This window comes from Crinia signifera, chromosome 5, assembly GCF_055691185.1.
Source record: "Crinia signifera chromosome 5, ASM5569118v1, whole genome shotgun sequence".
Lineage (NCBI taxonomy): Eukaryota > Metazoa > Chordata > Amphibia > Anura > Myobatrachidae > Crinia > Crinia signifera.
The window spans coordinates 127,083,034-127,288,657 of NC_139221.1; the positions used below are offsets into that span (position 1 = coordinate 127,083,034).

The window sequence follows — 205,624 nt, forward strand, 5'->3', positions numbered from 1 at the left end:
GGCTGTGAAAATGAAAAATTAAATTTTTTTACACAAAAATGTACTTCTGGCTCAAAATTTTTCATTTTCACAAGGAATGAAGGAGACAAAGCACCCCAAAATCTGTGCCCCCATTTCTCCAGAGTACGGCAATGCCTCACATGTGACCAAAAAATACCAGTTGGGTGCATGGCAGGACTCAGAAGGGAAGGAGTGATTTTTGGATTTTGGAGCACAGATTTTGGTGGAATGAATGGTGGGTGCTATGTTTCATTACCAATACAGTGGAACCCCCCCACAAGTGACCCCATTTTGCAAACTACACCCCTCAGGGAATTCATCTAGGGGTATAGTGTACATTTCAAACCCCCAGGGGTTTCACCAATTTTGGTACAACTGGGCTGTGAAAATGAAAAATTACATTTTTTTACACAAAAATGTACTTCTGGCTCAAAATTTTTCATTTTCACAAGGAATGAAGGAGACAAAGCACCCCAAAATCTGTGCCCCCATTTCTCCAGAGTACGGCAATGCCTCACATGTGACCAAAAAATACCAGTTGGGTGCATGGCAGGACTCAGAAGGGAAGGAGTGATTTTTGGATTTTGCAGCTCAGATTCTGGTGGAATGAATGGTGGGTGCTATGTGGCATTAGCAAGACCCCCGAAGCACGTGAAATGATGAACCTAATAATCCATAGATGTGTGGTATATTTTGAAACACTCCTTTATACATAGGCCGGGTTTGTCGGGGCAAGTTTCACAGTGGAAAATAGTTTCCTTTCTTATTCCCTTTTTATAGCAAACTTTGCACCTTTTTTGTGTCCTGCCCTTTCTTGCAGTGGAGGGGATTTCGTTGGGAAAATGCTGCCCTGGTACAATACGGGGGCCAGTACTAGAAGTACTGGGGCCCTCTGCCTGCTGGTTCCCAAATATTAGGCCCTTTATGACTTCCTCTTGAAAGTGCATAAATGTCCCCCTCTGGCCGGTAGAACGGAATAGCACGTAAGCGTTATACAGTGCCATCTGGATGATATACACGGCCAGCTTCTTGTACCAGATATTTGTTTTCCGCAGGGCACTGTACGGCTTCAGTACCTGATCTGAAAGATCCACTCCGCCCATGTACTTATTGTAATCTAGGATACAATTTGGTTTTGAGGTGTGGGTACTGGTACCTCGTACAGGGATGGAGGTGGTACTGTCTCCATGAATTGTTGTCAGTATAAGGACATCCCTCTTGTCCTTATATTTGACCAACAACATATTTTCGGTGCATATTCCCCTGCTTTCACCCCTTCTTAGTACTTGGGCAATGTGCGTTTTGGGGAGGCCTCTTTGGTTCTTGCGTACAGTACCGCAAGCTGCTGTACCTCTTGAACCAAGGGCCTTAAACAGGGGGATGCTGGTGTAAAAGTTATCCACATAGAGGTGATAACCCTTATCCAGGAAGGGGTGCATTAAATCCCAGACAATTTTTCCACTAACACCTACGAGGGAGGGGGGGCATTCTGGCGGTTCAATTCTTGAATCCTTCCCTTCATATACCCTAAACTTGTGGGTGTACCCTGTGGTGCTTTCACACAGCTTATACATTTTTATGCCATACCTTGCCCTCTTACTGGGAAGGTACTGGCGGAATTTAACCCTTCCTTTAAAATGTATAAGGGACTCGTCGATACTAATACATTTATCAGGGATGTATAGCTCTGCAAATTTGGCACTGAAATGATCAATGACCGGCCTGACTTTGAATAGCCTGTCAAAGGTGGGATCATCTCTGGGTGGGCACTGTGCATTATCGGTGTAATGTATAAATTTATGGATTGCCTCAAAACGAGCCCGAGTCATGGCCATACGGTAAAATGGGGTGCTGTACAGAACATCTGTACTCCAATATTGCCTAATTTGTGGCTTTTTTACTATGCAAATATGAAACACCAGACCCCAAAACGTCATCATCTCTACTGCATCTACAGGGGTCCACCTAGCAAATGATGACGTGGGGTTTTGAGCAATAAACTGCTGGGCATATAAATTAGTTTGGTCCACCATTAAATTTATAAAATCATCAGAGAAAAATAATTTGAAAAAGTCAATTTCTCTGAGACCTGTGGAATCAAATTGGATTCCTGGCATGGCCAAAAACTCAGGAACCTGGGGCTCAAAATTGTCTGGTGGTGGGGTCCATACGAGATCAATTATTGGGGGGGGGTCTCAGCTGCTCTACGGGGGCGTCTTTGAGGGGGTCCCTCATCACCAGAGGAGGAAGAGGAGCTTAAGACGAATCCTTCAAATTCCCCGCTTGCCTCACTGGCTGTGTCAGAGTCAGAGGCAAGCATGGCATATGCCTCCTCCACTGAATACATTCTTCTGGATGACTGGGATGACATTTGGGATGACATTTGGGATGCCATTTTTATTTTTGTGTTACTGGTAGTGAAATGTTTCAACACGTGTATAGTGTAGGGGGCGGTACAAACTTTATTTCAACCCGGGGGGTATGTAGTGTGTAGTGTGTATGTAGTGCAGAAAAAAAAAAATACTTTATACAAAAAAAAAAAATTGAAGGGGTTAAAAAAAAAAAAATTGAAGGGGTTAAAAAAAAAAAATTGAAGGGGTTAAAAAAAAAAAAAAAAGGTCCTGCGCCAAAAATTGAGCACAGATGTTGGTCAGTAACGTCCGTCACTGAACAGCGCTCAAAGGCAACAGGAATTTGATCAAAAAAAAAAAAAAAAATAGATCAACCCTGTGCCGAAAAAGCTGATCAGTGATGTACGTCACTGATCAGCGCACAGTGGCCACAGGACACCCACAAAATCACAGTGTGTGTAAAAAAAAAATTAAAAAAAGACCCCACAGCACCCACAAAAAAAAAAAAGGTGATCAGTGATGCGACACTGATTACCAGTGAGGGGCAGCAGGTGCACAACCTTTGGTGCAACTGACAGTGCAACTGGCAGCAACTGACAGGTATATATAAAAAAAAAAACCTCTGCACCCCCAAAAAGTTGCTGATCACCTCAGATATAGTGATCAGCACAAAAGGCGGGGGCAGCAGACACAAAATTTAGCACTCTCTATCACTCTCTGTCACTATCTCTCTCTATCTCTCTATCTCTCACTATCTATCACTCTATGACACTGCAGCAGCAGCACTGACAGTTATATATATGAAAAATAACCCCTGCACCCCCAAAAAGTTGCTGGGGGTGCACAAAAGGGGGGCAGCAGACACAAAATATAGCAGTCTCTATCACTCTCTGTCACTATCTCTCTCTATCTCTCTATCTCTCTATCTCTCACTATCTATCACTCTATGACACTGCAGCAGCAGCACTGACAGGTATATATATATATAAAAAAAAACCTGCGCCCCCAAAAAGTTGCTGATCAGTTAATTTATACTGATCAGCACAAAAGGGGGGGCAGCAGTCAGTTATATAAAAAATATATAGCACAATCTGTCACTATCTCTCTATCTCTCTCTCTCTATCTCTCTCTATCTCTCTCTATCTCTCTATCTATTACTCTATTACACTGCAGCAGCACAAAATATAGCACTCTCTGTCACTAGGCCTCTCTATCTCTCTCTCTCTATCTCTCTCTCTCTCTAACTCGATGACACTGCAGCAGCACAACACAGCACAACACAGCACAGGATGTCACAAGATGAAGCAAGATCCCAAGCAGTGATCAGGTAAGTATTGAGCAAGGTTCTGGTCAGTATATGGCGGCAGCTGGGCACGGTGACCGCACTGCACGCTATTCCAGACCGGAATGGCGTCTGCAGTGCAGTCACCGTTAGTTTAAACCCCCCTCCATGGCTGTGATTGGTCCGTCGGTCCGACGAACCAATCACGGCCTTTGGGGGCGGGCGGGGTGAGGTGGGGTGACACCAGTGTCACCCTTACACCCCGCGGTGATTGGTGCTGTACTTTACAGCACCAATCACCTCCGATCCCGTGTCACCGGCGAACGTTATTCGCCGGTGACACAGAAAACGCTGTGAATGGCTGTTCACACTGAACAGCCAATCACAGCGATCGCCGACGGGGGGGCGGCATCGCAGCCCCCCCTGGGCATGCAGGGACATGTCTGCTGTCAGGGACAGCAGACATCGTCCCTCTGTCACTGCGTCTCTAGACGCAGTGACAGTTTGAAGTCATGACGTATATATACGTCATGTGTCGGGAAGTACTTCCCGGCCATGACGTATATATACGTCAAATGTCGTGAAGGGGATAAACCAGATGTGGGTGGAGATGGCTATTGCTGCTGCTTACACAGATGTAGCAGTGATAAGGTGCGTACACACGGGGGTGATTTTGTGTAATATTGCAGGAAATATGGTTGCTGAGCGACCATATTGCCCACGATGGGAGTGTGCACCGGCGATATATGGCCGGGTGCGCGCTCACGTTTTTACCCCTGTAGTGATCGCTGGTCGCAGGAACATGCTCCTGCGACCAGCTGATTTCCATTCCCGGGCTCCCCCCAGCAGTTTCTTTTTCATCAGCGACCATCTCTGGTCGCTGATGAACAGGAGACACAGAGCAATATATTGCTCAGCAATATATTGCTGAGCAATATATCTCCCCCGTGTGTACGGGGCTATTGCGCTAACATGTTAATTTATTGACAGTCTGATGCCATAGTGCTGGGGTAGCCAACTCCAATCCTCAAGGGGATTGATATGAAATCCCGGCGGTTGGAATCCCGACCACCGAAATCCCGACAAGGGGGAGACGTGTATCGCCCCCCTTGCGGGCTCGCTGCGCTCGCCACACGGTGGGCCCGGTGCCTCGCTACGCTCGCCACACTAATTTATTCTCCCTCTATGGGTGTCGTGGACACCCACGGAGGGAGAAAGTGACGAGATTCCGGCATCAGGATTTTGAACGCCGGGATTCCGACCACCGGGATTTGAACTGCATCCCTCCTCGAGAGCTACCAACAGTTAATGTTTTCCAGATCTCCTCACAGAATCACAAGTGAAGTAATTAGCTCCATCTGTGGATCTTTGAAAATGTGTCAGTGAGTAATGAGTGCACCAGTGCAGCAGCTAGGTTGTCTGGAAAATGTGAACTGTTGGTAGCTCTCGAGAACTGGAGTTGGCTACCACTGCCTGGTTCACCTCATACCTCTCCAATCACTCCTTCTCCGTCTCCACTCCGAGCTCCTCCTCTCCTACTACCCCGCAGCCAGTCGGTGTTCCCAAGGGTCAGTCCTTGGCCCTCTTCTCCCTCTACACCACCTCTCTGGGCACCCTCATCAGCTCCTACGGCTTACATTACCACCTTTATGCTGATGATACCCTAATCTATCTCTCCTCCCCCGATCTATACCCACCACTCCTGTCCAAGGTCTCCGAATGCCTCACGGCCATCTCAGCCTGGATGACCCAATGCTTCCTGAAACTAAACATGGCTAAAACTGAACTTCTACTCTTCCATCCCCCGAACATCCCTTCTTCTCCCACTAATACCCCTTTCATACCAGAAATGCAGGGACAAATCCGGGAATTCAGTTCCCGGGACAAGCAGGGACATTCCCGGGTTTGGACCCATTCACACCAGAAAAGTCCCTGCATTTTCTAGTGTGTGAAGGGGGTGGGAAGGAGGCCGGCAGGAGGTGGGGAGGAGGCAGGCAGTCAGCGGGATGGCAGCGGAGGTGGGCAGGAGGTGGTGAGAATACTCACCCCAGTAGCTTGGTCTCAATGCAGGCCGAGGATCCACACAGGCTTGCAGCGCAAATGACGGGACAGGCGGCGGATGAAGATGATGCAGCTCTCCAGCGGCAGTGAGCGCGCCGGAGAGCTGTGAAATCTTCATCCGCCACCTGTTCTGTCATTTGCGCCCGCCGCCTGCATCAATTCCCAGCCGGACAGGACACCGAGGACCAAACCGGTAAATATACCCTACCCCATTCACACCAGCCAGGTTCCCGGGTTGAACCCGAGAACAACCCTGCTACCTAGCAGGGTTGGATTGCCGGCAAATTAGCTCGGTAATTTGTCCCTCCTCCTCCTAACCTCTTTCGCTCCTCCTATCCTGCCTACCCTACCCCTCCATCCGTTCCCATCCGTTCCTACTTATCTTATTGTTTTTTTGTTCGTCCACCCACCTCCTTTTAGTCTGTTAACTCTTATGAGTAGGGTCCTCCTTCCTCATGTACTCACCCCACCTCTTTACCTCACCAGCGCTCCTGCCCTGTTCTTCCCTTCATCTTCAGTCTCCTCGACAATTTCGACACCTACTTCAGAACTGATGCTGATTTTAGCTCTACCAGCTATACCCCTATTTATGCTGTATTTTATCAACACACCCTGTACGTTACCTTGTCATTTGATTTTTGTTTGCTATACACGGCACTGCGGACACTTTGTGGTGCCTTATAAATAAACAAACTACTAATTAACACTGGTAGTGTATGCACAAAAATGTACCTCATTAATAACAGCAATACATTTTAGAAAATATGCCATAGTCCTGTGCAGAATAATGTAACATATGTATAATCACTGCTATAGGGAGATGCTAGTTGCTATACCAGGTTATTCAGCTGAGAAGATTCAGTTAGCCAAGATTGTAACTCAGTTAATTATTACATCAAAAGTACTATGCAATGAGGAGATATGCATATTGTAAAGATACAATGGGTGAAATTTAATAGTATGAGAAATTCAGAAAGTAAGAGCTTTGGTAAGAAATCTCCAGGTTTTTTTAAAGTGCAATCATTTACACTGCAAAATCATACTGGTTTTGCAGTGTAAATGATTGCCGCTTTAAAAAAAAAAAAAAACACAGGAGATTTCTTACCAAATCTCTCACTTTATGAATCTCTCATCCAATTAAATTTCACCCAATATGTGATATAAACAAACAAACAACTTTGAAAAGTGAAGTATTTGATCAAGGTGATGATTAGTAATACAGGACACGAATAATGCAGCAATGAACTGGGATTCAATCTAAAAACAAGATGCAAATAAATGTAATATCCAGTAATATGTGAGGCACGGCCTAGGGGTGTCTCAGCCCTCACCCTGCCCATCCGCCCGTGACTGCTGTGGAGGAGGAGCACTTTGTCCTGGCTGCCGGTGCCTGAAGAAGTGCAAGAGGTAACTCAGGGGAGCAGCCCTCTTGAACTCCCTCAACTCTGACCTATTTTAAAAATCCCAAAAGGGTCCTCCCTCCAGGTCCAGGGGGTGGCCAAAAATGTTGTGCCTAGGGGCGGCCTGACCCCTAAATCCGGCCCTGACCAGTAGTGCCCACAACAGTTGCCGACTGTTGTAGTACTGCTTATAAGTAATGCCTACAGTTACCGACAGTAGTAGCGCTGCTTATACAGAATGACCACACCACTTGCTGATACTAGTAGCTCTTCTTATACAAAACGCCCACACCAGTTTCCAACAGTAATAGCGCTGCTTATAAGTAACGCCCACATCAGTCGCTGACAGTATAGTGCTGCTTATAAATAACGCCTACATAATTTGCTAACAGTAATAGCGCTGCTTATAAGTAACGCCCACATCAGTCGCTGACAGTAGTAGCGCTGCTTATACATAACGCCTACATAATTTGCTAACAGTAATAGCGCTGCTTATAAGTAACGCCCACATCAGTCCCTGACAGTAGTAGCGCTGCTTATACATAACACCTACATAATTTGCTAACAGTAATAGCGCTGCTTATAAGTAACACCCACACCAGTTGCTGGCAGTAGTAGCACTGCTTATACATACTGTAACAGCCACATCAGTTGCTGACAGTAGTACGCTACTTATACATAACGCCCACACCAGTTGCTGACAGTAGTAGCACTACTTATACGTAATGCCCACATCAGTTGCCCACAGTAGTAGGCTACTTATACATAATGTCCACACCAGTCGCTGAAAGTAATAGCGCTGCTTATAAGTAACACCCCCACCAGTTGCTGACAGTAGTAGCGCTGCTTATATGTAACGCCTACATCATTTGCTAACAGTAATAGCGCTGCTTATAAGTAACACCCCCACCAGTTGCTGGCAGTAGTAGCACTGCTTATACATACTGTAAAGGCCCCCATACACTATGCGATATGGGAACGATTTCACCCGATTCGGATGAATCAGGCAGTGAAATCGGCCCAAATCGCACTTGTAGACATCCCCTCCGATCCGATGCGCGGTCCCGTGCGCATCGGATTGGGGTCGGGAGGTCGGACGGGCTGCACATAAGATTTGCCGGTACTTGTGTAGTTTGGCGGCGCCCATCGCATCGCATACCATAAGGCATGCAATGGTATGCGATGCGACGCAATATCTCGCGATATTGTACAATGCCATACAATTTTAAAATTGTATGACATTGTATATGGCATACAATGCGATGCGATTAAACATTGTATAAGCACCCTAATGGGTGCTTACAATGTTAAATGCACCCCCCCGCCACCCCCCACCCCCCACTATAAACGTGAACCCGAAGCATGGCGAGCCCGCGAGGGGCGGCGGTACGCGTCCTCTGACCTTTTCATACCCCCACTATCCACAAACCTTGTGCAAACCTTGGCACATCAAGTGCCTAATTGTGTGTCCCCCTCCCGGGGAGCTGCAGGGGATATCAGGTCCGACTTGTCCCTAGCACAAGTCGGACTAATGTATGGGGGCCTTAACACCCACATCAGTTGCTGACAGTAGTACCCTACTTATACATAATGCCCACACCAGTTGCCGACAGTAGTAGCACTACTTATACGTAACGCCCACATCAGTTGCCCAGTAGTACGCTACTTATACATAACGCCTATTCCAGTGCCAACAGTAGGACTCCCTCACACACACAAAATCTCTATTTCCCTTAATTTAAGTAATCTAATTCTCGCTGGCAGCTTATCCTCTACATCAGGCATGTCCAAACTGTGGCCCTCCAGCTGTTGTGAAACTACACATCCCAGCATGCCTTGCCATAGTTTTAGCATTCTTTAATAGCAAAACTGGTGCATGGCATGATGGGGGGCCATAGTTTGGACATGCCTGCTCTGCATCCTTTCATCAGCCCTACTCCCGTGTAGCTCCACCCCCTTCCACCCTAAGTAGCTCCACCCCCTTTTCAGTCCCTGCCACATAGGTTTAAGAGCTGGGATGGAGCTTCCTGCTGCTGGCGCCGCTGCCTACTATACAGTGTGACAGGTGCATTGGCAGCCACAGAGTACAGCAGCAGGGGATATAGAGCAAGGAGACTGCCTCTCCAGCCTGGCGCCCTCCTGTTAACTATATCGGCAGATGCAGAAATTGCCCAGTGCAAAGGTAGAACTACCATTGGTGCAGCAGGTGCAGTGCACCGCGGCACCTGTTGTCAAAGGGACCCATTGTTTTTCCCTGTCATCCACTGCTGTGTTGCATATTGTGAACTTGGGTTGAGGTGGCGGTTGGGGGGGACTAAATTACATTTTTGCTGCTGAGTTTACCACCCACAAGTTCCGCCACTGGCCCAGTGTTTACCCAGGGTTAATGATAATGGTACGAGTTGTACCAGACAAGCACTAGAGAGACTGCTACCTTGCAAACCGCAGTGTCCGTGTACATCCACTAGCCTAGGACCATACTCAGTGTGCCCCTGTGTTTTCTGTCCAAGAAAAGTAGTTCAAATTGTGAATATGCAAGTGTTTTATACTATACTTGTCTTGTTTCACTTTCGTGACCCTATATGCAGCATGCTGATCTTTTCACAGGAGTTACAATAGATTTTAACATAGTAATAGTCTGCTTTTCTTTTACCTCTATTGCATTGTAAATTCCTGGACCTGCTGCAGACTATATAAATGAATCATTTACTGGCTAGCACATGACTGCTGCAGGTCCCTGAGGTTATGTCCAGAATAATTACAGTAACATTGGATTTGAGTTCGGTTGGAAAAAACAAGACATGTGATGTGCCTATACAGTCCAACTCTGTATCACCAACATTTGTTATGTATTACCCTGTCATGTCTTACCCCTGATCATTGGACTTTATAAAAAAAAAATTGTTTACAAGAATAAAAAGAAATCACTAGTACGCAGAAGTAATGCATATGGAATATCAGTCATGCCACAGACAATGTTAGCGGCTTCGTGCCACATCGGAGACGGGACTGAGCTGAAATAGATACTGGAGGAATATTCAGGAAGACTTTGTGATTAGATCATCATTCTTCATACTGTAACCTTCCTACTAATGAACCATCTGTCTAATGATAGAAATGTTTGGCCACCTTCTACTATGTTATTATACATTATGTAATACATTATTATTATTATTATTATCATCATTATTATTGTAGTGGTACTGTGGTAGTATATATTTGCAGTACAGTATTTATATTAATTGTATATTCAGCCAACTTCAATCTGGAAAGAATAGAAAGGTTGTGGCATATATGGTCGATATGGGAACCATATCACTTACGGTCGAAACACACTACACTAGGTTGAAATTGACGGTTGACATATGCAAAATATTGACATAAATGTGGTCGACACAGGATAATGACGGCACATGCTTTTACATATATTTTTTGTGTCTCTGTCTACATGGGCAGTGTATAAGTGCACACTATTATATTCTCCCTCTATGACCACTGGAATGGTCAAGTATGAACAAGTTGGTTTTAAAAAAAAATCACGAAAAACTAGTCGACCATGTTAATGTCGACTTTTTCCTTGTGTCAACCTTCTGCCAATGTCGACCATTTTAGGAGTCGACCGAATCACTGCCAACCATTAGTGATCGACTGGATACCAAACAGAAATATAACATACCAAATCTGAATAGTTGAATCCTAGTTCCTCCATTTCCATTGACTGTATTGATTGATTGTGCCACAGCCACCCCATTGACATACATGTACATGTTCCTTGAGAGTGACACTACTTCTGGTAATTTCTGTTTCCCATTCGTGCACTGAGTGAGCCTAGTCTCAGCATCTCATTATTCCCTGCTCTGGCTGTGTGTGAGATGCCTGCTGTACGGCCCCTCCTATGCTGCAGCACTACAAAGGAAAGAAACTGTGTGCAACGCAGCAGAAAACTGCATGCTTGAAAAGTAGGATTCCTTCTGCTACACAAAGACCTGAACTTGGCTGGTGCTCCTTGGTGGGCAACTTCTGCCCAGATCTAGAGAATTGAGTAGATTTACACAAGTTAGCTGGTCTGATCCAACAACTTGTCTAATAACACCATGATGTCAAATGATAGGAATAACAGAATAACAGAACAGAATAACACCATGATGTCAAATGATAGGTGATGCTGGTAAAATGCAATATCTGTAATTGACTGGGCAACTCAGAGTCATGTGGCAGCAAGGGCATAGCTACCATACGTGCAGGGAGTGCAGCTGCTATGGGGCCCAGAGCTGAGAGGAGCCCACCTTCTCTCACAGATACGTGTGTTACAAACATTATTCATCACTGAGTGTAATATGCTGTGTGGTATAAAATGAACTGGAGGGCCTTATGTTACATAATATAAACTGAAGCACTGTAATGTGGCACAATATAAAGTCGAAGCATTATATTGAGACTTATACAGTAATATGAACTGGGGACAACACATGCTAAAATGTATCTTTCCATTTGCTGAAACAACACCTGAAGTCTGCACAGTGACATGTGTTTAGGATCGGGGCAGTTGCAATTCTGAAGTCAGAATACACACAGGATTCTAACCGTCAGTATTACATGAAGGCCCTGATTCTGGTTGCCTCAGTAAGCTGCGAAGCTTGCAGTTTATTGAATCCCAGAGGGCCCGTCCTGCCGCCTGCCGAATCACTATGCCCCGCATTGCCTCACAACCATGCGAGGGGATATGTCAGGCAGACACATCCCCTCGCATGTCCTGCTGGCGGAGAAATCATTGGATGGTCGCTGACCATCCAATGATTTCTTCAGGCCACGCAAATATAAAAGTCAGTGGAGACTGACATATATTTGCGGCCATTCCACCGAAGACAGGTTGGGAGGCTGACGTCATGTGAGGTCAGCCGCCCACCCCCGGCACACATCCTGGATGCCCATGAAATGCTGACCGTTCCCATGGGTGACTCCCGGGCTCACCTCCACCCGCCCGCATGTGAACGGCCTGGCGACACTGTAAATCGCTGCGGATGTTCGCACAGTGGACTTGCACATAAAAGACTGAGTATGCGCAGTCCATCAACCATCAGAATGGAGTCGAATTCAGCACCGCCGAATGAATAAGAATAACCCCCTTAGTACTTAGGGTTAAGGTTAGGCTGCCGGCGGGGATGGCTGGGCTTAAGCTGCAAGGAGGGGACGGGGTAGAGTTTAGGGTGTGGCTGCAGGGGAGAGGTTAGGGAAAGGCTGCAGAAGGGGTGGGTTAGGATTAGAGGTAAGATTCAAAGACTTACCATTTACCTGTCAGGACCATGACTGCTGGCATTTAGTATCCAACCTCCTAACAGTGTAACAATTCCATACCTTGACAGAACACATTAATCTTGTAAAATGTAGTTGGTAGAATTCTAATAATTTTCCAATTAAACCTGCTGCTGTACAAGACTTTCCATTCCGGTGGACGTGGAATATAGCAGTGTGCTGAGCACAGAGAGCCATGCGAGGGAACGGAATGGGATCATTCGTCAGACTGCATTTAGGTCTAAAAGCATTAGGTCGACATGGGTTAGGTCGACAGGGTCATTAGGTTGACAGGGTCATTAGGTCGACATGTGTTAGGTTGACAGGTGTTAGGTCGACAGGGCCATTAGGTCGACAGTGAAAAAGTCGACATGTTTTTTTCTAAAAAAAAAAAAAAAATTCAAAAAAATTCAAGCGTCGACACAGTCAACATAGCACCGCTGCGCTCGCCATGCTTCGGGCTCGGCACACTATTTTATTCTCCCACCACGCCCTAGTGGGATGGTAGGGCATGAAATACCGCCTGTCGGCACATGTCGACTCATAAAACAGTCAAATTACCCCATGTCGACCTTTTGCCTGTCGACCTTCCCATGTCGACCTAATGACCATGTCGACCTTATAAAAGTCGACCTAATGACCCTGTCGACCTAAGTCACGTCGACCTTCAGTCATGTCAACCTTAATACAGGTTGACCTAGTGGTGTAGACCTAATGCTTGTAGACCTAAATGCTGTAGACAATATGACCGTATACCGAGGGAACATAGACACCAAAAATGATATATAAAAAATTCATGTCGACCATTTTTATGTAAACCTTTTGATTTGTGTCGACCTAATGCATGTCAAACTTCTTCATGTGTTGAGCTTTTGAATGTCGACCCAACAACCCGCACCTGCCTGTATGACATCATAGCTTAGAGAAACATACATTATACAAAATTATGGATAATTCGGAACCGTCAATGCTTTTTACTTGATGTTAGTATTTTTACCATTCAATGGTGGTGTTCTGATGTTTACCACCATTGAATTGTAAGCATTTAATAGTATTCCGATGGTTACACTGGGTCCCGTCTGCGGCCATATATGCATATCAAATCAAATCATTTTTTTAATACAATTGCATCAAAACATTTGATGGCAAAAGCATAGCCATCAATTGATTGTGGGCTTCCAATGTCCACCTCTACACAAAATATGAGTAACCAACAGTTAAATGGGCAACAGGAGACCGCTCCCTGACACAGGTATAGTGGTAGAAAACAAATGCCAATTTCCTGAATTCGGCTGATAATGGTCTTGTACATATGTTCCATAGTACATATGCCTCCGGCAGCAAATCTGCGGGATGGGAGTAATGGGCTCAGCTGCAGGGGAACAGGCGCAGGGTCACTCCTCAGCAGTGCTGCCCAGGGGGATGGAGAGGATGGGGATGCTGGAGGAGAGGGTATACCGTGATGTGATGATGCAACCTTATAGTGTTGCTTGAATACACATTTCCCAATTCCCATTGCTGAGACCCTCCTGTAGACGCCGCCGCCCCTCCCCTGTTCTCTCATGTGCGATGGGCAGACAATGCACGGACTATAGATCCCCTCACCAGCAACACTCAGACCATCGCCCTGCTCTGACCACACCCGCTGTCCCGGCCCCCATTACATCATCCAGCCCAGGGAGGAACAAGTGAATGGAAGAGCGATGCTCCCGCTATCCTTGGGAGAGCGGCGGAGGGAGGGGGCAGCACGCTCCCCAACCCGCATATATAAGGGCGAGGAGGAGGAGGGACCTGGCAGCCCAGACAGACACAATCACCCGGCAGCAGAGCGCAGGATCCAGGGCACAAGAACGGGCTGAAGCACACAGACACAAGCAAACCGCAACCAATACCCCGACACAGAACCAGCAGCCATGCGTGAGATCGTACACCTCCAAGCCGGCCAATGCGGGAACCAGATCGGGGCAAAGGTAAGATCGCATGGTCCTGGCCGGTGATCGCCACCTGATATGAGGGAGCGCTGCAAGCGGTACAGTGGCAGCAGCGCCTGTGCGTTACCCCTGCCCGCAGTGCCGCACCTAGCATAGCGGTGCCCTCCCCGCTATCCGCACTGCGGAGAGAAGCGATCCTAATGCCGGCGGTGTATGCTGCCCCGAGCAATGCACAGAGCGCACACACAGCACGGCAAGAGTGGCTCCATGGTAGAGTACGTGCACATCATTCCAAGAGACAGCCAGAGTCCCCGTGACAGTGCTCCTGTGCGGTGCCCTTTGTAGTGCTGTACAGTAGGGATGTGGCTGGGTGGGGTCCCCTGACAGCCACCTTCATCGCAGGCTGTGGGGGAGGAGGAGTGCAGCTGACGGATGGCCCTTTGTGCATTGCATTGCAATGAGGCTGTGCTGCTGCTGCCTGTTGTCTTGCCAACAGAATTAATGTAATATCCGCCTGCAGTGATAAACATACATGTGTAGTGTAATGTCTGCAATGGGCAATGAAAGATTGTGAGCAATGGCGTATGTGGTCTTCCCTATAGATTTCCCAAATCATATGATTTTCTATTACAAAAGAACCTATATGGATTACACTACATGTCCCATTCCTCGCTTGTTCCTGCAACAAATCTCTGCAGACTATTAGTTTGGGTGTGGTCACCAGATACATCCTATATTAAAATGTTTACACACCTATATTTAAAGATTATTTCTTTAATGACATTATTTGCTAATTGCAATTTTATTTTTTTACAGAAGACCTGTTCATATTCAACCTAACAGGTGTACATTTAATGTCTGCAGCATGTTTTCATGAGTATATTAAAATTATAAATCCACTAGTCCTATTTCTACAATGGCTTTTTCTTCATGTAATCAAACATTGTAGTTCTTTGTAGGAATAGATCCGTTCTTGATATCTATAATTAGGCTTAATGCTATATGACAATGAGTATTTAAACAATTTCTATTTATTTTATTTTTGTCAGTTCTGGGAAGTTATCAGTGATGAACACGGCATTGATCCTACTGGTAGTTACCATGGCGACAGTGACCTGCAACTGGAAAGAATCAATGTATATTATAATGAAGCCAGCGGTAATTTAATTTTAAATTAATTTATGTTGATTATTGTATTTTAAGTGTCTAGTGTATTCATTCCCATCAATAAATCTAAATCTTTATTTATGGCTGGTGATAAGATTTGGCAGCCCCTTTATCATTGGATGGATGGCATATGCAATGTGATCTGGGCGACAATTACCTCCCAGGATCGCATTGCAATATGCAATCCTTTCGGTTGAATGTATCCTCCTGCAGGGGCAGGGGCTCAGAAAAGGAGCCTGTCCCTGCGCTCTGCTTCACTGGGTGTCTGCACATGTGCGGTTAGCACTGAGCCTGTGAATACACTGCCCTGCAGGCCGTGCAGTCTGTAGCCCATAGGCTACTGCCACCTCAGAATGCCGGTGGCCCAGGGACCTGATGCAATGCTGCTCGATGTTGATAAATTGGGCAGCATCGCATCCCCATAGCAACCTAGAGGGGAGCAGGAGAGATCGGAGGATCTCTGGGGGATACTTAATATGTGCAGCTAACCCGCAAATATTTGATAACTGGGCTCCTTGGTACTGTGGTTCATGAACATTTGTAGATCACTTTATGGTATGAATGTAAAATTATAATAATTGTGAATGGTTTGTCATCATCCACAGGTAATAAATTTGTACCACGCGCGATCCTTGTGGATTTGGAACCTGGCACAATGGATTCTGTGAGATCAGGACCATTTGGACAGATATTTAGACCCGACAACTTTGTATTTGGTAAATATTCGGATTTTCTCCATCTTAAAATATAACCTAATCCAGGTGTGCTAGTAAATATACCAGGCCTCATAGGCACTAGCATGCTACAAAATATGTATTAGTGTCAGGCTTTCAGGCTATCATCTATCCAGTGACTCCACTGAGAATAAAAAACGGAACTATGACTATGAAATACTTCTGCAAACACGGTCATAAAATAAAACCCAATTTAGCTGGGAAGGCTGACTGACTGGGAACAAGAATGCAAATAATATTACCTAGTTGTAAATACATTTGAATAAAGTACAATAAACCTGAATCCCTGCTTAGAACCAACCCCCACTTTAGCCAGGCTTGCCAACTGTTACTATTAATGCTACATTTTTCAGTACATGTGGCTTCACTTCTGCTCAACTAGATTTTTTATGCATTCTGTTTAATAAGGGACTTCTGAAACAAATAATGAGCAAAAGCCTTTCATTATGGGCTAGAGATAGGCAATTAAGTTATTTCATGTCTTATTTTTTTATGCAGGACAGAGTGGTGCAGGAAACAACTGGGCCAAAGGTCATTACACTGAAGGGGCGGAGCTGGTGGATTCTGTTCTAGATGTGGTGAGGAAGGAAGCTGAAAGCTGTGATTGCCTACAGGGTTTCCAGCTGACCCACTCCTTGGGTGGTGGCACTGGCTCCGGTATGGGTACACTACTCATCAGCAAGATAAGGGAAGAATACCCAGACCGAATCATGAATACATTTAGCGTGATGCCATCCCCCAAAGTCTCAGACACTGTGGTTGAACCATACAATGCCACCCTCTCTGTGCACCAGTTGGTGGAAAACACAGATGAAACCTACTGCATAGACAATGAAGCCCTCTACGATATCTGCTTCCGCACTTTAAAGCTAACTACACCAACATATGGTGACCTGAATCATCTTGTATCTGCTACAATGAGTGGGGTAACAACTTGCCTTCGCTTCCCAGGCCAGCTGAATGCAGACTTACGAAAACTGGCCGTCAACATGGTGCCTTTTCCACGACTGCACTTTTTTATGCCCGGTTTCGCCCCACTAACAAGCCGTGGCAGTCAGCAATACCGGGCACTGACCGTGCCAGAACTTACACAGCAAATGTTCGACTCCAAGAACATGATGGCAGCTTGTGACCCCCGCCATGGGCGCTACCTCACAGTGGCTGCTATTTTCCGAGGAAGAATGTCCATGAAGGAGGTTGATGAGCAAATGCTGAATGTCCAAAATAAAAACAGCAGTTACTTTGTTGAATGGATCCCCAACAATGTGAAAACCGCAGTGTGCGACATCCCACCACGAGGCCTCAAAATGTCTGCTACATTTATTGGCAACAGCACAGCCATTCAAGAGCTGTTTAAGAGAATCTCTGAGCAGTTTACAGCTATGTTCCGCAGAAAAGCCTTCTTGCACTGGTACACAGGTGAAGGAATGGACGAGATGGAATTCACTGAAGCCGAAAGCAACATGAATGACCTGGTTTCAGAATACCAACAGTACCAAGATGCCACCGCAGATGAGCAAGGAGAATTTGAAGAGGAAGAAGAAGATGAAGCTTGATGAAAAGAAAAGGCACAGTTTCTAAATAGCCAGTATGTCTGCAGCAAAATGTGTGTCCAAGCATGTGTTTTATTTCTATTGTCAAAGAAGTCAGGATCAGTTTTTCTTAACAATGTCCAAAGTAACAGTTGTTTTAGACTCTTCTAAATCATGAGAAGGCCAATGCTACAGATAGGCGGTTGTAGAAGTGATATGACTGCTCTTAGATGTTGTTTTACACTGGATGAGATCATAAAACCAAGTACTTGTGCGCTCTGTGTTTTCTTTATTCTTATTATCTAGTTCTAGGTATAATTCATTTATTTTTTTTCTTAAAAAAAACATTTTGTTAATTAATGATTTTAAATACTACCTACTAAAAACAAATAATTTAAATCTAAGTAAATTGAAGCGTTTACATAGCTGATATTATTGAAGTGCAATTCGTTCATTGTGTAGACAGAACCATTATTAACTAATGTCGCTACAGTGTCTCATGTCACTGGTTCATAGGGAACTAATAAGGCCAGATCTGTCCATACATTTTAAGCTTTTAAATATCAATTACCTAAGCTCAGTCTGTTTGGATAATGCATAGTACTTAGTTCTGTGTTCACGCAATGTTCCTTTTTCCTGGTAGACTTAACTCCTTACCTCTCAAACGTTGCACACCATGATTAAACTGTACGGGTGTGTTATAGAACTTATGCACAACATTAAAAACTGCACCAGATAACAAGATAAGTGGTTGTTATAAGGAATACACACTGGATCAGGGTTATATGATGTGTATGCCGTAATCGTAAAGCAGTTACTATTATTAATTAGGTTTCTAGCCTCTGTGGTTATGGTTTGTCTTTGCCAATCCTGTTATTTGCGATTTTGTAAACTCAAATCCTAATAAGAAATGCAAAAATAGGCAGAGACAAACTGGTTCAGCATTTTATATAATAAATTTATGGGGTATTCTATCTTGGTCAATATTTTCAAAAAAAGCGGAATTATCGGCCACCAGTATTCAATCAATTGTGAAGATTTGTTTATTTCAAGTTGAATCTACATTGACGAAACACGACTGCTGGATTGTCAAATCTGCAGACGTTTTTGACTATCATCAGCAGTTTTTGGCGAGTTACAAATCTATTCTGACAGTCGAAAAAAATAGACCAGACACTGAATAGGTGGAATGTAAATCGAACCTAATCTTATCAAAAACGGACGATATTTCCGTCTATCGGAAATATTGTCTAACTTCAGATGCTGACCACAACAATGTAAGAGATTCTTACAAAAAAAAAAAGAAAACTACCACTGTGTTAGTTGCACACAAAGCACATATTTAGGCAGTCATTTTTAATAATCACATTCTTTTTTTTTTCAAATGGCGGCTGTTTTGTTTTTTATTCATGAAATCTATGTTTAGTTACTTATTTCTCCTATACACGTCATGTGCACAGAAATAGTTTTGTTCATAATGACACCTCACGGTGTGTCCCTACGGAAAAACTTATGTTGAGCATAAAAAATCTTCGACTAACTTGTTAAACTCTTCAGCATATTTTAGATGTAGATTATGTTTGCCCTCTGGCATCAGATGCAACCTGAAAAATACAGAAATAGAAACATAAGAGGACGAGAACGTTATCATCAGCTATGATGTGGATGACCATACTGAAACTATTAAATACTATTATCACTACAATACAGCTGAGAAACTTGCGTTCAGCGCCATGAACCAATGTAACAGAACCAGACTCTACATTTCAGGACAACATCATACAAATACACAGCTATCGCCATTGTGGAGCCTTATAATACAGTATAATAATGATAGTTACCACATCCCCTGCTAATCTTGTACTCCTTTATCTGCCCCTCATTTATTAGGTAATTTTGCCACAGTCCTGGCTACACTGGCATGAGTCTAATCAGATAAAATACAAGCTGATCCCCTAGCATGCGTGCACTAGCAGGAAAAATCATTCGATGGTAGTCAACCATCGTATGATTTCTCCTGCCTTTGGAAATAAAAGTCAGTAGTATTTCCTCCGCAATTCGCTGAAGATGTGGCGGGCGCTGACGTCTTGCGACGTCCGCTGACCACCCCTGACAAGTATCAGCTGTCTGTGTTCCCATGGGAATGCCTATAAAACAAATTCATCCCTGTCCGATAATTAGAGAATTAAGCCATCTGTCTCTTTCAGTAACTTGTCCTCAAAGGCAACAACTCTGTACATGAGCTTTGTTTCTGTTTGAGATATAGCTGTTGGAATGAAGGTTTTATCATTTAGATTCAAGTGAAAAATTAAAGTTACCTACCCTACAATTCAGTATTAATCTCATGCCCTATATTTTATAATCTTTTACACTCACTATATCAGAGGTCAATGTTTGTGTCATTATTTGACACATACAAAATTAAATGTGTACAACCCAATCATAGGAAAAATATACACAGCTGTTCTACTGTCAACTTGGTTATTTATTACTAATCATTTTTATTTATATAGTGCTCTTTTTCCAACAAGAGCCATGTAACTTTAAATACTTCAAAACCAATACATGCTACGGAAGATTTAAGTAATACTGCAATAGACAAGCCACACCGAAAAAAAGAAAACCTAGTACACAGTAAACATAATTCATAATTGGTGCAGACATAATAGCTTCCATGGGTTGTGTATTCCACCCCATAAGGTACCAGGTGAGGCAGCCATCTTGGGTGGAATAGTCTACCCCTAGAAGAGATGACACAAAATGGGGTGATTGCAGCTAACGCTCAGAGTATGGTCCCAACAAAATCATGAAGTCCGTGTATTTTTCATCCCATACACAAGTGTGCCTGGAAAGGTGTTGGGTGCACTATGTAGGTTATACTGTGGGAGGTGAACCCAAGGCGTGTCTTGGAAAACTAGCACTTGTGTGATATACACGGTAAGAAAAGATCTATGTGAAGAACATCCTGCCCATGGAGGAACCATCTGAGGTTACACTGCATTGGTTGCCGCTGGCAGGGTGTAAAATCAATGGAAGTACATATAGCCAGAATAGCTACTGATGGGGCTGAAATGAGCTGTAAGAAAAAAAAAAAAAGTACATTTGCAAGTAAATACCAAAAGGAGAAAAAGTCCTGGTCTCATATGAGTAGGATGGGTGGGTATGAGAGTGTAAGGGGGCACATTAATGTCGGATGTAAAAGGCCCTGCTGAGTTTGGTTCTGGTGCTCTTTCCCCATAGCCCCTGCATACCTTGAAAGGTAAAACCAGGGCAGTCCTGGTGTTCACAGCTGGAGTACATCAGAGCCCATCTCATCTTTGGCGGAGGGTTAGTAGGCCTAGTACTGGTGTGCCCGACACTGGTCAGAAGATCCTGACATTGCCAGCTGGTCTCAGTGTCCTGCTTGGCCTGTGACCACATTGTTTAAATAGAAATTTGAGGGGCTCTGCACTCACTAATGCTGTTTTCGCACCGCAAAACCTGCTTAGACCTGGTATTGAAAACGTTTCTTAAAACGGGTCAAAGCAGGTTTTATGCCCCTTTCAGACCGCACATAACTCGATCTTATACCGGGTCTAAACAGGTTTTGTGGTCTGAAAGCAAGCATTTCCACCCCCCCCCCCCCCCCAAAAGCAGAAGGGCCTAGTTATTCCCCTAACCCCTCTCAGCCATAAGGCCGAAGAGGGGAAAAAAGGGATCTGTGGGTCCTCTTCGCCAAAGCTTAGAGAGACCCTCTTTCCTCAACCCCCGGAAGGGTTAGGACGGTGGGTCCTCCTCACCCGAAGGTTTGAAGAGACCCACAGTAGGCTTCCCCACGCCTTGTGGCTTGGGTTCGCCCTCAAGGGACCGAAGCTCTCCCCAAAAGGATAAGTGCTTCGGTACATTGGGGAGTGGATGGCCCATAAGGGTCAACCACACGGCCCAAAAAAACGTGACAACCTACAGAAAACAAAGAACGTGAAAAGTGAGAGGGAAAATAAATAAAGAGCCCCCAGCCAGATGGCCAGGGTGGGGGTGTGAAAAATTGTCCTACCCCGTCCAAAAGGCCGTGGTAAGGACGTGAAGCGCTAACCTAATGGGAAGTGTGCAGTGCAAGTGCCATCCCGGGAGCAGGGACCCAGCAACTGCCAGCACGTGTAAGGTGACCATTTGCAGTGGAAGCAGGGACCCAGCGGCTGATGAGATCCTTCACTGCGGCTGCAGGAGCGACTGGCACTGGTGAGAATTAGACTTGCATCCTCTCCTCCTCACCATTTACCCTGTCTCCTCACCCCTCTCTCTCCCCATCACCACCCCCATCTCCACACCCCCTCACCCCCTGTCACATTACCCCCTCTCTCTCTCTCGCTGTCACTTCAACCCCCATCACCTCAGCCTGTCACTGTACCCCCTCTCACCATGGCCCCTGTCACTTTACCCCCTCTCACCTCCCCCCCCCGTCACGTCATCCGGTCACCACACCTCCTCTCACTATGCCCCATCACCTCACCCACAGTAACCATGTACTGTCACCTCTCTCCCTGTCACCTCACCCCCTCTTTCTGTCACCTCTGCCCCCCATTATCTCCTCTCTCTCCATGTCATCTCACCCCTCCCACTCACCATGCCCTGTGTTACCTCACCACATCTCACCTCGTCCACTCTCTCCTTGTCACCTCACCCCTCTCTCGCTCCTCTTTCTCTCTCTTACACTCTCCCTTCCCCCTCTTTTGTCCCCGTCCCATCTTTCCTTTCTCTGTCCCTTTTTCTCTCTCCTCTCGGTTCTCTCTCCTCACACTCACTCACTCATCCCTACTGTCTTTCCTATTTTTCTTTCCCTGCTCTCCCTCTCCTCTCTTTCTCTCTTCCTATCAACCCTCTCTAACTCCCTCTGTCTCACCTCTCTTTATCTGCTGGTTTGTTTGCCTGCAGTGGGTGTCAGTAGTAGTGATCACTGAGCACAGAAGAGGACCTCAGGGGGACAGGAAACCTTTAGTTGCAGCAAATATCATAATGCAGTTTTTAGACTGTTAAGACTGTGTGGAACGCTCAAGTTCAATAGTCACTCTGATAAAACCTTGGATGTGAAAATGAATAGTTCAAAATTTTTGCATTTAAGCTAATGAAGCTGCAGATAACTTATGCAACACTTGTACTAATCAGTTAAGAGATGCTGCTAATTGTCTTGAAAGAAAACCTTGGACCTATTGTTGGTCAGTTCCAGGGATTCCTTGACACTACGGGGTTTATGTACTAAGATAGGAGTTCTATTGAAGATGGGATGGGCAACCAATCAGAGCCCATGTATTTATTTAGCACCTTCTAGAAGATAATAGATAGGATCTGATTGGTTGCCCATTGCAACATTACATCTTCAATAAAACTCCCATCTTAGTAAATAACCCCCTATGTATTTTCTAAAGCGGGTGTCAGCAGAGGAGGAGCAAGCAAGAGCTCCTAAAGGCATCAGAACCCTGTAATTGATTATCTAGCAAACTTTGGTCGGACCTTGCCAACCTGTGATTGCTTTGATCAAAGGCACTTCTTCCAAAAACTTCCGTGGATACGGGACTTACATTGCGCAAGTGGAGCACGGTGAATGCCGACAATTACCCGACAGGAGTGGAGGTAGCTATACCTACTACCATTGTGTGTCCATTTTCCCAGCAGCGTCTGCCCCCAGCTGGGTTGTGCGGTCGGCTCCCTGACGCAGTGAGCTGGTCTCGATACTGCGGTCAGGTTTTGGAAACAAGAGACTTCATACACACTAAAGTGTTGCTCTATAGCTCTGTTGGATTGCTCATATAGTTAGCATTTGGATGTGTCTGCCATATTAAGTAAGACCAAAAGATCACAGGCGCCTTTCCAATTTGTGCCCTCTAAGATTGCCCGCAATTATCTCCTCATGTGTAGCCCTAAGGTGGCAGCAAATACTGTCTCCCTCCATTAAAAAACAGCAGATTGGACAGTTCGCATTCTACTTAAAATTGGAAACATCATATATATGTGGACTGGAGACTTTTTGAATTTCCATCATAAAGCAGCTGTCTATTGGAGCTCATCATCTTAGAGTTTATTGCAATTTACCAACTGGCAGGAATTGGTTAAGTGTCACTGGCCTTCTGATATTCATTGCTATTAATTGGATGTTTTAGGATTATTACATGTTTGTATATACTTATTTTTGTGTATATTTTTTATGTGCTATTGCGTGCAATATATTATAATTAAATACAATACTTTTAAAGCTTTAGTGTTTCCTGTGCTCTCTAATTTTTACGTTTTGTGTACAGTTGTATCTAGCAAACAGTCTACAAGTTCATGAACAGCAAGCCGTATGTATTCCCATTCCACTTTAGGAACAATGGCCAAAGGTGACACTTAAGGAGTTCAAGTCTTCCTAGAAAACCTATTAGTACCAGAGGTTCTCAATGGGGTTAAGATGGGTGCCGGACGGGGTACCAACAGTCATTTACCCGACGTCGGGATCCCGACAGTCAAAACCCCGACACGGGGGCCCGATGGCCACCGCTATTCTCCCTCGTGGGGGTCCACGACCCCCATAGAGGGAGAATAGAAAAGGTGGCGACCGTAGCGAGTCACTGTGCCACAGCGTGGCAACCACAGCAAGCCCACAAGGGGCTTTGTTGCGCTCACAATGCTGTCTGGGTCCGGCAAGTCAGGATCCCGAGGGTCGAAACCCTATACCACACCCGGTTAAGATCTGGACTCTGAGCTGGCCAGTGCATCTGAATTATCTGTAAAACCAACAGAAACAGCCCACAGCATAACACTACCACTTCCATGCTTTACTGCAGTGGTTCTCAAACTTGGTCCTCAGGACCCCAAACAGTTCACGTTTTCCAGGTCACCAAACAGGTGCACTCATTACTGACTGTCACATTTTAAAAGATCCACAGGTGGAGCTAATTATTTCACTTGATTCTGTGAGGAGACCTGCAAAACATGCACTGTGTGGGGTCCTGAGGACCGACTTTGAGAACCTGTGCTTTACTGTATCTACAGTACACTATGGCATCAGACGTTCTCCTGGTATTGGCCAAACATGTCCAACTAATCTGAAAAGTTTAATATCTAAACACATCCACATGAAATACACATATAAAATACACACATAAATATTAGATAATCCTAAAATAATAACATAAAAATTGCATGCAAATAGATTTCTGAATCAATATATATGTAAATATCATTCTTATTCAAACAGTGTTTCATGGAGTATATATTAAGGGCTGAGTATAACTTATAAGCACCTGCCTGCTGCCCGAGCACACTATGCCACATGCTACATATTGTATGTTTGGGATTGTGGGAGGAAACTGGAACAAACAGAGAAAACCCATGCATTAAGGGTGTGGATATACAAACACAGACAGGGCATTGGTTGCTACGAAACCAGAGACCTACTGTATGTTCTGTGAGATATTAATGCTAACCACAATGCCAACCATGCTGTCCATACATCAGCAAAAAAAGGCCAACAAATGAAAAATGAACAGCCCTATTTTTATTTAAAACAATTATTGTTTAGCTAATCCAAATACATTCTTTAAATACCTTGAATTCTTTAACTGCTGGTGGATAAATTGTGGGTGAAATGTTGGGACCAGAGCATCCTTCATACCATGAACAATTAATGTTGGGCAATCAATGAGGGGCAGCAAATGGCGACAAATATTACCTGCAAAATAACCATTACAATTTTATTCACTGCTAATGTACCATAGAATAACTGCAGCAGGGTTTAGCTGTGTGGTACCCTGCAGTGATTACCAACCACACACTTGTCAATTGTACAGTTTTCCTTTGCTTGTCTCATCATTCCTGTATTAATACAGTATTTAGCAATATAAACTTATGTTGTTTTTATTTATACAATGAGCCAGCTGTACTTTACATAGTCACACCAAATCTGGGTACTTACAGGAATTTTCTATAGAACACGTACAGAAGTCTAGAGTCGCATGCCCAGCACTGATCTTGTAAGTCTAAGATGACTCTGTACTGTACACCGGGAGTGCATGTAAGTGTGTGATGGAGTGTGAAACCTCTGATGAAGTGCACTGTGCAAAAGAGAAAAAGTCAGAACTTCTACCACAGCAAAGCTGGCCATACACGTGAACGATCTCCGGCTTGAACACACAATTTCGAAGGGTCATGTGATTGTGTGCACATTGTGGGAAATATCTGTAAGATGTGTGGTCCTGGTATCCAGACTCATGATAGATTGACTCTAGGTCGACAGTCACAAGATTGACAGGGTCAAAAGGCCGACATGAAGTTTTTTTAAAATTTGAGCCGACATGTGCTGACAGGCAGTATTTCATGCCCTACCATCCACTAAGACGTGTGGGAGACTTATACCATACCCCTTCACAGGGCCGCCGAGAGGCAGGGGGGGCGGGTACATTTTACCTGGGCCCGGGCCTGCCAGGGGGGCCCGGGTCCCGACACACACTTAAAAAAAATATATATATTTATCTCCCTCTCCCTGCCACGCCCCCGAATTTGCCTAAGCCCGGTCAGCGATGGCTGTCCTGCTCCTGCTCCAAGTTCCTGGTTCAAAAGGTAATGCCGCCCGCAATGCATGGCTATGGACAGGGGGAACAGACAAAAAGCGTGTGTGTGTGTGTGTGTGTGTGTTGTAACAGGCTGTGTATGTATGTATATATGTGTGTGTAACAGGCTATGTGTGTGTGTGTAACAGGCTGTGTGTGTGTGTGTGTGTGTAACAGGGTGTGTGTGTGTGTGTGTGTGTGTGTGTGTGTGTGTAAAACAGGCTGTGTGTGTGTGTGTGTGTGTGTGTGTAACAGGCTTTGTATATATATGTGTGTGTGTGTGTGTGTGTGTGTGTGTGTGTGTGTAACAGGCTTTATATGTATGTGTGTGTGTGTGTGTTTGTGTGTGTGTGTGTGTGTGTGTGTGTGTGTGTGTAACAGGCTGTGTATGTATGTATATATGTGTGTAACAGGCTATGTGTTTGTGTGTGTAACAGGCTATGTATGTATGTCTATATGTGTGTGTGTGTGTGTGTGTGTGTGTGTGTGTGTAACAGGCTTTGTATGTATGTATATATGTGTGTGTGTGTGTGTGTGTAACAGGCTGTGTATGTATGTATGTATGTATGTATGTATGTATGTATATATGTGTGTGTAACAGGCTATGTGTTTGTGTGTGTAACAGGCTATGTATGTCTATATGTATGTGTGTGTGTGTGTGTGTGTGTGTGTGTGTGTAACAGGCTTTGTATGTATGTATATATGTGTGTGTGTGTGTGTGTGTGTGTGTGTGTGTAACAGGCTATGTGTGTGTGTGTGTGTGTGTTACAGGCTATGTACTGTATGTGTGAAGGAACAGGCTGTGTATGTATATATGTGTGTGTGTGCGTGTGTGTGTAACAGGCTATGTATTTATATGTGTGTGTGTGTAACAGGCTATGTATGTATATATGTGTGTATGTATGTGTAACAGGCTAAGTATGTGTGTGTGTGTGTGTGTAACAGGCTTTGTATGTATGTATATGTGTGTGTGTGTGTGTGTAACAGGCTATGTATGTATATGTGTGTGTGTAACAGGCTATGTATGTATGTATGTATGTATGTATGTATGTATGTATATGTGTGTGTGTAACAGGCTATGTATGTATATGTCTGTGTGTGTGTAACAGGCTATGTATGTATATGTGTGTGTGACAGGCTATGTACTGTATGTGTGAAGGAACAGGCTATGTGTGTGTGTAACAGGCTATGTATGTATATGTGTGTGTGATAGGCTATGTACTGTATGTGTGAAGGAACAGGCTATGGCCCTCATTCAGGTTGGTTCGCTCCCACGCACGTTCACACAGGGGAGCAATGTTGCAGCCACTTTGTGTGAGCGGGCGCGGCAAACCGATTTTTGCTGCCCTGATCGCATGCAGCAGTGTGGACGGAAGCGTGGGGTGGTGGATATGGGTTGCTTCCATGGGAACTCCCATGACGTAGGTGCCGGGGGAGGGCAGCTGATGTCACCGGATGTCAGCTGCCCACCCTCTTCTCGTACAGGAGCGCCACAGATCTAAGACAGCAGAGACTGACTTAGATCTGCGAGCGCTTGAGAAATCATTTGATGGTCGGCGACCGCACTGCCCTGCACACAAGCTGCAAATCGATGATTATGTAAAACATCCGTTCGCATGCGTGAAAGCTGAGGTATTTAGATGACCCGCAAAGCTGCAAATTTTGCAGCTTTGTGGTCAATCAGAATGACCTCCAATGTGTGTGAAGGGAACAGGCTACATGGGGCCCATTTATGATGGATCATACATGGAATGCGATCTTTGTGGGACCATACTGCCCAGGATCACATGAGATTAAAGAGGTTTAATGGACACAATCCCCCCTCTCCCTCCAGGTGCACATACCGCTGGCCATCACAATGCAGCTGCTCTTGGCGCCGGATCTGTAGCTTTGGGGGACACAGCAGATACTGGCAGCTCAGCTCAGCGATACTGCAAGTAGTGGCATCTGCAGCTTCTTGCCAGCAGGTTGAAAGAACTGTTGCCGCTTTCCCTGCTGCGTGTGTGAGCTTGGGATCCTTATACTCCAGAGGCGGCGCTTCAAATGGGGATGATGGTGCCAGCCACAGATCTTGGAGAGAGGAGCCGTGGGCTGGCCACCCCTGCTGTATGGCATAGGGGTCTGGGCAGCGCAGGGGGGCAGAGGGTCCCTGTGACGGATGGGCAGACAGCAGTGGGGTCCTTGCGGAGGATGGGAGCTATTACCTAGTTCCCATCCTCCGCAGGGACCCTGCCGCTATCTGCCCATCCGTGGCCACGACCCCTTACTCCCATGGGCGCAACCCATATCCACCACCCCACGCTTCTGTCCACACTGCTGCATGCGAACGGGGCGGCATATAATCGATTTGAATTTTGGCTCATTCTGTGTAGCATAATGTGTAAGGGGCAAGTATAAGGGGTCTACTATTGTGTTGCATAAAGGGTGTGGTACACACCCCTATATCCTTTAATGGCCACACCTCTTTTCTATAGCTCGCCACTCCAGGGGGGCCCCGTGACGCTGTTGTACCGGGGCCCAGGATTTCTCTTGGCAGCCCTGCCCCTTCAGCATGTCCTTTTGCCATAGTAATTCTAACAGAATAAAAGAAGACCGCCTGAAACGAATAGTTTTATCTAAAAATCTCTTTACCGTCAGCTCTCTTAGGGAAATGATTCATTGCGTCAACCCATGCTGAAAAGGTCTTGGCAAGATACTCCTTCCCATATAGCTTTTCCATAGGCTCTCGCATCTTTGGACTCCAATTGGCTACATCTTTTACAGCTGGGCAAATCACAAAACAAGCAAGTGTATGTATTACTGAATCTACATTTCAATTCAATATACAATCATTTCAATACATAAAAGTATAAAAAATTGTGTGTGTATTTGCTGCAAGACTTCCTCATTTATAGTATTTTGATCAAATACTCACATTATATAATAATGAATTTGAAATGTGTGCTATAAAGCAAATAATACTTTATGGATTGGCTATGAAGAAACTACCCCAGGCTCAAAGAGACAATGCCGGTTCCAGAAATACAGGGGACAAAATGAATAGGGGTCTCCTGTATTTCTGGAACTGGCATTGGCTCAAAGATCCCAGGGCTGGTTATACCACACAGTTTTCTTAAATTATTATTATTATTATTTTTTTTACACAGAGAAGCCTGCATGGATCTGACTGATCCGTGCTGGCTTCAGCAAAATACAGATGGGAAATTTTTCACATATTTCCTGCTCAATTCACAGTACGAATAATAGTAAATTTGACCATCAGATAAAAATCTATGGCAATATACGGCCAAGTTCTATTGATGGTGTCCTCATTCATACACCTAAATTCGGCTGAGCTTGCTGTACATAAATACAGCAAAATTGGCAGAATTCGGCGTATTGTACATTTGTTGGGTGCTGGGTCCCGGACGTAATTAGGTTCAAATGGGTACATTCAAACCCATTCCATTTTAGTGAAGTACCCCCTGGATGTGTTTTGTAATGGGAAGTGGTTTATCATATACTATAATATTGTATGGACTCTAAATAGTCAGATATTTTCTAGCGCAGTGCTTTTCTTGTTTTTCTATTCTTTATTTCAAGCCTAAAAAAATAGGATTTTGGGTACCTACCGGTAAATCCTTTTCTCGTAGTCCATATGGGATACTGGGTTATACTATGGGGATAGAGATCCTCCGCAGGAGAGACAGGCACATTAAAGCTTTCAGTGTGGGTGCACTGGTTCCTCCCCTCTATCTCCCTCCACTAGTCAGTTAATGAAAAACTGTGCCTAAAGAGAGCTATGTGAGGAGGTATGTGAACAATAACGTGGTGAGATTCTCACAGCACACCCTAACCAAAATAATAAACATAAAATAACAAAGAGGTGAATCATAACAACTTCTGAGTTCACCATAATCCTTGAAGAAGGTCAATATATGACAACAAGGCAACAAGCCCTAACCGTGTTAGAAACAGTGTCGTTACAGCAGAAAGCCGCACAGAGGCGGGCTCCCAGTATCCCATATGGACTACGAGAAAAGGATTTACCGGTAGGTACCCAAAATCCTATTTTCTCTACCGTCCAATGGGATACTGGGTTATACTAAGGGGAGGTCCCAAAGCTACCAGAACGGGCGGGAACGGGCGGAGTGTGCTGTAGAACCGCTTGTCCGAACTGGGAATCCTCCCTGGCCAGAGTGTCAAATCTGTAAAACTTGACAAACGTGTTACTCCCTGACCAAGTTGCGGCCCTGCACAGCTGCAGAGCCGAAACCCCTCGGGCAGCCGCCCAAGAAGTCCCAACAGATCTTGTTGAATGGGCCTTCAACGCTGGAGGAAGGGACAACCCAGCCGATGCATAGGACTGTTGTATCGTGCATCGAATCCACCGGGCTACGGTCCTTGTAGATGCAGGAGAGCCCTTCTTTTGCGCATCATACAATACAAACAAACTATCCGACTTCCGGATTCTAGCCGTACGTTTAACATACGCCTTGAGGGTATGTACCACATCCAAAGAGAGAGGGATATCAGGATGTACCGCGCTGGAAGGAACCACAATAGGTTGGTTCAGATGGAATGCGGACACAACGTTTGGCAGAAACTGCGGCCTGGTCCTGTGCTCTGCCCGATCCTCGTGGAATACCAGGTAAGGGCTTTTACAAGACAATGCCCCAAGCTCAGACACCCGCCTGGCTGAGGCTAAGGCCAGCAGGACAACAGTCTTCCAAGTAAGATGTTTCAAGTCTGATTGTTCCAAAGGAACGAACCAAGAGGACTTAAGGAAGGTGAGGACCACATCCAAGTCCCAAGGCGCGGTGGGTGGTACAAAGGGAGGCTGAATCCTCAGCACCCCTTGCAGGAAGGTGTTGACCTCTGGCAACAGCGCCAGTTTCTTCTGAAAAAATACTGACAGAGCCGAGATCTGTACCTTCAAGGACCCCAACCGGAGGCCCAAGTCCAAACCGGCTTGAAGGAATCTTAACAGATTGTTAAGACGAAATACTGCTGGTGGCAAAGCATTTTTCTCACACCAGGCTATGTACTTCTTCCATATCACATGGTAGTGAGAAGCCGTGACTGGTTTCCTGGCAGGCTTCATGGTTGTAATTACAGAGGGATGTAGTCCCTTGAGGCCTAATATCTGCAGCTCAACCTCCAGGCCATTAAACGCAGCCGCGGTAAGTCCTGAAAGACAAACGGTCCCTGGAGGAGAAGATCTTTTCTTAGAGGAAGACGCCACGGGTCTTCTACCTGCATGGCCTGAATGTCCCCGTACCAGGCCCTTCGAGGCCAGTCTGGAGCCACTAGAATGGCTTCTACTCTTTGGTGTCGAATCCTCTTTAGCACCCGTGCCAGCAACGGGAGCGGTGGGAACAGGTACACCAGCTGAAAATCCCACGTCCAAGTCAGGGCATCTACTGCTGTTGCCCCTGGATCCCTGGTCCAGGCACAGTACCTGTGCAGCTTGTGGTTCAACCATGAGGCCATAAGGTCGATCTGAGGGAGCCCCCAAAGATCTACCAGGTCCTGGAACACCTGAGGGTGAAGTCCCCACTCCCCGGGGTGGAGATCGTGACGACTGAGGAAATCCGCCTCCCAGTTGTCGACTCCTGGTATAAAGATGGCCGACAGGGCTTTTACATGGCGTTCCGCCCAGGAGAATATCCTGGTGGTTTCCCTCATACAGGGCATGCTCTTTGTCCCTCCTTGGCGGTTGATGTAGGCAACCGTAGTTGCATTGTCCGACTGGACTTGTACCGCCCTGCCCTGCAGCATAGGCTCCGCCTGTAATAGGGCATAGTGAACAGCCCTCAGTTCGAGGTTGTTTATATGCAGCATGGATTCCATCGGAGACCAACGTATCCCTGTATCACGGCTCCCCAGCCTCTGAGACTGGCATCTGTGGTAATCAGAAGCCAGTCCTGTATCTGGAAGCAGCGACCCGCCAATAGCTTTGGCGAATCTAGCCACCACTGCAGGGAGAGTTTGGTCTGCGCAGACAGGCAAATCCTCCTGTGCATTTGCCTGGGGGATCCTGACCATTTCGTGAGGATATCCAGCTGAAAAGTCCTGGAGTGGAACCTGGCATACTGGATCGCTTCGAATGGAGCAACCATCTTGCCCAAGAGCCTCAGGCAGAAGTGCACTGAGACCCAAGGGTTTGATAGGACCTCTCTTACCAATTCCTGTAAAGCTGACACCTTTTCGGCCGGCAGGAACACCTTCTGCTCCATCGTGTCCAGAGTCATACCCAGGAACACCATTCTCCGGCTCGGGAGCAACGAGGATTTTGGTATGTTTAAAATTCACCCGTGGTCTCTCAACACCTGCATAGTCAGATTTAACGCACTTCTCAGGGCCTCCTCCGATCCTGCCTTGATCAGCAGATCGTCCAGGTAGGGTATGACATTCACCCGCTGGAGCCTGAGAAGGACCATCATTTCTGCCATGAGCTTGGTAAAGACGCGCAGGGCAGTTGACAGCCCGAAGGGTAGCGCTTGAAACTGGTAATGGCTGTTTCCCACCGCAAATCTTAGAAAGACTTGATGGGGAGGCCAAATTGGGACGTGTAAATAGGCGTCCTTGACGTCTACGGAGGCCAGAAATTCCCCTTTTTCCAGGGAGGCAATCACCGACCTGAGCGACTCCATTTTGAATTTGAACACCTGCAGAAAGGGGTTCAGCGACTTTAGATTCAAAATGGGCCTTACTGAACCGTCCGGTTTGGGGACAAGGAACAGGTTTGAATAGTAACCCTGGCCTTGCTCCTGTCTTGGTACAGGTAGGATTACTTTGGACAGGAGGAGCTTGTGAATTTCTCCCTGAAGGAGCAACTGATCCTCCACTGAGGCTGGGAGGGCCGACTTGAAGTAGCGTAGAGGAGGGGGCCTGGCAAACTCCAGCATGTAACCTAGCGAAATAAGACTCCTGGCCCAGGAATCTAGGCACGAGGCGTCCCACACCTTGCTGAAGTGTAACAGCCGGGCCCCCACCTCGAGTCTCGTGGTGGGTGCACCCCGTCATGCTGCCGGCTTGGAAGCGGCAGGGGCGGTGGAATGGTCCTGATGACCTGAGGGGTTTGGCTTCCTGAATTTCCCTCTAGTGCCTCTGCTAGCATTAGGGCGGAACTTGGCCCCACGAAAGGACTGCTGGGAGGGACCAGTGAAAGGGCGTTTTGCAGGAGAGGGTGCTGATGGGAGGAACATGGATTTCCCTGCAGTAGCCTTAGAAATTCAGTCTTGACGCGTTTCTCCGTCCATAAATTCTGACGGTTTCCGTCAGAATTTATGGACGCAGAAACGCGTCAAGACTCTATCTATATTTAACATTCCGACTACCACCATCAGGAAAAGCTAAAACTACAAACCAACTGTTGCCCAGTATCCAACCGACTGAACTGAACTACGCTACCACTTACCTGATTGATCTTGGCGGCGCCCCAGCGCCACAATAGGTGCAACTTCCATCGCAGAAACCAGAGCGTCTACACCGGTGTCAACTCCCAGCGCCGGCCCCTTCCATCTCGGGGCTACGCTGGTAACGAGTGGACCGAGCGTCACCCGCCTTCAGCTGCATAGTCCGGGAGAGGTATACCATCTATAACTGTGTCAGCTCCCAGCGTCGGCTCCCACTACATCGGGGCCACGCTGGTTGTCAGCAGACCAGTCCTCACCTGCTTCAGGAGTGTCTGCTCTCGGTACCGGCTCCCAGTCCATCGGAGAAACACTGGTGGAAGCGGACACGCAACTGCTGGATCTCTGCTACCCTCACCATCAGCCGGTAATATACCTTCATACAAACACTGTTTCCTAAAGTAAATTGGATAACTACAATAACTTCATTTGGAAGGGACATCCATTATACCCATTTGGGAGCAATATACAAGGTTGGCAACTGAATATGAACTTGGGCCACTATTAGTGCTAGTCGGAATGTGTATTTTTTTATTTTAAATTGAATTTAATTTTATTGTGTACATGTATGTGTATATATAATTGTGTATTTTAAGGTGTACTTATTATATTAAAAAATAATAATCAAGTAAAAATTCAATAACAAAAGATCAACACAGTGCGCTCTCTTTATTTTGTGTAACATGGCTAATTCCCTTTGCACCCTCTGCATCTGCTGTGTATTTGCAGAGAGCTGGGAAGCAACAGAGTCCATCAGCGTTTTTATGCTGCTGGCCCAGGCAGGCTCTTGACTATCAGCCTGTGACCCATCCACAAGTTGTGGGGGCACCCCACTGACCTGAGTGGTTACACCACTGGGTTGTGGCATCATACACGGCTCACAGGTAACCTGTGACTGTGAAGCTGGAACAACAAGACACCCCCAGCAGTGCACACACGCACACACAATACCCACACCTGATGTACTGTAACTCTACACAGTATAAGTGTAATACACCTCTGTATTAGAGACTATGGTGTGTGTACAAGTGGTTAACTAGCCAGTGGGGTAGACTCAGAGCAATATGAGGAGACCAGGACACCCTAAACCTTAACTCACGGATTTGAGTGAGCTGGTAACGCACAAAACACACAGTGATAGGTCATACACAGTGTAAATAACACAGCTAAGCAACGCTGCTGCGCTGTTATAACTTGCTGTCTCTGCGGCTGCTGCAAAGGATCAAATCCACCACGCCGCTGAGGAGCTGTAATGGCGACCTCTGGATGCGTGAAGAAGCAGGAAGCAGAGACAGGGCGCGCCCAGCAGAGCCTGGTCCCGCTCTGAGCGAAGTCCCGCCCCTTTTACATGGAGCTGGCGCTTCCAGTATATTTAAACTGGCATAAGAAGTGCTTTTCACATAAAATTGCTTAAAAAAAAATGCCCTGGGCATCCCTGGTGGTCCAGCGGCATCATCCTATGCCAGTGTGATGAGGGGGGATTGCGCGGTCTCTGCGAGAGGGCCGCCGCTACTGCCCAGCCATCTTGCCACATGGAACGGTTTGGGGTGTCCCCTTGTGGGACCCCCAACCTGTACTCACCACAGACGTCTTCGGACCAGTCAGGGAGTGTGCGGCAGCTGGGGGGCCTGCTCGCTACAGCGCAATGCTGTGCGGTGACAGGCCCCACTCAGGACAGATTATCCTGCAGCAGGGTCAGCTCTGCACCTTAAGAGGTCGGGGACTGACCCTACCCCTGACACCCTCGAAGTAGGACAGCTGCCTGGTCAAAGCAGCGCCCCAAAATAATAAACTAAATAAAATTTGAAGAAAAAGTCTGGAGCATCCAGAAAGCACTGACTCTCCTGAGGCACATTTTTCTAAACTGACTAGTGGAGGGAGATAGAGGGGAGGAGCCAGTGCACCCACACTGAAAGCTTTAATGTGCCTGTCTCTCCTGCGGAGGATCTCTATCCCCATAGTATAACCCAGTATCCCATTGGACGGTAGAGAAAGCTCATTCACAAACAGTGGAGATAACAAACTTTTATATATTGATAATCTTTTTTATTTCACTAGATCTGAGCATTGGGAATTAGAATACAACTGTTCTGCACTGTTTTTCTATAGCTTTTTTAGTAATTGGGACACTACTGTGTGGTCAGGTATAAAGTGTAATGTGGGGTACTACTGTGCAGTATAATGTGAATAATGAGCCCTACTGTGCAGTGTTATGTGAGCAACAGAATATTAATATGAGGTGGAATGTGAATTGGCACTATTATGTGTACAATGACCTTCCCAGCAAAGTCACAGAACTTTATTTTTGGCCTTGCGCTATATCCATGTTTCAAATATGGGGAAGGGGCAACAATTTCTTTCTGGCACAGGGGACCAAAATGTCTACTTATGGCACAGAGAAACAGATCACAAGGCTCAGAGACAAGAGGCCTCTCAATACCAATAATACAGATATATAGAGTTGAAAGCAAAAACTTGGTGCATGACATATCCTTTGTCATAATGCGCATAAGCACCGAAAAATCAATCATTTGCATTATATTAAGAATTTTTGTGTAGATCTGACTTGTGTCTAGAGGTGCAGAACTGTGGATAGAAGAACTGTTGATAGAGGAGTGTAAGGTTAAATCTATGGGAACACTGTTGCCTCTTAAAGTTTTGTGTAAAAATGTGAAAAAGAAAAAGTAAAAAGACTGACCTGGAGGCTTGCCACAAACCAAACACAAAGCTTGTGGGAAAACGAATAGTTAAGTTATACAGTGTATCTGTATAACTTATACAGAGTTTATGTGTTTCTTTATGAAGCATGCATTCTCATGATGCTGCTGCCTCATGATGTGCTTAAAACATACCTGGTTGTAGTTCAAACTTACAGGTACCTTAATGCAGACCCATATACAGATGGGTCGCGCACTCCGTGGCAACGGAGCTTGACCCCCGCTGCTTCCCCCGCCATCGCCGCCGGTCCCCCTTGCCACCATGACCCCCCCGAACTGGGCAGCGTCTTCCTGAAGCGGAGACGGGCAGGGAGATGCTGCCCAGCCTCCGTGATACTGGGACGCGCGTGCGACACACGCATGTCCTAGTCTCTATCGCCGGCGCTCGCCAGTGAAAGGGATATGGCGAGTGCCGGCCAAGGATGGCAGCGGCTCCATCTGTACGTTTGTATTTCAAACAGTAGTTATCGCATTATATGCAACACAAAATAAACCTGTAAACGCACCTGTTTTCAGCACACATTTTACACTTGCACTTTGCATGCACATGAATACACCTCTCATATCTCTGAGCCTCAAGTATAGAAGCGCTAATAAATGAACATTAGATAACAATAGTTATGTTTTATGGGTAACAATCTTCTGCCTTTTGGCAAGTTGGTCACAATGCGAATTGTCCTCCAAAGAAAGGTCTTCCCTATATAGATCTCATCTAATACATCTGTGTATGATACTAAATGTACACATACAGCACTTTTTTAACATGTTAATACATGGCAACAACTGAACTTCAAAGTTGTTAAATATTATTACCATTATAAAGTTGTATATCCTCTTCAGTCACATAAGCATTGGCTCCCCATACAACAAGCTTATGAATAAGGGATGGGTAAGACCCAGCTGCTATGAGTGCAGTTATACCCCCATCACTCCATCCGAGCAAGGAGAATTTCTTGAAATTTAGAGCCTACAATAAATAAGATAAATATTCTAAACATATATTTTCCAGACGTTCATAATATTTAACCAGACTGATGACAGTGCTCAGTTCAAAAGATCACCTTCCCGATTGCATGCTCTCTATTTTCTTACATGGGACCTGCAGAGAAAACAATTATTTTTCCCGTCACATTCCTGCAGCACCATACCGGGGGCTGTGCAAGGATGGTATTTACAGGAGAGAGACGTTATGTCCAGCTGACCTGTACAAACGAATAGAAAAAAAAGAGAACAGGCATTCTCTTCCTGATTATTCCTGTTGCTCTTGATGGTTCTGTGTTCTCTGCTCATCCTCCAGCTAGTGTTCCCCCTGCTGGCTCATTCTGCGCTTAGCATTGGGCCAAGGTCACTGGCACTAATCAGTGAATGCAAAATACCAAAGGTGTTTGTCATCTCCCTGTACTGCAAGGGCTGTATACGCACAGAAAGCTCTCATTCAGCTTCTGAGGGAATCCTGGTGACATCAGCCACTGGGAAAAAGTCATAAATATTGGTATCTCAATTGGATGACTACTGATAGCTGAAGGAACCATAATCATTTTTAAGAGTTGTTGTTGAGCTGAACCGTAAAGGAGTCATGCCAGAACATACAGCGACTACACATCAAGAGAGCTGTAAGAGAGCAAAGTTTTGGAGTGGCCTAGTCAATGTTCAGACCCAACCAGAACAGAAATATGTAGTTCAGGATCGGACATGAACATTTAATTTCAAATACTAATGTCTTAGAATTAAGGAAGTTCTGCAAGAAAGTGTCTGCAGCCAATTACCCTACTGTAGCAAAAGGTTTTTGGATTGTAGGAGAAAGGCAGTTTACATCATACCTCCAAACATGACCCTCTCCAGGAGGGACATAATGCTCTGTTCCTGGACTTCTCTCTTATCATGTGATTGCCATCACCTGTTTTATACAGGTTCATGTGTAAGAAAGGTATTTCCACACAGGTGATAGCAACCATAAATTAAGAGGGAAGTCCAGAAACAGAGCATTGTGTCCCTCCTGGAGAGGGTCATGTTGGATACCCACACAAACAAAATGGCTGCAACTGAACCTCTGAACTCAATTCTGTGAGGAAGCAATGCTAACCACTGTGACTTTTTCAAGTCAATGTATAAACATTTTACACTGTTCATCTATTTACTTTGATGGATTCCTCAAAATAAATGTATTGAGTGAATTTAATGGAAAAAATCAATATTTCCTGCCACCTATCAGGGCTCTCAGTTGCAATATGGGAAATTACCATCTCACTATGGGCCTTATTTTGGTTCATTCTTTCTGACAAAATCCTTCTTAGATGGGCAAAACCATGTGCACTGCAGGTGGGGCAGGTGTTACTTGTGCAGAGAGAATTATATTTGGGTGGGGTTTTACTTCAAAGTGAGATCTATATTGCAGTGTAAAAATAAAGCAGTCAGTATTTTCCCTGCACAGAAACAAAATTACACACCCAAATCTAATTCTCTCTGCACATGTTACATCTGCCCCCCCCTGCAGTGCACATGGTTTTGTCCATCTAAGAAGGATTTTGTCAGAAAGAATGAACCAAAATAAGGCCCTTAGTCCCGTAGGACTTAGGAACAACCAGGGGCGAGATGTAATAGAGTGCAAATTTTGGACTTTTGCAAATTTTTGGAAAAAAACCTTCAAAATTCGTACGTTTTCCGAAAATTGCACATTTGATAGGATGCGAATTGCGGTAAAAATTTTGACCTGTCAGTTCTTACTCACACTTCAACATCCAGATGTATTTCCATTATAAAGTATATAACTCGCAAAATGTAAAATTTCCCAAAAATCGCAAAAAAAAAATAGACTAGGCGAATTTGACAGAACCATGCACAGATCATTGAGATTGATTGTCCTAAAAAATGTGTAAAGTTTAAAAAAAAAAAAATGGCGTGTGGTCCCCCCTCCTGAGTATAACCAGCTCTGGGCTCATTGAGTCAGATCTAGTTCCAAAAACATGGGGGACAAAAAGCGTAGGGGTCAACCGAATTTCTGAAACCAGCCCCAGACTCTTGGACAGGTCCTGTTTCAAATATATGTGTGACAAAAAAACTGGGGGTCTCTTGTATTTTGGAACCGGCACCGGGCTCCAACAGCCTGCGGTGTCATGCCACAGCCAGGGACACTTTTTATGTAAAGTTCCCCGGCCGTGGCGTGGCCTGGACGCCGATGGAGTAGGCAGCAGATATCCTGAGCTCCAACAATAGATCCTGTATAATATCCTTTTTCGCTGCCGCCGGGGACCCTGACCCTCACACAGGGAGCAAGATACAGTGCCTTGTGCCCAGCAGTACCGCCAGTGACCTTCAAGGCTTATCCGGCCGCTGGACGGGGGACGACGCTGCCCGCGGCCTGCACAACAGCAGAGATTCAGACGCCGTTGGTCCTTTTCCCTTCACCGCCGGGATACTGTGACGGCGCTGCCTGCCCGGGTACTACGGCGGGTGAGAGGTGCTGGCGCCGGCTGCTCCCTGTTATTGGAGCGGAGAGAGCAGGGAGTGCTCCCGTCTTGGGGGTGCTGCTGCGGGCCGCGCAGGGAGGGCGGGCGCCATCTTGCCCGCGTGGAGGTCGGGCTGGGGCGCCTTACTACATCTGTAGTGTCTCTCCTGTGCCTGGCTGTTACTAATCCTGGACACTGCTGGAGGTCAACGCTATGGACCATATGTGAGTGCATTAACTCCTGACATTATAGTGGGGGTCAGCCGTGGATACGGTCGGTATACACTCTATTGACTGCCTGCCTGGGGTGCCCGGGATCATTATACTGGTGCCTTTAAGACCCATATCTATATACTGTTTCCCTTGAAAAATCCTGCTATCGCTGAAGGAGGAGAGGGGCGGCTTTCTGCTGATATCTGCCTATAACTCTGGAACGTGCTTGCCTCCATATATTACTGCAGAGATAACTTGTGACTGTGGGACTGCTTTTACATCTCTATCCCCTCCTGGTACTAGGCTTGAGATGGAAGCCTCATTGAAGCATATCCTGCAGGTCATTACCTCCGTTACAGACAGGCTTCTCAATAAACTTACTGGCTCACAGTGGGATAATATTGGTCCCCCCTGTGACAATGATACACCTGCTGCACCTGCTGATGTATGTGTAAACGATGTGCACACATGTAATGTCCCTACAACCTATGAGGTCTATGCACCACTATATTGTCAGGACAACTACTTGCATAACCCTGTAAATATGTCTAGAATCCTGTCTTGCCATCTTATAAATCCTGCGGCATGTTCAAAATTGCTTTACGTATATGGAACACATGCCAACCATACTTGGAACGGATCGCACTTCTACCTTGAATCTTCCCCTGCTTTTCCCTTTGATGCTGGAGGAAACCCTGGTCCGTTATTCTTTCCCTGCATTGGGCCGGAGAAATGGCCGGACTAACGTACCGCACTATATGGCAATCTGGGATATTTTTTCTTGTCTATGCTCGGACTTTTGTCTATTGGAACAATGTTTTTTCTAAGCCTATTTCTCTATAGATGGTAGAGTACTCTTTTAAACGAGGCCACATGCTAGCTTCTATATATACACGTTATTAAGGGCATTATCCTATATGCATATGTTCAGGTTGGGGAACTGGGTAAAATGTTGTCTGCTTTAAGAGCCATGGGTTGGTAGCCCTCGGGTTATCTCTATTTCTATTCTGTACTTTTATATGGGGGGGGGGGGGGGTAGGGCATTTTCATTTCTATTTTTATAGATTTATTCTGGCAAATCTATATTGCTGATATTTAGGGGGAAAGCTCGATTGTGATTTGATCTTTTTGTGGTCTAAGATTAAGCCCTAAACACATACTTGGTATAATATCCTGTCATTATTTGGGGGGGGGGGGGGGGGATGGGAATAGTTAGGTAGCATAAGTTAGCATAGTTAGATGGGGGGGTATAGTTTCAGGGATCCAAGTACACCTTAGTTGGGGTTGGGTAGTACAGGGTGGGGGGTTATAAGGGAGATTTGTTTTGGTTTTTGGGGGGGGAGGTTTATTTTGATTTACTATATTAGTATTGGGCAGAATTATTTAGCTGTCATAGTCATTGTTGGCATATTAATATAATACTGCAAACCACGTAAGTGGATGGTGATTATGCTCCTTGTACGTGAACATTTCTTTATTTTCTCTGGGATGCTCTTACCAACTTTACCCGAGTAGGCGCCCTCGGGTATCCACATATCCTGTACTATGCTAGAGAAATGAGAATGTTTAGAATACACTGTCTTAGCTCTCCTTTGATAATTGCCATCACAATGTAAACGTTGACTATGCCTAACTTTGCCAATTCGTCTGTTATGTTACTACCTATGACATATATATATATGTGGGGGGGGGGGGGGGGGGGGGGGGAGGGGCGTATTGTTTGTTATGTAAAAAAGTGAATAAAAAATTATTGAATTTAAAAAAAAAAGTTCCCCGGCCGTACCATGCGCACCACAGCTGGAGTGGGGACGGGGCTGGTTTCAGAAATACGGGGGACCCCTACAATTTTGTTCCTAGTATTTTTGAAACCAGGTCAGGCACAATGAGCCCAGGACTGGTTATGCTCCATAGGGGGGACCTTCACTGCATTTTTTTTTTTTTACTAAATACCGCACACTATCAAGTCTAAAAAATTGCAAATGTCTAAAAATTGCATATTTTCCTTACTTAAAAAAATTGCACTAAATCGCATGGGAATTCGAACTGTGTTTAAAAAAATGGCACCATATTACATTTGCGTGTTTTTTTTTTAAAACATTTGTGATTTTTCACATGCGATTTAGCATGATTTTAAAACAGAACTAAAAATACCATTCACAGATGATTTGCGCTCTACCCAATGGTCATCTTCTTGACAAGCAAGAACATGCACAGCCCAGTAAGAACAGTCTGCGAATACAGTTTTCAACATCATCTGCAGTCCCCCAGCCCTTCATGTGGTTGACAGGTGGACAGTGTTTGAAACCAGGACCAGACAAAGAGCCCGGTGATGGGTTTTTTAAATACAGGGGGACCTCACACATTTCTCCCTTATTATTTTAACCAGGACTGAAACATTACCATAGACATGGATTTACTGTATAAGTGACGGCTACAGAGATCAAGATTTTGTGGATCACTGCATTGCTAACAGTTTAATTCCCCTAAAAAAAGTCTATAATCATTGATATAAATAGGAGATTTCCTCAAAAGTAGTGCAGCATTTTTTACATAATTATTAAGTGAGTAATTTGAAAAATATTTCTAAAAATATACTGAACATGATGCCAGAGAAATTAATTATCATAAGGACTTTAAAAAGGGTCACATGGAATTCTGTGGTAAACTAATATATAATATACAGTATGTGATGGCAATTGGTACATCAGGCTGTGATTATGCAGATCAAACTGCCCCACCCTGAACTTCCCCTCTGAGATCTCCCAGTGACGAGCAGGAATGAAAATGAGTATATACTGTATGAATGGATGGGAAATTAGGAAAAATATTCTGTAGCAGAGAATGAAATATAGCAACAACAAAAATAATTACAACAATAACCTGAAGAACATCAGAGTTGTGTATTTACAACATTTGAAGAACCATGGGTGCATACTGCCCTAACATAGCTATATCTGGAATGGTACAGAAAGTATAATAGTTATGTCTAATACTCTGGTAGATAGAACATATATGTGTGACTAAATGGGAATCGGTACATCTATTAGAATGAACTTAGGTCTACAGTCATTAGGTCGACCCCACTAGGTCGACTGGCAGGAAGGTCGACCTGACTTAAGGTCGACATGGGCCAAGGTCGACATAACTTAAGGTCGAATTTGCATAAAGGTCGACATGAGGAAGGTCGACTGGTCATAAGGTCGACATGGGTTTTTCACTGTTTTTTGAGCCAACATGTGCCGACAGGCGGTATTTCATGCCCTACCATCCACTAGGGCGTGGAGGAGGTTATTAAAGCTGTGGCGAGCGAAGCGAGCCACCGTGCCCGAAGCATTGCGAGCGAAGCCAGCGATGCAAGGGTCCGATTCTCATTGCCAACTGTGTCCATGTCGACTGTGTCGACATTCGGGTCAAAAAAACAGTGAAAAACCCATTTCAACCTTATGAACAGTCGACCTTCCTCATGTCGACCTTTATGCAAATTCGACCTTAAGTCATGTCGACCTTGGCCCATGTCGACATTAAGTCAGGTCAAACTTCCTGCCAGTCGACCTAGTGGGGTCGACCTAATGACTGTAGACCTAAGTGTGGTCTGACAGATGTAGCAATAGAATTGGTCAGGCATTATTAATGAATGGGACTAAAATTTTTATAGGTCATTCCAGCACCTGACTTACATTTGGTCCAATCACTATGGGTTTATCAGTCCCCAAGCACCTTACAAAGGTAAACATAAGAGAAGATATAAAAAAAAAAAAAAAAGTTTGCCAGGTTCCATATTTGATAAGTTAATTGCTAGTAGAGGAGGTGTTGTTCTATATGGTACCAGAGGCAGATGTATACAGACGGGTGTGGACTATTAGGTCAATAGTATGAAGGGACGACAGTCATTAGATCAACAACTATTGGTCGCAAATGAAATCGACACAGGAAAAAAGTTGACATGCAAGGGGTTGACATGGACAAAAGGTTGACACATGCAACATGTCGACATGGTAGGCACAGGATAAGGTTACTCTGAGTTTTTTTAAGTGTTTGGTGTTTCTGTTAACATCTGTCGACATGGACCCCCATATAGTGTAGGCGTACCCTTGCTTAGCTTGCTTCGCTTAACATGCTTCGGGCACGGTGCCTCGTTTAACGCAGCACAGTTTACCATTCCCAACTGTAGTCAACGTGGATTGTAATGTACGAACAAATTACCTAGATGTAAAAACAATTGTGAAAAACTCAAGTCGACTATTTCATGTGTCAACCATTGCCATGTCAACCTATTCTTGTGTTGTCCTAGTGCATGTCGACCTATTGACTATGTTGACCAATAGTGGTCAACCTAGACAGAGTTGACAACCTAACAACTGGACCCAATATAGACATAAGTAAATTAAGATGGTATGGTGGGCATATAAAGTATATGATAACAGTTACCTGCACTCCTATCAGATCCACCCATTTCAATTTCACTATAGTTAACAGTAGAAAATATAAAGTACATTATAATTCTACTTCCACCAGGATAGTGGAATTGATAATAATGTAGCGAATAGGAGTGCCAGTAAAACAAGTAATAACTAGCAACATTAATAAATTACCCATGTAAGAAATCTGTATTTACCTGCATTAAATCTACTGCATCTTTTGCATCTCTTGAAAAAAAGTCAGTGGGGAAGTCTCTGGCTGGTGGTATAGAGAGGCCATATCCCCGAGGATCCCAAGCAACGACAGTGAAAAGGTCTTTATTCATATACTTGAGTTGCGGTGCAAAGTCTGTCTGACTGCTTCCTATTACCAAAACATGAACATTTTAGGACAACCCTGCAAGAAATCCTTAAAATGTCCTAACAGAATATACAATGTCTAAATTTGTCAGCAATATTGTGCCTAAGAAAAAACATACAGTTGCATAATAATATATATATATATATATATATATATATATATATATATATATATATATATATATAAGCAGCAGGAAACAAGCGGCACTCACGAGACTTCAATGCGGTGAAAAAAACACTTTCTTTATTGGAAATCCAACATGTTTCGGGTGTTACCCGTCGTCAGGGACAAAGTGCACAGTGAAAGATACATACATTTATACCCGTTTAACAAACACACCCCCCTCATTAAAATTAAACTTACCACAGCCGTGATCAGCGTGCTACCAGAGACCGTCTCAGCGTGCATCAGACATACCAAATGCAGCAACTGATGACCTCAGTGGTGAGCGCCGGGCTGGGCAGCGTCTGCGTTGCCATAGTTACAAAGCAAAGCACAGACGGACAGAAATGTATTTAAAAACAAAATTACAATCGATACATTGTAGGCCGTAAATGCAACATGTCTTTACAAATATATATATAGCATATAAAGCATTGAACTATAATTAATGTACATAGCAAAGCAGCATTGAGACAGAAAAACAGATTATAGGAAACAATTTAAGCCGGCATATTCATTAAGCCCTTTAGGGGATAAACTGTCTAATTTATGTATCCACATACATTCTAACTGGAGAAGCTTACGATTTCTGTCACCCCCCCTGATGTTCTCCGGGATATGATCTATGATGCGTGACCTTATACTAGCAATAGAATGGCCTGCCTGTATGCAATGTCTGGCTACAGGGTGCTCACTGGTATTGTTCTTCAGTGCTGCACGGATTGTGCTGCGATGATTCGCCATTCTTTCTTTGAAGGTTGTAGTGGTCTTACCTACATAGATAAGACCACATGGACAAATTAATGTATAAACAATATATTTGGAAGTACAAGTTAAGACAGATTTAATAAAGAATTTTTTTCCCGTATAAGGGTGACAGAATGAGTTCCCCGCTAACATAGAGCTGCAAGTGGTGCAGCCCGTACACCGATAGCAGCCTGGTTTTTTAGAAAGAAAGTGATGGGTGACAGTAGGTTTATTTAGGTTGGTCACATCCAATTTAACCAGTCTGTCTCTAAGATTTTTACCCCTAGAGTATGCTGGCATTAAGCGGGTGCCGTGTAAATCTTTAAGCTGTTGGTCAGTATTAACGATTGGCCAAAGCTGTTTAATGGCTCTATTGGAAGTGGTACTAGAAGTCGTATACCTATTTACCCAAGGAATAATGGGGACTGACCCTTCTTTTATTTTGGGTACCATGGTGTCTGCTCTTGGGGTATCCATCACTTTCTGTTTAACAGCTCTCAAATCTTTGGTATTATAGCCTCTTTGTTGAAATTTGGCTACCATATTGTTAAGGGCTGGTTCTATTTTAGCGGGGTTACTAACAATCCTTTTAACCCTAAGCATTTGGGAATAAGGGAGGCCAAATTTCAATGCTGGAGGATGGAAACTATCCGATCGCAAGATCGTATTCCGATCCGTGGCCTTCACATATAAATCTGTATCCAATCTGCCCTCTACCACATTAATACTGACATCTAAAAAATTGACTTTTTCCCTGCTAATCAAATATGTAAATTTAACAACACTAGCAGATTCATTGTGCTCATCTAACATTTTCTGTAGAACATCTGGAGCACCTTTATAGATAAACAGTAGGTCATCAATAAATCTGACAAACAATGCTGTCTCTGCGAAGAAAGGTTGTTGGTAAATAAGGGTCTTCTCCAGGCGGATCATGAAGGCGTTGGCGTACGATGGGGCCACATTCGACCCCATCGCACAGCCCCGCCTCTGCAGATAGAACCGCCCATTGAAGAAAAAATAGTTACGGGTCAAAGTCATTTTTAATAATTCAATAAATAGTGCAATAGGTGGTCCCCTGTAACTGTCGTTATCAGTCACAAGGTCCACTACTGCATCTATACCGGCTGCATGCGGGATACATGTGTATAAACTGACCACGTCAGCGCTACACAAGGTGATGTCAGTGTCATTCAAATCCAACCCCTCTATTTTTTGTATGAGGTCGGTAGTATCCCTGATGTAGGACCGGGAGTGTTGTACACAAGGATTAAGGTAGATGTCTAAATATGTGGACACAGATTGGTACAATGACCCCCTGGCAGAGATGATAGGCCTACCAGGGGGATCAATTACACTTTTATGTATTTTAGGCAGCGTGTAGAACAATGGTACAATAGGGTGGTCAACCACTAATGTTTTATAAATATCGTTAGTAATGTACCCATTGTCTGCAGCTGCCTTCAACACATTGTCTAATTCACACTTGTACTGCATAGTAGGGTCACAGGACAAAACATCATATACCGAGGTATCATTTAATTGGCGATTACTTTCCTGTATATAAGCATTAGTGTTCTGCACTACAACACCACCTCCTTTATCAGCATTTCTAATAATAACATCTGAGCGCTCGCTGAGATGTTTTAAAGCTTGTCTTTCTGCAGGAGTTAAGTTAGGATAGACAGTCACCTTTTTGCTGGCATTCAGTCCGGTCATCTCCATCATGCGGCTAAATGATTTGATGCTGGAATTGGTAGAAACAGGATTGAACGTAGATTTTTTCTGAAATTTCTTTAAAGGGACAGGTATTGGATCCCTGGTAGTAGTCTGTGGATTATTGCCGAAATATTCCTTTAATTTCAGAGTCCGATTAAATTTGTAATTTTCCACCTTCCATTGAAAAGCGTTAAAAGTAGTTGTAGGTACGAAAGAGAGTCCTTTTGATAGAATATTATGTTCAGCATCAGTTAAAGGGACATCAGACAAGTTAAACACTGTAGAAGTTAACGAGCAGTTTTTTTGGTTTGCTTTCCCCCTTTGGTTTTGACCACCTCTTCTTGTGTGGGTACGGGGGGCTTTTTTCCACCTGCCCGCCTGGTGGTAACTCCTAAAGGGAGCGATTTTGAGGATGATGCCTGAGAGTCGACATCACTCATCGACGTACTTGTGTCGCCTCTATTTTTATTCATGCCCCTGTTGTATCTGGGCTTGCGGTGCGGGAATGGATGAGCATTTTTTTGTGGATTTAGCCAATGATAAACAGTGTTTGTGTCATAGTCTGACTGCACTTTGCGACGTTTTTCCAATTTAAAGTTAATCAGGTCTCTTTTGTACGTTTCCACTGAAGAGGTTAATTTTTCCAGCCAATTGGTGCTTGTGTCATTTTCTAATGAAGATTTTTTTGTAGCTTCAAATGCAGAGATTTGGAGTTGTGTCAGAGCTAGTTCACGTTTGGATTCCTCTATAACTAATAATAATAAGTCCATGGAACATTTGTTGAGTATCCCAATCCATTTTTTACAGAATGGGATATTATGGCGGCCAATGGTGGGGGTGTTTCTTACGCGGAAACCGCGTGGAATCTGTTTATCTTTGTAATAATCAGACAGGGATATGCCGTGATACAAAAAATCTGTTTCTCTTTTTTTCAATCGAAACCATTCTTTGTACAAGTCCTCCACTGCTGGAGTTGTTGTATCTTGGGCAAGTGTCCTTGTATACAATATGTTGTCAGCTTCTGCATCAGAGTAGCTGAAATTGCCACCTGGTTCAATGCTGGTCAGCTGTACACCTGGTATTGCGTCTTCCATGTTGCACAGTAAATGAGTAGAGTGGCGATGTACTCACGGAATGTAAAGATAGTAGGGAGATGTCCACCAAACGAATTTGGAATAAGCGGTAGCGGTGCCTTGGCAGAGGGTCCTCACTCAAGGTGTCGATCCTCCAAATACAGACAGCAGGGATGCCCGGCACTCCACTTCAGCATATGGATATAATTGCTCAGGTGCCTTCTTAGGTCGTGTGTCAGACCAACATAAGCAGCAGGAAACAAGCGGCACTCACGAGACTTCAATGCGGTGAAAAAAACACTTTCTTTATTGGAAATCCAACATGTTTCGGGTGTTACCCGTCGTCAGGGACAAAGTGCACAGTGAAAGATACATACATTTATACCCGTTTAACAAACACACCCCCCTCATTAAAATTAAACTTACCACAGCCGTGATCAGCGTGCTACCAGAGACCGTCTCAGCGTGCATCAGACATACCAAATGCAGCAACTGATGACCTCAGTGGTGAGCGCCGGGCTGGGCAGCGTCTGCGTTGCCATAGTTACAAAGCAAAGCACAGACGGACAGAAATGTATTTAAAAACAAAATTACAATCGATACATTGTAGGCCGTAAATGCAACATGTCTTTACAAATATATATATAGCATATAAAGCATTGAACTATAATTAATGTACATAGCAAAGCAGCATTGAGACAGAAAAACAGATTATAGGAAACAATTTAAGCCGGCATATTCATTAAGCCCTTTAGGGGATAAACTGTCTAATTTATGTATCCACATACATTCTAACTGGAGAAGCTTACGATTTCTGTCACCCCCCCTGATGTTCTCCGGGATATGATCTATGATGCGTGACCTTATACTAGCAATAGAATGGCCTGCCTGTATGCAATGTCTGGCTACAGGGTGCTCACTGGTATTGTTCTTCAGTGCTGCACGGATTGTGCTGCGATGATTCGCCATTCTTTCTTTGAAGGTTGTAGTGGTCTTACCTACATAGATAAGACCACATGGACAAATTAATGTATAAACAATATATTTGGAAGTACAAGTTAAGACAGATTTAATAAAGAATTTTTTTCCCGTATAAGGGTGACAGAATGAGTTCCCCGCTAACATAGAGCTGCAAGTGGTGCAGCCCGTACACCGATAGCAGCCTGGTTTTTTAGAAAGAAAGTGATGGGTGACAGTAGGTTTATTTAGGTTGGTCACATCCAATTTAACCAGTCTGTCTCTAAGATTTTTACCCCTAGAGTATGCTGGCATTAAGCGGGTGCCGTGTAAATCTTTAAGCTGTTGGTCAGTATTAACGATTGGCCAAAGCTGTTTAATGGCTCTATTGGAAGTGGTACTAGAAGTCGTATACCTATTTACCCAAGGAATAATGGGGACTGACCCTTCTTTTATTTTGGGTACCATGGTGTCTGCTCTTGGGGTATCCATCACTTTCTGTTTAACAGCTCTCAAATCTTTGGTATTATAGCCTCTTTGTTGAAATTTGGCTACCATATTGTTAAGGGCTGGTTCTATTTTAGCGGGGTTACTAACAATCCTTTTAACCCTAAGCATTTGGGAATAAGGGAGGCCAAATTTCAATGCTGGAGGATGGAAACTATCCGATCGCAAGATCGTATTCCGATCCGTGGCCTTCACATATAAATCTGTATCCAATCTGCCCTCTACCACATTAATACTGACATCTAAAAAATTGACTTTTTCCCTGCTAATCAAATATGTAAATTTAACAACACTAGCAGATTCATTGTGCTCATCTAACATTTTCTGTAGAACATCTGGAGCACCTTTATAGATAAACAGTAGGTCATCAATAAATCTGACAAACAATGCTGTCTCTGCGAAGAAAGGTTGTTGGTAAATAAGGGTCTTCTCCAGGCGGATCATGAAGGCGTTGGCGTACGATGGGGCCACATTCGACCCCATCGCACAGCCCCGCCTCTGCAGATAGAACCGCCCATTGAAGAAAAAATAGTTACGGGTCAAAGTCATTTTTAATAATTCAATAAATAGTGCAATAGGTGGTCCCCTGTAACTGTCGTTATCAGTCACAAGGTCCACTACTGCATCTATACCGGCTGCATGCGGGATACATGTGTATAAACTGACCACGTCAGCGCTACACAAGGTGATGTCAGTGTCATTCAAATCCAACCCCTCTATTTTTTGTATGAGGTCGGTAGTATCCCTGATGTAGGACCGGGAGTGTTGTACACAAGGATTAAGGTAGATGTCTAAATATGTGGACACAGATTGGTACAATGACCCCCTGGCAGAGATGATAGGCCTACCAGGGGGATCAATTACACTTTTATGTATTTTAGGCAGCGTGTAGAACAATGGTACAATAGGGTGGTCAACCACTAATGTTTTATAAATATCGTTAGTAATGTACCCATTGTCTGCAGCTGCCTTCAACACATTGTCTAATTCACACTTGTACTGCATAGTAGGGTCACAGGACAAAACATCATATACCGAGGTATCATTTAATTGGCGATTACTTTCCTGTATATAAGCATTAGTGTTCTGCACTACAACACCACCTCCTTTATCAGCATTTCTAATAATAACATCTGAGCGCTCGCTGAGATGTTTTAAAGCTTGTCTTTCTGCAGGAGTTAAGTTAGGATAGACAGTCACCTTTTTGCTGGCATTCAGTCCGGTCATCTCCATCATGCGGCTAAATGATTTGATGCTGGAATTGGTAGAAACAGGATCGAACGTAGATTTTTTCTGAAATTTCTTTAAAGGGACAGGTATTGGATCCCTGGTAGTAGTCTGTGGATTATTGCCGAAATATTCCTTTAATTTCAGAGTCCGATTAAATTTGTAATTTTCCACCTTCCATTGAAAAGCGTTAAAAGTAGTTGTAGGTACGAAAGAGAGTCCTTTTGATAGAATATTATGTTCAGCATCAGTTAAAGGGACATCAGACAAGTTAAACACTGTAGAAGTTAACGAGCAGTTTTTTTGGTTTGCTTTCCCCCTTTGGTTTTGACCACCTCTTCTTGTGTGGGTACGGGGGGCTTTTTTCCACCTGCCCGCCTGGTGGTAACTCCTAAAGGGAGCGATTTTGAGGATGATGCCTGAGAGTCGACATCACTCATCGACGTACTTGTGTCGCCTCTATTTTTATTCATGCCCCTGTTGTATCTGGGCTTGCGGTGCGGGAATGGATGAGCATTTTTTTGTGGATTTAGCCAATGATAAACAGTGTTTGTGTCATAGTCTGACTGCACTTTGCGACGTTTTTCCAATTTAAAGTTAATCAGGTCTCTTTTGTACGTTTCCACTGAAGAGGTTAATTTTTCCAGCCAATTGGTGCTTGTGTCATTTTCTAATGAAGATTTTTTTGTAGCTTCAAATGCAGAGATTTGGAGTTGTGTCAGAGCTAGTTCACGTTTGGATTCCTCTATAACTAATAATAATAAGTCCATGGAACATTTGTTGAGTATCCCAATCCATTTTTTACAGAATGGGATATTATGGCGGCCAATGGTGGGGGTGTTTCTTACGCGGAAACCGCGTGGAATCTGTTTATCTTTGTAATAATCAGACAGGGATATGCCGTGATACAAAAAATCTGTTTCTCTTTTTTTCAATCGAAACCATTCTTTGTACAAGTCCTCCACTGCTGGAGTTGTTGTATCTTGGGCAAGTGTCCTTGTATACAATATGTTGTCAGCTTCTGCATCAGAGTAGCTGAAATTGCCACCTGGTTCAATGCTGGTCAGCTGTACACCTGGTATTGCGTCTTCCATGTTGCACAGTAAATGAGTAGAGTGGCGATGTACTCACAGAATGTAAAGATAGTAGGGAGATGTCCACCAAACGAATTTGGAATAAGCGGTAGCGGTGCCATGGCAGAGGGTCCTCACTCAAGGTGTCGATCCTCCAAATACAGACAGCAGGGATGCCCGGCACTCCACTTCAGCATATGGATATAATTGCTCAGGTGCCTTCTTAGGTCGTGTGTCAGACCAACATAAGCAGCAGGAAACAAGCGGCACTCACGAGACTTCAATGCGGTGAAAAAAACACTTTCTTTATTGGAAATCCAACATGTTTCGGGTGTTACCCGTCGTCAGGGACAAAGTGCACAGTGAAAGATACATACATTTATACCCGTTTAACAAACACACCCCCCTCATTAAAATTAAACTTACCACAGCCGTGATCAGCGTGCTACCAGAGACCGTCTCAGCGTGCATCAGACATACCAAATGCAGCAACTGATGACCTCAGTGGTGAGCGCCGGGCTGGGCAGCGTCTGCGTTGCCATAGTTACAAAGCAAAGCACAGACGGACAGAAATGTATTTAAAAACAAAATTACAATCGATACATTGTAGGCCGTAAATGCAACATGTCTTTACAAATATATATATAGCATATAAAGCATTGAACTATAATTAATGTACATAGCAAAGCAGCATTGAGACAGAAAAACAGATTATAGGAAACAATTTAAGCCGGCATATTCATTAAGCCCTTTAGGGGATAAACTGTCTAATTTATGTATCCACATACATTCTAACTGGAGAAGCTTACGATTTCTGTCACCCCCCCTGATGTTCTCCGGGATATGATCTATGATGCGTGACCTTATACTAGCAATAGAATGGCCTGCCTGTATGCAATGTCTGGCTACAGGGTGCTCACTGGTATTGTTCTTCAGTGCTGCACGGATTGTGCTGCGATGATTCGCCATTCTTTCTTTGAAGGTTGTAGTGGTCTTACCTACATAGATAAGACCACATGGACAAATTAATGTATAAACAATATATTTGGAAGTACAAGTTAAGACAGATTTAATAAAGAATTTTTTTCCCGTATAAGGGTGACAGAATGAGTTCCCCGCTAACATAGAGCTGCAAGTGGTGCAGCCCGTACACCGATAGCAGCCTGGTTTTTTAAAAAACCAGGCTGCTATCGGTGTACGGGCTGCACCACTTGCAGCTCTATGTTAGCGGGGAACTCATTCTGTCACCCTTATACGGGAAAAAAATTCTTTATTAAATCTGTCTTAACTTGTACTTCCAAATATATTGTTTATACATTAATTTGTCCATGTGGTCTTATCTATGTAGGTAAGACCACTACAACCTTCAAAGAAAGAATGGCGAATCATCGCAGCACAATCCGTGCAGCACTGAAGAACAATACCAGTGAGCACCCTGTAGCCAGACATTGCATACAGGCAGGCCATTCTATTGCTAGTATAAGGTCACGCATCATAGATCATATCCCGGAGAACATCAGGGGGGGTGACAGAAATCGTAAGCTTCTCCAGTTAGAATGTATGTGGATACATAAATTAGACAGTTTATCCCCTAAAGGGCTTAATGAATATGCCGGCTTAAATTGTTTCCTATAATCTGTTTTTCTGTCTCAATGCTGCTTTGCTATGTACATTAATTATAGTTCAATGCTTTATATGCTATATATATATTTGTAAAGACATGTTGCATTTACGGCCTACAATGTATCGATTGTAATTTTGTTTTTAAATACATTTCTGTCCGTCTGTGCTTTGCTTTGTAACTATGGCAACGCAGACGCTGCCCAGCCCGGCGCTCACCACTGAGGTCATCAGTTGCTGCATTTGGTATGTCTGATGCACGCTGAGACGGTCTCTGGTAGCACGCTGATCACGGCTGTGGTAAGTTTAATTTTAATGAGGGGGGTGTGTTTGTTAAACGGGTATAAATGTATGTATCTTTCACTGTGCACTTTGTCCCTGACGACGGGTAACACCCGAAACATGTTGGATTTCCAATAAAGAAAGTGTTTTTTTCACCGCATTGAAGTCTCGTGAGTGCCGCTTGTTTCCTGCTGCTTATGTTGGTCTGACACACGACCTAAGAAGGCACCTGAGCAATTATATCCATATGCTGAAGTGGAGTGCCGGGCATCCCTGCTGTCTGTATTTGGAGGATCGACACCTTGAGTGAGGACCCTCTGCCAAGGCACCGCTACCGCTTATTCCAAATTCGTTTGGTGGACATCTCCCTACTATCTTTACATTCCGTGAGTACATCGCCACTCTACTCATTTACTGTGCAACATGGAAGACGCAATACCAGGTGTACAGCTGACCAGCATTGAACCAGGTGGCAATTTCAGCTACTCTGATGCAGAAGCTGACAACATATTGTATACAAGGACACTTGCCCAAGATACAACAACTCCAGCAGTGGAGGACTTGTACAAAGAATGGTTTCGATTGAAAAAAAGAGAAACAGATTTTTTGTATCACGGCATATCCCTGTCTGATTATTACAAAGATAAACAGATTCCACGCGGTTTCCGCGTAAGAAACACCCCCACCATTGGCCGCCATAATATCCCATTCTGTAAAAAATGGATTGGGATACTCAACAAATGTTCCATGGACTTATTATTATTAGTTATAGAGGAATCCAAACGTGAACTAGCTCTGACACAACTCCAAATCTCTGCATTTGAAGCTACAAAAAAATCTTCATTAGAAAATGACACAAGCACCAATTGGCTGGAAAAATTAACCTCTTCAGTGGAAACGTACAAAAGAGACCTGATTAACTTTAAATTGGAAAAACGTCGCAAAGTGCAGTCAGACTATGACACAAACACTGTTTATCATTGGCTAAATCCACAAAAAAATGCTCATCCATTCCCGCACCGCAAGCCCAGATACAACAGGGGCATGAATAAAAATAGAGGCGACACAAGTACGTCGATGAGTGATGTCGACTCTCAGGCATCATCCTCAAAATTGCTCCCTTTAGGAGTTACCACCAGGCGGGCAGGTGGAAAAAAGCCCCCCGTACCCACACAAGAAGAGGTGGTCAAAACCAAAGGGGGAAAGCAAACCAAAAAAACTGCTCGTTAACTTCTACAGTGTTTAACTTGTCTGATGTCCCTTTAACTGATGCTGAACATAATATTCTATCAAAAGGACTCTCTTTCGTACCTACAACTACTTTTAACGCTTTTCAATGGAAGGTGGAAAATTACAAATTTAATCGGACTCTGAAATTAAAGGAATATTTCGGCAATAATCCACAGACTACTACCAGGGATCCAATACCTGTCCCTTTAAAGAAATTTCAGAAAAAATCTACGTTCGATCCTGTTTCTACCAATTCCAGCATCAAATCATTTAGCCGCATGATGGAGATGACCGGACTGAATGCCAGCAAAAAGGTGACTGTCTATCCTAACTTAACTCCTGCAGAAAGACAAGCTTTAAAACATCTCAGCGAGCGCTCAGATGTTATTATTAGAAATGCTGATAAAGGAGGTGGTGTTGTAGTGCAGAACACTAATGCTTATATACAGGAAAGTAATCGCCAATTAAATGATACCTCGGTATATGATGTTTTGTCCTGTGACCCTACTATGCAGTACAAGTGTGAATTAGACAATGTGTTGAAGGCAGCTGCAGACAATGGGTACATTACTAACGATATTTATAAAACATTAGTGGTTGACCACCCTATTGTACCATTGTTCTACACGCTGCCTAAAATACATAAAAGTGTAATTGATCCCCCTGGTAGGCCTATCATCTCTGCCAGGGGGTCATTGTACCAATCTGTGTCCACATATTTAGACATCTACCTTAATCCTTGTGTACAACACTCCCGGTCCTACATCAGGGATACTACCGACCTCATACAAAAAATAGAGGGGTTGGATTTGAATGACACTGACATCACCTTGTGTAGCGCTGACGTGGTCAGTTTATACACATGTATCCCGCATGCAGCCGGTATAGATGCAGTAGTGGACCTTGTGACTGATAACGACAGTTACAGGGGACCACCTATTGCACTATTTATTGAATTATTAAAAATGACTTTGACCCGTAACTATTTTTTCTTCAATGGGCGGTTCTATCTGCAGAGGCGGGGCTGTGCGATGGGGTCGAATGTGGCCCCATCGTACGCCAACGCCTTCATGATCCGCCTGGAGAAGACCCTTATTTACCAACAACCTTTCTTCGCAGAGACAGCATTGTTTGTCAGATTTATTGATGACCTACTGTTTATCTATAAAGGTGCTCCAGATGTTCTACAGAAAATGTTAGATGAGCACAATGAATCTGCTAGTGTTGTTAAATTTACATATTTGATTAGCAGGGAAAAAGTCAATTTTTTAGATGTCAGTATTAATGTGGTAGAGGGCAGATTGGATACAGATTTATATGTGAAGGCCACGGATCGGAATACGATCTTGCGATCGGATAGTTTCCATCCTCCAGCATTGAAATTTGGCCTCCCTTATTCCCAAATGCTTAGGGTTAAAAGGATTGTTAGTAACCCCGCTAAAATAGAACCAGCCCTTAACAATATGGTAGCCAAATTTCAACAAAGAGGCTATAATACCAAAGATTTGAGAGCTGTTAAACAGAAAGTGATGGATACCCCAAGAGCAGACACCATGGTACCCAAAATAAAAGAAGGGTCAGTCCCCATTATTCCTTGGGTAAATAGGTATACGACTTCTAGTACCACTTCCAATAGAGCCATTAAACAGCTTTGGCCAATCGTTAATACTGACCAACAGCTTAAAGATTTACACGGCACCCGCTTAATGCCAGCATACTCTAGGGGTAAAAATCTTAGAGACAGACTGGTTAAATTGGATGTGACCAACCTAAATAAACCTACTGTCACCCATCACTTTCTTTCTAAAAAACCAGGCTGCTATCGGTGTACGGGCTGCACCACTTGCAGCTCTATGTTAGCGGGGAACTCATTCTGTCACCCTTATACGGGAAAAAAATTCTTTATTAAATCTGTCTTAACTTGTACTTCCAAATATATTGTTTATACATTAATTTGTCCATGTGGTCTTATCTATGTAGGTAAGACCACTACAACCTTCAAAGAAAGAATGGCGAATCATCGCAGCACAATCCGTGCAGCACTGAAGAACAATACCAGTGAGCACCCTGTAGCCAGACATTGCATACAGGCAGGCCATTCTATTGCTAGTATAAGGTCACGCATCATAGATCATATCCCGGAGAACATCAGGGGGGGTGACAGAAATCGTAAGCTTCTCCAGTTAGAATGTATGTGGATACATAAATTAGACAGTTTATCCCCTAAAGGGCTTAATGAATATGCCGGCTTAAATTGTTTCCTATAATCTGTTTTTCTGTCTCAATGCTGCTTTGCTATGTACATTAATTATAGTTCAATGCTTTATATGCTATATATATATTTGTAAAGACATGTTGCATTTACGGCCTACAATGTATCGATTGTAATTTTGTTTTTAAATACATTTCTGTCCGTCTGTGCTTTGCTTTGTAACTATGGCAACGCAGACGCTGCCCAGCCCGGCGCTCACCACTGAGGTCATCAGTTGCTGCATTTGGTATGTCTGATGCACGCTGAGACGGTCTCTGGTAGCACGCTGATCACGGCTGTGGTAAGTTTAATTTTAATGAGGGGGGTGTGTTTGTTAAACGGGTATAAATGTATGTATCTTTCACTGTGCACTTTGTCCCTGACGACGGGTAACACCCGAAACATGTTGGATTTCCAATAAAGAAAGTGTTTTTTTCACCGCATTGAAGTCTCGTGAGTGCCGCTTGTTTCCTGCTGCTTATGTTGGTCTGACACACGACCTAAGAAGGCACCTGAGCAATTATATCCATATGCTGAAGTGGAGTGCCGGGCATCCCTGCTGTCTATATATATATATATGTATGGCATACCGGCACTTCTCCACTGACCCAGGAGTGTTATTTTTTTAAATGCATAAAAGTGCGCAGAGGCGGCTGCACTTTCCTAGTGCTCCAGGACTAGGGAGCGGGAGCTGCTGTGGTCCCTGCTGCAGTTGGGTGCATTAAAAAAAATACTCAACGCCAGGAAGAAAGTGTGGTGCCATGGATCGGCTTAAGTCACCATGAGAAGACTCGGCACTGGGAAGAATGTCTGGCGCCGCTCTCCCTTCTCCTCCCTCTCCTTCACTTTTCCCTCTTCATTCCCCTCTCCTCCACTTCCCCCTCCTCCTGCTCTCCCTTCTCCGCTCCACCTCTTTCTCCCCCTTTCCACTCCACCTCTGCTCCCCTTCATTCCCTTCTCCTCATCCCCCGCTCCTGCTCTCCCTTCTCCTCTCCATTCTCTGCTTCTCCTCTCGCCCTCCCCTATACTCCCCCTCCTCCATGCCCTCTCTTTCAATTCCCCTCCTTCTCCTCTACTTCTGCTCTCCCTCTTCCTCCCCTCCTCAGCTCTTTATCCTCTGCTCCCCTCCTTCTCCGCTCCTTTTCCTCCTCTCCTCCGCTTCCCCTTCTCCTCCTCCCCTCTGCCCCCCCTCTCTCCCTTCTCTGCTCCCCCTCTCAACTGCCCCCTTCTCCTCCTCCTCTCCTTACCCCCTCTCCTGTTCCTTCTCCGCTCCCCCTCTCCTCCACTTCTCCTCTCCTTCACTTCCCTTCTGCCCCCCTACTCAATGATTGCACTCTCCTTGCAATGCTACTAACCTGTGAGGGAAAAGCACTTTGTATGCCTGTACAGCATGGCTGCCTGTCTTTGGAGTGCTCTGAGGAAAACCGAGCAAGATCCAGGACAGCACTGCCAACTGGCACACTCCAAAATGGTGAAGGCATACCCGGTCCGCTAGGCCAGGATACCTGCCTTTTCTTTGCAGCCGCTGCACTCAAGCTATGCCCTGGTATAAGCAGCACACACCACCAAACTATAAAGTAGAATAAAATGACAAATAAACTATCAGAGTCTGCAGCTTCAAACTCCATAAGGCACCTAAAGACAACTGACATAATAGGGTTGCAGAGGTGAGAAGGAGGACCTCAGAATTTTAAACTAAAACAGCATTGCGGCAGGCAATCGAGACAGAGAATGCCGGCTCTCACTAAACACCTGGTTTAAGTCGCAAGTTCTGTGATTCTCAGATATAGCAGCGAGCTGAATTAATAGCTCTGGGAACTGCCCTCTGAATTAAATATATCTCATAGTAATGATGACCCTACAGGTCTCAAAACAGCAATTCGGAGGGTCCGGTGCAATGTGCACGGGGGCGCGCATCGCATCAGCCCAGCTGTCATTCACCTGCAATTTGGGCTGTTTTTCTACGACTGATCACCACAATCGCAATAAAAGAGCCCAAATTACAGCTGAATCGCCCTGTCTCGTACAAAACGGTGGAAAGTGGTTCACTCCGCTGATAAAACAGCCCAACGGATAGCGGCGGACTGCGATGAGGAAGCACACATCAGCGCTCACCGTTCATCATCCGCCCATACACACTAGCAGATTTTGAGCCGAAAGTAGCTGAAAAACATCAAAAGTATGGCCACTGCAAAAACCATCTTTATTGGGCATCTTCCAGGGATTCCAAACCCTCCTACTCCAGGGACACATACGGCAGCATTTCAGAGACATAAGTATTACCTCCTTGTCCAATTTTATTGTCATTGTTACATTATATTGTTATTTTTATATCTATGTCATTCCAGCTGTTATTTTAACTTATATATTATTTTTCATTAAATTTGTACTATCCAATTGATCCAGTCCTAGCGCTCCACCACCTTTTTTTCTATATTCTATATCCCTAGAGGGTTAACACCCCTCAAGCAGGAGCAGCTTAGCAACACACCCCACAGGGCGCCTATTCCTACTCTGAGTACCCCATCTCGAGTACACCCACTTTTTCTTGAAAAACATCAAAAGTAAGCCTTTAATCCAACAGTCTACAGGTATGGGTCATGGGGTCTACTGTCAATAGGTCGACATGCAACAGGTCAAACATGAAAACAGTCGACATACATTATGTTGACATGTTCAAAAACATCAAAAGCATTAAGTCACAGGGGCAATTGCAGGATTTATAAGGGGGGTTTCCATGTGTGTGTGCATATAATATATATATACATGCTCCTGAGGACGGTGAGACGCCAGCGAAACGGCCGTCGGGCATGAGTAAACCATCTGAGGACTTCCATGATGTATCAGCTTCATATATAAGTATTCTATTTACATTGGATGTACTGCCTGTATTCCATGGATACCTCTTGTCATTTGTATGGACTTTTTTCCTGATATAAAGACTTTTTTCATTCTATAGGATTTGGATGTGCTGGCTTCAAAATTCTTCGATCTACTACTCATTTACGTGGTTACAGCACTTCACAGCTGAGATCTTCAAGTGTTGTGCAACATTGTTCTAATATATATATATATATATATATATATATATATATATATATATATATATATATATATATATATATATATATAAAAAAAACGCTGGGGGGGCGGCGGCACTCGGAAAAAAAGAACAGGAGTTAAGCGGTGTGGGTAACCGACGTTTCAAAAGCCTGCAGGCTTTTTTTTATCAAGGTGCTGAGGTGAGAACAATTTACAATAGGTGTTAGGCTTACCTAAATAGTGGCTGGCTCTGTCCGAGGATCCCGCACGCGCCGACCGGGGGGACGCTGAATGATGACGTTACGCCCACTCTTAGAACGTGCAGGGCGCACGGAGGGAGGCTTGACCACTGTGAACCAATAGAAAAACAGCAGTTGTAAACAAACACTCGTGAAATAATAATAGGAGTATCTCGTAAACAGTGGATACATTACAATGTGCCAAATACAACGATATTCTACACCCGCTAATAGATGACCTTTTGGTCATCTGGTCAGGAAATGAAGTCTCATTTACTAGTCATATCAGTCAGCACAACCTGTCCCATTCTCCCATCAACTTTACGTACAGTATACATCCCACCCAAGTTCACTATCTTGATGTAAACATTGGCATCAAAGAAATCATTACTTCACTGTACGTTAAGCCAACTGACAGGAACACAATGTTGCTGGCCTCCAGCCACCATCCAGTCCCCCTTATTAAGGCACTACTGCATTCACAGCTAATGTATGTCCACAGAGTTACAAGTGAAGCCGCAGACCTGCACCCAGCCCTTGATCTAATGGCCGAAAAAGTTGTACAGAAAGGGTATCCCAAACAAGAGGTTCTGAAAGTCAAAGAAAAAGTGGCATCTTTGACACGTCAAGAAGTCCTGACAGTTAAGCCTAAAAGTACAGCAGTCATTTGGGTAAACACTTACCATTCCCATAGCCCTAAAATTAACAACATCGCTAAAAAGCACTGGCCGATTGTAAAATCTGACCCTACACTCACAACTCTGCAATCTAAAACCATAATGAGTGCGTACAAAAGAGGCAAAAACCTTAAGGACCTATTAGTACATAACAACATCAAGTACCCCCCTCCTGCACCTTCTACCTTTCTTAGCATGCCTAAATTGGGCTGCTACCGCTGCTGTGGGTGCACCACATGCAGCCATTTGATACCTGGCGATAGTTTCTGCCACCCTTACACAGGGAAAAGGTACAAGATTCGACATCGATTAGGGTGCATGTCCAAATTCGTGATATATCTCATTAGTTGTCCGTGTGGCAGACAGTATGTCGGCAAAATGGACCGACAATTCAAAGAACGAGCTGCTGCACACAGATCGGCCATCAAAGCAGCCATAACCACCGGCAAGAGCGAGCAACCTGTGGCCTGCCACTTTAGTGAAGCGAGACATTCCATCGCAGCACTGCAATACAAAATTATAGACCATGTGCCCCCGCTAGCTGGGGGGGGGGGGGGGGGGCAACAGATCTCTTGCACTATTGCAAAAAGAGTGCTGCTGGATATACACATTAGATACTCTAGCACCTCGCGGGCTTAATGAAAATCTTGGCCTTAACTGCTTCCTTTAAAACTGTATATCATACAGCTTAGATTTTTTCAGTATACCAATGGCGATATAATGTTGACAGGTATGTGTCGACACTGGTGACTACTGAGGTTACCTTAAGTAATCCACATAGGTATGGTACTCATCAGGTTGCCGCATAATATTATAATACATTGTTCACCTATGGTAGAGAACCTTATAGCGATTTATAATGTACCCACTGTTTAGTCCGCTAATCAAACTATGCATTGCTTTTTAATTGTATGTTGTTTGTATATTTACACTGTATTTTTGCACATCGCACTTTATATTTCCTCACATATGTACTGTATAACAGGTCAGCAGCAGTCTTAAGTTGTATTTGGCACATTGTAATGTATCCACTGTTTACAAGATACTCCTATTATTATTTCACGAGTGTTTGTTTACAACTGCTGTTTTTCCATTGGTTCACAGTGGTCAAGCCTTCCTCCGTGCGCCCTGCACGTTCTAAGAGTGGGCGTGACGTCATCATTCAGCGTCCCCCCGGTCGGCGCGTGCGGGATCCACGGACAGAGCCAGCCACTATTTAGGTAAGCCTAACACCTATTGTAAATTGTTCTCACCTCAGCACCTTGATAAACAAAGCCTGCGGGCTTTTGAAACGTCGGTTACCCACACCGCTTGTCTCCTGTTCTTTTTTTCCGAGTGCCGCCGCCCCCCCAGCGTTTTCTGTGCACAGCGCCTCACAGCCCTGCACTGGAAGGCACCGGAGCCATTGAGCAAGCTACAGTACTCTTTGTGCTGACAACACGGAGTGCCACCACAGCTACCTGTATGTATATATATATATATAAATATAAATAATACATACACACACATACAAAGAGAAGCTGACATTCCTAATCTGTACCCACCCTCCCCCACACACACACAGACTGTTCCCTCTGTCACACACACTCAAAATGTACTGTACCCCCCTGCACACCCACACTAGGAAAGCAGACTGTGAGGGATGCAGTTAAGATCCCGGCGGTCGGGATCCCGGCGTTCAGAATCCCGACCGCCGAAATGCCGACACTTTCTCCCTCCTGGGGTGTCCACGACACCCCTGGAGGGAGAATAAATTAGTGTGCCGAGCGTAGCGAGGCACCGGGCCCGCTGCGTGGCGAGCGCAGCGAGCCCGCAAGGGGGGGGCGATCCACGTCCCCCCCTTGTCGGCATTTCGGCTGTCGGGATTCCGGCCTCGGGATTCTGAACGCCGGGATCCCGACCGCCGGGATTCAATACTGAATCCGACTGTGACCTCACCCACTAGGACTGTATACTCCTCCCGGACACACACACACACACACACACACTTGTACTTCAACTGCAAACTGTCCCCTCCCCTGCACCCCCCCCTCCCACAAACATATTTGTACAGTTGCACTGCAGACTTCACATTCCCCTTTACTTACTGTACACACACACACTAGGCTCTACACATTCCGAATTTAATAAGATGACTCACCACTGCCTGTAACTCCTCTATACAAGTGGGCTGAAGGACCTGCTGATGTGACAGGGTGGTTGAGGGGGCGGAGAGAGGAGGAGCAAGGTCGGAACAAGGGACCCAAAAGGACCCTCAAGGGTTCGCTTTGCTCACCTCGCTTTGGGCAGGGTAGCTCGCGTCACTCGCCACCTGGTTACTAAAGGCAACCAGTGGTGCAAGGATAGTGAAACAGCAAGGCCCACGGCCTTGTTTCTCCCGCTGGCCATGAAAGGTCCTTTAGCCCACTACGATTTAGCAACTAGCAAGGACAGCAGCCACTCAATTACAGCAGCTGGAGAGGAGCTGATGCAGTTTTAAATGTGCAACAGCTCCCACTATCATCCTCCAATATACAGTGTCCTTACCTACAGATGTAGCGGGATTCATCTTTGAAGGTGATGGCGATGGCGTCGCCATCGCCATCCCCTGCCCCGCCGCCATCTGTATGCCGGAAGGGGACGCGCGCGCATGAGGTGCGTGCGTGGGGGACGCACGCGCGTCTCAGTCAGATAGAGGCGCCGTGCTGCTGGCGGATCGCCAGCAACAACAAGGCCGGCTACATCTGTAGGTATTTGCCAGGAGTAAAATCCAAGCTAGAAGGTCATAGATACCTTCTCACATACTTGGAAGACAGGTTGCCACCAGTGAGCTTCCGAAAAAATCTGACCAGCGCTTGGGGGGCGCGCTCATGTGTGCGCGCGCGTGCACGTGCGATCCCCCAGCGGCGCTGTAGCTGTATAGGGAAAGGTAAGTGAAAAAAAATTCATTTCCTCTCCCTCAGCATTTTCGGGAGGCTTGCTGCCTAACCCACCTGCTGTTGCTAGGTGGCAATGCTGTTCCCTAGAACAAATCCGGTTTGCAGGTCATAGATTCCTGCAAACCAGTGTTTTATTGTAAGTCAAGGATAAAATCATTGAATCAAATAATCCATTATCCAGCCCTCTGAATAAGAAATTGCCATAACAATGAAAAGTTAAAATAAAGCCAATGATCTATTATTTTAGGACTATATAATTACATCTTTGTAATGTATAAAATACATACAGTATGTGCAAGATGCCTTTATACTAGCCTGTCATTTGGGGGATGTAAGGTTGTGTGCATACCTAAAGCACCAGGAAGCAGCAGGACCGCATGATCTCCACAGCCCGTGCGCTGATAATGCACATTCACGCCATTTACTTGTTCTCTTCCAGATGTGACTGCTGTGCTGCAAAGAGACACACATAATTCCCCAATGGCACCAACAAAACACACACTTTTACTGCACACAATAATAATGAAACACAAACCACAACTATACTGTATTTACTGTTGGTATCATTTTGTGCACCAAACACATAACAAATGTTTGGAAAATGGGAACTTGTCTATAATATAGTAAATGTAAACATCACATTAATCGATGTGAAAGGTGTCACACACGAGTTAGAATAAGATCAGTGGCTTAGTTATATGTGTCAATAAAGGCAAAAGTGTCAGTAAATGCAAATATCCTCACATTCATCATTTATCACTTTGCAATGAATGTGCAAGACAGCCCGAGCCTGCTTTACTATAACCCTGACAATATTGTAATAATAAGGTAATAGCAGCTGGGGGAGGCAATGCACTGTACAGGCTGCTTATACCTCTCACCTCTCTCCTCTCTGCCGCCCACTGCACTAATCAAGGAAAAGGGAAACTGCTGTTATTACCAGAATGCTGCAGCTGCGGGTCTGAGCCATGCTGCCCACAGTACAGAGCGCAGGAGCCGTGCAGGAGACCCCAGGGTCAGGGCCGGATTTCCCACTAGGCCCGTGAGGCACGGGCCTAGGGGCGGCACAATGTATGGGCGGCAGTGCAGCAGCCTGGCCAAACGGAGCGGGTATTGGCAAATGATGAGCACTGCAGCGCTGCCGGTGTCATGATCGGCGGCGGTGCCGCTTGTCACTCACCACTGCCCTTTCACGTGTGTTTGCGATGTTACTGTCTGGTGGTCCGGAACTTGAAGTTCAGCATCTAGCTCAGCGTGCTGATGCTGAGCTGAGCCACTGCCCCCCCTGCCGCTATTGGCTGCTGTGTCAATGGGCGTGCAGGGTGGGCGTCGTACTGTGTGTGTGCGCGCCTCAGCTCCAGGCTCCCGCCCTCCCTACCCCCGGAGACGAGTTCCCTGCACTACAGAATTTTAAAAAAAAGGTCCGTACCGCTGCGGCTTAAGTTTGACTATATATATATATATATATATATATATATATATATATATATATATATATATATATATATCTATCCGAACATGAATATGTGAAAATAGGGAGGAGGGGGGGGGGGGGGGGGGCGGGGGTGTCAGGTTGTGCCTAGGGGCGGCCTGCTACCTAAATTCGCCCCTGCCCAGGGTGCAGGTCACTCCATACCGCAGCGCCATATTGCAGCAGCAGCTGCTGACTGACAGATCATCGGACAGTCAGACACCACATTGATTGTTATTGGTGGAAAGTTACAAAAAATTCGTCTCACTAACATACTGTATATCTGCTGCTGTAGAGCACCTCCTACAGGCTCCTCATTGTACTGCACTTTCCTGTCTGCAGGGGCACATGTAATAATATGCATATCTATTTCTATCTACTACAGCTGCATTTACAATTATCATGTATACTGTAGGCTTACCCTTTTTAACTGGAACACTCATGAGTTACACAGGATTTGTGGCTGGCTGGTATTAGCCTGCATTTCAGCTGTTGTTTTTAGCCTCAGAACCTGTGTAAATCATGTGTCCTGGTTTAAAGAGACATTATGGTAAGGCCAAGCCTATTTATGAAGATCTTTTCTAACATGAATGAGTCAGGAAATCTGGGGCTGGGGACCATAGCGGTGGAGCTTTCAGGCGGCGGGACTTGTCAACAGCAGCAGTTGAGAGCTCTCAGCAGCCTCAGCCAATCAGAGGGCCGTCCAGTGTTTCAAAGTCATCTGCTGCCGCTGCCGAGTCCCACCGCCTGAAAGCTCCACCACTCCGGTCCCCGCTACACAGCTGCCATGCCTCCCCTGCTGCTGCTGAGTCCCACCGGTCCCCAGCATTGAGGTACTGGCTCCCCGCCAGCGCTCTGGTCCCGGTCCCGCTTCCCGAACCCGCCGCTGATTGCTCATGCAAATCACTAAATATTGGGTGAGATTTAATTCAGAAAGTGAGAGATTTGGGAAGAAATCTCCAGTTTTTTTAAAGCGGCAATCATTTACACTGCAAAATCACACTGGTTTTGCAGTGTAAATGATTGCCGCTTTAAAAAAACTGGAGATTTCTTCCCAAATCTCTCACTTTCTGAATCTCTCATTCTATTAAATCTCACCCTATATGTGCAGCTCATCGCCTGTGCATCGCATCGAATGTCAGCTTAAAAATGCATGCAATCATTCGATTTATCAGCCAGATGTGGTCGAAATCGAATGATTGCATGCAATATCTCACATATGTATGGGCAGCATTGCACATACTTGCCTACTTTTGAAAACTTTCAGGGAGATTATAGTTGGTAGTAGAATTTTGCACAGCGCCTTATTGAGCTCCACCTAATGGGCGTGTCTAGTTCCATATATGGAGAGATTGTGAAAAGAGATTGTGAACGTGGCACCTAGAAGCGTGGGTGTGTACTACTACATCTGAGTAATCTTGTAAAATGACATATCAAAATGTAGATGAGCCCCAAAGCAGTTAGTAAGAGCTACTGTACTTGGTAAAGTGCTGGGAAAGGGTGCTGATGTAAATGTATCTATCTCTCATTCCTTTATTCCCCAAAAATGTAACAGTAATATGGGCTAGGTGACATGAGGGAGATTGCTAGACTAATGAGGGAGAAAGGGAGATTGCTGCTAATTCAGGGAGTCTCCTGCAGAATGCAGGAGGGTAGGTAACTATGCTGTTACACCTGACATCAGAGAGAGGAGAGAGAGAGAATAAAGCCTGTCTGTACGGCTGGGCATGTACTGTAGCAAAAACAGTAACAGCCTGGACCATATGGGAGGCTGTAATCTCCCCTTCCCCATGTCCCTGGTGAAAGCTATCGTAGGCATCCCCCTGGACAAGACACCCCCCCGGATGGGACAAGCCCCCTGTTTGTCCCCCCAGTTTGATGTCCAGTCCGGCGTTCCGAGGTTTTGTCCGTTTCCGATTTTTTCTTAATCCCCTATGGGGATACGGTCACTAGGTCTACAAGCATTAGGTCAACATGACTGAAAGTCAACATGCAGGAAAGTCGACATAACTGAAGGTTGACATGGGTTAGGTTGAGTTAAACAAATAGGGAGTGCTCGCGCTAGATACCAATGGTTGCGAGGGGGCTGCCAGGCTGGAGTGGTCCAGGCTCCTAAACAGTAATATTAATAGGTAGGTAACCTTGCGCTCAACCTCTATATGTGACACTGATGCATGTGGTTGGATATAATCAGAGAAGTGACACGTGATGTTCCTTTTAAAGGATTTATTGTGCTACACAAACTCTAAACTAAAATGCAATATGAGTCCGTTTGCACACACCCAGTGCTGCAAGGTGGTGTTGATGCACAGTGGTGGGTACGGGCTGAAATATTGCAGTGGTGGTGGTGGATGGGGGTATGGGGGTGACTCTGTGATATTGGCCCTTATTCTGATTGGTGCGGACTTTCCCGAATTCTTACGGTGCGGTCCGCACGCCACGCTGTGCGGCGGCGTGCGGGCTTCGTCCGTAGAAACGCCCACGTGTCCTCCGCATTCGGACGGACTCACTCTTTAAGAACAGGGCGTGTGTACGGACGACATACAAACCGTGCGTGTGCGGTGGAAACGTACAGATTCTTGCACGGTCTTCCCGCTCAAGCACGGTCTTACCGTGTCAGAACGTACGGGAAGCTGTCCGTACGCCCCGATGCGGAGTATTTACGCTCAATCCAACACTTTTTTACTGAGTACACACAGCGATCACATGACCCACTTAGGCAATTAGCCAACCTCCTGAAAAAGGGATTGTTATCAATTTCAATCAATTAAATGCTCATCTATACTGACCCACATTCCTACTACATTCATGACACACATTAACCCTTACAGCATGTGACCCTAACATACATCTAGATACACTATGTACATTTTGCTTATTTTAAAGTTTTTAAACAAGTTACACATATACTTTAGCATGTTAGAAAAAAACACTGACAACTTTGAACTTTAAATAACGATTTATTACAAAATAACTGTCCATAAACAAATAATTAAAATTCCCCATCAATGATGCGGTCCATTTCCTCCATCATTTGCCTCATCAGCCCTCTCAGTCTAAGGAGGGCCCCACGGCGACCCTCCTCTGCTTGGGCAGGCTCATCTGTGGAGGAAATTCAAATTCAAAAATGACTAATGATATTCATGCATACATTTAACATAGTCAAACCGACTTTTTAAACATGCATTGTGACAGGTGTGTGTGTGTGTGTATATATATATATATATATATATATATATGTATATATATATATATATATATATACACACACCTATATAACTATATATATGAGACATACACCTATACATACATGCATACATACTACATGGAAAGCCTGATTTTGGCCCTCTACCCTTTACTCTGACGAACACCTCACAGTCATACTGCTCCTTCTCAATCCAAACCCACCCATGACTAAGCTCTGAGAAGCATGTCACGCGCTGCACCAATCACAATTCAGCAAACAAAGTTCAGTGTCTCTTATATGATGGAGCCTGGCAGGGGAGTTACACAACTCTCAGGAATGCTCAGTACATTTGTGCAATCAAGCATGGCTTGCCTGCTGATGGTCTGCTCCAGAAATCATTGTCAGAATGCCAGTTAGGGGAAGCTGCAGCACTAACCCACTCACATGCTCAAAAGCATTACTAAGACCAAATACACACACAATTATGGTGAAAAACATACATGCAGACCGCAGGGGGTGGTTAGCTAGAGGAGGGCCCAGGGGCACTGACCACTTGTTACTCCAGTCTAAGCCACGCCTGTCCATACTCCATTTATGCCATACTGAATCTAGTTTACAAAGATCATTCACCAGTAAACTCTACTCACCTATATGAGGCTACAGATTGTATGCAAGCAGCAGGGACATGAAACACTTACATTAGCAAGTAATCCCTTTCTTCCAGGATACAGATTAACTACACAGGTTCAGTGGCACTTAAAATCGAGATGAAAGACATCCTCACAACCTGTGTCATTAATATGTGTCCTGGCTGAAAGGGATGGTTTGGCCACCCTATCTAACCCCAAAGTGTGTCTGTTGCTATCCCGTTTGTTTTGTCATTTTATAGTATTGTAAAAATCAATTGAATCACCAGTGCTACATAGCAAATAGTACATGCCAAACGGATAAATGAATCCTTATGTATACATACCAATTCCGGCCGCCTGGACGACCTCACCGGCCTCCACCTCCTCCTCAGGGGCCTCCAATGCTCCATCCTCGGCCTCGATGACGTCCTCCTCGGGTGGCAGTGCCTCCACAGCCCACCCCTCCTCATCCTCAATTTCTTGGGCCCCCTCCTCCGGCCTCCCTTCCTGCGGCTGGTCCTCCAGGGCCACCGCTGCCTCCTCCTCCTCCATTTCCTGGGCCCCCTCCTCCGGGCTCCCTTCCTGCGGCTGGTCCTCGATGGCCACCTCTGCCTCCTCCCGGGCCTGTCTTGCGCGAGCACGTGCTGTGTATGTGAAAAATCAAAAAAGTGGCAATTAGTGGTAATTACTATTAAGCCTTATCAAGCTATAAATGCAAAGGTTAGAAGTACAGATAATTGTACAGGCAAACAACTCCTTAGTGGTCTTTACAAAACACAGCCTGTAACATGGCAGGTATGCTGTGACATTTGGGCCATTGTAAGCATCACAAGCATTAATCCTCCCCAATAACATATTTTATGACCATTACAGGGTGTCAAACAGGAAGTATCACTCATATATTGTATGCCATGTTTAACTCATGATCAGGCTGGTGACCTTAGTGGATTAAATAATGTCAGGTAAGCAATCATGTCCAAATCCCCATTTACTGTTGAAATACTCACATCTAGCAATGCTGGCCCTTATTTCTTGCAGCCTCTCTGGCTCCCTGCGCCTGAGGTCGGACCACCGCCGCTCCAGCTGAGCGATGGTCCGCCGCACCTGGGTGCGTGCGTATATACGGCGGCGGGCCACCGCATAGGCATTGCGTTTCTGCCTGTTGGTTATAAAGGGGCCCGCCCGCCCCAGCCTGGTCTCCATAATGGAGACCAGAGTTCTCAGCTCCGCGGGTGAGAATGGGGCTGCTCTCCCATAGGCCGCCATCTTAGCAATGGCACAAATCAAACAATCATGTGCTGTCATTGGTTGATCAGAGTGATATTTGGTATTAACTTTATTGTTCATTTTTACACTAACAGCGTGTATGCGCCAGAACAGACGGCTAACCTATTGCATCGCACACCCATCCTAAACAGACAGTGAAAAATAAGATGGAAACACATTATATATAATCTATACCATCCACCAAACATGGGTAGATGCACCAGGTGAAATAGTCTGCATCACTAGACACTTACACCTAACTCCACAAGGTTCTAAACAGCTATTTTATAATGAAAGCTATGCAGCAGAAAGATAGCAAATAGTGGCAGACCTTTTACTAAAATTAGGCCATGCTGCCATGTGTACACTTACCTTCTACTGGCCCCTACTACAGAGGTGGAATGAAAAGTAGCTAGCATCCAGCCTGAATTTGGAGTGCTTTCACATGTGATTTGGATGCTAGCACTGATTACTTGTGGCTAAGTGGTGGACTGGATTGACATATGGAATGGGTAGTGTCAGTTGTACTACATACCAAACAAGTGCACAGTACAGATGTACATTCAAATATACAGTTCATGTGTGACCTCTGTTTTATTTTGTAATTGGTGTTGGAATCTGCATTTAGCTACTAAATCTGACTTACTCAGTTTGCCTGGTTTTTGAGAAATATTTTTCCACACCAAGGGGCGTCCCGTATGCGCCGCACGGTTGACGCTGGCGTACGGAACGCGGCCGTACGGAACGCAGGTTGCAGCTGATTAACGCCAATTACAGAAATAGTATTTAAAGTTGTCCTAGAAAGGCAAACAGTTGTTGCAAACATGGCTGGCTCAGAGTCAGAGGAAGAACAGGTGGTGCAGAATCTCTTGTCCCGCATGGAAGCCAACACCACCTATGTCCCCCTCAACCCAGAGCAGCCAGATGGGCCATCAACATCAGGCCAATCAGCAGCTGGCCCATCCTCAGCATCAGCAGAATCATTGGGAACACAGCAGGTGGCTTCCCAACAGAGTAGCCAGCCCAGCACTTCAAGTACACCAACCGGTGGCTGTGCCCGTGGCCGTGCCAGTGGCCGTGCCCGTGGCCGCAGTCGGGCAACAGAGGAACCAACCACAAGAAACATGGCATATGAACCGCAGGAGCTTGACATCCTGGTGACCCGGGCACGTGATTTAATAGAGTGCCCAGCGGTAAAGTTGACACACACAAGGAGATGGAAGATCTGGGAGGAGATAACGGCGGAGATTAATGCAGTGGCTCCACAAGTTCGTGAGGCGGAGCACGTTAAGAAGAGGCAAGTACATGTGTGTTACATTTGAGCAGTACAAGTCCAGTAATGTTTACATTCAATATTAGATGGAGTTGGTTTAATGGGTGTTCACGTTGCTTGGAGGCACAGACATGTTGGCCATGACATTGAATTGATAGTTATTGGAGGGTGACTGTTGTTGTATCTTCTAAGGGTTGGTTTTAAAAATGAATATAATGTAAGTTTGGTGTCAGTAGGCACATGTTGTATTATGTTTCAGATTGCAATGGGTGCTACAGCAAACATGAGGAGTTACATGTATTAATATGTACACTTTGATTGCAGGTGGCAGGACTTCAAAGGCAACCTCAAGAAGAAATTGACCGAGCGGTGGCAACACAGCCACACCTCTGGGGCTGGCCCCATGCCTGGCAAGCTGAAGCTCACCCCCCTGGAAGAGATGGCCCAGTGCTGCATTGCAGTGGAGGAGGTCCGGGGGGTGAGCACCATAGACAGCGAGTCCCCAGCGGAAGTGATGGCTTCTACGCTTGAAGGTAATTATTTGGCAGGCCATAAGTAGATGTTTTGAATTTGGCATGGAATGGGTGGTAATTGGTAATTTCTCGTTCAACAGCATCCCCACCGCTTGGTCCAGATTCTCTTGAGGAGGTTGTGGAGTCTGTACCACCTGGCCCCAGTAGCAGGCCCGTGCAGCAGCAGCCGGAAATGTCCGCGGCTGAATTGTCCACGTGGGGCCGTGTGCTAGACAGTATTGTGCAGCAGGGAGACTCGGCATTCGAGCGGGTGCGTAGGGCCGAGGAGGTGCTGCAGGGTTTGACCACCAGCCAGCAGAGTATTGCTGCGAGCCTGCAGGCTATGAGTGCCAGCCAGCAAGCTATGAGTGACAGCCAGCAAGGTATTGCTGCTAGCCTGCAGGTGCTGGCTGATCAAGCCCTGCGGCAAAATTAACTCCTCCTCCGCCATAATGAACTTATGGTGGAGCTAGTTACCACCAATAGGGTCCTAATGTCACCCGCTTCGGGTGCTTTACCAACATCATCACTCCCTGCTGCCAGAGGGGGAAGAAGATCCACCCCCTCCCCAGCATGTGCTCCACATGACCCACCATCTGACTGTGGCCGTGGGCGAGGCCGAAGAGCTGCTGCACGTGGCAAGGAGCCTGCCAGGGGCAAACGTGCCCGCAAATGAACTTGTGTCCCCATTAATCTCCACCGTTATGTCTTCCCAAATCTTCCATTGAGCTGTGTGTGTCAGCATCCTGTGTCAAAATCCGTGCCGAGGGTCACCACATTTGCCCGCGGTTCAAATGTCATGTTTGGTTCCCCTGTTTGGGCTAGCATTACTGTGTGCTGTACTTGAAGTGTTGGTGCTGTACTTTTGTTATGAAGCCACCTGATGTGTTCCTAATGATTCTGCTGTGGCTATTTATTATATATTATTTACTTTTAGTCCTGTTATGGTACCATTTGTTTTGTGATGTTTTTGTCATTTTTGGCAAAGTTTCTTTAATAAATGTTATTTTGGCCCCACAAATGTCTGTATTAATTGATACACGCAGAAGTGACATGTGTATTAGTATTATTAATATTAAGTTGTGTGCATTATTTGCAGTGTAAAAGTGTGTGACAAGTGCAGCATGTAATGTTCCCTTTAAGCTGCAATGCTTCCAATTGTAGCAGTGAGAAGCGTGTAATTAACAAGTAATGAGTAAAGTAGGTGATTGTATTGGGTTCAGCTGACATTGGTTGTGTTGTGTCCGTCCTGATTAGGCGTTCCGATTGCCTAGCGCATGACCGAGTGGTGTCCGCAAAGCAATACTAGCCTTTTGGACACCGCACATTTCTACCCTTTTTGTTCGCGTGCATTCGGCGTGCTGTCCGAATGCACGCCTACCCAAATATGTGTACTCCCCCGTGTCCGCCCATGTTTCCGCCCAGTTTAGCCCACTTTGAAACTATGCCCCTGTGTCATTCCGCATGACGCCCATAACACACCCATATTGGCCGAATGATTGCGGTGCACATTTCTGTACGGTATTAGTGAGAACAAGTACGGAGACCATACGTGGCACATGCGCATTGCGTTCCCCACGCATGCGCAGACGGCTAAAAAACGCGATCCGAAAGAATTCGGGAAAGTCCGCACCGATCAGAATAAGGGCCATAGTCTCAAAGAGTGAATGTTCCGGTGGGTAAAGTAAATGACAGTCTGTGGAGTGAGGTCAAGGTGAGAGTGTAAATGTCACCGGGGGCTGGCGTCCCTAACCTCCCGGTGATACACTCAACTCTTACCCGATACCTGATCTTCTGAGGTTCCGAGTCCCTCGCCGTGGTCTGTCTGTCTTCACCGGTGCATGCACTTGCAGCCGGCAGTTGTTCCACACTGCTCTACGGCGTCTCCCGTCACTTCCGGGTTCAGCTGGTGGGCGTGCGCCCGGAGTGCAGGTTCTGACGGAGCTGTGTGCGCTCTACTCCTGTGTATGGAGGAGACTTGGAGATGGATGTCTGTGATGTGGTGGAGCTCAACGCGTTTCGGCCGCCTTCGGCCTTTTTCAAGGATGTGTTTGGTCAGTCACGGTGTGGGCTTTATTGGGTGATGGGTCCCGCCTCCAATTGTCTGATATCCAACCACATGCATCAGTGTCACATATAGAGGTTACCTACCTATTAATATGGGTTAGGTCGACACAAGCTTTAGGTCGACATGGGGAAGGTCAACATGGCGTTTTTCACCCTTTTTTTTTTGAGCCAACATGTGCCGACAGGCGGTATCTCATGCCCTGCCATCCACTAGGGCGTGGTGGGATAATAAAATTGTGTGCCAAGCGTAGCAAGGCACTGTGCCCGAAGCATGGCGAGCACAGCGAGCCATGCTAGGGGACGTGGTGCTATGTTTCAGTCCATGTGGACTGCAACGACATTTGGGACACAAAAAAAAAAACATGTCAACCTTTTGACTGTCGATCTTCCCCATGTCGACCTAATGCTTGTGTTGACCTAATGACCCTGTTGCAGAGGCATAACTCTGGGAGGAAATGGAGTCATCTGCCGCCGGGCTCCTGCTCCCAAGGGGGCACCTCTCCTCCCCTGCAAATTAAAATCAGTTCATTGAAAGCCTTCAATTTCACTTCTGTGGCTGAGTTCCCCTCCTAGTAGGACCATAGATATTACAATCTCTTTATTTTCAACATAACATACATAACAAACATACATACATACTTACACACATGCATACATATATTTATATAAGGTGCTGTGTGTGTGTGTGTGCGTGCCTCCGGGCAACTGGGGCGAACTTAAGGCCCCCATACACTAGGGCGACTTGTCCTGAGGACAAGTCGCCCCCGACTTCCCCCTGAGCTTCCCCGGCAGCTCCCCGGGGGAGCTTGATAAGATTGGCACTTGATGTGCCATTTTTTACATGTGATAAATCGTCTCGATTTATCACATGTAAACCCGGGGAGCAGGGGGGAGGTTGCAGAACAGGGCTGCTGGTGGGGGGCGCTGCTAAGGCAGCTTGCAGGGGACGCTGCCGAGGACAGTGACAGAGCCGGGCAGGGGGAGGCGGGAGCTGTCAGTGCTGGAAAAAAAAGCCCATACAATGAATGGGCAGCCTGTGATTGGCTGAGCGCTCTCTCAGCCAATTGCTGACTGGCTGAGAGAGCGCTCAGCCAATCACAGCTTTTCCTGCCCGGCTCTGTTACTGCCAACTCTGTGTCCCCCGCAGCGCCCCCCTGTCTTACTAGCAGCCCCCCCCCAGCATTGACGGCTCCCTGCGGAGGTAGTGCAGGCGGGGACCGCAGGCGTCGCAGAGCAGAGACTGTCGGCGCGGCGGGAGAATAGAAAGAAATCTTATTCATAAGACTGGGCGGCCGCTGATTGGCTGAGAGCTCTGCCAATCAGCGGCTGCCCGGTCTTTTGAATAGGATTTCTTCCTATTCTCCCGCCGCGCCGACGGTCTCTGCTCTGCGATGCCTGCGGTCCCCACCTGCACTACCTCCGCCGGGAGCCGTCAATGTGGGGGGGCGCTGCTAGTAAGACAGGGGGGCTGTATATAAAGATATTTCGGATCTGAACATCGTGGGTGCTAAAAAGCACCCATGATGGCTCAGATTTCGATATATCTTATGTTCTGTAGGTCTGACGCCGTGATCCGGCCCGCACATCAGATGTCAAACACATGCGATTTTGGGCCGATTTCACCCGATTTATCGGCCCAAAGGGCCGAAATCGGATGAAATCGGCCGAAAATCGCATAGTGTAAGGGGGCCTTTACACCACTGCCCTGTTGACCTAACCCGTATCGACCTTCAGAATCAGAATCAGCTTTATTGGCCAGGTATACTTGTGTATACTAGGAATTGAGTTTGGATTTTGGGCAAAAGCTGTTTAGGTAACAGTTAAACTGTGACAGTACACATATACATAACACATACAGGTATATGCTCAATGTGCCCTGGGGGTTGTAGATGCAGGGACAGAGCCGGCCCTAGCCTAAATGACGCCCTAGGCAACATTTTGGCTGGTGCCCCCTAGCACCACCACTAGTTTCACCTCTGACCCTGCTCCCCTTTCCCAGCACCATCAACCCTCATCATAGCAGTCATCATTTTGGTGCTCCTACCAGCAATATTTTAAATAGAAACAGTGCACACATTCAGTGCGCAGCCCAAACAGGGGTATGTTCTTGTTGGGAAGGGGCATGGCCACCCAATAATACCCCCAATTCAAATTATGCCACACAGTTGTGCCACTTTATTCACATTATATCATGCAATGGTGTCCCTTATTCACGTTACATCACACAGTAGTACCACTTTACCTTATATACATTACTCCTCACATTATTCACATTATACCCTTTGAAAAAAATCCTGAGAAAAAGCAATGTGTGCTGGGCAGAGGAGAAGAGCTGCAGCTGCTGCTGTCACTTAAGGGGAGGGGGCCCGGGGACCCCACTGGGCCCTTCCATCAGACTTTGGCCTGGGTAATTTGTACCCCCTACCCCTTTCTCTCGACACCCTTGATAATACTACACAGTAATGCCCCTTACACATGACACACATTATTAATGTCCTTATAACCATAATGCCCCTTACACATTATGCCAACCTTTATTAATGCCCTTCATACACATAATGACACACATAATGCCCATTACACATATGTTGCACATTATTAATGCCCTTATACACATGACACACATAGTGCTTGTTACACATATGTCGCACATTATTAATGCCCTTATACACATGACACACATAGTGCCTGTTACACATGTTGCACATTATTAATGCATTTATACATGACACACATAATGCCCCTTACACATATGCCGAACACTATTGCACAACCAACCCACCCTCAGACAGCACTTGCACAGCCGCTAACATTGTGACCTCTGCCTCTGCTTGGATACAGATGTTTCCTCATACATCTTGCCTCAATAGGCCATGCAGCTCCTGGCCAGTTCTGCTAACGTTGGGTGCATTTTTTGATGAAAATTCGTCTTGAATGCATTGTTATGACCAGCACACACAAGGAGCTTCCGATGATTAAAATGATTTGCGGCATACCTATATTCTGTGTGCGACTGTGGCTGTACCTGCATACTGAATGCTATGTTACAGTGATTTCCATGAATACAATATTTCATATGCAGATACAGCCTCACTCACACACAGAATATATGCATGCTGCATATCATTTTAATCAGCAGAAGCTGCTGATGCCCACAGGCATTCCAAATGCCCTAGGCAATTGCCTAGTTTGCCTATGCCTAAGGCCGGCTCTGCGCAGGGAACACATATTCGCTGATCTACACAGTGCCTAGGCAGCCAGCAGTGGCGCCACTGGTCGTTGCAACAGCCAGGTAGGTAACAATATAAGCAGAGACAGTACAGTTATTACACAGGAACATATATTCGCTGAGCTGCACAGCGCCTAGGCAGCCATCCGTGGTGCCATTGCTCGTTGCAACAGCCAGGTAGGTAACAGTTTAGCAGGGACAGTACAGTTTTAGGTTGCTATGCAGTGTGCAAGACAGGGCTGAGTGGCACAGTTCCTAGGCAGCCATTTACGGTGCCATCTTTATCATGTTGCTCAAAGACAGCAGTAATAATATCAATTTTATTTATATAGCGCTTTTCTAACATAGAACTCAAAGTCGCTTAAATACATCAAAAACATGGTACATTGATCAAAGGCATTGGAATTGCATTAAGTTGAAAAACAGAGATAGTTAATGACACATTAGAGAGCACAATAAGCATACTATGGGGTTGGTGCAGGCATTTTGGGAAATAACTTCTAGGGGTTATATATTTCAACCACAAAAGCTACCAGGTGCGGCAGCCATCTTGGGCGCACAACGTAGTATTACCTTGGGAGGAATAGGTCAAGCCCAGAAGAGAAGATACAAAATGGGTTGTTTCAGTGTCCCAGTGCTAGCGGTAGTGTCCCAGCATACCCATCAGGTCCATGTGTTTTTCATCCTATGCACGGGCATACCAAATGAGGCTGCCATTTTGGGCGCACTATGAAGGTTATGCTGTAGCAGATAAGCCACACATGGATGCAATGCACATATGGGAAAAGTTATGTGTGTAATGAACTCTGCATTAAAAGATCACAAGTATTACATTCTGGGGGTTATTCTGGTTGATTCGCAGCCTTGCAAATCCATAAAAAAAAACCACCCGGAGAATGTCCCTCCCCCCCCCCTCGTCTGCACAGGCTGCGAATGGATGTTTAACATAAACATCCATTTGTATGCCGCGGGTAACCTCCCACATCTTTCGATGGTCGCCGACCATCGAAAGATGTGGAAGGTACATACATATAAAAGTGACTATAAAGTCACTTCCATATTCGTGCACGCTGGGAAGGATATGGGCGGGCAGCTGACATACGGTTGTTAGCCCAGCATTCTCATGGGAACGCTCATGTAACGTTGGGTATTCCCATATGGTCATGGGGCAGCCCAGCGCAGAAACGCACCTCCACATGCGCAGACGCGAATGCACAGAGGACCGAATGAACGAGAATAACCCCCTCTCTGTGTACATTCTAGCATTCAGTCATGTCCTTCTAGCATGTCGACCTTCATGCATGTCGACCTAGAGGTGTCAACCTAGTTAATGTCTATCCAATGATCCATACCCCCGTTGAGGGCAGAGAGGGGCATGGGGCGGCCTCATTAGCATATGGGAACTCCCAGCGTTTCATGGGCGTTCCCACTGGAGATCTTTCACATTAACCCTTTGAGTGCCAATTGAATAGGTGTAAAAATTGCCCAGCAAACATTTTTAATGACCTGTAATGTTTACCTTATATAGGAAATATCTTTTTTTACACAACATTTTTTATTTGCATTTATATTACAACTGTGAGCAACGCTGCCATTTTTAGCAGATATTTTGAACATCTTTTAGAGAAATGTTGGCACTCTAAGGGCCAGATGTACTAAGCTTCAAAAGTGATAAAATGGAGTGATAAACAACCAGCCAATCAGCTCCTACCTGCCATGTCACAGATTGTGTTTGAAAAATGTCAGGTATGAGCTGATTGGCTGGCTGTTTATCACCCTCCATTTTATCACTTTTGAAGCTTAGTACATCTGGCCCAAAGGGTTAAACACTGTCAAGATCATCAAATGGAGCAGATTCTAACTGTAGTTTTTACAACTAACTCTGCTCCTTGACCTACTGTATGTGATCAATGCATATTGTGTATTGTATACTGTGCATTTGCATATGTATATTGAGCATTTGCATATGTATTTGCATATTTTGCCCATTCTCACTGGTTAGCGCATATTTTACCTAAAATCTAGTGATGGTGCATATTTTTCCACAGGAGGGCACTTCACATATTAGGCCCCGCCCCCTTCCACCCACGAATCATGGCACTGCTTTGCCCTGCTGCTGCTGGCCAGGTAGTGGTAGAGTGTGCAGGCCGGGCCAATATGTGTGGGGAACCTTGGAAGTACGTCTGACACTGCTCTAGGCTGCCAATCCGTTTGAATAAAAGTCAGTCGGGGGATGAGGTCACAAAGCTCCTGAACCTTTGCCGGCCCCTGGCCTGGAACTTAGTGCCAAGAGAGAAACTCCTGCAGCAGAGGAGGCGGGCAGAAGGGTTGTGACATCACTTGGCGCGGAGGAAACGCCGGTTTACAGTGAGTATGCGGCGCAGGGAGGAGCCTTCCACTGCGCTGCCCTCACATGCTATGCTTACATTTGATCCATCGGCGCTGGAGATGAGGGTCCGTGTAGTTGATGCCAGAAGAGCCTAGAACGCTGCAGTCTGCTGTAGCAGCCAGGAAGAAATAAAACAAGAAGTGCTAACATAACATCCAAATTCAAATTCTGTCCAGTTAATTCAGTGGATGTGGAATGGTCTTTTTCCACTTATAAAAATATTTTGAGTGATCGAAGAAAACATAATCTTTTTACCAAACGTTTGGAACAGTACCTGATTGTTTACATTTTCAAGAGTAACAAAATGTTAAATAATTGTTAATTATCAATGTTATTCTACTGCTTACCAATTGTTTGCTGATTTTTTTTATTATTAAGCATATTTTAACATGCATATTTGCATGCATATTTCAAGCTTTTTATGTTGCATGTCTCTAGTGATCAGGATGTACAAGTGTCCAATTGTTTGACTGATCTGTGTGATCATTTGGTATCAAGTGCGCTATCAGTGTGACTTGGTTATCAAATGGCTAATATTAACTGTGTAAAATGATCAGCTGTAATTTATCAATATGTCCTCTGAATAATGATCAGTGTGTATTAGGTTTGTGATAACAGCGTAACTGGGGTACAGCAGGCATCATGTGATGACAGTGAGACCTGTCTATACAGATCAGTGAGTGTCAGGCATGTAAAATAAATTTTTCCATAATTTTGTTTAATATTGCTGTGCTGAAAATGATGTTATTTCCTTAAGCTGCCCATACACGGTCCATTGTGGACCAGCTCCGTTCTGTACTATGCGATGCGCGCTCCCGTGCATCACATAGTACGGTACAAAAAGTATGTGCTGCACATACTTTTTGTACTAGCTTTCAATCGCATTGCATGCACAAGGAATGCGATGCGATGTGTACTAATTAAGTCCCAAACGGATCCGTTAAACTGACCGTGTAAGGGCAGCTTTACACCGATATAGAGAGTAGGTGACACTGGACAAGAAAAACTAGCAGTCAGAGCAGATTTCATTTGAATCAGGAACAATCCATAGGCTAGGGCAGACAGTACATTATTGGGTTAAAGTGTGAAGAAACAATTGTGCTTCACTAGAAGTGTTGCCTAAAGTATGCGCTTGTGGTACCCTTCGGGGTCCTAAAACATACAATAACAAATAGGGTGGGTGGTGAATACTTATGGGGGCTTCCCTTACGTTCACCAATGGCGGAACAGGGATGGCGGAGGGTGTGGTTATTGATAGAATGGATAAATGGTGGGGTAAATAAAAATGACATCCCTAGTGCTGGAATCTTTCAGGGGACACTTCTGGTCAAGAGTCTTCTTCTTTGTGGACTCCATGTCACGTGAAGTCCGTCGACTCATAGGGAAAAGATAACCAATGTATAGTGGATGCCGTACAAGCAAATAATTTTTGCAATGGATATTGGCGAGGGGACTAAGTGAAAACCGGAACCAGACCCCTGACGTGTTCCGAAGAATAAAATGAGATTTATGTCTTAAGGTGCCCATACACTAGTTAGATTTATCTTCAGATCTGCCTGGTTGGAACAAAAACATGGTTATGGATGAGTGACAGTTTGTCAGTTTTCCAGCATTTCCAAGCAAATGGTCAACTGTCATTTGCTCTCATCCATAACCATGTTTTTGTTCCAACCAGACAGATCTGCAGATAAATCTGCGTGTGTATGGGCACCTTTACAGTACCTGTTAAATGTCTTTCTTCAAGGACGTCAGGGGCCACAGGGATTCCTCTCTGCCGCGCCTGCTTTAGTTCTATTAAAGTTGTTGTTGCCTAGTTCCTCTGTTGTGCGAACTAGAATACAGATGGATCAGCTCATATCAGATCTGCTCCTGGCGATTTGCCATCTGCTGCCACTCGCCATGCACCAGAAGGGCATGCACGCACACAAGATGCTTGTGCGCCCCGTTCTGATGGAGCCTGCTGCCGCCCTCCGCTGCCTCCCCGCTGAAAATCGCTCAGTGTGTATGCATTGAGCGATTTATCGGACAGCAATATTTACATTATCATTCAATATTCACTCTGGGGATAAATACCAGGGGGCTACCTTAGAAATATTAGCGAAGCACTCGCATAATAGTGATACAATTGTAAACCTTTGCAATTGTGGGCAGCATGCTAGTAACAGACGTTGTAATTTTTCAATTTTCTGCAAAACTGCAACTCTTGCTGAATCAGGCCCCATGCTTGAAGGACTTTGCAGTAACAATTAGGATATGCCATGATATAAACAGGAAGAACATGTTCTCTAGGATGATAAAAAAAAAAAAAAAAATCAGCTTGGTAGTACAAATAAATGACAGTGGTGTGGTTTAAATACATTCTTACCTTTACTTATTTCATAATATGAATTCTTTATGTGCAAATGTCTTTGTAAGATTCTTGAGTTTGTGTTAGGTTTGGCTGCTCCCCACTAGCATGCGCACATACTGTATATCCGGCATAAGGTACATTATATTATGCATCTCAATAATTGAAAATACAAACTGCAAAATTCAACTATCCAAAATATTCATCATTGGGGTAAATTTACTAAGATGTAAGTTCTATTGAAGATGTTGCTCATAGCAGCCAATCAGATTCTACTTCTGATTTAGAGCCTTCTAGAAGATAATAGAATCAAATTGGTTACTAAGACCAAAATCCCGGGTGAGATTTAATAGGATTAGAGATTCAGAAAGTGAGAGATTTGGTAAGAAATCTCCAGTTTTTTTTAAAGCGGCAATCATTTACACTGCAAAATCAAACTGGTTTTACAAACTGGAGATTTCTTACCAAATCTCTCACTTTCTGAATCTCTCATCCTATTAAATCTCACCCCCCATCTTCAATAGAATTCCCATCTTGGTAAATTTACCACATTCTTTTCTGAATAGAATAGTAACACAGTTTTTCCTGTAATTTACAAAAACAAATTTAAAACATTGCCAGAATAATAATTGTAGTTCATAAAAAAATGTACGGATAGATAAAGATAAAATAGTCATTACAAATAATTTTAACATTCATCTGGCATTAAAATGTGGTTTGGTATTAGGGGGAAGTTCACACAATACCCTCTTCTTCCAGACCAGTACATTAGCCTGTCTTTCCTCTGCAGTGGGGCAGTTCAATACCATGTGCTAAATTAGTGCTGGGAAGGAGCTACTGCATTGTCCCAATCATGCCCTGCAATTGACCGGGAGATGGCAGTTACCATGCCTTAAGCTGTGTGTTTATTCACGATAACTGACATTCTCCGATTTAAGAGCCGACCAATATGATGTCTGCACTGCGCTCAGGCAGAAAACAGCATCACAGGACCCTCTGTCCAGGACCTGTACCTGTCCAGAGCAAAAAAGCGGGCAACAAAGATAGTCAAGGACCAACTACATCTGGCCATGGCTTGTTTAATCTGCTGCCATCAGGCAGATGCTACAGGGTAATTCCGACCAGGTCTACCAGAAGTTTAAAAAGTTTCTTCATTCAAGCGGTTCCCCTGTTGACACTTGAACTCATAAACACCTCACTGTCTCGTCAGGCCATAACTCTCTGCACATAATCTAACACTGTGTCCCCTCTGAATATCTTTCTGTATGACTGAAAACAAATTCCTAGTATAAGCAAGAATACCTGACCAATAAAGCTGATTCTGATATAGGTGCTCTCACTTCTGGATTGGTGCGAGTAGAAATCCACTAACCGGACTTAACAGCGCGGTCAATCTAACAGTTTTGGAACCTCTTTTCTGGTGTTATTCTTATCACGCTTAATTGAATTGCCCCCTCAAGAAATCAGCGGTTCAAGAGGGACCCAATCACGTGTTTAGAAAGCTAAAAAGTCCCTGACACACTTCCACATTTCTCAGATCTTACTTCAATCATGTTATTTGTAACTGTTACACCCAGCTCAAGTAATCCAAAGAAGCCGACATACTGCACAGCTTAGTTCAGCATCTGGATAATAAGCAGACTACAACATGTGCACCAGAAGTGTATTCTCCAGCTCATTTAGCCAGAAGCCAGGAACATTTTGCATATAAATCTTAAACTATGCATTTACGCTATCACCAAAATACTTTTCAATACTGATGTACAAATGCAGAACAGTATGGTCTAGTATTTTGTACAAGTAGGCTGGGAACTGGTAAATGGTTCTTATTCAATGCAATGGAAGAAAGTATATACACAATGTAGAGTACATGTTGTATGGGTGCTCCGTGGCACAAAACAAAAATCATATTTTGGGCAATTTCATGATTGGGAGACATTGAGGGAAATTTACTAAGATGGGAGTTCTATTCACATGGGATGTTGCTATGGGCAACCAATCAAAATCTACTTCTTATTTATTTAGCACCTTCTAGAAGATAACAGATAGGATCTAATTGGTTGCTTAGTAACTCCCTCCCCCCATTATGTTAGCATGCTGGGCAATGCATGAGTAGATAAAGTAAGGAATATCAGATAAACCTACGCATGGTACTGCACAACTAGTAACACTGCCTTACATTGAACAGCTTGAAGATGTTCCAGTACAACACTGGTAACACAGATTGACTTCATTTTAAGACCTAATAGTTATACTTGTAAAAAAAAATTGGTTCATTTCATTGATAAAACATAGACTTAGACATAAACCTAGATTGTGAATTTAGACCTGCGATAGAACATATTATAATGCATTATTACAGAGAGTTCCAAACTCTGTGATTACAGTCCATGCTTGAACACAGGTGACTTCATTTGTAGCTCAGTGAATTTGATTTAACCATCTGGACTCAAGCATGGATATCCTTAACTTGGACAGTAATGGCATTGTTAAGAAAACTCTGCATTATACTGCTGTCACTAATATAAAGTAAGCGTACCTTAATTAGTGAAATTATGTATTTACTAGCTGCCAGCCCGACAAAATGATGACAGTGACAGCTGTTGGGTGCCAACTAGTGGCCGTCAGGGTGCAAAACACTTGAATTCCCTCCATAGTGGCGAGAATCAGCTTTAACCTTTTATTATATAGGATATATAGGATACTATTACTTTTTTAATACAAGCAATGGTGTCCTACCAAAAATTTTTTAGCCGTGTCCCTATTACCCAAGTGGTTGGTGAAGTATAAAAAATATAGCCAATATGCTAAAAATGGTCTTAAATCTTCCAGTTCATTGACATAACTCAAAACTATAACCTAAATATACTGTAAAAATATTTTTTATAACATTTCTAGCTCATCATGTAAAGTAAGAACGAAAAGTCCAGTTATGTAAAAATAAATCAAGTCTTGCACTGCTTTGAAATCCCTTTGTGTGTTCATGAAACTGTACATCTTCTCTCATGCAGGATTCAAAACCTGAATTACTAGTTTACAAACAGATCATTGATCACAATTGTCTTTTTTTCTTGGCACATAGAAATCCTGTGTAATGCAGGATGCTCACTAGGTCGTGATGTTGCTAGCTAAATACATACATTAAAACAAACTTGTACAAAACTAATAGATAGATATAGTGAAAAAAAAGTAGGTAGTGGTTTGCCTGTCCATCCTCTCTTGAAACTGGTTTGTTCAGGTTATGATGATAAATTGTAGCCTGGAGATGAAGATATCAAAATATTGTGCTGTTATTAACATTGAACAAGTCTCACTCATCAGAAGACCAGGCGTCACCAGGCCGCCTCTACCATTAGGCAGCTTCCTAGGGGCTCCGGAATCTGGGGGCGCCACTTAGTCTATCCCAAAATTAAGGATAACTCTGATAGAGGCAGCATTGTTGAAGTTAATGCAAAAGGCAGATGTTGAACTTCTAAGACACCACCTCCACACTTTCTTCTGAGGTACTGGAAAGTCGGTATTGGTGAGTGGGTGGTAAGCTGACATTTTTCATATGGTGCCAAAAACCCTTGCACTGGTCCTGGGCTTCGCTGTAAAGGCTGTGCTTCAGTTCTCCTGCTTGGAGAGGGGCTAGCCAGCAGAAATGGTCTCCTCTGTGAGGGAAGGAGGTAGAGCATGACAGTGAGTTTAGAAAGGGAGTTACCCTCTGGGTGCCATTAAAAACATCCTTAAGTGCTACTTTCAATAGCCAGACAGCTGCATTAGATATCCCTTGGTAAATATTTAAGAAACAAACTCATGTGATTGTTAGAATGATATCAACTGAGGCCTTGTTTCTTGGTTATCATTTTTTAAATTGATTTATGGAAACAACTTGCAAGTATCTTCATCTGTGATCACCCTGGCTTTGTATTTCATAGGAAGCAACTCTTTTGGCAATGTGACACATCTGGCTCAGGACATCCCATGTTCATTGTCTCATGTTTTTTTTTTTATACACAAAATCTGATTTTCTTGGTGTTCACACATTTAGTTGGATGAGTTGGTTGAGCAGGTCGGTTTCTCCCAGATTATATAGAGCACTGGCTACCTTACCAATTGTGAAATTCTTGGATCCTTCTTTCATTTGCCAGTGGTGCAACATTTGGTAGACCTTTTCTTTCAGCCCATCCCGTTCATAGTCATGATCAATTTCATCGATTTCTGGTTGGCGAAATCCAACACAGCGAGCAAACTCTTTCCATTTCTTGGATAAATTACATCTCAGAAGTTGCAGTTGGTTCTCGTTTATTAAGGAATTGCTCCCTGAAATGTTGAAACACAAAAAACAGATTGGTACTTCGTAAAAACAACATAATCCATTAAAGATCCATTTCCCACTGTATTAGAGGGGTGCGGGCAGCTGTGGCTGTATCACACAATGCAGTGAGCAGCTTGGATACTATGAAGGTATCCCATGCTGTACTGTGGCCTAATGGTATGTATACCATTATTAAGTGTCGATCCAGTCACTGTTGACCTAGAATTTTGTACCATCTATACCATGGGTCTTCAAACTGTGGCCCTCCAGATGTTGTGGAACTACATGTCCCAGCATGCCCTGACAGTTTTGGCATGCTCTTATAGGAAAAAATGTGGCAATGCATGTTGGAACATGTAGTTTCACAACATCTGGAGGGCCGCAGTTTGAAGACCCATGATCTATACCATAACCTATGTATGATGGTAAATACCAGGGCTGTCCCATCTCCCTACTTATTTAAATTTAGCCACAGACCACCTTTTGCATTAATTGCAAAACAATACCTAATTAAGGAAATAAATGTTTTTTTATTCTTATTTTACACGTATCAGCCCGGCGTCCGCCGCCATGGAACTCCAGGGACAGCGCTGGCTTCAGCCCCTTCTGAAACAACAGAATGTGGGCCAAAGTTACTTGTTTTTTGCTTTCCTTACAAACATAAATGAGTCTATATATTGGTAATCAAGTTCCTTATTAACATTGTAAACTACACCCTCTCTTTTCCACAAAAAAAAACGTCCAAAGAATGTTAATGCTAAATACTAATAAACTTATGGGCCCTACACACATAGCGATGTGTGTAGGGCGACCTAGCTATGCTAGGTCGGGCTGTGCTGCGCCGCTATCGCATAGCACACAGAGCTGACAGCCCACAAACAGAGCGAGCTGTCAGCTCTGTGTGCTAAGCGAGCAGACAGCGCCAGTGTTCTCCGGTGGGAGAACCCTGCCGATGCCGAGATTGATGGACACTGTCCATCAATCTCGGCCAGCGATAAAGACGCACGGGGACGCGCACTGCTGCCGATATAGCCCCCACACATACACCGATGTGAGGGCATTTGCCAAGCGACTTTGCCAAACTAAGCAAAATCGCTTAGAAAATGCCTTAATATCGGCATGTGTGTAGGCCGTATTACTCCAGTACTTACCAGGTACTTCAGTTTCAAACTTTTTTGTATTCTGAGTGACTGGATTTTGCTTTGGTTGTATTTTATTATCAACCGTCATAACATTATTGTGTCCAATCTGTATTGATTTGCTGTTTGATATGGATAAATAGACAGGTTTTTCTATAGAAATATAAAAGCAAAAGTATGGTTAGTCACGTCTGCTAAAAAAATAAACAGCACAAATAAGAAAGCAATCAGTCTCCATACTACATTTATATACATCTGCCTAGTGTGTTTTTTTTTTTTTATAAAGTTGTTTTCATTTTTAAGGTGGCCATACCCTACTGGAATGTATAGCAGCAGTGTATGGTCATTTGACCCCCCCATCCCAAGTGACAAGGGACCTTCCCGGGTGTCAGGATCGCATGTGATGTCTTTCACATGCGATGTATCTCGTGTGACCCCGGAGATCGGACAGGCAGCAGGTCCCACCTCCCACACAGGTCCAATGCACATGGGACCACACATCAGACCCGATGGGTATGTCAAACACATCCCATTTGGGCTGTCGGAATCAGGCGAAATAGGCTCAAATCAGGCTAATGTATGGGCACCATTACAAACAGAACTTAATTAGAGACATATAGCAATACTAGTAAGCCAGCTCGAAGCAAAAGCTTTGAAAGCTAGTCTGCACCTTCTGTGTTTGTGCATATGTGAGAAACAGATGTAGTTTCACTCTCTGCCAGCAGATGGCTGTGTTTTGGAGACTCAAGGACACTAGACATATAAATAGACAATAGATACAAACAAAAATTTTCCGTGAGCATACAGGTTATAATATAAATGTTAAATAATACAATATCTAAACAACAAATGTGTAACTATTACCAATTATACTGAACACAATTTGTAAATAAATAATGTAAAATATAAAGAAAAGTATTTGGAAAATGTTCAGAAAATGAGATCTGTTTCTTGTCTACTTATTCAAATAACAATGATGTTGTTTATATTTTAATAAACCCAATACCTAAAAAAAACAAAATATATATTAAAAACCAAAAATAAATGTTCTGATGTTCAGTATTTTCACCAAAATCTTAGCAGGTACTTGTTTCCTAGCACGGCCACAATCGCGGGCATCGCGGGTAATTTTTAATGGTCTGCGATGCGACCGACGTGATGCCCGCGATTTCCCATTGAAATGCATTGAAAAAGTCAAAATTGCGTCGGTTGCATCGTATGCGGCCAAAATAAGCATAAGATGGTACCGACGCGATGCCCGCGATTTCCCATAGGGTACAATATAAAATGCCTCAATTTACCCAAATCAACATAGGGAACAATGTTAAATGGGCCAGAGACTCCAAAAAACCCCCCTGACCAGTGAAATGGCCCCCCAAAAATAGTTAACGCCACCCCACGATCAACGTGAACCCGAAGCGTGGCGAGCGCAGCGAGCATGCAAGGGGCGGCGGTACGCGTCCTCCGACCTTTTCATACCCCCACTATCCACGTCGGCGTGGAGTTGAGAATAGATTAGTGTGGCGAGCGCAGCGAGCCACCGAGCCTGAAGCGTGGCGCGCGCAGCGTGCCCCGCGAGGGGACGCGGATACCTTCACAGGTAAATGCGTCCCTTCGCGAGCTTCACAGGTATCCGCGTCCGCTCGCCGCGCTTCGGGCTCGGTGGCTCGCTGCGCTCGCCACACTAATCTATTCTCAACTCCACGCCGACGTGGATAGTGGGGGTATGAAAAGGTCGGAGAACGCGTACCGCTGCGCTCGCCACGCTTCGGGTTCACGTTGATCGTGGGGTGGCGTTAAAAATTTTTTTGGGGGCCATTTCACTGGGGTCTCTGGCCCATTTAACATTGTTCCCTATGTTGATTTGGTTAAATTGAGGCATTTTACATTGTTCCCTATGGGAAATCGTGGGCATCGCGTCGGTCGCATCACAAGTGATTTTTTAGCCCGCATGCGATGCGACCGACGCGATTTTTTTACCTGCGATGCCCCAGATCAAGATCGTTGTGGCCGTGCTAGGAAACAAGTACATCTTAGCATTATTGGGAATTAGCGAAATTGGTCTACAGAATTCAGGGAGTAAAGGGTACTTTTCCCGGTTTCGGAAGAACTATAATAACAGCCTCTGACATTGAGGAAGGAAATCTATTTTCTAAAAATAAGTCTGAAAATGAGGTATGCAACCAAGGCACAAAGATTTTGATATGTTTTTTTTTTTCTTTTTATATAGTACAATGGGTATGCCATCACTGCCAGGAGCCTTCCCACCAGGAAAGGAACCAATAGTCCCCATCACCTCATCTAAAGTTATGGGGCATATAAATAAGCGGTAGCTTGAGGAGCGAGCCTAGACATAGTCTCCACATAATGCTGAAGTTCATCCATAGGACAATCTAAACGAAACCTACAGTATAGACTTTACTATAAAAAGACAGAAAAATGTTATCAATATCTGGAGTAGTGGTAGCTATATTACACATAGGGGGGTATTCAATAGGTTTCGTGCTCCCGCAGCCATCTCCCGACGGGGGAGATAGCTGAGGGGCCCTATTTAATGCTGTCTTCCCCGACAGCATTGAACAGGGGTTCTCAGCAGCCCCCTTCTGGCCGCTCGGCGGCCGGGACATTGAATCCCGACTGCCGAGCTCCAGGCGAGCAAAGCGAGAATGGGACAGGGGCACGGCTGTCGCGCAAGCTCGACAGCCGTGCCCCTGACATTAAATACCCCCCATAGAGTCAGATAATTGCATAACAGTGGCCGAGGGGCGATCAGAGTGCACTAGGTGAGCTAAAACACTACCCAGTCTATCTGAATACATATACAGGTTGTATCAGCTACATGGGCCAACCAGGCAGATTGAGCTGCCATCCACTTAACCTTTGTGGCAGCCGAGCCATCTCTTAGATATTGTACCTCCCAGACTGCGAAATTCTGTCTACAGTGATTCATGTTCAGTTTTCCTGGAGAATATCTTGAGGGCAGCAATACGCTTAATAACATTGGCAGAACTCCACCTGATTCAGAATCAGGGTCTTTGTGCTTTTTAAAAGTAAACCAATGATTTTGTATGCCTTCGTCTGTTGTTAAGTTTATCGGGCTTTGCCATCATACCATGCCTCCAATAATGTACAATAATGTACAACCAAGAAATTTGTACCAAGTCTTTGAAAAAAAAGTGCATGTATTGTGAAGGAATTATCACAAATGAATATTAACCAGAAGGCTTTGCAAAAGTCAATTATGGGACAGAGACAAAAACAATATATTTCTAGGGAAGAAAACTGTCTAAGATTAGTTAGTGTCATTCACAGAAGGTATGAACATTTACTTTGGGCAATATCCAATTAGTCCTGAAGCTGTTTTGGGCGATAAATATGGCCGGATATGCTGACTAATGACCGATGGTCATTATTGAGGTAAGCTTGTGTCGACTTTTTGGCAGCGTTGACCCTTTTTTCGGTATGGACTTAGTCACAGTCGACCATTATTGGTAGCCCTACTAACTGTTGACCTAGACATTGTCTATCATCTATACCGTAACTGCAGAGTGACAGGTCTGGGGTCCAACAAGGCACTGGAGAATGCTGGAGAGGCAGGAAAGCTTCCTACATGCAGAACAATTTGTACTCAGAACCATGTCTCCAAGTAGCCTTTCTATAAATCCTGAGGGATGCTACAATTGGCTGACAGGTCTGGGGTCCAACAAGGCACCAGAGAATGCTGGTGGATGGACCATGAGGCAGACCAGATTCCTACATGCAGAACAATTTGTACTGAGAACAATGTCTCCAAGTAGCCTTTCTATAAAACCTGAGGGTGGCTACAATTGGCTGACAGGTCTGGGGTCCAACAAGGCACCAGAGAATGCTGGTGGATGGACCAAGAGACAGGCAATGCTCATGACCAAGTAGCTTTAAACCCTGAGGGTGGGTACAATTGGCTGACAGAAAATGGGAATGTTGTGCCTTGCACTGGCTGGAGATCACAGGTTTGCCCATATCTAAGATGTCAGCTCCGAAACGGCCGCCTACACTCCTGACCACTACCTACATGCCATACAATTTCTCCACACGAGATGGAGAGCTGCCACAGCGCATGGAAATGTGAGTACCGGACCCGCCGTGCACCACCCTGTGTCAACTCACATGGTACAGTTATGTCTTTATTTATTATACACATTTTGTGGGAAATTCCCCCGGAGAATATGTCTTTTTGCTACTTTCTGTAACCTTGATTTTGACTGAAGACCTGCTGTGGCTACAGCAAGTGTAGCAGCAATGAAAACCAGAAATTTACCATTCCATAAGTCAAAAAAACATTTATACATGTACATCTGGCATGAATAACTCATTGTTGATTTTACCTGAAGAACATTGCTGTGGATATCCGAAGAACATGTTGCTCCCTCCTATTGCACCTATAAAACAGAAAATAAATACTATCTATCATGAGGGAGAAAGAAATGAAAAAAGTTGAAAAAAGATTATTACGACACCAGCATGGAGCGCACAATTCGTAAGACATGTAAAACCCCTAGGCTAACATATTACTAATGGCCAAAGAGATTCCCAGTCGCCATGATGGCTGACATTTTGCTAGTTCTGCGCCTATACTTACTGTTAACACTGATCATTTTTTCAGCCAAGATACATTTCTTGGTTGCAAAATGGGCAGATAATTGTAGCTCTAAGGCTCACGGTTGGCACCTGCATGGAGCTTAAGGGGTTTATTTACGAAGATGGGAATTCTATTTCAGATAGGACGTTGGTATTAGCAACCAATCAGATTCTATCTATAATCTTCGAGAAGGTGCTAAATAAATAAGAAGTAGATTCTTATTGGTTGCCCATAGCAACATCCCATTTGAAATAGTAAATAAACCCCTATATACTGTATGTCCTGTGTGCGTTACAATACCTTCCCAATCTAGACACGTATTATTAAATTAATTGGCTTCTGGCTAAAAATTATTTATATACAGTTTCTTATACAGCGCAGCAAATTTCGTTGTGCTTTACGAAAGGAAACAGTGACAACACAAACATGGTAGCAGGGTTCGCAAATACGCCCAATAGCATAAATTTTACCCGCCAATACCTTCCAGGGACTAACTTTTTTTTAGAATGTGCTCGTATTGACCAGGCAACATCAGCAAGTCACAGTGTGGCAGGAAGGACAGCGTGGGCTCCTGGGTGTAACCTGGTAGCAGGGGCCGCAGAGGGGCCAGGAATGGATGGAGGGCTCCTGGCAGTACATGAGGCACTGGCAGGAAGGAGGAGCGACCGGCGTGGAGAACAGCAGCCCTGTCACAGGGGTCCAGCAGCAGCTTCCCACAGACCTCCGGCTCCTGGTTTCAGCAGCCCCAGCACTGGCACTGAAGCAGCAGCTACTTCAGTGCGGTGATTACTAGTAGATACCAGTGCTGGGGCTGCCCAGACAAGGAACCGGAGGTCAGGTTAACCCCTGGAAGAGCATGTTAACCCCATGGCAAAGATCATGATAACCCCTTGCAGGTCAGGTTAACCCCATGGCAGAGAGCATGTTAACCCCATGACAGAGAGCATGTTAACCCCATGGCAATGAGCATGTTAACTCCATGGCAATGAGCAGGTTAACGCCATGGCAACGAGCATTTACACCAGGCAGAGCATGCTAACCCCTGGCAGAGTAGGAAACTCCTGCTGGAGCATGTAACCACGTGGCAACAAGCATTTACTCCTGGCAGAGCAAGTAACCCAATTGCAACAAGCATTTACCCCTGGCAGAGCATATAACCCCATTGCAACGAGCATGTTAACCCCTGGCAGAGCATTTTAACCCCTGGCAAAAGAGCATGAAACCCATAGCAATGAGCATGTAAGTAAGCAGAACTTATGTTGCATAATATGTAATAATAGGCCATACGGGTATGGTATTATATGTAATATGTATTATGGTGTGTGTCATAATGTGTAATGGCATTGTGGTATAATATGTAATGGGTGTGTGACGTATAATAGGCATTATGGTGTCCCTATTTTTTAGTTTTTCTGACTCCTACAATTTCATCTTGGCTCCTAGATTTTAAAGAAATTTGTCGATCCCTGATCTACCCTCATACCCTCCCTACCCCCAGCACTGCCTGCCCCTATCCCTGTCCTTGCCTCACTCCCCAGCACTGACCCAGCTACTATCTAACCTCATACCTTCCCTAACTCTAGCATTTCCTTCCCCCTCATTGGCCCCTGCACTGACCCAACTGCTATTTACACATATATCCCCTTTCCATCCTATCTATGGGGGATGTGTATGAGGTCTGGTGCTGTATGGGGAGCTCAAAAAGCATAATATGTGATAGGACCCAGAAACAGTGGTGTGGGACCCCAACTTTTTAAAGTGAGGGGTCCCCAGGACCAACAATTTTTTTCACTAACCACGATCACTGGGTAGTAACAAACCAACATAGAGGTAGGAATGCACAATATACTGTATGCATGTGTGTCTGCAGAAGGAATAGTAGACTAAGGGGGTATTCAATGTCAGGGGAACGGCTGTCGAGTGCCGCTGTCCCGTTCACGCTTTGCTCAACTTGAGCTCGGCGGTCGGGATTCAATGTCCCGGCCGCCGAGCGGCAAGAAAGAGGACGGAAATAGACGAGCTCCGGCCGGGAGAAAGTAAAGTGAAATTATTACAGTTTAATTAGCGCCTATCACATGGGGAAAAAGAAAAAATATTTTTTCCCTAAACCGGCCGGGAGCTCGCCTATTTCTGGCTTATCACGGCAGAACAAGCCCGACAGCTTGTGATGTCGGGCTCGTTCTGCGGAGAACCCCTGTTCAATGCTGTCAAGGAAGACAGCATTGAATAGGGCCCCGCAGCCATCTCCCCCGTCGGGAGATGGCTGCGGGAGCACGAATGACATTGAATACCCCCCTAAGTGCCCCTGAGACGCTCGCACGCGCCCCGTGGCTATGGAGCTGGCTCCGCCGCCCGCCACCTCTCCCACCGCTTCCTCCGGTGCCCCTCGCCGTTAGTATTTACCCTGCACAGAAACAAAATAACACCCAGCTGCTGCTGCCAACATGGGAGGGTAAGTATTGAAATAAATGGGTACAGGGTGTGCTGTATGGCTCATCCATGTTTTAGACAAGTAATGGAAAGGCACAGAATATACATAAACATAGCTTTGGAAAAGGTACATAGCCATACTCACCCATTTGGTGGCCTGAGCCGGCAGTAAATGGAAAGGTTGAATGTGGCAGATTTGTATTTGGCATTGATTCAGCAACTGGAACTTTGGTGGAATTGTTTCGGTCAAACCTTGGTGGCTGCTGTCCAGGATGCACCCCAGATGCAGGTATTGGAGCATGTGCATTCACTGACATATGCTGATGTTGTGTATTATACATGGCTGGCTGTTTAATGGGCAGATGATCATCTACATTCCATGTGCCCGAGCCATACATATCTGGGCCAATTTCATAATCATTACTACGGCCCACATGAACTGGATGTGCAATATCACTGCGTGGGTTAATACTAGCTTGTCTAATATTAACAGCTTTTGTGCTACTCATTTCTCTTATGGCAGAAGGATTAGTGTTTGTCACATGGTCAATACGACTGCCAGTCGTATGATAATTAATCTCTTTTTGCAGTTTTCTTTCCAGTGTTTCATTGTATTCTTCATGCTCTTGCTCCACTGGCTGATTTGTAGAAGCACCAAACAAACTTTCGTTCACATCGCCATGTGCAAAGCCTGGGGAGCTGTGAAGAGATTGTGGTTGATCTAGATAAGGACAGAAAACATACACACAAATGTAAATACAACTACATCTAAATGTAAATATATATAAAATAGAAGCAATGCACCTAGATATAGCGCTACGACCAATAATCTGACTCCTATGCCTCCAGCGTCTGAATGCAGTCTGCATGCATTCAGACGCTGGAGGCATAGGAGTCAGATTACTGATCCAGGTTACTGCCCATTATCCATTGGAAAAATCTTTTTCTCTATATCCCACATGAGATTCATTTATCCTGTTGGAAAAAAAGTGTTTTTCCATATACACAGCAGCCTGGAGTGAGTCACTAGAGGAGGCCTTTTACCAGGACTGGTTTTGTTTGGAGCACCTGAAGTCTCTGGTTTTCCGGAGGACCAGAGGCATTCCAGATCTGAAAGACCTATCTACAGGCGCTTGAAACACCAATTTCTGGTAAACCTCCACCTTTTAGCTTTGCATAAGGAATAGTAGCATTGTTCATTGTTCTAGTATGTGATTTTATTACATGTTTCTGTATAAATAAATACATTATTTACCTTGACGATATCACACTATTATGTGAATTCTATCTTTTGCATATCTCCACCATATTAATTATTGGAGAGCCTCTAGTTAGGCGAAGAATTCAAGAATAAGGAGAGTATATTTCCTGTATATATTTAACTTTCTGACCCTTGAGTCATTTCCTCACCCATCTCTTTTCTGGAAGTGTGTCAGCGCACAAAAACACTTATTTTCTGTTTACATATTATTCATTGTTACTAAGGGAGTAACCTTAAGTGTTTAGTGCAACAGACATCAAATTCAGCGCATAGCGTATAGACTCAAAACACTATTTAAAAATATATATATATTTTTTTCTCTCTCACTTTATATATATCTTTGGGTTCCTATCACTAATATTTATTAACACTATAGTTTATACACTGCTGTGCTGCTCTTCGCTTTCTAGCTTATGCTGTTTTGTTTGGGTGCCGCACCCTACACCTAGATATAGCGCTAGGACCCCCAATATGCAGAGAAGCCTTGACAATGGCTTGGAGGCTTATCATACATTTGCGCATTACTCTTTATACCTGTGTCGTGACTTTCTCCTCGCATTCCACTGTGAATTCTCACATTAGTGGTCAATTCTGAATTAAACCCTATATTATGTAATTGGTTAATACTATATTTGTCATTTTTACTATGTTTATTTCATTTATCCAGATTTTTATTTTTGTGTACTAATGTATGTCAACTAATCCATTACATGGTCTTCAAGAATTGAGTTACTATAGACCTAATGGGGAAAATTTACTAAGATGGGAATTAGAATTCACATGTGATGTTGCTATGGGCAACCAATCGGAATCTACTTTTTATTATGGTACTTGTTTCCTAGCACGGCGCCCACAATTTTCATCTCATGCCATTGGTTTGATCGCATCGCATGCGACCCGATCGCGATTTTTTTTAACTGTACAGGCACCATGATGGGTGATTACTATGTTAAATGCACCCCCATTGTTAACGCCACCCCCACTATGATCGCCAACCTAAGACGTGGCGAGCGAGCCCGGCGAGGGGTGGCGGTACGTGTCCTCCGACCTTTTCATACCCCCACTATCCACGTCGGCGTGGAGTTGATTTTATATAGTGTGGCGAGCCACCGAGTCCGAAGCGTGGCGAGCGCAGCGTGCCCCGCACGGGGATGCGGATTACTTCACATGTATTCCACACGCGTCCTCCGACCTTTTCATACCCCCACTATCCTAGTCGGCTTGGAGTTGGTTTTATATAGTGTGGCAAGCGCAGCGAGCCACGAGCCCGAAGCGTGGCGAGCGCAGCGTGCCCTGCGAGGGGATGCGGATTACTTCACATGTGTTCCGCGTCCCCTCGCCACACTTCGTACTCGCCACACTATATAAAATCAACTCCACGCCAACGTGGATAGTGGGGGTATGAAAAGGTCGGAGGACGCGTACCGCCGCCCCTTCGGGTTGGCATTGATAGTGGGGGTGGCGTTAACAATGGGGGTGCATTTAACATAGTAATCACCCATCAGGGTGCCTGTACAATTAAAAATCGCATCGTATGCGACGCAATATTAAAATTGTACAGTGCAGGACTTAGAACCTGAAAATCGGGTCCCATCGCATACCTTAATTAGTGGTATGCGAGGGCATACGATGGGCGCCGTGCTAGTAAACAAGTACCCTTATTTATTTAACACCCTCTAGAAGATAGTACACAGGATTTGATTGGTTGTCCATAGCAACATCACATGTGAAGTCTAATTCCCACCTTAGTAAATTTCCCCCAATGTGTCCTGACAGATGGCATCAGAATGTTAATTCACCTGAGGGAACTTCAGGTCCACAAACTCTTTACCACTAATCTATTAACATATACCTTAATTGTTGAAATGACTGTTCTGAATATATGCTTCCCAAATATACATTATATATAGCATAACATTTGTCCTCAAGAAACATACTAGTACTGTAGTTTTTCTGTTTATTTTCTCTGCTACTTTGTTTGTCAGCTGTGTTGATTTTACTAGACAGAGGGCAGTATTTAATGAGGCCAATTCGCCATGTTTCATGGCGAATTTGTGGTATTTTCGCGTTGGAAGGTGATTTTTTTGTGTCAGAAAGTGAATCACCCTATTCAACGTGCACTTTTCGCTGTCTGCGAACAGTGAATGACGGATAATTCGCCGTATGATAGTCTCCGCAATTCGCTATGGTTTTTCAATGTGATTCGCCGTGAATGTATTCAATGAGAATATGGCGAATTGCTTTCTAAGTTATTTTCGCCGTGTGTCACCGTGTAGCAATTGCCATCTTTTCATGGTGAAGTGGAATGTGAACTTTTAAAATAAAGGTTTTTTTGGAACTAATGTATTATCTGGGCTCCCATGTTAAATGCACCCCATTTTTTCATACCCCTACTATCCAACTACGCATGGAGTTGATTTTATATAGTGTGGCGAGCGCAGCGAGCCACCGTGCCCGCTTCGGGCAGCGAGCCCCGCGGTCTCATAAGAAAAACGGGAGCCCAGATATTACATAAGTACCTTTTTTTTAAAAAAAATTTGGTGTAATTTTATTATCTGAACAGGCATGCTATTTTTATTCATGTGCTCACAGCACATGAATATATATTTAATTAAAAAAAATATATATATTTTTTTACACATAACAGCCAGCAGGGGGCCAGGAGCCGAGAGCCGCTCATTACATATTCATATATACACTGCTCCCGATTGTTACATATGCACGATCGGGAGCAGTGCTAGCGGCTCCCTACCTGGTCCCCTGCTAGCTCTCCCTGGGGCAGCTTGTGCTGCCTGGGTCCCGGGGAGCCCTCCTACCCCCACATACATTCTGGGGCAGGCAGGGAGACTTCCATCTCCCTGCCTGCCCCCATCGCTGCAGGGGTTAAGATTCACCGTCAGGGGCAGCGAGTCCCTGCGGCATTGAATACTGTGCCAGCGAGGGCTGGCAGCAAAGGCTATAACCCTCCGGAACGTGGCGAATGTGCAGCGAATCCTAAAAAGGATTCGCTGCACATGTTGATTATAGTCATTGAATACTGCCCAGGGAGTACTACTTACTTTTATAAACAGCATATAAATGGGCCTGTACATCAGGGGAAAAATCTACTGTACTGATACCTGTGTCTAGGGATTGGAGAAATACAACATGCTGGAAATTCTAAAATCGCTAATTCCACACACAAAAAAAAAATTATTGGCAAGATGTGTAATTTTTTTCTGATTCCCTGATGCCTCTCCAATCACTCATGTCTGTAGCTCACCAATGGAAAATTGCCTGCATGATATATGACCCGCATTACTCATGTGAGGAAGGTAATTACTTACCTCTTAATGGCATACTGGGAGGCACTGCATCACAATCTATCTGTAAGGATGCCATTCTTTGAACAAGTTTATCTGGATTTGGGTACAAATGCTGAAAAAAGTAAGGCGCACAAATGTAATCATCAGAGTGTTGTATTGTTATATATAGTTAATTCACAGGTCATTTTAATTGTAATCTAATCATTAAGGATTACATACAACACAACTAGACATAGTATAAATATAAGGATATTGTATGGCCCATATTAGTGAATTGGTTAATCTTATGCCTTGTATTAGTGCATAGTAAATATTAAACACTTTCACCTTATTTGCAATGGCAACCCTTAAAGTGGTCCATCCCTATTGGCAGAGTTTAAGGGGGGTATTCAATGTGTAGGTCAGGGCAGTCGAGCTTGCTCAACTGCCATGACCCTGTACCGTTCTCAGTCAGCTCGACCGAGAACATGCAGGCAGGATTCAATGTCCGTGGGGAGATGGTCGTCGGCGATTGAATACCCCCTTAAGGTGCCCATACACGTTACAATTATTGTATACAATATTGTATACAATATCGCATCTCATCCGATCTCGGTTTTGCGATGACATCAGATGAGATGAGATCTAGTACAAAAAGTACGTGCAGCACATACTTTTTGTACTAGATCTCATCTCATTTGATGTCATCGCAAAACCGAGATCGGATGAGATGCGATATTGTATACAATATTGTATACAATAATTGTAACGTGTATGGGCACCATAAGTGTTATATGACAGTAATGTGTCTGCAGTGCCTTCTGGGCTGAAAAAATTGCAGCACACAGTAAGTGTGAAGACAATGGAGGAGGGTGTAGTGACTAGCCAGTTCCTACCTTCCCAATGCTGCAAACTGCACTCTGAGTGGAGATCTTTGTAATTTCAGCACCAAATCTTCATCTCGGAGCTCAATCCCAGATGTCGGAGCATGGGCAGTAGCACAGTTATGGGTGCAAAGCAGGAAGTAATTTCATCACTATGCGATCACATTACTTTTCTCTGTTATCTGATGGCCTGATGACAGATAGATCCTGGCAAAGAAATATTTATTTTTGCTCTAAATAAGAATGCCTTATAGGGGGGTATGCAATCCCTGACGCTATTTCCGTTGGGGGGAAATAGACGCGGGCGCCTATTCAATGCTGTCTTGGCCGACAGCATTGAAGAGGCAGATCAACAGAACGGGCCCGGCTTTAAAAGCTGTTGGACCCATTTTGTCATTAACGGCCGTGAATTGTAGCGGACACGGCCGAATCTCGACAATCCACGGCCATTTACATGGACACGCCTCTTTTTGCTGATCGCCAAGCAGGACATTGAATCCCGCCTGGCAATATGCTGTTGAGCAAAACAAAAACGTGCCAGGGTCACGGCTCTCGGGACAGCTCGAGAGGCGTGACCCAGGATTGCATACCCCCATAGTGTCTTTCCTTTCTACTTCTGGCTATGTACATCTAGATATTCTTAAACTGCAACATTCAGGTTCTGTGGATCATTACTGTCTTCTAAAAGTTACTGGATGTTTGCAGCCAGTAAGAAGTAGTCAGTAGTGCAGTTTAATGATGCACAGGTTTTCTTAGGTGTTTATTTACTAAGATGGGAGTTCAATTGAAGGTGGGATGTTGCTATGGGCAACCAATCAGATTCTATCTATTATCTTCTTGAAGGTGCTAAATAATACCCCTTTTACACCTCTGGTTTTTGCCTTGTGGACATGGGTCAGTGTCGGTGTAAAAGGGGGGTAATGAAAAAAAAAAACATGGGTCAATTTCCCCGTGAATGCCAAGCTCCTGTTTACACCAATGGGGGAGCCCAACCTCCTGACCACAGCGTCCTTCGGTCAGTGTGGAGGTTGGGCGAGGGGCGCACACAGCCTCCGCTGCTGTCTGCTGTACTGTGCAGACAGCAGAGGAGGCAGGGAGAAGGTAAATGGATGCCTGTGTGTGGCATCCATTCACCTCGGGGGGCTAGGGGGTGCACGGAGGCTGGGTGCAGCCCAGCAGCTTACCTTGGAGTACTGTACTGTATGGCAGCAATGGAAATGAATTACAAGTTACTTTATGTTGCTCAACATTATTTAACAATTCTAAGTATATACAGAATATGCTTATACGTTTTCTAAGGTGAGATGTTTCTAATTCTAATCTATTTTGTGTATAGTATATATTAATTACAACAATACAAGTATTGTCATTAAGATTCGATTTCAAATAAAATATTTGACATCTAACCTCTACGTAATACAAGTTGCAATTATTTCAGTTAAAAATCTTATTTACAAAAAGGAGAGAATGGTATGCACAAGCAGCTTCTGCAGATTAAAATGATATGCGTAGTGTCTATATTCAATGTGTGTGACTGTACTTTACACGGTTTTCCAGGAATACAATGTAACGTTCAATTTCGTATGCAGATACAGCCACAGTCACACACTGTATATAGGCAAAAAAGATGCCAGGTGCTACTGAGTCAAGCCATGCCAGGGTGAAAGAAGGCTTGATGTACATGGAGAAATCTGTATATACTTTTAACTTAAGTATAACTATAAAATATAGGTAACGTATCTAAAGATTCTTCTATTACCTTAACTACAACTGATAACAGCTACATTCCATCAGAACATATAATGGTAACACCACAATATAAAATATGAATAATATAAATAGGCATACATTACCTTCACTTCAGCCACATCTGTTTCAACAGCGTTCTCATATTTCTCAGTATATACTGGCCTAAATGTCTTCTCACAATCTGAAACAAAATTGACATACAAAACATTTTGAAAGATATTTAGAGGAAGCTTATTATGACAACTTTTCATACAGAAGTACTGTATGATGGAATATCAATTAAGGCCATAATATTTTGCATAAAACAATACGGTCTTTGCGGCAATTTTTGCCCATTCATTTGCAGGCAAATACATTTAAGCCCCTTTTTTACATGTTTTCAGACGAAAACATTTAAGATCTCCGATAAGTTCCCGGATCCAAGTATTTTCACGATCGTGGGCAGAAATTTTTTTGCAGAGCAGGATTTTGTTTTGTCTGCCTCTGGGCAGGTGAAAATTTTTTTTTTACAATGCCAGCTTTTGGGGCTAATTGGAAAGCCCCCAGGGCAGGGGTTCCCAAACTTTGTGGAATCACGGCACCCCAGAGTATCAGAAAGTTTTTCATGGCACCCCTAGACCAAACGTTTCTCATTAAGAAAGTCATAAAAAAATATTAAGTTAATAAAATTGTGTTTATAGCTCATCCTTAGGGACAGTTTTGTGGTAATTATCTCTGTTTGTCCACAATTTGGCTATTACTTTGGTCATAAACAACTTAAATTTGATCATGGACCACCAATCCAGGGCACCCCTGCAAGTCCCCCAAGGCACCCCAGGGTGCCACGGCACGCAGTTTGGAAACCACTGCCCCAGGGAATAAATCAGCTGTGGTGAATTAAAATTGCTAATTGAATTCGGCCCCTATATCTGTCAGGTTTTTATAAGTGGAGATGTTGTCCATGGCAACCAATCAGATTGCAGCTATTATCTTCTAGAGGGTGCTAAATAAAGGATAACTAGAATTTGATTGGTTGCCACGTCTCCACGTCTAGAAATGTGCACTTTACTAAATATACCCTTTTAAGTCTACAGAATCCCTTAAAACTCCTGCCTGACGATCGTTTCAACTAATTTGTTGTTGGCTTTCCTCAGGGGCTGAGGAAAACAAACAGAAAGTTGGTTGAAACGACCGTTTTGTGAGTTGTTGCAGTTTATCCATGGACTTTTCATGGACTCCATGTGAATTTTTCAAAATGAAAGCTGCATAAATGTTAGATGTGTGCTGGACCATTCTTTCTGGTATTGGTGCTAAAGTTTTGCAAATAATAATGTATTACTAATATTGAATCGAACCGACTTGCAAGTACTTTCTATAGAAAGCAATCTAACACAGAAAGTATCGCGTGTGTATCATTGAAGTATGAATCTAACTGGGGAAATGTAATAGTGTCCCAGATTGCTGGAGAAAAGATTTGTTGGCCGATCTCAGAGGTTTTTTTATTTTAATGTTGCAATTATTTACAAAGCAAAACCATGCCTTGTAAATAATTGTCGCTTTAAAAAAAGCCCATCTCTAGATTGCAAAAGCAATACCGTCCCTATTGCCTGCAATGGGAAAGCAGAGCTGACTTTCTGGCTTTAGCAAAGCATTCGAGGAATTGCTGGGTCCCCACCGGCTGGCTGAAGGAGTCATGTATATGCGTAGACTGACCATTGCATTTGTGCAGGACCCAGCAGCCCATCGCTGACAGTGCTACACTGCCACCAGGAGAGCGGCAAGGTGAGGCAGCACTGGCCCTCGGAGGAGAGATAAGCAATGGGTCTACTGTACATCTGTTAACAAGATAGATAGATAGAGACACTAGATAGCAGGTGCTGATGCTACTGTTCATGTGGGGTGTGTTGGGCTTCACCTATAATTAAGCAAAATATATATACAAATGGTTGACCACTGCACGGTGTTACTACAGTAAAATACAATTTGAATATATGATCAAGAATTTATTATAGGATTTTATAACCACACAATTAAACAAATAAAAATACAGTTGGAGCTCACATAAAAAGTAATAATAATTATTGTTATTATTATATATCAATATTATTACTTTTTATGTGAGCTCCAACTCTGTTCTGAGCCGCATCCCACCGTTTTCTGTTTTGTTTTTTACTTAAATTTTGGCAGAGTGGATGAGGGCCCTATAGGATGTTGATCGGCGGCGGGGGTGACGGATCAGATCTCTGTTGTGGATCTGATCTGCGGCCCTGGTACCCCAGTGACAGCCATAACAGCTGCCAGTACTGCAGATTCAGTGCGGGCCATGATGGCTGTTTGATTTTGCAGCTGTTTGAATGTGCACCCTGCGCCGGATGCAGGCTGCAGAAAGGAGACCACAACCCGCCCTGCCACAGCAGAGGTGTGCTGTTAGGGTATGTGCCATGTGGTGTTCTATGAGGGCATGGATGTTTGGAGGTATGTTGTGAGGAGTGCAAAGAGGGGTGTTGCACTGTAAGGGGAGTGTATGGAGGTGTGTTTAAATAGGTGAGACACACTGTGCTGTGAAGGGTGACAGGTACTGCTGTGTGGGGAGGTGTGCTGTAATGAGTGAGAGGTGCTTTGCTGTGAGGGAAGCTGAGGGTTGTGGTAGGATGGGGTGCAGTGCTGTGATCGGAGTGGGTGCTGTCGAAGGGAGAGGGATGCTGTGGTGAGAGATGTGCTGTAATGGGAGGTGGGTGCTTTGTTGTGATAGCATAGGGTTACTGTGATGGGAGAGGGGTGCTGTGATGGAAGAGGGGTGCTGTGATGGAAAAGGGGTGCTGTGCTGTAATGGGTGAGGGGTGCTGTTCTGTGATGTGATGGGGTATTGTGCTGTGAGAGGAGAGTGTCAGGGTTGCTATCCTGAGAGAGGATCATAGAGGGAGGACAGTAAACTTATCAAACAAAAGAAGAAGGAAGAACTGGCCATGGAAGAAGCACTGGCAGAAGAAAGACGATAAGGCACTACTGGCCAAGACAGGCAAGCAGTTAAAGCAAGAAGTTGAGGATTAAAGAGTGCTACAGTTGTGGAAAGGAAAAGCGTTAATGCGCATGAGTAATCTAATCCTGAAATCCCGGGATTGGAAACTCCAATCCCAGGATTGAAATCCCATTGTTTTCGTTTTTGGGGTCAAACCTATCACCAGCCTACCAGAGATCATGGACAGGCAGCTGCAGTTAGTGATTGGCTGCTGGCCCGCAAGCTCCAATTAGCTCACTCCAGGATTTTCGGGCCTTAGGTCCCTGGGGCATTAGGTCTGTGATGCATATTAGGTGAGCCTGTGCCCCTGGTGAGTGTCCCTGAGTCCAGGTCCCTGTGTAATTATTTTAAAGGGGGCATATCTGGAAGTCTCAGAATTTGGGCCTGATATTTTCATACCCTCACTGCAACCCATGCAAATGACAATTACATAGTATACAGCCCCTCATCCCCACTTTCCAACAAAGCTATGCCCTAAATTCTTGGCGCCCGCCTTTGGCGCACACTGTTCCTATTTTCAGTATGGGGGGGGAGCATGTTTTTGCACCTGGACCCACAACTCGCTAGTTCCACCTCTGGTCATGTGCATAGGCGTGCGCAGCCCATTTTCTTAGGGGGTACACCATTGGAGGGGCATGTCCATCATGCCTACTGGGCGTGTCCATTACCGCCTCCTATGCGTCAATGCAAACTAAATAGAATGTGACTTATTTATGTATATGGGTTTCAGAATTAATCATTCCCCTCCACACACATACTAGAAACAAGGACAGTGTGCACCGACAGCGCTGCAAAGATTTACACTATAATGCCCATTCCACATGACACACACTATAATGCCCATTCCACATGACACACACTATAATGCCCATTCCACATAATGCCACGTAAGTAATGCCCATTACCAGGGCCGGTGTTAGGGTGTCCGGCGCCCTCCTGCACACTATAAATTTGCGCCCTCCCACACTTTACAAAGGGACAGCGCTTGCCAAAGGCGCACGGGGTACAGAGAGAGAGGGGTACAGAGAGAGAGAGGGGGTACATAGAGAGAGGGGGTACAGAGAGAGAGAGGGGGTACAAAGAGAGAGAGAGAGAGAGTGGTAAAGAGAGAGAGGGGGTACAGAGAGAGGGGTACAGAGAGAGAGAGAGAGAGAGAGAGAAAGAGGTAGAGAGAGAGAGAGGGGTACACAGAGAGAGAGAGAGAGACATGGAGACAGAGAGTATACTATTAATCTCTGAATGTGAGGTGCACAGGTCAGAGAACAGTTACCTGGAGCACATACCTCCCAACTTCTGGTCTGGTGAAATCGGGACACTCGCGCGGAGGGGGCGGGGCGTATGCAAATGAGGTCGCAGATTATGCTAATTAACCGCGACCTCATTTTCATACGAGAATAGACGCTGTGCGCATGCGCACAGCGTCTATTCTATTAGATTGGGGGGTCTCCCAACTGCCACCCCCCGAAGCGGGACAATGCCTGCCGCGGGTGGGACAGCGGGCAGGACCCGAAAATCGGGACTGTCCCGCTGTAATCGTGACAGTTGGGAGGTATGGGAGCAGCTCTGTATTGCAGGGGATCTCACATCATGAAGCCCGTGAGTGGCGGTGGCGGGAGGGGGGGTGGTGGACAGTGAGGAGATGCCAGACGGTGTGAAGTGAGCAGTGAGGATGAGAACCAACTTTCAAGAAGAGGACAGAGGAACTGCGCGCTATATGTTCCTAGTGTGAGTCAGCCCAGGCTTTCCGCGTCATGTGCAGTGTCACTGACAGTCTGCAGCCTGAGATACGCTGTCTCAGAGTCAGTACGCTGGACTGATTGATCAACCAGCAGGGGGGTTTTCAGGGACTATTGAGGTAACTCCAGTGCTTCCTCCGCATCAGCCCGCCTCTGCCACCCCGTGCTGTTCCTTGCTGCTGGACCTGCTCTGTCCCGGCACGCAACAACCTCAGTGACCCCCCACTGTGCAATGTCCGCGGCAGGGGGAGCGGCAAACTTTAGCATAAAAAAAAAGTTAGAAACGGCGGCAATCGTGCGGGGGGGTCATTAGGAGGTGCCTGTGCACCCCCGGCACCCCCCGTGCGCACGCCTATGGTCATGTGTGCTAAACAACTTCGCTCAGCTAAAAACCCGGGTCGCCCTGTCTGTATGCCCCTTTAGAATCATAGTGATAATAAATTAAATATGCTGTTGGTATTAAATTGCATTGAAAAATGGGGCCTCTGGTAAGTAATTGAAATACTACAACGTAAATATAATATTATGTATTGAAGCAGCAGAAAATAAAAAAAACTTTAAAACTTACCTTCAAATGAAGGTCTATCACCCGGTTTATCCTTCCAGCATTCCTGCATGAGATCTGATGCCTCCTTCAGGCAGCTGTCCATACTGGCATCTACCGCTGGCCTTTGACCATCACTTACACAATGTGATATCTGTGGATCACTGATTGCATCTACAAAAGGTAGATATAATATATTGCTTTATTCTTCTATAAGAAATTCGCAGCATTTGAAATTTTGTACAAATTTAGCTTTAGCGGAAATAACCTACTGCTAAACTACTTAGCAATGGGAACTATGGCCCTTATTCTGATTGAGTCGGACTGCTGCGTTGCGTTCGGACAGCCGATGTTTGGTGTTTGCGCATGTGCAGAGGCGTTTCTGCGCATGTGTAAACACCTCGCATGCCTAAACATGTTTGAATTCCGTGCAGAAAATGATCGGTCAGACCCATCCGAGCAGGGGGTGGAGAAGGGCGTGAAGGGCTGTTTTGGCTCATTACCATATGCGTACGCCCCGCGTTTCATGGGCGTTCCCATGAAAATGCTGGGCATACGTATGGTAATGCGGCCGTGACGCACGAGTGGGGGGCGGACAGCTGACATAGCCGGATGTCAGCTGCCCGCCCATATCCCTGCTTTCACATGGAAAAATGTCAGAGCGGTCTGGAGCACTCGGTGCTGCCTGACCGCTCGGTCCATCATTTGATGGTCGACGACCATCGGAGGATGGGGGAGGTTCCCACAGATGGAGGAGGTGTTAACATGAAACATCCACTCGCGGTCCGTTCGCTCGGCGTCTTACCGCATTCGGAAGGTGTGAGCAATCTGTACGGTAGGAGGAGTTAAGAACACTCGGTTCCTGTCCGAAATACGCATCCCTCCGAATCAACTAGAATAAGGGCCTATGAGGGGTATTTTAAGGATACAAAGCAGACTTGATCGCACGGCTGTGAATTTGCAGGCTGCGTGATTATTGATAGACTGTGCATATGTGCCGCCTGTAGTATGCATGTACAAGGCCGTCCTGTAATAAAATCCTGATTTTTTTTTCCCCACCGCCTGTAGACAAGTTGATTGACAGGAAGATGGCATTTGAGTGTGGTAACTGGCTGTTTTCTAGGAGTGTCAGGGAAAACACAGATTTGCTCAGGCAGGGATGTCGTGTGACATCACCTCTGATGCCGATCTGACAGTTTCTATTGAGTAAGTCCTGGGCTATGCACAGACTGCACACACTGGAAAAATCATTTGATGGGGAACGGCTTGCGAATAGATTTGCAGCATATTGCCAATCCAACTACTTTTTTTGTAAGCCGTGCTAAGCAATTCACAGGTTTGCTCGGGGTGCGATTTCACTCTGTGAGTGGCGGTGGCTGCAGATAGTCGTGTCCATGGGAATGCCCAGCCGGATGTCATCTGCCCACCCACTTCCTGAACAAATGTTCATGCAGATCTAAGGTTAATTGAGAGTAACTTAGATGTGTGTCGGCCTTCCACATAATTCGATGGTCGCCGACCATTGAATAATGTGGGTGTTCTCCCACAGCCTGCAAATACATGTTTATATTAAACATCCATTCACAACCCGTGGATACGAACGCAGCATGTGAGGAAGGGGCATATGAATCGGCATTCGCAGGGTGCCGTCTGGTGGACTCGTAAGGCTGCAAATTCGCAGAATAACCCCCTATGTCCGACAGAGGATGTTAACATGTGAGCAAGGACTTAAAACACGCATTGTCACTTTTTGTGTGGTCTCAGTGACCCGCTGTGTGCAAAAATCATCATGTGTTAATCATTAATTTACCAATTTCTAACCATATTCAGATTTTCTGTTTATTTACCTCTAGAAAAAGACTTAATTTATAGACAACAGTAATGTCATTAAAAGTAAATTCTAAATGAAAAAAAAAAAAACTTTATGCAAACCTATATCACATCCATAATTTGACTCTTAATTGAAGTTTAGGAAGTCCTACTATAATCTAAATACTTAAAATGGATATAGTAAATTTCCTCCATACTATAATGTTTGCATAATATCTATCTTAAGGCAAAAATAAAACTACCCAACACGTTTTGTTCAATCTTGCTGTAGAACAGAATTATTAACAGTTTTGATTATTTAGTACAAGTGCATTCATCAAGACAAGATGGAAGAACGAAGTAAATCATGTATATGGTATATTGAATAAAGTTTCACTGAAATAAAACACTTTGGGCCTTATTTTGGTTCATTCTTTCTGACAAAATCCTTCTTAGATGGGCAAAACCATGTGCACTGCAGGTGGGCAGATGTAACATGTGCAGAGAGAATTAGATTTGGGTGGGGTTTTACTTTAAAGTGAGATCTATATTGCAGTGTAAAAATAAAGCAGTCAGTATTTTCCCTGCACAGAAACAAAATTGCTCACCCAAATCTAATTCTCTCTGCACATGTTACATCTGCCCACCCTGCAGTGCACATGGTTTTGTCCATCTAAGAAGGATTTTGTCAGAAAGAATGAACCAAAATAAGGCCCTTTGTTCAGTAGAAACTAATAGACAATGGGACACAGGGTAACGGACTGAAGCTACGGTCTTACGTTCATAGGGTTGCTTGTTGTTCAGTATCACCCAAATCACGATTCCAAAACTGTACACATCTGATTTTTTTGTGGGCTTTTCATTTATACACTTTAAGTGCTCTGGTGCCATGTAGCTCAATGTTCCAGCATTAACTTTACCACTTTTGCTGAGACTTCGTTGCCGAGCTGTTTCCTCTTTAGTTAAAGTGCTCCATTTCTGGAAGGCAGCAGCACCAAGGTCTGCAATCTGTTGTGACAAAAAAGTTAAATCTATCAACAGACAGCAAACGTAAGATCACAAAACATAAAACACGCTGGAAATAAAAATATTTATTACACTATATAAATTAAACATAAGATCACATTACACAGATTAGTTCATTTGGCGAAGCCATGTACACACACGATTGCGATTTGGCCCAGAAGGTTAGCCAAAATCAGGAGTGTACACTGCAGTCGATAGCAATGCGCAATTTTGAATAGTCGCACATCATCAAAATCGCTCAGTGCACTAAGCTAAAATCGCTTAGTGCTCTATGCCAAAATAACTTAGCGCACTCAGCAGCCTGCCCGTATGTACACCACTTGACTGCCACACAGCACTGAGCTCATGAGTTCAAATCCAAGTCATGAGCAATGAGTGTGTAGTTTGTATATTGTCACTATGGCCCTTATTCTGATCGGTGCGGCCAGAGCCGATTATGCGGCCAGGACCGTGCGTGCGAAACCCCGCCTTCCATACGGATCGCCAACTCCGTCCGTATGCGGTAAGAAGCTGGCCGAACGGACCGCACGTGTATTTTTCACGGAATACGCCTCCTCCATCTAAGGGAACCTCCCCCATCATTCGATGGTCGCAGACCATCGAATGCAGGACCGAGTGCTCCACCAGCACCCGCAACCTCAGACCACACGGACATTTTTCCGTGCAAAAGCAGGGATCTGGGCGGGCAGCTGACATCCGGCAATGTCATATGTCCGCCCCCTACACGTGCGTCACGGCCGCATTACCATACGTACGCCCAGCGTTTTCATGGGAACTCCCATGAAACGCGGGGCGTATGCATATGGTAATGAGCCCAAATAGCCCTTCACGCCCCTCTCCACCCCCTGTTCGGAGTGTTCACATATCATGCGGGATTTGGCCGTACGCCCCGCTCGCACATGCGCAGAGACGCCTCTGCACATGCGCAGACACAAAACATCGGCGGGGCGAACGGATATTACCGCACCGATCAGAATAAGGGCCTATGATCGAATTCAGATGTGGTTAGAGTAGCAATCACTGCTGCTTCCTTGGATCTCAATGCAGCCACAGTGATCCCTGGCCTCTTCCCTTTCTGACAGTCTTCTGCCATCCTGTGTAGCAGGACCAGTTTGCGCATGCACAAAATACTGATAATCTGTACTTTGTGGCACAGAATGCCACTCCAACCACATCTGAATAACTCCCTATGTTTTCATGGGTTTTCTAACATAAACATGCTGTACTCTTTAGGTTTATTTGTTGCAGGCTAAACAATAGTGTGTATGTGTGTTCATGTTATCTCAACCAGGACAAGCGATGATGTGACTGACTTAAAAAATCTCTGTAAAGTGCTTATATAAATAACTGTTTATAAAGAAATCAATTGAAAAAAAAACAGGATTTTGGTACTTGCCGATAAACGCCTTTCTCTGATTCCATAGGGGATGCTTGAGTTCAGTACGATGGGGTATAGATGGGTGATCAGCAGAGCCGAGCAGTTTCAATTTTAATGTGTGTAACTGGCTCCTCCCTCTCTAAGCCCCTCCCCCAGACCAGCTAGGAAACAGTGCCCGAGGAGACTGAATACTGAACTGTAACCAAGTACAAAGTTGCAACCAAGTACACCTACCAACTGCAGGCAAAAGAACAGCACTGGGTAAATACCAAAATCCTGTTTTCTCATTCATCCATAGGGGAAGCTGGAGTTGCTAAGATGAGAATGTTGCACAGAGAGCGCAGAGAATCCCGTAAAACGAGGCCATAAATGTGTCAACGACGCACCATCCTTTCAACAGCCAAGCCATCAAACATAGCCGCTGTAAGTAGCTAAAGCAGATCCAAGTAAAGAGGTAGCGTCTACGGCTCATTTGTGGGCAGAATCCGTAGATCTCCATACCAAGATCTGCAAAGCCAGTCCTGGGCATTGAGAATGATGTCAACCTCTTCCTGCTTCATCCTTTTGCGGAATCATGAAAGCAGTGGGAATGGAAACACATAAGCCAGCTGAAATGGCCACTGAGCCATCACTGTTGAAAATGCTACAGCTTATTTTTTGGCACAACGAAAGATTGGAATGACCTCTTTCATTGCTGTTCTGCTTCTTGTCCCATCCAAAATCATGCCCAGGAACTCGATTCTGTGGGTAAGAACCAACTGAGACTTTGAGACATTTATCATCCAACTGCGCTGAATAAGAACCTGACTGTTGATGAGTGTGAAAAATGCAAATTAAAGAAAATAAGAACTATAACTCTGGAGCTCCAGAGTAAGTGAACGGCTCTCGGGCACTTTTCTAAAACTGGTCTGGGGAAGCATCATAGAGGGGGAGGAGCCAGTCACACACATTCAAATTTAAAGTGCCGCTGATCACCTGCCTATATACCAGGCATTCAATACCACGGTCCTCAAGGCACACTAACAGTGCAGGTTTTAGTGATATCCAGGCTTTAGCACAGATGGTTTAATCAGAATCACTCAGGTACTAATTAAGTCACCTGTGCTCAAGCCTGGATATCTACAAAACCTGCACTGTTGGTGTGCCTTGAGGACCGTGGTTGGGAATGCCTGCTATATACCATCGTAATGAACTTCAGCATCCCCTATGGATGAAAGAGAAAATGCTATAGTTACACTGGCAAAGGGGTTCTGATCATTTATCTGCAATCAGGTGATGTCATTGCCTACCCCAAGAAGGCATGGAAACATAGTCAGTGTCTTTTACAAAGGGAAAATAAAATACTGGGGCGGGATGTACTGTTTACACCATTGCTGTAACAATCTACTCGCACTGCTTTCGCAGCCTGTTCGTGGAGTTCCCAGCTGTTTCCATCTTCCCCGTATGTAACATTTTTTATGTGACTAGCGGCCGCAGCTGAGAATGTGATCCACCTAGTCTAGCTGGCTGCATGATTGCTGCGGATGCTTTCATGCGCAGTAGAAGCCAGAAAGGACAGGAACGGGTGATAGAATGGATGGCTGAGCGTAGAGGCAGGCAGGAAGCACAACTGTGGTCTTCATTAATTAAGTTGTGTGCGATCTGCTTTCTAAACTGTTTGCTTTGTGAATAAATTAAAGGAAAAGTGCTATACTTTGCAAATTCGCCAGGTAAATATGGCAAAATTAAAATCTCTAATGTCCTCCGTGGCTGCTCTTAGTACATATGAGCCTGCGATCTGTACACTTGAATTAATAGGCTGGAAATACTGCAACGGAAGACTTGCAGTATTTCGCAATGCGGGATAGATGCAATATTTTGTGGGGGAAACTTTGTTAATACATTAGAGAACACTGTGCCGCCACGGAAAACATGAAATAACGCGGCGGAATAGGATAGTACATTACGTCCATGAAAACATACCTTAATATGAAATTCATCATTTGCTAATATATTTTCTGGCTTCAGATCCTTATGAATCACTTTTTGATCATGCAAATAAACCATTCCTTCAATAATTTCCAGAATAAAACGTGCCTTCAATGAATCCGGTACATTAATCTAGATAAACATAAAGTTGTAAGTGACATTAAATACAAAGCACTCCATTTAAATCTTCAATGTCTGAGATAATTGCTATGAAAAATCCATGTGGCTTTCTTATAGCGAATACGCAGTTAGAATAGCAGCAATTCGCCCTGCGTAGGGGCGCGAGTGGTAATGTGAGCATCGGACCGGCTTAAAAAGACAAGCAGCACTGCAAATGCGACCTTTGCAGCACTGCAGTCAACCAGAATAAGGTCCAATGTGCAAACGATAAGATTTCCCTTAAACTACCGGTACTCTTTACCTAGAAGGGCGCCCGTCGCGGGCATCGCGGGTACATTTATGTATGGCCGCGACGCGACCGACGCGATGCCCGCGATTTCCCATTGAAACCAATGTTAAACATGGGAATCGTGTCGGTCGCGTCGCGGCCGGCCATAAATGTACCCGCGATGCCCGCGACGCGATGCTCCCGATTTCCCATAGGAATCAATGTTAAAAGGCGCGATGGACCCGATTTTACTGTTAAATGGCTCAATCCACCCGATTTGGCCATAGGAATCAATGTTAAATGGGCCACAGAGCCCATTAACCCTTAAATGTCCCCCCAAATTTTTAACGCCACCCCACGATCCACGCCAACCCGAAGCGTGGCGAGCGCAGCGAGCCCGCGAGGGGACGCGGATACCTTCACAGTTATGCGCGTCCCCTCGCGGGCTTCACAGGTGTCCGTGGCGAGGCGGACACCTGTGAAGCCCGCGAGGGGACGCGTCTACCTGTGAAGGTATCCGCGTCCCCTCGCGGGGCTCGCTGCGCTCGCCACGCTTCGGGCTCGGTGGCTCGCTGCGCTCGCCACACTATTATATTCTCACACCACGCCCTAGTGGATAGTAGGGCATGAAAAGGTCGGAGGACGCGTACCGCCGCCCCTCGCGGGCTCGCTGCGCTCGCCACGCTTCGGGTTGGCGTGGATCGTGGGGTGGCGTTAAAAATTTGGGGGGACATTTAAGGGTTAATTTGGCCTATTTGGCCCCAAATCGGGTCCATTGAGGCATTTAACAGTAAAATCGCGGTCAATCTGCCGTTTTAACATTGTTCCCTATGGGAAAATCGCTGTGATCGCGGTCATCGCGGGCATCGCGGCCATCCCGATTTACCCGCGATGCCCACGATGACCGCGATTTTTACCCCCGACGACCGCGATTTCAATCGCTGGCGCCCTTCTAGGTAAAGAGTACCAAACTACCAAATAAATTATGTTGGCCCTCATTCAGCTTGTCAAATTATAGACAATCGTTAGTCGAGATTTTCGGCAGTGTGGGTATACATGCACATGTCAGCGCCAATGTGCAAGCACTTAAACTGTGGTCACATTGTGAAAAACTCTCTTTGCAACTGATTAACTTTTCCTAATCAGTTGATGGACGGGTGCGCTGCGGACACATACATAAGTGCAACTCCGGAATAGGACAAATACCCACATCTATATCTGTGTATACAATGCAACTGGCTTGTGGGCAACTCTAAATCAGCCACACTGTCATCGCAGATGATGTAAGAAGTGTTCATACCTGCTTTAAAACCTTCAACAAGTGTCCTTTGGGCATATACTCTAACACCAAAGAATAGTTGTTGTCTTCTAAGATTATCCCAAGCAGCTTCACAATTCGCTCATGATTGAGCTTAGACATTATTTCACCCTCTTCATAGAGATACTTACTGTACCTAAAATAAAAATATATTAAAACATCTAAAATCTCAAACATTTGCAATAAGCCACTCAAAATAAGATATTTATAATACAAGTATCAGAAGAATAAAATGTTGATAAAGACTTCTCAAGCTTCCTTAGCGATACAGAGAAACAGAAAAACAAATGCAGGATTTCGGAAAAACGTAAAGGGCCGATGCGGAGTTGAATGCAAGTCGGTTCTGCAGAGGGATCTTGGGGGAGATATTTTGAGCCTGGAAAAGTGATAAAGTGGTGATAAAGCAGTGATAAAGTGGATGGTGATAGCCCAGCAGCCAATCAGCTGTGTCTGAAAAATGACAGTTAAGAGTTGATTGGCTGATGTGACTTGATCACCGCTTTATCAATACTGTACCAGGCTTAATACATGTGCCCCCTTGTGTTTTATCCACTGCACATGCTACTGTGCTAGGGGCACACATGTATGGGGTGTCAGCTGCATCTTCACTTGCAGATGAAGAGGCATATCTGGATGGTAAAGGAGTGTTCACACTTACAGGGCATGGACTAGTTTACAATGGCCCTGATTCTGGTTAACTCGATAAGCTGTGAAGCTCACAGCTTTCCGAGTCCCAGAGAGCGCATTCTAGGCTTGGTTCATACGGGGCTGTGGCCAAACCTCCAAAAACTGCGGCCGCATTTATACCTTTGTTGCATCTCACCCAATGAATTCATTAATGCTATTTCGTTGGAGAACCCTACCAAAAACATTTTACACAAAAAATAAATAAATAATGACCTATTTGGAACTTATACCAAAGTGGATGAGTGGCATTTTTGTTACTTGATTGGACAACTACTTTCATTTTTTTAATAGAGGCAACAAGGATTGGTAGAAGACTACTTACGACTCATGCTTTGATCCCGTAAAAACAGTTTTCTGTACAACTAGTCCAAGGGTTTTATGAAAACACAAGAACACCTTCCCGAATCCACCTGAGTCAATCTCAGCCTTTTCCACTAGATCACTGGAGCTCATTTTGATGTTGTGAAGAGACATGGCTGCAGCAGTGGTGTGATTCGATACAACAATATTGGAGAAAAACCTAAATTAAATCATAGGTTATTTGTTAAATATAAATATTATTAAAGTTTGTTTTGGTTTTAGTATTTGATAGCTAAAAGGTCTATGGGGTTATTCTGGTTGACTCTCTCTGAATATGAATTTGCACCCTTGCGAATTCACATATATATATATGTATGTATATGTGTGCACATTCGGCAGGAACTGGGCAGGCAGCTGACATCAGCTGCCCACCCCGGCTCCCATGTCTCCCAGTATTTTCCATGGGACAACCCAGTGTTTTTATGGGAACGCCCATGAAAGGCAAAGGGGAGTACCCCGTCCCGCCGCCCAATGCCGCCACCACCATGTTGGGTGCGTACACCCCCCCCCCCAAACCTAACCCTCAATACCTGCAGCCTAACTCTAATAGGCCCTACACATGTAGCGATGTGCGCCAGTGATAGCCAATGTAGCAGGGTGATTCCCCGTGAGATTCCCGGACTCTAGATGTGCCAGCGTTGTGTGCGAGCGATGTGCACCAGCGATTGTGCTGAGCGATAAAGCATGGGCGATTTCAGGGAATAAAAAAAAGGATGGAAATTGAAATAATGGCTCATCACCCGCTACAAAAAAAGGACGATGTGCAGTCTCTTCTAAACGATTTACTAGATTTATCCAGCAGGCTGGTTCTGCATCTCCCGGCAATAGGGACGAGCGGGGTCACGCATCGCTATGCCCCTGCACACAGCTATGTAGGGGCATTTACTGAGCAATGTACTTAAATTAAGTGAAATTGCTCAGAAAATGGCCTGAAATTGCTACGTATGTAGGCCCCATAACCCCCTCAAAGCTTATTGCCCTAACCCTCCGTTAGTGTCTAAGTCTACACCTCCCCCCTCCACAGCCTAACCCTCCATCTTATAGCCTAACACACATTTTTAGTGGTTGTCTTACCTGGTTGTTGCCTGATTGACAGACTGTTGAGTTCAGGGGGAGGGACAGGACGAGCCCCCACTTTCTGCCAGTGGCTAGGTCAAGTTCCTCTGGAACACTGATCGCATCGCAGTTGGAAGAGATTGCAAATGAAGACAAGAGGTGGTATATACCTTCTCCTGCATTTGCATTGCTACAGATTGCAGCTTATCATATGCGATCCATGCTGAATCAGGCCCAATATTTGCCGGATTACTTAATAACTTTTTCTATACCTCGCAACAGCATCAACTTTTGATAAAAAAATCCCTTGTAGCATCTCAGATAAGATTGGCCGATAATGTATACCAGGTTTACAGGCTTTCCACACAGAAAATTTAGCTTCCCTAATGGAACCAATTTGCTCATTGTATAATATAGGTAAAAGTATCATGAGAACACTTTCCTTATAGAATTGGTCCAGGAGTGACCGCTACCACTGGTTTCTCTGTGGAGTTTTGCAGGATGGGGATGTAACTATACTTTCCCATGGTCTCCTGCAGGACAGAGCTTCAGCACACAAAGGGCCTGATTCAGCTTGGTTTGCTAAGCTGCAATCTTTTGCTGTTTAGTGAGCGTGCTAACGTTGCCCGCCGGACGAATGAACGTACACCCCGCAAATTACCTCGGAAGCATGCGAATGGATGTGTATGCTGACACATCCATTTGCATGCAAGTTTACAGGGAAAAATTATTTGATGGTCGCTCACCATCGAATAATTTTTTCCCCCATTCGCAAATCAAAGTCAGTATATACGGAAATGTCTGAGAACGGGGCAGGCGCTGACGTCATGTGACAGCAGGTGCTCGCCCGTGCAGGTTTCGCCTCACCTGCATTCGCATTGGTACGCCCATCGTTTTTTTCTGGACACACCCACCGTTTTTTTTTGGACACGTCTAGGAAACACTGGCATTCCCATGTGCCCGCTCCGACGTATGCCAAAGCCTCGACAACTGTGATACCACATGTAGTAACACTATGACTAGACAGAGAAACTAGTTAACGTGGATTATTCTTGCACCCCAACAGTGGCAAACGCAGGATTTTCAGAAGGGGGTTTCCAGAGGGGCGGAGCAATGCACGGAGATGGACACTTAGGTGACCCAGTATATGCCGGGTCAGTTAAAGTATTATAGATAGACCAAATGTATAATAATAATAATAATAATAATAATAATAATAAAAAATTATATATATACACATACATACATACAGGGGCGTCAACAGCAGTGTAAGACCCCTGGGCATAGCAATGTATTGGGGCCCCTACCGATCCTCCAGCGGTAGGGGTGGGGGAAGCTTTGATGTCCTGTGGGTGGTAGGGGGTATTATATCAACCGCTCTGCATGTAGGGCCTGGAACAGTAATTTCCACTAATTACCCCTTTACTGCACAGGTGGTGGGAGATGGAGTGGGAGAAGGGGGCATTGGTCTGAATGAAGGGGTCCTGATACATAACTTCCAGGGTGGTAGAGGATGTTTAATATGCATAGGAGGGGTGTATAGTGGAGTGGGCTCATTATTCATAATTTTCTGGTGGGAGGACAGCTTGCTTGACACCAGATATTTCCAGTTCCCGGAAATTCAGTTCCCGGGAAGTTCTTAGATTTGAATGGAATTAAAAACTAGAGAATCTCACCTACCAAATGGTATTGGGGACTAGGGGATCAGAGTTCAGGAGGCAGAGCAATCTGCCCACAAGTATATTATACTACATACCAGGTGTGTGGAGCTGGAGCAGTAACCAGCTACTTGAAGGCTGATATCTCTGGTTCTGGGAACAGTAGAGACAAGCTTCTAGTGTTCCTCAAAGGGGAAGAGTCCCAGCTTTTGGAATATAACCTCAGAAAAACTCTAAGTCAGACAGAACCTGAAATATCTGACTGGGAATAACAATTAACAGGCTTAGATGGGGACCACGGCTTTGAAGTCAGATATCTCCGGTTCCCATGGGCGGATTTTTACAATTCTTGTACCCATGGAAAGAGGGGACCCTCAGCTTTCAGATGGGTACTCAAAAACCCCCTCTGCGTGCGCTACTGCCCAAGGAGGCAAGCAAAAATCCACTAATCATAGGTTTACCGCATTAGCAACTTAATAGTTCTGGTCAGTTAGTGGCCCATTTATAATTGTATGTTTGCTGCTTTATCGACAAAAACACCTGTTTTGGGGGTTAACTTCAAATATTAAGAATCCCCTGAATGTATGTAGAAGTGACGGCAGTAGATATCTATGATACATGCTGCAATCCCTTTATTCCCACTGTCAGCCTAACTCCCCATATGGATAGAATGCGGCCAGATTTTCCAATTTCCAGAATTGAAAGCATTCTGGAGATTGACCCTTATACCGCTTTCACACTGCCTAAACGTTTTAAAAAACGGTATTTTGAAATGGTATTTAAAACGGGTCTGAGCCTTCACATTGCAGATTACCATTTTAAATACCATTTAAATACTATTCACATCAGCCAACCCGTTTAATCCCCGGAACACGTTTCAAGGCAGAATGCAGGGGACAGCCTATCACAGGTCTGTAGTCTGCTGATTTCACTAAATACCGTTTCAGAGCCATTCTCACTGCTTAAAAAACGGCTCTGAAACGTGTAGGACTCTGCTTTTTAAACGTTTTGAAATACCGGTTATCTTTAACCGGTAAATGAACTCTGGTGCTTTCCCACTACAGCCTTAAGCGTTTTAAAATGGAAAAAAAACGGCAATATACCGTTTAACAAGTGCAGTGTGAAAGGGGTATAAATGAGCAGTTCATTACCATTGATGTTTAAAGAGAGCAAGAGGCCTGAGCGCTGTAGAGTCTGTGTGCTAAAGGTCTCAGACTGTAATGCATTTGTGCAGATCTGCTGGAAAATGGTGCGGCAGCCATTTTACCACGGCACATGTGCAAAACACTGAAAAAATGGCAGCCGCACTTTTTTCTCTCTGATTTCTACAGCGTTGCTACATTTGGTGAGGGACTTTTTAGGAATAAGTATGCAAGAAATGCAGCGGATCACTCATTATAAATATGACAGTAGAGAAGATGCATACATAATATGCAATATAGTATGCATACATTATAAATATGACAGTAGAGAAGATGCATACATAGTATATGCTAGAAAAAATGCTGTAGACCAGGCATGTCCAAACTATGGCCCATCCCAGCATGCACTGCCATAGTTTTAGCATTCTCTAATACCAAAACAGCTGGAGGGCCATAGTTTGGACATGCCTGCTGTAGGCGATCACTGCTAACACATCACAGGAAGAGCAACTATAGGAGTTTCTACCTGCATGTGTATTTTAAAACATACAGAGGCCCAATTATTAAGCTACCGTATATTTGCATTTATGTGCACAAAAACACTCGTGTAATCGCATTCACATGGGTGATTGCATTCTGCAATGTGATCATTGGCAGTAATATTGTACCACAAATCACAATGAAAATGCAATCGTTGATAATTGGACCCAATATTTTATAACTGCAAGATATGGTAAGGAATTATAATTATTGGGTGTAAAACCTGCTAATTGATAAATATGCCCAATGCCCTGTTGGATATAAAAACTGAAGAGTGAGTCTAAATCAGTGGTTCTCAACCTCGGTCCTCAGGGACCCCCAACTGTGTACGTTTTCCAGGTCACCACACAGGTGCACTAATTACTCACTGGCACATTTTAAACAGATCACAGGTGGAGCTAATTAGCTCACCTGTGATTCTGTGAGGAGACCTGCAAAACGTGCACTGTTGCGGGGTCTCTGAGGACAGAGGTTGAGAACCACTGGTCTAAATGATATGGGGCCTGATGCAGCATGGATTGCAAAATTGAGAAAACGCAAACCTGATAATTATCTAACTACTGCGCATGCGAATTGTGACTCATTCACATTCTGCCTCAATGCAATCGCATTTTGATTGACAGGAAACCAGTTTAAGGGGAGGAACATGGCGTTATGTGGGTCTTTCAAAATGCAGGCATGTGAAGGCGGTTTTCGGGTAGGTCTCTGATGTTAGCGATGACTATTTCCAGCCTGCGTTCCCATTCCCCGCTGCCAGGAGACTGTTTAAATCAGAGGTCGGACATGCAGCACGTCTGATCTTCGATCCAATGCCCATGGGGCCATGCATTGGATGTCAAACACATGCGACTTGGCCGCTTTTTACCCGATTTTTGGCCTGAACCATCAGAAATGGGTAAAAAAGTGAATAAATCGCATTAGTGTATGGCCAGCTTTAGCCTTGTGCAGATCTTCTGGTATTTGTGAACAGTTCTGTGAATTCATTGCGCGATCGCAATTTCTGCAATGCCCATGTTTTCTTTCTTTCTGGGTGGCAACTAGGGAGGCCAATCCCTGGATTGGGACTATTCAGCCTATAAGTAGCTTGTTCATTTTGGTTCCCATAATGAAATACATTACATTTTTAACGTAAAACCGCATTTTCCACCTTTCCGGTTTAATTAAGTCGTTTTGTAGTGTATACACATCCTCTCCTGAGTTAATTTCCTTACTCAATATAAAAATGTTTTCTTTTTTAGCGTCTCCCTGAAAGTGCCGAGTGCAAACGCCGGGAGGTTTGAATGTGTGAACATCATTATCCCTGTTATTTAAAGTAAACAGTTTTGTTTAATGGCTGCGGCCTTCAAATGTCACCTCGGCAATGGCTTTATTTTTATCACTATGCTGAAAGTATAACATTGAACTATAAGTCTGTGGAGTGCCGCCAGTTTCCAGACATGGATGGGGGAGAGGGGGTTATTCAAGTCCATTCGGTCCTCTGTGCATTCGGACCGATGGTGTGCGTCTGCGCAAGCGCATTTTTGTGCATGTGCAGAAGTAGGTTGCATGCACCCACGGTAAACTTTCGGTTCGCCCCGTGCGGGGGGCGCCAGGCTGCCCCATTACCATATGGGAACGCCCAGCATTCCAGCGTTCTCATGTTAATGAGGCGTTCTCATGGTAATGAGGCGGTGACGCCGGTGTGGGGGGCTGGCAGCTGACATCACCGGATGTCAGCTGCCTGCCCATATCCGTGCCAGGGTGCACGCATATGTAAGTGACTTAAAAGTCACTTTAATATGCGTATACCCTGCACATCTTTCGATGGTCGCCAACCATCGAAAGATGTGGGCGGTTACCCGAGGCATATGAATGGATGTTTATGCTAAACATCCATTTGCAGCCTGTGCGGGCAAACCCGCAATGCGAGGGGGGGGGGGGGGCGGTTGGTCATCCATTCGCCGGGAGGGGTTTGGTGGACTCGCAATGTTGCGAATTCGCAGCCTTGCGAATCAACCAGAATAACCCCCTGAGTGAGTTCTACATGACAAAGAGGGCACCCCGGCAGCAGTCCAGGGTGACAAACTAACACAAAACTTACATAGATCATATCCCTAATACCCTTATGCCATCCCAAAATAACAGTATTACCATAACCCAAACGGCTAAAACAACCCTAATACCCTAATATGCTCAAACACAATCCAGTTACCTAACATTAAGGGGGAAATTTACTAAGATGGGAGTGCTATTTCACATGGGATGGTTGCTATGGGAAACCAATTAGAAAAACCAATTAGATCCTGTCTATCATCTTCTAGAAGGCGCTGAATAAATAAGATGTAGATTCTGATTGGTTGCCCATAGCAACTTCCCATGTGAAATAGAACTTCCATCTTAGTAAATTTACCCCTAATACTCTAAGATGTAACGCTAAAGGGCAGACTGGATGGTCCTAATGGTTCTTATGTAGGACCAGGCCATCTGGAGTCACCTGGCTGCCCGTTCCCGCATCCCCATTTGGCCGATTTGTAGTTGTACGATTCAATCACGAGAATCCCGGGTTTGAGATTTTTTCAATCCCAAATGCCCTGATTGGGAAAATGACCCAGGATTGGCTTCCCTAGTGGCAACTATTTTATCGCAGCAACAGTTACAATCCAGGCTGAATCAGGCCCATGTAGTTGTGTAAAGGTGCCCACACACGGTGCGATTCTCGCATGCGATATGAACTTTTTAGTTGTGTCTAGTTGCACCCTGTGTAGGGAATGGCATGCGATATGTACTTTGTACTATATGTCCAAATCTTATGTAGTTCAAAAAGCACAATGTATAAAAGGGGCAATTCAGACCCGATTGGTTCAGGCCACATTTGCTACCCTGGCCGATGTTGGGGTTTGCTCATGTGCAAGCGTTAAATATGCGCACGTGCAAATCCCCGGAGCGAACGCCTTCGGCGGGATTCAAACTCACTGGGGCATTCGCTCAATAGTGTGCAAGAATTGGCCTGCTTTTTTTTTGAGCACGCCCATAGAAACACTGGGCGTACCCCTGCGAATGCAGTCATGCCCATGCCCCAAATTCATCAGGAAACGTTGGTGGGCAACCATGGAATGATTTTGCGAGCATATGTGTAAGCCAAGGACGTGCAGTCACCTGTAATAAATGATGATATTTAGAACACTTATACTGTGTTATAAATATCTTTTTTTGTTATTATTATTATTATTATTATTATTATTATTATTATTATTATTATTATTATTATTATTATTATTATTATAGGTGGGACAGTGTGGGGAGGCTGGAAGGCAGTAGGAGCTGTGCCTCCAGCTGACAATTGTAAACTGTCAGCAGCAGGGGCGGGGCTAAGCTGCAGGGAGAAAAGAGGCTGAATTGCCCATTGAGAATCAATAGGGAAGCAGCACCTACACATCTGCCTCAGGGTTAGATGCACTAAGCTACAAAAGTTATAAAATGGAGAGTGATAAATAGCCAGCCAATCAGCTCCTGACTGACTCTGGGGGCGATTCTCTAACACAGAAATGCGGTAAAAACCCCGTTATCTGGGTTTTTACCACATTTCTGTATGCTCTAACCTCCCCTCCGCAGTGGCATCGCTGCAGAAGCCTATGGGCTTCTTACTGCAGCGCTGTTTGAGGGATCCGTCAAGGATCCCTCCCAGCATGCCCTGCAGCCAGCACTGCATCGCAAAGGGACAGCTCTTATCGCAAGAGCTGTCCCTTTCGTTAATAACCGCATATGTTACAGCATATGCCGTTATTAAAAATGCGGTGGCCGACGAAGGGGCGTGATAATGGGCTGCGGATGTTACAACATCCCGCCCACAGTCTGTAACATGGCAGGTAGGAGCTGATTAGCTGGCTGCCTGTTTATCACTCTCCATTTTATCACTTTTGAAGCTTAGTGCACCAGGCCCTGTGTGAGAGGGACATTCCTTCAGCCCATATACAAAGCACGCCTCTGTCACTGAGGCAGGTGTTATAGGACAGCAGATCAGTTTGTTACACACTGACAGCCTGTATCCGCTGTCCTGCTGCTCAGGGTCAGTCTGACAGCCTGCCCATCATTACAAGTTTGATGAGCAGGCAGGCAGAGGTGCGGGCAGAGGTGCTGGTGGTAGCGGGCAGGAAAGGCATCAACGACTGAGGTAGCATTGGCAGTGTGTGTGTGTGTGTGGGGGGGGGGGCAGTGGAGGTAGCAGGCATCGGTGGCGGGGGTATCGGATTGGGCATTGACAAAAAGAGCTTAAAAGGCCACCCCAAGGTGAAGACACCGCAGAAGATAAAGATGCAGTTTAATAAAATATTTTACAGTGTGTTTTTATATTAATATTTCCATTGCAGGGGGGCTGAAGGTACCAGCAGGCCTTTAATGCCCCAAATTCTGGAACTTGTGGTTCTCCCAAGTACCAGCATGTGGGGCAGGCTTGCTGGGACCTGCTGTCCAACTCTAAAGGACATTATAACTTTTTTTAAACCAGCTATCAACCCCGCACCCACCGTCCAGAGGTGTGGGGGATAGCCCCGGGCTTCAGCCCAAGCCTGAAGTGCCCTGGAGAGGCGGGATGACTTTATTTTGGGGCTCAAGAACTACCGGGCCTGGGCTGACTAGTTAGGGTGGGTAATGTTTTGGCCACAGGACCCCGTCAAACGTGTCCCCTGGCATTATACCCCCTGCTAGTGGAGCCTGGTGCTGGTTCTTAAAATACAGGGGACTCCTACTCATTTTGTCACCCGTATTTTGGGAACCAGGGCTGCTCAAGAGCCCAATGCAGGTCCCAGTGCTGGTCTATTCACTTTGCCCCCCTGTATTTCGGGAAGCAGGGTCGGCTCCAAAAGCCGGTGCGAGAGAGGGGGTGGGTGCAGGTGCATCATCGCATGCCACTGGAGTGAGCAAACGCATCCGTCACATGCTAGTGAGGGTATTTGCGGGGGCGGCGTCTTCCTGCTCGCTAGCCAGCAAATATACGAAGCCTAGCGAGCAGGTCTGAATCAGGAACAAAGTTCAAATTGCATGTCACTGAAGTTCAAATTGCATAGCACACATCGCATCTAGCACACATCTCACTGTGTGTGGGCACTGGGCAGTGGAACCATAACATCACACAGCCATAGTATAAATTAGCTGGGCACTTTATGACACATTAGCATAGGCGTGCGCACGGGGGGTGCCGGGGGTGCACAGGCACCTCCTAATGACACTGATGCTGCAAGGTCCGACATCAATACAATTTTTTTCCGGGAGCCGGCTGCAGTGCAGTGACAGACGTGTGAGGACCCTGGCTGCCTGTAGGGGGAGCTGAAGTGTACAGAGCAGACAGCTCCTCTCAGGCATTACTGAGCAGCGCTGGCCGAGTGACCGAGTGAGGACTTCCTGGTGACTGGTGTTTGAAATGTGTTTGAAATAAATGTACTGCAGGTGAGCTGGAACAGGGGGGTTTGTATGTTATACAGTATGAGCAGGCTATGACTTTGTTTTAGAGGGGGAGGGGGATGGTACAAAACGTAATTATATTGGCCTAATAATGATGGTTGCTTTTTTTGTCATAAAGGTGTGTGTTTATCAGCTTTTTGTAAGTATACTGTATGTCTGCATAGGGGGCTGTGGATATGTATACTGTGTGTGTGTGTGTGTGTGTGGGGGGGGCTCTGTGTATACTACAGTACATTGTGTGTGTGTGTGTGTGTGTGCGTGTGTGACTGTGTGACTGTGTGTGTGTGTGTGTGTGTGTGTGTGCATGCTGTGCCTGTATGTATACTATGTGTGTGTATATATATATATATATATATATATATATATATATATATATATATATATGTGTGTGTGTGTGGGCTGTGTATATCTGTATATGTATACTGTGTGTGTGTGTGTGTATGTATGTATGTATATATAGTATATATCTTGTGTGCATACTGTAGGGGGGCTATATATATGTATACTATGTGCGGGGGGGCTCTGTATATGTATACTACATCTGTATGTGTGCAGGCTGTGTGTGTATGTGGGTGCGCAAAGGGGGCTGTGCATATGTATACTATGTGTGTGGGGGGTCCTCTGTGTGTGTGTGTGTGTGTGTGTGTGTGTGTGTGTGTGTGTGTGCGCGTGCATGCATAGAGGGCTGTGCATATGTATACTATGTGTGGGGGAGCTCTGTATGTGTGTGTGCATGCATAGAGGGCTGTGTATATGTATACTATGTGTGCAGGCGGGCATTTGCCCCTGGGTACTTGGGGTACAAGTGTCCCGGGCCCCCCGCAGCCTCCTTCCCTTTTGAGCCGCTGGCCGGATGCTGCCTGCCGCTGACAAGTAAAGTAGCTTCAGTGTGCGGCGTGCAGCATCCGGCCAGCGGCTCAAAAGGGAAGGAGGCTGCGGCTCCGGTGGGCATCTTATAAGAAGAGCACCCAGCGCTAGCCAGAAGTGAGGATTCCCGGGAGCGCTGTCGTGCAGTGCGCACCCCCAGCAATGAGCATGAAACTCCCCTTGTCAACGAGCATGTAACCACCCCCTTCCCAGGGAGCATGAAACCCATGGTAAGGAACATATGACTCCTGGCAAAGAACATTTCACCCCCCCCCCCCCCCCCATGGCATAATCTGTAATGACCATCACAGTCTGAGGCGTAACGTGTAAGGGGCATCATGGTGTGGGGCGTAATGGGCATCACGTGTGAGGCGTAACGTGTAATGGGAATTACACGTACAACGTGTAATGGGCATTATGGAATGTGGTATACTATGTAATGGCTGTGTGACGTGTAATATGCGTTACGGTGTAAATTTTTGGCGTGTGCCTTCGACGCGCACAGTTCCTATTGTTCCTAGTTCTACTAACATTTTTTTAAACCTTGACATAATGTGGAATGGGCATTACTGTGTGTGGCATGTGTGATGGGCATTATTGTGCGTGGCATTATGTCTAATGGGCATTAGTGTGTTACATTATGTGTAATAATAGGCGATGATGGACACGCCCAGTAGGTAGTGATGGACACGCCCCTCCAATGGCGCACCCCCTAAGAAAACAGGCTGCGCACGCCTATGCACATTAGTGTATGGTTAAATCATGTGACCTGGATGAAACATTGTGACATTTCTGCAAAAATATTTAAAGAACATATTTAAGTAATGATTCTCATAAGCCCAGCCCTGTATACAGACAGTGTGGGCGATTTTTCACTTTCAGTTCTGAAAATAAAGCTTGTATCAATTAAACAAGCGATATGACAACTGTATATGAGTAAATGGGACATGGACTCCGATACTGTACCATCGGACCATAGTCTCACACAATCAGTCATATACAGTACTTCCAAACTGTTCTATCAGGCCATATCAGGCTATACTGTACCATCAGGCGTTTACAACCATACTGTACCTTTATGAGCAGAAGTTCCTTCTGCAGTCAGAAGTTTGGATGTATAGCCCGTGCCTACTGCTCCGAGGTAACATTAGCAGCCCCCGGGCCCCGGCACTGGCACAGCCCGTTACGGTGGTCGGTAGGAAGCAGCAGCGCTGTCAGTGCATGTAATGGTGTATTATAATCAGGAAGTCTTCGCTGCTGTCAGCAAGAAACTACTTCAGCTTCCTGTTGGAAGGATTCCTCCCCCAGCATTACACCGCCGCCCTTATTATACTTTATACAGTATCTGGGGATTCCCCGACTCCAGTCCACTCACCTATTCGCTAAAAGTTGAACTCAGATTCTGCGCACACACACCAGGTACACTCACTGCTCTCGGCTTTACGATATCTTTAAACCACCTCAGTATGAAGGTGACAAAAATGTGGCGCTGTGCATACAGGGGTCGTGTGCAGCCTGCCCCCGGAATCCGGTATAAACCCATTTTTATTTCCGTGATCCACTATTTATGCCCTTTTTTTTTTCAGAAATAAAGATAAAAAAATACAGTGATTTCTATACAAGAGAAAAAGATTAATTTTAAAAGTCATGAAAGTCACCATTATCCCATTATGTTATATATCAGAGGTAGCCAGACTTTTGGAGTCAGTGATATTGGCTTATTTTAAAATTAAGAAAATGTTTAAAATTGCAACAAACGTATCCAGGGCTCCTCTGTTTTTTGCTGGCGACAAAGTGGCAACAAAGATTCTTCCATCCACCTTTGGTGCCACAGGCTGCCTGCAATATCCAAGTTTTGGGGTGAGATTACCACCTGACTAAGGTGATTGGTGTTTTTCCCAACCAAAGATCCCTTACACATGGGCCCTGATTCTAATTGACACGGACGGAATGGGACGAATACTAACTCTTTTTGTCTAAAGCCCCATACACACTAGGCAACATTGCTCTGAAAGGGCTAGTGTGTAGGTTTTTAGAGGAGAGTCAAACTCTGTCATCGACCCTAAATTTTGGCACAACCCGTCACTTTCTGTCTGCAAACGTTTTATCATTTTGCAAAGCTTATTTTGAGAGAGCGGTGGATCATATTCCATATCTGGGAGAAACTTGGGTACTCTTTACCTAGAACGGCGCCCACGATTTTGATCGTGGGCATCGTTAGTAAAAAATCACGGGCATCGCATGCACTAAAAAATCGTGTGCGATGCGACCGACGCGATGCCCGTGATTTCCCATAGGGAACAATGTTAAATGTCTCAATTGACCCGATTTTCCTGTTCAATGCCTCAATTGACCCGATTTTTCCATAGGAAACAATGTTAAATGGGCCACAGAGGCCAAATAGGCACCCTGAAGTGTGAAATGGCCCCCACAATTGTTAACGCCACCCCACGATCAATGTGAACCCGAAGCGTGGCGAGCGCAGCGAGCCCGCTAGGGGCGGCGGTACGCGTCCTACGACCTTTTCATACCCCCACTATCCACGTCGGCGTGGAGTTGAGAATAGAAAGTGTGGCGAGCGCAGCGAGCCACCGAGCCCGAAGCGTGGCGAGCGCAGCGAGCCCTGCGAGGGGACGCGGACAGCTGTGAAGCCCGCGAGGGGACACGGATACCTTTGAAGGTATCCGCGTCCCCTCGCGGTGCTCGCTGCGCTCGCCACGCTTCGGGCTCGGTGGCTCGCTGCGCTCGCCACACTTTCTATTCTCAACTCCACGCCGACGTGGATAGTGGGGGTATGAAAAGGTCGTAGGACGCGTACCGCCGCCCCTAGCGGGCTCGCTGCGCTCGCCACGCTTCGGGTTCACGTTGATCGTGGGGTGGCGTTAACAATTGTGGGGGCCATTTCACACTTCAGGGTGCCTATTTGGCATCTGTGGCCCATTTAACATTGTTTCCTATGGAAAAATCGGGTCAATTGAGGCATTGAACAGGAAAATCGGGTCAATTGAGACATTTAATATTGTTCCCTATGGGAAATCGCAGGCATCGCGTCGGTCGCATCGCACTCGATTTTTTAGTGCATGCAATGCCCGCGATGGCCGCGATGGGCGCCCTTCTAGGTAAAGAGTACCGAAACTTGATAGGGCAGAATCAACAGCAGGATCTCCAGTCACTGGAAAAGATTGAAACTCAGGGATGCGCGTATGTTTTCCATAGATAGCGAAAAATTGAGTCTCCCCTGTTGCCGAATTAAAATGGTAATTATATGCAGACACTTCCCAGGGCAGAAAGTTAGATCAGTTACACTGGGACGATAATATGTACAGATGTAGAAAGGTCTAAAGGACACCCTCTCAGACTGGTCATAGTATTGAGGGTGGTAAGCGGGAATCGGTACATCTGTCAGACCACACTTAGGTCTACAGTCATTAGGTCGACCCCACTAGGTCGACTGGCAGGAAGGTCGACCTGACTTAAGGTCGACATGGGCCAAGGTCGACATGACTTAAGGTCGAATTTGCATAAAGGTCGACATGAGAAAGGTTGACTGGTCATAAGGTCGACATGGGTTTTTCACAAATTTTTTACCCGAATGTCGACACAGTCGACATGGACACAGTTGGCAATGAGAATCGGACCCTCGCATCGCTCGCTTCGCTCGCAATGCTTCGGGCACGGTGGCTCGCTTCGCTCGCCACAGCTTTAATAACCTCCTCCAAGCCCTAGTGGATGGTAGGGCATGAAATACCGCCTGTCGGCACATGTCGGCTCAAAAAACAGTGAAAAACCCATGTCGACCTTATGACCAGTCGACCTTCCTCATGTTGACCTTTATGCAAATTCGACCTTAAGTCATGTCGACCTTGGCCCATGTCGACCTTAAGTCAGGTCGACCTTCCTGCCAGTCGACGTAGTGGGGTCGACCTAATGACTGTAGACCTAAGTTCATTCTAATGGGATGCGGTCATTTGGTCTACTGCATTATGGTCGACAGTCATTAGGTCGAATCCATTAGGTCGACATGCTAAAAGGTCGACATGACTCTAGGTCGACATGGGAAAAGGTCCACATGATTCTAGTTCGAAAGGTCATTAGTTCGACAGGTCATTAGTTCGACAAGGTCATTAGTTCGACATTGTCTATGTCGACATTCACAAGGTCGACATGGAGTTTTTCACTGTTTTTTGAGCCAACATGTGCCGACAGGCGGTATTTCATGCCCTACCATCCACTAGGGCGTGGTGGGAGAATAAAATAGTGTGCCGAGCGTAGCGATTCGACCTAGAATCATGTCGACCTTTTCCCATGTCGACCTAGAATCATGTCGACCTTTTAGCATGTCGACCTAATGGATTCGACCTAATGACTTTCGACCATAATGCAATAGACCAAATGATCCCAACCCATTCTAATAGATGACCGCTTCCCGGTAAGCGGATACTGTAGTTTAACTTGTATAGCGGTGCATATGGCTCTCCAGAATCAAGCTATGAACTGAGGACCACAGTTGGAGACAATTTCAGAGGGAAGCCCAGGTAAATGAGCAATCTCCCAAAGAAACAACTGTGCTAACTTAGCGGCAGATGGGAGAGCAGGCAACAGTACAAAATGTGCCATTTTTCATGAATCTATCCACTACCACCCAAATATTGTTGCAGTTCCTTGATTTGGGTTTTGTTGATATAGACAAAGGCTGTAGTAAGCCTAGAGAAGGTAGATGATGGGGAACCTTATGCCGAGTACACTTAGAGATTGTAGAAATCTTTTTTCATTGTGGGCCACCAGTAACTCCTCTGAAGAAAAATAAAGACTATTATATATTCCAGTATGTCCAGAAAACAAAGAATCATGTGCCCAGGTGAGTAATCTTGGTACTTGTTTCATAGCACGGCGCCCATCTCGTTGATTGTATGCCTTAAGTTTAAGGCACTAAAGGCATACAATCAACGTGATGGACCCGATTTTGTGTCAATCACCAGCTAATTTGCCGGTGAAAGACAAAATCGGGTTGATCGCGTCTATCGTTGTGACCGACGCGATCAACCCGATTTTCCCATAGGGAACAATGTTAAATTATTTTTAAAGTGAAAATCGGGTTGATCGGGTTGATCGCGTCGGTCGCGGGCCATTATAATGGCCCGCGATGCGATCATCGCGATCAACCCGATTTTACATAGGTGACACTGTGAAATGGGCCAATATGGCCCATTTCACATTGAATATGGTTAAAAAGTATGTTTAATGCCCCCTTCCCTCCCCCATTGTTAACCCCACCCCACTATTGACGCCAACCCGAAGCGCAAGGGGCGGCAGTATGCGTCCTCTGACCTTTTCATACCCCTACTATCCACGTTGGCGTGGAGTTGATTTTATAAAGTGTGGCAAGCGGACGCGGATACCTGTGAAGCCCGCGAGGGGACGCGGATACCTGTGAAGGTATCCGCGTCCCCTCGCGGGGCTCGCTGCGCTCGCCATGCTTCGGGCTCGGTGGCTCGCTGCGCTCGCCACACTTTATAAGATCAACTCCACGCCGACGTGGATAGTAGCGGTATGAAAAGTTTGGAGGACAAGTACTGCCGCCACGCCGCTTCGGGTTGGCGTCAATAGTGGGGTGGCGTTAACAATGGGGGGGGGGGCATTTCAAACATGAGGGGGGGGTTTGGTATTAAAATGGGGGGTTTTTGGGCTTTTTACATTGAAATCAATGTAAAATCTGGTCTCAGGGACCATTTTACATTGATTCCAATGTAAAAATCGGGTCGATCGCATCGCATGCGATTTGGTTGCCATGCGATGCGATCGATGCGATTTTTCCGATCCGATGGATACAATCAAAATCGGTGGTGCCGTGCTAGGAAACAAGTACCGTAATCTTTTTCTCATAGCTTAGGCAGGACAAAGAACCTCCCAGGTGGTGGAGTTAATTTAACTGATGTAGCAGAAAAACAACTGAATCCACAATTGGGAGAGGTCTAGAAAACTCGGTTTCTGAAAAAAAAATCAGATCTTGACAGAACATTGGCTTTGTTATGGAAGCAGCCTGGGCTGCATTTTGTTTAAGAGTTAAAACAAGTGAAACATTGGGTCCAATGATCTTGTTGAGAATTAAGGCACTGAGGCAATTTAATGTACAAAACATTCTTGTGGGCAGCGAAGATGGTAATATGTTGGCTAGCTCCTTGAGCATGATTTATCTGCATAGGTTCCTCTGTGCAGGAGGACTTGAATGAGGCAGTGAAAAGGTGCCAGGTTTAGAGCGATTACTGCTGGCTTTCTCGACCCCCTAATTCTTTCATCCTAAGGTTTCTTTTAATGCAGAGCAACATTAAATCCTCAAATTTTTTTAAAAGGTCCTGGGTCACTAATTCATCTGATAGACCATTCTGAAATGCTGCTCGTAAGGGGTTATTTTTTCACAGCAATTCTGAAGTGGCGTCCGAGAATTGGACCGCATATTGGGCCACTGAAATAGAGCCTTGTTTGAGGTGCAACAAATCAACCAAAGCTGAGGCGGATCTTCCCAGTGTGTCGAAGATCTGTTTGGAAGAAGCAATGAACTCTGCATAGTTATTAAATAGAGATTCATTGCGTTCCCACAGGGGGAGATAACTATTCAGAGTACCCAACTGGAGAGATAGGCCACCTTGGCTCATGCAGCAGCAGCTTGATATGTATTTTGCATTAATTGATGAAGCCCCCACATATTCTAAGGGTGCCATCAAAATGAAAAGGTGTTGGCACCTTTAATCAAGACTCCAGGCCTGATTCTGGTTCACTCGCTAAAGCAAATTCTCTCTCTAATGGACAAAACCATGTGCACTGTAGGTTGGGCAGATGTAACATGTGCAGAGAGAGTTAGATTTGGGTGGGGTTTGTACTTCAAACTGATATCTATATTCAGGGGCGGGCTGGGCTGGGGGGCAGGGTGCCACATGCCGGGCCGGTATGAAGTGGCTGGGCCGGGGCTGGCTGTGTGCATCTTGCACAGCCCTGCTGCTGCAGCAGTCTCCAGGTCCTGCCGCACACAGGCCTCCATGTATGGTGACGGCCCCTCCAAAAATGGCCGCCGCCTTAGAGGAGACAGACACTAGAGGTACTGCTGTACCTCTAGTGTCTGTCAGAGCCTAGATGACAGCGTGGCCAGCAGTGGCGTAAGTATGGGTCCGCACTCGCAGTCCTAGCGGCAGTGGGGGGGAGCCATCTCCACAGGGGCGCAGGGTCATGGCAGGCACAGTGATCTGCGACTGCCTAAACCCGGAGACAGTGACAGGCTGAGAGCTGCAGCTACTCCCTCCCCGGACATCGGATAGCCTCCCAACCATCTGTGGCACTGCCTGCAGTCACCTGCCCTGAGCCAGGTCCTATATCCCGCCCGGATCACACCGCGCGGCTCTCCTGCTGCCTGCTGCTCCGGGTAGAGGCCACTTCCTGCAGCAGTGCACAGAGACAAGTGTCACGCTGAAGGCTGCTGGAGGAGGATCTGGTGTCAGTTCCACCCGCCTTTGATCTCCCAACCATGGCATGTTGGCAAGAGGAGCACAGCAGTGACAGAACAGTCCTGCAGGCAAGCTCTAGCGCAAAGTGATGGCCAGCATCTGAGAGCATCAATGTGTTCTGCATACCACCAGGTATGTTCCCCTGCACCCCTGAGTTATCTCCCCCCTAGCACACACAGACACACACACACACACACTCCCTACAGGAGCATGCAGTGAAGGTCGGCTGCTGGCTGCTTAAGAGAGAAGGGGTGAACATAGAGAATACCCTTTCTCACTCCCTGTCACCCTTTTACTCTTCCTTTCATCCTTTTCTCTGCGTCACCCCTGTCCTCTCTGCGTCACATATGCAATAGGGGGGGTGGGGGAAGGGGAATTAGGAGTCCGCACACACTTTTTATTTGAAATGTCCCCTGTATTTTATTTGGGGATTGGCCTTTAAATGCTGTTTATTAGGCAGCGGGTGCTATCCGGGCAATAGGATTGGAGTACAGGTTCAAGAAGAAAAAGAATTGCACTGTGGATGCACACCTGAAGAAAAGAATATTTCAAAAAGAGTAGAGATATTCTATTTTGGTTTTTAAAATTTTTTAACTTTATTGGTTTAATTCAAGGTAAAAAAGGGGAGATAGACCTGTCGGGATTTTTTAACATATAGAATCCGTGTGGTGATCTTCCCTTGGTACTTGTGATATTTTCAAAAAGAGATTAAAATACACATACAAACATACAACACATAGTGTACTGTGCTAATGCACAAAAAAGATAGAAATGGTGAATAAAGGGATTAAAAGAGTTCCCCTTTTGCTGGCTTACAGAAAGATGTTGTGTCTGAGTTAGGTTCTTTTCCTGAGGTATTTTATATATCACCCTTTTTCGGGGTTTTGTACCTCCTAGGTTTACTAGCCCCCTCTCACAGGGTTTTGTAAATCCTTTTCATAGAATTATGGCCTCCTAGATTCACTAACCCCCTCTCACCGGGTTTTGTGAATACTAGGAGTGATTTTTAAGGTTTTTATGTCACCTTAATCGGAGTGTTATTTCCCAGGCAGTTTTATTACTGTATTCCTGGTCTCCTTTTAAGGTGATTGACTACCATCTGATTATATATAATTTAGTATACTGTTTGTTTCCAGAGAGATTTATCTCTGATTTCAAAATGATGCAGATTTTATATCCAATAGTTGCATAGGTCACACAAAGATTCTGTTATTATACGGTAATTTTGTATGCAGGTTTATGTACAGTGCAGCTCTCTCTCACTGAGCTGTATACTGTTTATGTTTTTCTATCTGCGCTATAATGCCCTTAGGAGGGTAATTCTATGTGGATTATGGTGACTCCAATATTTAGCTGTTGTGATGCCTCTCACTCACACTGAGTAGCATTCACTAGTATTTGCAATACCGGGGTTGAATTCCCTTAATTGGAGTTGATGTGGTGGTTATATCTCAAAGGTGCTGCTCACTCTCACTGAGTTGCACCTCCCACTGTTCTGATATTGGGGTTAATTCCCTTTTTCTCAGTAGGTCACCACTATGGTGTACTTCTATCGATTTGGTCATATAGTGGTCCAATCTGCAATACCGGGGTTGAATTCCCTTAATTGGAGCTGGTGTGGTGGTTCTATCTCAAAGGTGCTGCTCACTCTCACTGAGTTGCACCTCCTATTGTTCTGATATTGGGGTTAATTCCCTTTTTCCCTCAGTAGGTTACCACTATAGTGTAATTTTATCGACTTGGTCATATAGTGGTCCAATCTGAACCAAGTATTGGGGTTAAGATTCCCTTGATTGTTTTTATCTGGTCACACAAATATCCACTTTTTTTATATAGAAATAGCACTTTTCTTTGTGCAGGTTTTTGAGTGCAATATAGCTCTCTCTCACTGAGCTTATTTGCTACTCAAATAACTGCACCCTCTGGGCTGATATGCTCTTATAGCTTATACCTGCTACCGTTTATAATATTGAGGTTTTAATTCCTCCAATTTGGAATATTTTTACAGTATGACCCTCTCTCACAGAGCCATTACTGTAATATATATGAGATATCAATATTGATCATATGATATTATTTTGAGTGTAAATACAAGTGCAGGATAGCTCCCTCTCACTGAGCTATTTGCTATTTATATTTAACATATAATCTGGGCTATTGCACCTTTTGATATTCACTTTGTGTGTAGGTGATGGTAGATGAAGTATTGGCAATATGACTCTCTCTCACTGAGTCAAAAAGTTGCCAAGATTATATTTTATTGGTAATGTAGTATAACTTTCTCTCACTGAGTCATAGCTACCAATAATGTGATTCAGTAGTTGGAATTTTATATTTCTGAGTACTCCCAGTTGATAATGGCTTATATTTGCCCTGGGTTCAGGATATACAGTTATACTGTTTCACATTAGTTTATACCAATCTATTATAAATGGTTATTTGTTGCCATCTAGTGGTGATTCTCTGCATTCATTATGCTCTCAGTATACTATAAACTGAATCTCTAACATCAGACACATTTAAATCATAAGTACATTATTGATACATTTAATATGTCATTGTAGCTAATATGTAGCCAGCAAGTAGGCTAACACGCGTTTCACAAGTCTGCTTCCTCAGAGCCTCAAGCCGATTGTCTTCTGCTAATCATACTTATTAGGATTGGTCAGCCAATTGCTTCCCTGCTTTGTGTCACATGTTATCGCCTATCCAATAGGCATACATGATTGTTTGGCGCTGTTTCCGCCCTTACTGCAGTCCCCCGTCCATGTGACCGGCGCGTGACGTCATCACGCCGGTCACATGGGGTTTTTCAGCCAATCGCGGCTTTTCTCTGCCGCAACCCGGAAGTTCGGGCTTTACTGTGTCCGCCCCGGACTCTGTATACTCAATACGCGTTAGTTTGTTTTTATATTTTGTTAGTGTACGTCTTAATTTCTCAACATCCTTATTTACAGTACTGGGTAATCGTTCCCTGTACTCTCAATGGGTGTCTTCCTGGGGCGCTGTGTTTGGGGGAAATCTTTTGGCTGATATGGGGGTTATTGTTTTATTCCTATTTGCTATGTCCGCCCCGGACTCTGTATATTTGATACACGCTAGTTCGTTTTTATATTTTATTCATGAATGTCTTTATTTGTTTGCATCCTTATTCGTAGTCTTGGTAATCGTTCCCTGTACTTTCATTAGGTGTCTTCCTGGGGCGCTGTGTTTGGGGGAAATATTGGCAGTTATAAGAGTTATTGTTTTATTCCTATTAGTGGGATTAAGGTTCCCCGGAATCTGGATGGGTAATAATATTCTCTCTTTAGGGGTTTATACCTTATAGTAGTAACCCCGGACTCTGTATTTGGAATACATTTGATTTATTTTCAATTTTTGGCCAGTCTTCTGCTATATATTATATAGTATGTAAAACGATACATACATATGAAAACACCACACCCCCTCTCCCCATATATAGTATTTGTTTATTTTTTGTGCACATACTTTTCTCACATATTTTTCTCACCTTCTTATTTTATTTAATCCTGACTTGCCTCATTACTGGATAGATATCACTCAAATTAAAATCTACTACCGGAAACTATTAAGGCATATACAGTAGTAGTAGAAATCAAATGAAACCACTAAAAATTATTTATTACCTTTCTCACTGTGTAATACACACAAGAATCATGGAAGCACTAAGATTATTACACTTTAATCTAGGATGGGAAAATACCCCACATTATATTATATTATTTCATCTTACTCGCAAATTCCTCCATTAGTATATATTCTATATATCCATCTTTTGAGTAATTATCCTCTTAACATCTTATATGACCACAATCCAGTTCTCTATAAATGATCTTTAATATATAGCAGAAGACTGGCCAAAAATTGAAAATAAATCAAATGTATTCCAAATACAGAGTCCGGGGTTACTACTATAAGGTATAAACCCCTAAAGAGAGAATATTATTACCCATCCAGATTCCGGGGAACCTTAATCCCACTAATAGGAATAAAACAATAACTCTTATAACTGCCAATATTTCCCCCAAACACAGCGCCCCAGGAAGACACCTAATGAAAGTACAGGGAACGATTACCAAGACTACGAATAAGGATGCAAACAAATAAAGACATTCATGAATAAAATATAAAAACGAACTAGCGTGTATCAAATATACAGAGTCCGGGGCGGACATAGCAAATAGGAATAAAACAATAACCCCCATATCAGCCAAAAGATTTCCCCCAAACACAGCGCCCCAGGAAGACACCCATTGAGAGTACAGGGAACGATTACCCAGTACTGTAAATAAGGATGTTGAGAAATTAAGACGTACACTAACAAAATATAAAAACAAACTAACGCGTATTGAGTATACAGAGTCCGGGGCGGACACAGTAAAGCCCGAACTTCCGGGTTGCGGCAGAGAAAAGCCGCGATTGGCTGAAAAACCCCATGTGACCGGCGTGATGACGTCACGCGCCGGTCACATGGACGGGGGACTGCAGTAAGGGCGGAAACAGCGCCAAACAATCATGTATGCCTATTGGATAGGCGATAACATGTGACACAAAGCAGGGAAGCAATTGGCTGACCAATCCTAATAAGTATGATTAGCAGAAGACAATCGGCTTGAGGCTCTGAGGAAGCAGACTTGTGAAACGCGTGTTAGCCTACTTGCTGGCTACATATTAGCTACAATGACATATTAAATGTATCAATAATGTACTTATGATTTAAATGTGTCTGATGTTAGAGATTCAGTTTATAGTATACTGAGAGCATAATGAATGCAGAGAATCACCACTAGATGGCAACAAATAACCATTTATAATAGATTGGTATAAACTAATGTGAAACAGTATAACTGTATATCCTGAACCCAGGGCAAATATAAGCCATTATCAACTGGGAGTACTCAGAAATATAAAATTCCAACTACTGAATCACATTATTGGTAGCTATGACTCAGTGAGAGAAAGTTATACTACATTACCAATAAAATATAATCTTGGCAACTTTTTGACTCAGTGAGAGAGAGTCATATTGCCAATACTTCATCTACCATCACCTACACACAAAGTGAATATCAAAAGGTGCAATAGCCCAGATTATATGTTAAATATAAATAGCAAATAGCTCAGTGAGAGGGAGCTATCCTGCACTTGTATTTACACTCAAAATAATATCATATGATCAATATTGATATCTCATATATATTACAGTAATGGCTCTGTGAGAGAGGGTCATACTGTAAAAATATTCCAAATTGGAGGAATTAAAACCTCAATATTATAAACGGTAGCAGGTATAAGCTATAAGAGCATATCAGCCCAGAGGGTGCAGTTATTTGAGTAGCAAATAAGCTCAGTGAGAGAGAGCTATATTGCACTCAAAAACCTGCACAAAGAAAAGTGCTATTTCTATATAAAAAAAGTGGATATTTGTGTGACCAGATAAAAACAATCAAGGGAATCTTAACCCCAATACTTGGTTCAGATTGGACCACTATATGACCAAGTCGATAAAATTACACTATAGTGGTAACCTACTGAGGGAAAAAGGGAATTAACCCCAATATCAGAACAATAGGAGGTGCAACTCAGTGAGAGTGAGCAGCACCTTTGAGATAGAACCACCACACCAGCTCCAATTAAGGGAATTCAACCCCGGTATTGCAGATTGGACCACTATATGACCAAATCGATAGAAGTACACCATAGTGGTGACCTACTGAGAAAAAGGGAATTAACCCCAATATCAGAACAGTGGGAGGTGCAACTCAGTGAGAGTGAGCAGCACCTTTGAGATATAACCACCACATCAACTCCAATTAAGGGAATTCAACCCCGGTATTGCAAATACTAGTGAATGCTACTCAGTGTGAGTGAGAGGCATCACAACAGCTAAATATTGGAGTCACCATAATCCACATAGAATTACCCTCCTAAGGGCATTATAGCGCAGATAGAAAAACATAAACAGTATACAGCTCAGTGAGAGAGAGCTGCACTGTACATAAACCTGCATACAAAATTACCGTATAATAACAGAATCTTTGTGTGACCTATGCAACTATTGGATATAAAATCTGCATCATTTTGAAATCAGAGATAAATCTCTCTGGAAACAAACAGTATACTAAATTATATATAATCAGATGGTAGTCAATCACCTTAAAAGGAGACCAGGAATACAGTAATAAAACTGCCTGGGAAATAACACTCCGATTAAGGTGACATAAAAACCTTAAAAATCACTCCTAGTATTCACAAAACCCGGTGAGAGGGGGTTAGTGAATCTAGGAGGCCATAATTCTATGAAAAGGATTTACAAAACCCTGTGAGAGGGGGCTAGTAAACCTAGGAGGTACAAAACCCCGAAAAAGGGTGATATATAAAATACCTCAGGAAAAGAACCTAACTCAGACACAACATCTTTCTGTAAGCCAGCAAAAGGGGAACTCTTTTAATCCCTTTATTCACCATTTCTATCTTTTTTGTGCATTAGCACAGTACACTATGTGTTGTATGTTTGTATGTGTATTTTAATCTCTTTTTGAAAATATCACAAGTACCAAGGGAAGATCACCACACGGATTCTATATGTTAAAAAATCCCGACAGGTCTATCTCCCCTTTTTTACCTTGAATTAAACCAATAAAGTTAAAAAATTTTAAAAACCAAAATAGAATATCTCTACTCTTTTTGAAATATTCTTTTCTTCAGGTGTGCATCCACAGTGCAATTCTTTTTCTTCTTGAACCTCTCTGCGTCACCCCTGTCTTCTCTGTGTCACCCTTGTCCTCTGTGTCAACCCTGTCCTTTCTGTGTCAACCCTGTCCTTTCTGTGTCACCCTTGTCCTCTCTGTCTCAAGTCTGTCGTCCTTTTCCCTCTCCGTGGCAGCCACTATCGCCGTGTCAACCTTGCCCTCTTCATTTCACCCTTGCCCTCTCTGTGTCACTCTTGCCCTCTGTGTCATACCCTCTGCGTGTCACCCTTACCCTTTCTGTGTCACCCATTATCTCTGTGTCATCCCTACCGTCTGTGTCACACTTGCCTTCACTGTGTCACCCTTACCCTCTCCTTGTCACCCACTTAAGGACTAAAGGACTTGTTCCCCACTGATTTTCGTAATCCAGCTGCTGTGCTGTATAATGCCTCCTATTTTTTATTTAAAAAAAACATAAATATATATATATACATATATATATATATATATATATATATATATATTTTTGTCCAGTGGACCGGCACTCCATAAACCGTGTGGTATTGTACCTGGTTGCCTTCCCTTCAGTATCCAGTAATTGGACGCTGTATAAATATATTCCAGTTGCGGGCGGCACTCCGAGGATTTATGAATAAGTCAAACACAGACTATCGATATAGCCAACGTTTCAAATCTTTACTCGATTTTTCGTCAGGGATAATACAAAGTAAGTACAGTAATTACCTTTATACCGTAGAACACCCAGTGAGAGCAGCCTCCCGACAGCAGCATGCAGATCGCCCCATTCTGATGACGACACTGCTCATTGGTACTTCCTGTGTATGGACCGCACTCAGCTGGTCGCATAGTTTGGTGGAACGCACGCTATGCGTGGGGTTACCCTAGTAACCTGTATCCGTGCTGTGCGTCCAGAGTTACGGGCGCTGCAGCCGCTGTTTGGGAAAAAGAGAAAAGTGATGAGAAATATCTCAAGAAAAGAGTGAAAATTACGTGAAAAGCATGTTTTCAAAAAAGTGTAATAAACGAAGGAATCACATCTCACAATATTGGGTCACAATGTCAATCAATGTATGTAAAGTACATAATAAACAATTAATGACGTCACTGGCAATTAATCACGCTATATTGTAACATAATTAAATGGTAATCAATTAAGGAAATGTCCTCTGCTCAGATTGCCCATTTGTGCGGCACACAAATCGTCCATAAGAAAGTTAATATTAGGGACATAAAAAGATCGCGGAACATCGGGATTTAGTGGCAAAAAAAGGGGGAAAAAATGGGAAAGAATGTTTTCAGAAGAATGGTGTGAAAGAAAGTTGTTCATTCAGCCCTCTCGGGGCGACGGTGTCAAGTCTCAGAATCCATCGAGCTTCCCGTTGTAAAAGTCGCTTCCCACGATCACCTCCTCTTGTAGAAGCTTCAACTTGGTCTATTAGTTTATATCTCAGCTGGGCTAAGGAGTGTCTTGCAGCTTGAAAGTGACGAGCTACTGGTTGATCGGTTGTAAGACCTTCGCATGCATGCCGGATGCTGGACCTGTGTTGTCCGGCTCTTTCCCTAAAGGTGCATATAGTTTTTCCGACATAGGCCAATCCGCAGGGACATTTAATAAGATATATTACATATCTGCTTTGGCAAGAAAGAATTTGCTTTATTGGTATATTCTGGCCAGAATGCGGATGTGTGAAGGTTGCACCGATTTCCATGTGTCGACACGTGGCGCAGCCGACACATTTGTAGCAACCAGGGCGCCTTGATAGGAAGTGTTGGTCAGGCTGGGGTGATATTTTGGTGATGTCATCAGAATGGGGCGATCTGCATGCTGCTGTCGGGAGGCTGCTCTCACTGGGTGTTCTACGGTATAAAGGTAATTACTGTACTTACTTTGTATTATCCCTGACGAAAAATCGAGTAAAGATTTGAAACGTTGGCTATATCGATAGTCTGTGTTTGACTTATTCATAAATCCTCGGAGTGCCGCCCGCAACTGGAATATATTTATACAGCGTCCAATTACTGGATACTGAAGGGAAGGCAACCAGGTACAATACCACACGGTTTATGGAGTGCCGGTCCACTGGACAAAAATATAATAAGTACACAAATTTACTTGTGTTTACTTGGACAAGGCAACCATCCACTATTTTCGGATTGAACATTCTCAGAGATACCCGTCTCCCCCTCTTTGGGAGTGATTTTATTATTTCACCAAACGAATACACATCGCCTGAACAAATTGGACTACAATGTCGCAAGCTCCTACAGTCAGCGGCTTTTCAGCCATCAACCTGGACATAGGAGATTTCCTCAGTTTCTCAGATTCAGAGAGAACCGGCATATTATCTAAAGAAACCCTGCGTTCTGTTGCTGGAGCAGAGTCCAATGAGGACCTATATCACCTTCTACTAAAACTCAAAAAGAAGGAGGTAGATTATCACCTCCATGCCGTCAGTTTATCTGACTACCACCGGGAACATAAGATTCCCCGAGGCTTTCGCCTGAAAAACATTCCCACGATTGGCAGGAATAGTACTGAATTCTGCCGCCGTTGGGTAGCAGTGCTTAACAAATGTTCAATGGACCTCATACTCCTTGTTATTGAAGAGGCTACCAAAGTAATGAATGAAACTAAGAACAAAATTGCTGAGCTCGAACAAACTGCTATCCCAACGCTAAACGACGATAAAAATGAACCCTGGCTGGAGAAATTAAAAACCAGCCTGGACAATTACAGAAAAGAACTAATCAAATATAAAAAGACCAAATTAACAACAGTCGACAGGGACTACCAGGAACAATCTGTCTACCCATGGGCTACAGGCAGATATCCCTTTCGACACCAGCGCCAGATCAGATCTCGCCGCCCGTACCGCCAACGTGATCCAGAATCTGAAACCACTGGCGGTAACAGTTCTACACAAAGTGACAATGAATCCAACAAGAGAAGACCCCCTTTAGGGGTAATGACCCGCACAGGCGCAGGAGGAAAACCACCCGCCGCGGTGGGCAGAGCGAGAGGTCGGCAAAAGCGCAATGCAAAATAACCAACCTGGTAGTAAACCTGTCCGATTATCAACTCTCTGACACGGAAACCCATCTTTTAAATAAAGGACTGTCATACGTCCCTACAACACACTGGAATGAATTAGACTGGAAAGTCGACCTCAGCCGACATCATCGGAACCTTAAACTGAAAGAATTCTTTGCTAATTCCAGTGAATTGCCCAACCAATCGGACACACAAAGCACCCATCCATTTAAGAAAAAATCGAGCTTCGAACCACAAAGCCATAACCCATCCATCAAGTGTTATAATCGGCTACTAGATGAGACGGTCATGAAAAATGCTCCAATTACAAAGATGATCGGCCCCAACTTTAACAACTTAAGCAAAAATGAAGTGGACGCACTCAAAAAACTTAGTGCGAACCAAAACCTCACAATCAGGAGCGCTGACAAGGGAGGTGCAATCGTCCTCCAAAACACAGCAACCTACATTGCTGAACTGGACCGCCAATTGAGCGATACTACTGTCTATGACAAAATCGGTCATGATCCAACAATCACCTTCAAGCGTGAAATTGACAATATTTTGAAACATGCGTTAAGTGAAGGTATCATCGACAAGAAAACCCTTGAAGCATTGACTGTCGAGTACCCAGTAGTTCCACTACTGTATAGTTTGCCAAAAATACATAAGAACCTGACATCACCGCCCGGACGGCCAATTATTTCGGCCCGGGATTCTTTATACAGCACAATTGCTAAATATGTTGATTACTGGCTTCAACCAGTAATTCAAGCAGAATCAACGTACCTAAAAGACACCACTGATCTCCTGCTAAAATTGCAAAACTTAGGTGAATTACCAACCAATTGTATACTGTGCTGCATCGACGTTGTAAGCCTTTATACAAATATCCCGCACAACGCAGGCTTAAATTCTGTAGAAGCAATCTTGGCTAACAATGACAACTACAAGGGACCGGCAATTAAGTTTCTTTTGGCATTACTAGAAAAAACTTTAACCAGAAATTTTTTCTATTTCAATGGGGAATACTACATCCAACGACAGGGGTGTGCAATGGGGAGTAACGCAGCTCCGGCCTTCGCAAATGCACATATGTTTGCAGTTGAAAAACAACTCTTCCTGAATAACCCCATGATGGAAAAACAGATACTTTTCTTTACCCGCTTTATCGATGATATCCTGTTACTTTGGACGGGCACACAACAAGAATTTGATGACAACATGCTTTCTGTTAACCAAATGGATGCCAACATAAAGTTCACATGCGAATGCAGTCAAAACCAAGTCCACTTTCTGGATGTCATGATCACCAAAGAAAATAACCAGCTCATGACGGACATCTATACTAAACCGACTGACACCAACACTTTCCTCCATGCAAACAGCCATCATCCCACCTCAATGAAAAAAGGCATCCCCTTTTCACAATTTCTGAGGATACGGAGAATAACTAGCCGTGAGGATAGAGCCGAGGCTGCAATGGACACTTTATTACACAAATTTATTCAAAGGGGTTACAAAAAAACGGAACTTCTGGCGGCTAAACAAAGGGCACTTTCCATCAGTCGTGCACAAAGTTTACAAACTAAAGCACAGAATAACCAAAATTTATTACCATTTGTCACCACATTCTCTACAGCAAGTAAGCTAATCTCCAAAACGACTAAGCAACTTTGGCCAATCATATCCAGCGATCCAAGCTTAAAACCACTGCACAACAGTAGAATTCTTAACTATCAAAAAAGAGGCAGGAATTTAAAAGACTGGTTGGTGAAGAATGACATCACCAAAATATCACCCCAGCCTGACCAACACTTCCTATCAAGGCGCCCTGGTTGCTACAAATGTGTCGGCTGCGCCACGTGTCGACACATGGAAATCGGTGCAACCTTCACACATCCGCATTCTGGCCAGAATATACCAATAAAGCAAATTCTTTCTTGCCAAAGCAGATATGTAATATATCTTATTAAATGTCCCTGCGGATTGGCCTATGTCGGAAAAACTATATGCACCTTTAGGGAAAGAGCCGGACAACACAGGTCCAGCATCCGGCATGCATGCGAAGGTCTTACAACCGATCAACCAGTAGCTCGTCACTTTCAAGCTGCAAGACACTCCTTAGCCCAGCTGAGATATAAACTAATAGACCAAGTTGAAGCTTCTACAAGAGGAGGTGATCGTGGGAAGCGACTTCTACAACGGGAAGCTCGATGGATTCTGAGACTTGACACCGTCGCCCCGAGAGGGCTGAATGAACAACTTTCTTTCACACCATTCTTCTGAAAACATTCTTTCCCATTTTTTCCCCCTTTTTTTGCCCCTAAATCCCGATGTTCCGCGATCTTTTTATGTCCCTAATATTAACTTTCTTATGGACGATTTGTGTGCCGCACAAATGGGCAATCTGAGCAGAGGACATTTCCTTAATTGATTACCATTTAATTATGTTACAATATAGCGTGATTAATTGCCAGTGACGTCATTAATTGTTTATTATGTACTTTACATACATTGATTGACATTGTGACCCAATATTGTGAGATGTGATTCCTTCGTTTATTACACTTTTTTGAAAACATGCTTTTCACGTAATTTTCACTCTTTTCTTGAGATATTTCTCATCACTTTTCTCTTTTTCCCAAACAGCGGCTGCTGCGCCCGTAACTCTGGACGCACAGCACGGATACAGGTTACTAGGGTAACCCCAAGCATAGCGTGCGTTCCACCAAACTATGCGACCAGCTGAGTGCGGTCCATACACAGGAAGTACCAATGAGCAGTGTCGTCATCAGAATGGGGCGATCTGCATGCTGCTGTCGGGAGGCTGCTCTCACTGGGTGTTCTACGGTATAAAGGTAATTACTGTACTTACTTTGTATTATCCCTGACGAAAAATCGAGTAAAGATTTGAAACGTTGGCTATATCGATAGTCTGTGTTTGACTTATTCATAAATCCTCCGAGTGCCGCCCGCAACTGGAATATATATATATATATATATATATATATATAGCAATACGTAGGGTGGCACTCCAGGAGAGGTGCAGGATGTCCAAAAACAATCTATGTCAGGTGCCTTCCTAAGAAGTGGCCAGTATCGACCACCCTATGTATGGCAATGGGGGTGACGGCAGCACTCTGAAAAAAACGACAGGACTGCAGCGGTGTATACCGATGTTTCAAGGCTGTGAGCCTTTTTATCAAGGTGCTGGATATCAATTTACTAAAGCGGCGTCAGTGTGTTCCACCATGAGAGCTCAGACGGGACAACGTACTCGATCCTGTCCCGTCTGAGCTCTCCTGGTGGAACACACTGATGCCGCTGTCCTTCTTCTTACCATCTGCCCGAGTCGCTCTCCCGCATCCAGATTGTATGTGAGATATGACATTTTTTTGTAAATTGATTTTAAATTCACTCATTGTGCGCTCCTTCTTATTCTCTTCTATATGCATACCTCCCAACTTCTGTGTTGGGGAAATAGGGACACTCGCGCAGGGCGTATGCAAATGAGGGCGTGGCTTATGCTAATTAGCTGCAACCTCATTTTCATACGAGAATAGACGCTGTGCGCATGCGCACAGCGTCTATTCTATTAGATTGGGGGGTCTCCCAACTGCCACCCCCCGCAGCGGGACAATGCCTGCCGCAGGTGGGACAGCGGGACAGGACCCGAAAATCGGGACTGTCCCGCTGTAATCGTGACAGTTGGGAGGTATGCATATGCACCTGATTTCGAGGCTGAGACAAGCCTTTGTTGAAGTTGAGCTGCACTACTCATTTGGAGACGGACTTATACCTTAAAGTCATAGTAACTGACTTTGCGCGGATTGAATTTGTATGTATATATATATATATAAAAAAAGACAAAGGGGAGCCCGATACCGCGCACAACGGTTTTGTTGCAGCAACTCTGAGGATCCCCTGTTAGGCGGGACCCAGGTGGATTTAGAGATGAAAAGGAAATAAGAGTTCAGAGTGCGTTACCAGAAATTACACAGTTTTTTTTAAAACACAGTATGATTTAATATAAAAGCCTTATAGGCAATACATAAAAGTACAGAAATACAACAGCTTTTTTATTGCAGCAAGTTTCTGTTATTCCCTTGGTGAAGCAGGCCCAACGCGTTTCGTCATGGAAATGACTTCATCAGGGGCTTATATGTAACATTTTTGACAACCAAATGGCACTGTGAATTTAATACAGATAAAAAAAATGAAAATAGGAAAAAATGTTTTCATTCTAAATGTACAAATGAAACCCTGTATAAAGTGCCATTTGGTTGTCAAAAATGTTACATATAAGCCCCTGATGAAGTCATTTCCATGACGAAACGCGTTGGGCCTGCTTCACCAAGGAATAACAGAAACTTGCTGCAATAAAAAAGCTGTTGTATTTCTGTACTTTTATGTATTGCCTATAAGGCTTTTATATTAAATCATACTGTGTTTTAAAAAAACTGTGTAATTTCTGGTAGCGCACTCTGAACTCTTATTTCCTTTTCATATATATATATATATATATATATATATATATATATATATATAGGGGATCGAATGATCAGGCGGCACTCTCGGATTTAGTGTAAGAACTTCAGTGGAAATTTATTGCTCCAACATGTTTCGGGCAGCGTGTGCCCGTCCTCAGGGATCAATACAACAGTGCTAGCAAACATGATTTATACACACAACCAAGTGAAAAAACCTCCCCCTGTACGCCACATTTCCCCGCCCCCTCTCACCTGTGATCCATTGCACAATAAGCCACCCACACACAGGCCGGAAAATTAAGATCCAGCATTCGGTCACTTGTTCCAGCAGATACATTGTATACATTCTGTCTTGCCCATGTGGACTTTACTACGTGGGCAAGACAGAGTGTCAGTTCAAAGAAAGAATGGCGAACCATCGCCTTGCCATCAGACAGGCCTTAATGACGGGCCGCAGCGAACAGCCGGTTGCAAGGCACTGTGCTGAAAAGAAACACAGTGTGGCAAGCATCAGATCTAAAATTGTAGACCAAGTACCTGAACCACCTAGGGGGGGCAATAGAAAAAGAATGCTTCTGCAATTGGAGGCGAGGTGGATCCACCGCTTGGACACCCTCTCTCCTAGGGGGTTAAATGAGCAGCATGGAATGTATCATTTTTTGTAAAAATAATATGTATTAAAAACTTCATCTTAAAGTGAAACATGCTGCCATGGAGCCCCTAGAGAATTGTGTACCACTGCAAAGGATATGCCTTGGCACAAGAGTATTATTTTATATGGATCAGTATAGGCACATTGCTTTTTGTGCGTTTATAAATGGCCAATTTACATATCCTGCGATCACAGTGGTAACACAGAATACCTTAACTGCAAGCTTTTAATTGTCTTACTTGTCTTTATGTATTTTCTAATATTTTTTCATCTTTTAACACTGTATTAGCGATTTGTACGCTTCTTTTATGGCTGTAGCAGCCTCTTAATTCTATAGCACTTATAATAGTATGCACGTTTTACATTGATTTGTTATTGTTTGTTTTTCCCCAGTCCCCATGGTAACCGTCCCCCCACAGGATCCAGAGCGAGGCCTGACTCCCAAGCTGGACCGCAGCGCAATGAGACGCACGCTGACGTCGGAGGGAGTCACTGGGAGTGGCTGAATGCTGAACATGGCGACGGCCTCCCTAATGGCGCCCGACGGAGCGGTGGACGCTGTGAGTGAGCGGGAGCGCAGGTATGCAATGGATCACAGGTGAGAGGGGGCGGGGAAATGTGGCGTACAGGGGGAGGTTTTTTCACTTGGTTGTGTGTATAAATCATGTTTGCTAGCACTGTTGTATTGATCCCTGAGGACGGGCACACGCTGCCCGAAACATGTTGGAGCAATAAATTTCCACTGAAGTTCTTACACTAAATCCGAGAGTGCCGCCTGATCATTCGATCCCCTGCATTGGGACCCACGGGTCCATACTGGAAGGCACCGGGTCAGCAGATATCTGGACCTGCTCCTGGGAGTGCCGGCCAAACACACAAGCATATATATATATATATATATATATATATATATATATATATATATATATACATATATATAGGATAGGCTAATCAAGGCAAAAGATGTTGATCAAGACAAAAAATGTCTTTATACAATTATTTGAAAAGACCAAGGCATACAAGCTGTCTCCTTTTTTTCTTGATGCATCCTCATTAAATGCAGTTGAAAAATTTTATCTTAGAAAGTATTGATTTTATTTTATCTAATAATTATTTTTTACCATGATGGAAGTATTTATCTGCAGTGTGTGGGTACTGCCATGGGAACCAGATTCGGCCCCAGTTATGCCAACTTGTTCATGCCCTATTGGGAACACGTTGGGATTTGAGAGGGGGGCATCCTGGGGGCGGGTCTGGTGCTCTGGCAGCGTTTTATTGATTACATTTTCTTTGTTTGGAGAGATGGTCAGGAGAGTCTTTTAACTTTTTGTAATTCTCTTAATTCAAATGATTTTTCCTATTAACTTAACTTTTAATACCAGTCCTGTAGAAATATCATTTTTAGACCTTACCATCTATATTAAAAATGGAAAGGCCAACACTAAAACATTCAGAAAACATACGGACTCTAATGGATATATTGAGACAACAAGTCAGCATCACAGTAACTGGCTTAAAGGAATTCCTTATGGCCAGTTTACTAGAGTAAAAAGGAATTGTTCAAATCCAGAGGTGTGCCATCAGCAAATAGATGAGGTTTCTGAAAGATTAATAGCTAAAGCAGGGCTGGGCAACACCGGCCCTCCAGATGTTAATGAACTACACATCCCAGGATGGTTTGCATTAGTTTTGCTATGTGGCCATGCTGAACATGATGCAAGGCATGCTGGGATGTGTAGTTCATCAACATCTGGAGGGCCGGTGTTGCCCAGCCCTGAGCTAAAGGGTACTCCTCGGAAATTTTAAATACAGCAAAAACTAAAATTGAAACTATAGAAAGGAGTGAAGGCCCAAAGATATTACTGATAATAAATTCCAATGGGCCTTCATTTCACAGTTCAACCAACTTCATTCAAAAATTGAAGGTGTATTTAAGAAAAACTGTCATCTTATCAAACAACATCCTGTTTTGGGTAACATATTACCAGATAGGCCAGTATTCAGCTACAGAAAAGCACCTTCACTTAGAAATCACTTAGTGAAAAGTACAATCGATGTTGGCCCAAGGCAAAGCATCAGAACCAAAGAGTTTCATCGATGTGGAGAATGTCTCATGTGCAGATCTATCAAAGTAACACAACGTAAAATGATTGAATTTGAAGTAAAAAATAAAAAAATTCTAAATTAACGAATTTATAACATGCCACTCCAAAAATATTATTTACTTGTTAGAGTGTTCTTGCCACCTTTTTTATGTAGGCAGAACTAGCCGCCAATTGAAATTCCCCATTTTGGGGAATCCAACTTATTTCCCGCAGATGGCATACAAGAGACCTGGATAAACGGTTGGCACAGACAGAGATGAAATGGATTCACCGGTTAAACACTTTGATTCCCGAGGGGTTAAACAGAGAATTTGAATTGTCTTGATCAACATCTTTTGTCTTGATTAGCCTATCCTATATATATATATATATATATATATATATATATATATATATATATATATATATATATATATATTCTCTTGCTGCTATAAATCACTTTTGTTGCTATTTTTTAGTGCTGCTATTATAATCAAATTTTATCTATAAGAGTTTTTTAGGTACTTCCTGACCATCTCTTAAGATATGTTTTAAATGTTTTTTTTCCATATAATGAAATGTACAATGTATGATTATCATTGTTTTTTAATATTATGGTATTTAATTGGTACAGTGCCGTGGTTTAGGGCAATGGAACGCAAAGGTAGCCATAAATGAAACACACGGCCATATTTGTTGATGTTTCCAAATCGGAAACAAGCAAGGTTGTGCGAGCGTGGAACGCACCCGGAAGCTAGGGGTGGAACGCAAGGCCATGTTAACTCCACCGAAAGGCAGAAGCTAATCAGGTAATTGTACCTAATCACGCACCATATTAATGGGAGCCAGGCAGGACATTAGACACGCTGCTGAGGAATTACCTGTCAGTCCGAAATGCATTTGGCGTGTCTTGCCTTTCATTACTTGCTTTAGCGGGACTTCAGTTGTGGGACCAACGGCTTGGCTTCTTCAGTATCCGGAACTGGATGGCTACTAAACCTTGGACTTTACCCCGCGACTGCAGTTTGCGCTGAGCGATTGTTTTTACATGCTAAGTGCACATCTACATTAAATCCACCTGGTTTTTAAAGTTACGCAATATTCTGCAATTTTTGTCATTTCATATACCCACTACTATTGTGAGGACGTGGTCAGTGGAGGATAAACCTCGGAAATCCTACCCCAGTGGGGATTATCATTGGTGACATTTCCTTTGATTATTTTTGACATTTCATATGGAGTCATTTGTGGACACCATTAGCGCTATAATAACAATTTTGCTATTTGTATTGGATTCTATGTGTAAGGCAGGGCTCGACAAAACCCGGGGGCCAGGTCGCCACGGCGACCAGATTCTGCTTCCTGGCGACCAGATTTGTTTTGCAGGGAGGGTGGAAGCAGAATCTGGTCAGATCAGCGGCAGCCCGACCCCCGTCTCCCCCTCCTGTCACATCAGCGCCCGCAGTGCCTGACCACCGCCTCCCCCTCCTTTCAGAGCAGTGGCAGCGCGGTAGCTGATCCCCGCCTCCCCTTCCTGTCACACTAGCGGCGGCAGCGCGGCTGGGCACAGTCTCCTCCGCCACTCACAGCAGCCGCCTGCAGTTCCTGTCCCCCGCCTCCCCCTCCTTTCAGAGCAGCGGCAGCGCGGTGGCCGATCCCCGCCTCCCCCTCCTGTCACACTAGCGGTGGCAGGCACAGTCTCCTACACCTTTGACACCAGCCGCCTGCAATTTCTGACCCCCGCCTCCCCCTCCTGTCAGAGCAGCGGCAGCCGATCCCCGCCTCCCCCTCCTGTCACACTAGCGGTGGCAGCGCGGCTGTCCGGCGGCTCTGTGTCCGCAGGGACAGATCAGACAGACTGTTGATTCTGCAGATGCAGCCTTCAGCACCTTGGTTGCTGAGCAGGAATGTCAGAACAGAAGGGGGCAGCGGAGGTGCAGGGTGTGTTAGTGTAAGATCCGGGCAGGGCACTGCACCCTGCAAAGGAAGCTTAAAGGGAACACTGGGGTGGCTGGTGTGACAGGAGGGGGTAGAAGGATCAGGGGCAATGCGGGCGCTGGTGAGACAGTTGGGGGAGACTGTCCAGCTGCTGCACTGCCGCTGCTCTTACAGGAGGAGGAGGCGGGGGTCAGGAATTGCAGGTGGCTGGTGTGACAGTAGGAGGGGACTGTGGCCAGATTAGATCCACAGCAGCAGTAAATCGTTTATAGTTCTGCTGTTCTGCCTGCTTCGTGAAGGCCCGGATTTCCAAACCCCTGGATTTCCAGACCCCTGCATTTCCAGATCCCTGCCTCCCCCTCCTGTCAGAGCAGTGGCAGTGTGATGCCTGATCCCCGCCTCCCCCTCCTGTCACACCAGAGGCAGCGTGGCCGGGCACAGTCTTCCCCTCCTGTCACACCAGCGGCCCGCAGTGCCTGACCCGTCTCCCACTCCTGTCAGACTAGTGGCTACCTACTTCTCATGCAGGGGCTTAGCCCCCTCCACCACCTGCCAAAAGTCCCCCATTGGATGCAAGTCTTTTCCCCGGCCCTGCAGCCGCACCTCCACTTGTCCGGGGCACCGTTGAGCCCCACCAGTGCCACCGCTTCTTGCTGCTGGACTAGTGGGGCTGCATGGCTTCCAGCATGCAACCCCCGGCAAAGAGCATGTTACCCCTGGCATCAAGCATCAAAACCCATAGCAATGAGCATGTAGGTGAGCTCCATTTATGTGTGATAATATGTAAAAACCATTACTGCGTGTGGTATTATATGTAATTGGCATTCCAGTGTTTGGTAGAACGTGTAATGGGCACTATGGCACATGCAAATTTTGGGGGCGGGCACTCTCCCTCTTATTATTTTATCTGACTCCTAAATTTTCATCCTGGCTCCTAGATTTTAAATAAATTTGTCAAGCCCTGGTGTAAGGTGTTTATTGAATGTCACCTTTAAATTGTTATTAAGCTGCTTTTGGTTTGTTGTGCGCACCCAATCACAGAGTGAATTTTTGTTGTGTAGCTAGTAAGTGAGCAGAGAATCACAGGCATAAAATACTGTTATTGCATAACTCATATACCCAGCTTCTGTCTCAAAGAGGGCCTGATTCAGAGGTAGAGGCAAGCCGGGTCGGTGCTGCTTTTTCAGAAACAGCGGATCTGAGAAGTTCTATGTTGCTGGGGCTGTCTATTCTAATATGAAGCCCACCACTGGCTTCTCAGCTACTGTAAGTTGCATGCATCTGAGGATGCGGCATATGGTGACCATTGGGAACATTGCATGGACCATCGGGATATCTGAAGACTCTGTGGTTTCTCAGAATATACTCCACAAAAAAGCAGCTGAGGCCAGTGACTCTGCATCTGACCACATAATCACTGGATTCAGCACACTCCCAAAACTGCGGCAACATTTCTCTGTTTACAACAAATCTCACCATAACATTCCCCAAACGCATAGTGTCACCAGTCTTGTGGCACATACACACTGCAACTCCAACATTGTTCAGTTGCAAATCAAAACTGCGGACACTTCTGATTCAGGCCCAGAATCCAGTGCACCTAGTGGAAGTACCACGGTGGTGTGCACTCAATAGGTTTTTCATCCCATATGTTCTCCAGTCTTTGAGCCCAATTCATTAGCATTTCTTTTCTTCTTTCTTCACTTACAAACTCTGGTGCATACGATATTTGAGGGTTAAGGACGTCAAAGCCGCAGAAGTGCATTATTCCATGCTGAGAACATAAGAGATAGAAAGTACACTGTTAGTAAATTACTAGTAATATAGGTGTCTTTACTTTTCGTCCATAGCAAACTATTACTAATCAGAAACAGTCATTTTAAAATGACTGAACCTTATTGTTAGTAATGATATGCTATATTTAATAAGTTAATTGTGATTTTATATGTGTATATACAAAACCGAGTGTTCTGGGCAATGACATGACTCATCAACACCTAGCCCAAAATAGTGAGTATGGGGCAGATGTATTAAGCCTTAACAAGAGATAAATGCAAGGGTGATAAGGAGAGATAACCGTCCAGCCAATCACCTGCTCACTGCCATGTTACAGGCTGTGTTTGAAAAAAGTCATAGATACACAAAAAGAAAAGAAGACCTTTGTTGGGGACACTGAGAATATATTTGTATCTTATACTGTGTTTCTGAATTTGGGGAGCACCTCCAATCACAAAATTACGAATAGCAATTCTTGCATATTCAATCATATGGGATTTGGAGTCTCATTTGCCAGATTAAATATATTTCCCTATTCTTAAGATGGGTACATCAGGCAATTTTCCAGTGCAAAATCATCCAAAAAATACTCACTTTTGAAAAAAGTCAGTAAGGAGCTGATTGGCTGGATGTTTATCTCTTCATCATCCTTGCATTTATCTCTTGTTAAGGCTTAATACATCTGCCCCTATATTCCTGCCATCATGTGAGCACACATTAACAGGGTTTTCTTTTCTTTACAAAATTTGACTCCTAGGGGTGATAAATAGAGTTTTATTGCATTAACTTGAATAGAAAAACTTACTTGGATAGGCCAAAGAAGGTATCTGATGTCTCCACTGATGCCTTCTTTACTGAACATTTGTTCAGTTCCCCCAGTTGTAAATGAGAGCAGTGCTAGTTTACCCTGCACAGCAAATAGAATATAGGGCATGTAATCAATTACAGGGAAACAAGCCATCACATTTTCACGTACCATCTTTTGTAATGATTACTTAAAGCAACTTTGACCCTAATTAAAGCCAATGCAGAGTTGAGGTGATAAATGTTCCTGTACTGCAGCATACCTCCCAACAGTCCCGATTTTATCGGGACAGTCCCGATTGTCAGGGCCTGTCCCGCTGTCCCACCCGCGGTGTGGGGGGGCTGTTGGGAGTCCCCCCTGTCAGCTGCTAAGCAGCGGGGAATAAACGCTGTGCCCATGCGCACAGCGTCTATTCCCACAGCCAGGGGGCTGGGGGCATGGCTAGAGGCTCACAGAGCCTCTGGGTCAAGCCCCCATAGCGGAAAAATGGGGGCGTGGCCTTGCGGGGGCGCGAGTATAGACCACGCCCCCAAATTAGGCCACGCCCCGAAAATTTCGGCGCTCCTCCGGCGCGCAGCAGCAGCGTCCCTCCTACTAGGCTACTAAAGTTGGGAGGTATGCTGCAGGCAAGATGTGGGTGGTGGCTGCACATAGCATAATGTACAGATGTTCGGTTCTTCGTTAGTCTCACTATGGCTGCAGAATGTCAGTGATTGACAGTCTGCTGTCATCTGAGCCACCATTTCCCACAGCACAGATGTGTTTCCTCTGTGTTTGAGGAGTGACAAGGCCAGGATCTCCATTGGAAGACTTTGATTTCCTGGCCTCTTTGTTGGATCGGCAGCGGCCTGATTGTGCGACCCCATGAGTCATGCAGCCAGCGGGTGGTATTGCAGGTGATCTGATGCTGTATCCTAGGATGGAGATCAGATCACTGATGCAAGCAGGAGGTGTCTACTTATATCCAGAGCCGTGACTAGGCATTTTTGTCCCAACCAAGATGGGCAACCAATCAGATTCAATTTATTATCTTCTAGAACAGTGGTGGCCAACCTGTGGCTCTTGAGCCTCATGCGGCTCTCCCCCTTGTAAAGTGCGGCTCCTGCTCCCACTGCTGCCCGCCGTCCACCATCTGTCCTAGTCCCCCCTGCTGCCAGTTCCCTGAATCCCTTCTCCTTCTGAGGGGAGGAGAGCACGCATCGCGCATCTCTCCTACCCCTTACTGTGCATCCTTGTGACTGGGCGGTGTGCCAATCAGAGCTCATGGGCCAGCAGCCAATCAGGAGCCGGCCAGCGAGCTTAAATTGGTGGGCGGCCCAGTCACAGGGAAGTGAGGGGGGGGAGGACTAGGAGTCACATGGTGTGCTGTGCTCTCCTCCCATCAGTGACATGACAGGAGGACTGCAGGGGGACACCAGACTGTCCTCTCCCCGCCTGGCAGCAGCAGCAACAACGGTGAGTGCTGCTGCTGGGAAATTTGCACTGTGGGGGCATAGCAGTTTGTGGCACTGTGGGGGCATAGCAGTTTGTGGCACTGTGGGGGCATACCCGGCACCGTGTGGTGCATACCTGGCACCGTGGGGGGCATATGTGTATCTGGCACTATTGGGGGCATATGTATTTATGACACTGCACTATTGGAGGCATATTTGTATCACACCCACCCAAGGGGTCAAAATATACCACGCCCCTTTTTTGGCGCATGCGCCTTCGGCACGCGCATGATGTCGGCTCTTTAGCTTGACTACCGATATTTTTCGGCTCTTTACCTCTGACCAGTTGGCCACCCCTGTTCTAGAAGGTGCTAAATAAATAAGAAGGAAACTCTGACTGGTTGCTATGGGCAATATCCTATCGTTAATAGAACACCCATCTTAGTAAATAAACCCCTTTGTGTGGAAAAGATAAATACAATTTAATACTTGAAACTAATGGAGACACCTTGATGGTTAATATTTAAGCTATCATGATAGTGGCCCTGCAAGTACCTCATACCTCAGTGCCTTATACCTTGTTAGGGATTCTGGGCAAGATGCATGAAAGTAAACAAATGAGGCCAAACCTCAGCAAATGCCGTTTTCGGAGGTTTGGCCGCAGCCCCCATATGCACCAAGCACAGAATGCGGTACATTCCGGGGCTTGGATGCGGTGGGCAATGAGATTTTAAAACCAGCTTTGCCCATAGAAGCCTATGGGGTTCTTTCGCACCTCCCCTGCTGTTAGGGATCCAGCATCCCATGCACAGATAGGACTCCAGGTGCAGAACACAGAAGTTCTATCATCGCAAAGGACAGCTGTTACCGCAAGAGCAGTCCTTTGCAGGATACTTCATGCATGCGGCGTTCATAAACACCGGTATGCATGCGGAGGATAGCGGTAAGCATCGCAAGCTTTTTGCGATGCTTGCTGCATCTCGCTTTCTGTCTTTTGCTTATATAAATTTAGATTTGCTTAGGCAGTTTAACTCAGGCAGAAATGTTTTTAGGTGCCCATACACAGTACAATTATTGTATGCAATTTGGACTAGATCGCATCACATCACATTGCATTGCATATGTTTTGCAATGCAATGCAATATAGTACAAACGTATGTGCAGCACATACCATATATACTCGAGTATAAGCCTACTTATTCAGAACATTTTTTATGCCGAAAAAGCCCCCCTCGGCTTATACTCGAGTGAGGGTCCCACTTGAGTCAATACGTTTTCCCAGTTTTTTTGTTGTAAAATTAGGTGCCTCGGCTTATATTCGGGTCGACTTATACTCGAATATATACGGTACTTTTTGCGCTGTGCAATGTGATGTGAGGCATGCACAGTACAAGTTACGCAAGATTTGTTCCTCGCATGTTCAGCACTGCATTAGCCAATAAGTCTCTTCCCCATATGATATTTCCTGGTTTTCCAACACACCTTAAATAATCCAGTATCATAACAGCCGGATGAATCAAAGGCAAACCCTTGGACAAAGACTCGATCTATCCATCCCTTCATGATAGCAGGGAAACTGAACCAATACAGAGGAAACTGAAAATAAAGAACACAAACAAGATATACATTTAGCATTTTTAAGCAATATTTTCTTGAAATAAGCACACATAAGTAATATTATATTCATCACACACAGTATAGCCTAAATTCTGGGGAACAATAGGCCCGATGTGGAGGGAACTCAATGCAGCAATAATATTGCAAATGTCAGCATCCCTTCTGCAAGCCAGCGTGCAATGTAGAGTACACGCCTATTATTAATGTTCATGGTTACTGCAAATGCTTCTGTGGCTCAAAACACTCCATAATTGTTTGCACCAACAGCACTTGCCAGTAGTGCACACAGAGGGGGTTTCTGAGTACCCAGAAACCCCCTGAAGACCAGTTGCTAGTTTTTTTTTCCCTTTAGAGGCAGAGGCAGCTTTTCCGCCTTTTGCCTGCGACTCCTCCCACACACCACAATGCCAATTAAACATATATAGGTTGGTGCGGGCGCAACCCCTGCCGCAGATTGACGTTGACTATGACCAGTACGGGGGACGGGCTCCATGCAAATGGCTAATGCTGCCTAGTGGTGGCACCGGCCCTGCATACACCCTGGGCGGCTTTGAGCTGAAAAACAGCTCATGCTTTTAGCTCAAAGTCGTGTACAGTATGTGCCTTAACACTTTTATACATTTGCTATTGTGTACTCCTATGCAATTTATGGAACTCAGAAGGAACCAAGGTGCTAAGCAAGAGGCTGAAGATGTGCTGCGCAGCCACATAGATCCTGGGGTCCTCACAGTGACTTATGTTCTCCACATCTGGAGCCAACATTTATGGTATAGTTTTCTGAATATGTACAGTATTTAAAAGGGAGATACTGAGGGTTTTATCTACTAAAATGGGAGATCTATTTCAGATGGGATGTTGCTATCAACAACCAATCAGATGTTATCTATTGTCTTCTAAAAGTTGCTAAAGAAATAAGAATTCGATTCTGATTGGTTGCATATAGCAACATCCCATCTGCAATAGAACTCCCATCTTATTAATTAGACCCCTCAATGTCTCTATTTATGAGTGAGATTTATTATTGATATGCAAATTATATGAATATATTCAAAGTCATCTTTCAAAATAGAAATCAAAGTAATAATTCTGAGATGTTAAAAGTGAAATCACTCTACCTGAAAGATGACTAGATCAGCTTCATGGACTTTTTTGTGTTCCTTAAGAATGTCCTCACATAAACAGCCTTTCTTAAAAGCTTCCATTGTTTCAGCTCCATAACTGAAGTGCTGTGGATTACAGAGGTCTCCTGTCATGCAAAAGAGGGTAACATTTTAACAAGTATCTGTATTGCAAAACAAGTAGAACATGTCAACTGTAGTCCAGGAATCTAAAGCTGTCACACCATAGAGGACTGGGAATCTTGGCAATGATTGGAACGATTTTACCATCACCCTGGACCATGCAAGACTGCTGGTTCACTAGACATTGTAATTGACATTGGAGCAAGATCTTGTTCTGTCCTTCATTACAATGCATGGCACTGCAATGAGAACACCAGGTCTGACTGTATTGGAGGCAGATCTGAGTATGTAATGAATAACAGGAATGTAGAAATGTGCATGCGGAAGCCCGAACCATCGGATCAGGGGCAGAATTCGGTTCACTATGTGTGAACCAGAATTGGCCCCTAAGTCTACCTATCACAAAATTATCAATGTTTGAGGAAGACATCCTTGTGGTACTTAGAGAGTAATTCAGACCTGATAGCACAGCACATTTATTTTACTAATTCACTGCAGGTGGGGCAGATGTAACATGTGCAGAGAGAGTAAGATTTGGGATAGTCATTTTGTTTCTGTGCAGGGTAACTACAGGCTGCTTTATTTTTACACTGAAATGTAAATGTCCGGTTGAACACGCCTCACTAAAATCTAACTCTCTCTGCACATGTTACATTCCTCCCCCTTGCAGTGCACATGGTTTTTGTCCATTAGCGAACCAGGGGCCTGATTCACGCCCAATATCATATATGTTAATATTCGCATGTGTAGTGTTTTATGGGCATCTCCATGAAAATGCTGCGTGTTCCCATGGGTACGCGGGCTGCCCGATGCCTGCTGGGGGTGGACAGCTGACGTCACATTATCGGAGCAGCACGCCACATATATATAGGTATGGGTGGGTAGATGTTCAGCGTGGCGGCGTTTCAGCGCTAGGTAAGAAGGGATCTTTGCTGCATACAGAGCCAAGCTGAATCAGGGCCCTAAATTGTTAGTGGGAACCCGAACCAGCATGGATTTGTGAGGGACAGGTCATGTCAAACTAATTTAATTCGCTTCTATGAAGACCAGGGCAACGTTGTAGATGTGGTCTACATAGATTTTTCTAAGGCCTTTGATACTGTGCATCACATGAGGCTTATCTACAAAATATGGGAGCTGGCTCTAGGAAGCAAAAATTGTACTTGGATCAAAAATTGGCTGGAGAATAGCGATTAGAGAGTGGTGGTATTGTAAGTGGAACTTTTACAAATTGGGCAAAGTGGTGTGCCTTAAGGGTTTTGCACCGGGGTTACATCTTTTTACTATATTTATAATGACCTAGGCAATGCTCTAGTGCAGTGGTAGCCAACCCTAGCCCTCGAGAGCTACCAACAGTTCACATTTTCCAGACAACCTAGCTGCTGCACAGCTGCACTCATTAATCACTGACACATTTTAAAAGATCCACAAGTGGAGCCAATTAGTTCACTTGTGATTCTGTGAGGAGACCTGCAAAACATGCACTGTTGGTAGCTCTCGAGGACTAGGGTTGGCTACCCCAGCTCTAGTGCATGGGTCCTCAAACTGCGGCCCTCCAGATGTTGTGAAACTACAAATCCCAGCATGCCTTGCCACAGTTTTAACACTCCCTTGTAGCAAAACTGTGGCAAGGCATGCTGGCTCTAACTGTGCAGAGTTTGTATATTCTCCCGTACTTGCGTGGGTTTCCTCCAGGTACTCTGGTTTGCTCCCACTATCTAAAAATATACTTGTAGGCTAATTGGCTCCCACAAATTAACCCTAGAATGTCTGTGTGTGCGTGTACATGTGGTAGGGAATATAGATTGTAAGCTCCACTGGGGCAGGGACTCATGTGAATGATCAAATATTCTCTGTAAAGCGCTGGGGAATATGTGTGCGCTATATAAGAAACTGTTAATAAATAAATAAATAAAATAACAGATAGGCAGTAACCTCAGCCGGGCCATTTACACTGCAGCAGTAGATATATACTGTAGGACTCATTTATTTTTCAATCTCAACGCTTATGTTAATATGGGCGAGATGTACAAATGTACAAAGTGATCAAATAGAGAGTGATAAGCCATCAACCAATCAGCTCTCACCTGTCATTTTTTGCACAGCCTGTGAAATGGCAGATTGGAGCTGATTGGCTGGTGATTTATCACTCTACATTTTATCACTTTTTAAGCTTAGTACATCTGGCCCTATGTTACTATTAAAAAATTGCCCCTTATTGTTTCCTTTATTGTTACTGCTGTTCTGGTTCATTTGTGATTGCTAATAATCATTAATTGTGAAAAAAAGACTCAGCACAACATAGGTTTTCTTTCATCCAATTACAGAGCATTTAACGATGGCCAGCTCTTCTAAGTGGAGACCATTTTAGGACCAAGAATTTTTCATTGCCTCACTTCAAATACATTTATTGACTTCATCATGCAGATTGTTATTAACCATCATGGTTACAATAGAGGCAGAAGGGCGCACAGCCAGAGACACAATGGGCGAGATGTATTAAACTGAAAATGCGGTAAAACCCCCGTTTTACTGCATTTTCCTATGTATTAAAAACCCGGCCGCACCGATAACACATAGTAGGGTATCGCCACCTTTGGGTGGCGATACCCTATAGAAGCCTATGGGCTTCTTTTCGCCACCTTCGCCGCAACCCCACCGCCTCACCTACCCCCCTCCCTCCAGTTTACCTTCTTGCAGGTCCCCCTGGACCCCGGAAGGTAAACCCCTCCTCCCCCTAGCAAGGCAGCCGGATGTCCTTCCGGCTACAGGGGGGAGGAGGAGGCGCCGGGGACAGCCTGCTTAGCTGTCCTCGGCGTGAGGGGAGCAGTAGGTGGCTGGGAGGTGACGGAGACCCCCAGCACACCCCGGTACAGGTATAGCGGGGGGCCTCCATCACCGCTCCGCAATGCCAGCCGCATATGTTAGTACATATGTGCTGGCATTGCGGCGGGTTTGCAGCGATGTATATGAATACATCCTGCCCAATGAGAGAGAAGGTGTTGGAAATGATATTTATTTAAGCAAACTACAGTGGATGACACAAACTAGGAACAGCCCAGTTGCTTAACCAGTGATGTGGGTTTATTGACATATAGCAGATACAGCTGTATGGGATTACATACAGCTTCCCAGCCACTCAGTAAATAATGCAAACAGGTAACGGTGCAGGGATGCTGGAACAGCTCTATGGCAGGTATTATCTAGGTCTCTCAGGAGCTAAGTAGGAGATTTCTGTATATTGCCATGTCACACTACAGAGTCTCCTAAAGTCTCAATATAGCTCCCACGCACACTCAGTTGGGATCCTAGTGGCCACCTTGGAAAATGCATGAAACTCTCCTGAAGAACTGTAAAACAGCCTTGTCAGTGTTGCACTCCTGTTTTATAGCATCATGGGTTTGATTCCCACCATGGCCCTAACTGTGCGGAGTTTGTATATTCTCCCCGTGCTTGTGTGGGTTTCCTCCAGGTACTCCAGTTTCCTCCCACAATCCAAAAATTTACTGGTAGCGTAATTGGCTCCCAACAAATTAACCCTAGAATATCTGTGCGTGCGTGTACATGTGGTAGGGAATATAGATTGTAAGTTCCACTGGGGCAGGGACTGATGTGAATGTTCAAATATTCTCTGTAAAGCGCTGCGTTATATGTGTGCACTACTGTATATAAGAAACTGCTAATAAATAAATAGCAGAAGAAGTACAGAGAGGCAGAATGGAGCATAAACAGAAGCAGAGAAAGGATGAAAGGATATATATATATAGATATTATTGCACAAAAGACAGCTGTTCACCTGACAGCCGTTTCAACTGCATGGCAGCAGTTTTCATCATCTGATGAAAACTGCTGCCATGCAGTTGAAACGGCTGTCAGGTGAACAGCTGTCTTTTGTGCAATAATGCTTGTACAATAAACCACGTTTTTTCTTTCACTTCATATCCATGTGCTGGTTCCAATCCTTTCCTGTAAGAGGGGGTAAGTGCTTTCATGTTTCTCATATGTACCTGGCACCGGACTATTAACAATTACCTGCATTGATTGCCATCCTGTGACACATCATTATATATCTATCTATCTATCTATCTATCTATCTATCTATATATATATATATATATATATATATATATATATATAAAAGGAAATCATCAATTGATTTACAACTATTTTGCAGTTCATAGGAGGTGGGGGCCCTAATCTGTATCCTGCCTAGGCCCCTATGAAATTATAATCTGGCTACAGAGAACTCCCAGGCAGCAGCCACAATGTAAAACCAGTGAGTCCCTTCTTTCTCCTTAGTGCACACATCTATCATGGTTCTAGATCAACATGGTTCTAGGTCAACATGGGTCTAGGTCGACAAGTCATTAGGTCGACACAAGCATTAGGTCGACAGTCAAAAGGTCGACATGGGCTTTTTCACTGTTTTTTGAGCGGATATGTGCCGACAGGCGGTATTTCATGCCATACCATCCACTAGAGCGTGGTGGGAGAATAAAATAGTGTGCCGAGCGCAGTAAGGCACCGTACCCAAAGCATAGCGAGCAATGTGAGGGGATGCGTGCACTGGAAACTGTGTCCATGTCGACTGTGTTGACATCTGGGTAAAAAAACGGTGTCGCCCTAACGCTTGTGTCGACCTATTGGGCTGTCGACCATGTCCCATGACGACCTTTCCCCATGTCGACTTAATGGTGTCGACCTAATTCTTGTCGACCAACTTGCTGTATACCAAACGATCCCAACCCATCTGAGGATGATGTAAACCAACAAGATAAACTCGGGGGGGGGGGGGGGGGGGGCGGGGGGGAAGCTTTTAGGAATATTTTTTACGTAGACCTCATACGCATCATAAAATGATGCATACGTCTACGAAAGACCACCTTGATAAATATAATAGTTTTATATGTGTTTAATATTGTTTATTACGCAATGTGGTAGCAAAATCTATATTTACCTAATATTACAATGTCATGGGTTCTCGATGATGTTTACCTGTGATGTCATTTCTGGTTGTAACTGCATTAAATTTCATGGCATATAGATCAGAGACAACAACATGGCATCCCAGCTTACTCAGGACATCGACTGCAATATTTTTTAAAGATCCATTCATTGACTTGGGTTCCTGGTGGGCATATACAATCAGAACCTTTTTGCCTATTAAAACAAGAAATGTACAAAAAGATAGCAGTACAGTATATACATTAGAACAAATTGTTACAGTCTTTAATTTAGTCTTTAAATGAACATATTTGTTTTTGTGTTACAGGAATGTTTCATTAATTCAACAAGCACCTTCCCAAAGATTTACCCCACTTGGAGGTGCAATGTGGCATATACACGGAGCAAATTTATGCTATTTTCTAAGCAATCCCAGTGACATCACGGAACAGTATAGATTACCTATATTTCGTGTGACTAGCTGCACCATCGATATAGTTAACTATATCGATGGTGAACCTAGTAGTCTAGTGTAGTTGGGGCTTAAGTAATGTCCGGCCTGCACAGAGGGTGAAATGTAATAGGGTAATTCTGTGGCAGGACTGGGGTTGGTGTCACCCAATCTAGTAACTCATGGTGTCACACACCACCCCCCCCCCCCCCCCAACTATCTGAAAGCTGGAGACGGGAGGTTTGTGCACGCCGGAGGTGCGCTGGGAAAATGGGGTGTGTGGCCTATCATAAGGGGGCATGGTCACACGACGCTGCCCATACAGCAGGTGACATGGAGACATCCCTACACATCCTCTGCTTTTCCTACTGCAGAGCCAGACTGCTTAGTCTGCAATAATCTGCAACTCAAAGTCCACCCAGTATCTGGCAGCCAGAGCTTCAAAGCCAATCCCAGGCCTAGCTGCCGCCTGCAGCCCAGCATTTCCAAGGGCGCAGCTCCTCCTTTGCATCCTGGGCAACCTACTATACCTGGCTGCCTTGTGGCTGGTGCCCAGGCCCCGCCGGCCACTGTCCTGCCGCTGCACCTGCCTCTGCTCCCGGTAGTCGTCACGTTCAGAGACGTCACATGACGTATGTGGCGCACGCCTTGCCGCGGTGTGTGCCTCCTTTGCCTCCTGCGCACTTAGTGACAGGGCAGGCCCATGGTGCGCGACGCTTACTGAGGTGGGGTGCCATGGTGGGCGGGTGCGGAGTGTGAGTCTGGCTGATTTTGGTGTCACCCCATTGAGCGGTGACATCCGGTGCGGGCTGCACCCCCCCCCCCCCACACACCTGCCTAGTGACACCACTGGAGTCTTTATATAATATATTTTCTCACTTTTTCAAATTTTGGTAAAAAAATTTACAAATTCGCACATTTTAAAAAAATGCAAATGTAAGAGTGTTCTAATTGCAATTGTATTTGCACATTTAGCGGTAAAAATCGCACCCTTTGTTATGTGTAAAAAATCCGGATGTTTTTCCATTATAAAGTATACAATTCGCAAATGTAATAGGGTGCGATTTTTGACAAAGTTACCAAACAACGCAAAACAAATAGACAAGGTTCAGACTGGAGACACAGATCTGTGCACAGTTCTGTCAAATTCACCAGGGTTGACCTTATATAAAAAGTGTCCTCCAGCTGTGGCATGACACCGCTGGCTGTTGGAGCCCGGTGCTGGTTCCAAACTACGAGGGACCCCCAGTTTTTGTCTGCCATATTTTTGGAACAGGACTGGTCCAAGAGCCTGGGGCTGGTTTCAGAAATACGGGGGACCCCTACAATTTTGGCCCCCGTATATCAAAATTCGCACATTTCCTTGACCAAAAAAATCACCAGAAATCGCATTCGAAAAAAATCACACCCTATTACAGAGTATCAAATGAGGTGCATGTCTCTTTCAGACTTTGAATATGCATGATTTGGAGAGAGCAAACCTTTGGCACTTAAGAAGATGTCAGTCTAGAAAGTATTATACAATCTCCTGAGCTGACCCTTAAAATGTAAAAAAAATCTTAAAGAACATGCCTTGCTATGTACATGGATGAAACGGTAAGGGACAACTATGTCTCCTTCTCATTCATTCATTTTTTATTTGCTGAATAATAAATTGTTGTTCTTTATTTAAATAGTGTCAATATTTTTCGTCCCCGAAATATTACCATTCCATCTTTTTTTGGTACTTGTTTCCTAGCACGGCGTCAACGATGGAAATTGTATCCATCGGGTCCCAAAAAATCGCGTTGATTGCATCGCATGCAACCAAATCGCATGTGATGCGATCAACGCGATTTTTACATTGGAACCAATGTAAAATGGTCCCTGAGACCCGATTTTACATTGGCCCCAATGTTAAATGCCCCCCAGACCCCAATTTTCATTGTTTCCCCACCCTGATGGGTGAAATGGCCCCCCATTGTTAACGCCACCCCACGATGAACGCCAACCCGAAGTGTGGCGCGTCCTCCGACCTTTTCATACCCCCACTATCCACGTCGGCGTGGAGTTGATTTTATATAGTGTGGCGAGCGCAGCGAGCCACCAAACCCAAAGCGTGGCAAGCATAGCGAGCCCCGCGACGGGACGCGCATTACTTCACAGGTATTACGCATCCCCTCACGGGGCTCGCTGCGCTCGCCACGGTTCGGGCTCGTGGCTCGCTGTACTCACCACACTATATAAAATCAACTCCACACCGACGTGGATAGTGGAGGTATGAAAAGGTCGGAGGATGCGTACTGCCGCCCCTCGCGGGCTCGCTGCACTCGCCACCTCTTCGGGTTGGTGTTCATCGTGGGGTGGCGTTAACAATGGGGGGGTATTTGTCATGTAAATTACCCATCAGGATGGGTATACAGTGAAAAATCGGGTCCATTGGCCCATTTAACATTGTTCCCTATGTAAAATCGGGTCCATCGCATCGGTCGCATTGTATGCCATTATAATGGCATACAATGGACCCGATTTTACGTAGGAATTTAACATTGAATACAATGCATTCAATGTTAAATCGTGCTGGTCGCATCGCATGCCTTAACTTAAGGCATGCGATGGACGCGATTTTTTAATTGTCGGGGAAAAGGCTAAAAATAGCCCTAAAATCAGTGGTTGCGTCATCGCATACCTTAAGTTAAGGTATGTGATCACCCACGACGGGCGCCGTGCTAGGAAACAAGTACCCTTTTTTTATATCATTATTCCTAAATTTTACTAATTTGGTGGAACTCAATGAAAAAATTGTTATTTAACAAACAAAACAAAAACACTATTATTGTAATTTATAATGAGCTGTTGAATATTAAAATGTACTTGCCTACACAATAGGAGAAATAGAGCAAAGTGGCATGGCAATGCAATTGCCATCACGCCAGAACAACTCAATGCACAAAGCCACAGTCATAATAGATACAGTATCATCACATAATTCAGCATTATAAAATGACTATATAAAAGTATTAAACTACTAATTATAATACAGTACATGATAGGAAGAGCTATACTTTACTTACCTGACATTTCAAATCTTCTTTTTCAATGTCTTCACAGAAGGAGAGTATTGTGATATGTGATATGTGATATGTCACCTTCTGATTATAAAATGCTTTCCCGCTATCATAAATTAGAACCAAAAAAAAGATTCTTCATATAAAAGCTTGCTATATATGGCACATGTCTGCATGTAAGCTAGCTCAGTCACAGTTGTATCATATAAGCATTTCCCATAGAGAACTGAATGTAGACAAAAGCAGGAGGCAGCATGTGGCTGGCTGAGTCATTCATCCATTGTCAAAGAGACCATACCATACTTTCCGATTAGAGTTTTGCACTTGATGCTGAAAAGCAACCCCAGGGAAACAAGGGCTATGTACATTAGTTCCCATTCTCTTCCCGAGAGCTTCTATGGGCCGCAATTAATTTTTCATTTAGAGAGATCCACGTTAGAGCTGTGAGCAGTCTTCTTCTCCTCTGCTAGAGAGGTGTTTTACGGTCCTTTGTAATACACAGGTTCAGCAAAACACAAAGTGGAGGTTAAAGGTTATGTAATCCCTTAGGAAAACACTCCTATGGAATCAATGGAAGTTAAAATGGTATATTCAACAAACACAATCGAATTAAAACATCAGCCTTCTTACAGACTCTATGTTGATAGGTGTCAGCGGTGTGTGATGGAGGTCAGACCACATGACAGATAGCTAAACCAGGGATTGGTTTATTAATTTAGTAAAACAGCCCCGGTCTAATGCAGCACAATGCATAAACATGCAATATTAGAAAGATCCAGTCTGGTGTGGGTTAATGCAGGCAGCATCTGTAGAACGCATCTGCAGATACACGCAGTGGTGGTGTGTGGATGCACACAGGGACACTCCCTTACTGCCCAGAGGATGGAGTATTAAGAAGCATGGTAATGGTAATTGGGTCAGAGGTCGCACATGCACACTAGCTCCCCTCAGTTACCATGTGGTCCCTGTCACTATAAGGATTATATTAAATAATTTAGATTTTAGCATATGGGCATGTTCAGGGCGTAACTTCATCCAAGTTTCTTTGAGGCAACAAAAATGTTTGTGCCCCCCCTTCAATGCCAACTCTTTGACTCTGTACATCCATGCATGAGGCAGCAACATGGGTCACCCAGCACCAGAGACCAGCTCTAGCTGCCAAAAGTAAATTGTGCAATGCTGGCTTCCAAATATGCCAACATGCTTCCTCTCACTATACTCAGGCTTCTATACAGGGCTTAGTACAGGAGCATGGGAGATTAACTGTACATGTTCAGTACATAGAACCCAGCAACCAGTATACACTGTGATACAGTACTGTACGTTATATAGGTACATGATATAGTGATCCACTCAGCGTCGGCCTGAGCTTATTTTATTTGGTAAGCAAATAGAAATGTTTGCACCCCATGATGGGATAAACTTCTGATAGGGACACAAGAAAGGGGTCAGCTCCTTCCTCGAACAGCCTGTTTCTATTTCAGCAGCCGAGTAAGTCTTGGGCTGGGCATAGACTGCTCACAGTGGAAAAATCATTTGACGGTGGTGGCTAACGAATGGATTCGCAGCTAATCCTCAATCCAGCTCATTTTCACAAGCTCTGCTAAGCATTCTTGCAGGCCAGCATATACACATGATAGCAGGGCTCCTAAAATTAGCAGCCCAGCAATTAGGTCTGAATCAGGCCCATAGAGAAAAAGAGTCATAGATATGCAACAATATGGGGAAGGAACACAACGGTAGCTCACCATTGAGTTATAAAAGATGCACCTCCCCATTCCCCCTTCCCTATGCCAGCACCCCCAGACAGGTGAGATTTCTGTATGTCTTTATGATCTTTCCAGTTTATGAAGGTAATCTCCAAGCAATTGCTTTAAAAGAGGTGTAAAAAGGGTCTACTCTACATGATTCATAAATCAAATTTTACTATATAGATATCACACTTTCATTATTTACCGGTCTAGAGTCTAAAGGCCCCCATACACTATGCGATTTGGCCAAGATTTTGCCCGATTTGGATGAATCTGGGCCGTAAAATCGGCCCAAATCGACCCTATGCATGGCCCCATGCGCATCGGATCGGAGTCGGCAGGTCGGACGGGCTGCACATAAGATTTTCTAAACCTTATGTGCTGCCCGGAGCCGTGCGGGGACTGCAGCTGGCGGGGGGACCTACCAGAACCGGGCAGAGGGATCAGGGGGGCGGCGCAGGGAGCCGGGCAGAGGAGGAAGAAGCTGCCGTCAGCGGGAGCAGGGGGGGGGGCGGCGCAGAGCACCAGTGAGCCGGGCAGGAGAAGACGCTGCAGTGGCAGCACGAGTGGCGCCGGGAGCAGAGCACTTAAAAAAAAAAAAAAAGCCCATACAAATGCATAGGAAGCCATTGATTGGCTGAGACCTCTCTCAGCCAATCGCTAATTGGCTGAGAGAGGTCTCAAGCAATCAATGGCTTCCTATGCGTTTTGTATGGGCTTTTTTTTTTTTTAAGTGTTCTGCTCCCGAGTCCCGCCGCTGCCTGGCAGCGTCTTCTCCTGCCCGGCTCTCTGGTACTCTGCGCCGCCCCCCCCCCTGCTCCCGCTGATGGCAGTGGCTTATTAAACGGCTCCCTGCGCCCCAGCCCGGCCAGCTAAGTGCTCTGGGATCCGCCGCCCGCCCCACTGCTCCTCCTGATCACCGGCACCCCCTGCCCCTCACTGCCTGCCCCCTGCTCCTCACCGCCCGCTGCAGCTCCCCGTTACATGTGGTAAATGGCTCATCAAGTGACAAATTGTATGTGAGCCTCCCGGGGAGCTGCCGGGTGGCTCACGGGAGAATTGGGTCCGACTTGTCCTAAGGACAAGTCGGCCTAATGTATGGGGGCCTTTAGAGGTTGGGTACAATCGCACAAGACATTGGGTGACATTTAATGAGATGCAAAAATGTGATTTGTGTGGTTTTTAGGCAAAAACCGTCCGAACTCGCACTTTAATGAGATGCGAAAAACTGCAAAAAAATTGTTTTTTTTTGCTGCAAAATCACACATTCTGAAAGTGCAATTTTTAGTAATGTAGTCCCCCCTCCTGAGCATAGCCAGTCATGGGCTCATTGAGCTGTACCTGGTTCCAAAAATACGGAGGACAAAAAGCGTAGTGGTCCCCCGTATTTCTGAAACCAGCCCCGGACTCTTGGACCGGTCCTGGTTCCAAAAATATGGGGATCCAATAATCTGGGGGTCCCCCGTATTTTGAAACCAGCACCGGGCTCCAACAGCCCGCAGTACCATGCCACAGCCGGGGGGATACTTTTTACATAAGGTCCCCCGGCCAAAACATGAGCACTGTGGCTGGTCAGCCTTGGACGGGGTACCTGGAGGAGTGGAGACCCCCAATAAAGGTATCCCCCCCCCAGGCTTCACCCATCCAGGGCTGAAGTCCGGGGCTGTCACTGGCGTCCATGGGCTGTGGACGCCTGCCTGATAGGGTTAAAACAGTCATTCATAACATTGCTTTATACAGGTGAACTACAAGTGCCAGCAGGCCTCCCCCGCATGCTGGGACTTGAAGAACCACAACTCCCAGCATGCAGGGAATTAATGGGCCCACTGGGACTTGTAGTCCACCTGTAAAAAGAATGTTCAAATAAAAGACATACACAGAAAGGTAGATCTTTATTACACACACAAACACACCTCTCACTTTTACACCAATATACGGTACTTATATGTTAGTTGGGCGCCCACTATAGTTAGTACGCTCATACCCCCACTATCCATGTCAGCATGGAGTTGATTTTATATAGTGTGATGAGTGCATTGACAGCGGGGTGAGCCGGCTTTCTCCGGCGCAGATTACAGCTCCTGTCATGCTGTCCCATAGCTACAGAGGCTGCTAGCGTGGTTGGCTTATGCATCTCCATGGAGACGCATAGCTCAGTCCTGATAATATCCAGCCTTGAAAAGAATATGTATTGATAAAATAGAGTAAGCCATAGTGGCTATACTTTGCCAAAGAGGGATTAAAACTGGACACTCCCACCAAATATGTAGAAATGAGTTTACATCTCCAACAAGTAGATGAGATCATTCATTTTCTTTATCTTAACTGGGACATAGTACCATCTATAAAGTAGCTTGTATGCATTTTTTTTTTAGTCTTACACATATTGAGCTAGAGGCAACATTTTTGTAAATATCAGACCATTCTTCATCTTCCAGAGTCACTCCTAAATCTTTTTCCCACGCTTTTTCATGTGAATCTCTAGTAGTTGAACTATGATGAAATAATAAAGGGTATAATGAAGATATAAGTCCTTTAGTGGTTGTATTACAGAAGACTAAATTTTGCATTGGTGTAAGGGATCTAGCAGTATTTGTGTTTTTTGTCGAAAGATGAAAATATCTAATTTGAAGATGTTTAAATATTTTTTTGTGAGGGATAGAATATAAAGTTTGAATGTCTGTGAAGGTCGGAAAGATTGTAGTATGAGAAATATCATTAAGAAATCGAATTCCACTTTTCCACTAGAAATCAAGATTTCGGGGAACATCCTGGACAAAGCTGGGATTGTCAAACAATGGTATCAATGGGCTAGGTAGAGGAGCAAGATTGAATTGTCTATTAGACGTATCCCATATATCGAGACTATGAGAAATTATTGGGTGATTTTTAGAATTCATTGGTCGAGCCTTTCTAGGCAACCATAGCAATGAGGAAATAGAATGCATTTTAAGAACATTAGATTCAATTTCCACCCAAATTCTTTCTGATTTTGGGCCTATTCCAAAGAATACATTGTGACAATCTTGCTGCCAGGTAATATGATTTAATGTTTGGTACCCCAAGGCCACCTTCCAACGAACGTCTCTGAATTACCAAGCGATTTACTCTTGGTTTCTTCATAGACCAGATAAAGTTCATAATTTTACGTTGAAGGAGCTTAAAGACATTTGTAGGAACCCGGACTGGAAAGGTTTGAAAATAGTAAAGTAAATGCGGGAGTAGATTCATTTTAATTGCATTAATCTATCACTGAAATATAGTATCCATCCCAATTATATAGATGAGAAATTAATTTGGGGTAGTTAGCATCATAAAGTTTCCAATAATTTTAGGTAATGGAGACACCTACAGTAAATAAGAAATATGCTGTCTTAGTCACTGAAAAGCAAAGGTAAGTGCCAATATATCTTTATCCTTTTGTGGGATATAAAAGTCTAATACTTCCGTTTTTGTTTATTGATTTTATAACCAGATATCGCTCCAAACTCTTCAATTTCCTTGAAAAAAATAGGGAAGGGATTGGATTAGATCAGGTACTGTTAACAAAACATCATCTGCATAAAGAGCAATTTTGTGTTCTGATTCACCAATATTGTCTTTATATTTGAATTAGCCCTTATACGTGCTGCCAGTGGTTAAATTGATAGTGCAAAAATTAATGGAGAAAGAGGGCACCCTTGACGAGTACCATTAAAAATTGAGGAGACCTACCCCCATTGGCCAACACAACCGCTTTTGGTTTGTTATTCCTTTTAGTAACAGACCAGACAGACCTACATATTGATTGAAGAGTATTAAACATAAAAGGCCACTGTACCCGATCAATGGCCTTTTCAGCATCAAGGCTTAGGACCATAGTTGGAGTCTTTGTTTATGAATTTCGTTGATTAAATCAATTGTGCGTCGAGTATTATCAAACGCTTGTCGACCAGTTATAAAGCCGACATGGAGGGATAGTGCATATTAAAAAATACACGTGCGGGCGTGCCGTGTGTGCTGGGGTTTATATTGAATTTGCATGTATTGGTAAATAGGACAGATTTAGAAACAGCCACAAACTCCTTTGCAACAGAAATTGACACTAAAACCCCTTTCACATTGCAGCTTTAACACGGTATATTGCCGGTTTTTACCGTTTTAAAACGGGTACAGCTGCAGTGTGAAAGCTCTATTGTCAATTTACCGGTTTCAGATTACCGGTATTTTGAAACGTGTTAAAAGCAGGATCCTACACGTTTCTGAGCCGTTTTCCCTGCAGTCTGAACAGCTCAGAAACGGTATTTGCTACAAATGATAAACGCACAAGGGTGATAGGTTATCTCTCTGCATGATCCCCACCCACAAACAGGAAAAGGCCGTTTAAAATGACATTGTATGGCTTTCTATGGGTGAAACGGGTTGAATCTGAAAGGTACAAAAACGGTATTGAAACTGCAATATACCTTTACATCATGCAATATGAAAGGGGTTTAACTGGCTTTTGACCTTTTTTAAGGCACGTTTACAAAAACGGGTTGAAAGCAGGTTTGCTATTCATCAATTGACTGCTTTGTAAATATGTGTCCGTTAGTTCAAAGGAAAATGTATTACTGTTTGTACAGGAAAGTATCACTTTGTATCTTTTGTTAAAAGAGAAAGAATGTGCATGTTAGATTGTAACTCTTTGAGTCATATAGATGATGTGATCCCTATAAAGTATTTGTTGATAGATCTATATAAGGGAACACCGACTTTATCACATACTGTGTTGTTTAAATTCAGCACACTGAATCATTTAATGTCGGCATACTGCCTTTTCATTATAAATGTGTATTCTAGTCAGCGTCCCTAAGGGGGACTCTATGTGATATATGTATCGCATGCAGAAGGACCAAATACAATCCTGCTGCCTGCAATGGTCCCAGGCAACTTCTCTGAGGGGAAAATTCACTTTAGTCTACTGTATATCCAGCTTTACAGTCACTACCAGGGCCGACAAGAGAAGGTACAACAACTTCCCAGGGCATGTTCCCAGCATTTTGGGGGCATGTTTAGCACATAGGAGGGCATATATTCAGTGGACAAAGAGGAAATTTTGAAGTGGGGGTATGCAAAAGTGAAGGTTGTAATCATGCATGTGCCGCTCCAGAAAAGGGAGTGGCCACTCAAAAGGGGGAATGTCCTTGAGTGTAGTGTACCACACCATATACCCCTTATATACATTAAGCAACTAAATAGTAGACCCCCTTTTCCTATAATGGAGGAAAATAGGTGAAAGGTCTATTTCACATGGGATGTTGCTATGGGCAACCAATGAGATACTATCTATTATCTTCAAGAAGGTGCTAAATAAATAAGAAGTAGATTCTAATTTTTGTCCATAGCAACGGGTTGGGATCGTTTGGTCTACAGCAAGTTGTTAGACAAACATTAGGTCGACACTGTTAGGTCAACATCGGGAAAGGTCAACATGATTGTAGGTTGACATCGGACAAGGTCAACATGGGTTTAAGTCGACAAGTCAATAAGTCGACACAAGCATTAGGTCAACATAACATGTATAAGGGCACTAATGAAAGCTTAGGGTATGGGTCATAGGGTTGACAGTAATTGGGTTGACAATCAATAGGTCGGCCACTATTGGTCGACATGCCATAGGTTGACGTAAAAAAAAGTCAACATACACTAGGTCGACATGGTCAAAAGGTATACACAAGCAATAGGTCGACATGGAAAAGGTGGAAATTAGTTTTTTTTAAATTTGGTGTCGAATTAGTGTACTGCATCCCCCGAGTGGCTCGATTCGCTCACAATTCTTCAGGCACACTATTATAATCTCCTGCTATGTCCACTTGGATGGTAAATTATGAAAACAGTCCTTTTATGAAGAAGAAAAAAAAAATCTGTGAAAACCCATGTTGGCATTTTTCATGTTGAGCTTTTCCATGTTGACCATTTGCTTGTGTCGACCTTTTATCGATGTTGAACTAAGGTATAGCAAATTTTTTCATGTGTCGACCTAGTGATTGTCAACTTTTATTACTATTGACCGCATCCTGAGAGGCACTACTACTGTGTGCCGTAATGTAAATAATGGGCACAACTATGTGGTGTCATATGAATCAGGAGCACTACATACTTTTCAGTGTGAGAAAGATTGTGCTACTATGTGGCGTAATTTCAATAGGGGGGTATTGTTATGTGACGACCACCAGTGGCTAGAATGGCTGGCAGGCCCAGGTGCAAGCATACGCTTTGGGCCCCCACTAAAGAAAAACAATGTGATTAGTACGTTATTGAAATGAGTGCCAATGGCTGTGCTCACCTACAGCGCACCCCCACACACAGCTCTCATATACAGCGCACCCCCACACACAGCTCCCAGGTGCATCACCCCTCCCTCGGCTGCTCTCTCACATTCAGGGCACCCTCCTGACAATTCCAAACCTCCCAAGATGACCCTCTCCAGGAGGGACACAATGCTCTGTTTCTGGACTTCCCTCTGACTGAATAACTGCCATCACCTGTGTTTAAAAATACCTTTGTTATCAATTACCCTGTTCAGCACAGGTGATGTCAATCATACGTTCAGAGGAAAGTCCAGAAACAGAGCATTGTGTCCCTCCTGGAGAAGGTCATGTTGGGAGGTATGCTATTCTACCTCTGACACTTTCACAGAGGCACAGTGTGTAGTGGCAGCAGTCTTCGTTCAGCAGCGGTCGGGTCCTCCACCCTAGGGACACTGCGTGTCAGTGGCAGCAGTGGCTGGGTCTTCCATCTCAGCGGCCTGGCAGCAGTGCATGAGGCCACTCCCACCGCTGAGTGCTGTCCTCTCCTGTGGCGCCTTTAGGTATGTAACTGCCCGAGTCCTGCTTTATGTCTACCCTGCTGCACATGGCTAGCGGCATCGGTTGGCCTGCCAAGCACCGCTGCCATTGCGGCTTAACTTGCACATGCCCGGTATGCAGTTCATGCAGGGGGGCTGGGGATTCCAGGGGATTGGGTGGATTTTGGCAGTGGGACACAAGCGGCTTAATGGGAGACTTCAAGGCCCTTTCATTGCCATGGCCCCCGGTGCCTTGCACCAGCTGCACCGCCGGTAGTTACGCCCCTGGACCATACCCCTTTGTTGTGAGATCATTGTCCCTCTATAAAATATGCAAATGTCTCAGCTACCACAGTGGCCCTGCACATGCGCATATGCAAATATATGCATGTGCAGAGCCTAAACATCGTTCCTCGTGCTAATAAGCCGACAGAGCAAACAAGGATCAACCCCAAATGTGCCGTGCTAGCCAACCGAAATCACCACCATGGTTCAGTAAACTAAGCATTTACTAAAGGTCAATTTACATTTATTTCAGATCAATTAAAACTGATATTAGGCTTCCAGGATTGAAACTTATGTTGCCCATACACATGTGCAAATGCATTCAACACAATATCAGGTTCGATGTCCCTTGAAGCCCACCTTTCGAAAAATGCATTAACATTAACAGTTTCTTATATAGCGCACACATATTCCGCAGCGCTTTACAGAGTACAGTTGAACAATCACATCAGTCCTTGCCCCAGTGGAGCTTACAATCTATGGGCCTGATTCTGGTTGACTCGGTAAGCTGCAAAGATCGCATCTTTCTAAGTCCCAGAGTGGCCGCCCCGGCAAAAAAACACCCACACCACCGTATCCCCTCGCAGCCATGCAAGGGGATGTGTTATGAAAACAAACCCCTAGCATGTGCCCACAGCAGGAGAAATCATTTGATGGTCGCCGACCATCGAATGATTTCTACTGAGCTCGCAAATATAAGTCAGTGGACCTATATTTGCAGGCGCAGGGATGAAGATAGGGCCCTCCCCCTGCACTCATCGCCCCGCCCATATTTGCATGGGAATGCCCAGCGATATCATTGGGATGCCAATGAAACGCTGGGTGTTCCCATGTCCCATTACCGTTCCCATCCCTGCTGCAAATGGCCCATCAACAGTATAAATCACAGAGGCCATTCGCAGTCGTGGTTTGCACATGCCCAAACCCGACTATCAGGGCAGGGGCCAATTTCAGTTCATATATTCCTAGGCTTAATTTTGTCAGGAGCCAATTAACCTACCAGTGTATTGTTGGAAATTGGAGAACCCGGAGGAAACCCACGCAACACGGGGAGAATATACAAATGCCGCACATTACACCACCTGTCTGCCCAAGATTGAAGATTGGATGTTGCATATAACAACCAATCAGATTCTACTTCTTATTTATTTAGCACCTTTTAGAAGATAATAGATAGAATCTGATTGGTTGCTATGGTCAACATTCAATCTTCTATAGAACTCCCATTTTATGTCGATTACACACCAGAACGATTTGGCCCAAACAATCTCGACTGATTGTACGTAAATTGGGCATGTTTTGGGCCATTTCTGAGCCGATACCAATCCAACTCACGGCCCACGGGTCGTTCCTCAGATTCTACCTGCAGAAGGTAGGATCTGTAAATGCCATTCTTGGTTGCGATTGGATCAGGCCTGGATCGGATGCAGATCATGAGCGGGTCGTGAGCTCCACAGATCGTGAGCTGGTTGCACGATTATCTTATGACCCATTCATAATCTGCCTCGTTTTGGTGTGATCCCAGCATTAGTAAATTTGCCCCTCAATATTCAAAGGAAGAAGGAATAGCAATCAAAACACATAATTGTCATAAACCACCAGTAGGTGGCAGCAACAGCATATATAATGGTATGATTTGTGATGAATGTTCTCAGATGTAGCAGTCAACACGAAAAACGTAAATTATGTCTGTCTAGATCTTCTCAAATAAAGGTTTAATAGAATGCCTTGGGTTAAAGCAGTAATGTACAGTATGCTACAAACAGGAATGTATTAAGAAAGGGGTCCATGTGCAGTCTACTTCTGGTCTTATCTCTTCTGGCTGACAGCACAGCTCTAGTGCTAATAGACACTGCTGCTTTATTATAATTAGAGATGTGCGCCGGCCATTTTTTCGGGTTTTGGTTTTGGATCTGGATCTCCCTTAGTGTTTTGGATCTGGATTGGTTTTGGCAAAACCACCCTTGCGGGTTTTGGTTTTGGATCTGGATTTTTATGAAAAAAATGCTAAAAATGCCTAAAATAACAAAATTTGGGTCTGTTTTTGCCCCTAAAGTATTATTAACCTCAATAACATTAGTTTCCACTAATTTCTAGTCAATTTTGATCACTTCTCAGCTCACAAAATAGTTTTCATTTACTGTAGTTGGGCCAAAAGGTTATACCGAGGTAGCTGGATGACTAAGCTAAGCGACAGCAGTGGGCATCACATACATGTGGACCTTACACTTCCAACCTGGCACATCTTGGAAGCAGAGAGGCACTGCAGGCGCAGACAGGGTGGCAGTTTAATAAACTACCCCAAAAACAGAGAAATGCTCCAAAGAGCAAAAAATACAAAGAGGTGCAAGATTAAATTATGCACAGTTTAACAAACCAATCATTGTCATAACTGGTGGTAGCAGTTTCAGCACTTCTATCAGGTTACTGATCTCCCACTATTTCCTCCTCCATCATCTTCAAAAAATGTGTTTTTATTTTACTTATTTATTTTATTTATTTTTCTTACTTTACACTGGACACAGCCCGTCACCCTGGACACAGCCCCTGGACACCGCCCCTAAACACAGCTCCTGTACACTGGACACAGCCGTCACACTGGACACTGGACACAGCCGGTCACCCTGGACACAGACCCTGGACAATGAACACAGCCTCTGGACAACGCCCCTGGACACAGCTCTTGTACACTGGACACAGCCGTCACACTGGACACTGCCCCTGGAAACTGCCCCTGGACACAGGCCGTCACACTGGACACTGGATACAGCCCGTCACCCTGGACACAGCCCCTGGACAATGGACACAGCCTCTGGACACAGCTCCTGTACACCAGGGTTGCCGACCCTCCCGGAATTCCCGGGAGTCTCCCGAAAATCGGGTCCCCCTCCCGGCCCCCCGGAAGGGTGAGCAACCCTCCCGGAATCTGGGGGACCCCCCTGAGCCCCCCCGAATCGCGGCATGTAAATGCCGCAATCCGCGTGTCTCAGAGGAGGGGGCGGAGCTAAAATGGCACAATCGTGTCATTTTAGCCCCACCCCCTCCATGGAGATCAGTCATTTCTCCTATTTCCCGTAATGGGGGCAGGGCTTAATGACGTCACAGTCAAACCCCGCCCCCCGATCGGGTAAGGAATGTCTCCTCTCCGGGCTTCTCCCGGAGAGGAGCATTTAAAAGTCGGCAACCCTGCTGTACACTGAACACAGCCGTCACACTGGACACTGCCCCTGGACACAGGCTGTCACCCAATGGACACAGCCCCTGTTACACTGGCCAATGCACCCTGTACACAGCCACTGTACACTGGACACAGCCCCTGTGCATACCTCCCAACTGTCACGATTACAGTGGGACAGTCCCGATTTTCGGGTCCTGTCCCGCTGTCCCACCCGTGGCAGGTATTGTCCCGCTGCGGGGGGAGGCAGTTGAGAGACCCCCCAATCTAATAGAATAGACGCTGTGCGCATGCGCACAGCGTCTATTCTCGTATGAAAATGAGGTTGCGGCTAATTAGCATAAGCCGCACCCTCATTTGCATACGCCCCACCCTTTTTCGGTTTCGCTTCGCCGCGCGAGTGTACCTATTTCATTTAATCGGAAGTTGGGAGGTATGCCTGTGCACAGCCCCTATACACTGGACACAGCCCCTGTACACAGCCCCTGTACACTGGACACAACCCCTGTACATAGCCCCTGTACACTGGGCACAGCCCCTGTACACTGGCCACAGCCCCTGTACACTGTACACAGCCCCTGTACACTGGACACAACCCCTGTACACACCCCCTGTACACTGGACACAACCACTGTACACAGCCCCTGTACACTGGACACAGCCCCTGTACACTGTACACAGCCCCTGTACACTGGACACAACCCCTGTACACACCCCCTGTACACTGGACACAACCCCTGTGCACAGCCCCTGTACAATGGACACAGCCCCTGTACACTGGACACAACCCCTGTACACAGTCCCTGTACACTGGACACAACCCCTGTACACTGGCCACAGTGAACACAGCCCCTGTACACTGGACTTGTGTACAGTCAGCAGCCCCTGCGTGCAGACCCTAATCGAATGAGCACTGCAGCACCAAACAAAAGCGCACAGTACAGAGCACAGATCCCAACCACCCTCTTCCCTCTCCTATAATGGAGTGCTGCTTTATTATCGGTGGGGGGGGGCACTGAAATTATAGTTACGCAACTGCTTCTTACACTGAGCAGTTGCACCTACTTATGGATGACTTCTCCTCCAAAGTAATAAGAGTCGGATGCTGCAGTGGGACATTAACAGGCAGCACTCACCTCCTGTCACTGAAAAGGAACAAGCAGTGCTGCAGAGTCTCTGGACACAGCCTACATGTCCTTGGAGTAAGGTTATTGGTGGCTTATATTGAGAACATGCCCCTTTACACAGAACTACCCCAGTTTTCAGGAAGGGGTTACTTGTCAGCACCAGCTTTCACAGAACCTGGTGCCACCACTGTGTACAGCCACAGAGCATTCACCAGTGTGCCTGTGTCACCCATTGGAAGGAGAAAGAGGGATTTTTGTATGTAATGTAAAATCTATTTCTCAAAATCCACAGGCAACATTTGGGGTGACATTCTATGGGATGTGATAAATGCGCATGTTATTTTAGCGCACCACATCGCCGCTATTCGCCCTTTTTAAAATCGCATTTTTTTGTAATAATTCGCATATTTAATGTGATGCGCTTTGGAGGCTGAAAAGTGCGAAGTGGTGCGAGTTGCGGCGAAGTGGTGCGATTTTATGTAACAAAAAAGTGCGAATTCTTCCGCCGGTCATGTGCGAGTTTTGGACCAACCGGAGTGCGATTTACAAAACTGTCTCCGCATGACTAAGAACCCCCCAACCTATTGGCCCACCTCTGTCCCCTCCATTATGCATCACACCCCCTATATAAAGGGGCATTGGCGCCTTTCACTCTTTGATAGGAAGTAAGGAGCATGGAGAGGAGCAGTGGCAGTGTGAGTAGAGGAAGAGGTGTTGGTGGCAGAGTGAGGAGTGGCAGAGGGAGCAGTGGCAGAGGAAGCAGTGGCAGAGGGAGCAGTGGCAGAGGGAGCAGTGGCAGCAGCCAGCCAAGTGGGAGAGCCAGCAGTGTGGCAGGCAGCATGGCCACAGCAAGGCCAGCCCCAGACCAGGCCCTGGCCGTCCAACCCCAGCAGGAGGAGGTGGAGGATCCGCTGGCATCCCCATCCTATAGCCAAGACCTAGACCATACCCCTCCGCAGCTGCAGGAGGGCCACATGTCAGAGGTGGAGGAAGACACTGGCATGGAGGAGGAGGGGTACATGGCTGGAGTAGAAAAGGAGGAGGAGGAGGTGGAAGCTGGCCGCACCAAAAGTGGCCGAAAGATCAGATTCTCCTATGAGGAAAATGCTGCACTTGTCCGGGCTATCATGCCTGTGTTTGACCGTTTACTTGGCAAATCTCACCACAAGACCACTGCACAGCGCAAAAGGGCTATGTGGAAGGACATCACCCAGGCGGTGAACGCTGTCAGTCAGCACAAGCGCCTGGTCCGCAATGTAAAAAAGAGATTCAACGACATCAAAAGGCAGTTGAAAAGTAAAATGGCCATGGAGTTGGAGGAGGCCACCAAGACTGGCGGAGGAAGCCCCACCACTGTGTGCTACACATCGTATGAGATGAAGTTGAAGCGCATCATACCCCCTGAGGTCCTGCCTGGCATGCACGTGGCGGATACCGATAGGCCGCAAACGCCATCCAGAGCTGGTAAGTGTGACCACATGCAAACTTAAACATACATGCCAATGTTTTCTAACTGTAATGTTCACTTGAATTGTTATGCTAAGTAAAGTGCTGCCGTGGAACTACATAGCCCAGCAAGGTCATGCACAAGAAATTGCCTGCTCCTACTTTCAAATTTCTCATAATGCTGGGCCTTGTAGTTCCACAACTGCTCATATTGATCAACACTGTAACATTCTTTCTAGCAGCCTAACATGTATGTGGCCAAAAACACAGAGGTGTACTGGTGGTTTAGCTGCCATGACTACATACCACAGATTATCCAATAGTTGTCATGTGTCCACTAATTTAATAATAAATTTACAAAATAATATTGTGAAAAATAAAAAAAATTGGGGGGAATAAATAATGTAGTCCTTATCCAAAGGAAGTATTGTCCATTATTGTCATTTGAATGCATGGTTTATGAAAATGCTTAACCATTGTAAGGTCCATAATGGCTGCCCATCTTTCCTTGCACAGATTGTCCATCCCGAAGTGCTGCGGCATCCAAGAAAAGAAGGCAGTTGCTGCAGAATCTGTGGAAGCAGGTAAATGAACAAAAAACACGCCATTACACATACAGTACACACACCCATGTCACATCAACAATAACTCACACTACATTCATCTCCTGCTGCTACATTGCAACGGAAATGAATGTAATCTGAGCTAGGCATGTGACTTATTATTAATGTCAATGTTACATGCTGTATCGGGGTACATGTGTAAGTACATAACACCCCTAGGTATGTGCGTCCAGCATCTCAAGCCCTTTCTAAAACAGTATAGACGACAGTCTGGCCTATATATGCATCAGTACTTACCTCTTCATCTGTATCCACAGGTACTATACAACTAGGGACCAACCAAACAGATTCTTCAATAATGGTGTTAGACGAAATGGACATCATTCTTGAACCCGTGGAGAACTTTGCGGCAGAGGAAGAAATACAGACCTCATCACAGAGTGATCTTCCCCCAAGTGGGGTGTCTCCCAACCCACCCCCACCCACAAACACACCCCATACAGCAGCTTCTGCTTTCCAAGTAGCTAACTCCTTGGTCAATTTCAAGGACAAACAGATTGAATTCATGGCCTCCCAAAGCCTGCAAATAGGTAACATCCAGGGGTACATGCGTGACACGTTTCTTCAATTACGCAAACTCATGTGCGCATTGCTAACAGCATTGACACCCGTTTTGCAGATTTAACTTCTGCTGTAAGGGAACAGAATTGCCATATTGGCAGCCTTGCGCAAAGTATAGCTGCACTAAGCCAATCATGCACAGTGCAGACCAATGCCGTAATAGGTATGCAGGCCCAACTACAGCAGCTGGAAGCCAATGTCGGAGGTGGCGCAGCATCAACCCTCAGCAGTGTATCCAGCACCCCAATAAGTGGCTCCCCCACTTCCCCACCCCGTCGGAGTATTAGGACCCGTGGTGGGCTTGGTGCAGGTTCTAGAAGTGGTGTAGGGTTGCCTGATGCTGGGAGAAGGTAGCTCATATGTTTGTTAGTTTTGTAATACCCAATACATCTTGTAACATGCCCCCACAGTTTTTATGTTTCACCTGCAAAAATGCAGATTGCGTCTGACAAAGTAGCCTGAAGTAAAATGTCTAACCGCATACCATTGTGTTTGTGTATTACTTTTAAACCAATTATTGTGTGAATTATAACATATTGTAATGGTATATGACTATGGGATTGCACTAAAGTAGTGTGGGGTAACTCCTGGCCCGTGAAAGGTTGTGGAACTACATATTCCAGCAAGCTCTGACACTCATGGTTTGGACTGTAATGGTTATAGTGTGTCAGGGCATGCTGGCACGTGTAGTTCCACAACACCAGTGAGCCATGTTTTACTGCAAACTTCATTCATACTGTACATGTATCAAATGTACTTACAAGCTTGATACCAGCAAGGGATAGGTCAGCACCACCAGCTGCATCCGTTGGGCTCTGTGTATTAGGCTAAATGTGGGTGGAAACAGATGGTATTGGTCAATAATTTGTTTATGAGTACACTTACAGCACAGGTAGATTTTGGAGTACAGGGCACATGTGCTTACCAGAAAAGTAACGGCTGATGATGTGTGTGTGCACCATATTCCCCCTCTGCGTACCCCTCACTACCCGAGGTGTGGTAGGTTGGGCTTCCTGCACAACTGCTGCATGTTCCTCCTCCACATAGGCAGGTTGGGACAGGGCTATGTTGTGCAGCATGCAGCAAGCCTGGATGATCATCACTACTTTGGCAGGGTGGTAAAGCAGTGTACCCGATGACCTGTCCAAACACCGGAATCGACTCTTCAAAACGCCAAATGTGCGCTCCACCACATTGCGGGTTGCAATGTGGACTTCATCATACCGGTGCTGTGCAGGGCCCTCTGGGGAGCGCAAAGGTGTCATGAGCCAGGAAACACAACCATATCCTGAGTCACCTAAAACACAGATTGGAAGTGATTGCCTTATATGGTAAGGTATGTGTTTCTTTCAAACAGGACAAACTGTTAGAAGAGCAATATGCTTGTGAAACAGGAAACACACACATTAGAGCAGATACAAATAAGGACAGACAGGGTAATATGAAAAAGGTACTTACCTAGTAGCCAGCCCTCTGGCATTTGGTGGTCGGTAAATCTGTTCCAGAGGGCTGAGTGTCTCAGAATATAGGCGTCATGGCAGTTCCCAGGAAAGCCTGCGACAACACTCAGGATTTTCAAGTGAGCATTGGATACAACCTGCACGTTCAGGGAGTGCCGCCCACGCCTATTGACGTAGACGTGGCCCCGCACGTGCGGTGCCCTAATCCCAATGTGTGTGCAGTCTATAGCTTCCAGCACGTGAGGGAATGCTGAGAGTCTATAGAAAGCCAACTTGTGGTCCTGCCACTCCAGCTCAGAACTGGGGAATCTGATGTATGTGCGCCACAACTTCTTTAAAGCAAGTAACACTTGAGTAAAATGCTTAGAGAAAGTGGCCTGTGATACCCCCAAGGCCCATGAGGTCACAGACTGAGTGGAGGATGTGGCCAAATAGTAGAGGGCACACATTAATTTGTGCAGGCCAGACACTGCATAGTTGCCTCCCCCAAAAGGGTCCAAATAATCTATCACCTGCTCATATAAGTCCAACAGGTTAATGCGGTTCAGCCTAAACATCCCCACAACCTGTTGATCCGAGAGGGAGTCCAGGTACAGCCGAGCAAGATACATACGTGGGGTACGCAGTAGTCGGGGGGCTACCTGGATCTGGCGCGCAGCTTCCTCCCTCCTGCGCAGCTCCTCCAAATGGGCCACATCACAAATAAGCAACTCCAAACCACTCTGCAAAATCTCCATGTCTCAAACCCTCACAGGTGTCCTTAATGATGTTGGGGTTTATGTAGGGGTGTTTGTGAGTGAAAATGAGGGCACCTGTGGTGAAATTAACCATGTGTGCACTTGACCAAAATAAGTTCTGGGCCAAATCGCCAAACAGAACCTGGTCTGAAATAAGTGCGATTATTAGACACCTAAAAAGTGCGATTTGAGAAAACGCATTGCATTAAATAAGCGAATTGTATACTTTTCTGTACGAAAACATCTGGATGCGATATAAATGCGAAATAATCTCGCACTTTTGGTCCGCATGCCTTAACGCACATAATATGCGATTTCAGTCCCTTAGCGCATCCTATTAAATAGGCGATTTGACGGAAAAATGCGATAGCGCCATTTTGTTTACTAATTAACGCCAAAAAACGCAAATCCCATCCCATAGAATGTCACCCTTGATGTCTCCATACAATTATTTCTAGGTAAGCTTTTGAGGGAGACAAATGTCCACGTTTGCAGCACACAGTTTAGTATTTTTAGGTTGGCATGGCATGGCCACACCTCCCAATTTGGTCAAGTCCCAAGTACATTGGGTCATTGTCAGCTCTCAACATCCCTGGGAACACATGCTGTAGACATGGTGGCAGTGGATAGTGTACCCTACTTATGCATGGTGGCAGGACTATTTCTAGAGGCGGACAAGCTGGGCAGCCCCCTGGGTCTGCACGGCTTGTCCGCCACTGTTATATTTGCTGGGGCGCCAGCTCCCCCACCATCGCTTCCCTTCAGAGGGGAGAAGAGCACATCACCCATCTCTCCTAGTCCTTCCCCTCAATGTGATCCTGTGACTGGCCCAACAGCAAATCAGAGCTTGCGGGCCGGCTCCTGATTGGCTGCCAGCCCACGAGGTATGATTGGCTGACAGCCCAGCCACAGTGGACACAGTGAGGCGAAGGAGATACGTACGATGCGTTGAACGCTCCGCCCCCTCTCATCTCCTCGGAAGCAGCAGCGGGTCAGCAGCTGCAGAGGAGACAGACAGCACGGGGACAACGGGCTGGGGTGAGGGCAGGTGAGGCAAATACTGCACTCTCCCCCCCCCCCTCCACCAACAGCAGCAGTAGATGGTGGTATCAGCAGCAGCAACTATGGTGAGTTGCACTGCTGGTCGGAAATTCTGGCATGGTGAAGGAATATGTGTTTCTGGCACTGTGGGGGCATATGTTTATCTGGCACTGTGGGGGTGAATATATTTGCAAGGAACTGTATGTAGTTTATTACCAAGGCCATCTTAATGGCATTGTGGGTTCTAGGCAAGCAATGCAAAATGTAAAAAAAAATCATAACTTCTTGCAGAGTGGGGTCCGTGAAGCACCTGGGGGCTGTGGGTGCAGTGGCGGAGCGGGGAGTCTGCAGCGTCCAGGAAGCGACGAGTGAGTGGACACTGTGAACAGTGGCAGCAGAATTTGAAAACGGAAAAGATAGGCTGGCCACTGAGCCAATCAGGGGCCGGCCTATCTTTTGAATTTTCTAATTCTGCCGCCGCTGTCCGCAGTGTCCCCTCACTCAGCACTTCCCGGATGCTGCGGACTGCCTGCTCCGCCGCTGCACACACATGCCTCCAGATGCTTCACATGGCCCGGACCCCACACTGCCCGGCATTTTTTTTTCTCCAGCCCCCGCAGCTCCCCAGGAATTTTACATGGGATAAAATGTATGCGATTTTATCCCATATAAAAAATGGAACATCAAGTGCCAAATCGTAGTGAGCTCAGAGCGGGAGCTAGCTCAGAGGAAATTAGGTCTGACTTGTCATTCGGAAGTCAGCCTAATGTATGGGGGCCTTTACATTCTTAATATACGTAACAGTCGGCTCCACAAACTTTAGAGTGATTAGCAATCTGATCTTTTGCTTTCTCACAATATAACCAATTTCGTTAGCTATATTATGTCCATTCACAGGTCAAGGTATCTGCGGCTCTGAATCTGAGCCCCACTGGATGAATATGGACCTCTGACAAAGCTGCTTGTGATGGGTTGAATCATTCAATTTGAACTGAAAGTGGGCCAGATTCTCTAAGCTTCAAAAGTGATAAAATGGAGATTGATAAACAGCCAGCCAATCAGTTCCTACCTGCCATGTCACAGACTGTGATTGAAAAATGTCAGACAGGAGCTGATTGGCTGGCTGTTTATCACTCTCCATTTTATCACTTTTGAAGCTTAGAGAATCTGGCCCAGTATGAGAGACTCTTAATCACACTAAAAAAGCCTTAGCAAAATGGTCATGTGACTGACACTCACACTGCACACGATGGCTCATACACTGCACCAGGCAGGACACAGGCAAACCTCCTGCTCCTTACAGACAATTCCAGCTACATAGCAGGAATGATAACAAGGTAACAGCGGTAACCCACTCTCCCCTCTTTTTCCTGCTCACTGTGTAGGTAATTGTTTGTAACAATAGGGGAGGGGGGGGGGGGGGGGCAGGAGCAAACACAGGATTTTCAGAAGCGGGTTACAGAGGGGCGGAGCAAAGCACGGAGATGGACACTTAGGTGACCCAGTATATGCCGGGTCAGTTAAAGTATTATAGATAGACCAAATGTATATAAATAATAATAATGATAATAATAATAAAAAATATATATAAATATATGTATACATATATATATATATATATATATATATATATACACACACACACATACATACATACATACATACAGGGGCATCAACAGCAGTGTAGACCCCTGGGCAATGTATTGGGGCACCTACCGATCCTCCAGCGGTAGGGGTGGGGAAAGCTTTGATGTCCTGCGGGTGGTAGGGGGTATTATATCAACCGCTCAGCATGTAGGGCCTGGATCAGTAATTCCACTAATTACCCCTTTACTGCACAGATGGTGGGAGATGGGGGTGGGAGAAGGGGGCATTGGGCTGAATGAAGGGGCCCTGATACATAACTTCCAGGGTGGTAGAGGATGTTCAATATGCAGAGGAGGGGTGTATAGTGGAGTGGGCTTATTATTCATAATTTTCTGGTGGAAGGACAGCTTGCTTGACTGCAGATATTTTAAGTTCCCAGGAAATAGATGTCTTAGATTTTAATGGAACTAAAAACTAGAGAATCCCACCTTCCAAATGGCATTGGGTACTAGGGGATCAGAGTTCAGGAGGCAGAGCAATCCACCATCAAAAATATAAAACTACATACCAGGTGTGTGGAGCTAGAGCAGTAACCAGCTGCTGGAAGGCTGATATCTCTGGTTCTGGGAACAGTAGAGACAATCCACTAGAGTCCATCAAAGGGGGAGAGTCCCAGCCTTTGGAATATACCCTCACAAAAACTCTAAGTCAGACGGAACATGAATTATCTGAATGGGAATTAACAGGCTTGGATGGGGACCACTGCTTTGAAGTCAGATATCTCCGGTTCCCAAGGGCCGATTTTTTAAATTCTTGTACTTATGGAAAGAGGGGACCCTCAGCTTTCAGCCTATGTCCCTTAGACTCCTGGGGGTGGGTTTCTGGGTACTCATAAACCCCCCTGTGTGCGCCACTGGGGGCTGTCTATTTTGTCAGTCCCGGGCCCAATTATTTCTGATGGCAGCCCTGTGCAAAGTTACTAGCCCACAATCTCATCTTCAAGGTCACTCATTTTAGGTCACTCATTTTAGGTCACTCATTCCCTACCTATACCTATAGGGAAAGGCAGCACCAGAGTTTCTTTTTTTTTTTTTTATTTAATTTTTATTTGCATATAAAAAAGGAATACATATTACGCATACAATACAATACAAATAAATACAATACATACAGTACATATAGACATTGAGCATATATCTAAGATCAAAATAATCAGCATCGGCCCGTTGCTATCATATTCTGTTACCCAACCTTCCTGACCGTAAGATTAACAATACCACAACCAGGATCAGGGCTGTTTTTGCTATATGCTCAAAACAACGATGATGGTCCTAGATCTTATTACCAGTCGCAGAGTCTCAGAAATGTATAATAACCATTTTTTACCCATTATCTACATGGATATCTTGCCCCTGAGGTCCTCCACATCCCCTCTATAAATCCTCGATGGCTGTTTACGCTCCCCAGTTTTACCCTACTGGCTTGGAGAAATAGTCGTTTCCTGCCCCACTCTATAACTAGATTCAGCTGAATTTATTATCATAGTGACTACATTGTGTTTTCTGTATATACTATCCATTTGTGCCAAATCTTATTAAATTTCCATATACATTTCCTACTTGTGTAAACATGTCTTTCATGGTTGAACGTGTACTTAACTAGTGCTCTCCACTCATCACACCCTGGTCCAATTTTTGACAACCATTTCCTCGCTATAATCACCTTGGCCAAGGAACACATATTAATTATAAATAGTTTGGTGTATTTATTAATACTAACTCCGTTGAACATATTTAACAAACAACACCCAGGCGTGAGGACCAGTTCTGTAATTCCTACTTCCACCAAAACCTCTTTCACTCCCTCCCAAAATTCCTGTATAACATTACAATTCCATATCAAATGAAAAAAAGTGCCCGGTGCTCTATTATATTTAGGGCATACATCTTCTCTGAGGGCACCAAATTTCAGGAGCCTCCCAGTGGAGAAGTACGATCTGTGTAAAATAAATAATTGTATTCTGGTTAGACACTTTCTATTTACCTCCTTATGCAATGTGCTACAACAGTGATGCGATACTACTGTATACAATTTAAAGTACATGGGAGCATGCCTCTCTTGGCATCTTATTACAAGCCCCCACAGAAACGGTGTGATTTGAACTACATGCGATGCGTTTTGAACATAAAAGTTCAAAACGCATCCAATAATTACACCATGTATAGGCATCTTAAGATTCTAAGGTACTTATATGTTAGTTGGGCGCCCACTATAGTAAGTACGCTCATACCCCCACTATCCATGTTGGCATGGAGTTGATTTTATATAGTGTGGCGAGCGCAGGGAGCCACCGAGCCCGAAGTGTGGTGAGGGGACGCGTAAAACTAAGCAAATAGCTTAGTGGGCGCCCAACTAACATATTCTAATGATGCTGAAAGCAAATTGCTGCTACTATGCACACAGAAAAAATGCAGTTTTATTGACAAACCCTTGAAAAGTGACACTGTGGCATTCATTATTGTTAGTATGATAAATATTAACAAATGCTATTAATATTCCTCATAGACAAACATTGTACAAAAAAGGTTCTAAGAGACATTTGTTACTACTAACACTGTTGACTGTATCTATTTAGAGAGTGATATTGCTATAGATCAGGGATCCTCAAACTATTTTGGTCTGAGACCCCATCAGATGATAAAAATAATTACAGGACCCCAGCAGGTTACTGCAGAAGGTCATCACATCATATGTGTAGGCAGCAGACAGCACATACATAGCAGCATTGTGGAGGCACAGAATGATGGGAGGAGACTAAAATAACAGACAATTCAACAGACTTTTCAGACTCCTTGAATCAATGACTGAGATTAGAAAAGTCATCAGCCTGATGGTCGCGACCCTATGCTGAGAAGGCCGGGACCCACAGTTTGAGAATCGCTGCTATAGATCAAACTGTCAGCAGTCTTGTATTTATCTACCATTGAAAGTGTCCTCTGTGACTCCAAGGATTTATATGAGATTCACTGTACAGTAACTCCTTGGTGTATACAAAGCTATATAAAATTGGTACTGCATATTAATATCTCATAGCATTGATACACATATTGCACACAATACTATATAGAACTCTAGCAGTGGCGTAGCTATAGCACCGCAGCCCCCGCGGTCGCGGGGGGGGGGGTGCTGTGCATGTGGGGGCACCGGGGGGCTGCGGTGCTATAGTAATGCCCCCGCCCCCCATCCCCCACAGGCTTACCTGTCTGCGCGTCCCGGCTCCCCTCCTGGCTTCAATCAATTCTATGGAGACGGACCACGATAAAATGGCCGCCCCATAAAGCAGACAGTTCTCTGAAACTATCTGCGGTATGGGGGCAGACATTTTATCGTGGTCCGTCTCCATAGAATTGTTTGAAGCCAGGAGGGGGGGGGGGGGCACCCCAAACCAAGCTACGCCACTGAACTCTAGATACTGCATATGAAATTATTATAAATATTACAAAAGTTGATTTTTAGCCCCATAGAAGATTGACTCTATATAGTAGTTCAAAATAGTTTTTTTTCATGTATGTATTTATGTATGTTTCAGTCATGTAAGTCGGTGTAAAAAAATTGAACTAATTTATTTTACTGCAATCAATATAAAGTTCCATTTTAGATTACTATTTACAGGCATACCCCACAAACAAGAGAGTATTTTTTCTTCTTTGTTGTCTATATAACCCTTACCCTCTATGGTGCACCTCCACCAGAGTAATTGACACTTCAGTATCATACATGTAACATTGTGGATTTGTGATATATTTGTTTATACATCATCTTCTGATTTAGGCATTTGATTCAGTGCAGCCTGTGTATAGGAAACTCCCCAGTACCGTTTCCCTTTGGATACCTGATAGTCTGTCAGCACACAGAAGAAGGGCCGGGCTCAGGAATCTGAACATGGTCTGGAGGCTATGTAGACCTAGTTATTTAATGTGCGTCTGAACCTGCACGCATTGCCAGATGATGAGGTCATACAGCTGTTCCGGCTTGATCGTATCAACATTCTCCATCTGCATGACCTCATCAGACTGGAACTAGAGGGGGAGATTCTCTAAAGCAGGAATGCGGTAAAAACCCCTTTATCTGGGTTTTTACCGCATTTCTGTATGCTGTATGGCCCCCAGTGGCGATTCCCTACAGAAGCCTATGGGCTTCTTACCGCAGTGCTGTTTGAGGGATCCATCACGGATCCCTCCCAGCATGCCCTGCGACCGGCGCAGTCACTCTGCGCATGCGCAGATGGACTCCCGGGTCACAGACCCGGAAGTCCAGTGCAGGCACCGCATCGCAAGGGACAGCTCTTATCGCAAGAGCTGTCCCTTGTGTTAATAACAGCATATGTTACAGCATATGCCATTATTAATAATGCGATGCCCGGCAATAATGGGCAGCGGATGTTACAACATCCCGCCCAGAATCTGAGACAGGACGCTCACCCGCTAATTAATGCCTATACAAACTCCTGGCTGTGTTCAGTTTCTGGCTACTAGCAGAGGCATTGGCATCTTATAGCCCACTTTCTCCAGGTACCTTAACCAGGTACTGGTGGCATTAGAGCTGCATGCTGCTGCCTCTATCTGTTTCTCTAGCCAGGGATTACAGCGTAGCCTTCTATTCACAGCTAGCATGCCTAATGTCCTTGGTGTGATAGATTGCACACATATATAGCTGAGACCACCTAGAGCTAGCCAACATGCAGGAGGTCTGATGCAAACCTTAAAATCATGAGTGTTATTGCAAGTTACCCAGGCTCATGTCAGTGTCCTTCATGATAAATCTGAAGTCGGACAAATGCCAGAGGGCTGGCTGCTGGGTAAGTTACTGCAGGGGGGTAACTATGGGCGCTGACCGGGGGGGGGGGGGGGCTAGAGAGTGAGCTAGTCACTTCACTGCAGCTGCTGCCGGGTTCTTAAATTCAAATATATTGCAGTAGGACAAGCAGCAGCCCACATAAGCAGGCTCCAATCTGTAGAACATGCATCCCCCGCAGTCCCTCCTGCAGCTCAAGGGGAAGGGCTTCCTCTGGTTCCCCTATTCAGAGCATAAGGAAGCATACATGGACCCTGCAAGGCCCCACGCATCCTCATCTGGAAGCGCTCCCATCTCGACTCACGGCTCACCAGGCAAGCTTCCCGCCCGCCAAGCTCCAGCTTCACTGCAGACGCCCAACATCCTCGGAGGCCTTTACATCACAAACTTCTGCGTGGGACCAGGGTGCACAGCCGACTGCTGCACAGGTGACCAGACAGGTCCCACTGCCCAGGACAGCTGACCGACTACAGAAAGTGACCTCCTCCAGTTTCGGGGCCTCCAAGCAGGGACATATGTGGCCGAAGACCCAACAAAGCTCCCCAGAAATACACTGTTCTGCACCCGCCTCCGCCATACAAAACCTCGATCAGCACCAGGTAAAAATATATATATTGTTTTCAACTGGACTGATAATTTAAAACTAAAAAAACACAAATTGCCATTAATTATTATTATTATTATATTTTCTATATGTCAGTCTAGTTGTTAACAATATATTATTATACAAATAAAATACATTTGTGTTTGCAGCCATTTAGCAAGGTCATCAATATATCTTTTCAGAAGGCTATCAAATATTTATTTCACCTTATATTATATATAAATTGTCAAAATTGACAATACCTCGCAACTGACAGGAACATTTTTAAGTGTACACCAATATCATAAATAAAATATTAGCTAGCCTATCTATGTTTTTCAGGTGATAAGGAGTATCTGGGTTTACCTTGGCTTCTGACTCCACTGTCTGCCCCCAATTCCAATGCTGAACATTAGGCCACTTGATGTGTGATAGAATAATGTTTTGGCATATTAAAATGGGATGCAGTTACAATCCCGGCGGTCGGGATCCCGGCGTTCAGAATCCCGACGCCGGAATCCCGACCGCCGAAATGCCGACACATTCTCCCTCCGTGGGTGTCCACGACACCCCTGGAGGGAGAATAAATTAGTATGCCGAGCGTAGCGAGGCACGGGGCCCGCTGCGTGGCGAGCGCAGCCCTTGTCGGCATTTCGGCTGTCGGGATTCCGGCGGTGGGATTCTGAACGCCGGGATCCCGACCGCCGGGATTCAATACTGAATCCATTAAAATCTTGCCTGGATAAGTCGGGTGGCCTTTAGTTGTACAGTCTTGAAAAGGTGGCTAAGATTGTTTTCTGCTGCTGTTTTCTTCACAAGATCTGTGTGCAACATCTGCCCCTTGATGTTGATGGAGAAGACAGTTTAAATAATGTAATGTAATTTATTTAACTGGAAATGTTAACCCTTTGAGTTTAAATGTCTACATAACAAATGTCACTATTTTCAAAGCATAGACACTTTGCATAGACACTTTACACTGCGCATGTACACCCAATGGCAGTGAGCATGTAATTCCCCTGAAATCGAGCATGTAATCCCCTGTGGCAATGAGAATGTTATCCCCTGTGGCAATGGGCATTAAACTTTCCCTGGCATCGAGCATGAAGCCCATGGCAATAATCATGTAACCCCTGAAAAAAAAAATACTAGAAATGAGAAGCGGCACACAAATCTAATTCTCTCTGCACATGTTACATCTCCCCCACCTGCAGTGCACATGTTTTTTCCCATTTTCCAAACAAATTTGTAGTGCAATCAGATCTGAATAAGGGCCAAATAGAGACATACCCATGAGCAGACCACCCAAACAGAACACTGGTCACGCCTCCCACATTATTAGTTGCTGGCCACAACCCCTATTATTGCGCATAATAGGCCCTTGATCATTTTCAGCTCCAGGCCCATTTAGACCTTAATCTGGCACTGCCTCTAGAGGTGAGTGGGGGGTCCTCAAGTAGTGGAGTCCACTGGGGATTTTTCATGTAACCCAGTTGCTTTCTTTGTTGCTTTTGTAAAAAAAAAAAAAAATATGTCTTTTATCAATTATCTCAGTCAATTAAATCTTTCTTAATGAAATTGAGGTAAAAAATGTGCCTCATATAGGGGGAGATTCTCTAAACAAGGAATGCGGTAAAAACCCCGTTATCGGGGTTTTTACCGCATTCTGGGATGCTGTAAGCATCCCCCGCCGGGTTACCGCGGCGGGGGGCATCGCCAGAAAAATCTGGCGATGCCCCATAGAAGCCAATGGGCTTCTACCGCATCCCTCCGCCGCCCCGCGCCGCCCCCCCGCCGCCCCCTCCCCCCTCACCTGTGTCCGGGCAGCACAGCGCAGTGCTGCCCGGACCTGTGACCTCCTCCCTGCACTGATCCTCTTCCGGGTGCAGGGAGGAGGAGAGCCTGGCGCAGCAGCAGCAGCGCCGGGTGTGTGAGGGAGGGGAGAGCCGCCGGGACCTGCTGGGACCCGGCGACTCTCACCGCAAAGGACAGCTCTTAACGCAAGAGCTGTCCTTTGCCTTAATTATCGCATATGTTAGAACATATGCGATAATTAAGTATGCGATGGGCGGCGAAGGGGGGCGGAGATTCTTAGAGAATCTCCCCCATAGACAGTCATATTGTCTAGGAATTCAAGTTTCTCTGTTGCCATCTAGAGCTGTAATTATTTATGAGGGTGGCACACATGAGAAGAATTTAAATAAAACATAACTTGACATAGGAAACCAACCTGTTTTTCTGGGTTTTTTTTTGTTTGTTTTAATAATATATATTTTCTCTGGTTTCTCTTCAATAATTATATTTACTATTATTTACTATGTGAGTTTGTTGGTCATTGTGTTTACATTCTGACTTTACTTAAAGTACATAACATTTTTATATCACTGCCATTTTTAGGTTATAGTGGTAATTATTATTGGTTGTGCTGATTAAGCTTTTTGCATAAAATAAGCTGTGAAACAAATTAAAAATGTAAGAACAGTGAATAGTTTATGCCTAAATCATTCTTGCACCAATGTGACATTTTGCACTAGAAAATTTTAGCTAAAATAATAATAATAATAATAATAATAATAATAATAATAATAATAAATAATCTTATTCTACACCTTTTGTAGAACTGATGTTGCTTTGTGACTAAGTATTTATAGAACAAAGGAAGCACAGAAGAACAGATGCTGCCACAGCATTATAACCACCTAGTGAAGGGTGTAACAGTGGAAGAAAGGTTTCTAGCACAGGAGGAACTAGAAAACACCTTTCGAAACATTTCACCTACTTCCTCTCACTAAACCAAATATATAAAATACATATTTTGAAATCAGTGCACTTAAAAAAAAAATCTGGCTATATACTGTACATACATTTAGTAAAGTACATCAAGCTCCCCCACGTTCTATCTACTTCCTAATTTCACTTTCCCTTTTTGTTAGATAACACTGTAAGATAACCCCATTTGTGCCATTACCACCCACACTACACGCTAATTTTATACATTTCAAACATCAAAAAGTTGTAGGCAATGCTTCAGTAAAAAAAAAAACAACAACAGAAGGTGCTGTCACTGGTCACTTTCAATTGTGTTATCTAATATACAAAGAAGGACTATAATATTCTTAGTAGGAGAATATGAAAATGTACATAGCAGGGAAACTGCTGTTCAGGGCAGCAAGTCCCCCACATAAAGGATGAAGCAGAAGCAAAGGAAAAAAGGTGAAAAGCACAACTGTATCATATAAAGGATAAGGAATATACTGTATTAATGTAATTAATTGAATGTAAAACATTACACACCAATGTTTGTGTAAAGATATTGAGAGCATTTAATATAAAAAAGTAAAGTTGCAGGTTATTCTCTAATGCAGTTGTATTTAACCTTTTTTGGGGCGTGAGCTATTTAAAACAAAATAAACCACCTGAAGAGCTACTAAAATAAAAAAAATAAAAAAAAAATCTGCATAATAATCGCAAAAAAACCTTTAAACATTATGCTACACACTGTAATGCCCCTGACACATAATGCCACATACCGCAATGCCCCAGACACAATATGCCACACACTGCAATGTCCAATATGCCGCATACATACCTCCCAACACTGGAGACAGAGGAGAAGGGACGCACCTGAAATTAGGGGGCATGACCTACTATCATGGTACTCCTGCGAGGCCACGTCCCCCATTTTTTCTGTTATGGGGGTATGGCCAGCGTTCTGAGAGCTGCTGTCCATGCTCCAGCCTTTCTGAATAGACGCTGTGGTATATATACACATGCTACCAGCAGTGCCAGTTACGAATGCCCCCCAAATACCCACAGTAATGCCATAAACACAATGCCCCCAGCAGTGCCAGATAAACAACACCCGTCCGATTGTGGTGCCATTATAAATAAATACTCTGACGGTACTGTGCAAAAAACGGGTGTAGCCACATGCCACATGGGGTGCGGCCAATGAAAATGGGGGTCCCCAATAGTGCAGTGCCAGATATACAAAAGCCTCGATAGTGCCAGATACGCATATGCCCCCAATAGTGCCAGATACACATATGCCCCCAATAGTGCCAGATACACATATCCCCCCAATATTGACAGATACACATATCCCCCCAATTTTGACAGATACACATATGCTCCCACGGTGCTAGGTATGCCCCCACAGTGCCAGGTATGCCCCCACGGTGCCAGGTATGCCCCCACGGTGCCAGATATGCCCCCACGGTGCCAGGTATGCCCCCACGGTGCCAGGTATGCCCCCACGGTGCCAAGTATGCCCAGTGTCAGATTTAAGTACAGATGGGCCTGGAGCTGGAATTAATGAAGAGCCTATTATGTGCAGGGGGCATGACTATTTTTGTGAGGGGTGTGTCCAATGCTGTGTGGGAGTGATCTACACATGGTGTGTAACCTGTGCTAAGGGGTACGGATAGCTTGCACTATGGAGGGCATAGTAGACATGGGGCCTAATTCAGCATGTGTTGTAGTTTTACAAATAATTGCAAAACTACAACCTGCAGCGGCATCATGTAGGGGACCACTGAGCACAGGCTAAGGAAGCCCTGCACGCCGGGTCCCACCCTGTGATGCATTTGATAATTTTTGTGAATGTATCACTATTATGCAAGTTCTTTGATACATAGCGAAGCTCTCACATGGCAGGAATACCCCCTAGCTGTGAAGCCAGATGATGCCTGTCAACTTTTGGGTCACGCTGTTTGTGATATCACATGGCCACCGTGAACCCCCCATATGCTCCAGAGACTCCTCTGTTGTTCAGACCACATCCGCAAAACGCTCTGTCGCCGCCTGCAAATGCTGCCCTGTTGCAACTCATGCAAAGTGAGGGCCATGTGTAATAGTATGAGGGAAGGGGGAAGGGCAGACTGAGGTCACAGTACATGGTGGGATCATCTTATGCTATTGATAGCGTATGAAGGTCCATCCAAACTGAGAGATTTTGCCCATCTTAGCGATTTTCCCCTGGGTGGATGGCTTTCCATAGCGAGACACTATGGAAAGCTGTCCACTCTGTAACTCATCTGCTGGTAATGTCAGAAGATGAGTGGCGGTGACCAGTGATGATGCGGGAGTGCGCATCAGTGCTCACCGCCTGTTCATAAATACACACTGGGCGGCTTTCGAGCTGAAAGAGCTCAAATGAGTACAGTATGTATATATACCAGGATTTCTTGACACTCTCTTGGTGATCAATACGTTGTTTGCCTCGGTGCCATCCAACATGCTTCCATGTGATATGTATAGTGAGAGCAGCATACCTCCCAACTTTGCGAGCTTAGCCGCCGCCTAATTCGGGGGCGTGGTCTATACTCGCGGCTCTCCCGCGAGGCCACGCCCCCATTTTGCCGCTATGGGGGCATGACCCAGAGGCTCTGTGAGGCTCTATTCCCCCTGGCTGCGGGAATAGACGCTGTGCGCATGCGCACAGCGTTTATTCCCCGCTGCTTAGCAGCTGACAGGGGGGACTCCCAACAGCCCCCCTACACCGCGGGACACTGCCGCCCGCGGGTGGGACAGCGGGACAGGCCCTGATAATCGGGACTGTCCCGCTAAAATCGGGACTGTTGGGAGGTATGGAGCAGGCACGGTTGTACTCTGAGGACTTATAAGAAATAAAACAGGCGGAGGCGTCCTGCGGCAACGTTTCGTCTTTAATGACCGTTATCAAGCTTGCAACGGATAAAATCTTATCGTTTGAAACAGCACATCTCCAAAACATCTCTAATAACACCATGGAAGATTGGATATCTAAATTGCAAATGCAAATCTCCAAATACCACGCAAATTTGGTCAAATTTAAACGTGACAAAGTCACTAATGTACATAAGGACTATGCTATGAGACTATGAGAATCATGTGTATGAATGGGTTAACAACCCCTCTGGTGGACAACGACCATTCAGAGACTGACAACAGGGCAGACCTTGGAGACGTCGCAATTTGGACACTGATAATTTGGCTACCTCTGCAAGTAACACCGACCAAGCAGCCACTTCCTCCGTAGCTACCACCAACATTCACAACCCCCCTTTAGGGACTTTGACCAGGACCAGTACAGGTGCCCTAGAACCCCCACCAGGAGGGGCCAGCAGTGGCAGAGAATACGTAAGAGGGAAAAAGACAAAGAAACACTAGTATTCAATTTGTCAGCAAAGACCCTCATGGACACTGAGATTGCAGTTCTTAAGTGGAATTTAAGGCAGAATTTAAGGCCCTTAAAAATCTTAGCACCTATGATAACATCATCATCAGACCGGCGGACATGGGGGGAGCCATGGTAGTCCTTGACCTTGACTTTTACAAACAGCACATTTACAAACAACTGGCGGATACATCTGTGTACCGCAAACTGGATGGATATCCGACACAGGGTTTCAAAAGGGAATTGGATGCCATCCTGCAAACAGCAGTGTCTAATAACATCATCTCACAACGGTGTATGGATGCGCTTAAAGACACCAATCCCATCATCCCACTGTTGTGCACGCTACCAAAACTTCACAAGGATGCCCATCACCCCCTCTTGACGTGGTGAGCTTATACGCCAATATCCAATTACCTACAGACAGTAACACCTTACCGGCAGATTCCAGTCATCATTCCTCAGCACTTAAATGGGGATTGCCTTTCCCTCAGTTACTGACGCATCTGCAGCACTGATGAAGCACATATCCAAATGGGCCAGATGATTAATAAATTCATCGACAGAGAATACAATGCTACCCAGCTTCAACAGGCCAAGGCTAAATCTTAGGCGATTCCCAGACAGCTCACTCTCTCACCTACATCAGAAAAAGTGGTTCCCCAGGGTAGATTACCGCTGATTAATACATTCTCCACAGCCAGCAATGAGCTGGTACGCACAGCAAGAAAGTTTTGGCCGATGATCACTTCAGATCCTGATCTCCCCAGCATACATGGCTCCAGCATCTTACCGTGCTATAAACGAGGACGCAATTTGAAAGACTATTTAGTCAAAAGTGACGTGTTTTCTATGGGAAAAACATCAACACCCATTTCCTCACAAAAAAAACAGGTAACTATCGAGGGTGGTTCTGCCACCTGTCAACATATGGAAACAGGCTCCTCTTTTAAGCATCCGCATTCTGGTGATTCCATCAGGTTCCGACAAGTACTTACATGCTCCAACCACTATGTTGTATATGCAATCTGTTTTCCATGTGGGCTTTTATGTGTCGGTAAAACCTCCCTTACCTTTATGGCGATGTGGGAGGACAGGATGGTCACATGGTTGGAGGAGTCTTTAAACTAGACAAAGGGAGGGGGGTGAAACTATGGGCTAGAAAAACTGAATAGTGAGGAGCAGGTAAGCAAGAGAATGGAGGGTGGGTAGGGGGGTTGGGGAGAGAAACTAAAATTAGTAAGATATCACTAAAACATAAAGAAAATAAGCAGACCTTGATAGGGGAAAAGGGAGATAATACATTGAATCTTTGTCTTCAGGTATAGTACCTAAGGACTGGAGAATTGTGGAAGTTGTACCAATATTTAAAAAAGGTAAGAGGGATGACCCTTAATGAGCTTAATGTCAATCGTGGTGACATTATTTGAGAGAATTTTAAGGGATGGTATCCAGGAACACCTATCAGCGAATAAAATAATCAGTGGCAGCCAGCATGGGTCTGTAAAAAATTGTTGGTGCCAAACTAACCGAATAATGTTTTTTGAGGAATTGAACATAAACTTGGACATTGGCAATGCTGTAGACTTGGTGTACCTGGATATTGCAAAGGCATTTGACACTGTGCCTCATAAGAAACTGTCTGCAGGAAGAGAGTGGTTGTAAATGGCACATTTTCAAGCTGGAAACCAGTACTTAGTGTTCTACCACAGGTCTCGGTGCTACGGCCTCTTCTGTTTAACATTAATTCATTAGTAACATAGATGATGGAATACTAAGCAGATTATCCATCTTCTGTGCTTGTGCATGTGTTTGAAAGAGATGTAGTTTCACTCTCTGCCTGCAGATGGCAGTGTTTCAGAGACTCACGGACACTAGACATATAAAATAAAATCCTAAACAAAACCAAATGGTTTTTGGGTCACTTTCGATCTACATTCAATTCCATGCGCCCTCCTGTTTTAACAAAATCGCACGGTAAAATCTACTGTGCAGCCAAGGAAATATTGAATTCGATCGAGTAAATAGAATGTGTACAATGTACCATGAATGTATATCTAATTCGATATCGAATTCGATATCTAATGCAAAAGTACAGATCTAATGCCAAATCTAATGGAAAGATCTAATGCCAGATCTAATAGAAAATCGAATCTAACATCGAATCAAAAGCAAATCGATGTGTGTGTACAGGGCTTTACAGTAATATTCCAATACCTGGGATATCCCCATACAATTCCCACCCACACAGCTATTGTATATGGATTTCCCCTTAATTGGTAACTATTCTTGCACATCCACCTCCGCTCACTGTGGCACCTGTAATACACGTTTCCCCTCTGAATATCAATAGTTCTCCCCCACTGCTTCTCTACACACCCAGCATTTCCTCCCTGTGACCACTTTACCTACAGATACAGCAATTTCCATATAACCTTTATGAACTGCACAATTCAGCTGTAAAGTCATATACTTTTCAACACGTTATTAATCCCACAGGAAACATGGCACATTATGTCAGAACAATTGAGATGTGCAAAGTATACATTTCTCTTTGACTATCCTGACTCAATGTTTTTCAATTTTTAAAACAATATAAATAACATTCAGTTAGGGCCATTTCACACACACCCATTTTGACCGACCGACAATTTTTTGCCGCGTTATGATGCAAAATGTAATTACATACTGAGAAAAAGTATGTACAGCGCTGGGGTTTGAACTGAATGATGTACACTACCACTGTTGGAAATATTCATATAACATTTTTTTTCCAAAACAATTTTTATTTTATTTTGAAAAAGAATAATCAAAAATATAATTGACAATACAACACTATTCTGTATGTTACAGTCAACATCTGTTTGTGAAGTAAGATCCAAGACATAATAAAATATATGCATATATATCTGAAGTCCACAGTCTCCGTCTTGTTCTTTGAAGCTATAAAGTTATTTAACATTATACTCAAACAACATAACATTCCCCAAAACTCCCCCCCCTGCCCCCCCTCCCTTTTCCCTCCCCCCCTTCAGGTCACGGAGATGTCTAAGTCGTACTAAGAGATCTAGTCAAGTACCAAGTCGTTTCCTCATACAGAGAAAGTATACGTCTCTGAGATTCACCATCTAGCGATTCAATGCACACTTCCCACTTCCTCATGAACTTCTTGACTCCCTGTTCGATATGTGGGATCGTGGAACGCCTATCCAAATGTAATAAGTACAGCAGTGTGGATTTAACAGAATGCAAAAATGGGGGGGTAGACACTGTCCAACTTCAAAGTATAATTTTCTTAGCTACTGTTACTACCACTACAAGAAAAGGGGTTAACACAGTCTTTCGACCCTATAGATTCCAATTCACAAAATTCGCACAAAGCATCGCGAGTGGATCTTTAGTCAATTTCAGGTGACACACTTCATTGATAAACCCCATCACTTTATCCCAAAATTTACGGATGCATCCACAATCCCACATACCGTGGAAGAAATCTGCACTTGATCCCTTACATTTCAGGCAAAGGCCTGTTTCCCCCGGAACAAAATGTTGCCTTTGTGCTTGGGAAATGTAAGCCCTGTGTAGGGTCTTAATATGTACCTCTTGCATCTGGGCAGAATGAAGAGTTTTTAGTATTTTCTCCAGAGGTTTACTAAAAAACGTAGGGTCCAAAATACATGGAATGTCCCTCCCCCAAGCCACCACGACCTTAGACCACACAACGTCTGCCTGTATTGGGAGCAATTCCGGTTAGACATATTTAATCCTAAATGGGCCTCTGGAGCTAAGAACGAATATGGAGTGCAGAATATCAGGAGTCTCAGAATTTATCATGGGTGGAGACATAGATTGTGCATAATGTCGTACCTGGAAGTACATAAACAAATCACTATTAGGCAAGTCATATTTCTCTTTAAGGGTTTGAAAAGATAACCATGCCCCCTGGATCAAACACATATTTTATCGACAGAATCCCCTTTCCTTTCCATCTACAGTAGCCGGAATTTTCCATTCCTGCAGGGAAAGAAGGATTTCCCAACAGAGGTACATATTTAGAAACCATATGTCTCCTCCCCAACTTCCGATTAATCTTAACCCAGATAGAATAAGTGGTAGCAAATAGCACATTATCAAGGACACCAGCAGGGAGAGCTT

At 44.8% G+C, this 205,624-nt stretch overlaps 4 protein-coding genes across 5 annotated transcripts; 1 reads left to right on the forward strand and 3 right to left on the reverse strand.

The window, feature by feature from the left end:
• The first annotated feature begins 14,059 nt into the window (after positions 1-14,059).
• Positions 14,060-18,024, forward strand: LOC146080573 (tubulin beta-2 chain). The gene is made up of 4 exons (XM_083188019.1): positions 14,060-14,356; positions 15,367-15,475; positions 16,090-16,200; positions 16,717-18,024. The coding sequence occupies exons 1-4, from the start codon at positions 14,300-14,302 to the stop codon at positions 17,772-17,774; spliced, it is 1,335 nt and encodes a 444-aa protein (XP_083044145.1). The 5' UTR covers positions 14,060-14,299; the 3' UTR covers positions 17,775-18,024.
• A 1,099-nt stretch (positions 18,025-19,123) lies between these two features.
• On the reverse strand, positions 19,124-65,830 carry BPHL (biphenyl hydrolase like). The gene is made up of 8 exons (XM_083145160.1): positions 65,799-65,830; positions 65,527-65,679; positions 64,936-65,039; positions 44,699-44,865; positions 37,239-37,392; positions 28,943-29,074; positions 25,311-25,434; positions 19,124-19,354 (listed from the first exon to the last, which is right to left on the reverse strand). The coding sequence occupies exons 1-8, from the start codon at positions 65,828-65,830 to the stop codon at positions 19,261-19,263; spliced, it is 960 nt and encodes a 319-aa protein (XP_083001286.1). The 3' UTR covers positions 19,124-19,260.
• A 17,620-nt stretch (positions 65,831-83,450) lies between these two features.
• Positions 83,451-129,034, reverse strand: RIPK1 (receptor interacting serine/threonine kinase 1). 2 transcript variants are annotated; one of them, XM_083188021.1, is made up of 12 exons: positions 128,908-129,034; positions 116,796-116,993; positions 115,769-115,922; positions 114,075-114,212; positions 110,488-110,716; positions 107,924-108,073; positions 102,726-102,802; positions 100,031-100,121; positions 95,589-96,164; positions 92,760-92,813; positions 88,408-88,548; positions 83,451-87,261 (listed from the first exon to the last, which is right to left on the reverse strand). In XM_083188021.1, the coding sequence occupies exons 2-12, from the start codon at positions 116,945-116,947 to the stop codon at positions 86,978-86,980; spliced, it is 2,046 nt and encodes a 681-aa protein (XP_083044147.1). In that variant the 5' UTR covers positions 116,948-116,993; positions 128,908-129,034; the 3' UTR covers positions 83,451-86,977. The 2 variants fall into 2 exon arrangements, with proteins under 2 accessions (XP_083044147.1, XP_083044146.1); XM_083188020.1 differs by lacking the exon at positions 128,908-129,034 and adding an exon at positions 128,607-128,802.
• Positions 129,035-153,792: 24,758 nt separating this feature from the next.
• NQO2 (N-ribosyldihydronicotinamide:quinone dehydrogenase 2) lies at positions 153,793-170,016 on the reverse strand. The gene is made up of 6 exons (XM_083186276.1): positions 169,281-170,016; positions 165,828-165,992; positions 160,707-160,837; positions 159,457-159,570; positions 156,542-156,643; positions 153,793-155,734 (listed from the first exon to the last, which is right to left on the reverse strand). Exons 1-6 carry the CDS (start codon positions 169,285-169,287, stop codon positions 155,561-155,563), a joined length of 693 nt encoding a protein of 230 aa, XP_083042402.1. The 5' UTR covers positions 169,288-170,016; the 3' UTR covers positions 153,793-155,560.
• Between the last annotated feature and the right edge of the window lie 35,608 nt (positions 170,017-205,624).

Coding starts and splice junctions, on each gene's coding strand:
- BPHL (XM_083145160.1), bottom strand. CDS start 65,830: ATGCTGAACTTCAAGTTCCGGACCACCAGACA. Junction 44,866..64,935: donor GCTGCTTCCTGGTGCTTTAG/GTATGCACACAA, acceptor TTTTGGTAATAG/GAAGCAGTCAGACAGACTTT. Junction 29,075..37,238: donor GGATATACAACTTTATAATG/GTAATAATATTT, acceptor TGATTTGCCCAG/CTGTAAAAGATGTAGCCAAT.
- LOC146080573 (XM_083188019.1), top strand. CDS start 14,300: ATGCGTGAGATCGTACACCTCCAAGCCGGCCAATGCGGGAACCAGATC. Junction 15,476..16,089: donor ATATTATAATGAAGCCAGCG/GTAATTTAATTT, acceptor CATCATCCACAG/GTAATAAATTTGTACCACGC. Junction 16,201..16,716: donor ACCCGACAACTTTGTATTTG/GTAAATATTCGG, acceptor TTTTTTATGCAG/GACAGAGTGGTGCAGGAAAC.
- NQO2 (XM_083186276.1), bottom strand. Junction 160,838..165,827: donor AACCAGAAATGACATCACAG/GTAAACATCATC, acceptor TTTGCATGACAG/GAGACCTCTGTAATCCACAG. Junction 156,644..159,456: donor ATGATACTGGATTATTTAAG/GTGTGTTGGAAA, acceptor TTTGCTGTGCAG/GGTAAACTAGCACTGCTCTC.
- RIPK1 (XM_083188021.1), bottom strand. CDS start 116,947: ATGTCTCTTCACAACATCAAAATGAGCTCCAGTGATCTAGTGGAAAAG. Junction 110,717..114,074: donor ATGATGAATTTCATATTAAG/GTATGTTTTCAT, acceptor TTGTCACAACAG/ATTGCAGACCTTGGTGCTGC. Junction 108,074..110,487: donor CAACAAGCAACCCTATGAAC/GTAAGACCGTAG, acceptor TACCTTTTGTAG/ATGCAATCAGTGATCCACAG.